The sequence below is a fragment of the Grampus griseus genome (genome assembly GCF_964374135.1).
Source record: "Grampus griseus genome assembly, chromosome: 8".
NCBI classification, from domain to species: domain Eukaryota; kingdom Metazoa; phylum Chordata; class Mammalia; order Artiodactyla; family Delphinidae; genus Grampus; species Grampus griseus.
This window is the reverse complement of record NC_139002.1, coordinates 71727652-71972673: the sequence shown is the minus strand read 5'-3', so window position 1 is coordinate 71972673 and position 245022 is coordinate 71727652. Positions and strand designations below refer to the sequence as shown.

The 245022-nt window shown below is 47.0% G+C and overlaps 1 protein-coding gene across 2 annotated transcripts; it reads left to right on the top strand.

The window, feature by feature from the left end:
• Positions 1-27445: 27445 nt before the first annotated feature.
• Positions 27446-234584, top strand: PLEKHA7 (pleckstrin homology domain containing A7; the record flags this gene model as incomplete). 2 transcript variants are annotated; one of them, XM_082660876.1, is made up of 27 exons in its annotated part: positions 27446-27543; positions 27660-27736; positions 27831-27888; positions 153143-153226; positions 166916-167027; positions 167796-167897; positions 170518-170590; positions 171988-172088; positions 175950-176125; positions 189202-189672; positions 198349-198871; positions 199624-199710; positions 202344-202397; positions 212321-212389; positions 212565-212645; positions 213575-213724; positions 214290-214391; positions 219393-219501; positions 219670-219896; positions 223715-223903; positions 223996-224113; positions 225945-226048; positions 226598-226798; positions 229616-229774; positions 231968-232101; positions 232897-233039; positions 234484-234584. In XM_082660876.1, 27 exons carry the CDS (start codon positions 27461-27463, stop codon positions 234582-234584), a joined length of 3888 nt encoding a protein of 1295 aa, XP_082517002.1. The 2 variants fall into 2 exon arrangements, with proteins under 2 accessions (XP_082517002.1, XP_082517003.1); XM_082660877.1 differs by lacking the exons at positions 27446-27543; positions 27660-27736; positions 27831-27888 and adding an exon at positions 102885-102967.
• Positions 234585-245022: the final 10438 nt, after the last annotated feature.

Sequence of the window (245022 nt, the reverse complement as noted above, 5' to 3'; positions counted from 1 at the left end):
GAATAAATGTTTATTCTTTTTACTTAAGCTTTCCCTAAGCAGTAATCAAAGTTGTGGTCGAAATCACACTCTCAGGCAAAGTCCCTTGTTTTCAAGAGACCAGTATCGTAAGTAGCATTGATGTCCCTGTGGGATGATGGGCTCTGGGGGCACAGACACCTCCTTCACTTCCCTTGTTCTTCAGGACACGGCGTATATTTGCCTCCCCAGCTCTGCTGGGTATGCAGCTCTCTGTGCCCTGCTGGGTGTACAAACTGACTCAGCCCCACATCCTAATGGGCTCACAAACATGGGAAACAGGTGTGGAAATTTTACCCAATTCTTACATAGTGTTAGATGTAAGTTTCTAATCCCTGTGCTTTTATGTTCAGGTCTTAAAAGTGGGTAACTGTCATAAACCAAGAAATAAATTTACTGTAATAAGGCAAACATCTCCAAGAATGATGAACAAGTAAAACAAGGTAACAGCAAGATCTTTGCAAACCCCAGGTAAGCTAGGCAAATGTTGGGTATTGATGATTCTGGACCAAAAGCTAGTCAATAGTACATGGAACATTTGATGTTACCAAACATCTCTAGGTTTCTTTTAATTAGGAGAAGTATTTACCTATTTATAATTTTGCCATCAAGCCAACAGAATTACTGCAAATACTAAATCGGACTACATATTGGGAGGGTTTTTAATACCTTAAAAAATAATATATTAATGTAAAAACCGTCTGCAGTCCTTTAGGCAGAGGGTTCAAACTTGGCTTTCAGAAACAGCCCTGCTACTTAAAGGCCGTGTGGTTTGGGGGTCAAATCTCAAGAATCTCTAAATTACTGTGAGGATCCCATGATGTTCTTAATATGTGGCAGTAGTTAAACATTTCAGAGAAAACCTTAAGTCTCTCCAGATAACTGTTTATATAATTGCCGACACTTTTTGCACATGGGCATTATATGCTGCCTATATGATGATGATATACTGCATATATCATCCCATAATCTTTACTTGTTACAGGTTGTGGGAACTTAGTATTCCATGGACTGTACTCTAATTTGCCTTGTAGTTATCTTGAGATAAATTCCCAGAAATGGGATCTCTCGGTGTGTATATTTTATATTTTGTAAAATTGCCTTTTTTAAAAATAACATTTTATTTTGGATTACACACGGGCAAGGGGTGTGGGGTGTGTGTGTGTTTTCCACTCATTTTTTTCAGGGCTTGGGACTGCTAAAGTCTTATGCAGGATCTTAGTTGCCCAACCAAGGATTGAACCCATGCCCCCTGCATTGGGAGCACGAAGTCGTAACCACTGGACCGCTAGGGAAGTCCCCAAACTGCCTTTCAAATGTGTACTGATAAGTACCCAAAAGGTGTATGAGAATGTCATTTCTTTACATCCTTTGAAAATTGTTCTTGTTTATAAATCTTTGTTAAAAGAGACTGATATTCTGCTTTACCTCTTTGATTACTAATGAGTATCTTATGTTTACTTTTTGTGAATTGCCTATTTATGCTCTGTTTCTCTTTTGGGACATTGTTATTAATGCTTTATCATGTGTTACAAATATTTTCCCCAGTTTATTCTGTCTTTTGATCTTGTTTATGGTATTTTTGCTATAGAAGTTTTAAGAACTTTATTGATACTGTCCCTGATGTTTTTCCCTAATCATCTTTTTCTTTTTTAAATGGATTAGTCTGTTTAAATTTTTAAAAATTTTTTCTGCTTCTCCCTTTTGTTAAATATAGTATGGTCTGTCTTCATCTGTCTTCCAGACTTAGACATTTATTCTTTCTTTTCAAATAAAAGTTCCCATGTGCTTTTTCTTTGTAACATCTATTTTGATGAAGTTGGAAGCAGCATATGCATGTAATTTGTCCAGATCTACCCATATGTGTGCTCGTAGTATCTGAAGGTTTCCTTCAACAACTGTTCTTTTCATTTAAAAATCATCTTTTCTTCAAGTGACAGATGTTCATCTTATTATTTTTTAACTGGAAGTTATGCATATATCTGGTTTTTAAAAGTCGTGATTATTTTATGAGGCTTATAACTAAAAACAGTCCCTTCCGTTTTGCAGCCTAAAGTTTAGGGCAACCACTTGCAACTCAGCTGTTTTTTTGACATGTAATATGCCTTCTTATTTCTAAATAACATTTTTTTTTAAAAATTGAGGTGAAATTTACATAAAACTCATCATTTAAAAGGGAACAATTCGGTGGCATCTAGTACATTGTGCAACCACCATCCTTATCTAGTTCTAAAACATATTCATCACCCCAAAATAAAACACTGTACTCATAAAGCCTCATTGTCCCCTCCCCCCAGCCCCTGGCAACCACCAATCTGCTTTCTGTTCCTAAGGGTTTACCTATTCTGGATATTTCATATAAATGGAATCATACTATGTATGGCTGGCCTTTAATGTCTGGTTTTCACTTGGCATGATGTTTTGGGAGCTCGTTCACATCGTAGCATTTATCTATGTTATTCATTTTTATGGCTGAATAATATCCCACTGTATGTATATACCATAATTTATGCATTCATCAGCTGATGGATATTTGGATTGCTTCCACCTTTTGGCTGTTTTGAATAGTGCTGTTATGAACGTTTATGTGCGTGTACTTGTTTTCAGTTCTTTTGGATGTATATGGAATTGCTCTAAGCACCATTCTTATACTGTGATTTTTTTTTTTTTTTTTTTGTGGCAGTGCTGCATGGTTTGCGGGATCTCAGTTCCCTGACCAGGGATTGAACCAGGCCATGGTAGTGAAAACCCGGAATCCTAACCACTAGGCCACCAGGGAACTCCCTACTATGATTTCTTGATTTTTAATTTATACCTCTTCATCTGGAATTTTCATATAATGTTTATATATAATATGTATAATTCTATACTTAACATTTCCTATAAATACATATATTTACAGAAATTGTTAGTAATTAACTTGTTCTTCCATCTGCTTAGTGTTTTGTGTTCCTATCTCTAATTCATCCCCAATTGTTGAACCATAGTTTAAATCTCAATATGTTCAATCAAGTTTACTTTTGTTCTCGTTTTTTGGTGATATCCCTCCCAGGGCACTCACCCGCTAGCTCCAACTCAGGTAAATTACTCTTCAGACCTATAGTTCTGGGGTCTCCTTTTGCCATCAATATGGGATTCTTTCTGCCACCAGTGTCAGAGTCCCGATTTCCATATCATATATCTTCCTCTTTCTTGGTTTACGCCTTCCTTTTGGTGAAACATCCTCTGGTAGCTCCCGAAGAAAGAGCTCAATCCTTGAACCTCATTTCTTCCCTGTTTATACCAACTCCGAGGTAATTTCATCGAGTTTCTAGCTTTAAATGCTCTCTTTGATGTTAAGTACACTAAAATTCCTATCTCCAGCGCAGACCTTCTCTGAACTCCAGTCTTAGATATGCAACCACCAATTCAACATCCCCACTTGGATCTCTAATACGTATGTGGACTTTATTTATTCCCAAACTGAACTCTTGACTTTTGCAGCCCAAACCTGCTCTCTCCGAAGACATTTACGTCTTAATAAATGGCAACTTGATTTCATCCTTGGACCAAAAACCTGAATCAGCCTTGCCTTTTTTTCTCTTACACCCATATGTCCACTTGGTCACCACATCCTCTTGGCTTGATCTTAACAGTGTATCCCCACATTTGATCACTTATCACCTCTACTACAAACACCCTAGTCTGAGTCACCTTCTCTTACCCTTACTATTGTAAAAGCCTCCTCCTAACTATTCTTTACCACCTGTTACTCCCCACCAAAGTTTACTGCATCCATCTAGAGTGGTCTTTTAAAATCTAAGTCACACGGTGTCCCGCATGCTTAAAAACCTCCAGTGGTTTCCATCTCCTTAAGAATAAAATCCTTATCTTGCCTTACAAAGGAGTATTAGGATCCTGGCAGGAAAACAGGTGGATGTCACACTCAAATTGAGGAATTGGGAGAGTGTGTACTAAAGGAACTCTTTACAGAGGTGCCAGTGGGGTTAGGGAAGCCACAAGGCATGCTATCTGGTTTCCTGGAGCTGGCAACCCTGGAGAGGCATTAGGGACACCCACCCCCAACCTGAAGTGCACAGGGGAACTCCAAGCTGCTGAAGGTCGTCTGGGTAAAGATGACTCCTGCCCTCTGATTTCTTGCAGGTGCCTCCCATTGGCCAAATCTCATAGGAAGCCAGAGGTCAAGGGAGCTTGTTGACATGGGCCATAAACATCAGCTTCCCAGGCGGCAGAACAGGGTGGCAAGTGGGTGTGGGACAAAAGGGAAGTATCCAACTCAAAGGGCCCCTGTGGTGTGGCCTCTGCGTTCATCTCCTGCCACCCTTCCCAGTCACACTAGCCTGGTTTCACAAACACTCCTCCCTGGGCCATTGCCCTTGTTCATTCCTCTGCCTGGAAAGTTCTTCCCCCAGACATCTGCATGGCTTGCTCCTTCATTGAGGTCTCTGTTCAACTGTAACATCAAGCAGAGGCCCTGTATGAAAGAGCTCCCTCCCACCCAGCACTCCATCCCCCTAGCCCTGCTGTTCTTCAGAGTACTGATTACTACCTGACATGCTGTGTTGATATTTTCAGATTATAAGAAAGCCCCATAGAGCAAGGACCTGTTTGTTCACTGCTATATCCCTAGAATTTAGAATAGTGTCTGGCACATAGTAGGCTCTCAAATATTGGTTAAATGAATGCACACCAGAGATGAAAAAACTTGAGATCTTGGAAAAAGTCTTTTCAGCTCTCATTGTTGAGTGATAGAATTTGACTGGGAGTAGACTCTAGATTGGAAATAATTTTTCCTAAAGAGTTTTAGCACTGCTTACTGTTTTAAACTAAAAACGAACAAAAACTGTTGTTGAGAAGTCAGATGTCATTCTGTATCCCACTCCTTTGTTTATAACCTTTTTTTTTTCTTTTGGGTTTTTTTTTCTTTTCTTGACCTGATGCTTTTCGGATTGTCTCTGTTGCTTAGTGTTCTGAGATTTGCAATAATGCCTTGGTTTTATCTTTTTTCATTTGTTCTGCAAGGTACTCAGTGAGCTATTTCAGTTTCAAAATTGTGTTGCAGTTCTGGGAAATTTTCTGGAATTACTCCTTTAATATTTCTTCCACACTATTTTCTGTGTTCTTTTTCTGGAACTCATTATTTGCACATTGGATTTCTGGACTGATCCTCTATTTTTTTTCATCTTTTACCAACTATTGTCCATTGCTTTTCCTTCTGAGAGGTTTCTACTTTATCTTCCAGTCTTACTAAGTTTTTCCATTTCTACCTTTACATTTTTAATTTCCCAGAGCCAGTGGTATATTGGTAAATGTTATATGTATGCTGGATGGCGTGTGTGTATGTGTGTGTGTGTGTATATATATATATATATATAAAATATTTACATATATGTAGGTGAATGTTTAAATCTCTGGGGGGGGGTTGGGCACTGATTTGTAGTGTTTACCTATTCTGTGATGTAAAAAATCCCATGATGGCCAATTTCAAGCTACCAGTGGGATGGAGCTGGGAAGAGATACTTGGCAGTAGACCAACTACATAGTATTTTGCCTATACAGAAACAGTAAACATAAATGACTTCAAGACTGTAGATGATAAAATGATGTAAAATAATTAGGAAGTGATGAGCTTTATTTCTTAAATTTTTTAAAAATAATTTATTTACCTTTGAGTTTATATAATTTAATTTTGAGTAATGCCCTGTGCTTAACTAGCTTTCAGAATTCCTCAGAAAGTAACAGTTGGGTATTGTTAGCCCTTATGAGCCAGATCCAGCTCATCACTGCTCAGAGCTCATCTTTGTTCCCTGAACTTGCTTTTCATAGAAACCTGTTGTTTCACAGATAAACTTTTTCTGCCTCTACATTGTATATTTTCTTTGAGATCCTTTTTTGTTTGTTTGTCTTTTATGTTAAAGGCTTTCCGCAAATGTCCAGTAATCCTTGTAAGGATCTGAATTGGGATGCTCGCTATACAGTATAGTATATAGACAATATGGAATTGTATCCAGATGCAATTACTCTTTCTACCACTAGGGGGGGGGGTGTGTGTGTGTGTGTGTGTGTGTGTGTGTGTGTGTGTGTGTGTGTGTGTGTGTGTGTGTGTGTGTGTGTGTGTGTGTGTGTGTGTGTGTGTGTGTGTGTGTGTGTGTGTGTGTGTGTGTGTGTGTGTGTGTGTGTGTGTGTTGAAGCTAACAGTACCCTATACCAGCAGCTTCTTATAATTTAAAAGTACTCTCACATTTGTTATTTCTTTGATTTTCACAACTTCCCAAAAAGTTGATTCTAGAGTTTTTTGGAAGGAGGTTTGGCATAAATTCATTTATGTGAGAAAATTACCCCCATTTTAAAGATGGGGAAATTGAGCCTCAGAAAAGGTAACTCAAACTAAGGCCATTCAGATGCCTGGTGTTCCTGTCACTACAACTGATGCCTCTTACCCATTTTCTCAGGTTTTGTTCTTTTTTTTTTTTTTTTAAGAGAAGTGCAAATAATAAAGACCCGTGTTCTAGACAAACCAGTTAAAAAATTGAGTAATATTTTAGCTAATGCTTAATATATGACAATATATCCATTAGAGAAATCAAAATTTTAAATCTTCAGAAGTCTCAGTATAAGCAGTTTTTACTATTATTTCTCTCTTATTTTCTTTTCTTTTTGGACGCGCCACAAGGCTTGTGGGATCTTAATTCCCTGACCGGGGAGTGAATCCACAACCTCTGCAGTGAAAGCACGGAGTCCTAATCACTGACCACCAGGGAATTCTCTCCCTCTCGTTTTCTTACCTATGAATAGAAATTAGAGTTCTCTTAAGCTAAGGATAAGAGTTGTCTTTCAGGTCTAAGCTAGTGCTGTTCCCAGCTCCCAGTCTCACCTGCAGTCAAACTGCTTCATACACTGGTACCTGTTGCTGTGACGTGTAGCAGCAGCTTGGGAATGATAAATCAAGATAGTGATTCCTCCAGGGGGAAGGAGGTGGGCAAGATTGGGCAGGGCTACACGGAGAGTTTCAACTGTGTCTGTCAGGTTTTATTTCATAAGCTAGGTGATAGGTACAAGGGGTTTTGTTATATTCTGTCTTTTTGTATGCCCAACATAATTCATTTTAAAAGTCTCTACAGGGTCTAGAGTTATAAACGCAATTCATTCACTCCACAAATACTTATTGAGCACTTTTGTGACAAGCATTCTAGACAGCAGTGAACAGCAATTTAGGGTCTAGATTCATCACTAATTCATTCAACATGCATGTGCTATGCCAGATGTTAATAAGATGACTCACACCTGATCCTGCACCTTAAAAAAGTTTTAGACTAGTGTGAGGTAGGGCACATTAGTCGTTAATCTCACAAGGTTGAAGTTAACTTCAGAAGAGAGGTGCAGATAAAGTGGTAAGGAAAAATCACAGAGAATTTGGGAGGGCTTCACAGAGGAGATGGCAGATGAGCTGCATTTTGAAGGGCATTCTGGGAAACGGGAGGGATGCACTCCAGGAGAAGGACCTCCTCTGCAGAGGGAACAGCACGCGCAGAGTATGAGGTAGGAGCGTGTGCAGTGTGAGGGTCCAGTGAGTATTCTAGTTTGCCTGATGAACTCAGTGGTAGGGACTGAAAAGCCTAGGAAAGAAGTTAGATCAACTCTCAGAGGGCCCAGGTCCAGGCCAAGCTGCTAGACTATTCTGTAGGAGACATAGAGCTATTTGCTGTAAGGCCAGGAGGGCAGGAGAGTGGCAGGTTGCTCACAGAGCTTGGGTGGTCACAGACAGGACCTGGAGAGACAGGAGCAGGTGGGAGATCACAACAGTAGAGTCCACAGAACCTACTGTTTCCTTTGGGTTGGCATCATTACAGGTGGCTGTTCAGTTTCTGCTTGAACTCCTCCAGGGATGGGAAGCTCATCACTCAAAAGGAGTATGGTTTTTACTGCTGGGTAGCAGTTCCCCATGTGTCTTGCTGGGTCTCACATGGAGCTCTGCTTCACAGGGCCGTGGTGAGGGGGGAGGAGATGGAAGAGGAGGAAGAACTTGGAAAAGTACAAAGCATGCTATCTCTGTGAGGGAACTGTCTCTGCTTCTGGCAGTCAGTGTGCGTGAGGATGAGCCGGGCTGGGGGATCCAAGGGGGGAAGGGCTGCTTTGAGGCTGTGCTCTTCTCCACTCAGGCACTGACCAACAGGCTGGAGGTTGGAGGTACTGGGTTGCCTTTGTGGTGCCTCTGTGGGGGTGCCATGGTACTGGGCCTGGAATGCAACGGGGACTTGGGACAGAGACAATCTAGTGCTGGAGGTATGGGATGGTCCTGTGTCACTGGGGGTCCTGCTCTGCCACCATCCACTCTTCTAGTCTAGGGAAGGGGCTTTTGACTGATCTGGGAGTCTCTCAGCATGGGCCATCAGCACTGGCCCTCACACCTCACCAGGATGGCTTTTGGCTCAAAGATTGGGGCCAGACTGGTCTTCATGGAAGACTGATTTGGTACCCTACCCTCTGAGGGTCATTAGACAGACCCCCCCCCCCCACCCCCACTCGCCCTAAATCTCTCCAGCTAACTTACTGCAGTGTCTGAAATCTCATCATTGGACACATACATTTCCTAGAGGGTCTGGCACATTACTTGAGAGCCTACTCGGAACAGTTATCTATTAACAAATTCACAAAGATTCGAAGGGCCTGATTGCCTTTTGTAGCTGTAAAGCCCTACACTAAAGTAACTAAAGTGCTATTATTCATGCAAGTCACCCCGAGCTCTAACCACCTCTAACTCAGGATCAGGAACTTAGGATCACAAACAGTTTTGCCTCAGTAATCTCACTGGACCTTTACAGCAACCCTGTACCACAGAAATTATTAAACTTCTCTTTGCCTCAGCTTCCTCTTGTAAACTGGAAGTAAAATCCCTTGCCCAAGGTCACATGACCAATATGAGGCCACAGAGACTGGACACTAGATTTTAGAAACAAAGTCTTATTTCTTCCTGTTTTTTCAAAGCAGCTTGGGGTGTGACACACTCTACATTGTGGAAGGATTACTGTCTGACCAGGATAGGTCTCTGACCTTTGAAAGCAAGATAAAGATTGGGTAGGGCTGGAAAGGAAAGTCAAGTAGTCATTTGGGTGGGTGTGGGATGCCACCCAGAATGCATGGCAGGAGGGTCACCGAGGAAGCTGAACTGGGATTTGGGGGTGTGGTCAGTTAGCCATTCAGGTGATAAGACTTAGGTCCCCTCCTACCACTGGGCAAAGAGCCTGGGACAGGGCATCTGTGAATAGCACAGCCAGAATGGAACCCAGGCTGTCGGTGCCTGAGCCCTGTTTTCTCCATCCCTGCACTGGCCCCCAGAGGTGCTGTGTGAACTTTGGCAAGTCTCACTGCCTGGCTGATCCTTACTAGAAAAGAAGGAGATTGGACCAGATAGACTGGAAGCCACCTCCCACCCGCCCCGCCCGGGCAATGCCATGCTAAGTTCTGGAAGCAGGTGAAACTATTCAAGTCTCCAGCACCTCCAGAAGAGAGGCCCTGGGGCAGGGAGGATGTGTTTCCAGTCCTGACTAAATCACTTTTTCTTACATCATAACATTCCTTTCTGGCGTGCCTGAAGGATGGAAAATTGGCTGTGAGTCATTTCCTGGGCTCTGCCCAACCTGCCCATTTATTTCTTCATTCAGCAACATTTTCTAGGTGCTTATTACAACGGCCCTGGCCCCTCTCCTCTCCTCTCTCATCCATCCATCCAATCAACAAATGTTTATTGGACTGTGTGTCAGCTGCTATTTTAGGCTTTGAGATACAATAGTGAGCAAAACTAGACACGGTCCCTGCCCTCATGGAGCCTACAGGGTTTTGGAGGGGAGAGATGCTAATTAAACGATCACCATACAAATGCAGATGCCAATGGTAACAAGTTCTACAAAGGAGATGGGTCTGGTGCTACAAGAGCCTATGGGTGGTCGGGTGGTCTGGTGGGGGAATTTCACCAAGTGGGTAGAGAAGGTTTCCCTGAGGATGTGACTCTTGAGCTGTTGTCTGACGTAAGGGGGAGTGAAGTGGGGAAATGCAGTGGGCATTCCAGGCACAGGAAATGGCCCATACAAAGGCCTTATGACAGAGGGAGCCCAGTGAGTGGGGGAGGGAGGCAGGGGCCAGACCCACAGGACTTTGTAGGCCTTTGAAAGGGACGGTCTTTTCTTTAGAGCAATAGGGTTTTAATTAAGGCGAGTGACATGATCAGCTTTACATTTTTTAAGTATTCTGGATGCCCACTGGGTGAAGAATGGATGAGGGTGGGTGGAAGATGAACTGGACCTAGTGAATTTGGGAGACCAGAGAGGCCAGAGTCCAAAGGAGAAATGACTGCAGCTCGGACTAAGGTGTCAGGGTAGAGGTGGAGAAGAGTGGAGAAGTTAGAGAAACATCTAGACCATAAACCTGTTAAGACTTGGCGTTGGGTTGGATGTGGGGAGTGAAAGAGGTATGAAAGATGACTTCCAGTCTCTGGCACGGGCAGAAGCAGGGGTGGCAGTCATTCATGAAGACGGAACACTGGGTGGAGCGGGGCAGGTGTGGGCCGTACATTATGAGTTTCAGTTTTGGAGATGTTGAGTTTGAACTGTCTATAAGATATCCAATTAGGTCAAATAATAGTAACACTGAGCACTTACACATGCGAGACATTACACTAAGGGCATTATCAGTATTATCTCATTTAATTCTGATAGTCACTCTATGAGTAGAGAGCATCAGCATCTCCATTTTCCGAAAGACACCAAGGCACAGAAAGGGAAAGCAGACAGGCAGTTGGACATACTGGTCTGAAGCTCAGAGAAAAAAGCTCTAGGCAGGAGATGTAGCATCTTCAGGGAGGAGTAGAACCTGAAGCCATGGTCAAGTGAAACTGTCTGAGGAGAGATGAGTCCATCTTCTCTCCCATCTTACCTCCACCCCATTTCTAGCTGGGCTCCGCTCAGGCCCACTGTCCTGTGCTGGGCAGTAAGTGGGGTGCCTGGATCCACCCTGGGTGTGGGAGATTGTCTATATCAAACTCTTTTTGTTCTCCACTCAAGAGGTGGGGTCTAATCGTCCTCCCTATCAATCTGCCAGGCCTGTGACTTGCTTATCAATATTAGAATTCAAAAAAAGTGACTTTAGGACTTTTGAAGCTAGGGCAGAAAAGGCCTTGTTACCTGGATCACTCATGCTTGGGGTAGGAAGGCTGACCCTGAGCCTCCAAGCTGTGAGAGAGCAGAGGCCACACGCAGAGGCCATGCATGGGTGCTGTGGAAACCAGCCCTGGGTCCTAGAAATTTAGAGGGACTGTGAGCCCCAGGGAGCCCCACCAGAGGGCAGCAGGAAGCTGGCCCTAGGCTCCAGTGAGTCCCTCTGCTGAGAATGTCACTGGGGGTCCAGAGGCTCCATGGAGAAGAATTTAGGTCAGATTCTGAAGGAAGAGAGTGGGAAAGCTACTTTAGGCTTCTGTGGAGGGATGGCCTGCATAGAGCTAGGTAGGCAGGAGTTAAGAAGTCAAAATTGCCAGAGGTGGGCTTCCCTGGTGGCGCAGTGGTTGAGAGTCCGCCTGCCTATGCAAGGAACATGGGTTTGTGCCCTGGTCCGGGAAGATCCCACATGCCGCGGAGTGGCTGGGCCCGTGAGCCATGGCCGCTGAGCCTGCGCATCTGGAGCCTGTGCTCCGCAATGGGAGAGGCCACAACAGTGAGAGGCCCGCGTACCGCAAAAAAAAAAAAAAAAAAAAGATTGCCAGAGGTGAGGATGGGGACTAGACACTCCTTTCAGGCAGGGAGGGACTGTGTCTGTTTTATGCAACCACCTATACTCTTAGACCCATGTCTGGCATATAATATGCATTAAATTAATATATATTGATCAAATGCACAAATGGAGATACTGTTGGAAGGGACAAGGGAGGGAAGTGAAGGAACGGCAAATGTTTTGAGTGGAAGACAAAAAAGAAAGGAATTTTTACTTATTGAGCACCTACTATATGTTGGGCAGTACCCTAATAATAAGCTCTTTAAATTCATGATCTCTTTTTTCAAGTTAGTTTTTTGGGGTTTTTAAAAATTAATTTATTTTATTTATTTATTTTTGGCTGCGTTGGGTCTTCGTTGCTGTGCGCGAGCTTTCTCTAGTTGCGGTGAGCGGGGGCCACTCCTCATTGCGGTGCGTGGGCTTATCGTGGTGGCTTCTCTTGTTGCAGAGCACGGTCTCCAGGTGCGTGGGCTTCAGTAGCTGTGGCGCACGGGCTCTGTAGTTGTTGCTCGCGGGCTCTAGAGCACAGGCTCAGTAGTTGTGGTGCACGGGCTTAGTCGCTCTGCGGCATGTGGGATCTTCCCGGACCAGGGCTCGAACCCATGTCCGCTGCATTGGCAGGCGGATTCTCAACCACTGCACCACCAGGGAAGCCCATTGTTTTTTTATTTTTTATTTTTAGCTGTGATGGGTCTTCTATACTGCACGCGGGCTTTCTCTAGTTGCAGCAAGCAGGGGCGGCTACTCTTTGTTGGCGGTGTACAGGCTTCTCATTGTGGTGGCTTCTCTTGTTGCAGAGCACGGGCTCTAGGAGCGTGGGCTTCAGTAGTTGTGGCATGTGGGCTCAGTAGTTGTGGCTTGCGGGCTCTAGAGTACAGGCTCAGTAGTTGTGGCACACAGGCTTAGTTGCTCTGCAGCATGTGGGATCTTCCCAGACCAGGGATTGAACCCATGTCCCCTGCATTGGCAGGCGGTTTCTCAACCACTGTGCCACCAGGGAAGTCCCTCAAGTTAGTTTTTTGACTGAAAAAGAACACATGCTTAAGGTTAAAAAATATGAAACAAAACAAGAATTTTAAAGTAAGTCTCACTCTCATATCAGACCCATAAGCCTTCTTCTCAGAGGCTAACAATATTTTCTGCATATCTTTGTAGAAATATTACATGCATGTCCCTTGAGGGTCACCTGCTCCCTCCTGCATCTTTCTGAACCTCCAGGCTCAGATTAGAGCAGCATTTCTCAAAATGTGGTCTGGGACCACCTTCAACAGAATCACCCGGTGGGGACATCGCTTATTAAAATGCAGAATTTCGGGCTTCACATAGACCTCCTAGAATCAGGGTAAGGAAAAATCCCTGATTTTCCACCCCAGGCAATTTTGATACCCACTAACATTTGAGAAGCACTGACCTGACTCACCCAATCACTTCATGGAGAGAGGGCCCAGATAGCTCTGGGTACAAATCTAGGCTCCAGTATTTCCTCACTGTGGGACCTTGGCCCTGGGTGAAGCACTTTACTTCTTGTCTTAGTGGGCTTGGGCTGCCTTAACAAAGTGCCACAGGCTTGGGTGGCTTAAACAACAGAAATTTATTTCCTAAAGTCTGGAGGCTGTAAGTCCCAGATCCAAGTGCAAACAGGGTTAGTTTCTGGTGAGGCCTCTCTTCCTTACTTGCAGACGGCTGTCTTCTTGATGAGTCTTCATATGTCTTTCCTCTGTGGGTGTAAAGAGAATGAGCTCTGGTCTCCCTCTTCTCATAAGGACACCAGTCCTAACGGATTAGGGCCCCACCCTTATGACCTCATTTAACCTTAATTACTTCTTTAAAGGCCGTATCTCCAAATACAGTCACATTGGGGATTAGGGCTCCTATATATGAATTTTGGGGCACAGAGACACAATTCAGTCCATAATACTTCTTATTCTTGTCCCCACCCCCAATTTAGAGTCTTCCTACCCAAGGCATGTCTCTCCTATTTATTCAAGTCATGTTTTATAAACCTCAGTAATATTTAGGAGTTTTCTTCATAATAAACTTTCATATTTCTCACTAGTTTATTACTAAATATTTTAATATTTAATTTTTTTTTAACTCTTACACCGCCAAATTTTTATCTGGAAAATTTTCCAACCTATAGAAAAGTTGCAAAATATACAATGAATACCCAAATACCTAGATTCACCAGTTGTTAAACTTTTGCCACATTTGCTTTATCTTTCTCTATAAATCTGTATAATTTTTTCCTGCACCAGGATCTTCAGGCTCCTGCAGTGCTCTCCCAGCAGCTTCAGAGCAGCTCTGGTTTTCTGGTATTTAAAGACCCACTTCTCCGAAATACTGAGAATTCTTGAGGGGAGGGACCATGATGTATGTTCTGTAGAAGCTCAAGGACTTTGCAGTGCCTACTGCCGATAGACAGTTATTACATTCAATAATAAGAGAAGTGGGATGCCCAGGTTCACACACCTTAGTGAGGGGCAGCACCCGGAGGCAAATGCAGATCTGTTAGACCCCAACGTTCATGCTCCTACATACTGTCTCCTTGATAGTAAAGCAGACTTTTTACTGGAGAATAATGCATTATTGGTTTCTTGGAAGCTGAAAATTCTTGGGCACATGTTTCGTTGAGTTAATCATATTTTGGCTCATCTTTGAACATGAACTATTTTGCATTTAAGTTGATGGCTTAGTGTCATGTACTTCAGCAGGACTGTCTAGTATAAACTAAAGTCCTTCCCCAATCAAGGGGAAGATCCTCTGGACAAATCTCCTTTTGTCACAGGTGGTGGTGATTTGTCCTGATAATTAGGTTGGAAAGGGCCTTGGACAGATATAGAGAGGTGTGTTGGAGCCTAGGCTATGTTACATTACTAGCCACACAATCTTAGGAGACCCACTTGCCCTCTGTGGGTCTCTGTGTCCTCCTTTAGAAATGGGGATAAAAACTCTTGCTCTGCCCACCTCCTAGAGATGCTATGATCAGAAAAGGGGAGAAAGCACACAAAACTTCCGTGTCTTAAATTCCATCCAACACAAATATTTGTAATTGTACTCAGCCGAGGATCATGTAGAACTTAAAAAAAAATCATTACTTTGTTTTTATAAACTGAAACATTTGCCGTGACTAGGCAATGATTGTCTGGGAAAAATTCCCATCTTGTTTTGATCAATCACAGGAGGTATCGATCCAGAAGGGAACTGGCACCACATATTTGCACTCACATTCAGATGTTACTTCTTAGCCTGCAGAGTGCCTTTTCTTAATTATATAAATTGAAAAATGTGAAAAAGAATTCTCTAGGGCCTGATAGCTTGGGGTCAGTAGTGGTGCTTATTTATCTTGGGTGTATATTAGAATCACCTGGGGAGATTTAAGGTCATACCAATGCCACCAACACCAATTGTATTACTTGGGATAGGGCACAGGCATTTTGTTAAAGCTCCCAAGTAATTCTAATGGGTAGTAAGGTCTATAGGTACATGAAAGCGTGACACGGAAAAGCTGAAATGGGGGAGTGGCCAAGATGGCAGCGTAGGAAGACCCTGAGCTCACCTCCTTCCTCATGCACAGCAAGATTACAGCTGTTTACAGAGCAACTATTGACGAGAAAGGCCCAAAGTCTAGCAGAAAAGATCTTCTACAACCAAAGATATAAAGAAGGAACCATAACAAGATGGGTAGGAGGGGTGGTGACACAGTACAGTCAAGACCCCCAGGTGGGTGACCCCCAAACAGGAGGATAATTACAATTGCACATGTTCTCCTTAAGGAGTGAGGGGTCTGAGCCCCTCATGAGGATCCCCAGACTGGGGGTCTTGCACCAGGAAGACAAGACACCAGAACATTTGGCTTTGAAAGCCAGCAGGGCTTGCTTTCAGAAGAGCCAGAGGGCTGTAGGAAAGAGACTCCACTCTTTTTTTTTTTAACATCTTTATTGTAGTATAATTGCTTTACAATGGTGTGTTAGTTTCTGCTGTATAACAAAGTGAATCAGCGATACATATACATACATCCCCATATCTCCTTCCTCTTGCATCTCCCTCCCACCCTCCCTATCCCACCCCTCTAGGTGGACACAAAGCACCGAGCTGAACTCCCTGTGCTATGCGGCTGCTTCCCACTAGCTGTTTTACATTTGGTAGTGTATATATGTCCATGCCACTCTCTCACTTCGTCCCAGCTTACTATTCCTCCTGTGTCCTCAAGTCCATTCTCTACATCTGTGTCTTTATTCCTGTCCTGCCTCTAGGTTATTCAGAACTCTTTTTTTTTTTTAGATTCCATATTATATATGTTAGCATACGGTATTTGTTTTTCTCTTTCTGACTTACTTCACTCTGTATGACAGACTCTAGGTCCATCCACCTCACTACAAATAACTCAATTTCGTTTCTTTTTATGGCTGAGTAATATTCCATTGTATATATGTGCCACATCTTCTTTATCCATTCATCTGTTGATGGACACTTAGGGTGCTTCCATGTCCTGGCTCTTGTAAATAGAGCTGCAATGAACATTGTGGTACATGACTCTTTTTGAATTATGGTTTTCTCAGGGTATATGCCCAGTAGTGGATTGCTGGGTCGTATGGTAGTTCTATTTTTAGTTTTTTAAGGAACCTCCATACTGTTCTCCATAGTGGCTGTACCAACTTACATTTCCACCAACGGTGCAGGGGTGCTGCCTTTTCTCCACACCTTCTCCAGCATTTATTGTTTCTAGATATTTTGATGATGGCCATTCTGACCAGTGTGAGGTGATGCCTCATTGTGGGTTTGATTTGCATTTCTTTAATGATTAGTGATGTTGAGCATCCTTTCATGTGTTTGTTGGCAATCTGTATATCTTCTTTGGAGAAATGTCTATTTAGGTCTTCTGTCCATGTTTGGATTGGGCTGTTTATTTTTTTGATATTGAGCTGCATGAGCTGCTTGTAAATTTTGGAGATTAATCCTTTGTCAGTTGCTTCATCTGCAAATATTTTCTCCCATTCTGAGGGTTGTCTTTTGGTCTTGTTTATGGTTTCCTTTGCTGTGCAAAAGCTTTGAAGTTTCATTAGGTCCAATTTGTTTATTTTTGTTTTTATTTCCATTACTCTAGGAGGTGGGTCAATAAAAGGATCTTGCTGTGATTTACGTCATTGAGTGTTCTGCCTATGTTTTCCTCTAAGAGTTTTAGAGTGTCTGGCCTTACATTTAGGTCTTTAATCCATTTTGAATTTATTTTTGTATATGGTGTTAGGGAGTGTTCTAATTTCATTCTTTTACATGTAGCTGTCCAGTCTTCCCAGCACCACTTATTGAAGAGGCTGTCTTTGGAAAGAGACTCCACTCTTAAAGGGTGCACACAAAATCACACAAAGTTTGACAGACAAGCAAAAGCTAAGAATGTAGCACCATGAAACCAGCTCTATAAGAAATGTTAAAGGGACCTCTCTAAGCAGAAAAGAAAAGGCCACAACTAAAAATATGAAACGTATGAAAGGAAAAATCTCATTGGTAAAGGCAAATATACAGTAAAGATAGTAATCAACCGTGTATAAAGCTAGAGGAAGGTTAAAAGACAAAAGTATAGACTCATCTATGTCTGCAATAAGTGGTTAAGGGATCCACAAAACAAAAAGATGTAAAATGTGATGTCAGAAACGGTAAACGTGGAGGGGGGATGGAGGAAAAATGCAGAGTTGTAAAAATGCATTAAAACTTAAGAGATCAGCAACTTAAAATAATCATGTATATATAAAGATTGCTATATATAAACCTCATGGTAACCACAAACCAAAAACCTGTAACAGATTATATGCACAAACACAAGAGAAAGGAATCCAAACATAACACTAAAGATAGTCATCAAATCACAAGGGAAGGGAGCAAAAGAAGAAAAAAGGAACAAAAAAGAACTACAAAAACAACCCCCAAATTAACAAAATGGCAATAAGTACATACCACTCCTGGGTATTTATCCAATGAAAACACTAATTAGAAAAGATATATGCACCCCTATGTTCATTGTAGCATTATTTATAATAGCCGAGAAGCAACCTACGTTCCCATCAATAGATGAATGGATAAAGAAGATGTGATATATATATATATATATATGATACATACATATATATATACACACACACAATGGAATGCTACTCAGTCATAAAAAGGAATGAAATCTTGCCATTATTGTCAAAATGGATGGACCTATAGGGTATTAAGTTAAATGAAATAAGTCAGACAGGGAAAGACAAATCCTGTATGATTTCATTTATAAGTGGAATCTAAAAAACAAATGAACAAATATAACAAAACAGAAACAGTTACAAATACAGAGCACAAACAGGTGGCTGCCAGAGGGAAGGGGAGCAAGGGAGGAGAGAAGTAAGTGAGGGAGATTAACAGGTAGAAATTTCCAGTTGCAAAATAAATGGGTCACAAGCATGAAATGTACATTGTGGGGAATATAGTCAATAATTATGTAATATCTTTTTATGGTGACAGATGGTAACTAGACTTATTGTGATGATCATTTTGAAATGTATAGAGATACTGAATCACTATATTGTATTAACAGGAACTAACATAGTGTTGAAAGTCAATTATACTTTAGAAACAGCCTCATAGAAAAGAGATCAGATTTGTGTTTACCAGAGGCACAAAGGGGAACTGGATGAAGGTGATCAAAAGGTACAGACTTCCAGTGGTTAGCACTCCATGCTTTCACTGCTGAGGGCCCGGGTTGGCTCGCTGGTCTGGGAACTAGGATCCTGTAAGCCACGTGGCAGGACAGAAAAAAAAAAAGGTACAAACTTCCAGTTATAAGATAAATAAGTACTAGGGATGTACTGTACAACATGATAAAGATAATAAACACTGCTGTATGTTATATATGGAAGTTGGAAGTAAAACCTAAGAGTTCTCATCACAAAGGGAAATACTTTTTTTCTATTTCTTTTATTTTGTGTCTTTATGAGATGACGGATGTTCACTAAACTTATTGTGATAATTATTTAATTATGTATGTAAGTCAAATCATTATGCTGTACAGCTTAAACTTATACAGTGCTGTATGTCAATTATATCTCAATAAAGCTGGAAGAAAAAAAAAAGGAAAATGCTCGAACAGCACTAGCTGTCCAATTGAAATATGTGAGCCGCAAAGGTGAGCCAATATATGTAGTTTTGAATTTGGTAGTAACCACTATTTTAATAATATATTTTACATAACTTAATGTATCCAAAATATTATATCAACATGTAATCATTATAAAGTTATGAATGAGGTATTTTACATTTTTTATACTAAGTCTTCAAAATCTGCTCTATATTTTATACTTAGAGTACATATCAATTCAGACAATGTAGGCTAGCCATAATTCCCATGGCCAATGGCTGTTTGGGGTGATGCAGAGCTAGGTAATATAAACATTTTTGCTAGTAATTCATTGGATTATGTTACTAGTAATTGCAAGAATTTCTAAATCTTACAAAAACGATTAGAATGCATGCATTGCTTTTATTATTGTTTTTACATTTACAGGTTTAAATTTGAAACCAAGTTGTTATAACATTGACTATCAGTAAAGTTTTGTGGTTTTCATCATATAAGTTTTACACATATGTTTTGTATATTTTTTCATTAGGGTTATTCCTAAATTGTTTATATTTTTGCTGCTACTATTATGGGGGAAAGAGTTCAACTGATTATTAAACTATTAATTTTGTGGTATTATCTTGGTCCTGAGTTTCCTTATTAATTCTAAGAGTTTAGGGTTGTTCTCCATATTTTAAGGCATTATGCCATATTTTTATTGTCTGCAAATGAAGATAATTTTATTTCCTTCCCAATACTTAAGTCTTTTATTTCTGTTTCAGGTCTGATTGTATTGGCAAGAACTTCTAAAACAACCTTAAATAATAGCATCACTATAGATATGCTTGTTCTTTTTTAAAAAAATGTTTATTTTAATGAGAATATTTTTAAATGTTTCATTGTTAAAGAATGTGTATGTCTGAGAGATATACTCTCAAAAGTAACATCTGGTTATTTTTAATTTTCTAATACATTTCTTAAACTTTTGAGATAATTATAGATTGCAAACAGAAGTTTGCAAAGACAGTAAAGAGGTCCCTATTTACCCTCCACCCATTTCACCAATGGTTACATCTTACATAACTACAGGACAATATCATATCAAAATTAGAAAATTAGCATTGGTACAGGGACTTCCCTGGCGGTCTGGTGGTTGACTCCCCTCTTCCACTGCAGGGGGTGTGGGTTGGAGAACTAAGATCCCGCACGCCCACATGGCGCGGCCAAAAAAGAAAAAAGAAAATTAGCATTGGTATAATGTATGTGTACATCATTCTATAGTTTACAGAATACAGACTATATCATTCTGTAGTCATTTTACTGATTTGTGTAACCACCATTGCAATCAAGATACAGAACTATTTCATCACTACAAAGATCTCCTTCATGCCACTCTTTTATTCATCTTTCCCCTTCCCATCACCATCCCTCACCCCTTGCCACCACTGATGAGTTCTCCATCTCTGTAATTTTTAAAATTTGAGAATGTTACGGAATCATATAATGTGACCTTTTCAGATTGGCTTTTTTCACTCAGCATAATTCCTTGAGATCCACTCAAGTTGTTGTATATATCAACAGTCTGTTCCTTTTTATTACCAAGTGTATTCCATGGTATAGATGTACCACAGTTTTTAAAACCATTCAGCTACTATAGGACATTTTGTTTGTTTCCAGTTTGAGGCTATTACAAAAAGCTGCTATGAACAATCACGTATAAGTTTTTATGGGAACATGTTTCATTTCTCTGGAATGTCCAGGAGTGGGAATGCTGGGACATATGGTAAGTGAATGTTAAGTTTTGTAAGAAACTGCCCAACTCTTTTCCAGAATGGCTGTACCATTTCACATTCCCACTAGCAATGTGTGAGAGAGACAATTTCTCTGCACACTCACCAGCGTTTGATATTGTCACTATTTTTCATTTTAGATTCTAACATAATTTTTAAAATGAGTGATGGTTTTCTCAAATACATCTTTTGGCATTTATTGAGATAATTTCATGGTATCTCTTATTGGATCTCTTGATGAACTGTATTATTTTATCCATAAATATACGTATATATTTTCCTCTCAACATTGCATTTTATTTTTGGGGGGAGAGGATAGGAGGAGTAAGGGGAAGAAAGCAGGGTGCCACTGGAGTCTCCAAAGTGTATGAAACTAGTAGTATAAGTATGGGATGAGACGGCCAGGCAGATTAGATAGAAGGCCCCCAAGATTCTTTTTTCTACTGATTTCTGTAATCTAATGAAAATATGATATATGTAATTGCCTAGCACATGGTATTCAATAAATATCAGTTGCCTTTTCTAGCAGGGTTCTCTACAGGCTAGGCTGTACCTAGATACCATCATCTTTCTCCTTTCAGGTAATGAAGGTCACCTAGAAAACTAGGCAATTAAAAGCACAACGCAGTTTGAGTAATGCAGTTGGCTGGCTGGCTCAGTGTGTGGTCTGTCTCCCCATCCTCCCCACTCTACTGGGCCAGGGAGGGGCTAAGAGTTCAGTTTCCCCAGTGGCTGTGCAGGGGACTCGCCAGCTTGTCCTAGCAGATTCATGTGGAGGGCTGTGGGCTGCAGTGCTCTAATGCACAGTCATCTCTTTTTGATATTGATAATTGTACAGAAAAAAAGCAGACATGCATGCTGATTTCGCCAGCTGTCTTCAGGATCTCAATAGCCTTGCTGTGCTTGCTATCTTGGAAATCCACATTGTTCACATCTAGGACTTGGTCCCCTTTCTGAAGTCCTGCTCAGTGTACATCAGAGTCAGAAATCACCTTGGAGATGAAGATGCCTTGCTGGCAGGCCCTTCCTACTGAGATTTGAAATCCCAACTGAGCTCTAGGGGCTTTTTTTTTTGTTTTTTAAATATTTATTTATTTTGGCTGTGCTGGGTCTAGTTGCGGCACATGGTATCTTCATTGCGGCATGCAGGATCTTTCATTGATGTGCGCAGGCTTCTATAGTTGTGGCACGTGGGCTTAGTTGCCCCAAGGAGCTTTTTTCCTATGTTCTAGTTTTATGTTTTCAGGTCTTATGTTTAAGTCTTTAATCCATTTGAGTTAATTTTTGTGAGTGGTGTAAGATAGGGGTCCAATTTCATTTTTCTGGTGTGACCATCCAGTTTTCCCATTTACTGAAGAGACCATCCTTTCCCCATTGAGTATTCTTGGCTCCCTTGTCAAATATCAGTTGATAGCTTACGTGAGGGTTTATTTCTGGACTCTCTATTCTGTTCCACTGGTTTACATATCTATTTTTATGCCAGTACCATGCTGTTTTGATTACTGTAGCTTTGTAGTATAGTTTGAAATCAGAAAGTGTGATGCCTCTAGCTTTGTTCTTCTTTCTCAGGATGACTTTGGCTAGTCAGGGTCTTTTTTGGTACCATATGAATTTTATTTTGTTGTATTATTATTATTTTTTTTTGGCTGCGTCGGGTCTTAGTTGCAGCATGCAGGATCTTTTGTTGCAGCACGCCCAGTCTCTTCATTGCAGCACTTGGGCTTCTCTCTAGTTGTGGCATGTGGGTTTTCTCTCTCTAGTTGTGGCATGCGGGCTCCAGGGTGCACGGGCTCTGTAGTTGTGGTGCATGGGCTCCAGAGAGCATGGGCTCTATAGTTTGAGGCATGCGGGCTCTTTCATTGAGGCGTGCGAGCTCAGTAGTTGTGGTGTGTGGGCTTAGTTGCCCCGCAGCATATGGGATCTTAATTCCCCAATCAGGGATCGAGTCTGTGTCCCTTGCATTGGAAGGCAGATTCTTTACTGCTGGACCACCAGGGAAGTCCCCATATGCATTTTATTTTTTTTTATTTTTAACTTTTTTTGAATATTTTCTTTTTTAAATTTATCTTTTATAGAAGTGCAGTTGAATTACAATGTGTTAATTACTGCTGTATAGCAAAGTGACTCAGTTATACATATATATATATATATATATTCTTTTTCATATTCTTTTCCATTATGGTTTATCACAGGATATTGAATATAGTTCCCTGTGCTATACAGCAGGACCTTGTTTATCCATTCTATATATACCAGTTTGCATCTGCTAATCCCAAACTCCCACTCCTATCCTCTCCCCCTCCCCCTTGGCAACCACCAGTCTGTTCTCTATGTCCCTGATTCTGTTTCTGTTTCATAGATTGGTTCATTTGTATCTTATTTTAGATTCTACATATAAGTGATATCATATGGTATTTGTCTTTCTCTTTCTTACTTACTTTGCTTAGTATGATAATCTCTAGGTCCATCCATGTTGCTGCATATGGCATTATTTCATTCTTTTTAATGGCTGAGTAACATTCCATTATATATAAACACCACAGCTTCTTTATCCATTCATCTGTCAATAGACGTTTAGGTTGTTTCGAAGTCTTGGCTATTGTAAATAGTGTTGCTATGAACATAGGGGTGCATGTATCTTTTCAAATTATAGTTTTATCAGGGTATATGCCCAGGAGTGGGATTGCTGAATCATATGTAAACTCTATTTTTAGTTCTTTGAGGAATGTACATACTGTTTTCCATAGTGGCTTGTACCAATTTACATTCCAACAGTGTAAGAGGGTTCCCTTTTCTCCACACCCTCTCCAGCATTTATTATTTGTAGCTTATTAAGTTTCCTTAAAACAGGGCTATTTTTAAATTTTTTTAATTTTTAATTTTATTTTTTTTGCGGTACACGGGCCTCTCACTGTTGTGGCCTCTCCCATTGCAGAGCACAGGCTCCGGACGCACAGGCTCAGCGGCCATGGCTTATGGGCCCAGCCGCTCCGCGGCATGTGGGATCCTCCCAGACCAGGGCACGAACCCGTGTCCCCTGCATCGGCAGGCGGACTCTCAACCACTGCGCCACCAGGGAAGCCCAGGGCTATGTTTTAAAATAAATTTATTTATTTTATTTACTTATTTTTGGCTGCGTTGGGTCTTCATTGCTGCATGCGGGCTTTCTCTAGTTGTGGTGAGCAGGGGCTACTCTTTGTTGCAGTGTGTGGGCTTCTCATTGAGGTGGCTTATCTTGTTGCAGAGCACGGGCTCTAGGTGTGCAGGCTTCAGTAGTTGTGGCACGTGGGCTCAGTAGTTGTGGTGCATGGGCTTAGTTACTCCTCAGCATGTGGGATCTTCCCGGACCAGGGCTTGAACCCGTGTCGCCTGCATTGGCAGGCAGATTCTTGACCACTGCGCCACCAGGGAAGTCCCAAAACAGAGCTATCTTGAATTATTTACTGGGTAAATTGCATATCTCCATGTCTTTGGGATTGGTAACTGGAAGATTATTGTGATCCTTTGGTGGTGTCATGTTTCACTGATTTTTCATGTTCCTTGAAGTTTTGTGTTGCTGTCTTTGCATTTGAAAGAGCAGCTCCCTCCTCTAGTTTTTACTAACTGCCCTTTTCAATGCATCCAAACTTGTCTTTTTTTGCTTCAGTGGTGTGCTGGAACTTTACACCAAACCTGGACTTCCACAAAGACCCTCTTGTCTGCGGGTGATTTTCTAAGACAGTGTTTGCCACAGCCCCTAGACTGTGTCTGAGAGGGGCTGCAGTTGGTTTGTGGGCCCCTCAGGGTCCACAGCTGGGACCAAGGTTTGTACGTCTATTGCCTGAAACGTGTGGGTGAGACTCCTCCTGGGTCCCTTGGCATGTGGTGCTGGATCCCACAGCTCCCATAAAAGCACTCTTGTCCATGGATGGATGCCATATTGTTTGTTGTTGAAGGCAGGACACAAATTAAGGGTATCTTATTTAGCCATGATGCACCTATATATTAATAGCAGCATACCACATACACAGTTCTGCGTTTTACATTTCACTTAATATCTCAGAGAGTATTCCATACCAGTACATAGAGATCTATCTCATTCTTTTTAACAGCTGCATAGCAACCCATTGTAGGAGTATGACATAATTTAACCCATTTTAAAAAATTGAGGTGTAATTGACATATAACATTATATTAGTTCCAGGCGTACAACATAATGATTCAATATTTGTATATATTGCAAAACATCACCACAATAAATCTAGTTAACATCTGTCACTATACAAATCCATTTTGGGGGGATAGACACTTAGGTTGTTTCTGGTCTTTTGTAACTATTGACAATGTTGCAGTGAATACTCTTGTATACACGTCTTTGTGCCCCTGTGTGAGCATTAACGTAGGATAAATTTCTAGTAGAAGAATTGCTAGGTCAAAAGGTATATGCATTTAAATTATAATAGCTGTTGACAAATTGCCTTCAGTGAGACAACTATTTTATAGTCCCACCAACAATGAACAAGAATGTCTTTCTCTACAAAGTGGTTTTTGCCAATCTGATACTAAAAAATCTTACCTTAATTTTAATCTGCATTCCTCCTATTATGAGGGGGTTGAATATTCTTTCATTTGTTTAAAAGTATTACTTTTCTGGGCTTCCCTTGTGGTGCATTCGTTAAGAATCTGCCTGCCAATGCAGGGGACACGGGTTCCATCCCTGGTCCGGGAAGATCCCACATGCCACGGGGCAACTAAGCTCGTGTGCCACAACTACTGAACCTGCATGCTGCAACTACTGAAACCCATGCACCTAGAGCCCATGCTCCACAACAAGAGGAGCCACCACAGTAAGAAGCCCACTTGCCACAACTAGAGAAAGCCCGCCTGCAGCAACGAAGACCCAGTGCAGCCAAAAATAAACAAATAAATTTATACAAAAAAAGTATTACTTTTCTATGAACTGTGTGTTCATGTCCTTTGCCCACTTAATGCATTCTTTTAAATTAATGTTTAACAACAAAGACACTACTCTCCCCTTGTAATTTGCTCAAGAATCTCCTCAAAGGGAGGTGGCCCTCTTGGACAGGTGTTCAAGGTCCTCCACAATCACAGCTCTCTCTTTTTAACTCATATGGGCCTCCTTCCCGAACACCACTGTCTGTTCCTAAGGAAGGGCACCTTTATGGTCTCCTCAACACCCCATACCCCTTCCACAATCCCATGTTTGCTCTCTCATCCCTCTCCTCTGGGATGTGTTCTTCCCAGTCAAATCTGACCAGTCCTTCAGGGTCCAGCCAAATTCCACGTGTCTGGGGCATATTCCTTCCTTCCTTCCTTTCCTTTCTTTCCTCTATAGTTGATTTACAATGTTGTGTTAGTTTTTGCTGTACAGGAAAGTGAATCATTTATACATATATCCACTCTTTTTTAGATACTTTTCCCAATATAGGTCATTACAGAGTATTGAGTAAAGTGCTATACAGTAGGTGCCTTTCTGAATCTAGCCTACAGTCTTAGTTTCATGTGAGCTGCATCCCACCAACTACCTCCTATGTCCCTCAAAGGCTGGACCTGACATCTCCCAGAGCCCAGCTTCCTCTCTGTCCATGCTCAGTGTGCAGGGATGTCAGGGTGGAGTGTTCTTCATGCACTCAAGCCACATTTATTGACTATATATATGGGTCAGGCACTGTTCCAGGCACTGGGGATATGGCAGTGAGTGAGACAGAACAAGGCCCCTCCTCTCATCCAGCTGACATTTTACTGGTGTGTTTGTGTATGTGTGATAATGTACAACAAAAAGGCAATAAACAAACACAAATAATGTCAACTAAGTGCACAGAAGTAAAGGAATAGTGAGTGGAGGAGGGGAAAGGTCTCCTTTAGACAGTGAGGTCAGGGGAGGGATCCCCCAGGAGCTGAGATGATATCAAGGACTGAGAAGGCTCCAGTCATGCAAAGAAGCTTCCAGAGCCCCCATTACAGACCCCCACCCCCACCCCCGCCTGGAGGGTCTGTTCTTCTAAAGATGGATGAGATGCAGCACAGCTCTCAGCACCTGTCTGTCACTTGACAAGAATTGAAGGCAGAGACCTGTTATTCCTTCCAACTTCAGGGCTATGTGTTGGTGTGTCGGGGGAGGACCTGCACCCTCCTGCTTCATACGCCAGCTGCAAACTTGGGAAAATGAAATCATGGCTGACCTGGGATTAACAGAGCACCTATACGTGCCCGGGTCCAGTTAAGTACTTTACACCACTGTTACTTCATTTAATCTACAGAACAATCCCATGTAGTATTTATTACTAACTTTATTTTACAGAGGAAGAAACCGAGGCTCGGAGGGAATATGGAAGTAACCTGTTGAGGTTTACATGGTTCAGAAAGAAGTACAGTTCCTGGAGAGAGTTGTGTCGTGGGTGTCCGGTGGGGTTTACCGGCGCATTCGGGAAGCACCCTGTCTCACGAGTTGGCCCGCCGCGCCCCGAAGGCGGCCCCCGCCCTGCTCGAGTCTCGTGGCCTCAGGGGCCAAGGGGCGCGCGGCGGGCTGGGGGCGGGGAAGGCGCGGGGACAAAGGCCGCGGCTACCGCGCTGGGGCTGGCGGGTGCAGCGGCGAACTCCCGCGGCGGTGCCGGGACTCAACCTGGGCCCTGGCCGCCGCACGCCCGCGCCCCGAAGGGCCAGCGCCGCAATGGAGCGCCCGGGGGCGCAGTTCGGGCCCGCGCGGGCCGAGCCCGCCTGCACGCCGCCCGCACCGCCCCCTCTCCCGCCTCCGCCCCCTCCCTCCCTCCCCGCGGCGGCCGCGGCTACTCAGTGCGCGGCGAACATGGCGGCGGCGGTCGGGCGGGACACTTTACCTGAGCACTGGTCCTACGGCGTGTGCCGGGACGGCCGCGTCTTCTTCATCAAGTGCGGCGCGGGAAAGCGGGGACGCGGGCTGGGGCGCGGGCCGGGCGGGGGTGCGGGGCCGGGCGAGCGCCCCCAGAGCGGCGGCGGCGCTAACAGGTGCATCTCTCTCTCCGCAGCGACCAGCTCCGCTGCACAACCTGGCTACACCCGCGCACCGGGGAACCAGTCAACTCTGGCCACATGATCCGCTCAGGTGGGCGCCGGGCTGGTGGGGTGGGGCGCTCGGGGGAGGGGGTCGTGCGCCTGGGTGGCCCAAGTTTGACCGGACTTTTCTCGCGTTTCCACAGACCTGCCCCGCGGCTGGGAGGAGGGCTTCACGGAGGAGGGCGCCAGTTACTTCATCGAGTGAGTGACGGGGGCGCCGCGCCTTCACCTGTGCCTCGGGGTCCGACCCGTTTCCCGCCGCGCCGCCGCCCCCCCTCCTCCCGCGCGGGTCCGGCGAGTTGGCGCGCACTGCGCCGCGGCCGCACTCATGTGGGCTATTTTGTGCCTGAGTTGTGTGGCGGGCTCCAGGCGGAGGCGAGGCGGGGGCCGCATCTCCGCAGGGGGACCCGGGCGGGGGTCCGGTATCCGGCCCGATGCGGGCGCCGGGGCTTCAAACTGCGCCCGGGACGCGGCGATTGGGCGGGATTGGGGCGCTGGTGTGAGCGGTCGGACACACCTCCGCGCTGGGGTCTCGGGCTAAGCGGAGTCTGGCGGTTGCCGGGGCCGGGATGGCCCGGGGTGGGGAGAGCAGAAGTAGGGGTTCTGACTCGGGTCCAGCAACTGGGGTTGGGGAGGAGGGGGGGGTGGGGAAAGAGACGAATGGCATCTCGTCAGGGGGACTTTCTCTTCGGCCACGTTGTCCGGGATGGTGGTGGAAAATCGGCACCGCAGCCCCACTTCTCCAAAGCGCAGGCCTGCGGGGGAGCGATGGGGCTGGGGAGGGAACCGGTCAGCCAATAGCATTCCTCGAACACTAGGTGTCTTCAGCTGGCGCTTTACCGGGACTATCACTCCTGCCTCTGCTCGTCAATCACACTCCTGCCTCTGCTAGTCAGTCAGTGGCTTTTCCTCAAGCTCGGGAGCCTTGCCCCAGTCGTCAGGTACCCTAGACCTAGGTCTGTAGAAATGAAATCGAGGGGCAGTGAGTTAAGGCGCCGTCCTGACGCTAACACTAGTATAGTCTTTAATTTCCCTCTCTGGGCGTGTACCTGCGTTGCAGCGTTTCTCTGCAACCCTCTGCCTGCTCGCAGGTGAGCTCCATGAGGTCGGAAACTGCTTTTGATCCTTTGCCCCAGTGCCTGGCACAGAGTAGGCACTCGGTAAATGTTTGTTCACTGAATGAATAAACTAGGCAAAGGATAGAGGTTGGTGTATTTTGGGGGACTGTGAGTTAGAATTCCTTTCTTCACCAACTAAAACACTGCTAGTCAGTAGTGGAGCAGCATATTCGAAGCTCGGATGGTCCCAGAACATCCCAGAGCCTCCCTCCCGGTTTGGGCTCTGACAGGTGGTTGAAATCCTGATGGATGAGATTTATAGAAATGAGCCCTACCCCTGTGACTGTGGTTCTGCTCTCCTACCTCACATTTGTATTTGAGAGAGAAGTTGGGGAACTGGCTGGGACCTCAAACCTCTTGGTCAGTGGGCCTCTCTGGCTCATAACTGCATCCATTGATGTTATTAGATTTCTCCTGTGTACCACACATTGTTGTAAGCATTGGGACTACAGAAGTGAAGAGGCAGACACTGGTCGGCTGCTCAGGGAGCTTGCAATTGAGTGGGGGGGGAGGGGAGGAAGCAGAAAAATAAGGGAAAAAACAAACAGGAATAATGTCAGATAGTGGTAACTACTATGCAGAAAATTAAAATAAGGTGATGTGATAAGTAACTGGGTGGTTTGGTTGGATTGGGAGGTTAGTGTTGGTGTTTCTGAATAGGTGACATTTAAGGTAAAATTTGAATGACGAGAAAGAGCCATCCTTGTGTAGATGAGGTGGCAGAGCATTTCCAGAAGAGAGAAACTGCCAGTGGAAGGGCTTTAAGGCACGAAAGAGCTTGGAGTTCAAGGAGCAGAAAGGCGGGTGTGTCTGGAATGTGGTGAACAAGGGAGAAGGTGGCAGGAGAAGAGGTTACAGACAAGAGAGAGCTGAATGGTACAGAGCTTTGTGAGCCAGGGTAAGGAGTGACACAAATGATTTACTTTTTAATTTTTTTTTTGGCGGCTTGCAGGATCTTAGTTCCCCGACCAGGGATCGAACCTGGGCCCCGGCAGTGAAAGCTCTGAGTCCTAACCACTAGACCGGCAGGGAATTACCTGATTTACATTTTCAGAATGGTCTCTCTGCCTGTTCTAGAGTGGGCTGTAGGTGGGCAACTGTAGGGATAGTAGTAGGAGGCTGTTGCTGTAGTCCAGGCAAGCATCATTGATGGCCTGACTGAGGGTGGTAGGTAGCATCAGAGCTGGAGAGAAGTGGTCAGATTCAGGCTTGGTGACTGGGTTGCACTCTGCGAGAGAAGGAAAAGGGTCAGAGATGACTCCCAGGGGCTTGAGCACCTGAGTGGATGGTGTTTATATTGAGATGGGAAGGCCGGGAGGAGCAGATTTGGAGTGGGGGAGAGCGTGAGATCTTGTTGTGCTATGTTACATTGAGATGTGAATATATCAATTAGTCAGATGTGTGAATCTGAGCCCAGGAAAGAGAGAGGACTGGAGATATACATTTGGGTATTATAGGTGTTATTCAAGGCCACAGGATTAGATGAAATCACCTAAGAAAAGAGTGTAGACAGAAAAGATGACCTAAGCCTTGGGACAGAGCAGCATTTGGAGATTGGCAAAAGAGAAGGACTGAGAAGGTAGGAGAAAATCCAGGAGAATAAGGGCTCCCAGAAGCCTGAAGGACAAATCCTGAGTGGAACAGGTGGAAGAGAGCACATGGGGTAAGGAAATGGAGTCAGTAAGTATCGGTGGATATTTCAGGTGGTTTTGTTACAGAGTGAAGTTGAGGAACGAGCTGAGAACTGGAGAGGATGTACATTTGGAGGGGGGTGTCTTTTTTTAGAGGGAGATTGTAGAGCGTGTTTTGTTTGGATGGGAATTATCCAGAAGAGATGGAGAAATAGATGATGCAGGAAAGAGATGGGACAATTACTGGAGTAGTGTTTCAGAGAAGGTAGGAGGGAAGCATCCAGGGCTTAAGTCTCACTGGTCTCAGATGGGAACAGGGCATTTCATCCATTTGTGCAAAGGAAGGGGCTGAGTACCAGAGCTGATGTAAGGAGGTTGATAAGGTTGGTGAGGGGAGAGGTGGGTGTTCCTGTCTGATAGTTTCGGTCATTTTCATGAGGTACTAGGCAAAGTCTTGGGCTGGGGGACTTGAGGGGTGTGTAGAACTCTATAGGCCATAGTCACAGCCTCCCAACCTTCCTGTCTTTTGCTGACTCTTCTATGGTAACTGTGTGTCAAGTCCCTGGTGATCATCTTACAGCAAGCTCTGGCTCCCTACCCCCCAGGGCCTTGGCTGTGTCCTCCCAGGCCTAGGGGAAAGCAGTATGTGACAGTGTCCCCACGCTCAAAGGTGAACCATGTGGGGAAGCTGAGACCCTGTGGCCGCTGATTATACTTCCTACCTCCCGTGACAATTTCTTGAGAGACTTAAGGGTTTGGGAGTAATTGTTCTCCTTTTTCCTACATAAAACATGTTTTGCTTCACTCTGCTTTCTTAGATCTGCTACGAGCATTTCTGAGTGTTCAATTTTTTTTTTTTGGTCCTCCTCTAATAGGGCTCAGTTAGAGGGACAAAGCATTGGCACAGCTGCTTTTATTTTCCCCAGTGGATCCTCGGACCAGAGAGCTGTGTGAGGTTTTCAGGATGCATCAGTTGCTCCTGATATTTAGCAGGTGTTTGAATACTTTCCAGAGAAAAATTTCTTGAAGCAGAAAACCTTGAGCTAAGGCAGGTGGATTTTAGTTTTGATTTCTGCACTTTTGGTTCACTGTTGGATTAACTTGGGACAAAACATGGTTCTCCCAATTCTAGACTAGGTGATGCTGATATCTCCTAAGAAGACTTCCTGTACTTTAAAACTTCTTTACTTTCCCATGAGTCTCTTAGCCAGGTAACAAGTTATGATAATAATTGTGGGGCTTCCCTGGTGGCGCAGTGGATGGGAGTCCGCCTGCCGATGCAGGGGACACGGGTTCATGCCCCGGTCCGAGAGGATCCCACATGCCGCGGAGTGGCTGGGCCCGTGAGCCATGGCCGCTGGGCCTGTGCGTCCAGAGCCTGTGCTCCACAGCGGGAGAGGCCACCAACAGTGAGAGGCCCGCATACCGCAAAAAAAAAAAAAAAAAAAAAAAAATTGTGATAATAGTGTCATTAACAGCAACAGCAATAATAGTAGTAGCAATTATGTAATAGCTTCATCTTTCTGAGTCCTTGGAGAATGCCAGGAACTGTTTTATAGCTATTATCTGACTTAATTCTCACAACAACTTGATGAGGTAGGAACTGTTACTAGTCCCATTTTACCGATGTGGAATCTTGTATAATCCTGGGCATTCGGGCAGCAAAGGGCAGTTGGCTTTCTCCAGTACCTTTTCTTATCTGATCCTTCTAACAGTCCCTAGAAGCAGCAGATCAGGGATTACCCATTTTTCAGATGATGAAACTCAGGTTCACGGGGTTCAGTAATTTGGCCGAAGTGTTAGAGCTGGGACTAGACCGTAGGTCTTCATGGTCACCATGGTAGTGGTGGTGGCTCCTACCCCAGATCACAGGTGAGAGCCAGCGTTGATACTTGAAGGAGCCTTGTGTGCCACGTGCCACTGCTCCGAGTCAAGCTGACCAGGGCTCATGTGGCTGCACCTCTTCTTTGTTTTGCTGGGGATTGAAGTGCCTTGGAAGGGCAGCAGCCCTGGTGTCCTGTGCTGTCTGGTGGTGGTGCGTGTCTCTGATTAGTAAGAAGTGGAAGACGTTAATTTTTTTTTTTTTTTTGCACCGTGTGTCTATCAGGAACTTAGTTTCCTGACCAGGGATCAAACCCGTGCCCCCTGCAGTTGGAAGCATGGAGTCCTAACCACTGGACCTCCAGGGAATTCCCCATTATTACTTAGTAAAAACAGTTTGGCAGACACAGCCTTTTCAAACATAAAACCCATGAAGGAAAAGTTCTAGAAGAGGCCTTGGGAGCTAGAGTGTTACAGTGGGCTGGGCTTCAGGGTTTCATGAAACCCTGTGGGTTGGGTTCTCCCTACAGCAGGCTTTGACTAGATCTTGAGTCAATAAGGAGGATGAATGGCAGAGAGGAGGGGTCTTGCCTTCTCTGAGATTTTGGTGCCCAGCCCAGCACTGGGCACTGAGTAGGCATTTGGTATTTATTGAAGTAGATCAGGGGTATAGGGGAAACGGGGCAAGGTGAAGGAAGCAAAGCGGCCAGGAGCCACACCTGTCAAGGCTGGTGCCTGGCCCTCAGGCTTCTTGGATGTAGTTGCTTGGTGTCAAGAACAGCACTCAAAGTGGGAACCTGGCCTCCTTTGTCTTCTTCACCTTATAACCTCATGCTCTGCGTCTGGGGAACGGGACATCTGTTGGCCTTTGGACCAGGCCTCCCTCCCTCTCTGGTTGCCAGGCCTTGGTGTCTGCTGTAACTTGGCTCCAGGGTCCTGGTGGGAAACAGCTGACTGCACACGGTCTCTTCTAACTTTAAGTCCCCCTCAGTTTTAGCTTTGGAGCCTTTCAGGCCGTGCTGTGTAGGTGCCATTCTCTTTGTGGGTGCTGGAGTAAGGCTTGGAGTAAGGCCAGTTTCCCCTCCCCAGCCCTTTGGATCGCAGCAGATCCTGGGGCAGGACTGGCAACCTGATTTGCAGGACCCTGTGCAAAATGAAAGTAAAGGGTCTCTTGTTCAAAAAAAAAAAGGTGCCATTAAAGGTATTAAAGTAGGGCTTCCCTGGTGGCGCAGTGGTTAAGAGTCCGCCTGCCGATGCAGGGGACACGGGTTCGAGCCCTGGTTTGGAAAGATCCCACATGCCACAGAGCAACTAAGCCGTGAGCCACAACTACTGAGCCCGCGAGCCTAGAGGCTGTGCTCAGCAACAAGAGAAGCCACCACAGTGAGAAGCCTGCTTGCCCTAACTAGAGAAAGCCCGCACGCAGCAACGAAGACCCAATGCAGCCAAAAATAAATAAAATAAATAAATTTAAAAAAAAAAAGGTATTAAAGTGTAAAGTGCTTTCCTTTCTTCTGCTGGCTTTCCCTCAACTTGTTATGGCATTTCTATTTGCTATTTAATGTCATCCTAAGTTTAAAAGAATTAGAAATTTAAATTATTAGCATAAATCTTATGGTTCATCTGTGAACTGTGGAATATAAAGCTTTAAATGCAAACGTCAGGGCATTGACCTCATAGGCTGAATCACCACCATCATGTCTCACTCCGAGACACCACAGGGCGAGAGTGCCAGTGCTCAGGCCCCCTGGACAGGAGTGAGGAGCAGCAGTGCTGGGCAGTGCTTGGTGCTCCAGGGCACTGGGAGTGGGCAGTTAAGGACCCATCTTATGGAGGCAGGGAGTGGAGACCAGGCATGAACCAAGGCTTCAAGCCTCCTTCAGAAGGATTAGTCCTCTGGAATAATGCTGAATATCTAGAGTGTGTGTGTTTTTTTATTCTAAAAACCCATCGTTCAGTCTGCAAGGGAGAGAAGAGGAGTTAGGGAGTGAAGGCTCAACCAGGGGCGACAGAATGTCCAGGTGGGGACCCCAGATGGCCATAGGCACCAGGTGTAGAAGCCTGTGAATACTAGATGGCCCAGGAGGCTGCCCTCTTGAGGTTTAATTAAGCCATCATCCAAGGGACAGTCTTCCAGGGCACCCCAGGAAGAAATCTGTCCTGTCTGCCACATGTTCCTCCCCAGACAAATGTTGAACTTCATGGTAGTGAAATTTGTCTCGTAGTGTGCCAGCCTACTAATTCGAGTATTTGTCATCTTTCTCATTGAGGTGTTGCTGGGAACAGCAGTCCCAGCAACTTTATTTCAAACCAGAAAGCAGCAGTTCCACAAAGAATTTCTGGGAAACTAGCAGCTTACATCTATTTAGAAGGGAAATTCTGAAACCTCTTGTTGTTGAAGGTTAAGAAAAGGTTCTCCCAGCTTGGCAAGCCTTGGCCTAATCCCACACTTTATATTTCATTTCCTGTTTGTTTTATCAAGGGTGAAAACTGGCTCATGGATTGAAATGTTAGGTTCTGTGCGAAAGGAACAAGAGTGGTGTTGTGTAGAGAGCCGGAGGGAGGACTGAGAGCCATGATTTGTGCCACGGTCTCAAAACCAACCTAGAAAAGATCTGGGAAAACCTCTTTAAGACGAATGGTGGCAAGTTGCTTCTTAAGGCTCTTTTTTTCAGAGAAAGGACAGTGGGTGGGTGGTGAGAATGTGACCCCTGATTTGCATTGCAGTGCGTATGTGAAGACGGTGGGTGTAGGTATCATTCTCTTGATATTTACGGGAGTAAATTTTGGGCTTCCTAAATCGAGGACTTTGGGAAAAGGAGCTTATTTAAGAAAGCACTTCATGATATGAACTATTTGGTGATTTAGTGAGGTGCTTACTCTAGTTTTCTGTGTCTTCAGAAAAGAGCATGGGTTTGAGTCTTTTTTGCTCAGTGTAAGACAGCAGGATCTCAGCAGACTGGCAGGGTGTCTTAAGTAAATACTGGCAGAGGGAAAAGTATGGGGGAATATGGTTCTATTTGTCTGTTGTTTTTAAGTGGCTGTCAAAACATTTATTTCTCGATTTTCACAGCAACGAAGACCCAACGCAGCCAAAAATAAATAAATAAATTAAAGACAAAACCCAAAAAAACCCACTGTATAACCTTGTCCAACAACAGCTATGCTGTTCCAAGGCCATGGGTACCTTGTCCAGGCTGTCGGGACCTGGGGACCAAGGGCCCTGCGTAATGAGGTGTGAAAACGGCTCCTGGTTTGTCTCTTTCCTGGGCATTTAGAGGGCTGCACAGATGTCTGATCCTTAATCTGGGTGGCCACCTGGTTATCGGCTCTGACAGCTGAAGGACAGACATTGTCTGTTGCTGCCTGGGCCACAGATGTCAACAGTAATAATCTCCGTGGTGCTTGATTGTTGAAAAACACGTACGTTCTTTTTAGAAGCAGGTATTTTTATTATTGTCCTCATTTTACAGATCAAGCAAGCATTTGAGGCAGGGGGTGGGAGAAGGGTTAAAAGATCTTTTCAAGGCCAGAGCATCAGTGGAGGAGCTGGGACTTGAACCCAGGTCCTTTTGGCTACAAATTTGTGTACTGTTTCTATCATGGTGCGAGGTGTCTTCTGGCTCCCATTGCGCCTTTCCTTCTGTCCTGAATCCTCCCTTTACAGTCTGTTCCCCCAAAATGGTCCTCTGTACCTTTCCTGATGACCCTGAGGCAGACGCCCCCTTGGGCCTCCCTCAGAAAGTCCCCCGCAGGATAGAAGAATGATGGGCAGGGTAGATGGTTCCCAGGCAGGGCAGTGGGTTGGGTCCCTGGTGCTCTGGGGGAGTAGATCCCCCGACCTCCCCCCAGATGTCAGCTGACCACAGCTTAGGGGCTGATGAGCCTCTTAAGCCTGCTTAGAGCCAGGCTGCCTCTTTCAAGGTTCTGCCAGGAGAGTGTTTCCAGCGTCACAGTCAGTGTTCTCAGGGTTTTTCAGGGGCTTTTCCTGCCAAGGCAGAGCCCTCACCCTCTTGAGGTCTGACGGCGTGAGGTTAGCATATGCATTCTCTTCCAGGGGCTGCTGGCTACCTCCTGTGCCTCCTTGGAACACTGCAGCACGGGGAGGGCTTGGGGGGAGGTGGGCAGTGTGCTCGGGAGATGAAGGGGGCAGAGATCCCATTCCAGCCCTGTGCCTGGGCCCAGGCTGCACAGCCTCTTGTGTTCTCTCCCCTTGGGTGAAGTGAGAGATGAGACTATCTCCGACCCGGGAGGTGTGGAAGCAGAGCAGTATTTTAGGTTAATGCAGTTACCTCTGCAATAAGCCTGTCCTCTCCAAACCGAGTTTGGAGAGGATAGGTTCTGTGTGTGTCCACAGATTGCACCTTGCTGGAGGAGCATTTAACCACAGGCTGACCACAGGCTGGATGGCTTTTGATCCAGGTTTCATCTGGACTCTGATGAACATCTACTATATGCCAGTCTCCCCACTGGGTGATGTGGAGAGGAATGGAGGTCACTGCCCTCCAGCAGTGCCCAGTCCAAGAGAGGAGAGGGGTACTGGGTGGTTTCAGTGTGGGTGACTGGGGCTGGCAGCCTGAGGAGGGCGCCCTAGGGAGCTTCAGAGGGTGAGTGTGAGGAAGGCCAGGCAGCTGTGGAGCGGAGTGGTGGGCAGCCCGAGGCAGGAGAGGCCAGTGGAGGAAACGCGAAGGAGCTGGGGCTGAGGGTAGGTGTGTGCCTGTCTGCGTCCTGAAGAGGCTGGCACCGAGTTGAGCAGTAGGAACTTGACCTGGATACCGCACTTGACTAGTAGCTGGGCTTTAGAAGAGTGACGTAATTGGGGATTTTGCCTAGGGGTTCCCCAAATTCTACGTGTGAGGGGTGGTGCTGCGTGGGGGTTACAGAACACGGATTCTGGAGTTCGGGCGCCTGGGGTGACATCTTGGCTCTGCTGCCAGCTTGGGCAGGTCACTTAAACCTCTCTGTGTCTTCATCTGTAAAATGGGGGCAGTGACTGTACTGCCAACTCAGAACAGTGCCTGGCAAATCGTCCATGGTATAATAACTAGCATTTAACTATTAACCGTTGCCGCTCCCATAAAGGGAGCCTCCTCCCGTGGGGAAATGTGGCCCAATCAAAGGAGCTCGTTCTCCTGGGGGAAGTCTCCTGAGATCAGGCTAACAGGAGGCAGAATTGTGCTTTCTTGTTGAGACTTGTCTTTCAAAGGAAGCTGGGCACTAAATGGTTGTTGCTAAATGTCAAAGAAATGATTCCTCGAAGCCCTGTCTGGCTGTGTCCAACCTGAGAGAAAATGAGTATTTTTCTTGTACTTGCGTTTGACACATTTTCCAAATGGGCTGTTTTGATTTCTTCCCCATCCATCCCCTGCTGCCACCACCACCACCACCGGGCAGAGGGTTCCCAGGTGTTAGTATTAGTGTTTGCACTGCCTGGCCGGGCGTCTGAGCTCTTTGTTTTGGAAGCAATAACCCTGGTATCTGTCTTAAAACACTTGATGAGGGAGCAGGGAGGGTAGACACGAAGTAGAAGCTGTGTTCTGTGCTGAGGCATAACTTCTGGTGGTGGACTGGGAATCAGCGTTATTACAGGCTCCATGGGTGATTCTTACGGACCCTGAAGATGAAAACGTCTTGGAGCTTTAGTTCCCGATCTGTGTGGTGATGGCTGCGCTGCTTTCCTCCCAAGTGTTATATGAGAATTAAACGTGATGGCCCATCTGAAGCTCCCAGCATGCTGTTAGGCACATAGTAGGTGCTTAGGCCTCGTGAGCCCTTTCATTTAGAGAGGACGTCTGTCAGGATTCATTGGATGGAGCTTCGAGAAAGGCCTTGAGAGAGCGTCCGTGGGTACAGCTATCAGTAATGCCCAGCCCGTGACCCCAGTTAGATCCTGGAGAGCCAGGCTCCCTGGGACCTCTGGTTTCCTCTGTGGAGGCTGGGAATATGCTCTCCTCCCCTCTGCGCAGATGATGTTGTCAGCCCCCAAGTTGACAGTGTGGCTGGTCTTTTGGGTGACCATTGAGTGGGGACTGTGTCTGCCTGAGGGGTGGGCTAGCCATTACGCATCTCAGAACCCCATGACCACTTAGAGATCCTCCTGAGGGCAGAGGAGGGGCTGGGGTGAGGGGAGGGTTGTTCTGAGTGATTGACATTGATAGCCAGAGCAGGCAAGCAGCCGCAATTAAGTTGAGAAATGGGAATGCTTCTTCTGTGTGGGAGAAGAATAAATGTATCCTGGCAGACAGTCGTGATGATGAATCTTAGAGGAGTCTGGTGTTGCAGTCTTTCCTGAGCTGGTCCTGGGGAAGATGGGGTGGGGGCAGGATTGTGACTCAGTGCCGTGAACGGCTCACCAACTCCCTGGGGACAGTGTCAGGCACAGAGTCGCTGCTCAACCAAGTCAGTGTGGGTTTGTTGATCTGACGTTTGGCATGACCCTCTTGACGCTTGCAGGCACACAAGGAGAGAGGCTTGACTGGAGTTAGGAGTAAATTGGGGCTGTAAGTGAAGGGGTGAGGAGGGACACAAAGTCAGTGGTCAGGGTCCCAGGGAGGGCAAATCATTCCCTTGCCTGCCCATGAAAGTGTTTGGAAAGATTTCTCAACACATTTTGACCTGGGGATTTTAAAAAAATAGACACATGGATGCTGTGAAGCTAAATAGCTATAATCCCTGTACCCATTAATGTATTTCTAAGCAGAATTGGCGGTACCTGAAATTACATCCATTTACCGAGGCTTTGAATAATTACATTCTTTTTTAGCGCTGGTGTGTAGGTGGGAGCTGGAGAGAGCTCGCTCCGCCTCTGCTTCGACTTTTCCCCGGCCCTCCTCACCTGAAAATGCATGAATGTGTTGGTGTGTTTGGCACCATATGGTTTCTAAAACTCTGGGCGGGTGATATTAGTTCTTTGGGGGAGGGAAGAATAATTGGCTTCCTAGTCTGTGAATGGATAGATAATTTAAATTAGAATCTAAAACACACTCTTTTTATTTCAAAAACTCCATGTGTCTGAGGAGCACAGTGAGTTAAGATACAGTAATCGTGTTGTGCAGTGACCTTGCTGGGCCTTTTGAGTCTGCTCCTCGGGGCAGGGAGGACCTGGTTGGTGCTGGATTGCCTCCTTGAGTTCGTGGAAGGGTTTGAGAATTCTTTTTTTCTTTAAGGCCTTTGTTGGATTTTCCTTGGTTTTCGGGTACAGTAAGCTGAGTGCTGGGGCGGGGGGACTGTCACAGTGAGAAGCCGGTTGCTTTTGTTGAGTCCTCATTTACTTGTTTGTTGTATAAATGTTTATCTAGTGCACACTGTGTGCGCTGTTCTAGGGGCTTAACAGATGTGGGCTCATATAACCCTCGTACCAACCCTATGAGGCAGGTCCTGTTATGATCCTCACTTTATAGATGAGGGAGGTTACGGAACTCTCGGAACAGGTGTTAGGTGGCAGGGGTGGGATCAACCCCAACTGTCCTTATTTGGGGTCCTCATGGTCCCTTTGTGCCCTGCTTGGCCTGTCTCCACCACATTCCATGGTGGGCCGTGCTGTGGAGACTGGCTCCATTTTGTTTCAGGGAAAAGCTCTAGCTTCACACACGTCACTGAGGGACTGTGGCCAGGGAGAGAGAGGCAACGATGTGGTCTGAGCTGTTGGCCTAGGACTCAACTGGGAGCAAACCGTGTCAGGCCTTCTGTTGCGTCAGCTCCTGGACAGAGCCCTGGCTGGTCTGGTAGGAATTATCCCCACCCTGCCCTAACACACGGTACATCCAATTGTAGAGAGCCCCCTGGACTTTGCAGTGGTCCCTCCCAGAGGGGGTGTGCCTGGAAATGGCTCTTACAGACTCTGTCCAGAGGACCATATCCTGAGCTCATAGATTGGCTGAGGCAGGCCCCCAGGTCTTCACCATCTTTCTCTGCCCAGAGTGCCAGTGATAGAGGAAAGCCACGGGCTGGTTAGGTTCCCCTGCTCCCTGAGCCGCTCCTCCTCTCCTCTCTTGCAGGAGCATGGGGTCTAGGAGAGGAAACAGATCCTTTTAACCAAAAGCCTTTCCTTTGGACCTGACTCCTTTTAGGGATGGACACCTCCCTCCCCTAGTCCCATCCAAAGTGGAAAGAAGATTTTGAAAATCAGCTCCTCTTCATAGTGAAAAGGTTTGGCCTTTTGAGGAGAGTTAGCATGAAAACCTCACATCTAGTACTTTCCTGCAGCCTCCGGGTTATTGCTCAGGCCCCTGTCCTCGGACATTCCTAGTGGGAGGAGAGGGAGGCAGTCTGTGGGCTGAAGCAGGGAAAAGGTGACTGGCGACCCATAGTCACCTCAGGGTTATTGTAAGTGGGGTGGTGATGGGAGCACTGGCCACCTGGGGGAGGGAGCAGAAATGTCCTTGGCTCACAAGCAGAGCCTCTGGGCAGGGCAATCTCCCTGGGTTCTGACAGATCCACAACGGACCCATGCTTGTGTGACGTGAGAAAAGGACCTGGTAGCTCGGCCTACTTCCCGCCGCAGATTGATACCTCCCCCTCCCCCCTCCCCCCCAACCCTGCCCCTCTGAACCTTTCGGGATCTGGATGTGGCCTCAGGCCTATTCCCCTCCCAGCCCTGGCTGCACCTGCCTGCGGTGTTGTTAGCAGGTGGGATAGGCGGAGGGACCACCTCCCTGAGTGCTGATGCTTCCATTTGGACTCAGGCTCACATACAGTTCAGCTGTTCCACTCCAGGCTTCAGATAGGGCAGCTCTGGGGTCGTGGGCGAGTGCACAGGCAGCCCAACTTTGTGGTCACGTCGTTTTATTTAACCTCTAAATAAAATGGGGCAAGCGCTGGCATCTGCCCCATGGGCTTTTTGCACTGGTTGCATGAGAATAATACATGTAAAGTACTCAATCCCCGGAACATTTTAGAGTTCGATCAATTTTAGCAAGTATTTCCATTAACAGTGGGTATTTTGTCTTTTTTTCTGTAGTGAAAAAAAGACAAAATACCCAGGTCCAGGCGTATTTGGGCGATTCCTTGACTTACATCCCGCAGGGGCTCTTGTCTTGTGATATACACAGAGGGTACCTGTGGGTACTGCCTAGCTCAGATTCTCAGTTATGGGCATTTTCTCATAGAGGGCATTGAACAGCTTGATGTATTTTGCCCAAGGGGTTGAAAATGGCCCACTCTACTTGCTGGTTTTAACCATAGCTGCACCCTAATTATGACCGTGGCTGTTACAGCTTATGGGTTTAGGCAGTTCAGATATAGTTGCAGCAAAGGTTGTGTCTGACCCGGACCCTGGCTTGCTTCCCCAGGGCAAGGGGAAAAACAGCTCCCGTGATAATGGAAAAATGGAGAGGGGAGGCAAGATTCAGTTTAGTATTTCTGTGTCCACTTTTGCTGTGTGCTTGGCACCATACTTGTTGTACTCTGGGGGATATCAGGGAGCTGGCGAAACAAGATGTCCACACAGTTTCAGGCCATAGGATGGTCAGGTGGTGTGTGATTAAGTGTCAGGTAAGTAGTACTGGTACAGCATGGAGAGGAGCGTCTAGGAGGAAATAATTCAGTAGCTGGATGAGTCAGGGAAGACTGAGGGGTCTTGTGAGCTGGACTGGGTGGGGATGAGAGGAGGAGTGGGTGCCTCAGGCAGGGGGACCAGCGTTCATTATGGGGGGGGCGGACCCTTCATTTAGCAGACCTTTACTGAGCTCTCAGTGTGTGCCAAGCACCAGCCTGGGCACTGTGGATACCAAAATGGGTAAAGCAGAGTAGAGGAAACAGTTTTGGGAGGCAGAAAGGCCCAGTGGTTGGGAGCATGGTCTAGCACAAGATAGCCTGGGTTTGAATCCCAGCCCTACCACTTACTAGCTTGTGGATCCTGAGCAAATTATGTAATATGGTGGGGCTTCCCCGGTGGCGCAGTGGTTAAGAGTCCGCCTGCCAATGCAGGGGACACGGGTTTGAGCCCTGGTCTGGGAAGATCCCACATGCCGCGGAGCAACTGGACCCATGCGCCACAACTACTGAGCCTGCGCTCTAGAGCCTGCAAGCCACAACTACTGAAGCCTGTGTGCCACAGCTACTGAAGCCCACACGCCTAGAGCCCGTGCTCCGCAACAAGAGAAGCCACCACAATGAGAGGCCCGCGCACCACAGCGAAGAGTGGCCCCCGCTCTCAGCAACTAGAGAAAACCCGCGTGCAGCAGCGAAGACCCAATGTAGCCAAAAATTAAATAAATGAATAAATAAATTTATTAAAAAAATTATGTAATATGGAGCCTCAGTTTCTTCCTCTGTGAAATGGGGATAATAATAATTGTGGTGGAGATTAAATGAATTAACATTAAGTACTCAGAATAGTCTTGAATGAAGTACTCTTTTTTATAAATTTATTTTAATTAATTTATTTATTTTTGGCTGCATTGGGTCTTCGTTGCTGTGCGCGGGCTTCTCTAGTTGTGGCGAGTGGGGGCTACTCTTTGTTGCGGTGTGCGGGCTTCTCATTGCGGTGGCTTCTCGTTGCGGAGCACGGGCTCTAAGCGTGAGGGCTTCAGTAGTTGTGGCTTGCGGGCTCTAGAGCGCAAGCTCAGAAGTTGTGGCGCACAGGCTTAGTTGCTCCGTGGCATGTGGGATCTTCCCGGACCAGGGCTCTAACCCGTGTTCCCTGCGTTGGCAGGTGGATTCTTAACCATTGCGCCAGCAGGGAAGTCCCTTGAATAAAGTATTCTTGAGTGTTCACTATTATTATCACTAGAATATGAGCTCCATGAGGGCAGGCATTTTCTCTGTTGTGTTCACTGGTATATCGCTGGCTCTCAGGAGGTATCTGGTACATGGTAGGCATTCAGTTAAGGAATCAAAGTGCCATTGGTGTCCTCAAGGAGCTTAGGAGCCTGTTCTCTGGTGGGGACACAGATGTCAACACCTAGAGGATACTGTGCAAATGACTTGATAAAGGAAGCATGGGGATTAGAGGGGCACTTAGAGGGGTGGCCAGGGAAGGCTTCCTGGGGGGGGTGGGAGGAGCCTGAGCTGGACCTTGGAAAACAAGCAGGAATTTGTTGGGTGGTGAAAGAGAGTTTGGATGTTCAAGGGAGAGGAAGCAGCATGGGCAGAGCTAGGTGAGAACATGGCATGTTCAAGGACATTGAGAGAGGAAGGAGGCTGCAGGAAGGGCTGCTTAGAGGAGCTGGGGCATCATCGTGAGGGTGGTGTGGATCTGGGCTTAAGGAGGGGTGTGACGGAGCCCCCGGGGTTGTGAGGGAGGAAGGTGAGATATCCTGGGTGTGCTGGTCACTCTCCCAAACTCTGGCTCAGGAGTCCAGAGAGGTGGGGCTGGAGGAAGTAGGTTGAAGCCTGCAAGACATCCCACCTGGCAGGTGAGGGCTTGGCCTCCAGAGGAGGAGACGCTGGGAAACCCACACCACTGCCTGGCAGCACTCCTGCCTTAAAATAGAAAGAGATGGAGATAAAGAGTGAGTGGTGGTGTGAGTGTCCAAGTGGTGACCTAGTTAAAACCTGACCCCCTGGAAGTGCGAGAGCCACCCTCACCCTCGCTCAAACGCCGGGGCCTTCTAAGGGACAGCTGCCAAGGGCGGCCTTGCCCTCCTTACCTCGTCCCTCCTCAGCCTGTGCTGTGTGCAGAAGTCCTGTCGCCAGGTGGCCTCGGCCCCATCCCACCGACAGAGGAAGTCCGGTTCGCAGGCCCGTGTGCTTCTGGGAAAGGGTACGGGGGCTGAGAGTAAGAGAAGTAAGGGGATGAAAATAGGTTAGTGGACTCAGGTTAATGGGACTAAATGTAACAACAAATAAAGAAGACTTGGAGGAAAAACTCTTCATATTTAGGCTTTTGTTCTCCACAGTGCATCATAATTCTTCACAGACTTAACTATCTGACAGACAGTAACACCCTTTACTCCCTCGTTCCTTCTCCTTCCCAACTTCCTTAAATCCCACCCAGAGACAGTAGAAAAGAGGAAAATGGAGAAGGCTTTCAATTTTCTCCTAGGCCCTCTGCCTCATTTTTCTTTGGTCCGTCCTGATTTCTCTGAGGCCTTCAGGACTTATTTCTGTGGTTGATGATTTATATGCAGGATCTGCTGAAGGTCCTTGCGCAGGACTTTTAAACTTTAACTGAGGTTGTGGGTATGATGGAAATTGTGTGGAAATGACATTGCAGGCCTGTGAGGTGGAACCGTCTAACCGTGGCCCCTGGTGTTGTTTTTCGGGTCTGCAGTCCTGAGTCAGGAGCGTGCCCCAGGCTTGTTTCTGTAACCACAGAACAACCACTTCTTCGGCACCTACTGTGTGCTCACTGGTCCTTCATCTGAACGGCTCTGGGAGGTCCGTGCCACCAGCAGGGAGAACCTCCAGAACTGAGAGAGCAAAAGCCTCCATGGATGACCCACAGGTGCTGGCTGTTTCTGGTGGATTGGAGCCCGAGGCCACGTTTAAAATTGCTGGGAACTTTGATCCTGTAGGAATGGGCTCCCGGTACTCAGAGCCTGACAGGAATGTGGCACGAGGGAGTGCGAGCCAAGGAAGTTGGATCACCTCAAACCACCTAAGGGTTCCCATCTCACACAGAGAATCCAGGGTCCTCACAGTGACCCTTGAGGCCCTGTGTCGTTTGCTCCCCCCCGAACCCCATCACCTCATTTCCTCCTGTTCTCCCTGACACTCTGCTCCAGGCACGGTGGCCTCCTTGCTGTTCCTCAAACGCGTGAGCACAACCAGCTGTGGGGCCTTTGCACTCACTGTTCCCTCTGTCTGGGATGTTTTCCTTCAGATATTCCCACAGCCTACTGCTCCCTCACTTTTTTCAAGTCTCTGCTCAGGTGTCACCCCTTCAAGGTGGGCTTTCTTTTTTTTTTTTTAATTTATTTTATTTTTGGTTGCATTGGGTCTTCGTTGCTGTGCACAGGCTTTCTCTAGTTGTGTCGAGCGGCGGCTACTCTTTGTTACGGTGTGTGGGCTTCTTACAGTGGTGGCTTCTCTGGTTGTGGAGCACAGGCTCTAGGTGCGTGGGCTTCAGTAGTTGTGGCTCGCAGGCTCAGTAGTTGCGGTTCCCAGGCTTTAGAGCGCAGGCTCAGTAGTTGTGGCTCACGGGCTTAGTTGGTCCATGGCATGTGGGATCTTTCCGTAACAGGGATCGAAACTGTGTCCTCCACATTGGCAGGCGGATTCTTAACCACTGTGCCAAGGTGGCCTTTCTTGACTCCTCTCTCCCAGCACAATCTATTTCCTTAACCCTACTTTCTTTTTTTCTTTTTTTAGAATTCTCAACTCGACCCAGACATATTACAATTTTAACTTGTTTAGTTGCCTCCCACTAGAATTTTTTTTTAACATCTTTATTGGAGTATAATTGCTTTACAATGGTGTGTTAGTTTCTGCTGTATAACAAAGTGAATCAGCTATACATATACATGTATCCCCATATCTCCTCCCTCTTGCGTCTCCCTCCCGCCCTCCCTATCCCACCCCTCTAGGTGGTCACAAAACACCCAGCTGATCTCCCTGTGCTATTGGCTGCTTCTGTTTTACATTTGGTAGTGTGTATATGTCCATGCCAATCTCTCACTTCGTCCCAGCTTACCCTTCCCCCTCCCCTTGTCCTCAAGTCCATTCTCCACATCTGCGTCTTTATTCCTGTTCTGCCCCTAGGTTCTTCAGAACCTTTTTTTTAGATTCCATATATATGTGTTAGCATACGGTATTTGTTTTTCTCTTTCTGACTTACTTCACTCTGTATGACAGACTCTGGGTCCACCCACCTCACTACAAATAACTCAATTTTGTTTCTTTTTATGGCTGAGTAATATTCCATTGTATATATGTGCCACATCTTCTTTATCCATTCATCTGTCGATGGACACTTAGGTTGCTTCCATGTCCTGGCTATTGTAAATAGAGCTGCAATGAGCATTGTGGTACATGACTCCTTTGAATTATGGTTTTATCAGGGTATATGCCCAGTAGTCCCACTAGAATTTGACGTCCGTGATGACACAGAATAGTGCCTGTTTTGTTCAAGGCTGTACCTCTAGTGCCTAGAATAGTGGTTGGAACAAGTAGGTGTTCAGAAAATAGGTTTTTTAGCTTGATGAGGTATGATTGACAAATAAAAATTGTATATATTTAAGATGTATTACTTGGCATTTTGATATACATGCACATTGTGAAATGATCACGACAATCGAGGTAGTTAACACATGCATCACTTTACATGGTTACTTTTTCTTGTGTGTGTGGTGAGAGAAAATAAGTGTTGGATGAATTTATTAAATGGTTCACTGAACTCTGTGATAGTCTTTCCTTGGGACTCTGCCTGAAAAGCCCGTCAGCCACTGAGTGGTGCCTCCCTGCTATGGCCTGAGAGGCACAGGCCTTGGGTGCTCTGTCTCGGGTGTCCCCAGAGACAGTGTGGGGACCACATGGCGTCCTTATTTGTCTCCATGCTGGCTTCCAGTCACCCCTTCTGGGGAATCATCTGAAAATAGACATTTTCTATTATGCCTGTCTACATTGACCACGGGGAATTAAAATGGGTTGGCTTACCAACTAACCATGAGGGGTATTTGAATGCCCTTTGAGTTCTCAAAGCCATACAAATACTTATGGTGGCCGGAGGAGATGGTGTCCATCTCTCGACGTTCTCCCTGCAGAGTTGGAGCTGAGCTATGCCCAGGAAAACAGTCTGATTCAGGGCTCAGGATGTAATAGACTGGAAGGAAAGAAACCGAGGTTCAGTGAACACCTGTTGTTTGTAGCACGTGGTCGCAATGGTTATTTCACTCTTAACCATGTTCCAACCTCGAGGTTGATGATTGAGTGCCCCTATGATGGATGGGGGAATTTAAGGCTCAGAAATGATGTAATCAAGGCTCTCACTGACTCCAGAGCCTTGGGAATAACTAGGAAAGACTCTAGAGGGGAACTCACAACCAGGCTGTAAAAAACTGTTAGCATATGAGTCACAGGGGCAGTGTGGCATTAAGCAGTGGCACAGATGGAGAGACAGGAATGCTCTATCAGGTGTGGCTTGGATGGTTTTAAGACAGCCTGTTGAATATGAACAGATATTTTTTTTCTCCCATTATTAATTACCTGAGAATAGGGAGAAGATATTTTTAATGAAGCCCCAGCAATCTGGGTCTGGAGAAACCCTGGCACCAGCCTTCTCCCCACATAGGACCTGTGCATCCTGGGGTCACCAGGGACCATCCCAAACAATGCCCATATGAGTACATGCAGCTCAGCCTGGCTCTGGGAGCAGCTTAGAGCAAACCTCACCAGTCTTTGAGATTTTGTGGTTGGGAAGGCAGAACTTTGTTATATCCTGGGTAGGGGAGGAGCCTGAGGAAAGAATGGGGACTGTGCAATGGGCTTCCCTGTTTTAGGGGGAGTGGGAAGTGCTGGCATGATTCAGTATCTTAAAGCCCTTATGAAATAAATGCTTCTTGCTACCCAGCCCATGCTGGTGAGATTAGAGAAAGGGCCTGCCTTCTTGATATTAGTTCAGTTAATTTGTTCATGTAATCATTTGTTTATCAGCATTTATTAGCTCCTACTCTGCACCAGGTGGCACCATGCCAGATTCTGGGGCTACAAAGACAAAGATGTCGTCAAGGAATTTACAGTCCAGTGCAGGGAGAAAGACAAACCAAGGATGATATTCAGCATGGAAAGGCCGTGGGACAAAGAAAACAGGGTGAGGCTGGAGCATGGTGACCAAGGCCACAAAGCTTTGGGTTGGCAGGCTTGGTTTGACCCAACCAGTTACTTGACCTTGGGCAAGCTCTTGTTCTTGGCTAGGTGCTTACATACTTTATCTTATTTATTCCTAAAATCGGACTGCTGAGGTAAAAATATTCCTCCATTTTGTAGCTGAGGAAATTGAAATTTGGAGGGGGTGAGTAATTTGTCTGGGTCACTTAGTAAATAAGTGGCAGGACCAGGATTCCAACCCAGGTCTGACTCCAAAGTTCCCGCGCTTTCTGCTCTATCCAGCTGAGGAGAATGAGTTTCGTCCATGCCCCAGCACAGCCAGGGTCCTCTTGGAGATGCAGCTCTAGGCAAAGGGGTTTATTGACCGTGGACTCCATAGGAGTCTACGGGATGATGTGACCAGCCAGGATGCTAATTTTGTTTTAGCCTGCATTAATGGAAGTATAGTGCTCATGACATGGGAGATGGTGGTGCTGCCCTGCTTGGGGGATATCACAGATGGAGTATTGGGGTCCCTTCTGAGATCACCCTTTTAAGAGGGATGTGACTAGATTAAGCCCTTCTGGCTGTGATGGGCACTGGAAACCTTGTCTCCTGAAGAACATCTTCAGGAACTGGGGGTGTTTCATGTGGGGAAGAGGAAACCCACAGGAAAATGGGGGCTGGCTGCAAATATCCGAAGGGCTGTCGCGTAGAAGAGTCTTATTCTCTGGGAAAGCTACAGAGAAAGGTTTTGGCTCCAGGTTTATAACAGAACCGTCTAACGTATCTCAGGATGTAGTGAGATACTGTCGCCAGAGGTAATCAAGCACAGATGGAAGCAGTGGAGGGTATGGACTAAATGCCCTCTATCATTCCTCTGCCCAGAGCCCCTGACTGTGGCTGTGTCTCTGCTGTTCTGGGTATGGGTCCTGGAGGGGATACAGAAGGGAAGGGTTTAGATTGTATCTCTCCCAAACCCAGATCTCCTCAGCAGACTCCAGGGTTGTATGTGCCTCCAGGGGTGGTGGAGCAAACACAGGGTTAGAATCAGAATTAGAAGACCTGGGTTTGAACCTTGGCTCAGCCCCTTATGACTGTGTGACCTTGAACATGCCTTTGCTCTCTGTAAAGGGGATCATGTCAGGCCCTCACCTGTTGGCCTTTTATCAGGTAGTGAGTGAGAAAATGCTTTGTCAAGGAGAGAGGGTTCAAACACTGGTTGTTAATGGGTGCAGCTCTGGTCACCAGGAGTGTAATCAACTTCAAGGAGCTTGGCCGTTCCGTGTCTGGGAAACTTCACGCAGTGGTGATCGAGGACTTGTTAGGTGAGGTGCTTTGGAGAACTGACTCCAGGTTTGTGCGGAGCCCTGTGAAATATTTTGTGATAAAGTGAATTCCCTATCACTAGAGATAAGCAAGAGAGTCCCCTGCCTTCAAGACCCGTGAGTGGAGGCAGAAGGAGAGACTGGGATGGGTGTTGAGAAAGGAGAGATCCAGGAAGCCTTCATGGAGGAAGTGACATGTGAGTAGGGCCTAGACAAAGATTTCATTATGCAGGGAAGGGGGCAAGGGCCTGGAGGAGTCAAAGGTGTGTGTGGGGTATAAATGACATGGAGGGAGAGAATCAGATGCTGGGGTAGGTAGGGAGTCTCCTTATTGGGGTGGGGTGTTGCCTGCCAGCTGGAAGACTCTTCCCTTCCTGGCAATAGAGCACGAAGCTGTCTTGTGGTTGAAAGGGATCCGGGTTTACTGCAGTTTGCTGGTGGAACATGGGGCAGGAAGAGGCAGGGTGAGAACTTTTGGGGAGGCTGTTTTACATTCTTTTCATTTCTCAGATGAAGGTAAAGCCCAGATGGGAAGAGCGTTTCCTAGCAGGTTTAGGGTGAGCTGAGGTTAGAACCAACGCCTGACACCTCCTCCAAGTTTTCACCTTACTCCATGGATGAGTCGGCCCAGTTGCCATTTTTCCTGGTTCTGCCTCCCGGCAGGCTATTCCTCTCAAGAAGGTAAAGGAGGAGAAAGCAAAGTTGTATTTACCAAAGAGGCTGGTTGGGCAGGTCTCCTTGCTGAGGCCAGAGTCTTAGGTCAAGGTCAATTGAGCTGGCTCCTGGTGGGTGGAGTCAGGCCCTGGCCGGCCCCCAGCTGGGGGACTTTTGGTTGGGGCTGACCACTGGTAGGGACTGAGGTTTTTCCAAGGCATTGCCCCTGAGAACAGTGGGCTGGAAAGATTACAGCCCACACATTCTTTCTCAGGAGATTAGGGCCGTGGGAGATTATGGGATACACCGGAGGCTGTAGGGAGGCCTGTAAATTTCCCATTTGGGGCAATTAATTTGACGGATTGTAAAACAGCTCACTACTTCCTCTCCCCCTCCCTGGGCTGGAATGGGCAGTCAGACTGGCCGGAGAACGTCCTGAGAATGCTCTCCCCGGATTCCCGCACTGCCTGCTTGGGCCCCTTGTTAAAACCTTTCCTGGGGGCAGGGACTGGGCATGTCCTTTTCCTGCCTCCCCTCTGGTACAAGGAAGAGCACACAGTAGGTGCTTTATAAAGTACCATGCAGAGCTGGTATTTATCTATTAGAGCCTTTCTAGGATGCTGTTAGGGGTGGGATGGGCTGGGGCCCATGGTGGCAGCTCGGTTTATAGATGGGGAAGCTGAGCTCCGGGGGTGAGGTTACCTGTCCAAGGTCACTCAGGTCATTGGTGATAGTTGGGACTGCAGCCAGGTTTCTCCACTCTTGGGCCAGGGTGTCTTCCCAGTTCTCGTGTGTTCAAAGTGCAAGTGAAATAAATCGTGGGCTTTTTTTCTGGTTTCTCTCCCTGACTTCCTCCTTGCCCCCAGCCAGTCACAGGGGTCCCTGCTTTGGTTTGTGTACAGGATGTGACATGGTTCTGCTCCCATCTCCCCCAGGCAGTTTTGCAGCATTCCTATGAGGGCTGTGATGGGGCTGCCCTTCTCCCGCATGCTCACAGTGTTTTGTGGCTCGTTTTGACCATCTGCCTCCCCAGTGGGGTCTGGCACCTGTGGTTGGTGAAGGTTCCTGCACAGTGCCTTGCTCTGGTGCCTTCTGAGGGCCCTGCCGTCACCAGCTCAAACTTGGACTAGTGCAGTTGGTCCTGAATGGTTGTCCTGCTTTGGTCCTGTCCTCTCTCCAGGGGCCCAAAGACCTCATCCTAACGTGCCTCCAGATCAGGGCCTTCCAAGGTGTTCTTAACTTGGGGCTTCTATATATGTGATCTGTGTCCTGTCGGATCACAGTGTTCGCCTCGGCCTGAGCACAACCCAACAGCATCGTAGTGTTTGTAGCACTTTCTTCCTTCTGTGCCTTTGCTTTTGCAGTTCCCAGCACCAGCAATGCCCCCTTTCCATCCAGGTAACTCCTATTCATCCTTAAGACTCACATTCCCTCAGGAAACCTTCCCTGACCCGCCTCCACAGAGGCTTTGTGACATCCCTTTTTTGGTGCTTTCATTCATTTATTCAACAAGTATGTCATGAGAAGTTTTTATGAGCCTGCAGTGTTATAAGTGCTGGGGAGTACAGCAGTGAACGAAGCAAAGGTGTGTGTGCTCATGGAGCTTATACCCCAGCATCCTCTCCTGCTACCTGTCACCTTAGTTTACACTAATGTTTCTCTGTCTCCACATTAACCTGTGAGTTCTCCTCATGTTTTATTCATTCGTCTCTGTATTCTTAGCACTCAGCACAGTGTCTGTCAAAGAAAACCTTAAAAGTTAATGTTGAATAAATGAGGGAATGAGCAGGCTTCCCACTTTCCTCTCCCTTCTAACCTGCCCATATCCACTTACGTGCGGCCCTGCCACCGCCTGCCGCACTCTTCCCCTCACACTTCTGGCACTGTATGTGCTCCTCCCGTGACTGTCCTGCTTCGTATTACTTTTTGTGTCGACATCTCTCTCCTTCACCTGGTTATAGATTTCTTCAAGGCAAGGTCCAATTCTATTTCAACTTTTATGTACTTCTGCCCTTTCTCATATCCAGTAAAACGAAGAGCAGTATGTGAAGTGGTGCATACAGAAATAAAAGTATAAGGATGGACCCAGGGCCTCGAAGTGGGTTGATTTATTGACAGATGTCTGGCGGGCACCTGTGTGCCAGCCCTGGGCCAGGTGCTGGGCATTCCTAGGTGGGTGGGGCAGAGGCATCTGCCGTGAGGAGCCCAGACAGAGGAAACTATAGACAGGGTGAGGAGGTGCCCAGTCTGCTGGCACCCAGAATATTTGTGGTGTAGGATGCCCAGACACTTCTTTTGGTCAAAGAAGATGGCATCACAGAGTTAAGGAGGGTGTCAGACCCTCCTTTTTTTTTTTTTTTTTTAAGTATTGTTGACTTATAATGTGTTAGTTTCTGGTATACAGCAAAGTGATTCATTTATACATATATATATTCTTTTCCATTACGGCTTATCACAAGATATTGAATATAGTTCCCTGTGCTATACAGTAGGACCTTGTTGTTTATCCATTCTGTATATAATAGTTTCCATCTGCTAATCCCAAACTCCCAGTCCATTCCTCCCCAACCCTTTCTCCCCCTTGACAACAAGTCTGTTCTCTTTGTCTGTGGGTCTGTTTCTGTTTCAAAGATAAGTTCATTTGTGTCATATTTTAGATTCCACATATAAGTGATATCATATGGTATTTATCTTTCTCTTTCTGACTTACTTCACTTAGTATGGTACTGTCTAGGTCCATCCATGTTGTTACACATGGCACTATTTCATTCTATATGGCCGAATAGTATTCCATTGTATGTATGTGTATATATATATATATATATATATATATATATATATATACCACATCTTCTTTATCTATTCATCTGTCAATGGACATTTAGGTTGTTTCCTTGAGACAGGACTGGTTTTTAATCCCATCTTGTCCCTTGCTGACTGTTTGACCTTGGACCAGTGAGTCAACTTTTTTGAGCTTCTGTTTCCACATCTGTAATACGGCTAGTAAGAATACCTACCTTGTAGGAGCGTTCATTCATTCATGAGCGTCTCTCCTCCCTCTCTCCACCTCCAAAATCTCAGGCCTTTATGGGGAGGTCTTGGGACGCTGATGTGGTCTCTGATGCAGTTTATCCACTCACCCCATACAGAGATCCCTTCAGCAGCAGTGCTGATCAAATTGTCTCTGATGGATTCCTTTGAATAACAGGAAGAGCCTGCTACCTGACCAAGCAGCCCCTCCTTTAATTGTCACATCCTCACTGTTAGAAAGTTCCCTTTTAGGTTGAGTTGAAATCTTCTATGTCCTGACTTCCCTCATTGCTTTTAGTTCTGAAATACAGGGAGTTAGTTGTATTCTCTCTCACCCCTTTTATCCCTTACCCCTCGCTTCCTCCCAATTAGGAAAAAGTTTACTAGTGTCCCAAGAGGCTCTTTGTAGTTCTTGCTCTATTACTCAGAGTGATCAGCTAGTTGGGAAGGTGAAGGAAAGCTTTGTAGAGTACATGATGTTGGAGTGGGGTCCTGAGGGTGAGGAGTTAGCCAGATGAGGAAGGGGAGAAAAGCCTTTAGGCAGGAGGTAAGGCAGTGTCTTCTAATAGTATGTAGAGTCCAGGAACTCTAGGTAGTTCGTATCACAGGAGCAGTAGGGAGGGTGTGTGGGGTGGGGTGGGGTGGGGAGCGGGGATCATAAGGGAGAAGAAGCCTGAGAGGTAGGCCAGAGCCAGAGCGTGAAGGGCCACCTGTGACCTGCCGAGGGTCACAAAACTGAAGTCAGAGGGCTACCTAGGAGAATGGGTTTTAAAAATGGGTTTACTGGGGGGCCCAGGTAGCACAGGTTTCACATTCTCCTAGAACTGATGAATGGGTTTCTGAGTACCTCAAACTCTCTTTCTTGCTCTTGTCTGGAGTTACTGATTAAACCTGTCCTTGGGACCTCTGTAGAGCAGAGCGGGGACAAGTCAGCACCTTGAATGTGCCAGTCACCCTTGACATCATGTTTCTGAGCTCAACGCACTGGGTGAGCCTGGCTTCAGGCCCTTGCCTCTGGAGCGCCTTACCTGGGTTGGGGTGGAGGCTGGGACACTGTAACCATGGCCAGCAGCCGGCCTCAGCTTGCCTCTGTCCCAGAGTTGGCTGGACACACAGCCCTGTCTCTGCCCTGCAGGGTTTCTCTTTATGCAGGGAGCCTGCATGAATAGCGCCTGGACTCCGAGCCCTTGGCCCAACATTCCAGATTCTTCGGGCATAAAGATTTTTTGAAGGGGCCTGGGACCCTTCCAGGGAGGTTTATGCCCCACACAGATGGCTGTTTGTATCTGATTTTTATATATTCCCAAAGGTACTTTCTGAGCATCCTGGGGGAGGCCTGTCTCTCTCAGCCTGGCTGGCTCACTGGGAATCTTCTGGCAGACCCGCCGCGCACAGGCGGCATAAGGAGTGTCCTCCCACCACCGTCTGTCCTTCCCCGGGGTCTTGGATGCTGAAGGTCCAAGGGTGGAGTGGGGTTTTTTGTTTTGTTTTTAAATAGGGGCAACGTGGGTAAACAGAGTGGTGTTTCTGGTGCTGTCTGAGGGCCAGGACCCCGCATTCCGGTTCCATGACGACAGCCTGTTCCGTTGCCGCGTGTGGGCTGTGGGCAGCAGCAGCTTAGACAGGAACAATGGAGGCTCTGTTGAGATGCTGCTGCTGAGCTCGGGCAGAATGCATTTTAATTGAACACTTTCCACCCTGAAATCTAGGGGATCTGGTGGCCCACTCCTCTTCATTCCTTCATTTTCTCTTTGTGGCTCAAGAGCCAACTTATTGCAGCTCCTTTTTTCCCCTCTAATATTACCAGCGTCTTGTGGGAAAATGGTGTTTCCAGCCTGGGATGTGGTTTGCATTTGGCTAACTTGGCGATGGTGAGAGAGAGGAGTGCTGGGGTGAGGGGCTGGAGGTGGCTGGGAGACATCCCTGTAACCCAGGCTGGAGTATCATCACAGGTGCTATATATAAGAAGCTCTTCCTCCCCTTGGACAGGGCTGCCTGGGCCTTAGAAGGACTGGCTATAAAGTCAGACCAGCTGGGTTGGAATCCCAGTGGTAACACTTCCCATTCTGGGCCTCAGTTTCCCCATTTGCAAAATGGGGATAAGAATAGTGTCTAACTCACAGGATTGTTATGAGAATTAAATTAATTTAACACACATAACATAATAAAGATAATACCTGGCACATAGTAAATACCACAGAAATGCATTTATCATTATATTATGTCATTTTATTTATTTATTTTATTTTATTTTATTTTATTTTTTGCGGTACGTGGGCCTCTCACTGTTGTGGCCTCTCCTGTTGCGGAACACAGGCTCCAGATGCGCAGGCTCAGTGGCCATGGCTCACGGGCCTAGCTGCTCTGCGGCATGTGGGATCTTCCTGGACTGGGGCACGAACCCATGTCCCCTGCATCGGCAGGCGGACTCTCAACCACTGCGCCACCAGGGAAGCCCCTATTTTTAATTTTAATTAATTAATTAATTAATTTTTGGCTGCATAGGGTCTTCGCTGTGGTGCGTGGGCTGTTCATTGCGGTGGCTACTCTTGTTGCGGAACACGGGCTCTAGGCACGCAGGCTTCAGTAGTTGTAGCATGTGGGCTCAGTAGTTGTGGCTCACAGGCTCTAGAGCGCAGGCTCAGTAGTTGTGGCACATGGGCTTAGTTGCTCCGCGGCATGTGGGATCATACCAGACCAGGGCTCGAACCCATATCCCCTGCATTGGCAGACGGATTCTTAACCACTGCGCCACCAGGGAAGCCCTGTGTCATTTTACTATTGTGTTCTGATCATCATCAATATTGCGTTCACCCTTCAAGGCTTCATCTGAGACTACAAGATGAACAGAGCAACATTCTTTCTAAAATGCAAATTTGATTTTGTCACTCCTTGGATTAGAAAACCTAAGTGAGTCCCCATTGATCCCTCTGCACAAGGAGAAAGGAACTTTTGTTTATTGAAGGCCTACTGTGGCTAAGTCCTGGGCACTTGGTGCCCCTCAGCTCATTTAGATTAAGTGCAAAGTCTGTGTAAGACCCTTCATCAATTGGCTCTATCTTGCCTGTCTTTTCTCCCCTACCCCGCAAAACCAAGCCAAAGAAAAGCATAACTCTACCTCAGAGAACAGTTTTCCTCCCTGCTGTCTCATTGGCTGTCATCCTCCATGCCTTTGTGTACATTCTGCCTTCTGCCAGGAATGCCCTGTGGGTGGTGGCTGTGGTCCAGGGGAATAGATCACACCAGGGAAGAGTTTGGGAATTCCCTAACCACCATCCTCTGAGGACCCAGGCTGACTCTGGTTGAATCCTGGCTCCACCACTAACTGTGTGGCCCTAGACATGCCCTAAGAATAGCACCTGCCTCATAGGTTTCTTGCGAAAAGTTAATCCACATGAAGCGTTAGAACAACGTCTGACGTACTGTGAGTGTTCAACACGTGTTAGCTGTTTCGGCCATTGCAACTCTTCCAAAGGTCTGATACAGCATTTTTCTGTGTGGAGCATTTCTCTCTATAGGCTCAGCACTGGACCGATTTCTTTGGGGGGTAACAGGAATTGAAGACATACAGTGGCTAGGGAGGTCCCAGGGGTCCCTTGTCCTTCCTGGCACTGCCTGCCTCGCTTCAGTCTGTCCCTGGCGGGATCCCTTGCTTCTCAGCCACAGACTTAGCTCATTGATGTAGCCACTCCTTGTGGTGGCAGCTGGGTAACAGACACAGGGTAGCCTCACAAGATGTAGAGACCCCATGTGCACAAACTGCTTACGGATAGACCTGCCTGCCTATGAATGGGATACTTGGTATCCGAATGGGAATTATTTATAGACAAAAAAAAAAAAATTGCTCTGAGTTGAGATTATCCAGATAACCAATCTCTGGTCAAGAAGGGGAGAATGAATATGTCTTCCTTTCATGTTGCTGAGTTTATTAGGGCCAAGTTCTCAGAGACTTGGGTATTTTGCAAATACATCTCATTGAAAACAATGATAATGCTTGAAAGGCCTTAGAAAGAGAGAAGAATGGAAGATTTAATTTCAGGGAGCTATGGTGATGTATGGTTTGTGTCACCTCAGTTCTCTGATTATTGGGCTCAACAGTCAGGAGAGCTGGGGCTTTATCCTGGTTCTGTCATTGACCGACTATGTGACCTTGAGCACGCTGGCCTCAAATTCCATGTCTGTAAGATGGGAGTAACCATCTAGCTTTGCCTGCCTCCCAGAGTTGTTTTCAGGAGTTAAAGATCACGTGCTCTTGTGCATTCATATTTATTCATTTAACCAACCAACCTCTGTTAGATCTACTGTGTCCCAGAGCCAGGCACCTAAAGATGGAGAGAACGTAGTCTCCTTCCTTGTGGAGCCCAGAGATGGCGGTGATGGTGTAGGGATGTGTGAGTGGATGGATATCGTGAACATGGCGTTCTGGCAAGTGCTTTGCTAGAAGCACCCAGAAGGTATATTGGTACTCAACTCTGGGAGGTCAGGGGAGGCTTCCCAGAACTGGTGACACTTGAGTGGGGCAGAGATAAGAAAGGTAGGGGTATAAGGTAGAGGCACCAGCTAGAGGCAGACACACCTTGGCATTGTAGGACTGTGCCAAGGGGTGAAGGTAGGGTTGTGGGCATGTGGGGGAGAGGCCGCCCTGTGGACCAGGCAGGAGGTGGGCTAGGTGTTTTGGGGTTTCACCCTGAGGGTGTTGTCCTGGGGTAGAGTGACTTGAGGCAACAGAGAGCAGAATCTCTTCAGTAGTTTACAAACCTCATTCTGGTGTCCATGTCAGGGCGTGACTTGACGAATGGCAGGCAGACCTGCTAGGGGACTCCTGTGATGATCTAAGTGAGAGATGATATGGGCCTGAACTGGGCACAGAGGAGGACACGAAGCACATTTGTGTGTGTATGTGTGTGTGTGCATGTTTATATGTTCTGGGAAAGGGTAAAACCCTCTGTGTGCACATAGGATAGTTTTGTTGTTTAATGAGATAATCAAAAATACAGACACCCAACAGTTCCATCACAGTGGCTCTATCCTTCCAGGGTTAAGTAGACAAAATTGCAGAGGTTCATGTACAGGGATGTTCCTTGTAGCCTTGTATATAAGACTAGGAAATTGAAAACAACCTAGCTGTCCAACAGTTAGTTACCAGATAACTAAATTATGGAGCCACGCATCCCCAAAATGATGCTACGGGTCTTTTTTTCTGAACACATCAAGGTACACACATATATCAACTGAAAGAACAGAAGAACATATGTGCAGCATTTAGCCTGGTAGCGCTTTGCCATTATTCTCCATGACTCGTCAGTGCCGGTCAAGGTTGGGTTTGCTCTTTTTCCCTGTGTGTGACTTTCTGTCTTATGTTACTTGATAACTGTTTTGTGTCTGGGTCTCTGTGAACAAGGACCATGCCTTGTTCTTGCTTCCTTGTTTCCCTCAAGCAACAGGAGTAGGTGGCCGCTAATTACTGCAAAATTTAATTGAGGGATGTGAACAAAGGGCCTGTTATCAGCATTAAGTGATGTTAAGCTGTAGGCTGATTCTCCCTCACCCCCCTTTTTTCTCCCTCCCTCTTACAAACAGAAACAGTGTATCTGGCCCATAAAGAAGCCTTTAAACTAAGGTTGTGTTAACAAAGACCTCTTCCAGAGACCTCCCTGCTTTGGGGGCAGGGGGTGGGTGAGAGTAAATTCAGGCTTTGTTTCCTGTCTTAGGGAGCCAACTAGAGGTGAGGGGAGATGAGGTTTCATGCACATCTGAGCCGGTGTGCTTTTGTTGGGGTGGCAAAGGGGGAGGGGAAAGCTTTGCCTTACATCTGCTGGGTGCTAGCACCATATATTATCTTGTTTCGTCCTCACAGCAGCCTGAAGTGGAAGGAAAGTTTGCAGACAAAGATACCAAGGCTCAGAGAGGTTGAATAACTTGCTTAGTTTGCCCAGCTAGGAATTGGTAGAGCCAGGATTGACCACAGGTCTGTCTGCCCTCAAGCCCCTGTGCTTTGCCTTAGGTGCCAGTGGTCCTAGAGCAGGGACTGGGCCACAGTCTGGGTAGTTAGGCGCTGTTACCACGTTTGGCCTTGGACGCCGAGTGAAGGGTAGAAGGCTCTGAGTTTGGAGCAGCGTGAGGACTAACCGGTCAGGTGTGTATTTCATGTCTGCTGTGTATGCAGCATGATGCTGAACCCTGAGGGGACACAGAGAAGAGGCCAGGATGACACTGTCCTTGTCTACCATCCGGTTGAAGTCACTCTTTCTTACACGGAGAGCTGCAGCAAGGGGTGGTGAGGGATGAATAGGGGCACAGAAAACAGGAGGTGGAGGAAGTCTGAAGAGGAGCAACCAGCAGGACTGAGCGGGTGGGGAGAAGAGGGGGAGGCGTGAGCAATGGTGTGAAGCTGGCGGGTCTGGGCCGAAGTGGGGGTTTCTTGGAGGTGAAGAGTGAGCGTGAGCTTGGTTGGGAAGCAAGGAGGGTGGTGGGTTGGGAGGCCTTGGACGCTGGACCGAGGAGCATTGCCTGATTCTCTGGGTCATGGGGAGCCACTGAAGGCTGTTGAACGGGGAGTTGACATGGAGGGAAACAAGTCTAGGGTGATGTACCTGGCCCTCCTGTAAAATGTGGGTGATGGAGGCAGGGAGGAGGAGTTGCCTCACCTCTCTAGAATGTTTACTCATCTGTAAGAGTAGTGATGGGGAGGGGTGGGGACGCCCCAGCTGATGTTGACTGGGGCTATCAGGTTTGCTTTGACATGGGTGTGTGATGGTTCTGACAGTAGAAGGAGACAGATAGCTGTGTGTGCACTGGTCTAGGCGTGGGAGGGTTGTGACCACATCCTGCCAGGTGCTCAGCTTAAGGAACGGTTGGTGTGCGTGTGTACATTCATTCAACAACTATTTATTGAGTGTCTACCATGGCACTTAAGCTAGGTATATGATGAGTGAAACAGACCTAATCCTCTCTTTGGGTCTGGCTTTGAAAGTATATGTCATGTGAGAAAAAAAACATGACAGGAAAAAAAATGCTGAGCTGCTCTAAGAAAACAGTGGGCTCCATAGCCTGGTTGTTCCACCAGAGTGAAAACATTGCTTCTCACTGCAGAGATGAGATCTTATAGAGGAAGCTCCTGGACAGAGCTTGCCCAGAGGGTGGGGTTTTGGACAGCAGCTCCCTTTTCTTAGAGGTGAGTTGAACAGTGGGGTCTCCCATACGTTGGGGGAATTCCTTAGAGCTATACAGCACATTCTGTCCATCCTTGCTTCCCAGCACTCCTGCCCAAACCACGCTGGCTCTTCTCTGGCTGAGCCTGGCTTTCCAGGCTGGTTTCTGCCCTTGGATCGGAGGAGGAGCTGGAGGAGAAAAAAGGGATGGGATGGACATTAGAATGGAACAAAGAGAATACTTCAAACAGGACAAGCTCCGGAGGAACACTCTCACTTCCTCTGTGAAGCCCCAAATCAGGGATTCAGAGAAGCTTCGGCTGGGCTCAGCTCTTCACCTTGCCTGCGGTTTGGTAACTCATTACTGAAGGCCTTATTTCTGAAGGCCTAGGTGGTGGGGACCAAGATGTCACTCACTTCAGAAGGCCAGATACCTTGCTGAAATTCCAGAGGCTTTCCCTTGAGCCTTGGGGCTGTGGCCAAACAGACCCTGCTGTGGTTGCAGCCTCAGGTCCTTCTTGAGTACCGATGCCCCACCCCCTCAAGGGCCGGGCCCTCGGGGCCCAGGGAGGCAGCTGGCAGTGCAGCCCCTGCCCCAGGTGGGATGGGCAAGCCAACAAGCAGCTGTACTGCGCCTGTGAATGGAATGTGTCCTAGAACGGAGACCCACCCAACATACTTTGCTAGCGGGAGGACACAATTTTGGCTAGAAGCTTTAATGGTGGCAAAACTGGAGCCTTACTCCAAGCATTTAAAAAAATTACTTTTTGTATTATAAAGTTGTTCATGTTCATTGTCGTAAATCTAGACAATGTATACTGAGCAACAGGAAGAGAGTAAAGATCTCTTGTAATCCTGTCACCCAGAGATAATCACTGTTAACTTTTTGTTGTGTATCTACGTGTGTGTGTTTTAAGAAGACTAGGATAATACAGTTTAAAATATTTCGTATTTTTTAATAATGATATATATTCCATATCATTAATTAACATTTACCTCATCAGTTTTAATGGCTGCATAGTATGTCCTTATACAGTTGTATTGTGGTTTACCTAACTAGTAATGGATGAGATTTGGGGGGGTTGTTTTCTAAAAGGGAGTATCTTTCTTGTGGTAGCTGATCATAAAATAAACACATGAATTAGAATCTCTGAGGCTGTGTCCCTGGCAGTGTTTTCTTTAAGCTCCCAGTGATTTTAACGTACAGCCAGGGTTGAGACCCATGTGGTGAGACCATAAACACTTCAGTTGGTTCTTCTACCCCAGGACTCAGCACAGTGCAGGGCATTTAGGAGATGCATGAAGAGAAACATCTCACTTCACCTCCATGCTGTCATCAGGCGAGTTTGAGGCTAGTGTGAAGGTGGTTGACCTGGGGGCTCCCTGCTATGGTCCTTGCTGAGTCTGATGTTTGTATGCTGGTGACCCTTTAACTGGGATTCCAGTCCCCACGTCTCTTTACCTTATGTGGAGATGATTGCTAATTTTGAACATTGCAGTCGATGTTTATGTGGCCAAAGCCCTTGCCCACCCAGAGGAAGGGAGGGGCTGGTGAGGACTAGAAGAGAGCAGATTTGGGGCCTGATAAGTGTCTGGAGGGATCAGAGGGAGACTATGATATTCTTCACATATCCCTGCTGCCTTTTAGGTCACAGGGTGCCTCAGACATGGGATCACCCAATCCTCCCATCCAGCCTATACGGCAGATGGCCCAGGCAGTCTTACTCCTGTTTTATAGTTGGGGAAACGGAGGCTCTGAGAGGGTAGAGGGTCTTTGATTCAAAGGAGTGAGTCAGAGTTGGACCTCTGTCTTTTGACTCTCAGTCTACTTTTTTTCTGCAAAACCATCTGGGTCTGTGGATTTGCTAGAGACCTTGGGTTTATGCCTCTTTGGGAAACCCTTTGTTTTATTATAGCAAGGTGTATGGTTACTGGCCAGAAGGTTTCTAATTTTTCAGGCATTTATGAGAACTGGCTGCTGAGTGACAGCACATGTGTACTGATATGTTAATACCCATTCATCAGAATGTTTGGAGGTGTTTGGAAAACAAGGAAGTGATTTTAAAATATACCTATAACAGCATTTTTTCCTGGCTTCCAGAGAAACATTTTTAAAAACCTAAGATAGTCAACAGAACTTGGATAACTGACTGGAACCTGAGAGGTAATAGTAATAGTGGCTATGGTAGTAATAATGGCTTACATGTATTGAGCGTACACTACATTCTGGCACTTTGGAATACCTAAGCTCAAAGGGTTGGTGAGGAGATTATTTCTATTTCAAACCAAGGAAAAGAAACTTACCACTTCTTGGTTTTATTAGTCATGGTACCTTCATACAATGAATTGCTATGCATCTATTTAAAATGGTGCTGTAGGGCTTCCCTGGTGGCGCAGTGGTTAAGAATCCACCTGCCAATGCAGGGGACATGGGTTCGAGCCCTGGTCGGGGAAGATTCCCACATGCCATGGAGCAACTAAGCCCGTGTGCCACAACTACTGAGCCTGCGCTCTAGAACCCGGGAGCCACAACTACTGAAGCCTGTGCGCCTAGAGCCTGTGCTCTGCAACGAGAAGCCACCGCCTTGAGAAGCCTGTGCACCACAACAATGAGTAGCCCCCGCTCTCAGCAACTAGAGAAAACCCGCGTGCAGCAGCGGAGACCCAGTGCAGCCAAAAATTAAATAAACGAATAAATTTATTTTTAAAATAAATAAATAAATAAAATGGTGCTGTAAAATATCCACCAGTGATACGGAAAGTGTTCCCTGTGCCCTAGTGGATAAAAGAAAATTATGAAATATGTTGGCATCTGGAGGTTCTCAATGAAAGTTTAAATCCACAAACATACAAAGCAGTACTATCACCCCCCTCATTTTCTTGGTAAGGAAATTGACTTGCCTAAACGTCACAGAATTTTGGATGTGGGTCTTTTATAAGAATCCAGTGTGTTTCTCACAATCCTCATATGTTTCTGTTATTAAAAAAAAAATAGAGAGTAAGACATTTTATAATCAAGGGCTAGTTGGTATGTTTAGAGCAAAAAAGACAAGTGAGGCAGAGACCTGTTTGACAACCATGTTACTTTGTTTCTGTAGCTCTTTACAGTTAATAAAGCACTTGTAAATAACTTTTTTTCTGAGTTTCAAAGGAATAGTTATTTAGATATACAACAAGGGTTTACTATATAGCACAGAGATCTATATTCAGTGTCTTGTAATAACCTATAATGGAAAAGGATCAAAAAAAAAGAATAGAGTTATATGCATATGTATGTATAGCTGAATCACTTTGCTGTACACAACTATACTTCAACAACAGCAAAAGAATTTTTTTAAAATACATATTTATTATATAATTAGGAAAGTAGGGAAAACCCCAGAGAAGGAAAAAATATTCATAATCCCTCAGGGATAATGACTGTTAACATTTTTTCTTCCTGTCTTTTCTTTCTCTCTTTCTCTCTCTCCCCCTCTCCCTTCCTCCCGCCCTCCCTCCGTTTATCTATCTATCTATCTGCGCCGGGTCTTAGTTGCGGCATGCAGGTTCTTAGTTGCGGCATGTAGGATCTAGTTCCCTGACCAGGGATCAAACCCAGGCCCCCTGCATTGGGAATGCAGAGTCTTAACCACTGGACCACCAGGGAAGTCCTCTTCCTGTCTTTTCTCATTGCAGATATATTATAAATTTTATAAGCTTGGGACCATGTTGTACATATGTGTTTTTGTTTGTTTGTCTTTTGCTGTGCCATGCAGCATGCGGGATCAAACCCATGCCCCCTGCAGTGGAAGCGTGGAGTGTTAACCATTGGCCCTCCAGGGAAGTCCCTTGTACATATGGTTTTGACTCTTGCTTTTACTAATCTGTTTTAGATCCTTCTCCCTGTCAGTAATTGTTCTTCTACAACATGATTTCCAGAGGCTGTACAGTATCTAGTTTTTATGAGTGATTCTGAATTATTGGACAATTATTGGTTGTTAATTGATTTTTTTCATTATTATGAATAATGCTGTTATAAATACCCTTGTCTTTCCTAGCATCTGGTTGTTTCCTCAGGATAAATTCTTAGAAGAGTCATTGAGGGGTCCTAGGATATCTGCCTGTGACAATGCACCCTTCATTTACATTTTCTCCTTTGATCCCTAAAATAACACCCTGAAGCTGGTACCGGAGGGATTATTATCCCCATTGTACACATTGGAAGCTGAGGTTTATAAAAGTTGCAGTTTGCTCAAGCTAAGAAACTACTTTGGAGTGGTAAAGGGAGCTGCTTTAATCCAGTGAGTCTGAGGGAATAGAGTAGGAGATGGGTTCAGATTCATCAGTTTTGTTGTATTGTTCAGACTTCCTAGAAACTCCACTTTCTGTGACTTCCACTGATGTCTTGGGTCTGCCCTCTGGCCCGTCATAGAACAAGTCTTCTTCCTTTCAGTATTTGAAGAGGCTCCCATGTGGCTCTAAGCTTTCCCTTTTCCAAATTAAATCGTCCTTGTTCTTTTAGGAAACATGGTTTTTTACTAACTTACTGTCTTTGATGCCACTCTGGGCATATTCCACTTTATCAGTAATCATCTTGAAGTGTGTGTATTAGTCAACTCTTCAGGTTGGAAGTGACAGAAACCCAACTCAAACCAGCTTAAACAGAAAAGGAAATATATTGGCTGCAGTAATTGGAAACTTCAAGGGTACGTCTGATCTAGTCTTGGCACGGTTGGACCCCAGTGCTCAAAGGGCATTTTGACAGCGTTGTTCTCTCTCCTTTCTGTTCTTCTAACCCCCTTGTCAGAGAGATGTTCACTCTCTCAGGATCTATAGATCACTTCTTAGAGAAGGTTCTCATTGTCCCTGCTCGGATCAGGGGCCCACCCCTAGGAGTGGCACATGCTGGTTGACAGTTGCAACACGACAGGATGGGGAGGTATGGCTTTTCCTAAGGAAGGGATGCGTGTGAGCAATGCAAACCCATGGTATTGTGATATGTAGAATCGAACTGTGTGCCAGCTGGTGTCTGGCCAGCTCAGAGAGTGTGGGTTCATCATCTCTCTTTTTCTCAACATTATACTTCTTATTAATGTAGCCTAAAATCAAAATGGGTTCCCTTTTACTATGTAACCATATTACATCAAGGGCTAGTGCTCAGCCTGTCTCTCCCTTCTTGTGCTACCTCTGCTGGGAGATTTTGGACTCATGTTAGGTCTTTAAGCTTATCCCTGTAGATTTCCTACGGCTGTATTGGGTCCAGAGGATCAGCCTGTTGAGATCCTTTAGCCCTAATTGGCACACTGGTCTCCCTCCCAGCTCAGTGCTCTCTGCAATCAGTCGATAGACATTTGGTGAGGGGCAAGGGAGGGATGAGGGAATGAGATAGCGCCAGGTAATCACCTGCATCAAAAGAGTCAGAATCTTCTCCTGCCTTCCCTTGTCCCCACAAACCTCTAAAGTTCCCTTTTCCTGGCCCATGAGGTCAGCCTTCTGGGTTCATAGTGTGTCAGGGGTCACCAGGAAGGGCATCGTGTAGTCTGCTTTTCTACCGAGACTCCGAATGGACTTCAAGTTGAAGTAGGAAGGATCTAGGTTAGACTTTACTCACTTCGTGCCATGGGTGGGTAGGGAAGGTATTCTAGAGAACGTGGTAGGTCCATTTCCAGAGGCTTTCAGGCATTAGCAGGTTCCTGAGAAGTCTGCAGTGCTGTAGGGTGGCTAGTAGGGGACTGGAAGTCCCTGTGAGCCCTTTGGGGGTTTTGCTGGTCGAGCGTGCCAGCCCCTGCACGTGGGCAGTCTTGGTAGCTGGGGGTGTGCCATGGGTGTGCCGGGTGGCTTTTGGCCTCCATCCTTCTACTGAAGACTCCAAACTGTGTTGTTCAGCTGCAAAAACAGTTTTCTTCCTTTGCTAGCAAGAAACACAAAGCAGCCCTTCAGAGAGGGCGGGTGGGTGTGCAGCAGTTCTGGCAGAGTGTCACACTCATCCGATGCAGCACAGGGCGAACCGCCCCAGATGGCCTGGCAGAAGCAGAGTTGGACAGCAGCGTCCGGAGGAGCCCTGGGGAACAGAGCGTAGTGGGGAAGAGCCTTGCCCTGGAAGGCCTTGAGACCACAGACAATGGCGGGAGGAGGCCTGATCTAGGCACTGGCTCGCCTGTGAGCTGGGCAAGAATGAGACTGGAGAGCGGCCTTTCGCATGTCGCCCTGTGGGTCTGATGGAGCCTCATGTATGCTGTGTGTGTCTTTGTGTCGTGATCTGAGTCTGGGAGCAGTTTCCCTAGTGGTTGCTGGGGTGAAGAGGGAGACAGGTCTCTCTGCTGATGACCATTAGGGGTGCCTGAGGCCTCCTCACCTTGGGGTGGGTTGGCCAAACCGCTCAATGCTTTGGCAGCCTGTCTTTTGACATCCAGATGACTTCCTATGGGTAGAGCCCAGTAGCTCGCTATTTCCTCTGCCTGCACCAGATTCCCTTTGGACTTTTTATTTTGGCTTGGGCTGAATGGGATTCTCTCTGCTTGTCCTCTGTCTCTGCCTCTCCATCTCTCCCCACTCCCTTTCTCTCTCTCCTTCCTTGTCTGCATCACTTCTTTCCCCTTTTCCTGTATGCCCTGAGCCCCCTTTCCACCCCAGGGGAGTTTGGGGCTTGGTTAGACAGGGAACACTGTCCTAGTATTTAGATGAGCGCCTCTTCCTGGGCAGTTGGTCCAAAGAAGGATCTAGAGTCCAGTGCTGTGATTGACTGCTGAGGGGTTGGGGCTTGAGGCAGCAGGCTGGCAAGTCTGTGTGTCTAATGCGGATGCCTAAATCACGCTGGTATCTGGAGGGCCCAAGACAAATGCTTGTCTGGGTCTCATTCTGGGCTCCTAGCCTGTCACACCAGAAGAACCTAGTTTGGAGAGCACCTATGCATTGGAGAAGGAGCGCTAGTGGAGTGAGGCAGAGCAGAAGTGATAGCTGGCGGCCGTTCTCTCCTGGCAGGTGGTGACTTGTGTTCACAATGTGGCTTGTAAAGGGTGGACCCAGGCATGGAGGGCCGCCTGGCGTTAAGCAGAGCTGTTTCGCCCTTCCCTTTCCACCGCTGGGTAGAGAGACATACATGAGTGTCTCCTTAGTGCTTGTCCTTGATCAGCACTGCCCAGACCTCAGACACCCAGCCAAGGGTCAATTTGAATTGTCCAGATTTTCCCTTATCTCTGCTATAAGGAGAACAGAAGCCAGTTTGGGGAAATCCTGTGGGAGGAAGCAGGGGTGCTAGTTGAGATTTGCCCTAATGAAATGCACGCTAGGCTATTCTTGGGGGTTGCTGGTGAAATTATATTTTAATGGGAATGTTCTTTTCTAAACTTTAACTAGCAAAGCCATAGCAGTGTTTGCAGTTAATACGTACCTGGTGAGTTGTTGAGCTGAAGTTTAACAGCCAATTTAAAAAACAAGGTAGGGAATTTAAAAAAATAGGACATTGAGAACATGTGTGTCCTGGAATGATTTCAATGTTTCTGTTGGAATAAGTGGTTTTGTGCTAACTGGAAGGGTTTCCATGCCCCTGTTATCGTCAGTGGCCTTTCCAGGAGGCCCTGATGCCAGGCTCCCTGGCCCATTAGTGCTGCCCATTAGTAGATGAACCAGGAGGCCATTTCACCACTTTGTAAAGCCGCAGAGCTGGGACAGCTCTTCCCCTGGTGGGGTAGCCCAGTGAAGGTGGCTGCAGCAGGAAAGGGAGACCCAAATCATGACGCAGGCAGATGCTTCAGGCACACAAGGTAGATAAAACCCTCATGGCTGAACAGGGGTGGGGCTGATGCAAGGAATAAAGCAGGGAGTCCGGTATCTGAGATGACAAAGTCCTTCTGCAGAGTTTGCTTTGGAAAAGAGAAGAGGTTTTTAAAAAAATCTCTGAATGGAAAATTTAGGGAAACTGAAACGGAGGCTCCTCCTGGATTCCGAGTGGTGTGTGTTACTGCAGGAGATTGGTACCTTTTGTTAGAGGCCCTGGATCTCAGGCCCTCCCTAGTTAAGGCTTCTGATTTCACGTTCAAACCCTGGCTAGTTACTCCAGGCGTCCCTGTGCCCTGCTCACTCTCTCTGGTACCCTGGTGGGCTTGTGGTTCACAGTGTGGCACACAGAAATGAGCTCAGAGAGTGGACGCTGCCTGCCTCGTACCTATATCCCTCAAGGTGCCCGACACCAGTGGTTACTCAGTAGATGTTTGTGGAATGCATGGGGTGGTTACTTCCAGCTGTGTGCGATGTACACACACACACACACACACACACACACACACACACACACACACACACACACACACACACACACACACACACACACACACACACACACACACACACACACACCTCTACCTTCGGTCCTGTCCCTGTGTGTCCTCACTTTCCCAGCTCCACCCGGAGTTCTCTTTCTTATGCCTCTTGTGTGTCTTCACTCCTACTTGTTTTATTAGAAGACCTAGTATATGCCAGGCAGGTGTTGCACTAGTGCTTTATGTCTGCTGTCTCATTGACTCCCCATAGCCACTCTATGAAGTAGATGCTAGTATTATGTTGCCATTTTACAGATGAGAAAGTCAAGGTCAAGAGAGATTAACTAATTTGCCATGGAAGTTAATGGTGATACTTCTGCTCACACACAGGCATCCCTGATTCACAAGCTGAGTTCTTAACTTGTAGGCTACAAGCCTCCCTTCTCTGGGCTTTGAGCTGGAGTGGAGTGAGTGCCTCAGCGAGAAAAGATGCTGCCCATTCTCCCCTCCCCTCTGCTCCACTGTCTCACTTACCCCTGGAGTAGGAGCTCCCTGAAGATGAGTTAGCAGTAGGAAAGTTTCAGGCTCTGAGGGGTTGGGGTGGTGGATTTTGTGAGTTTATTTCCCCCGTTGTCATTATTATTGCTGTTGGTACAATATACTATAAAAGTCAGGAAGGAAAAAAGGCAACAAAGGAGGGATTGGCGTCTTCAAACTTTTTTGATCGTGTATATCCTATTAATAAATTAGCATGTACCCTAATATATGCATAAACATAAATTATATTCATAAACTGCTGTGATAATGTACCTATAAGACATATACATGCACACTTAAAAGGATGATATAAAAATAAACATGAATAGATGTTCTAATATTTTCTTCCTGAACTGAAGTGGGTCATTTGAGCACCTCAGGGTTGAGTGTGCCCCCCTATAGAGACCTCTGCGTCCCGCCAGTTATCTGATAAATGCTCTGCTACTGTAGTCCAGTGCCCTGTGAGAGAGGGCATATCTACCTAGACCTTCCATTTTTAGGTGCTCTGATTTTCAGAAGCAAAGCAGGCAGGCACAGCCCTTCCAGCCCTCATGGTTTTTGCTTAAATTCTTACCAAATTGCCTGGAGCTAAGGGGGAAACTCTCCTAGATGCTGCACTGGCTGCAGTCTTTTGCTGTTATTCCTGAGCCCCTCATTCAGTCCCCGGTAGCTTTCAGACATCCTAGGGTACAAGGGAAGGCTGTTTTCAGGGGGATTGGGTATAGCCCAAGGGTTGGTGAGGATGTGGAGAAACTGGAACTCTTGTGCATTGCTGCTGGGAACGTAAACTGGTGCAGCTATTGTGGCAAGCAACTTGGCAGTTCCTCAAAAATCTAAATAGAATTACCATATGATTCAGCAGTTCTACTTCGAGGTGTATACCCAAAGGAATTGAAGGCAGGAACAGATACTTGTACGCCAATGTTAATTGAAGCATTATTTACAGTAACCAAAAGGTAGAAATAACCCAGGTGTCTATCTAAACAGATGAATGGATTAATAAAATGTGATATATATACAATGGCATATAATTCAGCCATAAGAAGAAATGAAATTCTGATATATTCATTCATCATGGATGAAACTCGAAGACATCATGCTGCTAGACACAAATGGGCAAATACTGTATGATTCCATACATGGGGGATAGACACATACAAATACAGAGAAGCAGATGGATGAGAGGTTTTCAGGGGCTGGGGGCAGGGAGGAATGGGGAGTTATTGCTAATGAATGATTATAATGTTTCTGTTTAGGGTAATGAATATGTTTTAGAAGTAAATAATGGTGACAGTTATGCAACACTGTACATATAATAAAATAAGAAAAAAAACTTAAAAAAAAAGAATAAGCAAGGAGAGGAGGCTGGGGGCTGGGGTGGAGAGACAGGCAGTTAATTCCTCGTCTGAATGTGTTACCACTGCCGATCAGATGCCAGACTGTCCCTTTCCCTGTAGGCACCTGTGCCTGGCGTTAGGGCTGCTAGAATGGGATACCCGTGGCCGCGCCCTGGCTGTACAGGTAGCTCTCCAGGCCCCCCAGGGGAATGGGCATCAAGATTTAGGCCATGAAGTAGGGCCATTTGTCCCCCTTCTTTGCCCTCTCCCTAGTCAGCTGATGACAGCTTTGGTACTGCAGCCCAGCACCCTGTGATCGAGGACACACCTTTCTGGGTGTTCCATTGTGAGAGCTCTCGGATTTTCAGAAGCAGGTAATGGTTTTTCTCTGAGGGCTGGAATCATGAAGTAGGGCAGACAGGTTTCTTTGGAGTTAAATTTAGGGCTTAGGATCCAGGGGTGGCAGAGAGAAGCTGTACTTAACAGCTATCGTACCACCAAAAAAGAAAAAAAATGTCCTAAATTAAGCAAGGTACATGGAACCTGAAGACACTTCAGCCAAATTGGAATAAGTACCTCTAAAAATAAAAGGTGCTGAAATCTGGAAAATACCAAATATGGCTTCTTGTTCAGGTGCTTGCTTCTCTGCCTTTCTGTTTTCGTCACCCTGTCCCAGTACTGCAGCTGTACAGAGACAACGTCACCCTCGTCCCGGAGGAATGGACTGTGTACAAGGCCTTGTCTTTCATGATGAGCTGCCCCTGGGGTGGGGAGGCGACTGGCAGATGTCCCCGGGTCACAGTGGCTGCGCCCTCTCCTCATCACCCCCCCTCAGAATGCCTGTTTAGCTCTTGGCTCTCCTGGGGAGGGCTGCCTTTAACTCCGAAACACCCTTGGTGCCACCAGTTCCCAAGGCTCCAGCAGCCAATTGCCGCATCTTGGGCACTTGATGTTTTTGTTGTTGTTGGTCCTGGGCACTGGGCAGACCAGGTGCATGAAAGATTCTTAGAAACACAGGTTCAAGGGAGGATGCACAAGGGCAACATCAAGGTGCCTGTTCCCACAGATAGAACTTGAGTTTGCAGGACTTACAGTTGTTTCAGGAAGTGAGTGTTACATGAGACAATAATAACAATAATAATAGTGAAAGATACTGGGTACTTACTGCATTTTGGGCCTGTCTCCAGGGGTCTTTATGCAGACAACCTCATGAGGTGGATATTGTGATCATGCCCATTTAGAGTGAGAAAACTTAGGCTAAGTATCCTGCTCAGGGCTACACAGGCAGCAAGAGGTAAAGATGGATTTGAACCCATGCAGTCTGTCTCCAGGGCCTGTGCACCTCGCTACGTGTGAGTCAGTCATTTCTGTCAAAGCCACAGGGCTGCCTCCTCACCTGGGGCACAAAGTTTCAGGACTCAGGGCTTTGCTCCTCCTCCCACAGCCTCCTTTTTTGGGAAAAAGGACAGAATAAAAGTTGCTCCGCTCTCCCCCTATTTGCTCCCCTGCTCCCCTGCTGGATGGGGGCTGATGTCAGCCTGACTGTGGCACGCAGGCTCCTGCTTTCTGCATTTTGCATTTGGTCAGGCCTACCATGGACATATTTATCAGACACCTACTATGTGCCGGGCCCTATGTTAGGTGCTTCCCTCATAGTATCTCCCAACAGCCGGTGAGTTAGGTATTACTGCTCCCAATTTACAGGTGAGAAAGCTGAGGTTCAGAGAGGTGAACCACTTGCCCAAGTTAAATAGCTAATTAATGGCAGAACCTCAGTTTGATCTCAGGACCATCTGATTAAAAAAATCTCTGGCCTTTCTACCCTCTTCCAGGAGGGTGCAGTGGGGCTGCCGTGACCTTCCATACTCCTGGCTCTGCCAAAAGCCTGTCTCCGGCTTTGATGATGCCAGGGTAGGTCTGAGGGCCAAGGTTGAAACGACACATGCCCTTTCTGGGAGAGATGCTGCGGGTAGAGGTGGGTGAGGAGGGTCCTCATGCTTCCCCCAGGTGTCCTGCAGATCCTGCCCCGGGGAGAGTAACAGCTAGGACGCCCCCTTTGGGCACGGCCAGGGGTGGGTGCAGGGCTAAGGGCCTCTTTTCTGGGCCACTTCTCAGGTTGCCTGTAGCCGTAACTGTAAACTCTCTGGAAGGAGCTCTTGGCTGCCGGTTGGAAGCCGCGGCAGGGTCAGTGCTTTTGAGGGGCCAGGACAGGTGTGAGAAGCAGGTGCTCTTCTGCCTCTGAGACTTGTCCTCCCGTGAGCTGCGGAGCCTGGAATCAGGATTACCTGAAGGAGCTGGCGGCCTTTCTGCAGCCCTTTCTGGCTGAGCTGCTGAGATTCTGTCATCTCTTTAGGAGCCTCGGGCATCCTGGTGAGTGTCAGAGAAACCAGCCTGGGGCGGGGGTAGTTTGGGGACCGTGCTGAGGAAACTTTGCTCGCTGACCTGATTTTTCTAAAACTTGAGGGCTTTGTGTTTTGGGTTTGGAAAAAGCTGTAACCCGGAAGTGAGGAGGAATATGTTTCAGAAAATCAGGCTCTTCAGTCTGAGACCCCCCCCCACCAAAGGCAACAACCGGCAGTGGGTCCTGCAGGAGTGCAGAGGGGAGCTGCTGGCTGGGTCTGTTCCTGGGGAGGACAGGCTGCAGAGCTGGGCAGCGGGGACTGAGTGATGAAAGGAAGCCAAAGTTTCAGGACAAGTTGGGGTTCAAGGAGTTGGCAGGTAACTGGAGTGAGAGCTTCTTTCCTGCCCTGGGCCAGCCCTCTGTGTGCCTCAGTGTCCCCTTTTGTACATTGGGGGTGAAATCCCTTGGAGTGTCGGGAGGCCTCAGCCTCGGGGGTGTAGCTGTTACACAGTTGTTGTTGTCGTTATTTATTATTTAAGCACCTCTCCTGTGGCTGACCGGGGGCCTGTGAGTGGAGTATCACCTTGGGCTGTGGGAACCCTTTCTCCGCTGGACCCTGCAATCACCTGTTTGTAGTTAGTACCTGCTGCTTACCGGGACTGCAGCAGATGCTTCACGTGGGTTAGTGACGGAGACCAGGGAGCCCTCCTGGAATCCCCAGGGCAGCTCTTCCCTTCTCGTGGATTCCTGCAGCACTTGTTTCTGCAGTGTGGCTGTGCATGTCCCCCTCTCCCTGCCTTCTGTTCTTCTCCCCCCTCACCAGGAACTGGCCTGATCCTCACTCTCCTGGCACCCAGGTCTCAGGAAACATTTGAGTAAACGGGCGGGGCGTGGGGGGTTGTGTGTGGAATCTAGATCTTCAGTGGCTTCTCATCTCGTTACTGTTTCCTGGCTCAGCTCAGGCCCTGGGTGCCACTTGGTGGCTGTGCCGGCTTCTCCAGGACTGGTGGGACTTAAGGCTGTGATGGCTGCGGGAGTGGGGCTGGGGGGCTGGCAGTGGCTGCATACGGGGCAAAAGGAAACAGGAGCCAGTGTCCAGGAGTGAAGGAAACTGAAAGGACGTGTGGCCCAAGGTGGACAGAGAAGCCGGTTCACAGCAAGGGTTATGGTTGGTGGAGCCATGCGGGGGATGGATTTGAGGGGTGAGGGTGTGTACATGAGCTTGGTCTGGGCTGGAGAGTAGAGGCCTGGGGCATGGGGTGCACAGGAACCCGGAACCCAGGCCGTCACTCATCTCCTTGTCATCAGTGGGTGCCTTGGGGGCAGTAGGTTTCAGCCCTAAAAATCCACCAGCGTCACCTGGGCTCCTCCCCCTGGGCTTGGCCTGGGGTGAGCCACATATGGAGGTGCAGGCCTGTGTGGCTCGGAAGGGCCCCTCCACCCAGGAACCATGTTTTATGGGAAAGCTGGAGCCAGGAACCGCACCTTGATAAAAAAGTGTTTTCATTCTTGGGGGCGTTAATTAACACAGATTAGATTTCAACTGAGTGGGCCTTTTGTTGCAGGAGCCTTTCTAATCACCGTAGTTTCAATACTGCTACGGTTTCACTGAGCCAATTCAGGTTCATTACTTTGGTCTGTTACCACCGAAGGTATTCAGCCCTGATGTTATTACTTATGGCCCCACTGGGTCCAGTTTTTCAAACTCGATTTAACTACTGGCCTGGCATCTCTCTCAGGTATCACCCTCGTAGGGTGCTGAGCCTGGAAAAAGATAACCCAAGAATGTAGGCACGTTTTCTTGGCTCTCTGAATTTTATTAAACATTTACAATCGTGTTTTCTTCAGTTTCCCGAGGTAATCTGGCACAAACAAGATGGGCTTCAAAAGTTCTTTCCAGTTGTCATATTTATGAATAATTCCATCAGTTCTCACTGTATGGAGACAGACTGGAAAGGAATCAGACAATGGTGGAAGGGAAGCCAGGCTGAAAGTTGGAAAGAAAGGCTGCCATGGCTGGCGGTGGGTCACCAAGTGTAAAGACAGGGAGCTTCCTGGCTCAGGCAGGGGTTTGGGCCTCCAGGCCCATTCCCCCCATCCCCCAGCCGTGAGGCTTCCATTCTTGCAGTAGACACTGCTTGTGCTTCTGGGTGAGAAACTTCATGATTCTTTTTCTTTTCAATATTTTTTCTCTGGTTATATCTGCTGTGTAATTAAGGAATTAGCAAATAAGAAAATATGTTACCCAGTATCCTGCCACCCCAAGATAATGGCACTTAAGATCTTAGCATAGTTCCTTCTAGATTTTGGGGGGCATTTAAAAATATTATTGCGGTCTTACACTCTTCATGCATAAGTCTATATATCTTGCACTTGCAGGATAGTTATTTCTTTTTATTATTATAGAAACAATTCATATTTGATTGTAGAAAATTTGGAAAATACAGAGGAAAAGCACAGAGAGGAAAAATAAAAATTGCACTGATTATATTTCCATCCAGAGAGAACCACTCTTTGTGACTGTCTATATGTGCACACTGCCAGTCTTTCTTTTCTCAAGCATATACACACATTCTCTCTCACCACAAATTGGGGTCATGCATATACAGACATCCTTTCTTTTCCCTTTTTACTTAAAAATATCCCATGAATGTGTGTCATGACATGAAGTTTTGCTTTGAGACATGATTTTAAAAAAATTATTTGTTTATGTGAAATTTATGTAATATAAAATTAACCATTTTAAAGGGAGCAACTCAGTAGTATTTAGTACATTCACAATGTTGTGCAACCAGCACCTCTATCTAGTTTCAAAACATTTCTATCCTCTAAAGTAAATCTCCTTACCATTAAGCAGTTTCTCCCCATTTCCCCCAGCCTCTGGCAACCAGCCAGTCTGCATTCTGTCTCTATAGATTTATCTGTTCAGGATATTTCATGTAAATGGAATCATACACGAGACTTGATTTTTATTGGCTCATAGTACGCTTGTATGGATCTATTTGAACAGGCCCTTGGTCTTCAGTGTAAGGTGTCATCATCAGGGAGCTGGGATTCTGTCATATGGATATACCATAATTTAGCTAATTCCTTATCTTTGGACACTGAGGTTGTTTCCATTTTTTTAATGTCTACAAGTAATAATGTGTTGAACATCTTTGTGCCTAAACCTTTTTAAAAATTTCAGATTAGAAAGGACACACATTCTCGAATATCCCGTGTAATTTAGTTTGAAAATGGTTATGAAAGAAACTCTTTTTTTGTCTCCTCGAATGAAAGACTCTAGCCTCTAACCTTCGGTCTGCCTGTTGCCTTTTTTGACAGTTTTATATCTTCCATCAAAGCCATTCTTTGGTAAGCGTGACTAATGCAGCTTTAAACCGTGCAAGGTGATAATACCTCACATTACACAAAGGTAGCGCTTAAGAAGGTAGCACTTAAACCTACCACTTCCGTTGGGATCATCTGGGCTGTTTTTGCGGAATCTTTCTGTTCTTCAAGGGCAACTTTTGCAGAGACTGGTTAAACTGCTTTAGATTTAGTTGACAGGGCTGGCCAGTGCTTGTGGAACTTGTAGCTGACAGAGACCTCGGGTAAAAGCTGTTGTTTCCTGTCTCTCATCCAGGTGCAAGAAGTGCCAGCGTGAGCCTGGCTCTGAGATGCTCTGTGTAGACAGATTGTGGATTAGGGCTTAGCCAGGAGCAGCCTTCATGGAGAGACTTCAGATCTCCTGCAAGATCCAAGACTGGCAGGATGTTCCTTTACCCCTGTCACAGACCTGGATTAGGTGTTATTAAAATGTGAGCTACTTTTGACTCTTACTGTGGCATTGTGAGCATGGGATCATTGAAGGGTCCTTGGCTGACTCTGTGGGGAGAGAGAGAGAGAATGAGAGTGAGTGCACAACACAGAACGAGCTGATGAGAGAAACACCGAAGTGAGGTCTAAGCTTTGCTGTGCCATTTATTAGCTGTGTGACGTTGGGCAAGACATGCTACCCTCTAGGAATCAGGTTATCTGTACTTTAGGTGGGTGTTGACTTGCCCTGGGCATTAGCCCCACTTCAGAATTGCACTTGCTGGACCATCCTGGATGACTCTTCCCTCCAAGCCTAGCATACAGTGCCTGGGGCGGAGTAAGCCTCAACATGAACAAGTTTGGGCACACACATGTGCACACACACACACACACACACACACACACACACATTCCTCTGAGCTACTCCGTTGTGATGACAGAATGTGCCTATTTGCCTGGTCCCTGTGGAAATTATCCAAAAAGAATATATTCCTACAAACTAGATCACTGGGTATGGTTTTCCCCCAACTCTGCTTTCTAAGTGGCTGTGTATGTTCTCTGAAATCTTCCCTTTTCTAGATGACTGGGTCTCTAACCATGCCTCGGTCATTTTAGATCCCTTGTGTGGGCTCACTAGGCCTACCTTCACTTGATATAACTGGGAGCAGTCCTTACCGTTCCATCCTGCTCCCTGCCCACCATTCTAGAGCTTTCTAGAGGTAGTCTTGACTGTCTTTTATAGTCATTACAGACTGCTGGCTCATGTTTGACACAGCTTGGAGGAAAAGAACCTCCGAATCTATGTAGATCAGTAACTTTCTTTAAGCTTTATTGATTCTGAGCTTAAGTGTATACATTGTTTTCTCTAATAGTCTGTAAACGACTGACTTATTCAATTAATTCAAACATTAACTGAACCTCTGCTGTGTGCCAGACACTATACTAGATGCTAGGGAATCAAAGATAAGTAAATCATGATCCCTCAAGATGCCCCAGTCCAGTGGGGATGAGCAGATACATAAACAACTGCAATGGGACAAGTGTCCTCTTGTGGATTTGTATAGAATGCAACAGGAACACAGAGGGGAGGGCAGTTCATTCCAGGGATAGGCTCAATAGGAAGCAACATTGAACCAGGCCTCGAAGGATGGGTGGGATGTTGCCATATGGATGGGTAGGGGAAGAGTATTCTGGAAAAAAACTTTCATTCCATTCATTTCTTCAGCAAGTCTCGCCTTCTAGTCTGCCACAGTTCAGGCACCATGGTTTGTTAGTTTAGATTTTCTTCTTTATATTCTCTAGGGTGTCTAGCATAGTGCTTTGTGTACAACAGTTGTTTGGGAAATATTTGAGTAAATTAAAATCCATCTGATAGGTAAGGGAAGTAAAAATTACTCTGACATCTGCAGAAACTGAATTTCAGGTGAAACAGTGTATATGGAAATAAAGCATGAGACAACTATAAGGTGTGTACATAATATTTACCTCTCTTGTTAGCTGTTTTTATTTTGTTCTCTTCCCAAGAAATTTATTTGGAGGATTTCTGTGACCTTTCAAGTAACTATGGCATTCTATAATTATTAGTTTTTTATTCTGTGCTCTGATAGTGCTGGATAAAAGAACATTTATGGTGATGTTTTTATTTTATTTAATGATTATTTTGTTATTGTTCAACAAAATATATAGGGCGAGAAACCCTACAAATCCCTCTTAACTTGTGGAGGTCCCTCGTCTTTGTGTTAAGTTTGCTTCTTACCTACTGAAGTCCAGAACTTCCTTTCTGACTTCTCCATTCAGTTCCTGTGGGTCTGAGGGGTTTTTTTCTGAACTTTATATAAGTTTATGTTTGGTGAGTCAACTTTCTGATCATGATAAAGGCCAAATCATTCTTTTATAAACCTTTGTGATTTGTCACATTCCCGTCTTTCCAGTTTCTTGAGGAGGAAGAGAAGAGAAAGAAAAGTAAGCACCCTCTATATCTGCTTTGCATGTTCCTGCAGAGTAAGTAATAGACTTCATTTATTTGAACAAAAAAAGTAAAATAAAATATAAACAAATTAGAAAACATTGTCTAATCAACCAGGTAAATTTATCTTTAGGAGATAACTTAAGATGTGCCCTTAAATGCAGTACTATTTATTCAAACACTAGAAGTTAACCAGTAAAGAGCTCTGATGCAAACTTTGTCAGTGTAAATTCTTCTATTTTGGTGCAAAATTAGAACATAAAATGAAATCTTATATTTCAACCATGTGACCAAAGGTCTTAGTTTATTACCTTCTGAAGAGCCCTGGTCCTCACCATTTGGTCTAGCTTATTTAATTTTTAAATTGGGGTGGTGTGCGTAATTGCTCTTATTTTTTTTAATTTTTTATTTTTGCGGTACGCGGCCCTCTCACTGTTGTGGCCTCTCCCGTTGCAGAGCACAGGCTCCGGACGTGCAGGCTCAGCGGTCATGGCTCACGGGCCTAGCCGCTCTGCGGCATGTGGGATCTTCCTGGACCAGGGCACGAACCCGTGTCCCCTGCATCGGCAGGCGGACTCTCAACCACTGCGCCACCAGGGAAGCCCTGTTCTTATTCTTTTTTTTTGAACTGTCAGGCTTCCTGTAGATTACAGTGACTGTAGAACTCACAAGACCTTTCTGATAATTTTCTTGGATTTCACTTTAAAATTTTTATTTATTTATATATTTTTTGGCTGTGTTGGGTCTTCGTTGCTGCACACAGGCTTTCTCTAGTTGCGGAGAGCGAGGGCTACTCTTTGTTGCAGAGCGCGGGCTTCTCATTTCGGTGGCTTCTCTTGTTGCGGAGCACGGGCTCTAGGCGCATGGGCTTCAGTAGTTGCAGCACATGGGCTCAGTAGTTGTGGCTCATGGGCTCTAGAGTGCAGGCTCAGTAGTTGTGGAGCATGGGCTTAGTTGCTCCGCGGCATGTGGGATCTTCGTGGACCAGGGCTCGAACCCGTGTCCCCTGCATTGGCAGGCGGATTCTTAACCACTGTGCTACCAGGGAAGTCCCTCTTTGATTTCTTCATACTCATATATTCTTATGTTCATTTAGTCATTTAACCAATACAAGGCATTTAGCTGATTACTATGATGAAGACCAAGGTTTAAGAATAGTCTATGAGACTGTATAATCCAGTAGGATCTAATAGTATCATCTCCATGCCTCTACATAAGCTGTTCCCTCTGCCTGGAGTGCCCTTTGTTTGTCCCCTCTTGTGCATGTGATAACTTAATCCTTAGCCTTCAAGGCATAGCTCAAACGTCCCTGTCTTGTTCAGGGAAGTGGATCCCCCAACCTTGGCTGTAGATTCCTAGAAAGGAACTTCAGAATTATTGCAGTGGTTCAGCAAATTCACATGGATACTAAACATCTGCAGACTGAATAAACAATATGTCATTTGTCAAAAATATTATTTTTCAAATGTATGTAGATGCCATTGTGAAAAATGAAATTAAAATATTTAAATTTAATTAAAATGCCTTATTAAATTCATAGTAGCTCTTTGTCCTGTTGTATTTTTACAGTAAAAAATACTAAAGGTATAACCGTTACAATGGAGGTCTATGAATTTTTTAAAGTTAAAAATCATTATTCTTACTTGTTTTAGTTAGGGTTATGTTTAGTTGCAAAAGATAGGAAACCTGACATAACAGAGACTTACTTAAAGAAATTTATTTCTATTTTACACAAAAGTCTGGAGATAGTCATCTCAGGTCTGTTAGATTGGCCTCAAAAATCTCCTGGTCCCCAAGAATTCTAATTTTTCTCTAGTCTGCTCTGCCATCCCTAGTACATGGCTTTCATCTCAAAGCTCAAGATAGCTGCTTGAGCTCCAGCCATCCTGTCTGTATTCCAGAAAACGGGATAGGATCACCTTCCTACGCACCCCCACGCCAAACACACAGAGTTGTGTCTTTAGGAACATCAGGGGAAATCTTTTTACCAGGAAGAAATGGATCCCTGGAACCTTCTCCAGAGTGGGCATCTCTTCGCATCATTGGTGTGGGAGTTCTTCTCCATCCCTTTGAGGGCTACTCTGCCTTGAGATTTCACCTGTAATGGTAGTCAGGGCCATGCCCACTTGTTTTCCATTGTCTCACCTCACAGATGCTACGGCATGGCCTATAGCAAAAGGAAAAACCCTTCTCAGCACCTGGAAAATCATTCTTAGTTCTCTGCTCTCCCTCCCTCCCTCCCTTCTCTGTGGCCCTCCTCTGCTTCCACTCACTGACTCTAACCATTTGCTGTCTGGCTTTCACCCTCCACTCTTTGAGATCTGCTTGGCTTCCTACTCACCAAGTCCAAAGGCTATTGTCAGGCCTAATTCCCCCAAGTCTTTCTAGAGTTTGACTTTAGTGACCAGACTGTCTTTCTCAGAACCTCATTTTGCTGCTCATTCGGAATGGTCACCTTCCTTTACTCTCTACCTCCAGTTTGGTTGCTTTCTCTCCTGAATTTTTGTGGCTTATGATCTCTGTACTTTGATGGCATTTGCTACTTTCTTTCTTGTACTTTGGTTTACTTTGGTGATTTATATTTATCTTTTAACTCCTGTGCCAGACTCTCAGGGCAAGATCTGATCCTTAATACTCTTCTTTACTCCCCCCCAAGTGCCAAGGACAGGCATACAGTGGGCAGTCAGACATTGGAATAAATGAATGAAGAAACAGTTTTCGGGGGATTTGTTGTAAGTTAACTGCATAGTCATGTTTCTCAAAGTGTTTTCCACAGACCGCCTACATCAGATTCATGTGTGTATAATGAGGTATTTTTTTTAAATGCAGGTTTTTAGGGCCCTATCCATATTTACTGAACCAGAATCACTGGGAGTATGGTTCTGGAGCCTGCATTTTTAACCCCCTCCCAGGTGAGTTTATTCATATTGAAATTTGAGAACTCTTGGTTTAATGGACAGTGAGCCAATCTTAAATGCATTTCAGCTGCTAAGCATGAAATGTCTTCTAGATGAAGTCTGGAAGGTGAGCGTGATCCTGTCCACTCCTTCCCACCTGTGGGGGAGTTGAGGCTTGGGTAGAACGCATGGCTTTGGAAAGCGATGAATGGGAGGGGAGCACAAAGGAGGTGAGGGGGTTACTCTGAACCAGATGGACAGATAAGGCTTGCTAAGTAGAGACGGGGAGAAGGTAACGAGAAGGGGGCCTGGGGGCTTTCTGGGAGGAGGAACCAGCATGAGCAAGGCATGGAGGTGAGAAATCCAGAGTGTGGAAATGACAAGGGGTCTGGGTTGGCTGGTTGGAAATATATGAAGGGAAGCACATGAAAGGCTCAGGTCATGAGGGCTTGAACACCATACTGAGGAGTGGTGACTTCCTATGGGGTATCTGTGGGTATCTGTGTGGACCGGTCACCTGCAGGGCCTGCCTTTTTCCCTCTGTGTTGAGGATATCCCTGGGGACTGTGGAGTGGGGGAACGTTGGGAAAGGGCTTCGTGGAGAGGGCTGTGGGAAACCTGGAGCTCATGATCAAGTCCTAAAACACTTCAATCCATGTTTTATTTATTTATATTTATTTATTTATTTGGAGTATAATTGCTTTACAATGTTGTGTTAGTTTCTGCTGTACAGTGAAGTAAATCAGCTATATGTATACCTATATCCCCTCCCTCTTGGACCTCCCTCCCACCCCACCCCCCATCCCACCCATCTAGGTCCTCACAGAGCACTGAGCTGAGCTCCCTGTGCTATGCAGCAGGTCCCCACTAGCTAGCTATTTTACACGTGGTACTGCATTTATGTCAAACCTAATCTCCCAATTCATCTCACCCTCCCCTTCCCCCCATGTCCACACGTCCGTTCTCTACGCCTGCCTTTCTATTCGTGCCCTGCAGATAGGTTCATCTGTACCATTTTTCTAGATTCCACATATATGCATTAATATACGATATTTGTTTCTCTCTTTCTGACTTACTTCACTCTGTATGACAGACTCAAGGTCCATCCACATCTCTACAAATGGCCCAGTTTCATTTGTTTTTATGGCTGAGTAATATTCCATTATATATATGTACCACATCTTCTTTGTCCATTCATCTGTCGATGGACATTTAGGTTGTTTCCAAGTCCTGGCTATTGTAAATACATGTGTCGCTGGGTCATATGTTAGTTCTATTTTTAGTTTTTTAAGGAACCTCCATACTGTTCTCCATAGTGGCTGTATCAATTTACATTCCTACCAACAGTGCAAGAGTGTTCCCTTTTCTCCACACCCTCCAGCATTTACTGTTTGTAGATTTTCTGATGATGGCCATTCTGAGAGGTGTGATCCATGTTTAATGTGAAAGTGTATCTTCTTGTTTCAAGTGTCTGTGCTTTTTTTTTTAATCTTCTCCAGCTCCTGTGAACTTGCTAGAGGCTGGTGTGTGTGTGTGTCCTTCATCCTGCCTGACAGCTCACCCAGCCGCATGTGTGTGTGTGTGTGTGTGTGTGTGTGTGTGTGTGATATATATATATGTGTATATATATGTATTTGTGCAGATGCTGTCTTACTGTTTTCCTTTCTTCTCATTGCTGTGACTGCTGTCACCTTCCTGGTGTGAGGGAAATAGAGGGCAAGGCAGTGCGATACATTCAGATATATTTTGACAGCCAGCTACTTGAAAATACAGTCAGTTGCCTCTGCAGTGGTCACCACCAGGGCTTACAGATGCTACAGCTCCTCAGGGCCTGTGGGGCCCTGGCATCTGTGTTCTTTACAAGCTCCCAGGGGAGCTTGTTGATGCTGATGTAGCTGCATTTTGGAACCATCAGCGCAGATGACCCAGTAGCTTTGCCCTTTTACCAAGGGATTAAGGGCCTGCGAATTCCTCAGCTGGGATGGGTTTTTTTTTTTTAACTTGAGAATGACTCCTTCTTTCTCCACTTTGATCAGCAGAGAGGAAAGTTCATCACAGAGCAGAGAGGTGGCTGAGGGAATGTTCCCCCAGGTCTCCTCTGCATGGTGGGTGTGTGTTGCCACAGCCTGAGTCTAACAGGATGCTTATTAAGACCCACAGCAAGTTGGGGCCTGTCAGTAATGAGTTCTCTTTGCTGTTTTCTACAGAAATTTCACTTCACAAACTGATTTGCCTTCAAATACCCTGATTTGCCATTCTAATTAGGCACTGAAGTCAGGCTTTGGGGCAGGTTTGTGGCGCCCCTGTGCATCCCAATGCTGTGAACCTCTTGGGAGACACTTGAAGTGAGATTCTTTGAACACATCAAAAACGTCAACACAAACAAAAGTCCCAGTGATTCCTAACCCTTAAAAATATTCAGTGTTCAATTTCAAAGTTCCTGTCCGTCCTCACTTTGAGGTTGATCCTGCCTTGTGATGTGAAGTAAGGAAGGAGGGTTTCACACTGTAAGAGGTGCGGGGTGGGGGCGGGTTGGTTTTCAGGGTTTTGGCTCCGGCGGGCATCCAGTCCTCTTCAGGCTGGTTATCCAGCGGCTGTACTGTTTGGGAGAAGGTCCTGGGAGAAAACCTGGAAGCCTCAGCTTTGGGCCCACTGGACTGTGGCTCAAGTGGGTGCCACATCCCTTCTGGTCTCTGGCAGGAGGCGGCAGCTGATGCACCCCAAGGTGGAGAGTGTGGGTGGCGCCACAGATGGTTCCTGCTGCCCCCGTGAGGAGGACTCTGGAAAGCAAGCGACTTCCCGATGGTGGAGGCTCTGGCTGTCCTGTAAATGAGGAGGCCAAGGAAGCCACCGGGGAAGGAATCAGGCTGGTTCTTTTCTGTGGCTTGGTCATAAGCAGACAGGGATGGCCCTTAAGGATGTTCCCTTAAAAATAAAACCAAATACACCCGTGAACTAAATGAGAGAGCAAAGTAGGGATGTCTTTTGAGCCAGAGTGAAAGTACAAGACTTTGTAGGACTTTTGCTCCTGATCACGTCCCTACTGGGCCCATGGTCCAGCCTTTTCCTAGGCCCAGATCCCTGATTCCTTTGAAATTGCCTTTAATATGACCTTTGCTGAAGCAAGCCCTCTTCCCTTCAGATATGCTGTTTGTAGGGCCAACCCCGGTCCCTGCTGCCACATGTCCCCACACAGCCCCTCACCTCCAGATAGTGCCAGATACTCCTGGACCAAAGTTTTCATCCTGTCCCCTTCTTAGAAACAATATGGAGCTTCCGTTTATTCAGCTGATAAAGTCCAGTGATCTAAATCTCCCTCGTCTCCTATCAGACTTGTATCCATCCATCCATCCTACACTTACCAAGTACTATAGGGCTTTGTGAAGTTCAAGTGTACAGAGGTACGTGTGACAGGCGTATAATCCTTAAGGAACTCTCAGGCTGTTGGAGAAGGCAGACAAGGGTCAAGTACAGAGGCAAGTTTGGTGAACTGTGGGATAACAGAGGAGGAGCACTTGTGTAAAGGTGAGCTGACTCTGTTAATGGCCATCCAGTGTTTGTAAGGTCAGAACACGCTAGATGCTGGGAAGAAATCTAGTGATTTTTAGTATTAGGAAGAATAATGAAAATGAAGCTTTTGCATTATACAGACCTACTTCAAACTAAGCTTGATTAGAAGTGTGAACTCTTCTGAGCCTCAACTTCCTCATCTGTAAATTGGGTGAGGCATAATAATGGCACCAACCTAATAGGATTGTTGTTTAGGTTTAAATGAAATAATGTATATTTGTGGAACATAGTAACTGTTCAATAAATATTGGCTTTTGGGACTTCCCTGGTGGCGCAGTGGTAAAGAATCCGCCTGCCAATGCAGGGGACACGGGTTTGAGCCTTGGTCCGGGAAGATCCCACATGCCGCGGAACAACTAAGCCCATGCTCCACAACTACTGAGCCTGCACTCTAGAGCCCACGAGCCACAACTGCTGAGCCCATGTGCTGCAACTACTGAAGCCCGCGCGCCTAGAGCCAGTGCTCCGCAACAAGAGAAGCTACCACAATGAGAAGCCCACGCACTGCAACGAAGAGTAGCCTCCTCTCGCCACCACTAGAGAAAGCCCGTGCGCAGCAACAAAGACCCAACGCAGCCAAAAATAAATATAAAATTAATTAATTAATTTAAAAAAATAAGTAAATATTGGCTTTTGTAATTGTTATCAGTTATCAAAGTCAGAGAAGAAAATTTCTCCAGGATCCTTGGAGGGAAGTCACTGAAAATGCACAGAAAAACATCTCCGACAATTTGCTCAGCGTGAATCCAACAAGTCTTATGAAGCTGCCTGTTGTAACACGCCTCAGCATAAGTGAAAGGAATAACTCCAGCAGTTCAATTCATCAGTGAAAGGAGCCTACTGGGTGAAGGGTAACACGCTGTTTTATCAAGTATGGATTTTGCACACTGGATTTTTTTTTTTTTTTTAAAGGAGAGGCATTTTAATACTTGTGAGGTGATTTGGTACAGTTGTTCCCAAAGATAGGCAACATCAGAATCACCTGGGAAATGTCTTTAAAATACAGATCCTTGGGTTCTGCCTTTCTGCCCTACCCCAAACTGCTCCAGTATATCTGGACACGGCCTGCAAGTCTGTGTTTTAAATAAGTACCTCCAGGTAATTCTCCTTTGGGGCTCAGTTAGGGAACCCAGGACAGAATCAGGACTCTGAGGCTAAGCCCTGGGCTTAGTTTTTCCTGGTGCTGCCTCTGTCTACTTGGGTGACCTCCTGGTCACTAAGGCTCTGGTAGTCCCAGGGTTATCAGGCACGGGCATCTTATGAGATGGTGGGTGAGAACACTTCTGTGTGGGCTCAGTAAAAGTAAGGGATTATCATTCCTATTTATTCATTATAATAGTTCCTTTTTCCCAGTCCCACTCCTTCCCTAATGATTGAATCAGAGTTACCACTGCAATACAACAGATCTTTTAAGCCTGAAGTTGATTCTGATAGGATTTAATGTTGTAAAATAAGTAACAAAGGCCTGTGCTTTGGTCTAAGAGCAAACTCTTTGCCGTGAAAAAGCCTCTGATTCTGACCTTTGGTCTGTTTGCGGAGGGGAGACCAAGCCAGGCATTTATGATTGGGACTTGAAAGCTTGAGGTCTGTGCTATACTAGAAAGGTAGCCACTAGCCGCATGTGGCTGCTTAGGACTTGAGGTTCTCCTAGTCTGGATTGAGATGTACTGTGAATTTGAAATACATAACAGATTTATTTTTAATACTAAAAAAAGGTGAAATATATCAATAATAACCTTTATACTAATTATATGTTGAAAATGATAATTTTTTGGATATATTGAGTTAAGGTATATTATTAAAATTAATGGTACCGGTTTCTTTTTATCCTTTTTAATATGGCTGCTAGAAAGTTTAAAATTGCATATGTGGGGCTTCCCTGGTGACGCAGTGGTTGAGAGTCCGCCTGCCGATGCAGGGGACACAGGTTCGTGCCCCGGTCCAGGAAGATCCCACATGCCGCGGAGTGGCTGGGCCCGTTAACCATGGCCGCTGAGCCTATGCGTCCAGAGCCTGTGCTCCGCAACGGGAGAGGCCACAGCAGTGAGAGGCCTGCGTACCACAAAAAAACAAAAAACAAAAAACGTAAAAAATAAATAAAATAAAATTGCATATGTGGCTCGCATTACATTTCATCAGACACTGTTGCTTTAAGTCTTAAGTCAGTGTTGGGGGCCAGTTCAAAAAGTTCATGGTCTTTACCCTACAAATTCAAAAGCTGGGTTTTACTTCTTTTTTTTTTCTTTTTGGCCACGCTGCGTGGCAGGCAGGATCTTAGTTCCCTGACCAGGGATCGAACCTACACCCCCTGCAGTGGAAGCGTGGAGTCTTAACCAATGGACTGCCAGGAAAGCGCCATGTTTTATATTTGAGGTGACCATCCAGAACAGTTATTCTGAATCATTTAACTCAACCTTGAATATTTGCAGTATTATTATCAGTGGTGCTTTTTTTTTTTTTTTTGTAGTGGGAATTTCATGAAATTTGGTCTGAAGGGCATTTGTGGCTTATCTACTGTTTTAAAAGAGAGTCTTCTAACATCTCTAGGAGGGGCAAGAAGGAAACCTAAGCGAGAAATTGCTTTGCTCAGATTGGATTTTTATTGCAGAGCTGCAAAGCCAGAAGACCGCAGTTTATAGTGGACACTGCAGTTCATTTTTTAACTGTGGACTTGGGATGAAACTGCTATGAAATATCAATAGAAGCACTGCTTACCCTTTTTCCTGATCATTTTTGGCCTTTCTCTAGCCCTCCGCTTTCTCTTTCTCTTCCCCTGATATTGTTTGGTGATTACAGTGTGTGAGGGTCCAGCCAGGCATTCACACAGCGAGACTAAGAAAAGCAGATTTAGCTCCTAAGCAATGGCCAAGTTGGAGTGGGCACTGGTCACTGAATTTCTCCCTAAATGGCAGCCTTCCTGGGAATTCAGACCATTTTCTTCATCGCCAAAGTGGCAATGATAAAAGCTCTTGTGTCTACCTCATGGTGGGATTATAAGAAGTAAAAAGGAGAAATTAAAAGGCAGGATGTCCACGTGACTTCCCTGGTGGTCCTTGGTTAAGACTCTGAGCTTCCAAGGCAGGGGTTGTGGGTGTGATCCCTGGTCGGGGAACTAAGATCCCACGTGCCCCACAGCATGGCACAAAAAAAAAAAAAAAGGGGGTGGGGCAGGATGTCCAGGGTACACAAATAGTTAATAGTAAAAGCCTGGAATATCAAGGTCCCCTGCCATTAACTGTTTCTGTGGCAAACTGTCTCCCTTCTGTGGCCTCAGATCTTTCTCCTATTATAAACTAAGGGAATAGAAGAGTTCAATATAGTTAAAAAGACACAAAGTCTCACCCCAGATTGAATACCAGTTCTGCTACCTGCTAGCTGTGTGACCTTGGGAAAGCTACTTGACCTCTCTGTACCTCAGTTTCCTTATCTATAAAATGGGGACAATAGGATCTGTTGTGAGGTTAATTGAGCTAATACCTGGAAAGTCCTTAGAACAGTGCCTGGAAGATAGTAAATACTCTAGGAACATTGGATTCATTCAGTCAACAATATTTTTTGAGTGCCTTTTATGTGCCAGGTGCTGTTCTAAGCGCGAGACACAGCAGTGAACAAAGCAGTAAAACTCTCTTTGAGAGAGGTACTTTTAGTAGAGGAATTCAAGGTATATTTATTAATTATAATCAGAGTATTTCACTACCTTAGGGACCTGTATGCACAGTGCTGCTTTATTTTATTTATTGGGTTTTTTATTTTATTTTATTTTATTTTAGGGTTGAAAGAGACTGACAGTCCTACAGTTCACAGTTTTTAGCACCTGCCTGTATATTTCCATTTACAATGATCTCACAACTTTTTTGTGAGACAACTGATTTCATTACTGCGCAGCTTTAATTGTTAGAAGCCAAAACTGAGCCAGATTTTTTTTTTAATTTTTAAATTTTATTTTATTTACTTTCTTATACAGCAGGTTCTTACTAGTCGTCAGTTTTATACGCATCAGTGTATACATGTCAATCCCAATCGCCCTATTTATTGGGTTTTGACAATGAGTCTATTTTTTTAAAGTTTTCTACTGCTAAACAAAACAAAACAAAGCAAATACAAAACCTTCATTCCTAGCTCACCTACCTCTTCACTGTGTGACCTTGGGCAAGTTATATTAACTCTCGAAGGCTTCATTTCCTCATGTATAAAAAAGTTATACTATCTTTTTTTTAAAAGTTGTAATATCTTCCACAAAGGAGAGTGTGGGCATTCAGTGTTATACCAAATGAGACAGTGCTTGGAAAGCTCTTAGCATGTTTGACTCCTAGTAAGTGTTCTGTAAGTGTTAGCTATTTTTGCCAGCACTTCTAGTTTTGGAGATTCTGGAAGTCAGTGGTTCTAAAACTGAAAGTTCCCCAGGCTGGTGTAAGGGAAAACTGAATCATGTTCTCCTGTGATGCCCCTCTCCACGGGCTAGGTGGTTCAGGAGTGCCTTGGAATCTTTCTTTTTCAGAGAAAAATAGAGATCCAGAATTTCAGTAGAGGTGCCCAAAGATGGAGAAGGTTTTCTTGAGAGGTAAGAGGTAGGAGTCCCTCATCATTGGGGTTGTCCAAGCTAGACAGTCAGCAGGGATATTGTAAAGGGATGGTCCTTGGGTTCGTTGTTTTTTGCTTTTTTTTTCTTTTTTTTTTTTTTGCGGTACGCGGGCCTCTCACCGCCGTGGCCTCTCCCGTCGCAGAGCACAGGCTCCGGACGCGCAGACTCAGCGGCCATGACTCACGCGGGCCCACGCGCTCCGCGGCGTGCGGGATCCTCTCAGACCGGGGCACGAACCCGCGTCCCCTGCACCGGCAGGCGAACTCCCAACCACTGCGCCACCAGGGAAGCCCTGGGTTCGTTGTTTTTGAAGACTGCTTCCAGCTGAGTTGATGGAGCCTTTGTTTGGTCATCAACATTTGGTCCAGCTAGGTAAGGAAACCCTAGCGAGGGGTACCCGATCATCCCAACACCTTGGGGCGCCCGTTTCTAAAGGGCAGCTGTGACTTCTAGAGACTTGCTGCCCCACCCAGCCAGGAGGGGCACTCACCCTGACATTGCCGCTAATACTTCTTCTTCTGAGTGTAGTTATTTCTTGGACACAGGTGCTAGGGTTGAGTCGGAGAGAGGCGTGTCACTCCTTTACCACATTGTTTATCCAGAGAGTGGGGTACCTGAGTCTCAGTGCCATACTTATCCTTAAATTCCCTTTTCTGGGGATGGAGTAGATTGAAATGACTTCAGAGCCAAGTGGCTAGTGGAGGAGCACAGCTGTGTCTGGACCACTCGGCCAGCTCTGGGGAAGCCACAGCCAGCTTTTAATTTTGGTTTCAATCACTCCTCCATTTTGTTTTGCTACCTTGGACTTGCCTACAGGAAGTGAAAAAGCAAAGGGACTGTGTTCTCTGGATTCATTTGCTCTTTTCTTTTTTTAACGATAAGCAGTTTATTTGCTTTAACAGAACCATTTCCTGAGCATCTACTGGTACAAATCACCTGCTAGCCACTGTTCTTCCGTTCCTTCAAAGTGCCTACTGTGTGCCAGGCACTGTGCGAGGGCCTGAAGATACGGGGCTGAGCAAAGATATAAGTGGTCCTTCTCCTGGAAGTTATAGCCCAGAAGGGGAGAGGGGCATTGAGTGAGTAGTTCTAAGGTGGTGATTGCGAAGGGGAGACAGACCCACGCAGGCTGTCTGAATGGTGGCTCTTCCCTTCCCTTCTTGTCCCAGCCTCCAGTGGCCCTGGCTTCTGTTGGCACATTGTCTGAGCTCCTCAGTTTCTGACTCACTTCCTGTGGCGAAGTCTGGGTCTCATCAGATCCCGGGTGTCAGTGAAATGCAGCTGGTCTTTGTCGCCTCACCCTGGTCAGTTACCTCTGTACAGGCAGCTCAGGGAAATCCCTACCCTTCACCCCATACACGCCTCCTGTGCCAGAGCAGCCTTTAACTCTTCATCGTCTTTGCAGCAGTATGGGAATCCTCTGGCTCGGAGCAGAAGGAAAGCCGGGAGGAGGGCTAAGAATGACATGGGGTATGTGTTGCCAAGCCAGCTGGTCTGGGAGAACGTGAGGAGAGAGAAAAGGAAAAACCAGTGTCCTTGAAGGAGCTGCTTTATGAGAGTGACTTTTCTTAAAAAAATAAGACTTTGTTTTTTAGAGCAGTTTTAGGTTCACAGCATAACTGAGCAGAAGGTACAGAGATTTCCCATATCCCCCCCACCTCCACATGTGCACAGCCTCCCCCGTTATCAACATCCCCCGCCTGAGTGGTACATTTGTTATGATTGATGAACCTGCATCGTCACATCATTGTGACCTGAAGTCCATAGTTTACATTAGGGTTTGCTCTTGGTGCTGTACATTCTATGCGTTTGGACAAATGTTTAATGAATTTCAGAATGTATCTGCAGTGTTTTACATTTAGATTTTGTGAATCCTCTGTGCAATGTTCCCTAAACTTCAGGCATTCAAACTTTAGGCATTCCTGTTCCACCTCTGCATTATTATAATAGCCATATAAAATTGACTCACTTAAAAAAAACCAAATAAGTGATATAAAAAAATAATTTTACATTCATATTTATTAGCCTTCATAGTTCTTAGCTACATTATGTATAACTATTATTTATAGCATTTATATTTTTTCAAGTGTTCTTGCCGCACTGCCATCTCAGGTACCCTCAGGTATTTGCTCCATTCTTGGGGAAATTCTGCCTACGAAGTTCATGAATGGACTTTCAGAAGCTTTTTGAAATCTCCTAAAACTGGCCAAAATTGTGTTTATGTCTTTTTTTCCTGGGGGAGACAGTTCAAGTTTTCATCATGTAAAGGGGGCCAGGACCAAATAAGGAGAAGAGCCTCAATTTGCAGTTCTTGGAATTATGCCTAATTTTCATTTACAAAGATTTCATCTTCCCAGGAAGCGGAATAGTTTTCTACAAAAAATGGACTTTCTACACATAAAACATCCTGTTGTTTTTTTTTTTAATGAGGTGCAGGTAAACTGAAAACTGAAAAATGGTAACGGCCTCTCCCACATCTCCTCCTCATCTCTATCCTGTTTTCAGCCTTCACTGTGTGAACGTTAATTCAGTCATTAAGAGGAGAGTGACTATTTTCTGATCCAAAAATCATGACATATGGTCTGATGAAGAATCTATGTGTATATATCATGCCTTTCAGAGGTATAAAAGGAAAACTCCGGTTATATATTTCATGAGTTGCCTTTATTAAACAGAAAATTGCAAAAAAAAAAAAAAAAAACTTTTTAAAAAGGGAGGGGGCACCTATCCTGGAATATCCAGAATGTAGGTTCACTGTAAATATAGGTCATTGAATGTTTCAGAGAAAAATGAGCATAAAGGAAAGCTGCTTGTTAGGGTAGAAATATAACGTGATAAAGTGTCTCTGGAAAAAAGCACTATTGTGCTAGATCACTCAAACCACAAGGAATGCACTGCTTATATAAAAGTGGACCAAGCCACATGTCTTTCTGTGCCTCTGGGGTAACACACCAGGCAGGGACACAAAGGGCACTCTTGTTAATTCTTTCCAGCTCAGCCCCTTAGCCTTAGAAAGAGTATTAATAAGTCTCTATTTGTGTCCTGTCTCCTTTCACCAAGGATTCATGAATAATAGATACGATGATAAAATAGAAATAGGAATTTGAAATCAGGACTAGGGAAAATATAAGTAAAAAGAAGAAGGCAAACCAGGGGGGATGGGGAGAGTGTAAATATGCGCGCATGAAGGGTCTGCATTACTGCTGAGCTTCACATTTGACTTGGAGCTTCCTGGTAGCCACAACAAAAAAGGGAACAGAGTAGGTTTTCTGGATTTTACTGTTAGAGAAGAAAAACACCCTAGTCATCAAGAGGAAGCTAAATGCCTCCTAGTTTGTTCCTTTAAGTTAAATTTCTTACGTCGGGCCCACTGAGGGTATGGAGAACAGTGTCCTCTAGCTTTCTTCTTTATCTTATTAAGTCTTCGTCATCCTGCAGCTCCTCAGACTGGGCTAATTTTCTCATTTCAGGTGGCCATGTTACAGATGGCCAAGGAACTCTCCTTTGTGGTGCTTATCACAGATGTACATTTACATCTACTAATCAGATTATTTTGAAAGCTTGTCTTCTCCACTAGGTTTTAAGTCCCATGAGGCCAGGGCCATGTTGTCTTCAGTGCTTGGCATAATCCTGGCACACTGTGAGCCCTCGGTACATACTTGTTTGAACAAATGAATAGGCAAAAGCAGCCAGGGATTTTATGTGATTCTTATAGAGCTCTCACAGAAAATCAAGGTTCTTTCAAAGGTACAAACTGTCTCTTGTCCAGAGCTTGACTACCGTAGTTATCGCAGTATCTCCAAGTTCATTTTACTCCACTGTACCCTTCAGAGATTGTTAATAATAATAACTCCAGGGCATTGTGCACCCGCTATAAGTCCAATCCCGTAGTAGGCATTTGGTACACGCTGATGCTTGTCCTCCCAGATGAGGGAAACTGAGGCTCAGGGGAGGTGGAGGGCTTGCCCAAGGTCGCATAGCTGCTAAGAGTCAGAGCGTAGGTCTCTCTGACTCAAGTGCATGCTGTTTCCTTTCTGCCTGCGGTGTCTGAGCCTGAGCCACAAGCGTCTGTGTGAGTTATGGGTTCTTATCTCTTGGCAGTTAGAGCTGCGCAGCAAGGTATTTCTGGCACAGGCCGTGGCTGCTTTCTGACAGCTGTTACATTCCGGTCTCTCTTGAGTTGAGGAAAGAAAGCCCACACCTAGTGTTGGCCAAGGCAGTCTCAGAACTCATTTGTCCTGGCTTTTGCACACAGAGAATGTGTTTATTGCTCTTGTCACAGTGTCTCCTGAAGTGCAGGCGCATTAAAGTTGAATATTATTTTCATAAAAGTCACTAGGGAGACAGGGAGAAGAGAGGCACAATTCGGTTGTCTCAGGAATAATCGGACCTGCCCAGTGATTGGGAGAGTGGAGGCAGGAAGTGACAATATGCCAGGACATAACGTTTGATGGTGCGTTTGATTCCAAATTTGTCAGGCATGTATTTTTAATTACTTTGTGCCTGTTGCCTGTTGTCATTCTTTTAATAGAGACCTAATTTTTAGAATGGGATTTATTATTATATTAAACTTTGTCTATTCCGCAAGGCTGGGAAATGGGAGATTCTTATAGCTCAGTGTTGCCACCTACCGTGTACTGCATGGAGTGTCAATCTTCAGAAAATTAGAAGGCAGTAAAACACATTTCAAACTGCAACAAGGCATAGTTTGATCTGTCTGTTCTTCCACAAGGTTACAAGTCCTCAGCGTGCTTATAAGCATCTGTCATCACTGTGTGCTCTAGAGTGCCAACATCCTGGTTCCGGTGACTTCTGGTGATTAAAAAAAATAGCACTTTTCCTTTGCTCCCTTGAGGATGAGCCTCCTCAAAAACATTTGCTGCCTGCACTTGGGGATCTGAATAATTGCTATATTCAGGTTTATGTTAGAGAATGTTCCTGAAGAAGGCATTTAAGGGGATGCTTGTAAATGTGACGAGACTTTCGGTTCTATCTTTGTCCCACTAGTCTCGGTAAGGATTTTGGCTCACGTCAGTGATTTCGAAAACCTAATAACTTTTGTGTCTCCAAAGTTGTGTTCCCAGGCTGCTGGCTATTTCATATTCTAAAGCTTGTTTCTGCATTTAGAAGGACACGAGAGAATAGCAGTGGGCACTGACATGCCTTTACCTCTCTATGCCAGAGAAGGACTGACAGATTCCAGCTTTGTTTGTGGTTAGATTTAGATTGAGTCTTATTCTGATTTCCTTCAGTGGCTTCGACAAGTCTTGTTTGGAAGATGAAGTAGCACCGTTATTGAACTAGCATCCTGTTGTTCCTAGTTTGAATGGTAAGAGCCACAAAGTCATCCATACAGATATAGGACATAAGATTTCACCCACTTGCCCTATAAATTATTGGTCAGCAGTTAGGGACAAAAAATATGAAAAATGTAGGTGCTAATTATGACCAGATTCTCTCTCTCTTTTTTTTTTAACAAGAGATCAAATTTTTTAAGGGTTTTACATATTAGGGCATTTCCTCCCCCTAACCTCCAGTTAATATCCATGGTAAACAACCTTTATTGATTGCATAAATCTGAAAGTTTCGTATCCAGGAATGTCAAAACTATGCACTATTTGTCTATTCATCTGTTGCTTTATCCTGTTACACAGTGGATTCGAAGCAGCTTATGAGAAAGGCATAAAATATGAATGAAAAAGAAAACAATCAGCAACAGCAAGAATATAAATTGTACTAGGAGATTAAGCCTAAGGAGACAGGAGAATGAGAACAGCCTGGTACTATTTCTGTTAAGCTAAAAGCCACTTCATTGGAAAGGTTGGTGTAGCCATTTTTTTTTAAAGCTGCTTGGAAGCTGCTCTCAGTTTTGGAAAGCTCTGTGTAAACATGGGCAGCTTCGTGTTCCTGACATTTCAGCTGAACTTTAAGAATTGCCTTTCTTCTCCTTCCAACCTCTACCTGACCTCTAGCACACACCCACTTCCTCTGAGCTAAGGTGGTGTCAGTACTGAAAGTATTTTATCAAACGAGGTTGCTATATTTCTGGAAATGGTGTAGCCTGGAGATCAGCTGGGCATTTGGGAAGCCTGAATGTGGAAGGCTATTTTGGAAACCCTTTATTACTATCACACCCTGGCCCTTGTGAGCAATTCCAGGGACTCGCACCCGAATGGGCTTCGATGATAGGAGGACCGAAAAAAGGAGTGTTGAAGTGGAAGAGGGCGGCAGAAGTCATTTTCTCACAAGCTGGCAGGATGCCCGATAAACTTCCTTCCACGGCTCCTATTTCCAGCCTCTCCTCCAACCTCTCCTCTCCCCAGCCTCTGTTGCCTTCCGGGAATCTGGCATGCTGGAGGTCATCTTGAAAGAATTCTGTCTACATAGGCTCCCAGGAAGCTAGTTTAGAGGATGGGGCTGGGATGCAGACTTTACTGGATCACAGAGGTGCTTTCAGCCTCAGAGCAAGTTGTAGTCCTGTGTTGAGATGCAGCTCTGCCCTGGCTTATTACAACAAACCAGAGGTCCGTAGCTGGAAGAGTCCTCCTCTTCCTACCCTCACAAATACACATACACTAAGTAAGGAGTCACGTGATGATGAGATCCTCTGATTACAGTTCCAGCCCTGACCTTTCCCCTGAGTGGAGACTGACACAGCTCACTGCCTTCAGGACTTCTCCACTGAGATGTCTAATAGACACCTCAAACCTAACAAGTACAAAACTGAGTTCTTGGTTGATTATAATGCCTCCCCTCTCTGATTTTTTTTCTTCCCCAGTCTTAATCATCTCAGGAAACTGCACTGCCATGCACTCTGTTGCTCAGATCAAAAACTTGGGAGTCTTTTTTGCTTGTCTGTTTGCTGCACCCCTGTCATAAATCCCATCAGTGAGTCCTGTTGGCTCTGCTACCAAGACATTTTGCACAGCTGAATCCCCCTCAGCATTTTCTCTGTTGCTCTCTTGGTCAGCCCCCACCCTCTCTTGCCTGTACCCCTGCAGTAGTCTCTTTACCTAGTGTTGCTAGTTCTCCCTACTTCTTTTCATAGGCAGTAGAGAGGCATTGCAGTCAGACCATCTGGGTTTGCATACTGGATCCTCCACTTATTGTGATGAGCAAGTTACCTAATCTTTCTATGCCTGGGTTTGGTATCTGTAAAATCGGGATGATAATAGTACTCATATAAAAAGTTTTCATGGGACTTTCCTGGTGGCGTAGTGGTTAAGAGTCCGCCTGCCCATGCAGGGGACACGGGTTCAAGCCCTGGTCCGAGAAGATCCCACATGCCACGGAGCAACTAAGCCCGTGCGCCACAACTACTGAGCCTGTGCTCTAGAGCCCACGAGCCACACTTCTGAGCCCACGTGCTGCAACTACTGAAGCCCACGTGCCTAGAGCCCGTGCTCCGCAACAAGGGAAGCCACTGCAATGAGAAGCCCGTGCACCGCAATGAAGAGTAGCCCCTGCTCGCCTCAACTAGAGAAAGCCCACGCGCAGCAATGAAGACCCAATGCAGCCAAAAAAAAAAAAAATTTTAAGTTTTCATGAGGATTAAGAGAGATCATACATGTAACATTCTTAGGAGAGTTCTAATGGCTTGTCCCCAACCCCCAAGCCATTCTCCAAATAGCAGCTACAAAAGTCTTTTAAAAAGGCAAATCAGTTCATGCCTCTTCCATGGCACGATCTTTTCTTTTAAATTCTTCTATGGTTCCTATTGCCATTTGGAAGAGAATCTAAACTCTCACTAGGTATTACACGGCCTCCATAACCTTCGCTCTCTGACTCCCTAGTTTCCTCTTTTACCGCCCATCCCACTGGTCACTGAGTTCTAGCTTTACTATCCTTCCTTCCCAGGAATGCGCTTGGTTTGTTCCCACCTGGTCTCGTGCCGGAAGTGCTCCTCCACAAGATCTTAGTTTAAATGCCACATCTTAGGCCTTTCCTGATACATACTGTGAACCACTATTTCACTCTGTCACATCACTGTTCTGTTTTCTTCATAGCAGACATCAGTCTCTCAAATTATTTATTTGTTATCTGTATTTTTGTCCCTCTGTCTCTTTTGTCACTACTGTATCACCTGTGCTGACAGTGCCTGATTTATAAAAGGCCCTAATAAATGTTTATCCATTGACTGACTAAGTAATGATAGCTGCCAGTTATTTAGTACCTACTATGTCCCACACACTTTCACAATTCTTTATTTCTTCCTCATAACATTAAGGGGATAGATTTTTTTTTTAAACCCATTTTAGAGTTGAGCAGGTAGAGTGACTCAGAGAAGAAAAAACTTATCCAGGGCCACCCAGCTGGCAAGTGGGTGAGCCCAGATTTTTAACTCATGTCTGGCTGAGTCTGTGCAGTTTTTTGGTGATAACACTAGTGAATTTAGGGGATTTATACCTGGCTTATGAGTACAAGGTGAGACTAGACAGGTATCAAAATTTCACTGTCCTCATTCTTCTAAAAGGTAACAGTTTTAGAGCACTTCCTATGTGCTAAGTGCTTCCTATTTTCTTTTTTTCTGGCATTCTTCATCACGCCCTAGTTTTGTTGCAATTTTGTTGAGGTTTCACAAGATGTATCAGTTGTATTCATTCAGCTTCCATTATGAATTGCTTCAAGTCCAGGAGGGTGACACCTGCTAGACGGTAAGTGGAGCCAGGTGCGTTAGGCCCTCCCGGCCTCGTAGCTTCACATTTCTCAAAGTGTGGTCTCTAGACCACAAACAGTGACATCACCTGTGTTGTTTGCTAAAATGCACATTCTTGGGCTCACCCTAGACTTGTTGCATGAGATTCTCTAGGGGTGGACCCGTGGCATCTGCTTTTTTACAATCAACCAAGGTTATTTTGATTAAAATGGATGTATGAAGATCACTGGTCATAGACACATATTCTAGCTAATTAGGTGTTTTGGTTTTGTTCTTGATTTTTAAAAGATGTGTAAAGCTGTATATTTGCTTATTAATTATTCATTTTATCAAAACTCATTTGCATGGCTTTTAGTCTCTGACCATGGAGCAAGTAGGCTTTTTTCCCATTCTTTTTTTTTTTTTTTTTGCGGTACACGGGCCTCTCACTGCTGCGGCCTCTCCTGCTGCGGAGCACAGGCTCCGGATGCGCAGGCCCAGCGGCCATGGCTCACGGGCCCAGCCGCTCCGCGGCATGTGGGATCTTCCCGGACCGGGGCACGAACCCACGTCTTCTGCGTTGGCAGGCGGAGCCCCAACCACTGCGCCACCAGGGAAGCCCTTTTTCCCATTCTTAATGACTCTTAGGCTCCAAGTTCCAGTCCCAAGTTGGCTACCGTGGTCAGTGTGTTCAATGTTTCCTGCTTGGGTGAAGCAGGGCGCCTCATTTTTGTCCCTGAGCTGTTGCCTGGCTGTGTGTGTGGGGGAGGCTGGTCTGTTCTCAAGGGGGCTGGATAGTTGTACAAGAGCAGCCCTTCTTATACACTTGGTCCCATTAAAACATTTTTTTTAAATCAAGTTTGTTCTTGTTACCTCCTTTCCAGAAACAATTCTAGAATAATCAAAATTCCCAGATCTTCAAGTCTGTGCTTCCCTCCCCTCTGTTTACTCTCTAAACAAAGGCCCCATGATTTAATAGATGCCATAACAGTAAAATTAACTTTATTAGACTCTAGATGGATTTAAAATGTAACCTAATGGCACCTCTGTCTGGCTTGGAAGTCATGTGCTTCATTTTGAGCAGAGAATGCAGCTGCTGAGCCTGGTGGGGGATTTAATGATTATTGAATTAAAGTGGCCAAATAATATGAGCATTCCTCATCTTTAGATGCTGCCCTGATGGTTTTTGGCTATTGTGTATTGAGAAACCTGGGCCTCCAGCTTGGATTTTTCATCTAACCCACCTTCTGTCCTTGACTCAGGAGTTCATGAGTTATGCCACAAGGGAAAGTCAGCACAGTTATGTTTCCCAGCTCACGTCCTTCGTCTGGTTTGTGAGCACCCTAGGTTCTCAGAAAGCTTGACATATGAGGCAAATTGCAGTTTACTGCCCTTGTGCCAAAGAACTCACAACTAGCCAGCTCCTTCTCCTCCCCAAATTCCTAGCATATACTTTCATTAAATAATAACATGCTACACTGAGATACTACTGTTCACTTTATCCTAATGCTTTTATATCCACCCCTTAAAAGAAAAGTAGAGCCTTTATTAGGCTATTTAACAGAGGGGAAACTGAGGCAGAGATCACTCATCGGTTACTGGCTGAGCCCAGTCTGATTTATGGCCTGTCCTTTTTCTGCTGGTCCTTGCCGGTGTGCTTGGTGGCACCATCAGGTCTGGGAAAAGCAAAGCTGAATCGTTTTTGGTCCTTAGGATCAAAGGTGTATATGCCTTATATGTTCTCAGCTTATTAAGAACCTAGAATATTTGGTAGAGAGTTTCATGGGAAGGAGATCCATTAGCGGATGGTCATGGCTGCTTCATTTTGGACCCTTTAGTCTAAGCTTCTAAGCATTATTGTAAGCACACCCCAGGAGGTAAATGTAAAAATAATTTTCTTGCCAGTTTTTCCTGCATGGTATCCTAGCGACAATGTACTGTCTGTCCTTGGGTATTGGGGCACCAACTGGGGCAGTACGAGAACTTGGCAGAGAGAAGGCATGTGAAAGGCGTGGAAGGCATAGTTTCTTTTATCTTTTGGAGGGGTTTTAACCCACTTAAGCAGCATTTTATTTTCTGATTATGAAGGTAATATATATTTATTGTCAGACCACTTGGAAAACACAGAAATTCCCAAGGAAGGAAATAAAACCCAAGTCTGATTCCAATATTGTTAACATTTTGCTAAATATCCTTCTGGTAGTCTTTTTTTCTGAACTGTCAAAGAGTGATGAGGTTCTAAACTCAGAATATAAGGGAAAAGAATCCCAAAGTCAAGATTACCCTACAACCACCATGGATAGTAAGTTTTATGCACTCTGAAGATTGGAAACTATTGAACTAGACTCAAGGAAAGAACAACTTAAAAAAATCTATATGAAATGAAAAGTCTGGGGGAAAAACCATTCTACCTTTAAGATTACTATCAGATCCCTAATGGTAAGTGGATGGCGGTAGAGAATTTAACTGTGTTCTTGCCTGTCTGTAAGGTTTATTCTGTTCTGTTTTAATATTAAACTTCTACAACTTTCATATGGGTTAATAGATTTACTTGTGAGGATGACAAGCCACAGTGATGTCACGTTTCGGTCCAAGGGGTAGGTTCTGAGTCATCCTAAGAAAAAGGAACACAGTACCATTCCACCATAGGTGCTTACCACCCCTCTCAAACCTATACACAGACACATGCACACACAATTGGGATGATTTGTCTTATAACCTTCATTTCGTTTTATTCAGCAGTAAATATTCTATGTATTAGGTTTAAAGTTGCATATATTCAGTTGCAAAGATGTACCACAGTTTATTAACCAATCATTTTCTGTTATAAAAATCCTTGTGTATAAATTTTTGTGTTCATCCATAATTATGTCTTGAGGATAAATTCTTAGATGGAGAATTGATGGTTCAAAGGATAGTACATTTTTAAGGCTTTTAAATCATATAGCTAATTTGTCCCCAGGAACATTATGTGCTTCCTTCAAAGTGTCTGTTTCCCAGCATCACTGGAAATTATCATTCAAAAGAGCCTTCCACAGCATGCCTTTTGGATGACCCACGGCTTCTGTTCATTGCCTGGCCAATTTATCCTGGAAAGAATAAAAGAAAGGAGGCTGGAGGTGATAAGTGCTTGTGGCTAGGTTCATGCTGGAGGAATGGGGACAGATAACAGGAAAAGGGGGAGCTTGGAGACCATTTCTTTAATCCTGCTTCCAAGTTATCTTCAGCAGAGATCTTTTAATGGTGAATACTTGAAGGGAATATATAGCTTTAAAAGCACATTCAATATTATAATTTTTGATTTGGAAAATGATTTGATGTCTTGTCATCATAGATACTACAGAACAGGAACGACAGTTCTGTGTTTATCCAAAAGGGAGTATGGTTTAAAAAAAAAAAGTGTAGAAACACTATTCTAATCCAAACCCTCATTTCACATAGAGAAACTGAAACTAGAGAGTTGGAAGGGATTTCTTTAGAGCCACACAGCAAATTGATGATGGAGTTGGAGCCACAGTAAAGGCTCCCGACTACCTGTTCAGAGCTCAATGATGAGGTGGGCCAGCCTGGTTCAGGGGCAGATGAGAAAGCAGACATAGGGCCTCTTTGGACAGACGGCCAGGCTCTCTTCCAGGGCCTGTGAGCTGCCTCAAACCCCTCCTGGACAAAGACTTAGGTGTCTCGGGCGTGGCATTTCACTGTCTTCTTGATTATCTCCACCTGTGAATGGGAGCAGACCTACACTTTAATAACCAGGGTCTTTGCCTGAACTTTGCCTTCCCCTGGATAACTTCTCTTCATTCCTCATCAGCTCAACTGTTACTTCCTTAGGGAAGCTTTCCTGACTGCCAAGATAGTTTAGGGTCCCTGTGTGCATTCTTGTAGCACCTCTTACCTTTAATATCCTTGTCACAATTGTGATTACCTTGCTTTATTTTTAATATCTCTCTCTCGGTGACTAGACTGTCTTCTCTATGAGTGTAGGGCTCTATGAGTGTAGGAATGCTGTTTTATCTTCTGTTGGTCCTGGCATATACTAAGCCTTAATAAATGCTCGAATGTTTGACTATTTGGATGAGTGAATTAGAAGTGTGTGTGAGCTGCTGCGTGGTGCTGTTTTTGATTGCCTGCAGAACCAGGAGAACTGTCCCTTATTGCCAAAGGCATTGAGAGACGAGAGAGAGAAAGGAGACCCAGTTGAGGCTGCTGGTATAGCCACAAGCCAGAGGGTATGGTCTGCTTCCCTGGGTGCCCCATTGCGGCCTCCTGGGTGGTGGGGTCAGCACCCACATCCAATCAAGCATTTATTACTGGCTTGGCAGAATCAGCCCCGGCAATTTCGTAGAGGTGGTTGGAGAGGAGCCTCCTTGAGTCATTCTGAGGAAGAGAATTCAAGGTCAGGACTCACCTTGGCGGGGAGAGGACAGCAACCCAGGTCACCTGCGACCTGGTCTTCACAGTCATGGGCGCTTGCGGCAACGGCTGTAAGGTCTGCTGGTGGATGGCTGGGCGCCAGAGCAGCGCTGCTGTTAGGCGGCAGGTCCTGCCCCCTCCGCCGGTTTTCCTCCCCCTCCTCCGTCTCCCTGCCCACTCCTGCTTGCAGCATCCTCTGCAAGGAGAGGAACGTGCCGCGCTCGGACGCGCTGTCCTGGCCGAGCGGCGGCACCCGGGTCGCACTCTGGACCGCCGGGGTCTGCCGTCTGGCGCTGCGCCAAGTGCTTTGATGCGCGCTGATGTCAAGTGGGTGTGGGCTCTTAGGGAAGGCCGGGCGAGGACGAGGAGGGAGCGAGATGCGCCGCGGGCGCGCTGAGGCCCCAGCGCGCTCCGCCGCCCCGCGCTGCTGACCGGTAGCCGGCCCCGGCTCCAGGAGCGGGCTCATGGAGCCGCGGCGCTGCCCGTCCGGGGACGCGTGCCCCGCCGCCCTGGGGGGCTGGAGGGGGCCGCCTCGGGGGGCCTGCAGGTGTGTCCGCGCGCCGTAACTTTCGGGGGGCTGCGGGCTGTTGGGCGGGTAGGGTTCAGGGTGCCCGGGCTGCATTTAGGAGTGCTTTTGTGTCTGGGCGCTGGCGTGATGGGAGCCGGTTTGTCCCCGGCCGGCCATCCGCGTGGGAGCCGCAGCTCGCCGCTGGAGTTTCAGCGAGAGAATTCATTGAGCCGGCGACCGGCTTTGGGTTACTCATCGGGAAGGGCGCCGAGGGAGCAGCCTTGTTGTTTTGAGAATTGGTCTCCAAGTACAGACTGCATTCATGGTAACAGGATTATCTCTCAGCAGACAGCGCGGCTTCCCGAAATCGGCTGTGGTTTGGGGGCATTGGTCGGTCGGGGTGCGGGGGAGGGGAAGTGGGCAAAGGAGACCTGTCCACCCGTTCCGCCCCGCGCGCCGGGGCGCCGGCCCCTCCCCCCCACCCCTTCTCGCAGGGAGCCGGCTATGGGGGAGGTAAGGGGTCAGCTTCTCGCCGTTGACAGGTCTAGTTTCAGACACACCTTCCCGGAGGAATGCGGAGGCTTTGTTCCAGCGCCCGTCCCAGCCCCGAGCCCAGAAGCCCGCGGGCATCAGGCCGGGACTCCAGTGCCATTACTCATCTTTTATAGCAACGCCGGCCAGCTCCCGGGTAGGCAAGTTAATTATTAATGTGTCTAGGCTGCAGGGAGGGAATCTGGAAATGAGATTGGTGGGTTGCAGGTTTTTCTTTCCCTTTTTTGGCGTTGGCCATCGAGGTTTAAGCCCAGGGTATTGCAGCCTATTTCCTGAGAAGGATGCTGGCATTCCCCCAGTGACCGGCACTCCGCGAAAGGGACCCCATTTCCCCATCTGTGGGACAGCCCCATCTCCCTCCGGAGGGCACAGAGGGAGCAGCTCTTGTTTTTTATCTACTTTGGAACCGGCCCATACCTTCCCTCCTTTGCCTTCTGAAACCAACCTCATTCTCGCCCCCTGCCTCAGAGCAGCTTCCAGGCTCAGGTGTGTGAGACCTGAGCCCTCAGCCGGTAGCCTGAAGCCTTCTGAAAAGAGCTGCCGTGTCCCAGCCTCAGTGCCTGAAAACCTCCGCCCTGCTCAACAAGTGCCCTGGGGTATATTTTCAGGCCCCTGCTCTGTAGGACTGTGGGCCGAGGCAAAAGTGTCTGTCAGGTGGTCACCTGACCTGCCTCTCCCAGTTCCCTCAGCTCCAAGAGGAAGGAGGAGGTCAAGGTTGGGGAAGAGCTGAGGGCGGAGTTCTTGCTCTGGTTTCAGTTTCCCTCCCGGCTGGCTGGGAGAAGGTGGATTCTAAAACTGGTAGTCTCACCAGGTGTGCTCTGTGTGTGCTATTGAATAAGAATGGGAGGGCCCAGGTTTCAGTGGACGGCTGTGGATGAGGCTTGGCTGGGTGGATTGGGCTGGGTGGAGGGCTGAGATTTTGCCCCAGCTGGAGCCTGAGGAGAATTGTCAAACTCAGCCCTCCTGGCAGCATTGTGCCTTAGAGACCTGGGACACTGCTTTTTCTTTGTCAGTTTAGGATAGAGGACTCAGCCTTGTAAACTGAAGGGTTGGCAGATCTGTGATGAGAAGATGAGCTTGCCTTGGAAGTTGACACTCTTGAGGGTGCAAGAGGGGGCTGGGCTTATGCGGGGGGAGATGAATGTGGGGAGGAGGATGGGCTTATAGGGGTGAGGAGTGCAGGGAGGGGGATTTTAGCTCTAACTGTGGGCTGTGAATTGCATCAGAGCCTGTTCGCTGACAGGCTGCTGTAGGACCCCACATCCCTCCCTTCAGTTGTCTGTCCCCTACCTCAGTGGCTTGGCTTACTGGGTTCCTTCTGGCTCTGGTCTCCAGGGCTGGACTGTTCTGATGGCTGCCCAGGGACACCTAGTCCCCATCTCACCCCAGCCTTCCGGGGAGGAAATGAGTGGAGGAGGGCTTGGCTTCAGAGAGGCCTCTGATCCTGACACCCTGGGTTACTGGGGAGTCTGTGCCACCTGTCTTCCACTGGGTTTGTGGTATGTGCACTCAGTGGCACCCCTCCCCCAACTCACATGCTTTTAGAGTGCCACCTTCTCCAGCAGTGCCCTGAGCTGCTGGTGATCTGCTGGCACTCTGCGAGTTGAGGATTTGGAGATGGTCCTGATTAAGAACAATTTTTTTTTAGATTACGGGAAGTCTGCCATCTAATGTTTGCTCACTTGCAGCCTGCTGGTCATAGCTGAATCCTCATTGATAATGGCCTGGCCACTGCCTGGGAAGCTACTCAAGGTGATTCTGTAAAGAGTAGGTGGGTCCCTGGGGGCACTGTGAAGCAAACAGGAGGTCATCAGGGATTGTGATGTTGTGGGGAAAGTGAGGCAGCTGTTATAAAGGCTGTGGGAATTGTGGGGTGAACGGGAGGAGATCAGAGTCACTGTGAGTGGTAGGGTCAGAGGGCTGAGCAGGGCTGGTTTGGAGATTCCCCCATGTATCCTGTTCCTAATGTCCATGCTGGGCACAGCGGGCAGTAGGGGGGGTCCAGCATCAGCTGAGACCTCTGTTCTGGGACCTGACTGCCACTGCCTCCTGGGAAAAGGGTCAGACTTTCTCTCTGTACAGCAGCTCCTAGACTTCTCCTTTCCCTCTTAACAGAGGTGCTGGGTTTAGTGGTGGCTGTTACTGTGTTCCTCAGCCCCAGCTCTGGCAGGGAGCCTCTTCCTGGGACGGGCAGCTGGAGAAAATACCCAGTTTAAGAGAGAGGTGCTCTGAAGTGCTCTGAATCACAGAAGATCAAGAGGAGAAACAGTAAAGACCCTGGCAGTCTCTGCAGTCTTGATTTGTAAAATACAAAATTCCTCCCTAGGGTTTGTACTATCTCTGGTGAAGAGAAAAAGAGGCTAGTTATTCCAGGTCTATGTCCCCTGCGTCTCCAGGTGAGGGGAGAGAGAATGATGAGGAATTAGTTGAGGCGTATGGTTTGTGGCACTTTCTCTGCCCACTTGGGTTCAAACTCAGTCTCTGCTGTTTACTAGCTTTGTGTTTGTGGGCCTCTCTGAGTCTGTTTCTTTGCCTGTTAAACAGGGATAAGGGTACCTCTCTTCACCCCCTCCCCCCAGTAGGATAATTGTGAGGATTATACAAGACGTTTGTAAAGGATTGAACACAGTGCTTGTTAATTGGCAGGTTTTTTTTTTTAATTAAAGGTAACTAGAGGATCCTTGGAGCAGCAGCTGAGAGGGTTGTTTTATTTTACAGAAGATGAGAATGTCAGAAATGGCATTTTGTGCCCACCCCAGAGGCCATACCTGGGCTCCTAGGGTCAGATATGAGAACTGTCCTGGAAGAGTTTCTTCTGACCTTCACATTAAGTCTGTTTTCCAGTCTCAAATTATTCAAAGAAGCCTTGGAGACCTGTGAATTCCTGACTGCAGGCACAGAGCATAATTGAGCTGGAAAGGTAGCAGCCTCAGACTCTTGCTAATGCAGCCATCTCTGGTCCAGCCATGATTGTGGATTGTGGATTGTTAGTCCCAAGAACAACCCGACACCTGGCACTTTTTTATCTCTGTAACTCTGGACGAGTCCTTTTGTCTCTTTGAACCGGTGTTCTGTGAGAGTAATAAAGCCTGCCTCTTATGATTAAATGGAATAGTGTATGCAAAACTGTAATGCAGTAATGTAACGCAGCTTACTATGTACCAGACACTGTTCTAAGTGCTTTCATATATTATCTCATTTAATTCTCACAACAATTTATGGTGCAGTTAATTATTGCCCGCATTTTATTGACGAGGAAGTTGACTCTTAGGAATTGTTCCTGTTGCGTGGTTGACCCCCTGTGGAGATCATGCGTCTGAAGATCTCTGCCTCCCAGAGTAAGAATAAACTGAAGTTTCTGCAAGTACATTTGCATACTGCCTTTCTTCCATCCACCTATTCTAACATCTCCAGCTAGCTCTGGATATGTTTGTAATATGAGTAAAAGAGGTCCTTATCGGTCATTTTGGTTTTTCGGTGCCCCTCTCTTGTCCCCTCCGCCTTTCATCCATAGGCTCTGTGGGGCTTATAGACACAGCACCTTCTTGGCTGTTACTTTTAAGTGTCATTTGTGTGGGACTGTAACCCTCTTGGGCTCACTCACTTAGTGGTACCTTTTAAGAACGAGGTTGCTGGTGGATCAAAGATAGTTGATATTAGGATAGCAATGCAAGATATATAAAAAGGATTGTACATCAGCTTGCCTTAATGCTGGGCCACACTTAGGTACTGAGGATCAGTTGTGTCTCCTTCTGACTTGAGTGTAAGTCATGTAAATAAACTAAATGTTTGTGGATATCTATTAAAAAAAAGAAAGAAATAAAGAGGTTGCTAACTTGATTTGACTTTAGGCAGAGGAAATGTTTGGTTTAGAGCCAACCATTAGGCTTGGAGTTTTCAAGGTCCCATCTTTCTTTCTAATGGTTCTGGTTAGCTATTTTGTATCCTTCCCTCTGCTCCAAACCAGCTGCCAGTGAGCACCCAGGTCTGAAGTTTTAAATGTGTTAGGGGAATAAAAAAGGGAAGAAAGAAACAAACACCCTGTGAAAATAAGGACTCATGGCTGGTGGTGTTTCAAACACGGGTGGTGCTCATTAACAGAGAGTTATGATCACAGCCTCAAATTTATTCTCATTACTTTTGTGGCACGTTTATATGATAAGAAAAAGGCTGCAGCTTTGTGGGTTATTCTTTCTTTTTATGACAGGAATAACATTTATGGGCGTATAACACAAATAAAGGAATAAAGGTCTGGTTAGGAATAAAAAGTGAAAAGCAACTGGTGGGACTCCGGGCATAGTCAGAAGATTCCAGAGTTCTCGTTAGCAGAGATTTTTCACAGCACGGACCTGGGTGCCTTAGTTCCCACAGCAGCCTGGTGATGTCATCAGAGGGGTAGTGTTCCTGTCATTTTACTGGAAAATGGAGTAACTTTTCTGAGGTCAGATAGCCAGATATGTAATGCTGGAGACTGGACCCCAGGTCTCTGAGTTTCTGAGTCAGAGGCAAGCAGTCTCATTTATCCTTGTAACAATTTTAATAATTTTTCTATTATGGACACATGATGGGAAATGTAGAATATTATAAAGGAAGATCGAAGCAGGGAATCATGGCCCAAGCATTGTGTACATCTTGGTGAATTCTAAAGACTTTTGTTTTAGGAAGAAGGGAACGTTTGTCTTTGTCAGGGAAGAATTGCTTGTTATTTATACATCTCTGGGCATCTCCAGTTTCCTGTCTTGGAGCAGGCACTCTTTCTGTGAGCTTTGATTCCCTACAAATTCAGGCCAAGTTCTTTATTTTATGTGAAACACCGTGCTAGGCACGGTGGGGGAGAGAAAGATGCACAAGGCATCCCTGCCCTTAGAGAGTTTATCATCAAGTGGGAGAGGCAGATGTGTACTCCACCCATTAGTCCAGGTGTGATAGTAATAGCAAACAGCGACCGTATCCAGCTCTGTTCCAGGTGCTTTAGACAAGTTATTCACATTTAATCCCCAGACAGCCTTGTGAAGGAGGTGTTACCCATTTTACAGTTGTAGAAAAACTATGAGGTTAAATGGCCTGCCTAAGGGGATAAAACTAACAACCATCCAAGCTGACATTCAAATCCAGGTTGTCCCATTTTAAGACCAAGGGCCCTCTCTTTTGAAAATCCCTTAAAAGAGAAGCACAAAGTCTGAGTCTTTCAAGATGAGGGAAGGTATGGCGTTTATCTCTTTGTCATTCTCTCTCATCTTTTTCTTCTGTCATCTTTTATGATAAATGATTCTAATGATTTTGAGTGGTATTCATTACCTTTTCCGAAAATTCCCTGCTTGGATTCTTTTGCTTATCCGGACCACTTGATAATAAATCTCATAACCTCAGAACTGGAGGAAACGGAAAGCTTGTCTAGATCATTCTCTTTCTTTTCTTACTTGGGGGAAACTGAGTCTCAGAGAAGGGACCTGACGTGGGCGTACCTAATAGTTGTTAGCGTAGTCAGGACCAGAACTCAGGTTTTTTCACCAGTTTCCCAGAATGTAACAGGATATGGGATGATACAGGGGTGAGTATTTTAAATTTTACTAGTTTTATACCTGAGTGTATGACCCTTCCGTGTGAAATATGACGAATCTTGAACTCATCATCTGGCAGCTCCTGTCGCTTAGGATATGTCTAAAGTCTGTGCTGTGTCTGTTTAAAGGAAAAAGTGGACGTACAGGTTCGACAGCGAGATGGCAGAATCGTGGAGGCAGTGTGTGGGCAATGCGTGGATGACATTAGGGAAACAGCGTGGGTACACCAAGTTGTACTCTCTGAGAGGATTTACTTGCCCTATCAACTTGATTCTTTGAGGAGCAGGAAGAAGGGGGCCAGACCCTAGTGGAAGCGTATTACCTACTAGGTATTTTACCTGTCGGTCAGTAGGAATGGGTTCATTGTGTGTATATTGTATATTGAGAAAGCTCCGAGAGGTTGATTAACAAGCCCATGGTCACACAGGGTAGACTGGAGAGTGAGAGTTCAGATCCCAGCTTGGGCTCCTTCCCTTGCCCCTCCTTGACACCTGCCACATTCCACAAGGTGGGTGCGTCCTGCACCCAGCCTGCCCTTGTCCAGGGTTCTGACACTATCTTATTCAGGTACCAGGCTCAAGTGGAAATGAATGTGATTGGGTTGCTAGGTTGCTGCGGTAACCTGCTAATTTAAAGCTTGATTTTGATAGAATTTCAAAGAATGTGCTGTATCTATAATATGTGTATTTATCAAATCTGACTCATGCTGGTAAGTGGTAAAATCCTTATCCTGCTGCCTTTTGGCTTCTGTACACATTATGATGACGCCGTGTGGATTGTGGGCTCCAGGAAGACATAGACTGTGCCTGTCAGTCTATCTAAAGGGCAATTACCGAATGATTTTTGAGACTGATTCATTTATCCATATTTTCAGAGTTCAGAGAATCAACCAGTAGGTTTTTACCTAGGGTGGAGGTGTGTGGGCTGCGTCCACGTTAGCTGAAGAAACTCAGAGTTGCATTATGAAGAGAAGGCCTCCTTTGGGAGATTTTGGCTAGAACAGGGGCTCTAGGCTTTGGGTCCCTCCTAAACCTGTCGAGAAGCTTCTACGTCTCAGTGGTTTAGGACCACATGGAGCATGGTTTCTTGCAGGAGGCAGTCAGTCACTGCCCATCTGTTATGCACTAAGAGCTATGATAGTGAGGTAGGCCGAAAGATGGCTCCCTCCCCAAAAGGTGTCCATGTTCTGATCCCCGGAACCTGGCAGTGTTACCTTATGTGGTAAAAGGGATTTTGCAGGTGTAATTAAGCGAGAAATGGGGAGATTATGCTGGGTTATCTGGGTGAGCCCAGTGTAATCAGAGGAATCCTTATAGGAGGGTCAGAGTGAAAAGAAGGAAATGTGATGACTATAGTAGAGGTTGGAGTGATGCAGGCCTGTGAGGAAGGAATGTAGAAGCTGAAAAAGGCAAGGAATGGGTTCTCCAGAAGGAATGCAGCCCTGTTGACACGTTGATTTTAGCCCAGTGAAACTGATTTTGGACTTCTGACCTTCACAACTGTAAGATGGTAAATGTGTGTTGTTTTAAGCTGCTAAATTTGTGGTAATTTGTTACACCACAAATATAATACAAACTGATACCAGATGGGTACTGAAGATCAAACAATGAACATAGCACCGTCCTTGCCTGCCTTCAGTGGTTCTCAGTCCAGTGGGGGAGACAGGCAAGTACAGAGCCAATTTTGATAACAGTGATAAGTATCCCGTTAGGGCTGTAAGGTCAGGAATCTGTGGGAGATAAGGGAATTCAGCCTGGGGAAAAACTTCTTGGATGAGCTGACCTCAGTGGAGTTAGGGGATGAAGGAGGCCAGGAAGAGCTTTTATGGAGAAAGAAGAGCATATTCAAGTTCATCTCAATAAGATCTGAAAACTAGATGGAGGCGACTGGCCAGGCCTTCCAAGGCAGAAAGCTGGTTTAAGTTGGTGCAGGTCCTCATGGCCCTGTTTCCAGACTAAAGCCTTGCACAGTGGGAACTAAGATGGAAAAGTCCTGGTGCTACACCTTCAGGGTTGTGTGACGATAGACCTAACACCATCTTGGGCACCTGCTAGGTCTTTCACATATTTTCCCATTTAATCCACGCAACAACTGTGAGAGGTAGGGACTATTATTTTCTTCATGTTGTGACTGGGGAAAATTGAGGTCAAGTAATGGGCCCAAGACCACGTAACTTGTAAGTAGTGGGGCTGAGATTTGAATCCAGGCCTTCAGGCCTTCGAGCCCTTGTTCTTAGTATTCTGCTCTACGGTAGGAAGATCCCTGGGTCAGCAATCAGAGGAGCTGAGATCTAGTGCTAGCTGTGCTTCTTACTAGATTTAGGTCAATCTACTCTTCAACCTCAGTATTTCCGTCTGTAAAAGGGGATAAGAGGCCTGCCTGCTTCAGAGATGTTGTGAGCCTAAAGGAGATGCTGAAGGAATGTGTTTTTGCTGTGAACTCCTCCCCTCTCCCCAGAGTTTCAGACACCTCCAGAAAGGTCCTTGTTTGTTAGTGAGCCCTGTCTTGCAGTACTGGTCATCCTTAAGGGTCATGAGGCAGGTTGGGGAATTTGGCCACGGTGGATCATAGACGTGTCCACATGGGGCTAGAGTGTTTGCATCTGTGGGTGGTGGTAGAGATAGAAAGTGGGCAAGAGACAGGGAGTGGCCTGTCTCAGGGTACCGAGAGTGGGAATGTAAGTCTGGAAGGAAGAAGTATAGTCTGCATTGTGTTCCCTGCAAAGATGCCAACGCTAGAGGTGACTGAGGGGGAAACATTCCTGACTTGGAAGTTGGGCGAGCAGCATGTAGTGATTTGAGGCAAGTTGATGTGAGTTCTGGAGCCTCAGTCTCTTCATGTGTAAAATAGAGCTAATGATCCCTACTTTGCAAAGCATGTGAAAGCATCCTGCCCAGTTCCTGGCCTATAGCGGACATTCAGTAAATAGGGACCATCTCTAAAGCTGGCAGTTTGAGACTTCTCAGGGTTAATCCAACAGATTCCAGTTCTTTGCAGAAATTCCACCTTTCTCCCTTGCCTTTCAGACTCACTTAGGCACATTGTAATTGGATGTGAACGGAGGTCTGGCCACAGAATGAGAGACCCATGACTCTTTGATGGGGAAGACCCTGTGCTTCCCAGCGAGAAATGGTGACAGGTGGTTTTCAGGTGGCTGCAGTGGGTCTGCTGGGCCATTTTGGAAGCGAGACCGTGTTCATCTTGCCAAGTACAGGATTGAGTGTCACTGTTTTGCTTTCTGGGAATAATGGCCGTGCAGATAAGGTAGATTTATGGCGCTGAGGTATTTCAAAGAATAGACTGTTCCTTTTTTTTTTTGAATGTCTACATCTTCTGGTTATTAAGGTAGTGGTTATTTTAGAATATTTGGAAAGTATTTTTTAAAAATAAAAACATTTACTTCCACACCCAGAGAGGATTACTGCTAACATTTTAGTGTATTTCCCTCCATTCTTTTTGAAATGAACATATACTTTTTTCGCAAGATACAGAGTTGAATATGCTTTATTCACTTAACATTATATCATGTGCATTTCCCAGATTATTACATATTCCTCAGAAACATCTTAATTTGCTGCATAATAGTCTGTTGGGTACATGTACTGTAATTTTCTTACTCATTCCCCATTCAGAGGTTGGGCATTTAGATTGCAACTACTGAAATAACATAAATACGTATTTTCCCCTAAAATATGTAAAAATATTTGACTACGGTGGTTTTTTTTTTTTTTAAAACTATCTTCTTAGTTTCCTAGAACTGGAGATTCCTAGACCAAAGAATCAGTACATTTAAAAGTGCCTATTGGTGGGGATTATCGGACTGTTCTGTTTACCTTATATTTAAAGCAAAAACGTTATGGCGTGTCAGGCGGCTGTGGGCCAGCTGGGTGAGGTCCCTGCTTCTGACCATTGTGCACAGGAGGCTGCCTCCTCACCGCTCACTCACTTCCTGGCAGACAGTACAATCAGCCCCTTGTAGCTCCCCAGTGAAATTTAAGTAATCGGTCAGCTTCTCCAGTGCTTCCCTCTCTGTCAGGAAGTTCATCTGTGAATCTAACCTAAATCTCACCTGCTGCATTTAAAATCCTCACCCGCTGCTGACTCCCCTCAGTGGGAGTGGAGCAAAGTGGAGCGGATCTGTGCACCTTCTGCAGGCAGCCCACTCGACTCTCTCCCCACTGCCTGACCACCGCGGCTCCGGCCACCAGCCTTATGTTACCCTGGAGGAAACTTGAAGGTCTCTGGCTACTGCTGTCACGACTAGGAGGGCGGTCCCTGCATCGAGTTGCCGCCGATAACACCAGGTAGGGTTTCCAAACCTGAGAGTGCCCATGGCGTGGAGGCCAGCATCCCGGCCTCTCCCGTGCCCTCTGCAGAGCTCGTGGGGGCAATTAGCATTCAGAGTGGTGCTCTCCTATTGACACTGCGGGTCTATCAGATTCATTCTCTGGGAAAAAAGAAATGTGGCTAAAGCAGGGATTAATTGTGTTTCAGTCCCAAGTGCATTGGCCAAGTGGTAACTGCAGTGAAGGAGTTCAGCTAGGCGGGGAGGGGCATTTGAGTGCATTCTGGTGATGAGGGAGCCCACTGTCAGTGTGGAAAGGGTAGGGTCCCACCCTGGGCCTCCCACCTTTGGCATCAAGTAGCTGCTGTGCCCTCCACCTGAAGAGCCTCGGCTACCTTTCTTAGCCGAGTCCTTTGTTGAGAGCTGACAGCTTTCTTGTGGGGCAGTAGGATGTTAATTTGGAAGGGAAATGAATATAGCTGCAACTTCACAAGCAGCAAGAGGCCCCTTGTGTCCCTCACTTAGGCCTTTTAGAGCTGGCTGGCAATAGGCCAGCAGAGTGGACCAAATCGTACAGGAAACAGACTGGGGATTGAGTCCTGCAGCACCTGTGGGAGTATCTGAGCATGGCTGGAGCCTGAAGTGTCCCTGGGGCCCGGCCCAGGCTGGCTGACCTTCTCCAGCCCCTTGCCGTCCCTTCCACGTCAGCACCAGGAGATCCTGCCTCAGTATGAACTGCTTGATGTTCCAGCTTTACCTCCTCAGAAGGTCTGCACTCTTAAGACGAGATGCTTTGTTTCTGGTTTGCTGTTCCTTCCTTCAGTGCCTGGTACAATGCTAGTGCTTGATTGAAATGAAAGAAGCATTTATGAGGCAAAACCCAGTGGTGTTAGGCACTCAGTAAAAAAGCTAGTTCTCTGCTCTTCAGCCCCCATTGAAAATCCCATGTCAGATGGTTTTTCTTCCTTTTGAAGAGGGGGAGCGTTTTTCCCCGCCTCACCTTATTGTTATCCCTTGTGCACTTTGGAGCTGAATATTGCTGGTACTTTTACCTTGACAAGTTGGAGCCCAGTGTCCCCACTGTGAGGCCTTAGCCCAGTGAATGCCATCCCTGGCTGCCTGTTAGAATCCCTTGGAGAGCTTTTTAAATATACTGATGCCTGGGACCCAACGCCAGAGATTCTGATTTATTTAGTCTCAGCTGGGGCTCTGGCACCATCATTTTTTTTTTTTTTAACGTCTTTATTGTAGTATAATTGCTTTACGATGGTGTGTTAGTTTCTGCTGTATAACAAAGTGAATCAGCTATACATATACATATGTCCCCATATCTCTTCCCTCTTGCATCTCCCTCCCTCCCAGCCTCCCTATCCCACCCCTCTAGGTGGTCACAAAGCACCGAGCTGATCTCCCTGTGCTATGCGGCTGCTTCCCACTAGCTATCTATTTTACATTTGGTAGTATATATAAGTCCATGCCACTCTCTCACTTCGTACCAGCTTACCCTTCCCCCCCCCCACCCCGTGTCCTCAAGTCTCTTCTCTAAGTCTGTGTCTTTATTCCCATCTTGCCCCTAGGTTCTTCGTGACCTTTTTTTTTTTTTTAGATTCCATATATATGTGTTAGCATACGATATTTGTTTTTCTTCTTCTGACTAACTTCATTTTGTATGACAGACTCTAGGTCCATCCACCTCACTACAAATAACTCAATTTCGTTTCTTTTTATGGCTGAGTAATATTCCATTGTATATATGTGCCACATCTTCTTTATCCATTCATCTGTTGATGGACACTTAGGGTGCTTCCATCGCCTGGCTATTGTAAATAGAGCTGCAGTGAACATTTTGGTACATGACTCTTTCTGAATTATGGTTTTCTCACGGTATATGCCCAGTAGTGGGATTGCTGGGTCGTATGATAGTTCTATTTTTAGTTTTTTAAGGAACCTCCATACAGTTCTCCATAGTGGCTGTATCAATTTACATTCCCACCAACAGTGCAAGAGGGTTCCCTTTTCTCCACATCCTCTCCAGCATGTATTCTTTGTAGATTTTTTGATGATGGCCGTTCTGACCGGTGTGAGATGATATCTCATTGTAGTTTTGACTTGCATTTCTTTAATGATTAATGATGTTGAGCATCCTTCATGTGTTTGTTGGCAATCTGTATATCTTCTTTGGAGAAACGTCTATTTAGGTCTTCTGCCCATTTTTGGATTGGGTTGTTTGTTTTTTTGATATTGAGCTGCATGAGCTGCTTGTAAATTTTGGAGATTAATCCTTTGTCAGTTGCTTCATTTGCAAATACTTTCTCCCATTCTGAGGGTTGAATTTTCGTCTTGTTTATGGTTTCCTTGGCTGTGCAAAAGCTTTTAAGTTTCACTAGGTCCCATTTGTTTATTTTTGTTTTTATTTCCCTTACTCTAGGAGGTGGTTCAAAAAGGATCTTGCTGTGATTTATGTCATAGAGTGTTCTGCCTATGTTTTCCTCTAAGAGTTCGATAGTGTCTGGCCTTACATTTAGGTCTTTAATCCATTTTGAGTTTATTTTTGTGTATGGTGTTAGGGAGTGTTCTAATTTCATTCTTTTACATGTAGCTGTCCAGTTTTCCCAGCACCACTTATTGAAGAGGCTGTCTTTTCTCCATTGTATATTCTTGCCTGCTTTATCAAAGATAAGGTGACCATATGTGTGTGGGTTTATCTCTGGGCTTTCTATCCTGTTCCATTGATCTATATTTCTGTTTTTTTGGCACTATCATTTTAAAAAACATTCCACAGGTGATTCTAGTGTTCAGTAATCTTCCCAGAATAAGGAGTAAGATGTTCATTCCTGCTCTGTCCTGTCAGCAGTTTCGCTTTATGGAAAGATGTGTTAGGAGCCTGTGATATCTGCAGCAGCAGGCTGCTCACATCCTTTATGGAAGCAGAAAGGGTAAAATGATAAATGAGAGGATTGTGACAGGCTTTCATGGGTGGTATTGGCTTGATGGGAAGCCCCTATGGATGTACCTAGCATCCCTTTCTGTTACCAAGATGTGCTCTGGCTGTCAGTCTGTCTAGTAATTAAGCAGGGGACCTGGGCAGGAGGAGGATGTTTTAGTTAAGGTGGACGATAAAAAGGAACAAACAGGCAATGAGCCTGTTTATATTCGGTTCATTAGCCAGGGCCTGGATTCACCTTCTTCTCAAACGTTTGGAACATGGGGCAAATGGGATGGATGGGGAACAGGGCTGTGAGTGAATGGCAGAGGATGGCGTTCAGTTTCAGGCTAGAGGACAGAGAGGTCAAAGCAGTGGGTTCTTGCAGTGAACGTTCAACCCTTCATGGCTCTCTGTTACCCATTGCAGGCTGGGATCCCTAAGGCCTCACTTAGGCTAATTTCCTTTTGAATGTTGTAGATACCTCTTCCCAGAGGAGATAACAGGAGACCGAGTTATTGCCATGAGTGAATGAGCCCCTTCACTAAGGGTATTTGGATTTGCCTGTAGGTTCCTTTACGTGATTCGAGGATGGTTATGCCCCTGCTGACTAATGCATTTGACTTGATGTCTTAAGTCCTATACCTTCCCTTACCCTCTTTGGGGTGTTTGTGGTTGGGGCTTTGTTCCATGAGCATCCTCTCAGATTGAGGGGCTGCTTTTGTGGTTTCAGCTGCTTCTTGGCTTCTGTCTCATGGTTTGGCCATTTCCAGGCCCTCTCAGCCTTAGAGAAGTTGGAGCTCCCTTAAGAGAGCCCCGTGTAGCTTTGTCAGAGGTGAGGTGGCCTCTAGATTAACCCCTGGGGTGCTGATGGCACTGTTCCTCAAACTTACAAATCCTGCTTAGAAAAAGCTACACACATTTTATTTATTTATTTTTAGTTTTCTCATGCTATTCAAACTGCAGTTTTGCTAGCTGTCTATAACAGATTCCCCCGGGGTGCCTGTTAAAAATGCAGAATCTCTGGGACTAGAACCTAGGAATTTGCATTTTAGCTAGAATCCCAGGCCATTATCAGGTACAGGAATGTTTGAGAATCACTTTGTTTAAAAAAAAAAAAAAAAAAGGGCTTCCCTGGTGGCGCAGTGGTTGAGAATCTGCCTGCCAATGCAGGGGACACGGGTTCGAGCCCTGGTCTGGGAAGATCCCACGTGCCGCGGAGCAGCCGGGCCCATGAGCCACAACTACTGAGCCTGCGCTTCTGGAGCTTGTGTGCTCCGCAACAAGAGAGGCCGCGACAGTGAGAGGCCCACGCACCGCAATGAAGAGTGGTCCCCGCTCGCCGCAGCTAGAGAAAGCCCACGCACAGAAATGAAGACCCAACACAGCGAAAAAAACAAAAAAACAAAAAACAGCCACCCCCTTTGTTTTACAGGGGAGACATGACACAGAGTGGTTAAGTGACTTGCCCAGGATCACTCAGTGAATTCGGGCTGGAGCCAAGCTGGAAGAACCTAAGCCAAGTCCAGAATGTTAACATCACCTCATAGTTGTATAGACCTTTGTTCTTTGAAATCGTAGCCCATCTTTCTGCCCCTCTAGTTTGCTAAGATGGAAAGCGTCATCCATCGTCGTTTTGAACCAGATTACTTTTTGCTGTGGGGAGCTGTCCTGTGCATTGTAGGATTTTTTAGCAGCATTTCTTGCTTCTGCCCCCTGGATTCCAGTAGCATCCCACAGTTGGGATAATCAAAAATGTCTCCAGGCATTACCAAATGTCCTTGGGGGGCAAAATCACCCCAGGTGAGAACCACAGCTTTAGCTGCAAAAGCTGTGTGTCAGGGATGTTCCCTAAAAGTATCCTACAGCGTTTATTTTTATATCTAGGGATTCACTTTTAAAATTTGCATAGCTGGCTTCTACCCGACTTGGCTACTGTGCTGGATTTGCACACATTAATGAAGTCACGCTGAATATAAGCTCTTTCCTCCTCTGTTTTGGCCTGCAGAGGAAAGACATAAATAAGCTTGGAAGGACCACTGAATTTGGACTCTAGTCTGTGGTTTGCCTGCCAGCCCTGCATGTCCTAATAGCTGTGGGATGTTGGGGAAAGTCGCTTGCCTTCTTGAGCCCCTTTCCTCATCTGATTATGATAGAAATAAATGTTTGTTTTGAACGAGAATTAAGTGACACCTTGAATGTGGAAGTGTTTATAAAACATTATTCATATATTAAGTGGCGATGATAAGATTCAGGTCTAATTACCAGCACTTGAGGTTTTCTCAAATTCAAGAGTGCGGAACTCAGCACAGCAATCAATTCTAGACTTGTATTTGGCCAAGTATGTTACCCTTGTCGTGTTTCTGCCCATAAAGTTAATCTTCCCCCTCTCACTTTAAATTTAATCTCCTTCTTCTTACTGGCCGTTGCGATACCTCTTTTGGGTCATTGTCTCTGCAAGATTGGTTGTTAGTTTATTACCTGTGACTGGCAAGAGCCAGGTTCTTTTTATGGTAAGGTTTCAGAAGGGCCGTCAAATAGTTTATGAAAATCAAAACCAGTGTCACCTTCCCTTCCCTCATGGCCAGCACCCGGGGAAATCCATAGTAATTGGTACATGAGGCCTGAATGCAGGCGGTGAAGCCAGCGTCAGTCTGTAAAGAGTTGCATGCAAATGAACTTGGAGATTAAAGGTCTCTGAGCTGTTGGCACAGCAAAGCTCGGCGAGTCCAGCACTTTATTTTGCAGACAAGGAAACTGATTCCAGAGAGAGAACATGTCTGAGGTATCACAGGGGCAGAGTAAGATTGTGGTCCAGGCTTTCCAGGTGCCGGCCGAGGCTCTCGGCACATGTTCACGCGTGTCCAGGCTGCCGATTGGACGGTGTTGGGGGAGCAGGCCCCACGCCGTATCCAGGGCGCTGTGGCTGCCCTCTGTTTTACTTCAGATATTGCCTGATAGGTCTTGTGAGATCATCTCTTTTAGCTCAGTAGCTTATGGGTGGAACTTCACCAGAATTCAACACAGTACACAGCATGGTTGCTGCTGATTCTTACAGCAGGACATCTTGAGGGGAAAAGGCACCAGTTTCACTGTGAACATATTGAAGATGAAGAAGACTGAGAAACTGAAGCCCCTCTTGTTTCTTCAGCCACTTCGAACACCATCCCTTGGCTATACATATTCTCCCACTATGATGTGATCCTATGTCATCATCACTGCTGATATTAATTGTTGGTGTTATTAATACTTGCTGCTGTTTATTGAGTGTCTGCTGTATGCCAGTGCATGTGAAGTGTTTACCACAATGCACATCTCAGTTGATCCACCCAAACACTCTACTGAGAGGGTACTATAACTGTCTCTGTTTATAAATGGGACACAGATTAAGGAACTTACTCAAGCTCACAGAGTGGGAGGGTGGGCTGAGATTCAAACCCTTCCAACTGATGAAGCCCGAATAGGCTCCTTCCTGATCTGTAGTTCCTGACTCCCTTGGGGGCAGTTACTGTGAACCCCTCCAGCCCGCTCCTCCTCTCTAGCCAGCGTCGAGGCCTTCGAGGACCTGCTTCAGATGGCCAGTTTGAACCTCTAGAGCTGTCCTGACTGGGTGGCTCTCCACCTGCCCCCCGAGCGTTCCCTCTCAGCCTGTGCCAAGAGTCTGAATGAGAAGAGCTGTGTCTGACTCAGGAACCTAGAGGCCAGCTGGCAAGGGAGGCACAACCTTTAGAGACTAAGGCCTGGATTTTGGTTGGATGGATCCCTTAACCTTCTGGAGCCTCATCTCCCTTGGCTATAAAGTGGAGGCAATTCCTGTCTCACAATTTCCTTTTTTTTTTTTTTTTTTTTGAGAGTGTTAGACACTTCATATTCAAAGTGTTTATAAACTCTGGGTTTAGGTGGGATTGTGAGACTAATGATTTCTCAGCACCTGGTGCATCCCCATCATGATTCCAGAGGAGAGGAGAGTGGGAGCCTGGGGGAGAATGTTCAAGGGAATGAAATATAGGGACACTTTGGGGAAGAAGACGCAAGCTAATCTCCATTTGCCAGCTGTTTTAAAGGCCTTCTCACCCAGCCTTCCTCCTTCATGCAGTGCCAGTGCACCCTGTGTGGACGTGTTTCTGCTTCCCTACCTGCTCTGGAGGAAGTGATCACAGGCACTGTTGGAGGACTAGGGGTTCCTGTAGGTCCCCCTGCAGATACTCGCCACAGGGCCCACCCTGCTTTTCCCTGGGGCAAAGAGGGCTGCTTGGGGGGCGGACTTGGGTTATTTAAAGGGAAATTGCTAATAGATATTTTGGATTATGGTGACCTAGAGGAAAGCAGAAAATTAAAAAAAAATTTTTTCATCATGAAGGTAGTATAACTATATTACCTCAAAAATTGGATAATAGAGAAGAGGGTAAAGAGCGCTCATATTCATTTCACCGTAATGTATTTCTTCTGGATTTTTGTGGGGAGGTGGAGGAATAATAATTTTCATTTATTTTAATAGGTATACGTAACATGGCACACATTTGACAGGGTACAAAGCAGTGAAAAATAAGTCTTTATAGAACATGTTTTTAGTCATTTCATACATATTTTTTTTTTGTTTTTTTTTTTGCGGGGAGGGGAGGGGCGTGCTGTGTGGCATGTGGGATCTTAGTTCCTCGACTAGGGATCGATCCTGTGACCCCTGTGTTGGGAGCACGGAGTCTTAACCACTGGACTGCCAGGGAAGTCCCCATACATATGATTTTGACTCTTTCAGTCAACGTTACTTGATCTTCACATGTCTAAATGTCTTATTCTTCCCCATTTTAAAGATTTTAAAAATTTTGCAAGCAATATGTGCAAAAATATACTTAAAATTTTTTATTCTTATGTAAGTGGACAGCAAAATACCAAATTGTAACAGTGGTGACATGTCACAGGTGACTTTTATTTTTATTTATTAAAAAAATTTTTTTTAATTTATTTTATTGAAGTATAGTTGATTTACATTGCTGTGCTAATTTCTGCTGTACAGCAAAATGATTCAGTTATATATATATATATATATGCACATTCTTTTTCATATTCTTTTCCATTATTTTTATCATAGGATATTGAATATAGTTCCCTGTGCTATACAATAGGACCTTGTTATTTATCCATTCTATATATAATAGTTTGCATCTGCTAATCCCAAACTCCTTATCCATCCCTCCCCCACCCACCTTCCCCCTTGGCAACCACAAGTCTGTTCTCTATGTCTGTGAGTCTGTTTCTGTTTCATAGATAAGTTCATTTATGTTGTATAAGTGATATCATATGGTATTTGTCTTTCTCTTTCCGACTTCACTTTTTATGATAATCTCTAGGTCCATCTATGTTGCTGAAAATGGCATTATTTCATTCTTTTTATGGCCAAGTAATATTCCATTGTATGTGTGTACCACATCTTCTTTATCCATTCATCTGTCAATGGACATTTAGGTTGTTTCCATGCCTTGGCTATTGCAAATAGTGCTGCTGTGAACATAGGGGTGCATGTATCTTTTTGAATTATAGTTTTGTCTGGATATATTTATTTTTTATGCTTTTATTTCTAAATTTTCTACAATGAGCAGGAATATTCAGAGAAGTATGCTGAGTAGATATTGTCCATAATCTTAGAATTAATATTTTGACCTGTTTTTATTGACTATTTAGTCTTTGCATTTTATAAACACAGTTGAAATTATATTTTATATTGTTGTGGGTCCTACTTGGTTTTCATTTAACATAGCATTTATGAAGCTTAGATTCTTAATAAACGTTGTTTTTAATAACCATAGAATATTTTATCAAGTAGAAACACTTTTATTTAATCATTCCCTTATGATTGGACAGTTAGGTAACTTCCAGTTTTCACTGTTAAAATAATGCCAGGATGAACAACTAAGTAAATACAGCATTTGGAAGTGTCAACCCTGAAAAAATCAGTCCAGAGATTAGAGGAATTCTATTCCCAGTGGATGGGTACGCATGGAAATTCCCTGGCAGTCCAGTGCTTAGGACTCCATGCTCTCACTGCCGAAAACCTGGGTTTGATCCCTGGTCGGGGTACTAAAATCCCACAAGCCTCATGGCATGGCCAAAAGTGGGAAGGAAAAAAAAAAAAGTTAAGACGGTGAATTTTATATTATGTGTACTTAACCACAGTAAAACAAAATTGGAAAAAAAATTCATCATCCAATGGATGGGTATGCAGCAGGCACGCAGCAGTGCTTGTGCTTAGTGAACGAGGGGGCATGAGTGAAGGAGTGTCCTATAAATGATTTCAATAAATAATAACACGAAAGAATAAAGAATGTTTTACAGCTGTGAAGGCCTGTCAAGAGGGACCTCAGGATGGAATGCAAAATCCAAACCTGTCATATCCTGATAGCTTCAAGGTTTTTGAGAGGGTTCTGCAATTTCAGCCATGAAATGTATTGGGGGAAGACAGTGATTTGCAAAATTGTACAGTCGGAATGTAGAGCTGCTCTGTCTTTGCGCCATGTTGAAGGATCAAGTGGTACTGATACTTTTCCAGTTTCTGAAGGAAGGGAACATGCCAAGAAGGACAAAAGCCTAAAGGTGGTTTGTTGTCTGACTGTGTGCTGCCCAAATGGCTGCTGAAAGCAAATCAGTTTGTGGAAGGCTGCGACGGTTTTCCTGGCTTAACTCTCTCTTTCGGAATTGGATAGGAAAATAGAATTTCTCTAAAAAGTGTCTCTATTTGTGCCTGGAGCGCTCTGTAATTTGGACCTTGTCAGCACAGCCTGTCTTTATTTTGAATTTGGAACAATTGACTCCCCTTTTCTTTACACTGTGAGCTATTTATATGCCAGAAAGCACAAGTGGAGGCCTTTCCACCTTCTCACTCACGACTTCAAGAAATAAATAAAGGAAAGCAGCATTCTTTAGGTTCTATAATCCCTGAGTGTTGGCAACAGAGAAATGAAAATTATTCTCATGTAGACGTCTGTGTGGTGGTGATGGGCTGTGGATGGGCAGGGAGAAGCTCGGCTGCTGGGTCCTATTGTGCTGTTTCTTAGCCTTTCCTAGGACCCTCTGGGGAAGGGAGTCCTCATTCACCTGGCTGAGCATACATCCCATACATGTTGTTTGTCCATTTAGTCATTCCGTTCATTCCTTCACTCATTTATTCTATTTGGTTCACTTTAGTTATCGATCACCGAATGTTATACGTCATGCAGTGTCAAGGCCGTAGTGACACAGCTGTGACTAAGACTTCCTTCCTGTTTCAGTCAGGGTTCAATGGCAGTAATGAGAAACTAGCTATTCGAAACAGACATGGATTGCATACAGTGGATTAGGTGCTTATATCATTACTGGGAGGGTGGAGGAGCAAGATCTAAGCTGGCCTGTGGTAGTGACTCCTAAAACAAGACTCTGAAAACGGTTCACGAGTCACATTTTCTTTTTCCTTTTTCTCCCTCTTTTGAACTCCCCTTGCTCCCTGCTCCCAACTTCTCTGTCCCAGATTTTAAGACTATTCCTTTCTGGGATTAATGGATTGTGAAGTGTTAATGGTCGAGTCCGTTGTTAATAATAGCTGTTACTTGCTGCCCTTTTAACAAGCTGTTACTTGTGCCCAGCTGTGTGCTAAGTCCTTTGTATACCTTCTCTCAATTCTCACATCCTCTATTACATGCTTAGTAGTATTATCTCCACATTACAGATAAGGAACCTGAAGTTAATAAAAGTTAAGTGACTTACTCAAGATAATTCAGCGAATAAGTACATTTGAATTCAGGCAGTATCCCTGTCCAGAGATACTTGCAGTTTAAAACAAAAGCTGGGCCAAAGAAGATATGCAAATGGCCAACAAGCACATGAAAAGCTGCTCAACATCACTAGACAGCAAGGAAATGCAAATCAAAACCATAATGAGATACTACTTCACACACACTAGGATGTCTATATTCAAAAAGACAAATATTTTATTTTTTTTACATTATTTTGAATCATACACCTTTATTTTTAAGTTTATTTGCTGTGCTTTTTATAGCAAAGACCTTGACTTTTTATTTTCCCCCAGATTTATTGAGGTATAATGGACCAGTAAGAATTGTATGTATTCCAGGTATACAACATGATGTTTTTTTGGGGGGGGGTTTGTGTGTTTTTTTTGCGGTACGCGGGCCTCTCACGGTTGCGGCCTGTCCCGTTGTGGAGCACAGGCTCCGGACGCACAGGGTCAGTGGCGATGGCTCACGGGCCCAGCCGCTCTGCGGCATGTGGGATCTTCCTGGACCAGGGCATGAACCCGTGTCCCCTGCATCGGCAGGCGGACTCTCAACCACTTGCGCCACCAGGGAAGCCCCAACATGATGTTTTGATATACGTATACATTGTGAAATGATGGCCACACGTCACCTAACATAGTTACCTTTTTTGTTTTTTTGTGGTAAGGATACTTAAGATCTGTTTTCAGCAAATTTCAAGTATACAATACAGTATTATTAACTACAGTCACCATGTTGTATATTAGATATCCAGATCTTATTCACACTGTATAATTGAAACTTTGTACTCTTTGGCTAACATCTCCTCATTTTCCCCATCCCCTGCCCCTGGCAACCATCATTCTACTCTCTTCTTTTATGAGTTTGACTCGTGTAGATTCCACATAAGTGAAATCATGCAGTATTTGTCTTTCTGTGTCTGGCTTATTTAACTTAGCATATAATGTCCTCCAGGTTCATCCATGTTGTTGCAAATAGCAGGATTGCTTTCTTTTCAAGGCTGAATAATATTCACATGTATATAAAACCTCATTTCCTTTATCCATTCATCAGTTGATGGACACTTAAGTTGTTCCATATTTCCATATCTTGGCTATTTTGAATAATGCTGCAGTGAACATGGGAGTATACATATCTATGCAAGATCCAGATTTCATTTCCTTTGGATGTATACCCAGAAGTGGGATTGCTGGATCATATGGTAGTTCTTTTTTTTTTTTCCACATCTTTATTGGAGTATAATTGGTTTACAATGTTGTGTTAGTTTCTGCTGTACAACAAAGTGAATCAGCTGTATGTATACAAATATCCCCATATCCCCTCCCTCTTGAGCCTCCCTCCCACCCTCCCTATCCCACCTCTGTAGGTCATCATAAAGCACCAACCTTATCTCCCTGTGCTATGCAGCAGCTTCCACTAGCCATCCATTTTACATTTGGTAGTGTACATCTGTCAGTGCTATTCTCTCAGTTCGTCCCAGCTTCCCCTTCCCCCTGTGTCCTCAGATCCATTCTCTATGTCTGCATCATTATTCCTGCCCTGCCACTAGGTTCATCAGTACTGTTGTTTTAGATTCCGTATATATGCGTTAGCATACGGTATTTGTTTTTCTCTTTCTGACTTACTTCACTCTCTATGACAGACTCTAGGTCCATCCACCTCACTACAAATAACTCAATTTTGTTTCTTTTTATGGCTGAGTAATATTACATTGTATATATATGTGCCACATCTTCTTTATCCATTCATCTGTCAGTGGACACTTAGGTTGCTTCCATGTCCTGGCTATTGTAAATAGTGCTGCAGTGAACATTGCGGTACACGTATCTTTTTGAATTACGGTTTTCTCAGGGTATATGCTCAGCAGTGAGATTGCTGGGTCATATGGTATTTCTATTTGTAGTTTTTTAAGGAACTTCCATACTGTTCTCCATAGTGGCTGTATCAATTTACATTTCCACCAACGGTGCAGGGGGGTTCCCTTTTCTCCACACCCTCTCCAGCATTTATTGTTTCTAGATTTTTTTTTTTTTTGCGGTACGTGGGCCTCTCACCGCTGCGGCCCCTCCCGCTGCGGAGCACAGGCTCCGAACGCGCAGGCCCAGCGACCATGGCTCACGGGCCCAGCCGCTCCACGGCACGTGGGATCCTCCCCGACCAGGGCATGAACCTGCGTCCCCTGCATCGGCAGGCGGACTCCCAACCACTGCGCCACCAGGGAAGCCCCATGTTTCTAGATATTTTGATGATGGCTATTCTGACTAGTGTGAGGTGATGCCTCATTGTGGGTTTTTTTTTTTTTTTGGATCTAACACATAACTATATTGCTATGATTAATCAACATCTCATTGTGGTTTTGATTTGCATTTCTCTAATGATTAGTGATGTTGAGCATCTTTTCATGTGTTTGTTGGCAATCTGTATATGTTCTTTAGAGAAATGTCTATTTAGGTCTTCCCCCCATTTTGGATTGGGTTGTTTGGTGTTTTTTTTTTTTTTTTTTGATATTGAGCTGCATGAGCTGCTTGTAAATTTTGGAGATTAATCCTTTGAAAGTTGCTTCGCTTGCAAATATTTTCCCCCATTCTGAGGGTTGTCTTTTCGTCTTGTTTATGGTTTCCTTTGCTGTGCAAAAGCTTTTAAGTTTCATTAGGTCCAATTTGTTTATTTTTGTTTTTATTTCCGTTACTCTAGGAGGTGGTTCAAAAAGAATCTTGCTGTGATTTGTGTCATAGAGTGTTCTGCCTATGTTTTCCTCTAAGAGTTTGATAGTGTCTGGCCTTACATTTAGGTCTTTAATCCATTTTGAGTTTATTTTTGTGTATGGTGTTAGGGAGTGTTCTAATTTCATTCTTTTACATGTAGCTGTCCAGTTTTCCCAGCACCACTTACTGAAGAGGCTGTCTTTTCTCCAGTGTATATTCTTGCCTGCTTTATCAAAGATAAGGTGACCGTATGTGCGTGGGTTTATCTCTGGGCTTTCTATGCTGTTCCATTGATCTACATTTCTATTTTTGTGCCAGTACCATACTGTCTGGATTACTGTAGCTTTGTAGTATAAGGACAGATATTTTAAAAGTGCTGGTAAAGATGTGGAGATATTGGAACACCAATACACTGCTGGTGAGAATGTGCAACCACTTTGAAAACCACCTTGCAGGTCCTCAAAAGTTTGAACATAGAGCCACATATGACTCATGAACTCTACTCCTAGGTATATACCCAAGAGAAATGAAAGCATATATATCTGTATAAAGACTCATGTGAATGATCATAGAAGCATTATTCATAATGTCCCCAAAGTGGAAATAACCCAAATGTCCACCAATCAATGAATGGATAAATTAAATCTGGTATATCCATGCAATGGAATATTATTTGGCAGTGAAGGAAAAAAAAGGAGTGAAGTACTGATATATGCTATAAGGATGAACCTTGAAAACATTATGCTAAATGAAAGAAACCAGTCACAAAAGATAACATAGTGTATTATTTCATTTATATGAAATGTCCAGAAAAGGGAAATCTGTAGAGGTAGAAAGGAGTTTAGTGGTTGCCTAATCTACTTTCTAGGGCTGGGAGGGATGACAGCTAAAGGGTATGGGGTTTTTTTTTTAGAGTGATGAAAATGTTCTAAAATTGAGTGGGCTTTGGTTACACAACCGAGACTATACTAAAAGCCATTGCATTGTACACTTTAAATGGGTGAATTGTTTGACATGTGAATTATGTCTCACTAAGTTGTTACCAAACCAAAAAGAAAAAAAGAAGAAAAGCTGGGAAGGACAGTTCTTACCCAAAGAAACAAATTGCTAATGGTGGAACTTAGCTCAAACTTAAATATTTAGTTCCCAGTTGATTGTCTGGTTGGTGGACCCTAGAGGTGGTTTTTTTCTCAGCTGTCTACTTTTCTGGGTTTTTCAGTTTTTCTCTAAGGTGTATGTATTACTTTTTTAAAAAAATTAAATTTATTTATTTATTTATTTATTTTTGGCTGTATTGGGTCTTCACTGCTGTGCGCAAGGCTACTCTTAGTTGCAGTGCACGGGCTTCTCATTGCGGTAGTTTCTCTTGTTGCGGAGCATGGACTCTAGGCACGTGGGCTTCAGTAGTTGTGGCACACGGACTCAGTAGTTGTGGCTCGCAGGCTCTAGAGCTCAGGCTCAGTAGTTGTGACTCATGGGCTTAGTTGCTCCGCGGCATGTGGGATCTTCCCAGACCAGGGCTCAAACCCGTGTCCCCTGCATTGGAAGGTGGATTCTTAACCACTGCGCCACCAGGGAAGTCTGTAAGGTGTATGTATTACTTTTTATAAGTAGGAAACCAAAATAAAGTATGTCATGAAATATGTATTCCATTGGGTTATGTAAAAAGAACATCATGACTTCTACATGTTGTGCCACTTGAACTAGTTTGATTATTTTTGTCCTAGAAAAAATATTTTTTGGGAAAAAAAAAAGTGAGAGGTACCACAAGTGTGTGTCCCTGAATTGAGCTGGTATCAGGATCCAGTCACTCCTCAAAGCCTCCTGCCTTTCACCCTCTCATTTCTCACTTGCTCTTTGTGCCTGTCCAAGGACCACCAAGTTGTTAATGATCACAGTGCTGTATACAGTTTTGTGCACAACTTTCCTTACAAGGGAAAGATGATTGGGGGGGAGGGGGGAGGGGTGGTGGTGATGGATGGTCAAATTGAATATGAGTAAAAGGAAGAAATGTAGTGGGGTCTGGGCCCTTAGGTAATTTGTTCCATTGCTGATGCCAGCATTACATAGTCTACTCGTAACCCAGTAAAATACCTCATGAAAGTTACAAGGCCTTCACAGAAGGGGAATTCACTGTAGCCCCCTCCTTTCTACCTGAGCTAATAAGACCATGCGTATGTTCTGTTTTGTTTTTTAACAGGATTTGTGGATCACTGAAGTGAAATGTATTGAGATCCAACTGTATGTTTGAGGGCAAAATTTGCTGTCAAGCAATCAGAGTAAAGCTGAGGATTTACAACCCGTGAGAGGCTTAAATGGAGAGTTCTTTTCCCATTACACATTAAGTAGGCAACTTGGAACATGACCTGGATTTCTCAGGCTAGAAGTGGCAAGCTTTGGGCCCTGAGGTCTTCTTGTTTACTTGTGTGCACGTGTGTTTGTCTGAAAGTAAGGTCCAGGTGCCTTCCAGGTAAAAGGGGCGTGAGGAGTAAGGGTAGGGGGAGCAGGTCTGCTAGGTACCTGACCCCCACCTTACCCAGTGAGCCTGCCAGCACTTTTCGGCACACCCCCTGGCACCCGGGCTCTCTCTTTTCCTGCAGACACCTGGGACCTTTAAGAGCAGGCCTGGAATAGCTCACAAGTATGGTAGAAAGAGAAATCCCAGAGAGCAAGGTTTGGGTCCTCACTCTACCACTTACAACAGCTCTTTGCCTTTGGGCAAATCACTTATCCTTTTTAAGCTTTTCCTAATCGTTAATAGAAATAATGCTACCTACCTTCCATGCTCATGGCAGATGCAGGCACACCTTGGAGATACTGCGGGTTCAATTTCAGATCACTGCAATAAAGCGAATATTGTGATAAAGAGAATCTTACGAGTTTTTTGGCTTTCCAGTGCATATAAAAGTTATGTTTACACTGTACTGTAGTCAGTTAAGTGTGCGATAGCATTATGTCTTAAACAATGTACATACCTTAATTTAAAAATAACACTGTTGGAAAAATGGTTCTGGTAGACTTGTTCAATGCAGATTTGCCACAAACCTTCTATTTGTAAAGAGATACAATATTTGTGAAGTGAAATAAAACGAGGTATGCCTGTATTAAATGAAAATCATATGGAAAATGCATAGCACAGTGCCTGAGACACATTAAGCCTTTAATGAAGATCATTACCTCTTTCCTAATCCACTTTTCTTTGCCTCCCCTTTCCCTCACCTGATTCCTACACTGGGTTGGCAGAGAAAGTAACCCAGTTTTCTCCACCTCCAGAGGCCCCCTGTCAGTATTAGTAAAATATTTTCTCCCCCACCTACCTATTTTTGTGCTAAATTTTAGTCTATATTGAACACATTTCTCCAAAATAAAACCCATTGAAACAAAAAATTGTTTACTCTAGATTAACCTGTCCAGTAGAAGTTTCTGTGATAATGAAATGTTCTTGGCTACTCTTGTCCTTTTACTCTTTCACTTAGATTTTTTTTTTATTTTTATGTTTTGGTCTTTTGGCCACAAGGCATGTGGGATCTTAGCTCCCCGACCAGGGATCAAACCCACATCCCCTGCATTGCAAGGTAGATTCTTAACCACTGTACCACCAGGGAAGTCCCTTTCACTTAGATTTTAAGATCGGTTTGTGAAGATCCATGAAAAACCCTGTGAGATCTTGATTGGTTTCACATTGAATTTATAGATTAATTTAGGGAAGAAGCAACATCGTTATGACATTGGGGTTCTCCAGCTCTCTTTTCACTTAGGCCTTTTAACATGTTTTTCAGTAAACCCATATTTTCTCCATGAAAGTCCTATCAGAGATTCACAGACCAAAGGATATTGGTTGGGTGGCCATGAGGCCAAGAGAGAGCAGAGTCTAGAAGCAAGGAAGTCAGTGAAGAGGTGAGATAAGACGCAAGCTTGGATTTAGGACTGTGAGAAGGGGGAGGAGACAAGACCTGCCCGTGACGTCTCCTAGGAAGAGCGGACAGGGCCTTCTTAATTCTTTCAGGGCAGAAGAAGGCAGAAGAAGGGTAGCGCTTGCTGCCACTTGTTGCTAACTCACCGTGTACCAAGCAAAGTGCTGGCGTGTTACCGTCTTCATGACTTCTCACAAAGCTCCAGAGTAGGCATTATTCTGTCCTCCAGGTGAGGACCCTAAATATCAGAGAAGTTAAGTAACTAACCCGAGGTCACCCTGGGGAACCAAGCTAGTTCACATCTAGATCTGCTCCTGCCGAAAGGCCACTGGACACTTGTGTAATCTCGGGTTGTTTCAGAGTTTATTGGACGTACTTCATGAAAATGTGCTAGACCTTTTGAATTTTATGACTGAAATAAAAGTGACGCAAATACTGTTTGCAGTCATAGTCAGAAAATTAAATTGGAATGTTTACCTAGTTTAATAATGTTTGATAAAAGATCTAGACAAGTTGGAATTTATGAGATTATAAAATGTGAGTTGTTGAGAGGGCAGGAGGGCAGCTTTGGGGATGGAGATCATGTGACTCTGGAAAGCAGAAGGAATTTTGAATTCGGAAAGTGTTCTTGGTCATGTATTTCTGGGTAACATTTTGTTGATGTTTTTTGTCCATTGGTCAGAAGAAAAAAAAGAATGGGCTCAGTTAAAATTTCTGTCGTCGGCCTTCCCTGGTGGCGCAGTGGTTGAGAGTCCGCCTGCCGATGCAGGGGACATGGGTTCGTGCCCCGGTCCGGGAAGATCCCACATGCCATGGAGCGGCTGGGTCTGTGAGCCATGGCTGCTGAGCCTGCGCGTCCACAATGCAAGAGGCCACAACAGTGAGAGGCCCGCGTACCACAAAAAAAAAAAAAAAAAAAAAATTTCTGTTGTCTTTGCCACAGAGGAAGGAAGCCTTTTGGTGGTTGTCATGGTGATGTCTGAATGACATTGCTGAAAGTGGGTAGTGATTGCCATCCAGAGCCCTGAAATGAGCATTTATCATTTTCCCTGCCCCCTGAGAGACCTGCAGAATCAAACTGCACAGTTCCTTAATCGCCTTAAATTTGAATTTGAGCCAGCTGTGTGCATGCGTGCATGCATGCGCGCATGTGAGGGAATGAGCTCTGCTTGTAGCCGTGGTTAGAGTCGTAAAGTCTGAAACCCCATTTCTAACTACTTTGTGCTCCTGAAGCAAAATGGCATATGTGAGGTGCTCATGAAAACTCTCAGAAAGTAATCAGGAGCTACCAGCCTTTCACGTGGCACAGCGGAACAGCTTGGGAGGCTTCCTCCCTGTCCCAGCCCTCCTGCCCCGCTCCAGGCACTCAAAAGTCTTGCCTGACACACCTTCTCCGTGGACAGCCCGTTGAACGAGGCTTGTGCTTAATGCCTGGCAACTTTAAATGCTGCCATTTACCACCGGTCCTCCCCGCCCTGCACCCAGCCGGCACACTGGAGCCATCAGGCTGCATGCAGGCGGAGTGTGGCTGTTTCTGACAGTAAATCCAGGCTCTTTTACTGGCTTTGGGGTTTCTGCACTGTGTGATTGGGGTGCAGGAAGGGGAGGTAGGGAAGAATGATGTTGGGGGGTTGGGTAATATGGGTGGATTTTCCAGAGTTCTGTCTGCAGGTGTGAAGAAGACAGGCTGTGACACCTCCCACCCCCAACTGGACAGTTCTTCTATAACCTGTCACGTAGAGTGGTGTTGTGACAAAGAGCAAAGAATTTGCCATCAGAGAACCTGGTTCAAGTCTTAGCTCCACCTCTTAGCTAGCCCTGTGAACCTGGGCAAGAGCTTAACTTTGGTTTCCTCTTCCAGAAAACTGTAGCATCGACAGTAACTCCCTCTCCAGGTCCTTGTATTGCTTGAGATGATGCTTTGTCAGCTGTAGGTGCTGTAGAAGCTGTAAATTCTAATTCATTAAGCTCATATTGTACACTAGGCTCTGTGCTGGAGAATCAGAGTCGACAGAGAGGCAGGGCGAGAACAACAATCAGAATAAGATGGAGGGGACTTCCCTGGCATTCCAGTGGTTAAGACTCGGCACTTTCACTGCCATGGCCTGAGTTCAATCCCTGGTTGGGGAACTAAGATCACGCAAGCTGTGCGGCACGGCCAAAAAAAAAAAAAAAAAAGATGGAAATGTGTGATTCCAGTGTGCACCAGCAGGCACTTAACTCTGCTTGGTGTCAGGGAAGGCTTCTAGGTGGAGGTGACCCTTGCACTGAGTCTTGAAGGATGGGTATAGTTAGCCAGAGAGACAGGGAGACAGCCTTCAAGAAGAAGGAACAGTATGTGCAAAGACACGGAGGCACCACTGGAGCCTAGTGAGCAGTGAATGGTGAGGCAGGGAACAGATAAAGGGTGGTATTTATCCAGAGGTGGGGGGAGCTGATAGATTATCTTAAGACAAGGAGTGACACAGTTGTAGGTTTAGAAATATAACTGGTAGCTGTGTGGAGGATTATTGAAAGTTAATTGGGAATAGGTGGGTAAGTACAGAGATAGGATAATGACCTTAAAGGCCACTGCAGTCATCCCAGTGAGAATGGCCATGGGGATGGAGAAGATGGACTGGATTGGTGAAACAGGAAGTGAACTTGACAAGTTTCTGACTGAAAGGGAATGAGGGAAAGCTGTAGGATGACTTTCAGCATTTCTAAATGGTGTTGCTGTTGGCATTTCGGGAGGGACAGATTTTCATTGTGCAGGACAGTATCATTCAGCATCCTGGGTTCTCTGCCCACTAAATGCTCCCTAGTTGTTGTGGCAACAAAAATGTCACTGTAATTTTTCCATATGCCCCTGGTTAAAAACCATGAAATGGTGGTTTCACCAACATGGGGAATAAAAGAGGAGAAATAGGGTGGGAAGAGTTCCTTTGTGGAATATGTTGATTTTATGTTTGATTTACATGTTGGTAGAAGTGTAAGCAGTTGGATCTAGCGATCCAGGACACAAGAGGGTGGACAGCACTAGAGGTACAGCTTCAGGAGTCATACCCATGGCAGCTAAGGGGCTTTCCAGGGAGGATACTTAACATGAGAAGGGGCAGGTGGATGGCAGAACTTCAGGGACCATCATGTATCTTGTTTAATCTTGTGTGCTGGGGAGGACAGATAGTATTCCAGGGTCTACAGGGAAGAGGAACCTGAAGCTCTGCAAGAGCAAATGACATTTCCAAGTTTCTCTTTTTATCAGTTTTGGCAGATTCTCTCCCTTGGCCCAGCTAGTGTCCAGATGAGGCTGGGGAGAAGTGGATTTTGCCCCTTTGCTTTGAAGGGCTCTTTGATGTCTTTCTTTGTGGCCAGTTGGTCCAAGCGTCTCAATGACTGGGCTGTTACTATCACTGCCTCACCTTGGGTTTAGAAGTCTTTGTGCGTTAGTAAGGCGGCTTCTCATGATTTGCTTTTTTCCCTGCAGTGGCAGATTTTTCCTTGGTGCCTTCTGTGTTCTTGGTTCACTGATTAATAGACACTTGAGGAACTGCAGGGAGACGTTTAACATGCATCAGATACCATCACTAGCAGAGAAAATGATTCACTGAGCTCTTTCTCTGATGTCTGCATCCCTGCCTGCTGACATAGTTTGACGTTGGGGAATTGAGTCTGAATCTGGAAAAACACAGTTTAAATGTGTGATTCAGAGTCAGTGATGTGCAGCTGTCTCCAAAGTAGGGGTGCTTAGAGAGCTGGATGGTAAGGGGTCCAAGAGGCTTTGCACTCCCATCTCCTTTACATTACCTCCTTCAAATGTAGGAGTCATTCCAGGTTAAAGATAACAAGTTCTGGGCTCTAACCTTCAGACCTTCAGCCAGTACCCACGCCAGGGGGTTGGGACTTCAGACCGGGATGTGGAGGGCTGGTGATTGATTTTCAGAGTGTGAAGATTCTAGTAAGATTGACTTCTAGTGAGCTCTTACCCTATACCAAAGTTTTCTTCTTCCCTCGGAAATATAAGGAGCCAGTTTTGCCATGTTGCCTTCGTGGGGAATAGTCCGTCCTTTCACTCCAGGGTCCATTTCAGAGGGTGGACCCCTCATCATCCACCTCTCCAGAGTTGGAGTCAGAGGACCTAGGTTTGAATCCTGGCTCTGCCCCTACCTAACTGTGTAATCTTACACAAACCCCTTAATTTCTCTCATCCTCAGTTTCCACATCTATAAAATGCAGATAATAATACCTGCCTCCTAGGATTGTAATAACGCGTGAGACATAGAATACCTGCAGAGCGCCTGGAACAGATGATATGATATATGATATACTTGCTGCAGTCACTGTTACGGATCTCTCTCATCTTATGTGGTTCTTTATCTACAACCCTCTCCCACCCCCCTCCCCTCCGCACACTTTTTTGGCTATCTGCAGAAATCTGGCCCTTCGGCATGGTGGGCCCTCTGTTTAGGGATGTGGAGAGCTAGTAGGTTTTCTTTAGGCAGAGGGGACCTCGATAAGATCAGCTACCCTTTTGTTCACCTCCTGATGCCAGACACCATTTAGAAAATCTTTCACAGAACCTACACTGGCAGTGTGGGACTGGAACTGGATCCCAGTTCTGACTCCAAATCCACAGTCTTCCACTGACTTGGATGTCTCTCCCCTGCCCTCTCGCCTCTCAGGCCTGCTTTGCCCCTGCCCCCTCCCCCCACCAAAAAAAAAAAAAGAAAAGCAATAAATAAACAGTAGAACAGAACCAGAAAGACCTGTCAGGATATTCTGTCTGGGCTCCGTGGTGTGCTTACTGGAAAGTCTGAGTACTCGGGGTCCTGTGGGTTAGGTGCCTTCTTCCTGCTATGCTCCTCGACCTGAGGCTCCACTCCCTTCCTGAATGGGCATCACTAGGAAATTGAGAAGGAAATGGGTTTGGGTGGGGGGTTTCTAGAAGTGAGAGAGGCAGAGAGAGCCCCTCCCTGACCGGATGTCTGAAGTCCTTCCCCCTGGCCTCCACTCCAGCACTGAAGTTGGTATGGTCCCCCCTCCCTGGGTCATGGAGGGATGCTTGGCCAGTCACGCTGTGTGATTAGCTGTCCGGAGTTCCTTGGCTCTGTTAATACCACTGCTAGAAGACTCCAGAGGGACAGTTGGGAAATAGGTGGCCTTAGGCTGTCCTGAGCGGGCATGTAAGGAAGCAGCTGTGGAGGGTGGATGGGCGTCCTAACCTTATTCAGGACCGCATCCATGGAGGCTGTGCTGTGCAGAGCAGCTGCAGGAGGCCCCTCCCCCTGGAATGTGGCTGGACTACTTTACCTCTCACCCCCGCACCAACAACTTCCAAACAAAGACCCTGGGCTTTAATTCCTCATGGACATCCCCTGGGTCCTGGCACAGGTAGCCCTCAGATTTGTGTGCTGATACTCTTTACAGGACAGCCCTGGTTTATGGAATGAAGTGCTAAATGTCAAGATTTATGTGGGCCATTCTTCACTGCACACCTGCGCATGAGCTCATACAGCTGACTCTGGGCCTGTTCTTGGTTTCCTCCTTCCATCACTGCCCTGGCCTCCAGGCAGCACGCAAAACAACATTGCTAGCCATGTCCCCCTTGTTGTGAGTACCAGAGATTAACCGCCTTGCCTGTCACCACTTTCGCAGCCTGGAAGGGGACATGGGGTAAAGGAATCTAGTCGAGCTGCATCAGGTGTCAAGAGCTGGAAGGGCTTCTTCTCCTCATCATTTCCAACCTTTTCCCATTTTACAGACGAGAGGCCTGAGGCCCAGAGAGGGAAAGCTGCCTGCTTGCTTCCCCCTTGCGTGGTATTGTTGTTTACCTTGAACAAATCAAATGCCTGAAGTAGGATGCAGAGAAGACATCATCATGATGCAGGAAAAGAGTTTGGCTTCTGGACCTGGATTCCAGCGGGAATCCTAAATCCTGAAATGTGTGGCCTTGGACAAATGACTTAACCCCTCTTAACCTCAGCCTGAGATGATAATACCTTGCAGTGTTGAAATGGCCATGAGAGGTAATACATGCAAGCATCTCAGGCAGTTACTCACAGTGGCAGGTATTCAGGAAAAGGTGACGGACCCCAGTGGTTTGTTAATGGATACTGGCTGCACTGAACTATGCAAGCTGTGGATCTGAAAGAAAAAGCTTGACAGAGGTATTGTCAATCTCAGTGTAAGCTTCCTGTGAGAAGGGGCTAAGGAACCTAACCCAGCCTCCACTACAGAACTCTGACCACCTGCTCCTGTGGCCAGGTTCCTGGGAGTTGGGCATAGGTTCTCAGCCATAGCTCCGTACAGGCCCTTGTTTCTTTGTTTTCCCACCAAAGTATCTCCTCATGCTCAGAATCTCGTCCTCCTACCCGTGTATTTCGGAAGTCTCTTGACTCACATAATGGCTAAATGGTGTGTTTCATGAATTAATGGATTCACAGAGCTAGAGAGGAACATAAGGTCCTATTGGCAGATTGCAGGCTTGGGGGTTACGTTCTTTCCTTAGCAACATGTTGCCCAATGGGTTTTTTGGCCTCTGGGCTCGAAAACATCCACCCACAGGAGACAGCCAGCCAGTCTGATGTTCAGAGGCCGCTCTGACTGTGACATTGTTGACACTTGATTCCTTGAAAAATATGCCTCCCAGTGACTCCACCCACTGATCCTAGTTCTACCATCTTGGACCTCAGGGAACAAATCAAATTACTCTTCCTCATGATAGCCTTTCAGAGGCAATGACAACGGTCATGTGCCCTGAGTCTTCCCAGGCCATAAAACTCCAGTTCCTTCAGTGATGTGGCTTTGACCCTTCACAGCCCTGGCTTCTCTCTCCTGGACGTGCTCCAGCTTTCCACTCTGGCCTGTAGGTGTGGTTACCAGAAGTGAACACAATATTTGGATCAGTTAAAAATAGAACTTTTTTTTTTTTTTTTTGCAGTACGCGGGCCTCTCACTGTTGTGGCCTCTCCCGTTGCGGAGCACAGGCTCCGGACGCGCAGGCTCAGCGGCCATGGCTCACGGGCCCAGCCGCTCCGCGGCATGTGGGATCTTCCCGGACCGGGGCACGAACCCGCGTCCCCTGCATCGGCAGGCGGAATCTCAGCCACTGCGCCACCAGGGAAGCCCTCAAAAATAGAACATTTTTTACCTCCCTTGTCTTAGTCTCTGTACTACTATTGAGTGAGTCCCAAGGTCTTAGTGGCTTTGTGACAGCTTTTCCATACTAATTGGGTTTGTGGTAAGTCACTAAACTAATGCAAGTTCTGTATTATTTCCTAGAGCTACCGTAACAAGTTACTATAAACCTGGTGGCTTAAAACAACAGAAAGTTATCCTCTTACAGTTCTGGAGGCCAGAAGTCTGAAATCACAGCATCTGCAGCCTTGGCTCCTTCTGGAGGCTCTGAGGGAGAATCCATTCCATGCCTCTCTCTTTGCTTCTGGTGGTTGCTGGCAATTCTTGGCATTTCTTGGCTTGTAGACGCATCGCTTCACTCTTGGCCTCTGGCTTCACGTGACCATCTCTCCCTGCATGTGTTTTATGTGCCACTTAAATCCAGACCAACGGCACTGGATTTCTGTGCAAGGTCTCTTGACTGGACACGAGGATTCCCAGCTCTCTAAAATATATTTTTCATGTTTGTTAGCAGAAATTAGTCACTGGAAGATGGATTTTTTTTAAGGCAGGAAATAAATTTTAAAACAGTGTGGTGATGATGTTTTTTGGTTTTTTTTTTTTTTTCTTTCCATAATCCTTGTTTTCAGGAACCTAGTGTTAATTTATGGTTAGTAATAGCTAGGACCTTGAGCAATTCTCTAACCTTCCCTGACCTCAATTTCCTCATGTGTAAAACAAAGAGATTGGATGAGGTGAGTGAACTCTGGGTCATTTTCAGCTCTAAAATTCTTAATACAGTGATTTCTGGAAAGCAGGGGTTACCCTTGGTGATAAAAGGGCTCAAGTTGCCTTAATAAACTGATTGAGAATTTACAGCTCTTGACTAAGAAGACAATCATTCATGAATCTGAAAATCCGAAAAACACTGTCCTTCTGTTCACCTTTGACAGGACATAGAGTCTGAGCTGTGACACACCCCCTCCCTCTTCTCGATTACTCATGTAGTATGAGACTCTGCAGGATTGGCATCTAGTTGGCTCTTAAATATTGGTTGCGTGAGTGAACAAATATACTTATGTATCATTATTGGGAGCAAGTAATGCAGTGTCATTCAGGTCTGATCATCTAGTAATTGCGGGCCTGTTAAGATTCCTCCTGAGTGTATTCCTAGCAGAAGCAATAGTTTTTATTTATTTATATTCCAGTTGTATTGAGATATAATTGACATATAACTCTATAATTTTAAGGTGTGCAGCATACTGATTTGACTTACATACATCATGAAATGATTATCACAATAAGTTTAGTGAACATTCATCATCTCTTCTAGATACAAATTAGAGAAATAGAAAAAAAATTTTTGTAATGAGAACTCTTAGGATTTACTCTCTTAACAAGTTTCATATATGACATATAGCGGTGCTAGTTATATTTATCATGTTGTACGTTACATCTTTAGTACTTATTTATATTATAACTGAAGTTCATAGTAACTTTTGACTACCTTCATCCAATTCCCCCTCCCCCAACTCACTCACCTTACTGTTACCACTCCCACCCCCGCCTCTGGTAACCACAAATCTGATCTCTTTCTCTGTAGGTTTGTTTGTATATTTGCTTTTGTTTGTTTTTGAAGTATAATTGACCTACAATGCTACGTTAGTTCCTGTTACACAACATAGTTATTTTTTTCTGTACATTTCAAAATGATCAACATGATAAGTGTAATTACGATATGTCACCATATAAAGGAATTGCTTAGTTATTGACTGTATTCCCCACACTGTACATTTCATACCCATGACTCATTCATTTTGCAAGTGGAAATTTGTACTTCTTAATCTCCCTCACCTATTTCTTTCCTCCCCCCAACCCAGAAGCAATTATTTTTAAAAGATGGTGGCAGTGTTTTGAAGTTGCTTTCTGGAGCAGTTTCCTTATCTGTGAAATAGGCGGCTGTGTGGGCTGGACTCCAGTGCCTGTGCTCTAAACACCACAGGAGACTGCATTTTTCAGCTTGGGGTAGGTCTGTGATCTTGCTCCAGACAGAACCTGGCCGGATGCTGTTCTGTTGCAGGAGGCCCTGCTTGCCTTCAGTGGCCCCTGTGGATGTCTATAAGGAGCTGCAGCCACTGACACCACTCTTCTTTTGCATTCTTTAGGGTCAGACTGTTAGCAGTGCCTCTCTGGATTTTTCACTCTGTGCAAGAAACAGTCTGCTGGCTGTCATGGGATTCACCTTTTCAGGAGACCAGTCAGGGAAGGCTAAAGGCGAGTCCACTTGCCATTATTGTTGGGAAGATTCTTCGAAGTTTTTTTGTGAGAGGGAAATTTTTTGGCCTATTTTTGCCGTCATCTTTCCATTCTTACTCTTATGTAAGAAATCTCTATTCTTTAAAACAGATCTTCGTAAAAGGAGGAGCTTCTCTAGAATCAATGGTGTTGGTACAAGATAGGTGTTGCAAACACAAATGTCTATAGAGGCTTAGCAGATAACAAAAAACCAGACTGTGTGTATGCTCTCCAATTTGTTTTAGGAATACTCTGTCCTCTCTGTTTATCTTTTGTTTCCCTAATTCTGGTTGAGATATGGGTATGAAGAAATTTCTGTCCTGTAGGGAAATTAGAAATAAAGGTGTGATGACAAATAGCACTAGGTGTACACCCTCAACATCAGGAAGCAGTAGGGAGTAGTGGGGACTGCAGTGAACTAGAAGGGGCATCCCACCTCTCATGGGGGCCTGCTGTTGCCACAGTGTTTGGTTTTCCAAGATGAGCTGGGTTTTTGTATGAAAATTTCCTGTTGTTAAACTTGGGCTCAATTTTAAAAATCTATGTGGTTCAAATAAAATGAATTCTGGGGGCAAATTGGTTTGCAGGTAATCAGTTTGAAACCTCTTATATATGTTGGGGCAGATTGGCATATGGGATGGGCTCCTGGGTCATCTCTCTGTGGGTTGGTCTGGTTTGGTGGGGGGGGCGGTCCTAGTGGAGCTGTGTGCGGAGGGGGCCGCTTATGTTCATCCTTGCATGTGGATATGGAGGAATCGAAGATACGTAAAGTAAAAAGCAAGTTAAAGAAAAATGTGTACAGTTTTATTCTGTTTATGTAAATTTTTTTCTAAAAAGATGTGTATATAAATTTTAAATGCATAAAAATTTCATAAAGGCGAAAAACAAAGAATACACAAGAAACTGGTAAAGGTGTTGCCTCTGAGATTGACACTGAATTCAAGGCAAAAAGGGGACCTTCTGCTTTTTAGTTTATACCTGTCTGTAACACGGAATACAGTTGACCCTCTGTGTCCGCAAACGCAGAACCCACAGATAAGGAGGGCTCACTGTGCTATGCCATTTTATATAAGGGACCCGATCATCTGTGGATTTTGGAATTGGGGAGGGTCCTAGAACCAATCCCCCACAGATGCCAAGGGACGACTGTACTTAATTTTTGTAGGGTAAAATGAAAAGAGTTGTTGGGAAGCATAATTGCCGTATAAAGAGTGTAAGCCTTCAGTGCTGAGAGTACAAGGAAGGAAGAAGGCAGAGTGGTCTGGAGTGATCAGGAAGGACTACTGGGAAGAAAAGAGGCCTTGAAGATTGGGTAGAATTCGTTAGGGAAGAAGACTGCAGGAGACAAAGCCCAGGGGTGGGATAGACCGGGTGATTTGGGTACTGATAAACGCTTAAATTTGGTAGGAGCTGAGGGTCTAGGGAAGTGGTGAGAGAGAGGGAGGCTTTAGCAGTGAGGAGCCACGGAGGGTGTGTGCCAGGAGATAATGGAACGAGAGCGGTGCTCCATCATGATCAGTCTGGCAGTAAGGACGCGGGAGTTTGGAGGCAGGACTACAGGGTGGGAGCCTGTCATGTGGCCTCTTTGGGCTCCCAGCTAGCTGTCACTGATCCCTGCCAGGGTGTTGCCTGGTGAACAAAGTTATAGCTATATACCTGGTGAATAAGCTCACAGCACTTCCCTTTTCTCCACTCTCAGGAATGTGGGCTTTGGAAGTTGGCCAGCCTCTGCTGGTGCTCGATGTGCTTCCTGTACCTCTGCTGCCAGCGTGTCTCCCCAGACATTTTGGAGGTTCTGTGGAGGAACTGGCCATTGACTGAAGTGTAGCTGCTAAGAACAGGCCCATACTTTGGAGTCAGGCAGATATGGGCTTGAAGTCTGACTTTGTCACCTACTGGTTATGTGACCGTGGGGTGGCACTTGACCCCTTTGGGCTTCAATATTCATGTTTGCAAAATGGGGATAAAACGATTTACCTTCTAGGGTCGTTGTACCCAGCAGATTGACACATAGCAAGTTCGTGGGCCTTGCTGTAGTTTTACACTGTGGTACTCACTCTGATCTGCAGTTATATATATTTATATTATTTATGTTTAATATTATAAAATACTTACTGTATCTATTTATGACCATATCAGTCTATTCTTTTGGATTGTAAGCTCCAGTTCAGTGGGAGTAATTATGTTCTAATCACTGTTTTAGGCCAAAACACTCAGCGCAGAACATATAGTAGCGCTAAATAAATGTTGAATGAATGGAGTTTGTGCTCTTAAACCTACTCCAGCCTTTACAAACAGTTGACTTTACAAACAGTTACAAACAGTTGATCGACTAGGGTGTATCTGTAGTTGAGAGACTAACTTCTCTGTGGTTGAAACAAGTTTTTTTTTTTTTTGCGATACGTGGGCCTCTCACTGTTGTGGCCTCTCCTGTTGCGGAGCACAGGCTCCGGACGCGCAGGCTCAGTGGCCATGGCTCACGGGCCCAGCCACCCCGCAGCATGTGGGATATTCCCGGACCGGGGCACGATCCCGTGTCCCCTGAATCGGCAGGCGGACTCTCAACCACTGCGCCACCAGGGAAGCCCTGAAACAAGTTTTGTCAATTCAAATGCCCTTGTTAGGATGATATGTCAGGATGGCTTGTCGAGTCCTTCATTCTTTCATTCTACAGTGGCAGATCTGTTTTGTGGGACTTGATGTTTACAAAATTTGGGAGGTCTTCTTTAAAATATATACAGTTGTAGAAAGCATGTACACACGTTGCTAGGCCCCTTTCTAGGGCCTTGGAAGGGGCTTGTGAAAGTGAGGGGCCCTAATACTTGAAATTCCTTAGTTTCACAATAAATCATCTCTGCATTTAAAGATTTATAGAATACTACTTACAGGCAGGGGTGGGAGTTGTGAAGGATATGGAAATTTCTAAAAGGGAAAAAATGATGTTAATGGATACAGGTTTTAGTAAAGCTGTCATTCCAAGTAGACTCAGAACAAAACCCCGTTGTTTTGTTTTATGTTTTCTGTTTTTTTTTCATTCAGCAAATATTTATTGAGCACCTACTGTGTGCCAGGCATATGTAGGCATTGGAACATAGCTGTGAAAAAAGAAGTCCTTGTCACCTGCATCATGACTTGTAGACCTACACAGATGCAGTGAAGAGCCACAGTGTTGCTCTGAGGCCGTGAAGATAAAGGCACTTTGATACCTTAGTTTGCCTTTCTAACCCCCTGCCCTTCTTGGTAGCCATCCCAAGCAGTGATGAAAGAATCATAGATTTGGGAGTGAGTATGATGGCTTGTAACCGCTCAGCCTCTTCCTGGCCATGACCATGAGAGATAGTGATAGAGGAGCTTTCATTTCTCCACCAAAGACTCTCTGCTTTGGGACTGATTTCAGCCACAGTGTGGCAGAGCAGAACCGAGTGAGCAATTCATTCTGACTCCTGGGCTCACAAGTGGAGGTGTTTTTTTATATTCTGCTACAAGAGGGGCAGCCAACCCCATGGTCTCAAAGAACAGAAGAATTGGGGCCTGGAGACACAAAGTGCCTGCCTCAGTGTTTACCTCCAGCCGGTGCTCCACTTGGCCACAGCGTGGCGGTGACTCACAGCTGGAACTGTGTTCCTGCATAGTTGCCAGGTTTTGCGTAGGGGTGGGCGAGGAGAAAGGAGAATGAATGAGTAGGAGCAAGTGGCTGCTGGATTTGTAACACCTTGGGAGGCAGCTGCTCCAGAACCGAAATTGAAAGAGAACAGGAGGGCTGGGAGCCTCTGCTTCACCTCTGCAGGTGGCCGGACCCTCCCTCCCAGTCTGACCTGAACTGGGGTTTTCATAAGGCCCGGGCTGGGAAGACACAGCATGGAGCTCGAGGAGAGAGTGAGTGTGTCTGCCGCCTTTCCCAGCGAGAACAGAGCTGGAGAGCAGGTTAGTCCTATACTGGTTACTATTACTGGGATTCAGTTTGCCGTGATGTATTCTGATTCATGAAAGTCAAGTAATGACAAAGAAAGGGAGTTTTTGATGGGTTGGTTGGGAGCGTCTGCAGTTTAAAAAAAAGAAGAGCCCAATTTAATTGGGAATAAACAGGACAAAAGTATCATTAACTACACCTCCCCGATGTTATTACAAAGGATATTCTGTTGGCAAGCGAGACTGGGGAGGACAGCTGTTCTGCCTCCTTCCTTTGTGTTTTCAATTATGTGCAGTGTTGTTACATTTCAGTCTGTGGCTCCAGCAGTAGTCTGAGATGAACCTCAGTGTCTCAAGATGTTACAGCTGGAAGATCCCTAGAACATCACCTGGTCTAGCCTTCTCATTTTACACTTGAGGAACCTGACTTATTGAAGAGCATTAAAGAGAAGCATAAAACTGGGTGTTCTCTGAGGTCGAAAATGTTACCATGAAGTTTTAAAACTTCTGTAGAGTGTGTGTCCCTGGCTCAGCACAGCCTGCTGGGAAGGCTGTTTTTTCTTGGGCTGCACTTTCTGAACCATGGGACTCGACCCAGTGAGGGACAGAAGCGTGGCTGAAGGAAGGTGCTTATTGATCTGAAACTACTTTGCCTGGCAGGCGAGTTCTAAGTTTAAACAAGAGGCTGGGTGTTTTGCCTTAACTCAAAGGGAAGAAAATGTGTTCTTGAGCCAGGCTAATAATATGGGAGTTTGCAACATAGAAAAAGACAAAACAACTCTATTAGAGTGGAGTTTTAGAGCTAGCAAAAGAAAAATATAACAGACACTGAAGGTTGAGTGTCTGCCATAGGCCAGGCACATTATCGGTACTCTTTATAACAATCTTGCAGGGTTGGAATTGTCTCCTCTTTTTACAGATAAGGAAACCAACACTCAGAAAGGTCATTAACTCTTTCAAGGTCGGGTACCACCAGCGTGCGGCAGAGCTGGGGTTTGAACTGCATGCAGCCTGTATGACTGAATAGCCTGGGCTTCATGCTTTGAAGCCTGCGTGTGGCCTTGATGGAGAGTCTAAGCCCCTCATTGGACAGACGAGGAAACTAAGGGCCAGAGAGGTTGTGTATTTGCTCAGGGGTGTGAAACTAGTTGGTAGTAACAGAGCTGGTACCTCGGCTCCTATTACATTGCTTCTCTGCCAACTTCCTTTAAAAAAAGAGTTAGGGGAGGGGAGGCTATCTGGGTTTGATTTCCTCATTCAGTCAGGAGTTTGGCTTTAGTCTTTTCATGGTTATTGAAGTCCTGTGGAGCCACAATTAAAACTTCCTATTAACCATCAATCCTAAGTATTGGAGCCCCATGTTGGGGCTTGGGGAGAAGAGAGGCTTGCAGTGTGGGTTACTGGGTCAGAAGAGGTAATTTATGAAATGAGCTGGCCACTGAGTGGAGAGCCTAATGAAACATAGATTTTTTCAGATCATGATGGAAGATTTCGGTCTGTTAAATTCAGTGTTTGGAAAGGAGAGACCTCCCTCTTGCAAGATGTGAGAGCCTCCAGTTAACTCAGTTAATTCTGTGACTCCCTTGAGCCCAGCTCTGTCTGTGCCAGGCTCATCCCCTTTTGGCACCTTTGGGCAAGGAGAACAGGTACTGACTGCCCCTCTGGGTGGTGGGTCTGAGGTTTGGCTGCATTTCAGTGTCTTTGCCTAGTTGAGTGAGTCAACTGTGGACAGTGTGGAAGTGGGGAAGGCCCTTCCTTGGTCTGCACCGTGCTCCCCAGGGCTGATGGAGTCTCCTAGCCTGGGTGTAGGATCCTTTATCAGGGCCTGGGGGCCTCTGCCTCCCCAACTCTCTCTGGGGCATGTGTGATCCTTGGGCTGCTGAAACCAGAAAATGAGAGCGGTTCTGCACAGCCTCTCCCTGAAGGTGGCGTGTGTTTGTGCTCAGGCTGTTCAGATAAAGGACTTCAAGTGCCTGCTCCATGGTATTGCTGTTCTGTGCTGCAGGACATACATGAGAAATCAGTGAATGACTGCCCCCAGCCCTGTGGGACCTTAGGATCTTACTGGAGGTAGGGGGAGAGGGGGAGGAGAGCAAACACACATGAAACAGTAGAGAGCAATGTGAGAGCATATAGCCAGTCACCAAATTGTAGGTTTCACACCAAATACGCTCCAAGTTCACAAAAAGGAGATACAGGTGATGTTTGTATTATCCTCCTGTGTGTTTTTAATCACTCAGTAATTGCCTCTAGGGTGTTTGCATTCCATTCTTTGATTCTCTCTGCCAAGTGTACTACCTCTCCTTTGCAGCAGTGAGGGGGAGGGGAGTTGCAGGGGAGGGTTAATTTCTCCAAATTATATTGTAACACAGTTGGGAGAGAGCCAAGGATTAAGCATTCGTACTATGTTGGTGTCTGATGCTTCCTTCCTCAGGTGGTAAGAGCAGAAGCCACTGCCTTTTGATGGCTTATGACCCTTGTTTTTGTCTGTCTGTGATCCAAGTCCAGACTTCAGTAGGGTTAGCTAGCCTATTTGGAGGCATGGCCTCGCTTTAAAGTAGGAGTCTCCTTCATCATTATTTCTCATTCATTCATTCAGCACATATCACAGAGCCAGACTCTGTTACAAGCTGATAATAGCAGTAAAAAGACAGGCAAGGTCCTTGCTCTCCTGGAATACACTGTTAGTTTGGGTTACTGATGATCAGCAAACACAGACATAAGTAAGAAAAATAACAGTAACAATTAAAATAGGGTGATGTGATATGAAGTGACTGGGAGCCTACTTCAGTGGGTGGTTGGGAAGGGCTCTGAGATGATAATTCTGCTGAGGTCTGAATGACAAGGAACCAGTTAGAAAGTAAGGGGAAGAGCATTCAGTACAAAGGTTGTTAAGTAAGAGAGAGCTTGGTATTCAGGGAGCAGAAAGGAGACCGATGTGGCCAGAGCAGGATGGGGATGGAGGAGAGTGGTGCAAGAAGAGGACGGAGCTAGGCAGGGGTCAGATCATCTAGGATCTTGTAAGCCAAGGTAAGGAGCTTGAATTTTACTCTATGTGTGATGTGGAGCTGTTGTAGGGTTGAAAGGAGGAGTGTGTGTGATCTAACTGACATTTTAAAAGATCCGTCAGGCTTTTGATGAGTAGGGTGGGTGGTACAGAGGCCAGGGTGGAAGCAGGAGAGCAGTTAGGTGGCTGTTGCGATGACTAGTGTGCTGGCTGTAGACATGAAAAGAAGCGTATGAGTTCAGAGTATGTTTTTTAGATGGAGGCAACAGGACTTGTGAACATATGATGTGTAGCGGTTAAGGTAAAGGAGTGGAGGATGACTCCTAGGTTGTTGGATAGCGATGCTGATAACGGACATAGGGAAACCTGGAGGAGGAGTATTGGATTTGGTGGGAGTGAGGGGAGGAGATTCATTCTATTTTTGCCCTGTTAAAATTTAGATGCCTGTTAGTCATTGCCATTGTCGAGACACAGCCAGGGGACTTCCCTGGTGGCGCAGTGGTTAAGAATCCGCCTGCCAATGCAGGGGACACGGGTTCGATCCCTGGTCCGGGAAGATCCTACATGCCACGGATCAGCTAAGCCCGTGTGCCACAACTACTGAGCCTGCGCTCTAGAGCCCTCGAGCCACAACTACTGAAGCCTGCGCACCTAGAGCCCGCGTACCGCAACGAAGAGTAGCCCCCGCTCACTGCAACTAGAGAAAGCCTGTATGCAGCAACGAAGACCAAACACAACCAAAAAACAAACAAACAAAAAAGACACAGCCAGGTTCAACAAACATGAATTGAGTACCTTCTGTATGCTAGGCGTTGTGTGATGCCCTTTCATATATCCTCACAACAACCGTTTGGAAGGATATTATTATTATTTCCTATTTGCAAATGGATGAAATGAGGCTCAGAGACCTGAGGTGGCTTGTTCTGGTTTGAACCCAGGTCTTCTGACCCCAGGACTCTGGGCTGACTTGTTGCCGAGGGTGGATATTGAAGGAGGCTGGTTAATACTGTGTTGATGGCACTCACCTGGAGAGAGGATGGGGACCATATGTTGTCTCGCCAAGGTCTGATTCCCATGCTTCTGGAAGGAGGACCTGTCAGAGTCATGCCAGTGTGCAGCGAGCTGCTTGACATTTTCAAATAGTGCAAGCTCCAAAGACCACTTCAGTAACGTCCTCAGCCCCCTTAGGAATGCCACACGAATAGCGGTGACACTTTTTACTAAATGAGCAATTTTGTAAAAGTGTTAAGTAAAATAAAACAAAAGTTTCTTAAGAAGTGTTGGGGGAATGTAGAGATGCCATTTCGACTATTGGCCGCTATCTCTTTACTCTGCAGCCCACATGGGAGCTGAAGGCGGGGAGGCAATTTCTTGTGTTTTTGGGTTATTAATTCGGGGACCTAACTGGGAGGATTAGTAGGTTACCTGGAACCTTGGCTTTCTGGAGACACTGGGATTCAGCACAAAGATAGTAAGTGCCGTAACAAGTCTGGAGGCAGTGCTGACTGTGGCTTGATGTCTGTAGGGTGACTCGTTCACAGCATTCTGAGAGCTGTATTGAGGAGCCAGAAGGTCCAGAGTGGCAGGTGCCGCCAAGCATACCAATGAGGAGAGCCTTGATAGAGTCCCCCCGTGGGCTTCAAGGCCGGATGCTTTCCTTACATTTTAAGTTGTCTCTTCTGCTCTTTACAACAGGGGCCAGATAAGAGCTCGTGCTGGCAGAGCAGATCTGTCACGCTCTCAGCATACCAATACCACCACTGTCAGAAAAGCAGATTTACCAGGCTGCTCCGACCTCCACTCTTGAGCACCATTCACATAACTCCAGAACTTCTTGCCATGCCAGAAACAGTGGCTGTGCTAAGTAAATTGGAACCTTTATGTTTAACCATCCAGAGTCACTGTTCACGTTATAGTCAAAATCTGTATGAATGGAAGAATTAATCTTGCAAAAATGTTGCAAGAAACTGTAGGACTCATTTACATTTTGACTAGCCCTGTCTGTGGCTGTAGGTGGGTTCTTCCTTCTAGTGAGCTCAAATCAGTCTCCGGTTCTCCCTGGCCCTCACTCTGTTCTCTTACCAAGTCTCCTGTGTTGGCTGTCATACTTCTTGAGGGCCTAACCCAAGTCCTTCCAGCCCAGGGCTTGTGAAGACGTGCTTGTTTACGTGGATGGTTACCCATGGCCCGCCTTTATGGGGCTTGTCCTTCCCTGCCATCTTCTACCCGTGCTCCCTGGTCCTCTCACAGGTGAGACTGGCTGCCCTCCAACCTGGAGGGCTGCTCCTGGGAGGAAGAGTGGGATCTGAAAATAAAGGCTAGGTTCTGCTCTACCTCATTTGCCGAGTTACTGTCTCAGTAGTCTGAAATGCAACAGAAGCCCTTGTATGGAGGAGAGAGAGTTTCTGTGCTCCACTGAAACCAGCCACCTGGCTCCCGGCCGGGTCACCTACATCACTGTCAGGGAGCAAGGTGGCAATTCAGGTTTAAGAACAGGTATTTCAGGGGATTTGTCTGTGCCTGCTAACTTCATCTTAAGATAGGGTCATAGGACATGAGATTCTTCATGGGTTTTAGAAAATCAAAAGTCAGGAAATGGGGCAGGCTGGGGGCTTTTGGGCTGAGGAGTTAAGGACAGCAGGAAAAGTCAGAGGACTTTGCAATCTCCCAATGGGTGGGGGAATCTAGCGTTCCATAGGCAACCTCCATTTGGTGAAGGTGAGCCTGGAGTGGTAGAAAGAGATCAGAAAGGTGGTGGGTGCAGGAGCACAGGAGTTGACTGTTGTGGGCATGTCATTTCCCCTTTCTGGGCCTTTCCTCACCTGTGGCTTGATGTAACGAAACACAGCCTGCCCTGCTGGGTGTTTAGGCAGATTGAATGAAATAGTCCAAGGACCTAACTCTTCTTCCTTTGCCAAAAAGTGCTGAACCAGAAGCTCTGCCATTAGCAAGCTGGGCGAGTTTGATCAGAAACCATCGAATTTTAAGACCTCAGTATTCAGGAGGCATTACTACTTTTTAAAAATTTTATTTAATTATTTATTCGGCTGCATCGGGTCTTCATTGCTGTACGTGGGATCTTCGTTGCGGCACGTGGGATCTTTAGCTGCAGCATGCAAACTCTTAATTGTGTCATGTGGGATCTAGTTCCCTGACCATAGATCGAACCTGGGCCCCTCTGCATTGGGAGCTCGAAGTCTTAGCCACTGGACCACCAGGGAAGTCCCCCAGGAGGCATTGCTTTGATTCATCTCTTTTCTCAATGTATTGAGTCCTTTTTTTAAATTTAGTCTTCCAATAACATCCCGTGACCCACATCTTCATTTATTTTTGCATAATATAGGAATAAAAATATCTGTGCTGCCTACCTCAGTGGGTACTTGGGAGGGTCAAATACAATAATGAATGTGACCACACTTAAAACTTCATGTAAATGCAGGAAATGGTGGTGATGGTGCTGTGGTTGATAATTGTTTTTAGCAAAAAGGGCAGCGTCCATATTAGGGAAGGAAGGCTGAGGAGCTGCCTCTAGGTCTGATCAAATGACAGCTATATTTTTGTCCACTTAAAAAAACTATCTTTCTTCTAATGTTAGAATGTGAAAATCATCACAGTGCCTACACCTTCCAGCTCAGGGTTCATTTACCCAAGACCCTGGGCTTATTTAAGCTGGTACAAGTTGGGTGTGGGGAGCCCAGGAGTTGCTATTCAGGTTGTACAGTGTGTATGAAGGCATTGCTGGATGCCGGCTGCTGCTCCAAGCACATAGAAGGTTTGCTCTTTGCTCACACCTACCAGAGATTCACCAGGCTGACCTTGGCATAGGACCAAAGGCTGTTTGGGGGCTACTGAGTGCCACACAGGTGGTGTCATTCAGAAGTTTGGCCCTGGGCATAAGGGGAGGGAGAGGAGGTAGCAGTAGATGCTGCTGTTTTTCAGATGCCTTGACTTTAGGGACTTCTGATCTTGACCAGGAAGCTGCCAGCCCCACAGACTCCTAAGGGAAGGGGACAGCAGGTTAGCATGCAAAGAGCATCGAATTTAGAAATTGAAGACCTGGATTCATGGCCCAGTCTTATCACTTATTGACAAAGTTATCTAGAGCAAGTCTCTTAACCTCTCTGAGCCATTTCCTCATTCATAAAACAGGGGTCGACGGTGTTAATAGTTAAGATGTGTAAGAAAAGGCTTTGTAGAGGTAATCGTGGTTAGGAATTATTGTTATTCCCATTATGATCAGAGCATTTTTTTTTTTCCTCTAGGTAGAAATGAGGCAGGCTTAGGTAGAATGTTTTCAAATTCCCTGGTGAATGGAGATGGCGAAAAGAAACTGGGTGCAAATAAAGCCTAACCCATGAACACAATGCAAGGATTTCTGAAATTGGTGTATGGGGGCCTGCTTCTCATCCTTATCCAGACGCTCATTCCTCAACTCTATTTTTTTTGGGAAGAACAGTCTGCTGCCTGCCAGATGAGGTCATAGGATTCCAAGGGCTTTGCCTGGAGCCAGAAGCTGGGAATTCGGAGGCCGGCAGTGGTTGGGAGGGTTGCGGGGGTGCTAGGGGTGGTGTGCAGTTGCAGGGCCAGGGAGCAGACTGGCCTGATAGCTCTGCCTATTTCACCTAGGGCTTAGTAGGATTCAGGCTGCTCAGATCTCAGTGCCAGCTTTACCCAGCCACCAGACGCAGGACGCTCTGACAGCTCCAGGGCAGAGTAAGGCAAACTTTGTAGGCTTAGAGGTTTTTTTGTTTGTTTTTTTAACCTTTATGCTATGCTCATTTAAACCTACTAATCTCTGGGGTGAGTCAGGGCTCAGTTTGGGGATGGGGCTGATATCTTAACACTATCGAACTGAGATGATATGTTGACTCTGACGAGAAAAAGCATTTTAACCGTCTGTATAAGGAGCCTTAAAAAATGACCATGCCCTTTGATTTAGTAATGTTACTTCTGGGACTTTAACCCAAGGAAATAATTTGAATTGCAGAAAAAGCCCATAAATGCAAAGATATATTGACTATAATAGTGGGGGTGGGGTAGGGGAAGCACCTAAAATGTCCAGCATTAGAAGAATGTAAATCTTTCTAGAAGGTAAGCACTGTGGGGTAAGGACTTTTTTGTTCACTCTGTATCTCTAGCACCTCAGGCAGTACCTGGCACACAGATGGCCAGTAAAAATTTTACATCTATATGATAAGACTATTTATTATTCACCTATTTCAAATGAAGACATCTTAATGACATAGGAAATTGTCTATGTTAATTGGATGTGAAAAAAGCAGGATACAGATTTCTAAATACAGTAAAATCATATTTTTTAAAATAAAATGATAAAAAAAAGAAAGCTAGGAAAGAGAAGAAACCCAGGTATATCTCTAGGTGGTGAGATCATGGGTGACCTTTTTTCTTTCTATATTTTCTAAAATTTCTAAAACAACTATGATTTTGCGATTGAGAAAAACATTTTAACATAAATCATATTCTTTAAAGAATAGAAAAAGGAGGTTAGATTAGTTTATTCGTGTGGATCAGAGCAGCAGCCTCTAGACCCAACTCCTCCTTCCTTTCAAAGAACCAGGCAGCCTTTATGAATACACAAAACACCTACACACTTCGGTTGTGTCTGTCAACTCGGCGTGGAAGCTGATCCCTTCTCACTTCAAAAGGGTGATAGAAACTCCACAGTGTTGAAATTGTACAGGTCATGTTGCAGAGACATGCCCATACATTTATATCCCATCACTGAAGCGAAGACATTTTGTAGTAGGGAGAAGAATTTTAAGAAGATAGATTTTTCTGGGTGGATGTTAATTCTTAGGATTCTTTTCCTGGTTCATGGGTTTTGGAAGCTGTTGAAAGTGCCATCTGCTTTCGTTCATTCTTGTTTTCAGCTCGTGCCATCTTAAAGTAACTTGCGCTGAGTGAGTCAGTTTCTTGGAGTTAGCCCTTCATGGACTGTCTCTCTAAGATACAGTGCTGTCTTGGAGGCAAGACTTGCCTAGAATTGAAATCCCCACGTCTTAGGTGAGCTTTGGCGCCTGAGCTGGAAGTTTTTGGTTTTTCACTGAAGCTGGCTTCTGGAGTGGTCTTACCCTGGGAGGAGGCTGTGTTGACCAGGGGTCCTCAGACATTAATGACCTATTGTTGTGTCTGTGAGCCTTTCCATTCACAGGATTTCTCATTCATTATCTCTCTTTCTCTTTAGCCATAACCAGCAGACCACAGCCTTCAGACATCCTGTGAGTGGGCAGTTTTCTCCAGAAAATAGCGAATTTATTCTTCAAGAAGAGTAAGTACATTTGTATATTCTCCTTTTCCAGGCACAGCTTGGGAGCTTAAAGGCATTTGCTTAAAACAAAGCTTGTTGGACTGTTTTCTCTCTCAGACGTAGGGGCTTGACGTGGATTGTTTGATTCAAGGTGAAACTCGAGAATTTTGTTTGTCAGTCTCTAGACTTCTTTCAGCGGGTAGATGTGGAAGCGGGGAGATGATATGGGGATGTGCTGTGATGGTTATTGTCAGACCCTCTTCATAGCTCCCTTTCCCTGAATGATCCCTTTCCCCTCAAGCGTCACCTAACACACTAGCTGTGCTCTGAGAGGACCCACTCACCTGTTGTGAGAGTACCTTAAATCAGCCTCAGGTCCGGCTGAACCAACCTCCTGAGGAGGCCTCATATAGGAGCCCAAAGCCAGGGCTTAGAAGAGAGGAGGGCTGGTGGCCCCCATTGTCCCTGAACATTTTGAGTCCTTTCTGCTTGCTTTCCCTAACACGGGCACCGTCTTGCCCCTCAGTCCCATTTCACCAGGGCCTCTGGGGTGCTCAGAGGTAGTTTATACCACCCAGGGCTTGTCTGCTTAAAAATGCATGTACAGCCCACGCATACATTTTGGGGAGGTGTCCTCCCAAAAATGAAGGCAGAGAAATGTGTGCAAGTGTCTGTGTTCCCTTCTGATCATTTGAGATAGCTCTGTTTGAAGAAAACAATTCTGTCTGAGAAACTAATAGAGACGTTGGCTTTAAGCATTTTTCTTTTTTTTCTTTAAAAAAAAATATACACACACATACATATAATATATGTATAATGTGTGTGTGTGTATGTGTATATATATATATATATATATATATATATATATATATATATATATATAATTTTTTTTTGGCCACAATACACGGCTTGTGGGATCTTAGTTCCATGACCAGGGATTGAACCCAATCCCTCGGCAGTGAAAATGCGGAGTCCTAGCCACTGGACCGCCAGGGAATTCCCAAGCGTTTTTTTTTCCCCCTTCAAATCATTTTTCTTCTGTTCAATCACCTAGATATGTTCAAATATAATCTTAAATTATCAGTATTTATATTTTTACAGCATTCCCCTTTCTCAGTACTTAAACTTTTAAACTAACACAGAAAATTTCAAACATACACAAAAGTAGAGAGATACAGTAATAAATCCGATATATTCATTACCCATCTTCAACAGTTTCCAAAACATGGCTGATTTTATTTTATCTGTACCCTCCCCCTCACCCCTGGATTATTTTGAAGCAAATTCCGAACATATTATTTCATCTCAATAGTGTTTTCAACTTAGAATCATTATCCAACAGAACTTTTAAAACTAGAAATCTGTAATTATGATCATACTGACATTCCTTGCATGTTTACTCTGTGCTGGGGATTTTTATATGCATATCTCATTTAATACAATAATCCTGAGAAGTAGACCATCATCACCATCTTAGAGACGAAGATACTAAGACCCAAAGAAGTCACGTCACTTGCCCAAAGTTGCCTGGCTAGAAGTAGAAAAGCCAGGATGCCATCCCAACCTGATCTCTTTTTGGTCAGGTCTAACCCTTGCCCTAGTCAGAAGCTGTTTGCTCAGTTATTTTGGTGCTCGTGGCCCACAGGACATGACAGCCAGACTGTGGGGCTTGTGGGGGGTTGGGGGGTGTTTGACTTTGAAAGTATTAATACTATTAGAGAAAGAGGGGATGCAAGGTAAAGATTGTCTTGTCTCCTACATTGAAAAAGACCTGCTGTGTAAAGACAAAGCCAGAATGTGGATTCTCCGAATTCCAGGTTGGAATGAGTTTGTTTATAGAATCCTGAAGGTTAGAAGCTCTTGGGAGGTTATTGAGTTCAGCCCCTCTCCTTAAGCATCCAGGAGACATGGGCGCCTGTCATTATTAAAGGTCTGGATGTAGAATCCATCAGAACATTTAGCTTGAGAAGTTACCAACTTTAATAAGAGCTTCTGGAGAAATGCACACTTTCCATCACTAAACACCTCTGTCACACACATCTTTTTTCTCATTGTTAACAGAAGACTTTATCCCTTGACCACTTACTTCTGAGAAGGTAGCCTCTTTATCCTACCAAAATATCTCTGCAGCTAATCTCAATTCCATCCAGTTTCCAAGGAAAAGATATTCCTTCTTTTCAAGGGTCACTTTTTCCCTCTAGATCCCGTTTCCTGAATGTCGTAAGGGGTGCTTGCTCATTTCAGATGATGGGAACAACTATATGGCCAGACATTCCTTGAAGCAGACAGAATGTGCTTTAGGCGTTGAGAGGAAGGGATGATTCCTATGAACTGATGTGGTAATTGCTGCACTTATTCATTGAATACTTAGTCAGTGCCTACATGTGTCAGGGGCTATGCCAGACTCTGCAGTTATAGCAGCAAACAAGACAAATGTGGTCCTGTCTGTGAAGAGCTTACGGTTGAGCAGGGAAGATAATTAAACAAGATATCACAAATGTGATAAATGTTCAGGATAGAGGGAACATAGGGTTCAATGGGAGTTGATAAAAGAGAGTTCTAACCTGGCTCAGGGATTGTGGAAGGCCTCTCCATGCTGGGAAAGGATGTTGTTTAAATTGAGACCTGTCCAGTCAAGGTGAACAACTTGTGCAAAGACGGAGAGGGGAGAGCATGGGGAATCTATACTAGTTGAGTTAGAATGAAAAACAAAGAGCACAAAGTGGATTCTGGAGATACTTGGGAGGTAAAATTGACAGGACTTGGTGATTGATTGGCTGTGATGGGGACGAAAGAGAGGGAAGACTTTCTTGAAGTGTCTGGCCCTAAACTGGAGGAAGGGGTAAGATTTAGATAAGAGAAGATAAGTGTGCACGAGTGTGAGGGTCATTCACAGCTGAGGGAAGTGTGACCAGCCTTGGCAAGAAGACTGACATGCCACTTCCCAGAACTTCTGCCGCTAGTGTCCTTGTCCCCATGGTGAGCCACAGCTGCCTCCCGCCTCTGCAGGAGACCCTCCAACACTAGCAGAAATAAGGCATTACCCTATACATCCACCAGAGGGCAGACAGCGGAAGCAAGAAGAACTACAATCCTGCAGCCTGTGGAATGAGAACCACATTCACAGAAAGATAGATAAAATGAAAAGGCAGAGGACTATGTACCAGATGAAGGAGCAAGATAAAACCCCAGAAAAACAACTCAATAAAGTGGAGATAGGCAGCCTTCCAGAAGACTGACATGTAATGGAGGTTTGTGAAGGAGAGATAAGGTTGGAGAGGGAGGTTGCAGCCAATTATCCAAATTGCTTCCTCTCTCCAAATAGACTTGGCTTTTCCTCCAGGTAAATCCTGGGGGAGCTCCGGAGGGTGAGTGAGGCATGATTTGCCTTCCCAATAACCATTTTTAAAAACTGTGCTAAGGAGTATGATTTCCACTTTGTTCCCTTTAGAGGAGCTTAATTTTGTTGTGTAGTGTGTTATGTGGTGAGAAAAAAAAGGCTGAGATGACCTTTTTCGTCTTTATATCAGCTCTCAGATTAATGTGTTGGGTAGAAAAAGGAAAACTGGCTCTTTTCTTTTCCTTCTCCAAAAGTCTGTTACGGTCACATTGACTCCTCTCGCCAGAGCCTCTGCCTCGGTTTCACCACTTCTAGAGCGGTGGTTCTCAAAGTGTGGTCTCTGAACCAGCATCCCCTGGGAACTTGTTAGGGATGCAGTTCTCAAGCCCCACCCCAGACCTACTGAATCAGAGATTCTGGAGGTAGGACCCCCATAAACTGTTTTAACAAGCCTTCAGGTGATTCTGATTCTGGTAAGAGTTTGAGAACCACTGATTTAAACAACCTGCTGTTCCCATCCCTCCTGAATTACTCCCAGATTCTTCTATGTATCCTTAAGTCTCCTCCAGATAACCCATCATTCTTTGGGCTACAGTGGCAATCTCAGATGGATTTTAGTCAGATAATCTTGGGATTCCTTATCCTGTGAGAAGAAAAAAAACATTCTCCATGGTGACTTCCTTTAGAGCATTACTGATGTGAACAGATAACCCATCTCCCGCACTGCTGGCAGGTGGGGCTCACCTGAGCTGTTTGGTGTACCAGGTGCATGCCCACCAAAAGATTGTTTCCCATCTTACTGATTAGAAGCATGGAGAAGAGAAATAATGTGAAAGCTGTGATCTGGTGGATCCAGAGGACATAAACTCTGAATGTTCTAGTTTCTGTTTCAGTAATACAGGTTCAGTCAGGATAGTCTAGGGTCTGCTCTGGTAATAACAACGACAAATAAAATCTCAGTGACTTAGAACAATTAAGGTTCTCAGTTTTGCCCCATGTGTCCATCATAGGTCCCCTGAGGGGTTCAGCTCTGTCACCTTTACTGAAGGACCTGCATCTCTGTGCTTCCATGATTGCCAAAGGCCAGAAAAGGGAAACTTGGTGAATTGTACACCGGCTCTTTCACTCACATCTCATTGGCTAAAACGAGTCACATGACCACTCCTAACTCCAAGGGGGCAGGGAAGTGCTTTTCTACCAGGCATCTGGAGAGGAAATCAGAAATATTTGTTGGTCAGCACTAATGACTACACTTAATAACCCACAGTGCAGATTTATTAAGGGAAGCAGGACCTTTTGAGACTGTCGCTGACGAGCATCTTTCGTTGCATGACTAGCATTTGTTTTTTCATTTCACCTTTTCTGTTATGCTACTGAGTTCTTTGTTAGAACCCCCAAGGCGGGTGGGTATCAGTCAACAGGTCCTGCAGCCTTGACCCCCAGGGGAGACCCCTGTATACCCAAGCCAACGGGCATGTGGAAATCCCTCTTGGAAGACCTGATATAAGCCCAGGCTGCATTAATAAAAATATAATGTGTAGAGAAAGGGGGAGAATAGTTCTGGTATACCATGGTGTTTGTGGACTACTTCATTAATTCATTCTGAGTTTATGGAGCCCCAGGGACATGCCAAGCCCCAGACGCTCTGATCTGGGTACTAAGTTTCAAGAGGGATGTTGAGCAATTGAGATATCCCTGAGGAGGGGAATCCCCTTATGAAAAGGGGTCTGGAAACCCTGTCCTATGGCCGATCATGTTTAGTCTTTAGGAGAGAAGATGAAGGAGGATGTGCTGTAAGTCTTCAAGAAGGGCTGGCAGGTGGAAGTGGGGTATGTTTATCGTGTGGCTGCCAAAGGCAGGCATCAGATCAATGAGTAAACGTAAAAGGCAGGCAAATTTCAGCTCAGTCTCTAATTTTCTAGGAAGGAGATTTTCTATCATCCCTTGTTTCAAGATCTAGAATTTCATCTTTAACATTAAATGAAGTAATCTACTTCTTAGAATAAGAGTTGGCTTTTTCCACTAATAATAATATTGATATTATTATTATTTGTATAGCTAATACTTAGAGTCCTTATGATTTATTGTCAGGTACTTTTCTAAGTGCTTTCCATATATTAATTTCCACAACAGTCCTTTGAGGAAGATAATGTTATTATCATGGCTACTGAGGCACAGAGAGGTTAAGAGTCTTGCCAGAAGTCACACAGCTAATAAGTGGCAGAGTTAGGATTTGAAACCAAGTAGTCTGGCTGCAGATGCTGTGCCTCTAACTACGACACCTACTGCCTCTCATTTCAGTGGTCTTCAGGAGACATTCCCCTTCCTTGGCTGTACTTAGGCGTTAATGTGTTGACTGAGTAGGCTACTGCTACTTAGAAATTTTAATTGTAATTGTATTTGCAGTAATGAAATTTGATCTAATAACTTCATGCTTGCTTGAAAGGAGCCAGCTTCCCCGGTAGTCTCTTCTCCAGAAAACATCCTCGAGCCTTTTTACAGAGCTTCAGTTACAGTGATTGGATCATTTGGTCTCTTCTGAAGGCCTCTTTCCTGATTCTCAGTGATTTTCTTGAATTGGGAGCTTGTGGCTTAAAGGACCACACCCAGGGGCCCTCATAAAGGCGGAAGCCTTGGCACAGAGAACTCCCAGGCTGTGGTTTTGGTGGTTGGTGCCGTGCGCAGGAGCATTTACTCCTCGGTGCTGGGATGCCCAGGAAGCCACTGACAGAGCCTCTGCAGCTCTTGGGGAAGAGGAGAGAAGCATTCCGGAGCCGTGAGGCTGGAAGCAGGCTGTGTACACTGATCCCCAGGCTCTGTTAACCATTTGATGACGAGGTGGGGCCTGGTTGAGAGTATGCGCTCTGGAAGTTCAGAAGCCTGCTCTGCTCAGAAGCCAGCTGTAAGGCCCCCAAGATCACCTTGGAGTTTCCTAACCAGGGGAGAGGACCCTTGCCTGGCCTGTCTTTCTTTCCTGGGCAACCTAGGAAGTTTAGCTTGTTCCTTCCATTGAGGTCTGAGCAGCCCTTCGTTTTCTTATTGGACTGCTTAGAAAAAAACCACAGCTGGAATTGCTTAGAATTTCATGAGTGGTGTTTGGAGGATAAGACTTTAAAAGATACTATCTTGCTGAAGGTTAGACTTACCTTCCTGACCTTTGACCTCTTTGGGGGTTCACTCTGCAGGTTGCAGGGCAAGACTCTCCAAGGCATATGCTGATTATGCCTGGGGGTGGGGTATCTCCTGCTGCTAGAGATGGCTGTCTCCCATTCCTCCTGCAGTTTCAAGTTGGTGAAAGCTCGCAGTGAGAGATTAAGAGCCCAGGTTGGCAGAGGGGGTGCGCTACAACTCTGAGCTCGGAGAAGGAGTCTGTCCTGTGAGTCCCGGGCTGTGAGGCTGATGTGTTCCTGTCTGTGGCTGATACAGCCAGCACCTTGTCTTTCCAGACTGGCAGTCTTGGGCTAGCTTTGCCTGTTGCATTTGGTTGCCATGGCAGCAGAAAAATGAGGAAAAATGGGAACACCTGGCAAGCAGATGCAGAAACTTGACTGTTCAGTTTTCCTTCCTGGTCTAAGAGACGGTGTTGGTGACAATCACAGGTAAGGGAAGAGGTGATGATGGTGTCCTTAGTTCATTCAGACACCTGGGTGTTGGCTTGGCTTTTGATGTTGATGTTTCGAAGGGCATTGGCACTGGGGATGCAGTCGTTGCCACACAGCAACCACGTCTCCGGCTGTCTGTGCTGAGGAAGATGCTGCAGTGGTGGCTTTACTGTGTGTGGAAGGGAGGCTGCTGCTCGCACAGTGATTTTGTCTTCCTGTGACTGCCCTCCTTGACCTCCTCTCGATCTTGGAAGTACCCAGATCTCCATTAGAAAAGGCTATTTCCTACTGTGTAAAGTGGCTGCCTGGTTATCCAGGAGGAGCGGATTTGCTTAGAAAAGGGCTTGCCAAAGGCTGGGGTTAGAATTGTAGCATCTCTGAAACAGCAGAACAAAGGTGAAGAGGACAGTAGAGGTCAAAGTCTGGTTCTCCCTCGGCATAGACAGAGACATGGAGCCTGGACAGCAGAAGAGACTGGACCAGGCTCATACGGCAGAGCGGGACTCAGGCCAAGTTCAGGACAGTGCTTGGGTTTGAAGGTGGGAGAGAGGAGCCCTCGAAGCTTGCTGGGTTGTTGCTGTGCCTGGTGAGGGCTGCCTTTTGGGCTGCCGTTTGGGCTGGTTTCCAGCCCCCGAGGTGGTGTGGAGTAGGGGGAGGAATGGGAGCTTGTGTTCAAGAGAGGAGCTGGGGGTGAAGGGGAAGGAATGCAGGAAGCCTTAGCTGAGTAATGAGGCCACAGTCACTGAATGAAAACCCCTGTCAGACAGCCTTCCCCGGGGTGTTGGGAGTGTGTACAGGGAGTGCTGGTGGTCCATCTGTGTGTCTCTTTCTCTGGGAAGATGGGGTGTGGAGATGTCTGCCTGTTTGGGACAAGAACTTTGTTTTATTCCTGCTTTTCATTGTGTATTGCTCTCCCCAAACCCCTTAGGGTAGTGGGTGTGAGCGGCTTAAAAAATGCTGGTTGTGCTGGTTGTTTGTGAGTGTGCCTGTTCTCGTGCACCCAGTAATCTCAGCTGAGTTCTCCATGTAGAATCCTTGAGGATAGAGCATGAATTGGGGTGCCTATTTTTCTTTTTTTTTTCAAAAAGGGCTTCAAATGCTTGGGTTTTTTTTAAAATTAATTAATTAATTAATTAATTTATTTTTGGCTTTGTTGGGTCTTCGTTTCTGTGCGAGGGCTTTCTCTAGTTGTGGCAAGCGGGGGCCATTCTTCATCACGGTGCGCGGGCCTCTCTCTATCGCGGCCTCTCTTGTTGCGGAGCACAGGCTCCAGACGCGCAGTATCAGTAGTTGTGGCTCACGGGCCTAGCTGCTCCGCGGCATGTGGGATCTTCCCGGACCAGGGCTCGAACCCGTGTCCCCTGCATTGACAGGCGGATTCTCAACCACTGCGCCACCAGGGAAGCCCGGGGTGCCTATTTTTCTAGGAATTAATGGGACACAGATGTCATCTAATGATGTCTTCTTCGTAAGAGATTCCTGATTTCTCATAGCTTCCTAACCTCCCATCATAGCCTTGAAGACTCTTGACATTACCTTTCTCCTGGAGAAAGAAAGGGAGGCCAGCGCCGCAGCCACAGGGTTATTACACGTTAAGGAAGCCCCAGTGAAGGTGTTTATAGGGCTGTTTATGGGAAATGATTGCTGTTCAGAGGTTAATGGTCTGGTACCTTCAGCTTTCTGGAGAGAAGTGCCTTAGAAATAAAAATAAAGTAAACCTGAGATTTAAATTCTGGAGTCTCCACTGGTAACAGGGACAAACAGTGCTTTTCGTTGAGTGCAGTGCTTCGTGGTTTTCGAAGCGTCATTTCAGTCTACATAACCACCTTGTGAGACGAGAGTTCTTTTCACCTCACTTTGCAAAAATGGAAATTGAGGCCCAGAACAGTGACATGACTCCTGGAGAGTCAGTGAGCTGCAGAGCTTTGTTGAGATCCCGTTATTCTGGGCTCGTGGTCTTTCCACCACCCCAGGATCTTCTTGGTTTGGGGGTTGCTCTTGGGGTTGAGAAGAGCAAAAGCCTGTTTCCGCCAGACCTTGGGACTTGCCGTGGGATGGTATCTCTGTGGCGAAGCCTAGGTTTTGGAGTCCAGCTTCTCTCTCGGGCAAGTCATTAATCTCTCTGAGCCTCAGTTTCCTCTTTGACAAAACGGAGAAGATAAAACTGGCTTTGCAAGGGTGAGTGAGATAATGCAGGCAAAGTGCCTGACACAGCAGGTGCTGGACAAATACAGCCTGGTCCCTGGGCTTGCTGGACCTTGTGTACCCGTCCCTAAGGGTTGGTGATACTTGGCCTGGCGACCTACCTGTTGCAACAGCAATAGGGTCTTGCTGTGCCACCGCTTCAGTCTGCTCCAGTTCCTGATGTTGACTGAGAGGCAGCTGAGGAGCCCATTAACCAAACACACCTAAATTCAGACCCAGCAGAAAGGAGTGGCTTCTGAATTTATAACTTCTCTCTCTTACTACATCTGACAGTGTTATATGCATTTGCTCCTGGAAACGTAGGAAGCAGAAGCAGCTCCTTTTGTAGATGGGTAAATTGAGGGACAGAGAAAATGACTTCCTGCCCAGGTTCACCTGACACATCCTTGAGGAAGTTCAGAGTAGAATGAAGGTCACTTTCCTCCTGGGCTTCTCCAGACTGATTTTTGTGTGGTTCTAACTTCTTTTGTTCTTTTCAGAGGGGAGGCAATTGAGTTAAAACTCTAGCTCACTGTTTTGAACTTCAGCCCACACCCCTCCGGCAAATAATCAGCATTCATGTAGCCCAAGTCAAGGAAAGAGAAGTCTTTGTTCAAATCATCCCACTGTACTTTGGGATTCAGGATAGCACAGAAACCTGGCACACAGGCTTTTAAGGTAATAGATTTTATTGAATGACACTAAGAGTCTGCCTTCCCCTCGTGTGTGCAGTTTTTTTGTCGCCTCTGCCGGCATCTGTGTGACTCATGTGCCTGAGGGCATGCTGCCGGGAACCCAACCACCCTCACAGCTGCTCAGCTCAGGGCCACAGACTCTTCTTCTCTTCTCTGGGGGAGGGCGCTGTTCTTGAGTAAGACCTGTCAGGAGTCTGGGGAGTTGAGGACAAATCAGTGTCTGCCCTGTCAGACTTTTAAGTGGGGAACACACCTGTAAGACGTAACTGGCTGGAGCAAATGTGCCAGAATGCCCACGTCCAAGTGATTGTTGCTCCTTTCAGAGCTGTCTCTTCAGAGGCTACACACATGCTCCACTGATGTTCCCACTGCTCCAAATAATGTGGTCAACGACCTCTAGCAGTTTCCATCAGAGCCACCTTTTCAGCCAAGTGAGAAAATTGTTTTTGAGACATTTTTCATATCCTCGTTTTTGAATACCAAATGGTGTCCCAAGGGTGACTACCATCGTTTTTTGGGTTTTTTTTGTTTTAAACCAGTTGAAATTCCACATAACTTCTAGTGATTTCCAGAAGTGATAGTCATCCTTGGAGGGACCTAAGAGTCCATGGCCCATGCTGAAGAGATTCAGAGGAACATCCTCTGAATGCAGATCTTGTTACTTGGCCAGGTGGGTAGCTGTGTGCGCCTCGTTCTTTCAGAGAGTCAGGTCAGGGACTGCTAGGTAATGGTTGAGTCTTTTGCTTGAGTGTGGAGTCCTGGTGAAGACACGCTCCCTGTTTGTAGAGATGACGTGGTCCCCTCTCTGGGGCAGATTTAGTTTGGACTTCAGTCCTGTCTGCTAATGAGGCAGCTTTCTCTGGATGTTGCTGAGCAGAGGTCTCTATAGTCATGGAGAATGAAGTTGTCTTCATGTGTTTCTCCCTGTCCTCACCCCGCCACCCCTGTCCCATCCCTCACTAATGTTCAGTGTTGGGGCCACAAACAGTCCTTTTCCAGCTGAAATCTGTTCATACCAGGCTCTCCAGGTGGTAGTCGTACCTTCTTTCCTCACCTACCCAAGGCTGCAAGAAAGTCATCTTTCTTCCTGCACTTGTAGCTGGAGGAGCTCCCCGGCCAGCCAGCATCCCAGAAGCTAGTGTAGGGAGGGGACATGGGGTTAGAATACAGGAAGATGACTACAGTTAGAGCTCAAGATTGTAAGGTGCAGAAATGGCAAAAGTGGTGGGCATCTGTCCCGGACTTCCTGAGCAATCACCAATCCAGATAGTCTCTTCTTTGTCTCACAGAGTAGTGATGGCGTATCTAGTTGATGGAATGTGATGCAGTCATTTAAAATGACATGGATGAGTTTAAAAGAAAGTAGAGGGACTTCCCTGGTGGTCCAGTGGGTAAGACTGTATGCTCCCAATGCAGGGGGCCCGGGTTCAATCACTGGTCAGCGTACTAGGTCCCCCATGCCGCACCTAAGGGCCCGCGTGCTGCAACTAAAGATCCCACATGCCACAACTAAGACCTGGTGCAGCCAAATAAATAAATAAATATTTTTTTAAAAAAAGAAGAAGAAGGGCTTCCCTGGTGGTGCAGTGGTTGAGGGTCCGTCTGCTGATGCAGGGGACACGGGTTCGTGCCCGGGTCTGGGAAGATCCCACATGCCGCGGAGCAGCTGGGCCCGTGAGCCATGGCCGCTGAGCCTGCGCATCCGGAGCCTGTGCTCCACAACGGGAGAGACCACGACAGTGAGAGGCCCACGTACCGCCAAAAAAAAAGGAGTAAAGGAGAAGATGTTTATATTACAATAAGTTTAAAAATCAACATGCCAAATCGTAAACACAGTATGATCACAATGATATAAAAACAAAAAAGCACACATCCCCCCCCAAAAAAACACAGGCATATAAAAAGAATGAAAGTAAATATACCAAGTATTAAAAATGACTTTTCTGTGGGTAACAGGACTATGGTGATTTTTTTTTCTTTCGTTTTAGCTTTTTTCTTATATTTCTCAAGTATTCTGTAATAACCGCATATCAGTGTCTTAAATGGGAGCCAATTAAACTTGATAAAATCCCAAACAAACCTTTCTTACTGTTGGACTTTGTGTCCTGAATTTTGGCTTAGAGATACAGCTGCCGTGACTGAGATAACCTGAGAACTCTTCTTCCTTGTCTCAACCTCTGTAAATCTGAAGTCAGGCAAGCCCAGGTTCCAGGAAGACGTTTCGGGCATAGTTCTGTCTGGAGGCAGGGGCTGGACAAGGCAGCCTCTCAGAGCCCCTTCCCACCCCCGGTTGGCGATTATCTGTGCTGCACACAGCTTCTGCCAACACTGAGCGGACTCTAAGTGTGGTGACATTCTCTGAGTGGGGAGCAGTAACAAAAGTCTGGCTGGGATGGAGGCCGGGGGCGGGGAATCTGGAGTGAGTGCCTGAGCTGACAAGGAGCCAGTGATCTTTTTGCCTGGTGGGACTTGCACCTCCAGCTGCCAAGCATCCGGCAGGGCCCAGCCGCTTGGAAAGCTGGTGCCCGCTGCAGTGGTCCTGCTGTTGGCACAGCTCAGAGAGCACGGGGGTCACAGCTACTTCCGCGAAGGACTTCTCTAATGGTACAGGGTGTCAGGTCTCTGTCTTGGGGTGTGGGAAGGATCACTTATCCTTTGAGCAGCAGTGATTTTGAAGGAAGCAGAGTGTCTGCAGGGTGGAAACTAGGATTTTCCCTCGTAGCACCCGTGTAAAAGTGAGCCTGGCGAACAGACATCCAGAGCGTGTCTTCCTCAGCTGTGTCTTGCCTGGATCCTCCATCTCCATCTACTCAGGGCCCTGGCCCAGGCCTCCAAATCGGATTTTCTCCACTCCTCAAGCCAAAAGCCTCAGTCTGCTGCAGCTACCTGGGTCCTGTTGCCCATCAGAGCAGCAGACAACCCAGCCATAGAATGCTGGGACTTACACTTTGAGGAAGGCTTAGGGATCCTAGAGTTAGCAGGGTCTGGGAAACAAGCGTTGAGCTGTTTAAGGATAGGGATTGGATTGTGTGGAGTCACTCTGCTGCCGCTGCTGCTTTGAAAGACTCTGGCAAATGCTGGGGCTCCATGGAGGCAGGTAAGAAGGGTTCTCTGTGTTGGCTCTTAAGTGCTATACCATGATGTTCCCAGGGCGCTGGCCCTCCCAGGGCAGGTGGACCTTCTTGGTGGGACGCGTGATGTTGCTGGATGCCGATGGGGACACATCAAGGGGAACCTCACTGGGGATGCAGGCGTGCTTCATTTCTTCATGCTCTCCAGGCATGGCACAAGGGGTTAATATCTTCAATGGCTCTATTTTGGGGCTAATGGAGTGTTCCTAGAATAAGACTCTTTGTTGGGTAATCTATTTTGGGAGGCAAGCCCCACTGGCATTTATGTAAGCGATTCTATGTATCTGGGGGTATGGATGTGTGCGCAAGTGGTTTCTTGTTACTAATTAGAAACAGCTTCTTTTGGGAGCCAGGGGAAATGGAGGGGTGTGTGTGTGTGTGTGTGTAAGGAGTGTGGATTGCTTTTGCTGTAAAGAGTGGGGTAAACCGTGTGGGCCCATCTGATGGGGCAGTTGCCACAAACACCCGAGTAAGAAAGGTGGGGACCTTGGGACAGCAGGCAGCAGTGACCCGGCCCCTTCGTGGGGTGTCAGGCTGTGGAGATTGCCCATCTGTCATGCTCTTGATTCCCTGAAGCACGTGGGTAGGCTGGGTGTCATGGCCCTCTAACGGCAGTCTGGAGTTAGGTGGTGTCTAGAAGATCTGTCTTGGGCTGTTTAAGGTCCATCAACCAGTTCTAACCTGAAATAAATCTCAGATTCCACTTCCCATTGCGACCTGGCCACTTAATCACTGGATTCCCTTCTGTCTCCCCACAGGCCAAATCTGCATATGTCGAAGCGAGAGAGAAACCAAAGACCGTCCAGCATGGTCAGTGAAACGTCCACGGCTGGGACCACTTCTACCGTGGAGGCCAAGCCTGGCCCCAAGGTGAGCTCCTGGCCACTTCCCCTCTTCTGCATTTTGCCAGGCCCCTTTGTAGCCAGAAACCCGTTTGATCTTCACCATAGTTTTGTGAGGGAGACATGTAATAAGTGTTCTCCCCAGATGACAGATAGGACATTGTGGCCAGTTGGGGTTATGTCACATGTCCAAGAAAACAGGTGATTGCTGACAGAACCAGGACTGACATCTACGGCCTTGGCCGCATTCTTCATTTTCCTGTCGTGTCTTTGGAGGGCCACACCTCTGTTCACATGTGTGTCAAAGACTGCATGGTGAGATTCACAACAGAAGGGCCCAGAGGTTTCTGTGCCCACGATATGGAAGCACTGACTGAGGAACAGGGAAGAGAACCAGCATTGCAGAGAAGGGGAGGGTGCTGAGGAGTGAACCAGATGGGAGGGGTAAATATCTGGAAATTGGCAAATTCTGTGACCAGACTGTAGCATTGCTCCAGAAAGCCATAGGACATATTAGGGCCAGAAGCTGCTGGTGAAAGTTGATTGAAAAATCCCTTTACATTTTTTTTCCTCTGTGACCCAAACAGGAAGCTTGCTAGCTCTTGCACCCACCTTTTAACTAGGATGCTGCGGCCATGTGCACGCCCATTCTCTGTCTTCTTGCTGTTCTTTTGATCAGAGGGCACTGCTGCATAGATGACGGCGCAGGGAGCCTACAGCCCTCCTATCGTGCAGATGCTTCTTGGGCCTCCCCAAATCCCCCTTGCTGCTAGAGTTCAAGTCTGCTCTTTCCTAGATCATAAAGTCCAGTAAAGTCCACAGCTTTGGGAAGAGGGACCAAGCCATTCGGAGGAACCCCAATGTTCCGGTGGTGGTGAGGGGCTGGTTGCACAAGCAGGTGAGGAGACTGAGGAGGGAGGGGTGGCAGGGAGGTAGTTCTTGCTGAATTCCTTCCTTACCCTGACCCCCGGGAACTGGGAACAGGCTCATAATAAGCTTTCTGTTCCTGAGTTTGTCTGAGGCCAGTAGATCCTGCCCACTGTGCTAAGCGACTTGCTGTTCGTTTTTGTGCGTCGGCAGTCTGCTCAGTGGCTGCAGTTTCCTTCCCCAAACCCACTTAACCACTTTGGTTCCCACTGCTCTTGGCTGTCCTGGGACTCGGGCCCAGGTGTGGGTGGGTCAGTATGAATCCAGCCTTACCGCCAATCCTCTGCCAGCACTTGCCTTCCTGATGTGAAAGAGCCTTTGTTATCATTTGCCTGAAAAATCCCATCTTTTCCTTCCCCCCAGTCTAACACACATACCTGGCATCCTAGCACCTCAGGTTCCAAATCGGCCAAACTCAGCTCACTGTCTCCTCACCCCTCACCTGTCTTTTTCCCCTGAACTGTTTCTTCTGGATCTTGGTGGGGGTACCACCATTTTCCCAGGCACCCAGGTTAGAAACTCCAGCACCATCACCAGCCCCTTCTCCCATGGGCCATCCTTCATCTCTAGCTTCACCGCGCTTCACCACAGCTTCACCAGAGGCAGTTGTTCTGCCTCTGGTCCTCTGGCCTTGGATAGGCTGTGAGCTCCCAGGGTCAGAGAACACGTCCCTTTTGTCTCCTCCCTTCTCTTCTTGCCATCCATCCATTCATCTACCCACCCACCCACCAAGTGCCTGCCGTGTTCTAAGTGCTCTCACAGCAACGACAAAGAGATGAGTAACATGTGGTTCCCGCCCTTGAGGAACTCATGTCATAGTCTGCAGGGGGAAACATAGAAACACCTCTCACGTGTCATGTCATCACCCAGCGCAGTCTCTCACATAGCATATTATCCAAAAAAAACACAAATTCTGAGAGCAATGATGTACATTTTTACTAAAGGCTTTGTGGGAAAACAGAGGAAGACATTACCTTTCACACCACACAGAATAAATTCCTAAATGTCCCCTTGAAATCTCCCACAGCTCTCCAGCCTCTTCTGGCCGGTACTCCTCTGGCACCACCCTCTCTTAATGCTTCCCTCTTCCCTCACAGCTCTGCTCTCATTCTCTTTTCTTACCTGAGTAATCTAACCCTCTGACTTTTTCCACTTGCATCCCCGTCTCCGTTAAACAAAAGGATGCTCCTTTGAAATGTGGAGGTAGAGGGAAGGTATTGTAAATAATCCTTCTCCCCAACAGACACCCCCTGGCCCAGGCCCCTCGGCTCCTTGGCTGTAGCTGTAACCAAGGTCTGTGTACAGTGCTGTGGGCACACAGCAGAGAGAATGTAGCTATGCTTGGGGGAGTCCTGAAAGGCTTTCCAGAGGAAATGACATTTGAAGCAGATGTGGAAGGATGGAGAAGAGCTTTTCAGACAAAGCAAGTATCGTATGCCAGATCATCTGGTTAATGCAGAAGATAAAACCAAGAAACGCAGGAGCTTAGCAAGTTTTTAACACTTTAGCAAATGGAGGATGAATAAAATTTTTTAAAATTTAAGCCTGTCAAAAACTTTTGCAGAAGGAAGACAATTTTAACAGCTAAAAATGGCTCTGGAATTTTCCTAGGTTTGGGAGAAAAGTGACCCTAAAACTACTATTTTCCTACCCTAGCCATATTTTAAAAAACTTTTCACAAGAAAATCCAGGTCTTTTTCTGTTGAAAGGAAGGAAAAACACAGCAAAATCACTCCTTTGTGGTAGATAACTGAACTTAGTCAAATGAGAACTTTGCCTCATTGATTAATTAGCTAACTTAAACTCTTTGTTTCATACTATGTAAACCAATTTTCTAATCAGTATAAGTGAAGGTATTTTAGTGTAGCACCTGAATCAGTGAATGAATGAAGGACGGAAGGAGTAAATAAATAACTTCCCTTTTGTTAAAAACTGATTTCTTTCTTAATGGATGAACTGTATTTTTGGGTTTTTTTGGCCACACTGTGCGACATGTGGGAGTTCCCCAACCAGGGATTGAACCCACGCCCCTTTTAGTGGAAGCGTGGAATCTTAACCACTGGACTGCCAGGGAAGCCCAAGAACTGTATTTTTGAATTCATATCTTCCTTTCTAAAAGGAGGATGCTTATGATACACTAGTCTGTTTATAGGAAACAAAACTTCCTGGGGTTAAACCATCATTGGATCTAAATTTTAATGTCCTATTCAAAGAATGGCTATGCAGTAAAAACTTATTAATTTATTTCGGGCTTCCCTGGTGGCGCAGTGGTTGAGTCCGCCTGCCAATGCAGGGGACACAGGTTCGTGCCCCGGTCCGGGAAGATCCCACATGCCGTGGAGCGGCTGGGCCCGTGCGCCATGGCCGCTGAGCCTGCGCGTCCGGAGCCTGTGCTCCACAACGGGAGAGGCCACAACAGTGAGAGGCCCGCGTACCGCAAAAAAACAAAAAACAAAAAAAAAACCTTATTAATTTATTGAAAGAAAGAGTGAATATGGGCAAGTCTCGGTTCCAGAATCAGGTTGTACATGACTGGGGAGGGGGAACAGTATGCTCAGATATTGCCCTGATTAGTTTCCTTTGCTTTGCAGGACAGTTCTGGGATGAGGCTGTGGAAGAGGAGGTGGTTTGTGCTTGCTGATTATTGCTTGTTTTACTATAAAGGTGAGCTGAGGCTCAGGCCACCAAGGGGTCTTTGTGCCAGAGGGGGTGGTGAGGTCATGCAAATGGTGGTCTTCTCAAATCCAGTGAATGGACCAGTGGCCTGAGCTAATCGATAACCTGTTGACCTGCTGAAGTGTTCACTTTTACATATGTGCATGGTTGGTGATTTCATTTTTACCAGTCCCAGCACTGGAAGTGCCATTTGTTGAGTTAAAATAATAGAATCTGGTTTGCCTTCTACTTAAGGTCTCAAGATCTGGAGGTTTTCCAGCTTCTGCCCCACTTGTGGCACAGGCACACCTTTGATTCAGTCTGGAGAGATGGGAAGTATAGGTGAACATTATATTTTGTGACCTGTTATCTGGATTTATCCCGTTATTGGATGGGCAACTGGTGAACTAAATTGGCCATAGGAACATTTGTGGAGCCCAGTACGTAGAATTAGGGGCTGTGCAAAGGTGAGAAGAAAGTAAGGCTCAAAATATGGAGGAAGAGATAGGCTAATTTTAAGACAAGACTAGGTTTTGAAGACATCCAAAGTGCTTAGGCAGTTCAAGAGGAACAAGAAGCCAATTCCATCTTGGAGAACTTGGGCAGGCTCCTCAGAAGAATTAGGGCTCGAGTTGGGCTTTTTAGGATGGGTTGAGCTTTGCCCACGTGTAGGGGGATGATGGGCGTTTAGGCAGAAGAAACAACTTGATTAAAGTTCTAGAAGCAGAAGAAAGTGGAATGACAGACCTGCAAAGCCAGAGTGAGTCTTGCATGGAGCACACGCTAGGAGATAAGGCTCAGGAGGTGGGTAAGAGCCCAAATGCAAAAGGGCTGTGACGCTAGACAGAGGAAGTTGGGCTTCATCCTGTATCCAGTGGGCAGTCAGCAAGTGCCTTTGGGTGGGAGAGCAGTGGGACCAATTCTGTCATTAGGAAGTTACCTCTGGTAACGAAGACGGTTTGGGGGAGGAAGAGAATAGACATAAAAGGTAGGATATTTCACACCTGCTCTAACATTGCCTATGAGGTGTGTACCACCCAGAATTCCCTTCCCCATCCTTTGCAAAAGTTTAAATATCACCTTCTGAAGCCATCTCCACTTCCCCAGGCTGTGTGCCACTCCTGTCTGTGTGTTCCCGCAGCACTTGGTATGCCTCTGTGTTTCAGGAGTTAGCAGGTCGAGCTGAGCGTGTTTACATGCCTGTCCCCCTCCTCGGGGAGAGGGCCCTGTCTGATTCACCTGTGTAGTTCCAGCACTAGCACAAAGGTCCCCAGAGCACCTGAATGGGCGATCCGTGATTGCTGTCATCCTGGGAGAGATAAGGAGCCTTGAACTAGGGCAGTGGGATGGACCAGCCCAAGGAAGGTGCCACAGAAGCTTATTCTGATTTGTATTTCCATTCAAAGACAGCCGAGAAGAAGTGGTCCTTGGGAGCATCCCTCTGCCCAGCTACGTGATCTCAACAGTGGCCCCCGAGGATCGCATAAGTCGCAAGTATTCCTTTAAGGTACTGCCCCCCCACCCCCGCTCCTCCAGTGCAGCAATTCCATCCTAAGAAATGTTGTGTTCCCCAAAATGGCTTCACAAAAGCAGTTGTTTCTGTTGGGGGTTGGGGGGAAGAAGTTAAGAGGTTGAGCGTTTCAGACTCATGTTAACAAAGTTATAAATTCTTTAAACAAGAATAATGTCACATCACAGTACTTTCATTTGTATCTTAGCTTTTGAGTCCCCCAGCCTTGCTTGAGTTTTTAGACCCCTCTTTTCCTGTCGCTGTTTCTGTGACAAGTATCAGCACGGCCCTTCTCATGCTTTCTTACCACTGCCACTGTCCCCGGTGACTCCAGAGTTGCTGTGGGTTGAAGATTCTGGATCCTCCTTCACTTCATGTTGCGTGATATGGTATTGCCTTATTTCTGTAAAACCTTCTGTGACTGAGAACTACTTTTATCCATGTTACCTCATTTGGTGCTTGTGGGGAGCCTGTGAGGTCAGGATCATTAGCTTCGTTTTATAGATTAGGAACACGAGGATCAGAGAGCTGAAAAAACTTGCCCACAGTCCCAAAGTTGGAAGATGATGGAGGCAGATCTCCACCCTGAACTCTGTCCTCTTTCAGTTGCATTACAGGGAGGGAGGACAATTTCTTTCTCTTCTTCTCTGCTTTTCTTCCATGTCTTACTCTGGTCACCCATATACACATTGCAGGAGGTGGGAGGTGGTTTCAATTAATGTTTATTGTTATCATTTTAGGAATACTGTTCTATTAAATTGTTCAGAGCCTCTCTTGCTTATTGTTGGCTCTGAAAACATTTTGTTCGATGGGTGTCACACTGGTCTTTTGCAGCCTGAAAGCCTTCCTTAGAAAAACCTTCCTTTCTAGGGTTTAGTGTTGCTACTGGGCAAACAATTGGGATAACGCTGTTGCATGTGAATTTGGGGGGGGGGCGACAGCATTTGGGATATCCTCAGAGTAACTGATTATAATAACTATATATAGTTCATCTTAACGCTTTGTTGGGAGGTGTGAAAATACATTCTAGGAAAACATCTTTTATGTGTCATACATTTTTTTTTTTTTAATAGGCTTCACCAGGAGTGTTCCCTAAATATTTTTTCTGGGAGACAGAAGGCATGCATGTTTGTGGGGAAGATTGGGGTCTTCAGGGTCTGAGAAGGGAGAAAAGCTATTGCAGACAGAATGGGTGATGTTCAGGTGGTTCTCCAGACAGGGCTGTGGTTTCCTGAGTGTGAAATACTTCCCTTCCCTTTGGGTCGCAGTGTCATTCTTTTAGGAACCTGAGGATGGGCCCTGGGACAGTTCAGGATCCATGTTCTCGGGCATACTGAGGAGTGTGCAGTATTTTGTGTCCTGTGCCTTATGCTTGCCTCTGATGTCAATTCTTCTGTTTGCAGAGCTGAAATTCTCTGACTGTTGCTAGGGTACCTTGCCTGAGATTGTTCAGAGTACCTGTAGTGGTACATAGGCAGAGCCTAAAGGGCTGTGTGGTCCTCTCTCGTCTGTCTTCTCTAACTGTACTCTCAGCCAGGCAGCTCCTGGGCATTGTCAGGGAGCCAGGGTGCTAGATGTGCCCTGAGGCTCCGCTAGGTCTGCAGGACGAGCCAAGCAGGGCTCTCGGTGGCCTTTAGGAGCCATCGTTCCCCCCCACCCCCACCCCCCTTGAGCTTTAATCACAGCCTGGAATGCCCTGAAGAGTTCCCCAACTCTTACTTACTTGTCCTTTAGGTGTCTGCTCAGGGGCCACCTCCTCCAGGAAGCCTTCCTTAAGTCCTCGGGTTAGGTACTTTTCTTCTGAACATCCACAGGTCTGGTATCACCGCACTATAAATGGTTGATTACCCATTCAGAGCTTTCTACAGGAGAACTAACCATCAGCTAGTTCTGCCAGGGTAGATGGGGCTAGTCTCATTCTGCAAACAGATAACATGGAGCCGTCATTTGTAGTAGGAGTTGTGGTGAATGACACTCCTTATACTTCCCAAGTTAAGGTCGTTCAGGCTTACTTCTGTTTCATGTTTAGTCCTCTGCAAGTCAGTGATTGTTCACGGAATCACCTTAGCTTACTCAAGTAAATGCCTGCCCCAGAACCCGCTGTGGAACCCTTAGCTGCAGGCCGAGTTTGCCTGGACTCCCTTGGCACTGGGCTGGATGGATTCAGATATGTGAATGTCACAAGCAGGCCCGTATTTAATATCGTTTTTGGACCTGGATGTTAGGCATGTGAGTGGAGAAGTGAATGCTGACAGTTCATCTGAGAGGTTTTATCCATGACCATTGGTGATTTTAGAAACATGTCATTTTCCAGATTCTGTTTAGTTCTCTCATTTTGCTTTCTCTGACTGGTCCTTGCATGGCGTCTGTCTGTCATTCTGGATCCAGATTATCAGACTAGTGATCTGTATCAGACTCATTTCTGGATAGAGCCTGAGAGCACTGAACAGAGAAGCTTGGACTCAGAGTCAGACATTCCTAGGTGTGAATCCTGCCTCCAACTTTTCATTCATTCAAAAAATATTTATTGGGCTTCCCTGGTGGCACAGTGGTTGAGAGTCTGCCTGCCGATGCAGGGGACACGGGTTCGTGCCCTGGTCCGGGAAGATCCCACATGCCGCGGAGCAGCTGGGCCCGTGAGCCATGGCCACTGAGCCTGCGCGTCCGGAGCCTGTGCTCCGCAACGGGAGAGACCACAGCAGTGAGAGGCCCACGTACTGCAAAAAAAAAAAAAAAAAAAAAAAAAAATATATATATATATATATATATATATATTTATTTATTTATTGGGCACCTACTATGTACCAGGCACTGTTCCTGGGGATATAGTAGTGAACAAAATAGAGTCCCTGCTCTCATCGAGTTTATATTCTGCAGGGAAGAGACAGATGATAAACAAGCATGTAAAATAAAGAATACCAGGTAATAGGTGCTGTGAAGAATCTGTGACCAAGTGTGGAAATCTAGGAAAGTTACTTAACTTCTCAGAGCTTCACTTACCACATCTGTAAAAGAGATTCTGTTCCTTCCTTATAAGGCTGTTAGGATTAAAATGAGATTAAAATCGTGGAAGTACCTAGGAGGCACATAGTAGGCACTCTGTAAATCTTCCTATTTCCACATCATTTTCCTATGTGGATTTGGTGAGCTTTTTCCTTGCCAATTTAAAGGACCTTGCTTATCAGAGCACAAGGGGGAAAACCTCTTGTTCGTAGTCCATTGCGGTTGCTTTTCCCAGTACCTGTGGAACATGTGAAAGCACCTTGATGCTTCCTGACGTATAGTAGGTGTGCCAGGGTCTTCAGTCAAGTGTTGGACTGCTCAGCTGAGCTTTGTGTTGCCTCTTTGGTGAGACAAAAGAGCAGCTTCCTTGATGGGCGTACATCATGTTTCACGCCCAAGCAGGAAGCAGAGTGAATATCTGCACCGAGCTGCGTGCTGTTGAGCAGCTGATTTTTGAATCAGTTCCAGTCAGCAGGTGCTTCAGAAGAACCAAAACAGGGACTCCCGAGAGTCTGCTTCTATGGAATGAGGGTTTTTTTAAAAAAATCTCTTTCTCAAATAAACCTTGAATTGACTGTGTGCCCCTCCCTAAGTGGGAGTAAGATAAGTAGGAAACAGGTACAGCTGCGGGGCTTTTGCTGCGGGGAACAGACACAGCTGTTCCTAGGCCTGACTTCACCCAGAAAAGGGAATCCAGCCTGTGACGTTTTTTCGAGGTGTGGAAATAAGCTGGGTGGTGCATGGGCTTTTAGTCTGGAAGAAGGGAGAACCTGGCCGGGGCGTTTCTGGGTTTTGCTCCTGGAAGTGAGACGCGCACTAACCTCTCTGACCTGGGTTTCCGTCTTCTCCCTCCAGGCCGTGCACATGGGAATGCGAGCACTCATCTATAATAGCTCCACCAGGGGCTCTCAGGCCGAGCAGTCAGGCATGAGGACCTACTACTTCAGTGCCGACACCCAGGAGGACATGAACGCTTGGGTCAGGGCCATGAACCAGGCTGCACAGGTGCTATCTCGATCGTCACTGAAGAGGTCAGTCCCCATGGAGGGTCTCTGCCAGAGCGCTTCCTACACAGGTGGGGGAACCCAAATAAGAACTCTTGGATGCCCAGAATTCCACCGTTCACTCACTCTTATTAAGCATTGCCCTCTCTTTGAAGTCCTTTTAAATGGTGACTTCTTCCAGGAGGAGACTGTTTACAGGGCAGGCACATGCTGCAGGCAGAGCTGGAAGGTCCCCTAGGAATTATCTAGTCCACTGTCCTCATTAAACAGAGAAACAGGAAGGGCTGGGAGGGTGAAATGACTGCCTGGGATACACAGCCTTGGTACCTGGTTGCATGTTTCTCAGTCTTTCTTCTCTTGTGTGTGGTGGAAGGGAAAACCTTGGGGCTAAGATTGGGGAGGAGGGAGCAGACAGACAAGAAAGATCTTGCAAACTGGAAACATGCCACCGACGGCCCACCTTGTTGTTGGGAGCTGACTTGGGAGCTGTCTTCCAGCTGCCTCTTCCCTCGAGTGGGCGAACCAGGGTACCATCAGGGATCTTGAATTTCCTGAGTCTGTTGACTGTGGGTGATTCCCTGTGAGAAAGCAGAGGAGAAACATGAGTGGAGTCATGGGCTTGGGGAAGGTGGGGTAGTCCTGGAAAGTGCCTTTAGCCAGTCCTCATCTGACATGAGCTCCGTTCTTCACTCTCTGGACACCTTGCTCTGCTTAGAGGCCTCTTTGACAAAGGTCTGTTAGTGAGGGCTCAAAACAAGAGTAGTGTTCTCCAGCAACCTAAAGACAAGATTCTTCAGTAACTGCAAATGGGTTTCACATGGATGTTTTTATATTGTCCACCTTTTCCAACTCACGTGTATGCTATTTTTGGTGTTAGTGGTACTTCCTAGCTTCATGATATCTTTCCTGAGACGATCAGACCTTTGATATAGATAGTGACCTCCCTCAAGAGGTCAGGCTCTACCCTTGGAGCTTCCTAGCAACTCAGTCGAGCATTTGTCATGCTGGGTTTTTTTTTTCTGTCTATTTTTCAGTATCCTAGGCTTCAGGTGGGAATCATCTTTGTATATTCTGCACACCTGACATATAGTAAGCTCTCAAGTGTCTGTTGAGTGAGTAAGTGAGAGATAGGAAGAATGAATGAATACGTTGAACAGAACCAGGACCAAAGACTGTCCTGGAGGTTTCCCCGTGGGCCCTGAATCAGTAACTCTTTAACTACAGGTATTCAGTCAGGTTTGCCTCTGCTTCTTAGCATTGTCATCCAGCCTGAATTCTTCTGTTATGTCCATAATGATGATATGAAAGCCTGTGCCATTAACCTGCAGGTACTCTGTTCAGAGTGACATTGGCATTTCCACCTTCTTCCTAGGAGAAGGAAACTGGGAAGGTTTGACACGACTTACTCCTAGTGTACATGCTCACTGTTTCCTAGTTTTTGTTGTTCATTCTTTTTTTTTAATTAATTAATTAACTTATTTATACATACATACGTACATATGTACAATAAGTGAAGACATTCCCTGGCGGTCCAGTGGTTAAGACTCCACACTGCCAATGCAGGGGGCATAGGTTCGATCCCTGGTCAGGGAACTAAGATCCCACATGCCACGTGGCACGGCCTAAAGAAAAAAAAAAATCAGCACAATAAAGGCCAGAAAAATTAACAATTAAAAAAAAATGCAGAAAGCAAAGAGAAATATCCTTGGTCACCTTCCCAGGGTTACCTCTGTTACCAAGTTAACAGGGATCCTTTTAAACTATTTTCTATTCATATATGTGCTTATATAAATATAGAGGGGGTTTTTGTGCTTTTTTTTATAGCATGAATGATACTGATCTTGAAAATCATTCTGTATCAGTGTACATGGGCTACCTTTATTTTTGACTGCTGTATGATACTTCATAAGGTAGAGGTACCATAATGTATTTAAGCGTGTGCCATATCTTGGATAGTTTATTTTTTGTCCTCTTTTACTGCTGTAGGTAGTTTTGTGTAATGAAAAGCTTTCTACAGGCCTCTGCGTGTGTGAGGCTTTCAGATTGCTAGGTCAATATACAATGCATTTTTAATTTTAATCAATACCACCAAACTGCCCTTTAAAGAAAGCTGTATATTCCACTAGTGAGAGCGCTCATTTCCCCACATCTTTGCCAGCAGTTGATATTATCAATCTTTTTCATTTTTGCTGAGCTGCTGTGTAGATAAATGGTATCTGGTTATTTTAATGTGTATTTTCATGATAGTAGGGACCTTTTATATTTATTGACCACTTGTATTTCCTCTGCACTGAATTGCTGGTACCTATTCTCTGCCCATTTTTCTACCGAGTTGCTTGCTTTTCCTCTATGCTTCCTTTCCTACATGTGCTGATATCTGCCCAGTTAGGAATGCAGCTTAGCCTATTGCAGAGGTTGGTTATAGGCTCTCCAGTCTTGTTATTTAGTCTGTAATATTCTGGCATTTTCCCTATTCTCTTGGATTCCTCAGAGATCACCTGAGAGGTTTCTTGAGCCCATCTCCGAGTTCCCTTAGGACCCTGGCATGCTAACAGCTGGGTCTTTTCCATCTTCCTCCCCACCTTGGTCTTTCAGTCTCTCTTAACCAAGGTTGTTCTCTTATTCATGATGAAGTTCATTCATCTCAATGAAGATAAGGAACTAAATCCAGAAGTTGAAGAATTCAACTTTATTTGTGCTGTGGTCATCTTCCCAAGCAGAGATACCTATGTCTCATATTTTTTTTAAAGTTCTCCCCTTCTTTATTTTAATTCTTAGAAAATAGAAAATTTTGTTTTATTTTACTTTGCTTTAAATAAACAAACCTCAGTCCTTCTAGACTTTACTGTTTCTGTAGTCATTCATGTAGGCCCATTCCACTGGATTTGTATTTTATCTCTGCTTGATGAATTTCTTGTGTCCTTTTATAACGTGAGCTCTGAGAGCTCCCTGTGTTTTTACATTGGTTTCTTTCTACCGGCAACGTTAAATGGGTTCATTCTTGTGTCCCAGCTTTGCTCGGTTCTTCGTGCCTGACTAGGGCATTGGGTCAAAGATAACTTGAGAATGAGATCAGGCTTAATAGGAAAAAGTGCTGTGATTGATAAGTGATGTCTGCCTTGAACCGTTCAGGATGAACTTGCTAGCTGAGATTAGGATTTTTTTTGTTGTTGTTTTTTTACTTTTTCCTACCTGAAGATTTTGTAATTAACTATCAGATTTTGGTTTTAGAGGAGCTCCTTCCCTTCTCCACTGGGCTGCCTTCCAGATCTCAGGCCATTTGTATTGTCCCTAGCTTTTTCCTGAACTTTTAAATGTGTTCTTACTATGCTCTTAATAAACTCTTAAAATCCCATAATCATCTTTGCCCAAGGTTTCTTCCCCATTTAAAAAAAAAAAACAACAAACTTGTTATACCTTCTGATGCAGACAAAAAGCAGAATAACATTTCCTCTTAATTTTCTGAGAGGTGAAATTATCAGCCAAGGAAATTCAGACTTATTAAATGTTCTATTTTACCAGAATAAGATGGTCAGACATTTGGTTAGTTAGAAGTATTCATCATGCAGGACTGCATCTTGCCTCTCCTCCACTTTGGTGATCTGCTCTGCAAAACCTCCATCTCTGTTACGTGGGTGGCCCCAACCATAGCTTTTTGTTCTCTCCCTCCTTGTTTCTCACCCAAAAGCTTCTATCCTTATTCATACAGGCAAATGCTTTCTTTATGAATGTGGTACATTAGGACTTCTGACTGCAGGTAAAAGAAAATGCAAATTTACCTTAAAAGGGGAGGAATTTATTGATTCATGTCAATGAAAAGTTCAGGATAGCTTCTAGCTTTAGAAACAGTTGGGTTCAAGGCTCAGACAGTATCATTACAAGTAATTCTCTCAGGCTCTGCCTGCCTGGGCTGGATTCATTCTTAAACTCCATGTGGAGGTCCCTGGCATATCTAGGACCTGGTGGCTAGATAGCTGCAGTAGCCCCAGACTTGTGTTGTCCAAGTTAAGTTCAGCAGGAAAGAGCCAGAGTCTTATCCAGAAGCTCTGAGGTCTTATTCTGATTAGACAGGCTTAGGTCACATTGATTCCCAAAATCACATACTGTGGCTAGGGAATGCATGTACTGATTGGCACAGACCTGGGATACATGCGTCACTTCTGAGAACTAGACCATGGGGACTGAGAGCCAGGTAGGGGTGGATTCCCAAGTAATGCTAGGGTTATGGGCAGAGGAAGGAGAAATGACTTGATGGGATGTGGTAAACGCGATGTAAGCAACCAGTATCCAGGCCACTTCCTACTATATCAATTTCTTTTGCCTTAAGTACTAACTCCTTCCAAAGTTTAGTCTCTGAAGTTGGGTAGACCGGGGTTTAAATCCCAGCTTTACTACTTTCTAGCTGTGTCACTTGTGCAATTTAGGTATGCTTTTTAAACCTCAGTTTTTCTAAGTTATCGGATTTTTGCAAAGATTAAATTAAATGAGTGTATAAAGTGCTTACTTCGCACATTGCCTAAGACATAGTTGATAGTCCATCTCAGATGTGCTAGCTTCCATAGGGTTTGGTTTAACAATGTCATTGGGTCTTTTTCCTTTGCACCCTTCCAGTTTCATCGTTAATCCTCTGGTTTACATTGATGATGAATCTCCTGTGAGCAAATCATACTCTCTCCCTTGCCAGGATGTGCCCATCCCCTAGCAGTGTGAGTTGTGGCTCAGCAGTCCAGGCTCCCTACAGCACTGTCCCTCAGCCTGCCCCTTGCCGCTCTCCTCCTCCAGCCTCTTCCTACATCCTCTAACCATAGAGGGTGCTGAGCACCGTTGCTGTACCTCCTCCCTTTGTCCTCTTGTTTCCTACACAGGCTTCAGGGTCTCTTGATAGACAAGTATTCTTGAGGCCCCAGCCCTAGGCTGTAAGGAGCACCAAGCACTGCTGCCAGAGCCTGCCCTCTACCTCCTTCTGTCCATAATTTCTTCTCCCCTGTTTCCATGTTCTTCCACTTACCAGACTTTGGATTCTGGTTTTTGATTCTCTGCAGCCTCCTTGACATTTGTCTTCTGAGTTCCCCGCTGTTGAACTGGTTATTCTTCTCTTGTCTAAGGATGTCTTGTTCTTTCCAGTAAGCTAAAGCACTAAGCAAGGAGGTCAGCTTGTCGTTACAGTTCACAAAACTGACAAGCAATTCAGATAGGAGGGCCTATCGGAAGACAACTTATCGCTTTTTATCAGTTTCCAAACGTCTCTGGTCTGTGGTGTAACTATAGTCCTGTCTTGGGACTGAAGGAACTTATAGCCTAGTCACCTTTGGCATAAAATCCAGTCTCCTTAGTAGGGCTTTTGATCCCTGCCTGAGTCTGGTCCCTGCAGGTGCCTTTGGCTCACATTATGCTATTCCTTATCCTCTCGGCCCCAACCATACTCAAATTATTGAATTGGGTGTGTTTGTCTGTACTTTTGTCCACTTAGTCTTTAATTCTACAGTTATTTATTGAGGGCATATTGTGCGTCAGACACTGTTAAGCATACTGAGAAATACAGCAGTCTTCATTAGAGAGGCAAAGTCCCATGCATTCTTGGGTGGGTGAGGGGGAGAGAGACCGTATACAGGCAAACAAATCAGCAAGATGATTTTCTATCACGATCTGTGCATGAAGGCAGTAAAATGGAGTGATGAGATGGGAAGGGACTAAGGGGCAGGGAGCAGCCACTTTTGTTGGGGTGGTCAGGGGAGGCCTCCATACGGGGAACGTGTGGAGGTGAGGCCTGATTGATGCAAGAAACTTGCATATGTAAAACTTCGAAGAAGACTGTTCTGGGCAGAAGGTATGGCACTTACAAATGCCCTGAGGCAGGAAGGAGCTCGGTTTATTCAAGGAACAGAAAGCTGGAGAGTTGTGGCCAATCAAAGCGAGCTAGGGGGAGAAGAGACTGTGATGAGCTCTGGCAGGTAGATGGAGGTCCATACCGTGAGGCCCAGGATCCCTCTGGGCCTTGCTCATCTGCTCCCCTGGCCCTCACTCTTATTAGGACAATTCAGCACAGCCTTCAGGTCCTAGCCTATGCATATGTCTTCCTTCTTTGACCCTCAGTGTGTCAGATGCCTCTGCTTGTAGCACTCTTTCGTTCCTTATGCATAGAACTTTCATGTTAAAGTTATGTTGGCCTGCTTTCTCACTGTCACCCCACTAGACTGTACGCTCCTTGAAAATGAGAATAGTCCTGGCACATAGTAAGCATTCAGTTAATGATGGGTGTGTGGGTGTTTGGCTGGCTGGGCACGTGGGTGGTTGGATGGATGAACAAAACTTCTACCTGTAAGATGTTCAGATAAGGACTTGTGGTGTCTGAGAGCCGTCTGAGCACTGCTGTGGGATTGATTGTGGGGACTCAGCCTGCTCAGAAGTGGCCCACACGTTTCTGGCTATGTGCACTCTCCTCAGAGCATGGAATCTTTGGCCTTCCAAACTCTGATCCCTTTGGTTAAAGTGTGGCAGGACAACGCCTGAGGTTGGACAAGCCCCTTGGACCCTTGACAGAAGTAATTTATAGACATGTTTTCAGCCCAGGTGCGGGGCTTTGGAGTTGGATCAGATGGAATTTGAGTCCTGCTTATGTCACTGGTTGCATGATTCAGAGCAAGTTGCTTAACCTGAGTTTCACGTTCATTACCTATAATGAAACAATAATATCTCTAGCTTTGTGCAATGATAAGAAGAGATAATATATTTGAAGTGCTTATAGCTTAACTTACTTTTGCAGTTAGTACGTGCTCACCACAGTCCCTGTCTTTCAGTAGAGACAATTTATTGTAAGTAATCTGGTGCTCACGTGAGTGCCCTCAGCCTCTCTGGGCTTGACAGTACTGACCTTGCAAGATTGTTGTAGGGATTAGAGATGGAACCTATGTCAGGTTCCTGGCACACAGTAGGACGCAGCATATAATAACCAAGCATTGGCCACAGAAAATGAATGACCCAGACTGTAACTGCTGTAGAGAGATGGGAAGTGAGGGAGCTTGGTGCGTGCCAGACTGGCTCAGGTTGGGCTGTGACAGTTGAGCGTTACTTACGCAGCTAGAAGGAAGAGGGAAGGATTCTCCGGGCAGGAATGAGCAAAGTGAGGAGACCTGGCAGCCATTATATATCTTTCCTTTCTTCTTCGTCTGGTTTGTCAGGTCCTTAAAACTCCACAGGGGACTTTGCCGATAGCCACTCTGCTGAGGCAAGTGATGGCCTCAGGTGGGAGTCTGGTGTTTCATTTATCCTTCAGTCTCACTCTTCTCTGGGGGAGGACAGGCCCTCTTCTTGTTTATTTAGAGCAGAGAGTGAAAGGCAGCAAGTTATCTTCCCCCATCCCAGGGGAACTGCCCTATTTAACTCTGGGGAAAAGTAGAACCGGATTCCTGTCTCCATTTCTCTCCAGCCATTTCCTTCCTCAAATCTAGGAACTAATTCAACTGAGCAAGCCTGCCTTCATGCTTCCTAGAGACTTTGGGCCCATCCTCTTCAGCCTTTTATACAAGTCTATGGACTGTGCTCAGGGTGGGTTCCAGCTTTTGAGCCCACTGCCCTCCTGAGCCTTGGGGTCAGTGCTCAGGAACTTCTGCCCTTGACCTGGCTCAGACCAAACTCTCCAAGGATTATCAGTGGCCTGACCCTTGTTCTTGGGCTATTAGTTTGGTCATTTAGGTATGGTGAGTAGGGAGGGATCCTCCAGTGGGATTGCAACAGGAAGGCTGTGTCTGCCAACAGGACCAAGGTCCAGCCAAGCTCCTACAAGCTGTCGTTCCTTTTCTCACCCAAGTCTTTGAATGAGATTTCAGTGGGTGTGTGTGTTTAACATTAAGATAGAAGTAAATATTGTTCCTTATTTCCTGGTGAGATAAAGCGTTTGGAGGCAGAATAAAATAATAGTCAGTGTACAACTGCTTGGTATGATCTGTTTACTTCCAAGTTCTTGTGAAGGACAGGAATAAGATAGAAGTATCCTCAGTCTGAGATAGGTGCTCTTCCCACTTGCAGGGGAAAACAAGGATTTTCTCTAAGCAGACATAAAGCATTGCTGTGATGTGCTGAAAATGGGGTGGCCCAGTCCCTGCTAATGATGGGCTCAGCCCCTTGCATCAGTTAGGGATTGCGTTTGGTTGCCAGTAATAGAACAACCCAACTTAGGGTGGCGTAATCAAATTGAGTTTTAGTTTTCTCACTAGCAGGGATCTAGAGTCAGTTAATTTGGGCTAATGTAGTAGGGACCCAGGCTCTTTCTCACTTTCTACCCAGATTTTGGCAGGTGGCTTTCATCCTCATTTTTGTCACCTTGCAATCCAGCATAGAGTCTAAATTCCAGGCAGGAAGAAGGGAAGGGTTAGCTAAGAGAGCTAAGCATTCCTTCTTTTAAAGGCTTTCCTGGAAACCCATCCAGCAATTTCTGTGCACATCTTATTGGCCAGATTTATGTTACACCGTCAGCTCCAAGGGAGGTTAGGAAATGTAAGTTTTTTGTTGGGTACATTGCCACTTTGAAAAAACTGGGGCAAGGAAGAAGGAGGGAATAGATATTTGAAGCCAGTACATTTGTATTTGAGGACACGCTATGTGCCAGCCCCGGTGCTGTGCTCTTTCTGTGCATTGTCTCCTTTAATCCTCAAAACGACCCAAGGAGGCGGGGGTTGTCCCCATTTTGTAGATGAGGAACCTCAGACCAGAGAGGTTAGGGACTTGCCCAAGGGCACCCAGCTTCTATGGGCTGGAGCCAGCTCTTGAATCCAGGTCTGACTGGCTCTAATCCTATGCACTCTGGGTTTGTCAAGCTTGAGAAGTGACACATGTGGCCAAAATGGTCACCAAATGTCAGGAATTCCCTGTGTTTTTGAAGAGTCACTGATTCCAGGTGCTCACAACGATAGTAATGACCTGCACAAGAAAGGCTTGTGTCATCTTAGCTGAACATCTGTGCCCTGCATGGCCAACTTCTCTGAATGACACCGTCACTGAAAGCCAAGGAATACTTCATTCTTTCCCACCACTGTGCTAAATTGAGCATTGCAAATCTATTGTGATAGATCTCCTGCTTTGAGAAGTCATGTGTTACACTGGTGGGAATGCAAGGAGACAGGGAGAAGACCAAAAAACACTTTTGCCTTAAATCCCGTAACTTACTAAGTTAAATGTTTGTCAGGTAAGGTGGGGGGGTCGGGAACATTCCCTTCACCTTTCTTCCGTGCAGCCAGAGCCTGAACGTTTTGGACACAAAGGCATCTTATCTGAGGTGAGTCCCAGCAGCTGTGGAAATAGAAGCTGTTCATAAGCCCGAGTATTAGGGCCTAGAAAGCTGCCAGGTAGCAAGCAGACAGCCATTCTTTTAGCCATCCTCTAAAGGTTTGTTTTGCAGTAAATGCTGGTGTCAATCTGAGAAAAGGGTTTATCTTTCTCAATCAACTTTATATTCAGGACGTGTTGGCATGTGTCGGAGTATATACACTCATATGTACACACACAGTAGGGGCTAATATTTGTAGTTATAAGTTAATTCCAAGGTTAGAAAAGACTGGCAAACTCCATGATTTGGGGTCAGCTTATGAGAACAGTATTAAATGTGGTTACCATGATTAAATCAGACTTTAGGATTGTCTGGGTTTGACAGCAGAGGCTATTTTCTCTACTACTTTCTTATATCCCCTAGTGCCTGTACCAGTGGGGATATATAGGTTCTCAATAAATACATGGAAGTTGATTGGTAAAAGAAGAAAAATGCCCGTTACAGTTGGTTCGGCTAAGACACAGTACCCACAACCCCCGGGTTCTGAAGTTGAGGACATTCTCTTATTTTATTTTATTTTAAAATTTATTTTATTGAAGTATAGTTGGTTTACAATGTTGTATTAATTTCTGCTGTACAGCAAAGTGACTCAGTTATATATACATTCATTTTCATATTCTTTTCCATTCTGGTTTATCACAGGATATTGAATATAGTTCCCTGTGCTATACAGTAGGACCTTGTTGCTTATCCATTCTATATATAATAGTTTGCATCTGCTAATCCTAAACTCCCAATCCATCCCCACACCTCCCCACCCCCTGCAACCATAAGTTTGTTCTCTATATCTGTGGGTCTGTTTCATAGATAAGTTCATTTGTGTCATATTTTAGATTCTACATATCAGTGATATTATATGGTATTTGTCTTTCTCTTTCTGAATTACTTCACTTAGTATGCTAATCTCCAGGTCCATCCATGTTGCTGCAAATGGCATTATTTCATTCTTTTTAGTGGCTAAGTAACATTTCATTGTATATATGTACCACATCTTCTTTATCCATTCATCTGTCGATTGAAGAAACCCTCTTTTCCCTTCAATTCTAATGTCATCCATTTAGGTGCATATTCGTTTTACTACATGGCTTTTACGACAAGGCGCTGTTTATCTTTGTGGTGGGAATAACAAGGAGGTACAGTTACTTCGGTCTCACAATTGGAGTAAGCAGGTTCTAAAGCTTCAGCATCTTGGCTGGGGTGTGACCCAGAGGGCAGCCAGAGCTTTAATCTTCTAGACAGCAGCCTAAGCACACCACTAAGGGGTGGTTTCCTGAATTTGAGAAACAGTAGAGTAGATAAAGGCCAACTTAGATGACTTGAAGACTGGGGTTACACTGATGTGGTGTTGGGAGGGAGGATTAAAGGAAGAAAAGAAAGACAAAGTTAAAACCTATAACGTGTACATTGTGGAACAGAGTCGTCCCTTTAAAAACTTATGGTAAGAATTGCTTTTTCTTAAAGTGCAGGTCCCTGAATATTTCCCATCTGTTCCTACTACTTGAGCTTATAGACTCACTGGACTTTAGGAATGGAAGGGTCCTTGGAGATCACCATCTAAATATGTCATTATAAAATGATGTAATAGGACTCCTTCTGCTATAAGTAATAGAGACCAAACTCAGACTAGCTTAAGTGAGAAACAGAATATATTGATGCACAACCAAGAAGTCCAAGGATATATCTGGTTTAGGTGTGGCTAAATCTAGTTCAGGCCAAGTCTTTAAGATTCTATTTCTCTCTGTCTGCTTTTCTTGGTGTTGGTTTCACTCTCAAGTACCTGCTTCCCATGTAGTCGTAGCAGCTCAAGACCAGCTCCAACCAGAGTCCTAGAGCTAACTCTGATTGGCCTGGATTGGGTGATGTGTCAGCCTCTGAGCCAGTCACTGAGACTTTGGATCCTCAGCTCCACAGGGACTTGTAGAGTCAGCAGCACCTTTTAAACCACAAGGACTGAGCGTGGGGAGGGTGATCCCCAAATGAAAACTGAAACACTGTTAGAAGAAGGGGTGGGAGATGGGGGGGAAGATGTCCCCTAGTGATGGATAGAAGGAGGTCCAAACAAGCTTCCCCCCTCCACAAAGCTTTGGGTTTTTATGGAGAAGTCATGAGTACATGGACATGAGTTGTGAGATTGCTCTTCTCAGTTTCCATGCCTAAGTTAAGGCCAACAGTTCAGCCTGCACACACTAAGAAGCAGATCTGTGTTAGGGTTTGGATTTTCACTTTACACTGACATTTTAACCAGCTCCCTAACTGGATTGATCTGCCCTGAATCAGTGCTGATTATTGGTAGCTGAGGTTCTGAGATATGTTGCAGGGACGCCTGAGGTCTGGCCACCAAGATGTAAATGCAGCAGCATTTCCGTTGTTCGTTCTCCTGTTGAAATGGAGAACCCTCAGGCTTGGCCATTTCAAGGAGTGAGGGATGTCTAGACCAGGACCTTTTTACCAAGGAGCACAAGTCGACCAGCTGCCCATTCAAGGTTCCCTGGTAATTTTTCTGGTCCTTCTGAGCTAGGCTGGAGTGGGTTCCCCTGCCTCCCCAGTCTAAACTCTGCTAAACTTATGGAGCTGCTGCTGCTGTCTCTCTGGTATCAAGTAATGAGGAGGCAGACCTAACTAGGACCCAAGGAGGTGGGGAGAAAGGCAGCTTCCAGTGTGAGATGGGCCATGAAAGAAACTTGCCCTTCTCTATGCCCCAGAAGCTCTTTAGCCTTGGTTCACGTCCTCCCCTGTCACCCCCACCCCATTCTCCTTTGCAGTTTCCAGGTCTGCATATGTGCAAATCATGGACATGCATTTGGAGAGGCAGTAGAGAGCAGTGGCTATAGCACATGGGCTCTGCAGTCTGCCTGGGATTAAGCCCTGGTGTCTCTCTTTCCCAGCAGTATGGTCTTGGGCAAGTCATTTATCTTCTCTGTGCCTCCGTTTCCTTATCTCTGAAATCTGACTAATAATACTTCAGAGAATTGTGGTCAGGTCAGTGTTCTTGCATTCCTGTTTGAGCAGTTCCCCGACAAGATACAAAAGTAGTCATATAAAGAGATTGCTGTGCCAATTCTCTACCCACCATCTTGGAAGAATGTTAATTATGCTGCTAATTGTACTTTGGGCTGTGCTGGATGCCAGTGGGAGAGACCCTGGGCTCAGGAGCCTTCTAGCCAAGCTGACCTGCCCCAGACAGACAGGTGGACAAACAGCAAAAGGGAAAGGCATGAGAATACCACATGTACCGTTTATTTGTTTATTGGTATTTATAGAGCTCCTATTCTGTACCGTTATTTCATGGAAGTTCTGGGCATACGATGAATGGCCAGTTGGGCCTCTGGCCTGAAGGAGCTCATAGTCTACTTGGGCGCTAGATGAGTAAACATGCAGTTATGGTCCAGTGTGATTAGTGTGATAGTGGGGTCAGCTGAGATCCTGATCTAGAGTGTGTGTGTGTGTGTGTGTGTGTGTGTGTGTGTGTGTGTGTGTGTGTGTGTGTGTGTGTGTGTGTGTGTGTGTGTGTGTGTGTGTGTGTGTGTGTGTGTGTGTGTGTGTGTGTGTGTGTGTGTGTGTGTGTGTGGTGGCTTCCTGGAGGAGGTGACATTTAAGCCAGATCCCAGAGGAGTAGAAGTTAGGCCAGCAGAGTAAGGGGATAGGTATGAAAGGAGCTCCAGGCAGAGGGAAGAGCCCATGCAAAGGCCTGGAGGTAATTGGAGTGTAAAGTGTATCCTTTGGGGAGTCTCGGCTGGGGGTTCCAGTCTGGATGGGGCTGAACGTGCTGCTGTCATTGCAGGGACATGGAGAAGGTGGAGCGGCAGGCGGTCCCCCAGGCCAACCACACAGAGTCCTGTCGAGAATGTGGCCGCGTGGGACCTGGACATGCAAGGGATTGTTCTCATCGCAAACGCGAGGATTCCTTTGGATTCGAGAGGCGGGAGCAGGAGGAAGACCGGTACCGCTCCCAGAGGGACCCACTGGAGGGCAAGCGGGACAGGAGCAAGGCCAGGTCCCCATACTCACCCACCGAAGAGGATGCCTTGTTCGTGGATTTACCCTGTGGCCCAAGAGGCCAGCAGGCTCAGCCCCAAAGGGCAGAGAGGAACGGTGTGCTGCCTGGCACATCTGGCCCAGGAGAGCAGAACGGGACTGGCGGGTACCAGCGGGTCTTTCCTTCCAGGACCAACGCTGAGAAGCACAGCCAGAGGAAGAGCAGCCTGGCGCACGTGGAGCAATGGGCAAAGACCCAGAAGGCGGACGGCAGGAGGTCAGTAGTGGACTCAGGATCGCTGCTGCTAATGAGCATAAAAATGTCATAAGAGTAGCTATCACTTACCCAGCACATGCTGGTACATGCCGGCCTTGAACTCTACCTCTGTTATCTCCATAAATCCCTGCAACAGCCTTGCAAGGAGGGGTGATAGCCTCAATTTATAAACAAAGAAATTGGGGCTTGGAGAAGTATGGGAACCTGCCCAGGGCACACAGATAAGCGGCAAAGGCAGAGTTTAGACTCAGTCCGTGAGCCTCCCAAGTGCACACGAGATTATATCGGGTTAGGGGTTTCCCATTCCTCAGGGAGCATGCCTTGAGACTGTCGGCATGTAGACAGTAACTGATCTTCTCCTCTTACTTAGCTACTTCTCTGCATCCGGGAAATATTTGTAGCAGCTAGAGTAAATACAGATCCGTTTTTAATTCCAGGCACGTAGAGAAGTGCTCAGGCACTGTTGACATTAAGCTTTATTATACCCGTTCCTTCAAGAAGTGGTTTTAATTATTTAGAGGGAATGCATCTCTTGCTATTTGCAAAGCACTATCTGTATTTTATTATAATTTTAGATTAATTAGGACACATTTATGAATGTGAAGAATTCAGGGTCACTCAGCTTCCACATTGTCCTTAGAAGCCACTGTGTGTTGTCTTCACTTTGAAGACAGCAAATCCCCCTCGCCATCCTCAGGCTTCTATTTATTTATTTATTTTTGCGGTACACGGGCCTCTCACCGCCGTAGTCTCTCCCGCTGCGGAGCACGGGCTCCGGACGTGCAGCCTCAGCGGCCACGGCCCACGGGCCCAGCCGCTCCGCAGCATGTGGGATCCTCCCGGACCAGGGCACGAACCCGTGTCCCCCGCATTGGCAGGCGGACTCCCAACCACTGGGCCACCAGGGAAGCCCCATCCTCAGGCTTCTAAAACAAACCCCAGACTGGAGACGAGATAGCAAAGTCGTGGTGCATTCAGAAAACCCGCCAAGGGCTGGAGGGGCCACAGTGAATGCGTCAGAGCTCAGGCCAAGTCTGCCACAGGCCTGATACACATGCTTTAAAGTGCTGCTCTCCATTCTCCCTGTGTGAGGCCCACACTTTCCACTATGGGGTCTGGAGGTGGTGGTGCTCCAAGGGGAATAGGCTAGGCCTCTTTTTAGGTGGGTGGGGCTGTTGTGAATATGTGGGTGTTGTATGCATGTGCGGGTTGTGTAACTTCTTTAATCTGGTCCAGGTGGGCTATTGTGAGGTTAGATGGTGGAGAACTCGCTGGGAGTTAATGGAAACTCCCTAAGCAGTTGGTAGACATTGTTGTGGGTCAGACTAGGAGAAGGAAGGCCCTTTGTGTTGTAGCTAAGATACCTTCCCATTCCCTCCTGGGACAGACCAGGTGTCAGTTCTGTTTGATCAGATTTTGTGTTTTATTGAAAATAGCTACTGCCCAAGGACACAGAGGAGGGAAGCTGCTATTCTTGGTGCTGGGCTAGGTAGACCTCCTAGGAGGTAGTTCTAAGTGACCTTACTGCTGAGTGAGATTGGAAAGCTGGCAGGGGTTGTATCCTGCAGGTCCTCATAGTCCAAGGTAAGGAATTTGGATTTTATTTGAAAAAGCAATAAGGAGAGCCACTGGAAGGTTTTAAACAGGTAAATGATGTGATCTGATTCACAAAGAAGAGCCTAGGGAAGAGGCTGTTGCAGTAGTCCAGCATGGTGCCAATGGAAATAGAAAGAAATAGATTTGAGGTACATTTTGGAGGTTGAAACAGAAAAGCTTGTCAGTGAATTGGATGTGCAGGATGAGAGAAAGGGAAGAGGAACAAGGATGACCCCTTAAATTTTGACTTAACAACCGGGTGGTTGCTGAGATGGGGAAGGCTTAGGAACAAGTTTTGGGGGCAAATCGGGGTTTCCATTTTGGGGACTTTTAAGTTTGAGAAACCTATTAACTCCCCAGTGAGGGAGGTGTTAGGTTAGGCACTTGGATATGGATTGTGGCGTGGAGGTTTGACATTTGGTTGGACATGCTGATTGGGAGCAATCAGTGCATAAGTGGTATCCCAACTTGGATGTTAGCAACAGAAGGGGGATCCAGTAGAGGAGACAGTGTGTCAGAGAGAAGCTACTCGTGATAAGTTAGCTGTTTCCTTTTATATGTATTGATAGCAACTCTTAGGAACTGAAGTCGGTATGGGGCTGACAAGGGCAGGTAAAAGCAGGAGAAACCAGAAATAGAAGCAGATAGAAAGGGCATGGGTTTGGCCCTGATAAGCCTGTATTTCCTACTGAAGAGTCTGGATTTAATCTTGAAGGCCCATGAAAGCCATTGATGGACTTAAAACAGGAGCATGGCATGATAGTGTCTAATATTTAGGAGGGTGGTTTGAAGGGTGTCGGCAGGGAAGAGGCCTCAGGAGATTTTTTCAGACTAGGTAGATATTCCTTACCTCATCTCAGTTCTCACACAGCAGGTCCATGAATATGGTGAAGAAATTCCCAGGCTATTCTGATGTACCCCACCCAAAATGAGAATGGCAGGTTTTTGGTTTTGTTTTTGCGGTACGCGGGCCTCTCACTGCTGTGGCCTCTCCCGTTGCGGAGCACAGGCTCCGGACGCGCAGGCTCAGCGGCCATGGCTCACGGGCCCAGCCGCTCCGCGGCATGTGGGATCTTCCCAGACCGGGGCACAAACCCGCGTCCCCCGCATTGGCAGGCGGACTCTCAACCACTGCGCCACCAGGGAAGCCCAGAATGGCAGTTTTAATTACCCCTTGTTTAAAAAACTTTTTTTTATTAAAGTAATACCTGTATATAGTTTTAAGAATTTAAGTAGTATGACCCCATCCATCCCTATTCCTGATTCCACCACCTTTGAGGCAACCACTTTCAATTCTTTTAGTAGTTTTATGTATTTATCTCTATATTTCCAAATAAGATAACTTATACTGCTGTTTCTTGAGTTTTCAGTTTTAGTTAGCTATCAACATTCTACTCTAGGTGATAAAGATTCAAGACTCTTATTCCCCCCTCTACCTTTCCTTTCCAAAGACACACTTACCCTTATCCCAGCTTCATAATATAGTTATAGCATAATTTTTGTTTAGATCACTAGTCAGTTTTTACATTATTATATAATGTGAAGTATAAATATTCACAGCTGGGCCATGTAGAATACAATAATTAAATTTCATTTGTGGTACAGTTTTTTATTTTCTGGTATTGATAATTTTCATGCTTATAGCTTGCTTAGTTTTCTCTGTACCCATTACTAATTCATCGCCAAATTCATAGCTAAATGTGTAAATCTCTCTTTGCTCAGTACCCTCAAATAATCAGTAATCTACTTACAAGGTAAAAAATCCAAATAAGACCAATGGGTAAATACTGAAAAATAAGTGTCTCCTATTTTATTTCAGAAACCTAGATCTACTCCCCAAAGACCAACCACTATATTAAAAACAAAACAAAACAAAAATCCATGTTCTTCACCTTGCTTTATTCCACTTAATATATCAATAAATATATCGATAGATATTTTAAGATATCTTGGCTCTCTATATCAGCACATTTAGACATATTATTAATTTGAAATGGTGCAGAGTATTGCATTGTATGCATCTGCAGTGATCTTTATACCATTTCCCTATTGATGGATAATTAGGTTGGTTATAAACATTTGCTATTACAAACTATGCTGCAGTGAATGTCCGTGCTTAATTGTCTTTGCAAACAAGTGCAGGTATACTTGAAGAACAAATTACTTGAAGTGGAATAACTAGGTCGAAGGATATATGTGATTTTAATTTTGATTGATATTACAAAATTGACCTTCAACAATGCTGTTTGAGTTTATACCCCACCAAAAGTGTCCCTGTTTCCCCACCCCACATCATCTCTGAAAACTACTGTTTTAGGTTAACTGCTTGCTCTGGTGACCATAGAGAAGATGGTTAAATGGAGAAGAGTCTGGAAAGAACATGACCAAGTATGAGGTGGTCATATTTGGGGTAGGAGGCGAAGAAGACCTAAACAAAAGCGGTAAAGATGGTGAGGATTGTGAGGAGGGGTTGGATGGGATACATAGACGTTGAGATTGGGTAGGTATAGGGCTTGGGAAACTGATTCATCCACGGCTGGAAGGTGAGGAGGGCCACAGGTGGAGTTGAGGTTAACATTCAAGTTTGACTTGGTTAATAGGTGCATGTGGCGCTGTGCACAAGATGTGAGCATGGGAGAAAGAAATGAGCTTGAAGGGGAATGTGGTACCTGTGGAGTGGCCAGGTGGAGATAAGCCGTAGGTTATAGCGAATGTGGGTTCAGCTTAGGGAGAGATTTGGAAGTCATTGCCCTGGAGGTGGAAACTGATGCCCTGGCCGTAGTCAAGATCACTGAGGGTTGAATGCTTAGAGCAGTGGTTCTTAATCGTGGCCGCACAATTTGGTCATTTGAGGCCCTGCTCAAGAGATTTTGCCTTATTTGGTCTGGGGCAAGGTGAGGGCATCAGTCTGTTTTAAAAGCTCTCCAGGTGATACCAGTATATGAGAGAGGTTTGACATTTACTGAGGCCTGGGTCCCATACTGGAAAATCTGATTCTGATGATCCGAATTTCAGCCTGGACATCAGGAGTTTTCAAACCCCCCACCCCCACCCCTGGTGATTCTAGCATGTAATCAGGGTTGAGAATAACTAGCTTAGAACAATAGCAGAGGGCCAAAGGCAGAACCCTGAGGATCTCCAGTCCAAGGGGGTGGGCAAAAGCAGAGTCTGCATAAAGAAGTCTAGCAGAAGATGGAGAAGGAAAACTGGAGTGTGGTGAGGGAAGTTTCATTTGGAAGGAGTCCAGTGGGCAGCATGAGACTGCTCCCTGGATGTGGTGCCTTCTAAGGAGGCTGGGTACCACGGAAGGAGAATCTGGAATGTCAGGGTCTCTGCTGGTCTCCTGCTCAGTAGCAGAGGCCTTTGGTTCCACTGAGCTTCTTGATGGGCTTAGATGAGTAGACCTTCTTAATAGAACTAGAATTTTGAAGTTAAGTCAGGAGGCAGAGTAATGCGAGGGGAAGGCCAAAGGGAACCAGAAGGAAGGCATGGCCATTGAGAAACCCTTCTTGGCAGGGATGCAGAAAGGAGTTTGCAAAGCCGCACTGCTGGTATAAGTTGTAAGTTATAAGTTGTGGTTGTGAAATGTCTCTACATAACTCTGGCAGCCCACAGACCTACGTTATTCTGCTACACATAATGAGGACTGGGGGCAACATGGGGAGCTAAAGGATGAGAAGTCAACTGCAAGGAGATAAGAGGTGGTTGGGGAAGGCGTCGGACTGTCCTTAGGATGTGAGGGGGGAGCTCGAGCCCTTCTTATCTAAGGGGCAGGGAGACATTAGGTCTAAATGAAAACTGTTGGCCTTGGAGGTCATTGAGCACTCAGTAAGAGGAATCTCAGTCTAATGATAGAAATAGTTCTCAGGGGGCTGAAAAGTAAACGTGAGGGATTGAAGACGACCCTTTGAGAAGAAAGCCGTCAGCCTCTGCGTAAGCAGAGTGCTCAACATCTGATCGTTCACTTGTAGCTGATTGTTCACTTGTAGCATATTGCATATCAGAGCTATCTTTATTTTTTTCCTTAAAGATGTGTTTGTAATTTCTTACAGTCAAGTAATAAGTAGTTCTGGCTGCTTAATAAAGGAACCTCCTCCTGTTGATAGTACAGAAGAGGGATATCCCTGCTCTGTGTATGATTGAGACTGTGCTAAATTGGAAGGAGGGTTATTAGAACTGTAATATGATCTCATATTCTCGGCTCTAGACCACACAGGGAATTATTTCTAATTGTTCTTTTAGTGCTTGGAGATGTATATTTATATTTCACTTTTTTAAACTCCTTTAGAATGATGGTTTGCAAGGACAGACTGATACACCCTTAGAATCTTACCCCATTCTATGAGGTTGTTTCGAAATTCTAGCCTTCCATTTTTTCCCGGTGTTTAAAGTAATGCATACTTGTAAAATAAAATGGCAGGGGTGGGTGTTGAGTCAGGGATGCAAACATTACCACGAGGAACAGAGTAAAACGTGGAAGTCCTGCACAACCAATGTGGAAGCTCAGGTAAGGACTGCCTGCTGCATAAGTAATTGGTTATAAAACTTGATTTCACGTTTCGATATGACCATTTTATAGGGGCTATATCAGAATATATAGGTGCCTTTTGGAAAGGGAGCCCCCCATGGCACAGCGGGATTTGAGGGCAGGAGGAGACCTCGAGCCTTCTTTTGGATAAAGCTGGGGTTGGGGGCCAGCAAATGGATCTGCTCTTAGGACAGAGCTGCTCTGCGCGTTCCTGCCTGCTCCAGGGTGACCTTTACCTCGTCTTACAACCCTACCTCCTGTGTCCCTCCCTCCACCATCCGTTGGTTACTGTGGTTTGGCCTCTGGCACCAGGACTCACCATTGCACTGGGGTCTTTGGGGACGTGCTTCGCATCGTTTGCATTTTGCTTCAGGCAGAATGAGCAATGGTTAGTAAAGTCATGAACTCCCCGGGGTAAGCCCCCAGCCTGGTTTCTGCCATTGCCACCACTGCTGTTTGAGGGTTCAGGCACTGCCCCTTCCTCAGAGACACATTCCCCTCTGACTCTGGGAAATCCACAGCAAACCCTGCCACCTGGTGGCAAGGAGACAAGCTGGGCAAGCTGAAGAGATCTTAAAATTACTTCCCGTAATTGCAAAGATAACGATAAAAAGGGAGAAGAAAGCCACCATTTTTTGAATGACAACTACTTTTAATCCTCACAACAATCTATTAAATGGTTCTTAGTAGCCCCATTTTACAGTAAGGAGGGTGATACAATGAGTTAAAAAACAATTAGAACAGCACTTCTCAAACATCAACCACCTGGAGGGCTTGTTAAACCACAGGTGGCTGGGCCCCACCCCCAGGGTTCCTGATTTCAGGTGGGGCCTGATAACCTGCATTTCTGACAAGCTCCCAGGTGGTGCTGATGCTGCTGGACTACACTTCGAGCTTAGAACAAGGTCTGGTGAGCGCCGATGTATAAAGATTTGTTAGATAAAGTTGATAGGTAAAGGCAGAGTCAGGATTCCAGCCCAGGCCTGACTCCAGAACCTGTCCGTTTTACATCCTGCTGCCTCTCAGGTTAGACTTTTAAAGCTTAATAAAACTGTAGTTGGCCCTTGCTGAATTTTTCTTTCAGAAAATAAGATGGCTGGTCGGTAGTAGTTTTCACCATCCTATCCGGCTTTCGTGTGCTGGAGTATTTGTTGAAGGGCTGGTTATGTGTCAGCACTTTCTCAGACCGCGGACAACACCGCAGAGTGTAAGACACAGTTGCTGCCCAGCGAGGATTTACAGCTTGTCTGGGGAAGAGACAGCTTACGGGTAGGAAAAGGTTACATCAATACAGGACCTTGGAAAAGTTACAGACTGTACAGTAACTAGGTCAGAACAGGGCAGGAACCCTGAGGGCTGTGGCATTGCAGAAGGCCTCTGTGGAAGAGGCATGGGACAGTGACCTGGAGAATGAGTGAGATTTGGTGATAGGGCAAGGTGAGCCCATACAGGTAGGGGAAGGAGGAACAGTATGATGAGAGTAAGGAGAGAGAAGTGGGAAGGGAGCACCCACTAGTGAAGGTACTGCCTGTGTATCAGGCAAGGAGCCTGTGTTCTCTTCCTGTCTCATGTATTCTTCAGGGCAGCCTTAGGAGGCAGGTAGCTCTGTCCTCATGTTATCGGTAAGGAAGCTGAGGCTCAGAGCAGTCAGGTAAGCTGCCTAAGGTCACACAGCCAGTGGATTCAACCCTAGGTCAGACTTCCTCTGCTTTTTCTACTGCAGAAAGTTGTCCAAGTGTGTAGGAGGCCAGGCAAGATTAGGGTAAGGCCCTCACACTCAGGCTCCAGCAAGTGCAGGGGTGCACCTGAGAGGGGGGTGCCTCCTTCAGTGTTGGACCCTTGACGGCCAACTTGCCCCAATTTGATCCTGGCCCGGGTAGGAGGAGCAGTGAGAAAACAGCAGGAAGGGAAGGTGGGTTGAGGTCAGGTGCTAGAGGGCTGAGAGTATCAGGAGAAGGGGGTTAGATTTTATTTCATAAGCATTAGGGAGCCATTGATGGTTTTGGAGCACAGGAGTGATTATATCCAAGCAGTTGACTCTGTGCAGCATGGAAACTAGTTAGGAAGGTCTCAGAGTTGTCTGGGTGGAGGTAGTTAATCAGGATCTGGATTAAAGTAATAGGGAAAGAAAGGAACTGATGCCAGCCACTTCCTTTAAGAACCTCCAGGGCTTGGTGCTGGGGAACATCTTGGTGACCGGGAGAATCATGAGGCATCGCCTAGAGATATGCACACCTGATGGAAAAGCTGACTGATGGTAAAGCTGACTGATGGCAAGAGAGAGAGGCAGGTTTAATCATGCTGCACTTGAAGTGGGGCAGCCAAGTCGGCCTGGTAGGGGGTTGACCCTCCAAGGTTGATGGATAAAGTGGTTTAGGAATCCTCTGCAAAGGGGAGAAGTGACTGAGTCCTGGGTGTCTGCGTTGATTGTTCTTTGGGGTTCATGCAGGGCTCTCTCACGTGCCTGGCTTTGTGGCTTTGCCTAGCTGTGTTTCCAGAAGCCCAGCAGACCCCTTGCTGGTCCTCTTACCTGTCCTCTCCTTTCTCCTCAGCCTGCCCCTGGACCAGACCCTTCCTCGCCACGGTCCCAGCCAATCCCTGTCCTTCCCAGAAAACTACCAGACTCTTCCTGGGAGCAGCCGACACCCCTCGGGGGGCTCTTCGCCCCCTCCCCGCAACCTGCCAAGTGACTACAAGTACGCGCAGGACCGAGCCAGCCACCTGAAGATGTCGAGTGAGGAGCGCCGGGCACACCGGGACGGCACGGTGTGGCAGCTCTACGAGTGGCAGCAACGCCAGCAGTTCCGGCACGGCAGCCCCACGGCGCCCATCTGTGCCGGTTCCCCAGAGTTCACCGACCAGGGCCGAAGCAGGAGCATGCTAGAAGTGCCCCGCTCCATCTCTGTGCCTCCGTCTCCCTCGGACATCCCTCCCCCGGGACCCCTGAGGGCCTTCCCACCCCGGCGGCCACACACGCCAGCAGAGAGGGTCACTGTGAAGCCACCGGACCGGAGAAGGAGTGTGGACATCTCACTGAGCGGTTCTCCCAGGAAGACATGGGGCCACACCACCAAGGTGAGACTCCGGACGCCCTGCCGGGCTGCTGGGGCCCAGCATTAGGACGTTAGGAGCCTCACATGGTTTGAACACAAACTTGAGCAATGTAGGATAACGATAGGTAACACTTACGTAGTACTGTACTTTAGCGCTGGGTGTAGCGCTAAAGGCTTTAATTCTTACAACACCCCTATGAGGTAGGTGCTATTATTTCAGGTTTCCCCCGCTATCTGAAGGTAGAGCGTTCCTATGAAACCTTTAGTAAGCCAAAGTGGCATAAAGCGAAGAAGCAATTACATTTTCTGTGAAAGTGAAAATCCCCTTTGGATTTCGGTTATCAGGTGCTAAAGGTAGGTCTTTTGTAAAATCAAAGTGGCATAAAGCGAACTTCTGTAAAGCAGGGGATACCCGTATGCCCATTTCGCACGTGAGAACTCTTAGGCATTAAGGGATGAAGTTACTTGCACACGGTCACACAACTAGAAGTCTGCTTCCTTGCAGCTTGGAAGGCAGGGAAAGATGTCTGTGTTTAACTAGTTCAATTATTTATAATAACCTGACTTAAGTTTTAAATCCGGAGGGGCTCTCACAGTTTGTCATTGTCATAACCTGGTGGGAAAGATGTGTATCCCAATTTGACGGATGAAGAGTGAGGCTGAGAGAGGTGCCGTGCCATGTGCTTGGCTGCCCTGGTAGTGAGTGGCAGAGGCTCTGGCCCCCGCCCCCCTCCACGCCCGGCTCTCCGTGTGACCATGTCTCCCCTTCTGCAGAACTCCTCTCATCTGGACCGACGCTCCATGCCCTCCATGGGTTACATGACCCACACTGTCAGTGCTCCCAGTTTACATGGAAAATCGGTAAGCAGCACCTCCTCTCCCCCTCCAGGCGACTGATCTTATCCAGCTTTCAAAGGGCTAATCTCATCAGAGTTCTCCCCTGAGCCAGTCAGATGCAATCCCCATTTTAGAGATGAGGAAACTGAGACTCAGAGGTCGAATGACTTGCTCAGGCCCATCCCGCTGGCATTGGGACCTCCTGAGGTCAGCGGAAGAGCGGGGGGGGGGGGGGGTGGGGGTGGGGGTGGCGGGGGAAGTGGAGGAGACTGTGGTGTTTATTCTCTTTTGGGCAGCATTTTGTCTGCAGCATTTTCCAGCCACCTGCCTTTTTCTCCGGTTAGCTCCTCTCCTTTCTTCCTGGTCTTTGCTTTGATTAGCTCACTGTCTTCAAAACTCAAGTCTGGGTGAGGTTGCACTGCTGGTGGCTGTTTCCTGATAAAAACTACTTCCTGCAGCCCCTTTTCTGCCGGTGCCTTTACTTGTCCTAATGACAGAATTAATGCAATAATTACTTAATGGTGTCGCATCAATGCTGTGCCGGCACCGGGGCGAAGAGTAATTACAGCGTCGTGCTCCTGCGGTGCCTCATTTCCTCATGATGTGTCTACACACCTGCAGCTGGAGGAGCTCTCACTGCTTCTCACCCGGTTACGGCGGCACCAGGCCAAGTTGGCCAGGGTGCGAAATTTCGCCATCAGCCAGTTACTGCAGCACGAGCTGACCTTTCCCACCTGCCAGGTCAGCGCCGGTGGGCTCTCTCAGGGCTGGGGGCCGCCCCGGGGACAGGGGAGTGACATGCTGGCCTGTGCTCCCTCGTGCCCGTGCTCTAGTCTGTCCTGCTGTCTGGCTCTCTCCCTTGTTCCTGCCTGTTTGCTACTGGATGCTACTGCCAGACACTGTGCAGCCATCGTGGGGCCCACGCCCCTGTTGCTGGGGAGGAGGCTGCATGTGGTGTGAGGGACCTGAACTGTGGCTTCTCTGCCTGTGAGTAATGACTGCCAGGCTGGTGTGTGGTCACGTCCAAGGGCTGCGCTAACTGTCATCCTTGTTGCCACCTTGGGTCCTCGTTGGGATGCTGAGAGGTGTGTGTCAGCCTGGAGGGAGAAGGCATGGTGCCCTCTCATCTGGATAGTGCCCTGCTGACTGTCAGAGCATCTTCACACCCCTGATCTCAGTGAATTTCACAGTAGCCTGGGAGAGGTTAGGGAGGACAGGTGGGAAAGTGACTTGCCCAGGATCCCTCAGCTAGTGGCCTGCAGGCTGGAGCCAGATTCCAGGTCCTGTCTGGCACAGTGTTCTAAACTGTTTCCAAGACATGAGGGGTTGCAGGCAAGCTCCTTGAGGAGTAGCCAGACAGTCGTTCTCCTGGGCATCCCAAGCATCTTAAAGAAGATGCTGGTCCACACGAGCCTGGTCCCCCGAGCTGCACAGAAGTAGGCAGAGGACAGATGAGGAGGTTGAGGGAATTGTCACTATCCTTACCTGTCCTATTTTAGTGGGACCTGAGAGATACAGGAAATGTATTTGGAAAAATGAATATAAGGGAGCACATGCAAAAATCCTAATTTGTGAATTTGGGTGATTTTTAGTAACATTGCTCTGTCCCTCTTACTGCAGGACTGGGCTGATTGAGGAAGTAGGGATGGGTAAGGAGACAGTTTAGGGACAGAAGTAAGATCTTGCAAACCACTGGTGTCCCTGGCAGTGCTCCTTCAGGCCTTCTCATGCTTAAAAGCGCTGCCTGAACGTTTTGCATTATTTATTTTTGTTTGTTTTACATCAGAGCTCTAAACTCGGACCTTCCTAGCCCTGGCTTGCTTTGGCTTGCTGAGAGGCCCCTTAGTTGGCTGAGAAAGTGCCCGGACTCTTTTTCTTAAGCTTTCGTAGCCCCTCTCCCTCACAGTTAGCTTCTGTGATCCATTACATAGGAAGCACAAGTTCTAGGAAATCAAAGGGTCTTTTCCTTATTCTCACTGTTTCTGGTAATTATACTGAAGAACTCAACAGACTGTCAGAGATGACACAAGCAGACAGGTCTGCCTGGACCTTCCTTATCTAGCTCCTGACCCAGCCACCTTGGCTCCATGCTCAGCAGACGGAGCCAAAGCTTCCAGGAAACTTTCTGCAGCTCCTGGTGCTTATCGTTCTAGAACCCAAGGTCAAAAGGGAACCTCCCCGGGTCACCTAGGTCATCTCCATGCCTCTTCCAGGCATCCATCCGCACCCGTCAGGGGGTCATTTTCCTTCATGCATGTGAAGTGGCCCAGTGCAAAGGTTTGGAGCGTGGCATGTCCTCTTCCAGGTAGACCTCTCTAGTTCTGTCTCAGGAGCTCGCCTCCGCCTCAGCTGCTCTGCTGGCCTGGTCCTCTGGTGGGATGTGTGCTGTCTCCCTCCTCCTCCTCAAACTGTCCCCAGCCAATGGTGGGAACAAGCTGGCTTTCCCCACATGGTAGACCTGTGAGATCCACTATGCTGAGAGAGCTCTGAGCTGCGCCAAGACATGTGTGCTTCCTCTGTGGCCTGGATGTGTTGGTCTGCTGTGGTCTCTTGTCCCCGAAGCCGCACAGGTGTAAATGAGTCGCCCGTGAAGCCCTGAGTTGTGGACACCTTGGGTGTTCATAACTGGCTTTTTTCTCTCTCTGCTTCATTTGAAGGCTGACGATACCTACCTCCAGCTGAAGAAAGACCTGGAGTACCTGGACCTAAAGGTGAGTGGCTTCAGGGGTCTTGCTGTCCTGGGACACTTACCTTTCTGAGAGTGTCAGCCTCATTGGAGACCAGCCCCAAAGCCAAAGGCCTTGCAGGTCTTACAAATCTGGGTTTCAAATGAAGATGTCTCCTGTCTGAATCAGAAGGGGGATTTTTTGTTTTGGGGTTTTTGATTTTTTTCTTTGGTTGCTGTGGCTTTTGGAAATTTCATTTTTAAATTGAATATAATTGACATATAACATTGTATTAGTTCCAGATGTAGAACATAAAGATATTTGTATATATTGGGAAATGATCACAAAGCTAATTAACATCCATCACCATTCTTGGTTACAATTTTTTTTTCCTTATGATGAGACCTTTGAAGATCTACTGTCTTAGCAGCATTCAAATATGCAATACAGTATTGTTAACTGTAGTCACTATGCTGTACATTACATCCTCATGATTTATTTAGTTTATAACTGGAAGTCTGTACCTTTTAGAAGAGTCTTATTTCTCGTAGCCTCAGACTCTGGGCTCTTCTCAGTTACTTGCGAATTCTGCTGTAAGGTCTCTGGCTTACAGAATGAGGGCACGAGATCTTGCTTTCTTCCTGTCCTTGGTTAGAACCACAGGGTTCCTCCGTATAATAACCAGTTGCTTCTTCAGAGCCTCCAGTGGGGCTGGGATGGGTTTGTTTCACAGGGCGCCACTGATGTGTTTTCAGGCACAAGCAGTTTGGTGGATTGCCTGGTTTTGTAGTGGGGGGAGCAAGTGCCACATGGAATCACGTGGCTCTGAGGGGTACCGGTGTCTCCCATCCCTCCCATCCGTGTTTAGGAGATGAACGTCGGGCCCCACCCTGTAGGCGATGACGTTCAGGCTCTAAGTCAGCCTCCACCGCACAGACAGAGCTGGGAAAGCTGCTAGAGAAGCGAGAGGCATTCTGCCTGGAAGAGAGCTGCTTTTGTTCTGTTCCCACAGCTCTCTGAAAGCTCCCACTGTGAAAAGCACTTCTTATGCCTGAGCCATGACTTAAGACTGAAGGAATGTGACCTTTAATTAACTGCGGGTGTGAGAGGGCGGGCAGAGGGCCCTGCGGGAGGACACCCAGGTGACTGCGGCGGGGGACATGCCTCCCTCGGTCCCCAGTGTAACTGGCTTGAGATATTTTTAACTTGGGGATTGTCATCCAGCCTTGTAGGAGCAGGGGTAGGAACATTAGGTCCTAAGGCAGCAGAGGAGGGGCCTCCCCGCTCTGAGGCAAGATCAACACCTTTGATTAGGAATCCCTCAGTTAACTTAATGTATCTGGTAATGAGCACTTGTGCTGTATCCAGCTCTGGAGAAGCTAGGGGGGATGGAAGAGAAAAATTGAGGCTCTCTGGCCTTGAGAAACTTCCAGATGTTCTGGGTCGGGGAAAGAAAGCGTCCTGAAATAACACAGACTTTTTTTGCAATGAGCGTATAAAGATTTGTCTGGCCCAGTGCTCAGAGCTGAGATAGTGAGGATGACTGTGGCTGCGGTGCTGGGAAGGCTTCTGGAGGAGGTGGCGTGTGTCCAGAGCCTTGCAGAGCCAAGGGTTTAGGTTGGTTGACGTTAAAGGGAAGGGAACTGTGGGAGCCAGGGAGAGCCAGGGTGAGGGTGGTGTGGCTGGAAAAGTGGGGACAGATTGTCCAGAAGCTTTAGGAAGGAAGGTGCAGTGAAGAAAAGTCAGGCTTGGCTTTCAGACATGAGCAAAACAAGGAGGGGTCTCTCAGAACCAGGACGTTTTCTAGCTTACGTGGTATTCAGATCACGTAGAGCATGAGTGAGTGAGTATGGTAGTCAGGCCTCGGTACCCAGACGTGGTGGTGTGGGCCAGATGTGCAGCCCAGCCCTCCCTCGGGCGCTCTGAACCTGGGTAGGTCCTTCCACCATGCCCACCTCCCCCATCTGACCTGGAGCAGCCCCCGGCCTCCACCTGCCCTGTGTACCACCATGTCCCTGCTCCCTGGCCTCACCATGCCCGGGGCCATGCAGGTGACACAGAAGTATTTGTAGAGCATCCACGATGTACCTAGGCCTGTGGGAGAGGCGTGGCTCACAGCAGCACAGGTGTACCAGGAGACACTCTTCAGCGTGCTCGGTGCACGGTGCGAGGGGACCTCATAAAGTGCTTGAGCCAGAGTAACAGGAAATAGGTGTCTTCTGATTCCTGTTTGTGTGAGATAGCCGACCTCACAGTTGGTCCTGGAGAGAAGATCCAGCTCAGCTTGGTTTTATTTAAAGATTATAGAACTTGAGCTCAATAAAAGGGATTGAGAGAGAGAGAGAAAAACTGAGGCATAGGATAGCAGAGTAGAGCCAGGAGTCTGTGTCCTGACCGCCAACAGAAGCGGAATAACCATAGAGGGTAAAGTGTGTGTCAGTCACCATGTTTTACTTCTGTGAAATTATGTACCCGCGGCAGTAGCCCTATAAGGGAGGTGGTGTTATCTTTTTTTCACTGACTGAGGCTCAAAGAAGTAAGTGACTCTCCCAAGGCCACGTTAGTAGTTACGGGGGAGCCAGTACTTGGGAGTAGCGCTGACTCTGAAGCTGGTACTCTTAATCACCCTGCCTCCCAGCCGCTCTTACAATGCTGCTTCTACTACTGTGGACCCGAAGGTATTAAGTTTTTTGTGGAGCTGAACTGAGGTCCTTCTGCCAGGAAATATTTATGCTGTGATAGAGAAAAGGTTGCATCCTTGGGGGTGTTTTCACCAGCTAGGAGCCGTATGTGACCAAAACATTAACTAGTGATTGGAAGTTGTCACTGTTTATCTTGAAAAACAGCTGTGTTGATACCAGAATTTCCCTGGTCTTATAGCTGCTACTTCAGTTGCTAAGCTCCTCTTAGAGAACCAGTCCCCCAGTAACAGCACCAGCAGGTGAGAGACACTTGGCTTACCAGCAACATGGGTGGGAAAAGATGCTGGGGTTTGTGTTGTGTGTGAGTCATCATTCAGAAAGGCTGATATCACCTTGGCCTCCCTCCAAGAGACAGGCCTCCCTCCAAATCAGGGAGGCAGTGGGCCTGCTCTGCTCAGACCCAGCTGGGGTGTAGAGTTCCCAGATGGACGTTTCACTTCAGGATCCAGACGAGGGAAGGGCTGGAATCAAAGGAGAGGTGATGAGGGGCTGCAAGAACTGTGTCTGAGGAGTGTATTAGGCGGGATGCTTTTGTTGGCAGGTGTCCGAAACCCAAATCAGCCTGCTGAGCTACAAGGGGAATATACTGGTTCACGTAGCCAGGGCTTGCGTTCCAGGAGCTCAGGCCATGCCACCAACTGTTCCACTTTCCACACGGCCAGGGAAGAAACGTGGCCACTTGCACACTCAGGCTGGCTTCATCCCAGCCGAGCCTCCCTGTGGAGTGAAGGGTGGGGGGTTCCCTAATGGAAAGCAGACTGGGCAGAAACAAGAAACACAGCAGCAGGCAGCACAGCTACAGTGTGGTCGGTTGAAGGAGGAAGGGGGCAATGCAGGCAAGACATAGAGACAGTCTATAAGCTCTAACATGTTACCATGTGTCTTCCGTGGCTCTGAGGGGCAAGTAAGACAAGCGGATCACAGCTACAAGTAGACGGTTTTAGTTGAGTAGAAGAAAGACTTCTCTAAAAGGGCCACCACAGGTCACAGTGACCTCCCCATCACTGGGGCGCAGCTGAGGCCAGGTGAGCACTGAGTGGGATGTGACTGGATCAGGAAAACCCTCAGGCCCGTTGACTCTTGAGATCCTGTGACGTGCTAGACAAGATGAGCTGCCGCGAGCCCAGTGGGGTCCCTGAGACGAGGGCCTCGGAAGACACAACTGAATGGGCCGTGTAGCCCAGCCTGGTCATGGAGATGGTGCCAAGCACAGCCCCGCTGTGACCAGCTTCTTGTGAGAGGTCCCTCCTGAGTCCTTGTCGGGAGAGGTAAGCCTCTCTGGAGAAGGATGGTCTCCCTGCCCCCACCAGGTTGGCACAGGGTCCCCCGCGTCCCTGTCCCAAAGGCCGCAGACTTAAGGATCCAGAGCCCATGTCCCCTCCGCCTCCATCAGCTGATGCTTGGGTTCCAGAAGCCGTTGGTGGTGTTTGCCCGCATGTTGTGGAGCTTGGTCTCCTGAAGTGAGCATTCCTGCTGGGGTGCCAAGTGAGCAAATAAAAGCAGACTCCACTCTCTTAGAAGGTGCTCTGTGTTGGTGTCCTCTTTGGAAATGTTTACTTTCCTGGCATTTTACTTGGCAGTGTCAGGGTGGAAAGGGTTTCACGCTGATTAAGCATCTGTCCTTGCCTGGCAATTGTGGGGCACCCGTTGTTCATTATCTCACTTAATCCTCTCAGCACCTTTGAGCAAATAAGAATTATTATCCCCACCTTACTAATCAGGAACCCGTGTATCAGAGAGGTAACTTCTGCAAAGGTATGCAGCTGAGATTCGAACCCTGTGACCAACTTCACACCTGCCTCCTTTCTTCCGTGTGCCATGTACCTCATCTGCCCTGAAGCTGCATTCGCTGAGTTGTATTTCTGGCATTAATGTTCTGCTCTTCAGAACCCTACACTGGAGCCAGGTCTGAAGAGGGGGTATGAAGTTTCGCTGTTGTTTACGGCTTGAATTGTTTTTATGCATCTGGGAAGCACAGCTGGTAAAGTGAGGTGGGGGGAGGGCACCTGCAACCACACAGGTGGTGCCTTTTAGGTGGAGCAGATTGAAGTCAGCCCCAAAGGGGCTCTTGTCCCTAGTGAGGGACGTCATCAGTGGCTCCAGGTGCTGGCCTCTGGACTTTTCCTAACAGAGCCTGAGATGTAGGCTTCTCTGTTCAGAGTCTGTTTCCAGTTAGCTTCTGGAGCAGAGTTCTTAAGTCATGGTCTGGAGCACCATCTATCTCAGAATGATCTGGGAGCTTGATATAAAATTGCAGATCTGGGGCTTCCCTGATGGCGCAGTGGTTGAGAGTCCGCGTGCGGATGCAGGGGGCACTTCCCCGGTCCGGGAAGATCCCACATGCCGCGGAGAGGCTGGGCCCATGAGCCATGGCCGCTGAGCCTGCGCGTCCGGAGCCTGTGCTCCGCAGCGGGAGAGGCCACAACAGTGAGAGGCCCGCGTACCGCAAAAAAAAATAAAATAAAATAAAATTGCAGATCTGGAGGGTTCTGTTGGATTAGAACCGCTGGAAATGATGCCCAGAATTCTGTGTTTTTAAAATCAAGCTCTGGGGTGATTCTTGTGAACAGTAAGCAGAGGTCTTTTATTCTGAAGAGAGATTGTTAATGCTGGTCATGAACTAGAGCAATGAAAATGGATGCTTGGGTCTTACCCCTTAGAGACTCTGATTTAATTGGTAATACTCAGGTATTACTCTTTAAGAAAGAAAGACACTCCCTAGGTGTGCTAATGTGTAGGTATGGCTGAGAAACATGGTTTAAAAGCAGTGGTCCTCAAAGCGTGATCCCAGATGAACAGTGTCAGCAATTTCTGGGGCTCTGTTAGAAATGAGCAGTCTTGGCTCCCACCCCAGAGCTGCCTAGTGAGAACCTTTGGAGGTGGGGCCCAGCCCTCCAGATGATTCTGAAGCATGCTCAAGTGTGAGAACCATTTTTCAGTGGAGTGATTCCCACTCCTGGCTGCACATCAGACCCACCCAGGAGGGCTTTTAAGAATCCCAGTGCCTAGGCCCCACCCCAGGCCAATTACATCCAAGTTTTCTTGGAGTGGGACTCAGGCATCAGTCTTTTAAAGCTCCTGGGTGATCTCAGTGGTGGAGGCAGGGTTGAGATCCAGGGTCTTAGTGGGTGGGGACGGTTCCTTCTCAAAGGAGCTGGAAGCATTTGGCATCATGGGTAAGACATAGTGGTTTAGGTGTGGAGGCGAGGGTCTGAGGGACCAAAGGTGGGTGGGGCTGAGACTAATGCATGGCTCCACTCTAAACTACAGATTCAGTATCTTACAGTATGTGATGGTGGGAGGACAGGGGAAGAAGCAGTCCCCTCTTGCCTTCTGTGGCAGAACCAGGAAGGACATGGGCACTGAAATCAGCACTCTCACGAAGATCCTTCAGGCAGCGCTTATGATCCCCCATTTACGGATGAGGGAACTGAAGTCTGGAAAGGTCCACCGGCTGGGAAGCCGCATAACCAGGCTGAGACACACTCATTTGAACTGCACAACGCACATCCTCCTTAAGGTTTCCCCTTGCCAGTTCCCCAAATTCTGGCTCCTTCAAATGTCATTTGATGTCTTACCTGTTACGATTTGTTGTATTTGCCTTTTTGTTTGGAACAGATAAAAAATAATGAACCTTTGATCAACGTGCTTTACAAAGTGCTGAAGAAGTCAGCACAGGGCTGTCGGCCCAGGAGAAGCGTAAGATGATCTGATCTGTATCTCCAGGCGGGGCCATTCCATTGCTTCTGGCTCAGTGCCGACTCCATCACTTGCTTCACCAGGGGCTCTCCTGACCGCCTCCAGGCTTCCCGCGAGTCATTTCGGTTTATTTTCTGTCTCTTGAAGCTCCCTCAGCGTTTTGGCTGGTGCACGAGGCTGAGCCTCTCATCCGTAGCGTTTTGTGACTCCATCTTTTGCGCTGCCATTGGGGGCGGGGGGGGGGGTGGGGCTTGCCTAGCTTGCCACCAGCTTGTGTTGTGTCCCCATCCTCGCTCGTCTGCCTTCATGGTGAGGGCTGCCCTAGAGCCTGGGTTCCTTGGGAGGGAGCAGCAGTTCCTGGTCACCTTGGAGGAGCTGGGGTGTCCCAAGATTCCACCGTGGCCCAGGGATCAGGGTGGCTCTTCTTCAGGGCAGGGTGTTGATGTTTGAAAACGTTCTGGAGCTGGACTAGAACAAAACGCCCACCTCCCCACCATCCACCCTTTGAGAGATGCAGAGGTAGTGCCTGAAACGTGGCCAGCTTTTACAGCATTCCAAGGGAGGCTGCAGGTTGGAAAGCGGGAGCTGTGTCCAGTCATCTTGAGCCCTGCATATAGGTGTCTTGGGATGTGCTGGAGGGGAGTAAGGTGCCTGGGAGGCCTTTAATTGCTTTCCGACGTGGAGACTCTCTCAGATGGATGAGTGCCCACTAACTTTCACTTTTTCTGGTGACAGAGCTGCTAGGGACCCATAGTTGATGTTTTGAATGGATTTAAACATTGCTATCACAAATGTGCAATTTTAAAAGGAAAATGAGGTGGAATATACTGTTTGTGGCTGTGTCTTAGAAGCCTCAGCTCTCTGGAACAAAGCTAAATTCAGAAGCTTCAAGGGCCTGTGAGTTGTGTAAACACTGTCACGAAGCCCCTGCTCTAAACCCTGTGACCTTTACTCCACAGAAAGAGGTCTCAGGCCCTGAGCATAGCCAGCTCACCTCGTTTTGTCACATTCACAGACTCACTAAGCAAACGCTTCTCACGCCGGGCCCTGGGCTGGGCTTTGACGGTACAGAGAAAATACATCACAGTCCCCACAGTCCCTCCTAATTAGGTTATTGTCAAGTGAGGGGAGACAACAGATCATCTGCTAAGGCCCATGATAATGGCAGACACAAGGGGTGGGAGGATGTCCCTTGTTGGGTACCAAACCCAGATGGAGGGAGGGAGACAGGGAAGAGCAGCAAGTGTGTCCCTTCTGCTGAGTTTCTAATCCTCATAGACTCAGTCATTTGAACTCCTAATTCATAGCACCTTAAAAGCAGCACATTAAAAGGGGACAAAGACAAAGTTACTTCTTAGGAAAGAGGGAGTGCTCATATCCTGAGAGAGAGAAGAAACATTATAAGTCAATCTGAAATGGAAATGAAAGCGCAGACATTTGGGAGCATTTAGCTAGATAGGCAAATAGTCCTAATCACGAACTTCTAAGAAATTCTATATTACTGATTTTTGTAATGACTCTGATTCATCCCCCAAAAGGTTGCATTTATATTCAGTGTTCTGTGAAGGTAGTAAAGGACATACTTTTAGAAAGCTTTCCATCAAAACGTTTAAAAGACAGCTTTCTGAAAGTGCCCTTTTTGTGCAGAAATACCTCATTCCTCGCCTGATGGTGCTGGATAAATGAGGCATTGCTCAGTTAGACTCTCTGCCTTGCTATTTCAGTATCAAAAACATATCATCTGGAAGAAGCTTCAGTGACCATAAAGGGAAGAGTTTTGCTAAAAGGAGAAGTCCCCAAAGAATTATCTCAATTTGAAAATGATTGCTTCCTAGGAAGCGAGGCAAGGGTCAGCCCCTTGGAGAGTAGACAAGCTTACGGCGCCTCACTTTGGCAAAGGACTGTGACCCAGAGTGAAGACTCCCCTACCTCTACCTGCTAGGGTCCCAAGTCCTGCCTGGGAAATTCAACACCTGCCTGGTTGTTGGTGGTTCACCAGGATTACTTCCCCTTCCTCGCTTCCCACACTGCGCCCCCGACCCTTGCAGGAGCCAGCATTTTTGTGGATTGTTGCTGCGGTCAGTGTGTTCTGTGACTGTGTGTATGGTTGTATGTACACAAAATTTGCCAGTTTGAAGAGCAGAATTTGGCTGGAGTTCTACTTTTTCTACAACTGACCTACATGTATTTCCCTTTCACCTACCTGTGAGGCAATAATCAATTTGCCGAGTGCATTCCAGTGTGCCAGGCCTTCCGTTCGGGGCTGACTTTACCAACATAAAGGAGACAGTGGTCCCTATCCTCTACTGTGCCGCCAAAGGGAGCAGGGGAATGAGTGGGGGCGGGTCTGCAGCCCAGGCTCAGCCTTCCGCTCAGGGCGTGGAGAGGGCTTCTCCCTTGACCTTTAGATTTGGGCACGTGGTCCGCTTGAGTTTTGAGGGGAATGTTTGCTAATATATCTCTGCTTCTGATTCACACTCACAAACTTAACGGAGTAGGGAGAAAGTGAGGGCCATTTCTCCAGCAGCTGTGTGTCCCTCCATACTGGGACCCTCTGCATAGCTAGCTCTGCTATAGCTAGCTCCATCCTCCATTTCTCTGGTCAGATCTGCAAAATGGAGTTCAGCCAGACGGCCTCCCCTACAAGGGGCACGTTTGACCTGGCCATCCCTGACCATGGTTTGGCCATGGGGGTACATCTATGAAAATGGTTCCCCTGCCCCTGCACAGTTTTTGACGAAGAAGGAGATTTGGAGGAAATGAAAACACGGACTAAAAGAGTTAGTGTTTCACTTCATAGGTGTCAGTGAGAGATGGGCAACGTGTCGCCCACGCTGGGTCTAGGGAAAGATGGCAAATGTTGTGAAATTCCACTGGCTTCTAAGTTTGGGTGATTTTTGTCTACTGCTTTGTGGTTTCCTTTCTTGAGAGGACAGGGTAGCTTGTAACTTGTATTGCAAGTACAGCTATTCAGGGATCAGTTGAAAACCTCAGCCAGGAACAATCCAGGTTTCTTCTCTTGGCCAGATCCTTTTCCCAAATAGGAGAAGAGTGAGGAAGGCTGATCTTAGTCATGGGGAGGTGGGCTGTTCAGACTTCCTTGAAGTAAGGCTCAACGATGCCCAAGGGATTTGCTAGTTCTTCTTGGTCCACCCATCCTATGGCCCTGGGCGGGGTCGTGGACTTCTGTTAATTATGTTTGACCCCAGGTTTAGTAGCAAAACTCTCTTATCAGTGGCGAATCTTCCAAGATTCATACTGAACTCACTTGGGGCAAATTTAAGCCTTTACAGTTGATGATACTGTAACTTGAAAGTCTGTGTTTTCTTCAATTTGAGAAATTTACAAGTACTACTAAAAGATCTCAAAAAGGTTTTCTTTTTTCCCTGAAATGAAATAAGCATAAAAATAAAGCAGGTATTGCCCAAGTTTTTGCCCTTTCCATGCCGTGACCCTACCTGCCACTGACGAGACTTCCACACCTGTCCGTTGTAGGGGTAACTTTCCTTCTTGACTTCTGATTCCGAACCCCGTGGTTAAACCTCCTTTAAATTGTTCACCTCCCAGATGACAGGCCGGGATCTTCTCAAGGACCGAAGTCTGAGGCCAGTGAAGATTGCCGAGAGTGACATTGACGTGAGTGAGCAGAGTAACAGGCTGACCCCTCACCTGCCTGCTGCCTCCAGACCCAGGGTGGGCAGCTTCGGGCAGGGTTTGGATGGCTCTGTAGCCAAAGGCTTTTGGATCATGCTCCAAGGCCATGGCCTTTTCTCATCATCCCAGGCCCTCTCCAACCTGTTCTTGTTCACAGGTTAAACTGAGCGTCTTCTGTGAACAAGACAGGATCCTCCAGGACTTGGAAGACAAGATACGAGCCCTCAAGGAGAACAAAGTATGTATCGGTTTTGCGTAGTCTTGGGCTGGGTGGCAGGGGTTTTGTCATCCTGTGTTTCCTCAGTATAGACTGGACTCTCATGTTAGTACTGGACAACAGATGTCTGTTTATCCAGAACAACATCTTTGAATTTAAAGGGTATTTCTTGTGGAGTTTCTGTCTGAACCCAGAGGAAACCTTATAGGGAGACCTCAGCCTACTTATTCCAAGTACTACCTCCCTGACCTTAATTCTGCTCTGGGCCACCCCCACCTCTCCCTGGAAGCCCTGTGAGGTGAGCCTGGGAGAGTACGGCTCCACTGGCTTGCAGTGATGACCCCAGGCTCCTGAACCCCAGGGAAGCGGGGGCTGCCTTGGAGAAAGTGGCCAGAGTCGTAGCAGGGCAGAGGCTCTCACTTCCTAAAGCTCCTTTCCTCTAAGGATCTGGGCCATAGGGGAAGCAAGTCTGGTCGGGAGGGGAGGAATAGGCTGGTAGCCACTGATGTTTGGTCTCTTAGACACTTCGTGTGAATTTTTTCTTTTCCGCATTTTAACAAGGCATTATGTTTGTGACGCTCAAGGTTTATAAATAACATGGCCTTTTTATTCAAGTGCTTAGAGAGTTTTCCATCTGTTCTTTGATTTAGCCTCATAGTTTATCCCCTAAGGAGTGGACGGCCTAATGCCCAGTTTATGGATGAGGAAACAGGCACAGAGCTGTTAGGTGATTTGTCCCAGGAGGCCACCCAACGGGCAGAGTCAGAGCTGGAATCAGAGGCCTTGACTCTCAGGCCCCTAGCTGGGTGCTGGCCCCTGGCCCCTTCAGCCTCGGTTAGATCCAGCAGGTTTGCTTAGTTCCTGGCGTGGCGTGGCGGGGTTGGAGGGGACGGCCTCCTGGGAATGTTCTGCCATTCTCTTGCTCTTTGGCCCCGGTCTGTCTGGTGCAGGATCAGCTGGAATCCGTGCTGGAGGTGTTGCACAGGCAGATGGAGCAGTACCGAGACCAGCCCCAGCACCTGGAGAAGATTGCCTACCAGCAGAGGCTGCTGCAGGAGGACCTTGTCCACATCCGGGCAGAGCTCTCCAGAGAGTCCACTGTGCGTAGAGGGTGTGGAGGGTGGCAGACGCTCCCCTGCCCTCCCCAGCATGGGCTGGCCAGGGGGCTGCTTTTCTCACCTCCCAAGCTGTAGTGGAGTTGGTGGCTGGGGGCGAGAGTCTTGGCATAGGAGAACGCCTCCAGGCTGCCTCCTAACAGTAGCTTACCTTGTCTCTACCGGTGCCTTAAGGTGCTTTCTGCCAGTGACTCCTGGGTGGCTACAGCGACACCCAAGGGGTCAGATGTTTGAGAGCAGCCTGCAAGACTGTTCCCCTGATCTGTGTACAGTTAACTCTGAGACGTCAGAATTTCTACTCTTTTATTTGTCTATCTGATGTGGTACAGGCCTCTTCTGCCAGAGCTGGGAACCAAAGCATCCCCAAGGGTGGGAGAGGGGACGGTGCAGGTGGCCTGTCTGTCTCCCCAGGCCTGCCTGAGACCCACCAGGCTCCCCTTCCCTCTTCCCCTGTCGGGTCAGCAGTGGTCAGGAGCACAGGTGCTCACGGGGCCTTCTGAAGGGTGGGCGTGGCATAACGAAGAATCAGAAGCATTTCCTTGGCCAACAGGAGATGGAAAATGCCTGGAATGAATACCTGAAGTTAGAGAGAGATGTGGAGCGGCTGAAGCAGACCCTGCAGGAACGACACAGAAGAGCCTTTTTTTTCCAGGTGACCCAAGGGTTCTTCATCCCTTCTGAGCTCTGATTTCTTCTTGGAGTCTTCACCTGTGGGGGATGTTAGCCCTACCCAGGCGCCTTCTCTTTTTGCACCTGGACTCAGCCTGCTCACCACCCCAAGCGCTCCCTTGGGGAGCCCTTGCCCCAGCCAGGCTGTCGTGAGAAGCCTCGCCTCAGCTCCCCCTGCCTCTTTGCTCTCAAAGACAAGCTCCTGGGCATTTTTCTAAGGGTTTTACTACTGATCATTTGGGGAAACAGCCCCAAGGGGAGACAGTAGTGACCTAACCTTGCAGATACTTGAGGGTGATCTGTGTTCCTGGTTCTCGGCCCTGCCTTGGGTTCCTAGCTACTCACTTAGCAGCAGGAAGCCCCGCCTCCTTCCCTCCCGGACTCCTGAGGATAGATGTTATCAAGCCTTCACCTGATCAGTAGTGTGAATTCAGGCCAGGTGGGGTGATACCCATTGCTGTGGCCCCTGCCTCACTCAGGAAAGGCAGCCTTAGAGCCCTGCCTTCTCTGCCCTAAAACCAGGCTGCCCCGTTGATAGCTACCTCTGCCTCCAAAGCTGAGAGGAAGAAAGGCCCTGTGTGGTTTTCCTTCTTCCAGGTTGGGTCCTCCAGCTGCCAGTGTTCCCCCATTGGGTGCCCAACCAGGCTTCTCCCCCACACTCAAAGTTTTGAAAATGGAAAATAGCCTGCTTTTGAACCTAACTTCAGATCTGTATCTCTTCTTTCAGGACCCTGACATAAATTCTATTTATTTGAATTCAGCAAGCATTAACTGAGGGTTCTTGTGTACAAGGCAGCCTGTTGGGCCAGTCGGGGGGCCAGGCTTGCTAATTCTAGCCAAGCCTCTTCATTCAAGTGACTTAATGAATGTGTTGACTCTCTTCACATCAGCATCACCCCAGAAAACTGAAGGAATTCAGGAGGAGGTTTAGGTTTGTGGACCAGGAGGCTTTTCCCAGGCCCTGCTATGCTTCCACTCACCTCCACTCAGCGCTCTAGAGCTGGTCCCAGAGAGCCTGGTCTAGGAGTATGTGGAGGAGACTCTTGCCTGTAGTTCAGGGTTGGCCTGTGAGGTCACGCAGAACTTGTCTGTCTCCTGTGGCTGTTGGGTTTTTCCCATAATTTCCCTTCATTTGAGCTAACATTTTCCTCTTCTTTTTGTATCCCCAGTATTTAGCATAGTGGCTTGAAAATAAATAGGTGAATATTGTTGGCAAAGTCCTTTAAACAATTGTTTCTAGTTACTAGTTCCTTGAACTGTTCGGTCTCATTAGACTTATCTTCTTGAACTTCAACCATCCTCATTAATTTCAGCCATAATTTTTTTTTTTAGCTTTTCATTCCTTATGTTTCTTTAATTATACAGAAAACACATAAATGCATCTCCCTGGAAAGTCCAAACAATGAGAAGCAAAACTAAAACAGGACACAAAAGCTCCTCCTCCCTCCTTCCCTTCTCTGCCCAGTCCCTCACCTTCCCAGCATGTAATCAGTGCCATCGGTTCGCAGTGTTGCCTTCCAGACCATTTTCTGTGCATTTCCAAACGTATGCACGTACATAGTATCATATAATTTATTTGGGGGAGGGAGTTGGGCTTACTTAAACAGGAATCATACTTACACACATTGTTTGGTAACTTGCTTTTTTGTCATAACTGTATGTAATGGAAATCTTTCCAAGAAAGATACCCCCAAGTTTATGCTGCCCTGTATGGTAGCTATTTAAATTTAAACATAAATTAATTAAAATTAACTGAATTAAAAATATATTCCTTAGCCACACCAGAATTATTTCATGTGGCTAGTGGCTTTCTGTATTGGACAGCACAGATTATGGAAGATTTACCTAATCTCAGAAATTGTGTTAGACATTGTTGGTCTTGATGCTACAGGTTTCATAGTGTGTGGATATCCCATACTTTATTTAGCCATTCCTCTTCTGATGGGCATTTAAATTATTTGCAGTGTTTTGCTTTTATAAATGGTATCACAGTGAGCATCTATGTAACTGCCTTTAGAGCTTGTTTATGAGCATTTATCTAAGATAGGCTCCTAGGAGTGGACTTGTTGGGTTGACTTGAGTGTACATCTTAAATGTTGGCAGATACCGCCAAATCACCCTCTAAAAGGCTGCACTCATTTGCCCTCCCGCCCATAGTGCATGAGAGTACTGAACCTGTTTACCCACATCCTTGCCAACACTTGATGTTATCGGTATTCTTAGTTTTTGCCAGTTTGCGTGCTGAAAAAGGACATCATGTTTTCATCTGCATTCATTTAATTACTAGTAGGTTAAACATCTTTTTTTATGATTATTGGCTATTTGTATTTCTACTGTGCCTTACTTCGTGGTAATGTAACATACAGCAGGCCCAGGATCCTTTTCTCCCTCCAGAAAACAAATGGGTGCCGTGTATAGGTCTTGTCACGGACCTCCTAGAGAACTTAGCCCTGTAAGTCACTAGGAGATGGGCCAGTCTGAAGCCTGGTCCCTGCAGCTTGATTTCCACCTAGCCTAGTGGCATTGCTCATGCTTTCCCTGAGTGCCACAATGACCCGGGAAGCTCACAAAGCCTTTCTTTGAGCCGGTTCTGTGCTAACTGCTTCGGTGTAATTCTAGGCCAGGCAAGCTGTTAGAGTCCTGAATAAATCATTGACGCTGGAGATAGGCTTGCAGCCCCATATGCAAATTCTCAGCAGTGGGGCTTGGAAACTCACCCCTCTTTAGCCAGGGTTGGCTGTGAGAAAACCCATAGCCTTTTGAGTAAAGATGAGTAGCTTTATTTATGAAGATCCTCATGGCCACCCAAGCAGGGAAACCAGAGGGTAAGAGAACTTCCAGGTAACCCTGAGAGTCAGTGAGAGGTGAGGCTACGTGTAGGTGTCCCTACGTCTGGACAGTGAGTTCAAACCTTTGCTGAATGTAGTACATTGGAGCCTTCCTGCTCGGTGTGATGTGAGGATACAGGTATGAAACCCCACTCTCGTGTTCCCCAAAAGCTTCCTTCACCTTGTCGTTAAGTTCTGAAATTCCATCGTCCTTGGATTGAAGTTCTCTGGCCTTTGCTTCTCTCTGCTCTTCTCTTACACGTTGAGGTGACAGGCAAAATGGGGGCAGGATTGTGAACTGACAGGTAGAAGTACGCCAGGTAGACTGCCAGGGGAGGAAAGAGAGAGAGAGGGAGAGATGATCTTAACCCCATGCTCCTTCTTCACCTGTTCCCAAACACTCTGCTTGGGGACCTCAGCTCTAGAGATAATCTTGTTAGCTCAGTAACATGTCTGTTTTAGGACACTCGTTCTTTAGTGGGGAGCTGAGCATTAAGCCTGTTATTTGCTTATCAGCCCTGAGGATGTGCACTGGCGTTGGAAGGGTGGAGAGAGTATGAGAGTGTGAGCTCCCCTTAGGAGGGAGGCTTCAGACGTCTGTTGTTATGCCTGTTAGATAGTATTTGATCAGGGAATTTTATGTGATTGGTCCTTTATTTATTCAGCGTACATGTACTGAGAACCTGCTCACTGCCCAGCCCTGTGGGGATGTATCCAGGATCAGTGGTCCATAAATATCACACACGTGAGAACTCTTCCAATTGAGGCCAGCGATGTACCTGGAAAGGAGATAGGGGTGTGGAGCCTTCCTTTTTAAGTCCATGGGGTGGGACCATGATAATTTTTTAAAAAAGAATACCATATCTGATGTTTACACAACTCGATTAAAAGGTGCCCACGACCCTTTAATCACAGCAGACCCTGCTCACCTCTTTCTAGGGCCTCTTCCCTGGTGGTTTGGGTGTAGCTTCTCAGAGTTTGCGCATGGTTGTATAGCCTGCCTCTTTTCCCATCGTACTTTTAAAAAAAAAATAACAGCTTTATCATGTAATTCACATACCATAAAATTCACTATTTTAAAGTATGTAATTCACTGATTTTTTTTTTTTTTTTTTAGCACATTCACAGAGTTGGGTAACCATCCCCACAGTCAGTTGTGTAACATTTCCATCAAGCCCCCAAAGCAACCCGGTACCCATTTACAGTCACTCCCCACCCCCACCCCAACTTTCTACCCCTGCTCTAGCCAAGGACTAATCTACTTCCTGTCTTTATGGACTTAATCTATTCTGGACGGTTCCTATGAATGAAATCATACAGGATGTGGCACCTTGTGTCCGGCTTCTTTCACTTAGCATCATGTTTCCAAGGTTCATCCATGTGGTAGCAGACATAGTACTTCATTCCTTTTTACTGCCACATAATATCCACTGCCCCTTATACTAAATCCCACACCCCAAGATTCAGCTCTGTCTTCAAAAAGATGCCCTTTATGTTCTAGGGATGGTGTAACCTCTAGTCCTTGCCTTCTCTTCCCTTCTGCCGTGGTTGCCTAAGACAGTCTTTTTTTAAATTGTAAAATATACGTAGCATAAAAACTTACCTAACCATTTTTAAGTGTACAGTTTGGTCCTGTTAAGTGGATTCACATTGTTGTACAGCCAATCTCCAGAAATGTTTTTCATCTTGAAAAACTGCAACTCTGTACACATTAAACAACAATCTGCATTCCCCCCTCCCCCCAGCCAAAAGTGGAGCTCTGTACCCATTAACAAAACAATCCCTGTTCCCCCTCGTCCCAGCCTCTGGCAACCACCCTTCTATTTTTCTGTCTCTGAATTTGGCTACTTTAGATAACCTCATATAAGTGGAATCATACAGTATTTAAGGGAGTCTATTTTTAAGTGAGGTGGAAACAGGAAAGGCAGACTGTGAGAGCTTCTCTGAAACTTCTCCCCTGGACCCTGGGCTTCTTTCACGTCTGCACTTGCCCAGGAAGCCATGAAGCAGGCTTGGCTGTAGACCTGGTGGAGTTTCCAAAGGGTATACTGCCCCCCAGGGTGAGGGGCTCTGTCTGAATGACAGCAGAAGTCCTAAGAAGAAACTTCTGGTGAGGAGCTAAGAAGGAAGTGAACCCACTGCCTCCTCTTTCTCAGGAGAAATCGCAGATACAGAAGGATCTCTGGAGGATCGAAGATGTCACTGCAGGCCTGAGTGCAAATAAAGAGAACTTCAGAATCCTGGTGGAATCGGTCAAAAATCCGGGTGAGCGGGCCATCTTCCTGGGGGTGGGGGTGGTGGAGGCCAGCGCCTGGAGCCTGGGGGATGGCCCCTGGGGAGGTCGGGCCTTCGTGGCCTAAGTCACTCCCCTTGTCCTCTGAGGAAGAGGGTCTTTGTTTCATCGCACCCTTTGCTTCTCTCCACACCCCTCAGAGAGGAAAACAGTGCCTTTGTTTCCTTACCCGCCTGTGCCTTCAATCTCCTCTTCTGAGAGCAAGCCGTCCCTGCTGCCCAGCCCTCCCACCAGCCCCATGCGGACCCCTCTGGAGGTTCGACTCTTCCCCCAGCTGCAAACCTACGTGCCGTACCGACCTCACCTGCCCCAGCTGAGGAAGGTGATGTCTCCCCTTCAGTCACCAACCAAGACGAAGCCCAAAGTTGTGAGTATTGATGACCAGGAGCTGGGCGCTGTCGTTTCCTCTCTGGCAGACGATTGTCCTTGTCTGTCCTCAGGTCCTCTTCTCTTGGGAGAGAAGCTTTTAGGGAAGCTTGGGGAGACAGACCAGCCAGAGTCCTGAGGGGTTCCTGAGCCATGAGCAGTTAAGGAGAGGTAGGGGCTCCTGCCGTTGTGCTTAGTCTCCCAGAACTGGAAGGGCCCTTAGAGGCGATCTAGCCCACTCTCCCATTTTGCAGCTGGGAAAACTGAAGCCTAGCAAGAGGCAGTGACTGCACTGAGTAGGGTAGAATTTGTGATCTGCATCGTGCAGAGAAGTGTGTGGCTGCCCCATGCAGGGCTCCGTGCAAACCTGCGGTTTGGGCAGTGAGCTCATCTTAGCAGAAGAGTATCCTTATCTCCACCTGCAGCTGAGGATCGTGCTGGGTGGTGAGGATACATGTGATCTTCACAGTAACCTCCTGGAGTACAGACAGGAAGGTCAGCATCTCCATCCCACAGATAAGAGAACTGAGGCCCAAGGTGTTAAAATTTGCATGAGGTCTCCATATTAGTTAGTGGATCCAATCCACATCTCCTGACCATTCTTTGTGCCATCTGACATGTAACTGGACATGCAGCCCTGGTCCTCAGGTTAGGTATGTGGCCTGTGTGGTTGCCTGGGCCAACACTTTGGCTTGCCTGGCATAGAGGGGCCATGCCTTTGGCTGAGTCTGGGAGCACAGAAGACTCTAAGGAAATAAAAGATGTGGTCAAGTACTGTGATAGCTCATGTTCCCAGGGCAGGCCAGCCTTGGCTGGAAAACATGAGGGGGCTGGTCCGAGTGACAGGGAAGCTATAGCAGAGGGGACCTTGGAATGAAGACCTCTAGGTTTTCGCCAATGAGGGCTTGAAGGAGCTTTGCCTGGGCACCATGTATGCTTAGGACGTCTGACAAGATCAGTGCACAGTTCACACGAGTTCCTATACCTGGTCTTCACCGTTCACCTACTTCCAGCCATGGTCTAGAGCCCAGAGCTGGAAGAAATGGTGCAGGGAACCAGGGTCATTGTGAACTTCTTTATCTTGAGATTTCCTTCCCACTCCCAGATCTAAGAGTCATGGAGCACCAGCCACAAAACAGGAGGTAGAAAATAGCAAAACAAATAGCAGGAATGGCTGGGACAGACAGGTGCTAATATAATGCAAGATGCCTGCCCCCTGGGACGAGGAGCAAAGGGAAAAAGGCCTGTGAGCGGGACTGCCTGGATTCCAGCCCTTGTCTGTCTCTGGGTCTTCAGGCAAGGCCCATACCCTCTCTGAGCATCCTCAGTTTCCCCTTGTGCAGAACAAGCAGCTTGAAATAGATGAAGACAGAGGCTCCTCTCCATAGCTTGGTTGCTGTGGCTTGGAAGCAGGGCTTTTCAACTTGGTTGAGCATCAGGGTCCCCAAGGTGGGTGGGTCTTCTCTCCCCTCCTTCTAGTTGTATATATGTTCACCAGTTTTACCATTTTTATTGTTGGTTGCTTGTTTTATATTTATTTTTGTGAAACAATGATATCCATCCTGAAATTGACATAAAACATGGATATTGGGCTTCCCTGGTGGTGCAGTGGTTGAGAGTCCGCCTGCCAATGCAGGGGACACGGGTTCGTAGCCCGGTCCGGGAGGATCCCACATGCCGCGGAGCGGCTGGGCCCGTGAGCCATGGCCGCTGAGCCTGCGTGTCCGGAGCCTGTGCTCCGCAACAGGAGAGGCCACAACAGTGAGAGGCCCGCGTACTGAAAAAAACAAACAAACAAAAAAACATGGATATATAATTTAGTAAATAATAATAAAGAGACTACCCATTTCATACCAACACTCAGACCAAGAAATAGGACTTTTTTTTAAAAATTAATTTTTATTGGAGGATGGTTGTTTTACAGTGTGGTTATCCTCCACTGCACAACAAAATGAATCAGCCATATACATACAGATATCCCCTCCCTTTGGGACTTCCCTCCCATTAGGTTACCACAGTGCATTAGGTAGAGCTCCCTGTGCTATACAGCATGTTCCCATCAGTTGTCTATTTTATGCATAGTATCAATAACGTATATGTGTCGATCCCAGTCTCCCAATTCCTCCCACCCCACCCCTTTCCCCCATGGTATCCTTACATTTGTTCTCTACGTCTGTGACTCTAAGAAATAGGACTTTGCCAGCAATCAGAAGCCCTTGGGCCTGGGGGTCCCTTCCCAGTGTAGGCCCTTTCTCTTTCTCCCAGAGGTAACCACTATCTTGACTTTTTTGATAATTTCCTTGCTTTTTTGTTTTGTTTTGTTTCACTACCTATATTTGCATCCAAAACACTTCTATTTTGCCCATATATAATACTGTGTTTATTCTTTCATATCTTGCATCCTTTCAACAATATGTTTGTGAGATTCACCCATATTGTTGCATGTAGCTATAGTTCTTTATTTTTTTTTTTTATTTTTTTATTTTTTTGTGGTACGCGGGCCTCTCACTGTTGCGGCCTCTCCCGTTTTGGAGCACGGGCTCCGGACACGCAAGCTCAGCGGCCATGGCTCACGGGCCCAGCCTCTCCGCGGCATGTGGGATCTTCCCAGTCCGGGGCACGAACCCGTGTCCCCTGCATCAGCAGGTGGACCCTCAACCACTGTGCCACCAGGGAAGCCCAGTTCTTTCATTTTTATTTGGCTTTTCTTAAATTTAATGTCTTTTTTTTATTAAACAATACTCTGAAAGGGTACAAAGTCAAAGGATATAAAAAAATATGTAATAAAACGTCTCCCTTCCACCCCGTGTCTTCAGACATTCTATTCCCTTCAATCAAAGGCAATCAATGGTTTGCGTTTATCTTTCTGGGGGGCTTTTTTAGGAATTGGTGATTCCAAGATCTTGTCAGGGTTTGGAAACCACTGATGCTCAGAGAGCCTCTGGGTATCTTAGTCGGCAGCTTAAACTTCACACAAGAATGAAATGTGTTGCTTTAGAAGAGTGCTGATAGACTTTTGCAAAACAAGCTTACAGCACCCTTTCCTGAACTCTGAAAAACAAAGCAAAATGAGGCTAAGAAAGGGGGTGGTTAGGAGGAAGGAGTCTGGATGGACATTTGTGCCAGGAGTGGGTGTCCATGGCAGTCAGGGGCCAGGCTCTCGGTCTGTAGAGAGGCCACAGCCCTCGGAGAGCATTGTGGACAGGGGGGTTCAAGGAAAATAGTTACATTCATCCCAGCCCAGGGAGTGGGCTGTGGAGAAGGCAGTGAGTCACCCATCCTGACTGCCTATTCTGTGCCTGAGTCAGGAAGGAGGAAATATTTTGTAACCATGTGCATTTCTGATAGAAAGGGCAGGAGGATGTAGATGGTCCTTGCTCAGATCCCCAGCCTGCTGAAGGATCCAGAGACAGTGCAGGGACCGCGGGCTGGCTCCGTCTGAGCATGGTGGGATGGGGTGGCGGTGGTGGGGTGCTGTCATAAACATACAGGTAAACACAGAGTTACCAGCCTGCCTCCCCTGCTGGTGCACTCCGAGCCAGTGGAATGAGAGCGTGGACCCGTGTCCTGAGTTCTGCATTGTGTGTAGATCACACTTTGAAAAATGGAAGATGTGTGAATCAAAGGGAAGGATGGGGTTGGAGCAGAGACGTCTCCCGACCTCACAGCTCAACCAGGGGAAACGTTGGCATCTTTGGGCTGAAGTGGTCACTCCCTGCAGACCCAAGGTGTCCTGCTCCTTCCCTTTGGGCCACCACGATGATGGTGCCACTGAGCATCCTCTCACCGGGCACTGGTTCTGGTTTTGTTTCTGAGCAGGAAGACGAGGCACCTCCCAGGCCCCCGCTCCCTGAGCTCTACAGCCCGGAGGACCAGCCCCCGGCCGTGCCACCTCTACCGAGGGAGGCCACCATCATCCGGCATACTTCAGTGAGGGGCCTCAAGCGGCAGTCGGACGAGAGGAAACGAGACCGGGAGCAGGGGCAGTGTGTGAACGGGGACTCGAGGGTGAGCAGGGGGGACCCCTGGGGTTGCCCCGCTGTGTGTGGGGAGAGGGACGGCGGCGGGGCAGGTGTGACGGCCTCAGACTCTGCCCACAGGTGGAACTCCGGTCATACGTCAGTGAGCCTGAGCTGGCGACCTTCAGTGGGGACATGGCCCCTCCCTCCCTGGGACTTGTGGGCTCTGAGAGCAGGTACCAGACGTTGCCAGGCAGAGGTAAGGCGAGATTTTCCATGGAGTCTTCCTGGGCGTCCCCGCCACTGCCACACCACTGCTCCCCAGCCCTACCCGGTCCTCACACCCTTCTGCCTGCAGCGTGGGGCCTCAGCCTGGGTAGCAGCTGTCAGCCGACTCTGGGCTGTAGGGAGGGCCTGTCCGTCCTGCCTCTGGCTCACATCCTGATTCTCATCCTCTTTTATTACATCTTCCCCCGGGAGCAATGATAATAGCAGTTACTATAAAGCCCAGTGCTGTTTTAAGCACTTTATTATATTCACTTAGTTAAGATTCATGATAATCCCGTGAGGGAAGTACTATTGTTATCCCCATTTTAGAGATAAGAAAACCAAGGCCCAGAGAAATGAAACAACTTGCCAATTAGCCAATAAGTGATAGAGCCAGAATCCCACCCTGCAGGCTGGGATGTTGGGTGACTGTCATCAGCTTGGCCATCCCATCCCATGCCTTCCAGAGACTTTTCTCCTCTTCTGTGTCACTCTAAGACTCAATGAGTCCTTTATTTAAACAAACACACCTTTCACCTCAGTTGGGTCTTCTCACTCTCCTCCCCTATCCCTTTGCGATGGGGGTGGGAACAGATTTAGGCCATTAGGCTCACCCATGCCCTATTTTTCCCCATAGCCAGATCCTCTTTCTGAAATCCTTTTAAAAGGAGGCCATCTGGAACCCCAGAGCAGGTTGACCACACTCCCTCATTGGGTGGGAGGTCAGGCGCTTTCCCCCCTTGACAGGGTGTGGAAACAGGAGGCCACAACGCCATGATTTGGGCTCCTATGGGGTTATGTGACTCCCAGCCCACCATGCTGTGCAGGCTTGCTGTGTCCTGGAGGGGACTGGCTTTTGCCGAGTTGGGCCACAGCAACCCTTGGCACTGTGCCTGGGGACCCTTTTCCCTTCTTTCTTTACAGCCTAGAGGTGTTCATCAATGGCAGTGTTAGTGGCCTGTGGGCAGGACAGTTCTTTGTCGCTCAGGAGTCTCTGGGCATTGCAGGACATTTATCATTCTTTTTCCTACGTGCTAAATGCTGGTGGAGTCCTCAGTGTGATGCCCGTTTCCAGATGTCAGGGACCAGCCTTGCTAAGAATGTTGCTAGTGGAGAAAGCACGGGCTGAGGCTCCGTGTGACCTTGGACAAGTTGCTTCACCTCTCTGAGCTTTAGGTTGCGTACCCCCACGGTGGTGAGGTAATGCTACTTTGTAGGGCCAGCGGGACAAAATCTATATGAAATGCCTGTCACGATGCCTGCCTGTTATATAGTAGGTACTCAGTAAATGCTTGGTGCCGTCTTCTTTTCCCTCTTCATTTATTCAGTCGGTCATTTATTCATTCAACCAGGCATTGTTGAATTTGTAGACAGGCGTGTTGACACTGTGGTCAGTGCAGTAACCGGTGAATGTACTGAAGAATACAGGGAGTAACTGATTCTGCCTGGAGCATTTGAAAAGGCTTCTCACAGGCAGGCATCCAAGTTGGGTCACACAGTATGCATAGGAGTTCATCAGCGGGAAGTGAGGCAGGGCATTCCTCACCCTCCATCCTTTCCTCCTGCCAAGCAGCCCAGGTCTTCTGCATGTGAGGGAAGACGAGGGTAGTCCCCAGATCTTCCTTAGGGGACAGAGGGCACCCATGGGCTGGCCCCTCATTCCCTACCTGGGGCCTTGCTCTTCCGGGCCCTGGGGAGGAAGAAGCGTGGGTTGTTGGCTGGGTCCTCGTGGTCCCCTCACGGGAGTGAGAGTTGATCAGGAAGGGGCTGGTGGCCTGTCCTCCTCACCACAAATCCACTTGCATTTCTCTTTCCTCACTAAGGGCTCTCGGGGTCCACGTCAAGGCTCCAGCAGTCGTCCACCATTGCTCCCTACGTCACGCTTCGGAGGGGTCTAGATGCCGAAAGCAGCAAGGTGACCTACCCTGTGAGTGGCCTTGAGAAGTTCCTGAGGGGCTCACTGCTCCCTCACGCACAGAGGGAAGGGCTCTGAGGTAGACGGTAACTGGGATCTTGTCAGGTGACCCCTCCAGAGCTCAGATTCCCTGTCACCATGTGCTTATGATGCCTTCACCACTGCCCACCAAGAAGGGCATCACACTGCCCTCCCCATTTCCCAAGGGGCTCCCACCTTTCTCCCCAGTCTTGCCCAGTGAGTCACACCCTGAGTTGTGGCCCATGATGTGCTTCTGCTCAACTGGACAGGCCTGGGCCTCAGTGTCTGCATCTGCAGAATTGGGTGCTGCCCAGAGAGCCCGTGAGGGCCAGCGGTATCATGTCCACGAGTGTGCTTAGAGGAGGTGCTTCTCAGTGGCCAGGAGGAGCCCAACTGGAGTGTGTGTGTGTGTGTGTGTGTGTGTGTGAGAGAGAGAGAGAGACAGAGACAGAGAGAAAGAAAGACGGGGATGAAGCCGGCAGGGCGGCTGCCCTCTGTGTTCCCAGCCCAGCTGCCCTGTCTGTCCCTCCTGCCCCTCAGAGACCCAGGAGTGCCTTGGAGCGCCTGTACTCAGGGGACCACCAGCGGGGCAAGATGAGCGCGGAGGAGCAGCTCGAGCGCATGAAGCGGCACCAGAAGGCGCTGGTCCGGGAGCGCAAGAGGACGCTGAGCCAAGGAGAGAGGACGGGTCTGCCCTCGTCCCGCTACCTCGGCCAACCACTCCCTGGAGATCTCGGCTCAGTATGTTAGGAGGGTCCAGGCAGGCGGGGCTGGGACAGGGAGCAGAGCTTCCCCGAGTCCCCCAGACACAAGCACTTCTCAGCGCCGAGGGAGTGGGCTGTCGACCTGGATGGCTCAGAGAACACCCCCACGGGCTGTGTGTCCACAAGCCGGGACGCATGTGTGACTTGGTCAGAGGGCGCCCCGGAACTAGAGCAGGAACGAGGATGTCACTGCAGGAGCCCAGGAGCCAGAGAGAACGTCCACAGTCAGTTCTGCAGTCGAGCTTGAGGGAGGCCTTTGTAAGCATTTGGAGTCTCTCAGCTGAACCAAGGACTTGGGAAGTACAGGGTTCGAGGAGTGGAGGAGAAAGGTGGTGCTATGATTTGAGGAGGAGGAGTGCAAGCCAACCAGCCTCCCAGACCTCCAAGCGGGTGCCCTGTGGGGCAGCTGAGCAGAGGGTGGTGGCCCTCACCTCTGAGGACTGGGGCTCTCCCGCCACCACGGTGCTGACGGGCCTCCCCATGCCCCAGGAGAGCCGGGGCGTCTGCTGCCCCTGGTGGTGCTTCCAGGCACTGCACCCTGCCCACTGTCGCCTTAGGTCCCTTTTGGAAACATTCCATTTGACTTTTCCCTGTTGTTTGAAATCAAATGTTTCCCTAGACCTCTAGCCTGACTGCTCTTCCCCTAATTCATTGCACAAGCTCTTTTGCTTTTAGCGTTACCGCTCATTGCCTCTCTAATCCTGCCTGATTGTGTCTACAGACGCTTCTAATTTGCATCAACCATTCTCTAACTGGCCTGTGCTCTTGTTACCAGGCTTATAATAGCAGCTCTTCTCTCCGTAGCCTAGTGAGCACTCCCATGTGTGACTCACCTTTCTGCCGCCCCCTTTATGCAGGCTTACTGACTCATAATTCCCTTATCCCAAAAGCTGCCCCACAAGTTTGAGCCAGCCCCACTGCCTGAGGGCCGTGGTCATTGTCAGAGGTCTGGGCATGATGAATTTATCAAAGTCCACGCCTCACATCTGGACAGTAGACACAGACTTCAGAGATTGCATGTTGGAATAAATTCTGCCAAGTCTGCGGTGGTTCAGTTTTAATTCCTCCGGCCCCATCGGCACAATTTCTTACGGAAAACTTTTTGTGTTTCTAGTATTTAATAACTTGAACGGGTAGCAAGATACATTATGATCTGTATTCAGAGGGCCTCTCTGCAGCTGTTAGCTCAGACACCAAAGGGGTAGGACCCAGGATACTCATATCCTGAAAAGCTGCAAAGCCAGTAACTTTTAAACTTTATAAGTAAGTGTCATATGAGGTAAGACTGACTTTTCACAACCTGATGTCTCAAATGTAGAAAAATGATCTAAAAATCGTAACTTGAATACCTTGTAATTTTTCTTTTTAAGAAAAAAGACTTGTGTAAGTCTCTGCCTCAGCGCCAATAAACGTGTTGCTTAATGATAATGGATTGGCGTGGTTCTTCCCCAGGATACATTGTAGAGTCCAGTGAACTTTTTCTGTTTGTGGAAACAATCAGGCTGGGTTTATGTGAGGTCTTGTCTCTCTTTGGGGCACTGGTGAGCGTGTAAGAAAATGTGTGTTTTCTTTGTGAATCATGAAATTAATTTTTCATCCCTGAATCTTCAAATGCCTAATCCTTTTACACTTTAATTGGAAACCATCACCTAAAAGCGATTACGTTGACGTAGAGTCAGTATGGAGAGCTTGTGCACGAATGGGTGAAATGTTGTGCTATGGCCGTGGGTTTGGGGCCTGGGTGAGTGCGGGCTTGAGGGGGCATTAAAGACAACGGTGACCACTTGGGGCTCTGTGAGGCGGGTGGGGTGGGAAGGAGAAGGCAACCTGGGATGGAGAAGCGTCTGCTTGGCTTCTGCTCAAGAAAAGGGAGGCTTTGGGCCCGTTCCCTCCTCTCAACAACCTGCTCAGCGTCGAGGCCTGTGGGGATGCAGGCCACAGGTGATTAGGAAGGCCGCGGCGGAGCCAAACCGTGGTGCTGGGATCTTAAAGTGGCTGGGTTAGAGTTTCCCTCTGTGAAGCCTGCTTGTTACAGAGTTGGAATTGTTGCATTTGATTTAGCATTTAAATTTTACACGTGTTTGGTTTTTCTAACTTAAAACATCTGCCCCAAATAGCTGCTGATACGCAGCAGCTTATCGGCCTCCCTGGCCGCAAGCTGCTCCTCTTGCACCTCCCCAGTCCCACCGTGGGGGCATTATTCCCCACCCTTAACTGTGTCCTGCTGGGACTGCCCACTAGAGAGGCTCTTGGCTATTCCACTCGCTTACCAGGGCCTCAGAGGGTTTGTTTCGCCCATTGTTTCTGAGCTGGAACAACATATGGCTCCCGAACCAGAAGGGCTTCCGTGATCTGTCATGCAACAGAAGCGGCAAACCTCTTCTCTTGAGCTCTGTCCCAGCTTCTGTTTTAGGGTCACCTTCTTGGACCTGGGAGCCTCCTGTATCCCTGGGGACCCTTGTGAGTCTGAAGTCGTGGATCTTAGACCCGTGCCCGGGAGGTTTGGACACTTTGGGGCCCATATCAGAGAGAAATCAGCAGTCTGGAGTCCGGCTGTATCAAAGGGGCAGAGGCCTTGTTCTCTCTGTCCCAGAGTTTCAGAACACAGCAGAGACCATCCGTGTCACAGGATTGCTGCTGCCTTGTTTTAGAGATGAGGTTGAGGTCCATGGTCACACAGCTTTTCGCTAATGAGTCACAGGCCCATCTTCCCAAGGGCCCCAGTGCCTGCAAGACCTACCCAAAAGGGATAGCCAGGAAGTGACTACATTTCACCCTCTTGTTCTGTTACCAGTGGAAGCGCGAGCAGGACTTTGACCTGCAGCTGCTGGAACGGGCCGTACCAGGGGACAGAAAGGACAAGGAGGAGAATGGCTGGCTGAAGGTGCAGGCTATGCCTGTCACTGAGTTGGACCTGGAACCACAAGACTATGACGTGGACATCAGCAGAGAGGTGAGGGCAGGGGCTTCCTTCACGCTGCCCCCAGGAGGCCCAGCCTTCAGATGCCAGCCTGACCAACCCTCCCAGGGGCATGGAGCGGGGGGGGGGGGGTTGTTGCCCTGAATAAGGACAGGCTCCGTCTCAGTGTGGCCCAGGAGGATGGATGGACAGCACCTGGAGGTAGTAAGAGGAGACCAGACATTTTGATGCAGGTTCAGAGCTGTCTCTCTCTGTAATTTGTGGCAAGTCATTTAACTTCTCTGTGCCTCAGTTTCCTCAGCAGTAATGTGGGTTGTGGGGAGGGTTAAGTGACTCAGCACATTGCCCGAACAATTAGCAATGATCAGAAAGCTGTGAGCACAGGGCCTGGCACATGGTAGGCAGGTGATGAGGTAGTTGTTACTGTTAGCATATGTTCCCTGGAAAACCAGGGGGACCAACCAGGGTTGGTCTTGCATCTGGCCAGTCAGGCCAATTTGGGCAGTCAGACTTGGGGAAAAGGCAGGGCAGGTTTAGAAATCACAGGTGAAATATCCAGCCATGGCAGAGGCTAGGAGACCTGGATAGGTCTGGTCTGGGTTATTTCGCCCTCTGGTGGCTCAAACGCATCATGGCCGGGCAGGCCCAGAAAAGCAAGTAACTGCAGTCAGGACCGTCTCTTACCCAAGGGAAGAGAAAGGGAGTCAGAGCGTGACACACTTAGGGTCTTCAAGACATAGGGTGGTCTCCTGTGGCCTATGTTGTGCCATTTGTAAGCTCTGTAGAGCAGTGTCTTTGGCTGTTTGGTTCACCTTTGTGCACCCAGCACCAGGCCTGGCACACAGTAGATGCTCTGTAAATATTTGCTGAATGACGGCTCTGTTGAATGAAGTGCACAGTGGCCCACAGATATCCCAAACACATTTGTATGAGGACTTGGCCTGGCCTGAAACTGCATGAGGCGAAATGCTCTCACCACATGAAGGATAGATCAGACAGGATGGGGGCAAACTGACGCCTGTGGAGTGGCTGGGTTCTGGGATCAGCAGGGGCTCCAGGGTTTAACGAGGTTGGTCCACTGCCTTCAGACCTTTTCCCTTTGGCACCTCTGAAACAGCCAAAGGTCCGTGCTTTCTCAGGTCCACAAAAGAAGCTTCTACACACTGCCTTGGCAATGGAAGTGCATTTTGCGGTGTCCTAATTGGCCTGCCAGCCAGGGGAAAAAGTTCTTCCTTATCTCTAACCTAAATCCCTCCTGCTACAATGTAATCTGCTTCCTTCCTCTGCATCTGTCCTCATGGGAAATAACAGAAAAGAGCTTATTTCTTGCCATCTTTCACCAGAATGAAAGGTCTGCATGGGCTTAAATTCAAGTCCAGATTTGCCCTGGGATTGGATTTAGCTTGTTTTTGGAAGTTTCAATCAGCCCCATTTTAATGTAGTTCAAGGAAGAAAAAAATTCCCTGAGGTGTGTGCAAAAGTTGCCTTTAGCGCTCTTGGCCCACGTCAAGGTTCACCAAGCTGAGGTTGCTGTTGGGTTTGTGTGAGACACTGGTGAGGGGAGGAGCTGGGGTCATTTTCCTCTTGAGAGCAGTAGATTCAATGTGGCTGCCTTCTGTCTGGGTCTTTTGTAGGGGCAGAAAGCACTATCACTTTCTTTCATCCCTCCACCCAGCCACCCAGACACCCATCCAAGGAGTGTTTGCTGAAGGGCTGCTAAGTACCAAGTCCCTGCTCTAGACAGTGGAGAAACAAACAGGAAATGGGAGGGAGTGGCAGGGGTGGGTGGATGGGAGAAGGAGGGTCAGGGAAGCTTTCTGGAGGTGAGGTTGGGAGGATGAGAAAGAGGCCATGGAGCCCAAGGAAGGAGAATCCCAGGCAGAGGAAAGAGCAGGGGCCGAGGTGGGTCAGTGTGGCTGGAGAGGTCACATCACATCAAGGGTAGCTTTTAGGGTGATCATTTGTATCCTCAGGGCTTACTGGTCTAGTTATTTCGCCTTCCCCCCTCCCTTCCCTTGGCCTGTAGGAGGTTGCCTGGTACGGTAGATAGAACACAGGCTTTGGAGTCAGACCCAGATTCAGATCGGGACTGCACAGTGAACTGCCACTGTGATCTTAGCAAGTTACTGAAGTCTGCGGGCTCCTCCGCGTGCCTCATGGCGGGGGACAGGATGGGGGGAGCAGGTCCCAAACCCAACATCTGTGCCTCCCACCACCTTTCCTCAGCTCTCCAAACCAGAGAAGGTCTCCATCCCCGAGCGTTACGTGGAGCTGGATCCTGAAGACCCGCCCAGCCTGGAGGAGCTGCAGGCGCGGTACCGCAAGGCCGAGAAGATCCGTAACATCCTTACCCGGTCCAGGTCAGCCCTCCTGCTGCCTGAGTCCTGACGACCCGCTAGGCCGACCCCAGGGGTGTCTCAGCTGAATGGGCCCCGGGCTGGGCTGGCCGGGGAGTGTGTCATGCCAGGCCGGGCCCTGGGCTGGGCTGGCCGGGGAGTGTGTCTTGCCAGGCCTCCGTCTCAGACCAGCGCTGCTCATGGTAAGGAGCAGGCCGGCTCTCAGCACGTCACCCGCAGATCAGCGAGGGAGCTTGCCCAGGTCATCCGGGAGGTCTAAAGCACTCAGAGGGCCCTCCTAGGCCCTTGGCCCCAAATCTGGGTCCCGTGGCCCTGGCAAGCGTGGGGAGTGGAGCCAAGTGTGGTGGTGAAGTGGACACAGTTGGAGATAGCCCTCCCAGCCTTAGGGCCATTGTTCCCTCACACAGACCCCCAGACCACAGCCAGGGGCCCAGCCTTGTCCTGAGGTGCCAGAGGCCTTGCCCACATCCCTGGAGGCCAGGATGGTAGCCTCAGAAACGTAAACTGGGTACTTGAGGGTCTCCCTTTCAGAGAGCGGTTAGCCTTTTCCCGTCTGGATTTAATCGGAGCTTAGAGCTGGAACTCTTATCTTGAGGTCTGTGATCCACCAAAGGAGGAACAAAGCTGTGACTAGGTGTTTGGGGAGAAGCATGTGCACCTTTGTCTGGAGAGAAGGTGCACCATTTTTATCTGATGCCCCCAAAAGGGTGAGATCCTCCGGCCAGGGAGACTCTGCTCTCCTGAGGCAGGTGCCTGGGGGTGGCGAGGCCCACAGCTTGCTTTCTGGCTCTCCCACAGCATGTGCAACCTGCAGCCGGTGTCTGGCCAGGACCGGGATGGCGTGGCCGACCTGGACTCGCAGCTGCAGGCGCAGGAGCGCATCATCAACATCTCCTACGCCCTGGCCTCAGAGGCCTCCCAGCGCAGCAAGCAGGTGGCAGGTGAGGCCCTGGGGACAGCCTCTGAGGCTGGGCCACACCCCCTGCTCCTTGGGCTCAGGGCCTGGCATGGCCTGTCGGGGTCAGTGGAAAAGCAGGCGTCAGGCTCGCTAGATGAGGGACAGTGGTATGTTCCCCTGTCCCAGGCGCACTGCAGGGCTTGCGAGGGGGACTGGGGCTCAGGGGTGTCCCGGGAGAGGGTGTATAGCTCATTCTTAAATCTTCGGAGTGGTACTGCTATTCCGCTTTCTCTGAGGTTGTGGGTTGAGAACAGGTTTTTCCTGTTCTCCTGAGCTAAGGGGTCAAGGCTAAGGTTTCTGGCCTCACGAAGAAGGGGCAGGAAAGCCTTTTGGTGCTTGGATTTCTTGCCGGGACAAGGCAGAATGGGGCCCCTCTAACCCTCCCTGGGGTCCATGCTTTGGTTCCCAAATCAAAGTCACTGTTCACCTATCAGAGTGGCCTGTGCCAGAAAGCAGGACTTGGGAAGTGGGACTTCGCTGTCCAGTGGGAAAAAAATAGCACCACGGGATGGGAGGGCGTGTGTGTGTGTGTGTGCGCGCGCGCCAGGAAGGAGACTCCTGGCTCCTCTCCCCACCCACGTGTGCCCCCCCGTGTGAGCTCTCACAGTTCACCTAGTGCTGTTTCTCCCCAGATGCAGCTGCCACTGCATGTCTAGGTGGTGCCCTTGGCCAGGTGTGAGAGGGGTGGTCATAGAGCCTGAAGTGGGGTCACAGTCCCCACCAGCCCTCCAGCCCTGGCCAAAGGGTCTAGAAGTGACCACGGGTGGGGCCTGCTGGACCTTGAAGTGGCTGGCCCTGGGAAGCAGAACCATGGGTATGACCGAGGACAAGGGCCAGCCTGTTCTCTGTCTCCCAGCTCGGATCCCGTACAGAGTCGCTGAAGTCCCTGCTGTTCTGACTCCCCTGAGGACATGTGCGTGGGCTGAGAGGGGGTCTCCCTTGGGGAGACAGCAGACGGCGTTCCCGGGCCCCTCCTCGTAATGATCCTGGGGCTCCCTGAGCCCATCGTGGCGATTTTGAATTCCTTCCCGTGTCCAGGGCTCTAGCAGGGGCACCTTCCCTGCCATAAAGTGCCCTCCTCTCTGGCCTGTGCTTGCTCTACCTATGTGGACCTACTGTCCTCGGCTTCCTTAACCACCAGCAGGCGAGCGTGCCCCAGACCTGACACCCGCAGTCACGTCCCTGCTCAGTGGCCACCTTTGCTGCAGCCTTTGCTCACTCTTGCTCCCTCTCTCCAGCTCAGAGACATTTCTGGGAACTGCAGGCCAGACCCCCGCCAGGCCCCATGGATATGCCCCCGCAAGCCCAGGCCGTTAGTGGTGGGCAGCGGGGCCCACGGCACCCCGGCCCTGCCGCTCAGGGCGTCTGGTGCTGCAGGAGCAGACGAGGAACCTAACGCGCCACTTAATTCCTGTCTGCCCGTCTAGCGCAGCATCTGGCCCTCCTCCCGCCTAAAGCCCCCCTGTCCTCCAGGACGGTGCCACCTTACCCCCCCTTAAACAACGGACTCCACTACACCTTTGTCTAACACCTTCCAAGTAAGAGCCCCCCTCCTGGTGTGGCCCCTCACCTGGCGCTGAGCATGTCCCCTCCCCTCTGCTGCTGAGATGATTGCAGTGCCACCTGCTGACGCTTCCTTCCGTGGGCAAAGCGGCTGCTGGGGAGACCCCTCCTGGACCGGTAGGCAGGTTGGGGGCTGATGATTTTTAGGAACTCAATGTTCAGCGGCTCCGATACAGTAGAGACTGTGTGATCCAAGCCCCCTGGCTCCCTGAAATCTCAGGAGGCAGAGCTGTGCCCCTTCCCGCCCCGCTGTCCTTCCTGCAGGCGGCCCAGTGCCCCAGAGGACCAGGGCAGGCCAGACGGCCAGCTTGGGAAGGAGGGGCGGTGGCTGGGAAGGACGAATTAGATCATGGCCTCTCCCCGTCAGGGCTTTGACCAAAGAAATTGAAGAACCGGAAGCCTAGAAAAACCAGTTTTGCAGATGAGGACACGGGCCCTGTGAGGGGTGGGGGCTCATTCCAGTCACAAGGGAAGCTTCAGGAGGAGGCTGCCCGGGGCGATGGCCCTCACTCCTGCAGAACATTCCAGCACCACCCCTTCTGAGTCCTCCCCATGTGGGCATTTACTGGTGAGAGGAGGCAGCGTGGGAGTAGGGAGGGAGCGCTGGACCAGGAGTCGGGAGGCCGGGGCCAAGTCCAGGCTGTTGTTCTGAGTTCTTGGCTGTTGCCTCGCCTGGACGGGGAGGGCGGATCAGGAGTCTCCGCAGCCTCTCCCTGATGTCCCACTTCGTACGACTGTGTAGGGCTTCCCCTCGCATCCCTCTGTGCACACGGTTAACGTGGCTGAGCGCCTGCTCCGTGCCAGGCATTGCGCTGACCGTCTCCTTTGACAGCAACCCAGTGGAGATATTCACCCCGTTTTACAGATGAGGAAGCGCAGCTCAGAGACCCTGAGGGGCTTGCCCAAGGAGTTGCGGCTGTGTCAGAGCCAGGGCTCGAACCCCTTCTGTGCGAGTTCAGAGCCTCTGTTCTCCATCGCCACCCTGGGCCCACCTGGGCCACCTCCATTGGCCCACCTGGGCCACCCCCGGGGGCTCTAGATGTTTGGAGAAGGGAGTGCAGTGAGGGATGGCGGTGTGTGGTTGGGACGGAGGCATGGTCTTGGGCAAGTGTCCACCCGCCTGGGCGCTTCGCTGTCCTGAGGGTGGCAGGAGGAAGTCGGCCTGTTGGGCCAGGCTCTCGGGAGGTGTGAAGTAGGGACCTCGTGACTGAGGAACCCCAGGGAATGCTCCAGCCAGGTCTTTTGTAAAGGCTGCAGGGTCTTCTGGGGCCACGGGATGGTGTATGGTTTTATCCTGGAGATCCGAGTGTGGTGACACCACCCCAGGCCACAGAGAGGCAGAAGAGAGGCTCTGTTCCTCTCTGCTTTTAGTGCCCCTGTGGTCATGAGATAGGCCTCTAATGCTCTTTTCAGAGCACACACACATTTCCTTGTACCCTTCCGGCACCCTCATTAGGAGATTGGTACAGTCACCCTGTTTTTAGATTAAGAAAACGAGGCCCATGAAGGCTGAGAGAGTTACCCAGAGTCCCTCAGCAAATGAAGGGCAGGGCCAGAACTGGACCCCAGAGTCCTCTTTGCTCAGGCCTTCTGCCCTATCAGAGCAGGGACCCAGTCTAGGGGCCAGCATGTGTCTGGCAAACTACCTAGAAGTGGTGAGGGTGGAGGAAAGGTGGGACGCCCGTTAGTCCTCGAAGCCGAGGGTCCCCCAGCAGCGGCCGCATTGCCCCAGCCCCCTGCTCTGCTGTTCTCTGTCTTGTCAGCCTGCCATTCCCTGTCACGTGTGCACAGACATGCCCACCGCCTGCTCCCCAGACGTGGGCTGGGGTCCTGCCAGCCTCTCATTGTCTCCTGTGCTTTTTGCCAGCCCAGGCAGTGACTGACCCGTGATCCAGCGTGCAGAGAAGTCTGGAGCCAGGGGCCAGTGGAACCAGTTTCCTCCGAGAAGATTGATCCTTCTTCCCCTTCCAGCTGAGCCGGGGTTCAGGCTGGAGGACAGAGCACCACCAGCTGTGGGGCATTCACCACAGGGCTAGGGCCTAACACCCACGCTTGTTTTAGTTCAGACTCCTTTTTACATGTGACAAAGGCACTTTTAATACACACTGTAAAATACTGACTCTGTATTTTAGAATCAGGCTATATTTTATAATGTTCACCTCAAGGGCTGAGTGGCTGAGAAGGTGAGGATGCAGGATTTTGGAGCTGCACATACAGATTCAGGTACCGTTTGGGTGGTGCGTGTGGGTGGGAGCTGAAGGGCAGGGTGAGCAGAGGCCAGTCCAGCATCTGCTGAACTCAGGTGAGGTTGGATTGGAGATGTACTTCCAGTGGATTCCAGTGTTGGGCTCATTGGTGTGTTGTCCAGGGCAGTGATCAGCTGACCCTGACCTGGCCTGATGACCAGCTCTGTAGGGTGAAACTCCACCGAGCTGGCACGTGGAGCCTCGGCCTTGGGTCTGGCTTAGGCCCAAAGGTGTGTCCAAGAACTTTGGTTCCCAACCTGCCCATGAGGTTCTCTCAGCAAAGGGCTCTTCAAAAAATACAAAAACAGTTCGCTGTAATTAAAAAAAAAAAAAAAAAAAAAAAAAAACACTTTGAAATACAGAAAAGGTGAGAAGAAACACCTTTGATTTGTATCATAAGCAATAAATGTCACACTGGGTGGCATCTACCTACAGCTCCCCGAGTCCGCACTAGGCTGTGATAGGTAACCCGGGCTCGTTGCGGCTGGCCCCTGAGAACACAGGTCAGCCTACCCAGGACTTGGGTCAGGTGGCAGGTGGGCAGGCAGCGGGCCCCTGCCCTCCCTCATGGCCAGCAGGGCCATGATGACAGGACTATGACTTGACTTCCAGCCTAAAACGGGGAGGGCGCTGTTAAGCCAGGCGCAGTGTTTGTGGCCCTTTATGTAAGTCATGATATTCTGCATTCGGAAAATGAAGTTGGAAGAAAACAAAACAACTCCATTGGGTGGAGCCACACTTTAAATGAAAATTTGTCTTTGACTGTGGTCAGAAAAATCATCTTGAATATATTTAGAAGTTGCCGTCTATTTTTAACTAACTCCATATGCTGCCAGTATCAACTTCATGACATTTGCCAAAATAAGATTTTATTTTTGCCTTTATAAGAGATTTTGTTGGAAAAAATGAAATGACTATTTTGCAAGAAAAAGTTAATTTAAATAAAACTGTAATGGTTTGCAAAAAAAAAAAAATGTGATGTACAGATTAAACTATTAACCTGATATGCTTCCTGCCTTTTGCTGCCTATATTCTCCTGAGTGGCCTGTGTTAGGTTTTTTCCCGTTTCCTTGGAAAACCCCCAGTGTCAGCTCTGGATCCTGCGGTGTTCACCTATGAAGTCTCTCCTGATGACAGTTCCGTGACATGTGATTGACTCTGGAGGCCTGAGGGAAGAAGGCCTGCGCGCTTGGGCCTTCGGCTGGGCTTCAGCAGCCGCTCAGGATGGCCCCCCACCTCGCCCCCGCCCGGCTGAGGGGCCGCCGGGCTGTGGACTCCTGTGCGGGGCTGGTTTGGCAGGCGGTCTGCAATCCCAGACAAAGGGAGGGACTCCGCAGGCCCTCTTCCAGCCCACACGCCTCCAGCTCGTTCCAATGAGGCGGGTTAGTGACGGACCATTGCAAACTGGACTTGTGTTTAATTCGTTTTGACTTGTGATATGTGCTTAAAGCAGAAGGCAAGAGGCCAGTTCAGTTTAGGGATGCGTGCGCTTCCAAGTTTGTTGCTATGGCAGTTTTTCTCTGTTGCCAAGAAGGGCGCCCTCAGTTTAGAGTGACTTTCCAACTAGTTAAACTGGAGAAAATAGATACCAAGTCATTCCGAAGAGGGAATGCTGCTGCTTTTTTAGCTACTGCTCTCCTTTTGAATTTTAAAATGAAAAATACTCTCTGGTTTTAAGCATTACTTGGACCTATCTCCATAACCTATGAAAGGGAGGCAGGGGCGGTGGGGAGGAGGGTTTGTCCATGCCTGAGTGCAAGGCAAGAAAAAAGGTACAGGAGGCCCCCCCGCCCCACAGGGTGACTCCTGCCGGGAGGAGGGGTAGCCTGTTCTGTAAGAATCGTGGCCCAAATTTCAAACAGAGAGCGTGACAGGCCCTCGCCTCAGACTTCATGGAGAGCACGCGTGATCTGGAAAAGGCACCCTCCGGCTATGTCACGTGTGAGCAGGCGCATGGCCCGGCCCCCTTCTCCGCCCCCTGGAGAGGACTCGTTACCTGAGGTAAGATGCCATCTGCGGAAGGACCGGCTGACCAGGGACCCTCCAGGTGAGGGGGCCACTGGGAAACCCCACGTGGCCCAACGATTCCGGCTTTGCTTCTTTACCGGGACCCACGGGCCTGAGCAGAGTTTGAAACGATGGGATTGCAGTCAGCAGAGGGGGCATGAGCACACTTCTGCACCCCTGCTGACATCCATTCCTGACTTTAACTCTAACCCAGGTCCCGGTCGAGCCCAGTATGTCTATCTTATTTTAGCAAGAACCAACAAGAACATTTTAGGATCTAGTATTAACAGGGGTTGGGAATAATCTTTTCCTAATGCCCGCTTGACCCTTCTGAACTGCCCAGATTCTCAACATGTCCAGGGTGTTGTTTAAATGATTGAAGTTGAGGTGTGTGTGCATTTGTGAGTGCACGTGAGGCAGATGTGCCCAGACTGATGCGGGTGTTGAAAGCAGGCCTTTTGTTTGCTCCCTTTCATTCACTTTTCTGCCCGCCTTTGTGTCTGGCTGGGGGGATGGGATCTGCAACTAGTCCCTTCTCCCTCTGACCCCTTGGCCACCTTCACTTAAGCTGGGTTCTAGAATTCTCCTGGCTGTTGTAGGTTGCAGCCTAAGGCCAGGGAAACCTCCATCTGCCCAAGGTCAGCTTGGGGATAGAAGGCATGGGGGGTGGAGTGGATGTGGACCCTGACTCAGCTGGACAAGAGCCCATTTTAGGCTTTGGGAGTTTCCCCCAGCTATGGTACAGAACTCTACGGCAAATCCTTTTGTGTTCGCACCAAGGGCGGGAAAGAAGCAGCGGATTATTTGTCTAATCCACAGATCACATCTCTGAGATGAGGCAGGCAAATGCTGGGAGCCCTCTGCTTCCGATTCAGCATCAGACACCGGGGCACATGAGGGACTTTGCCCATGTGGGTTGCGTGCCGTTACGAAAAGAACAAAGAGACGAGGCTGGGGGGGATGTGAAAAATGGCAGCCCCTCCCGGCCCGGTAAACACGCCATTGCTTTGCCATCTCCACTCCAAAGGCTACCACTTTCATTGCTCTCCGAGCAAAGAAACCTTTCTTCAGAGCGAGTGGCAGGGTACAAAGGCAGAGTACAAAATGTGCACACATCACAGTCCCCGCAATTCTGTTTGAACAACCATATTGATTGGGTCTGACCTTGTTACATTTTTTTCCTATTATTTGAAAAGCTGCATCTAAGTGTAGTGAATTGAACCAGCGGAACTGAACTTTCCATGAAAACTTCTCGAGGTATTTCTTTAGTTCAAAGCTTTTGAATTTTAAAGGGCATTTTTAATACGAGTCTGTTGAGTATTCTCTGCCACAGCCCAACAAGGGATGTTAAATGCAGATGAGGATGGAGCGAGGGCACCCGTGGGGTGGACGTGCCCACACAGCGGAGGGTGCAGGCCAGCCCAGGAAGGGCTAAGCTTTGGGGAGAGAGGCCGAGCCTGCGGAGCAGCACACACAGACCCCAAAAAGGATCTCTCTGAGCTCACTGGGGACAGCTTAGGAGACAGGGAAGAGGTTTCCCAGCTGAGCTTCTCAAAGGCTTTTATGTGGAGAGCTGAGAAGTACTTGCTAGGGGCCCCTTCTGATGGGCGAGGGTTTTGTCCTTGGGAATAAGGGGCTCCTTACTCAGCCACTCGCTTTCTCTTACGCTGTGTTTTAGAACTGAGCAGGAATAAGAGGCACAGCCCCTTGGGTGAGGTCACAGAGTCAGAAAAGAAGCTGCCACTGTCCTCAGCCCTTGACGTCACTTAACAACTGCAGGTGCTTTCCTGCTGAGCCCTGAGCTGCATCCCGATCGTCAACTGATTTGACGTCTTAGGACGTTTTGCTGATCGTGTGGGCCACAGCAGTGGTCCCTCTTGCCATCCTGGCCTGGGCCCTTGGAAGCATCCGGAGTCGCATTTTCCCTCCACACAAGGGGCCTCTCCCGGCCCACTGAAGGCACACAGCCGCCACCTTTGAGTGAGTTCCAAGGGTCTGTTTGCCTCCGGAGGCCTCTTGGATCTAGAAAGCACCTCCTTTCTAGACCCAGAATTCGAGATCAGAGGCAGAATCATCCCAGGGAGGAGCTGGAAAATCAGGTCCTGTGCTGGAAGAACCCAGGACTTGGGCATCTCAGCAAAATCCTTTCAGTGTCCTTGCCAAACCTCCAGCCTAGAAGATTGGCCTGGGAAGGTCAAAACGGGGTCAGAATCGCAGTAACAAATGGTGGAAGATACCCAGTCTTCTCTGCCCACAACTGGGGACACCAGCCCCATTCAGATTCCTCTTACCTCTGTGGGAGCCCCCAGGGGTGTCTCACATACACTCTGAAATTAGCGTTTTTGGCTGTCACATTCGGGCCTTCCTGCTGTTATCTGTGTTTCCTGAGGCCACACTACCCAGTGGATACCAGGGAAGTTCCACTGACAGTAAAAACTCAGGTTTCATGGCCGCTGCCCCGCTTCTGCTCACAATGAGGGTCCAGGTCCTGTGTCCATGTCTCCCCAGTCATTTCTGGGGTCCCGAGGCATATCTTACGTGAGCTCACCACTGGCCTCTCAAGCTGCAGTTCTTCCACTTGCAGCTCCTGGATGTCATCAAGCCATGAAGCCACTGCCTGTGTCCCAGGGAGACCGTCCCTGCCCAGCTCACAGCCCTCTCCCGGCGCTGCGGACCCTCGAAGTGCCTGATGAGTGTGTCTCACCGCGAGTCCTCCCTGGCCAAGCGCAGGCCGCAGTCTGCATGCACGTAGGAGAACTTGTGCTCCCTAATTCTGTGGCTCTCGAGTCCCAGAGAAGGTTTTGTGTGCTCTGGTTCACCCAGAGCCCTGGGGAGAGCCACTTCTTCAAGCTTCTGCTCAGGTCCCCTGTCTGTGGGGCTCAGACACGTTCTCTATGTTTCCTCCTCCCTCACCCCAAATAACAATTTGTTATTTCTTATGATTCTGCAACCTGGGCTGGGCTCAGCTGGGCAGGTCTTCTGCTCCATGTGGTGAGGGGGCACTGGGGTGTCCAGGGTGGTCTCCTCACTCACATGTCTGGCGCCCCAGCTGGGATGGCTTGGGGAGCTGGGAGCTGGCTGGGCTTCTCCGTCTTTCCACACGGCCTCCCCACGTGTCTGCTCCGTCTTACAGCGTGAAGGTCTCAGGGTAGTTGGACTTTTTACCTGAGCTGGCTTCCAAGGGCAGCAAAGCTGCCAGGCCTTTTGAAGCGTAGATCTGGAATTGGCACAGGGTGACTTCCTCCGCATTCTCTTGACCAAGGCCAGGCACAGGTCAGCCAGCTTAAAGGGGAGGGAAATAGATTCCACCCCTTGATGGGTGGAGTGGCGTGCACGTGCAGACGGAGGGGATGGACGGCGGCCGTCTTGGAGACTGTCTACCACAGGACTCCTTCCTCATTCTCCTACAGCCACTGAAGCATTTAACAGCCAGTGCAGTCGCCCCAGCCTTCTCTTCCCCTGTAGTGGACACCTGGGAGCCACACATTCTGGACGGAGTAACCACAGGATGCAAGCCGACTGGTCCTAAATCTCCACTTGGAAGGGGACTACCCAGCAGAGGCCCTGAGGCCCACGGCTCACTTCGCATGAGTGAGAAATAAACTTTGATGTATTCATCCCCTGGGACTTTAGGCTTTACTTTCTACTGTTGCATAATCTAGCCTACCCAGGTTGTAGGTATCATTATCCCCGTACTACATATGAGAAAACTGAGGCATGTTGGTTCCGTGACTAGTCAGAGACTGAGTTGAAGCTGGAGCTTGTATCTGACTCCAGAGAGCCTTTAACCACTGCATTGGCTGCTGTTACCCTGGGAAGAGGAGATGGTGGGGGAAGACAGTCCTGTGGGCCTGGATTCTGGGTCACTTGAAATAGCATTGCCTGTGGTGAGGACAGAGAGCTCATGGACAGCATGAAGAGAGACCCACAGGGAAGCGCCTAACACAGTGCCTGGAGAGCAGGAGGTGCTCAGCTCAGCGAAGGTAAGCTGCGCCCACGGCCATGATTTGACAGCCTGGGGATCCCATGAAGGGGCATTACTTCGGCTCACTTAACCCGGCCATTGGTCCCTGGGCTTTGCAGCTCAGAAACTGGATTTGTCACCACCAAGAGCAGGGCTGTCTCTCAAGGCTATGTTCACAGTGACTGGGCTCAGGAGACACATGGAGGAAACCGAGTGAGAGCCCAACTGCCAAGCTACTGTGTTCACTGCCATATGCCCTGCCCCCACCCCTGTTGCTCCAGGGGCCAAGTCTTTCTTGGAAGGTGGCCTGGCAGTCTCGGGACCAGTCTTGAAGAATCCTGGTGTCCCTGAGCAGCACACTGAGCAGCCCGAGGTCCCACCTCCACTGCAGGATGCCCCCATTCCACAGACCTGGGACCCACATTTCCAGACCAGGGCTTCCTCTCTCAGGATAGAATAAGATGGCACTGACCCTCAGGTGCCCCTTTTCTCTGTGACCATGGCTGGCCAGTCCCTTTTTAGGAGATTGACCCCATAGAAAGGAGACCCGGCGCAGCAGAAAGAACGAAAGAAAGAAGAAGGGAGGGAGGGAGGGTGGGAGGGAGGGAGGGAGGGAGGAAGGAAGGAAGGAAAGAAAGAGAAAGAAAAATAATTTTTTATTTTTTTTAAAAAAAAATGCTAAGCATGGTTCCTGGCCCCATAGGAAGCACTAGAAAAAATATGGCATATAAGTTCTCATTTACCTACATTTAAATTATAATTATTTAACACATACCACATTCTCATTCTTTGTTTACTTGTTTATTGCCTGTCTCCCTCACAAGAATATGAGCTTGCTAAGAAATAATTCGTTGAATGAATGAGAGAATGAAAGAAGTCAAGGGCTGTTGCCCAGGGAGCCTTCTCTCTTTTTCAGATGATTTTGCCTCTCTCTGCTCTCTTGCACTTTTTATACTCTAGCCCCCAGAGAGCATCCCTAGTACCCTATTTGTAAGTTCCTTGAGTAGTAGGTAAGAGCAGGAGTTGTGGAATGCAAATCCACCCTTATTAACTCTGACCTTAGGCAAGTCACTGAACCTCCCTAAGCTTTAGTTTCCTTCTCTGAAAGATGGGAATAATGGCACCTACCTTACATGGGTGATGTGAGGACTAAAGGAGATCATCCTGAAGCGCCATCCCTGGCAGGGACACCCAGCCAGTAGTCACCGTGCTGGTTTGCCCTCATGTATGATCCTTACGAACAGCAAGGCTCCAGGCAGTCCTTCCACATTTAAAGCCTGTCTCCTCTCCCCGGCTCGGCAGGATAAACGGATTTGGGGCCAGCTGCTATCGCCCACCCCAGTCTTCTGCCCTCCACCATCCGTCTGCCATTTTAGACAGTTGCCTGCAGCGAGTAACGCAATGGCCCAGGGCTTTTGAAGTTTGGGCTCACGGGGCCCGTGCCACCACCAGGCTGCCTCCCTGAATTCTCCAGGGGCTGAGGACAGGCGAGTCCTCTGGGGCCTCCCCTGGCAGCCCTGCGGCTGTCCACCCGACATCAGATCAACCTGTGCTGTGGGTGCCTTTGATGTCAGTTCCCACACTGGAGCCTCGTGCCCTGCCCTGAGGACATGGGCTTTGAAGTTGGCCTGTAAACCGAGCTTTCAGGAAGAAAGTTGTCTATTGTGCCTCAGAGCACAGCCAGGCCCTGTAAAGGCACTCGGAATGCCATGAACACCTGATAAATAATTCTTTCTGGGCCCAAGAAAGATTCGTTCCACTTACAGGGGAGGAAAATTCCCTTGACCTTTTCATTGAAGTCCTGTGTGTGTGTGTTTGGGGCGGGGGGGTGGTGGTTAGAGAGGGGTTTTGCGTCTTCTCGCTGAAGTCACGTGGGACAGGCAGGTTGTCTTAGAGCTGAGCTCCAGTGACTGCTCCAAAAGGGCTCCTGGTCCCTGACCCCTGGTCCGAGGTCCCCCCAGCCAGCCCCACTCCTGCCTCCTGCTGGGAACATGGGAGAAGATTGGGCCCTCTAACGGGTAGAGGGGCCTTGGCCCCTCCAGGCCAAACCCTGCTGCAAATGGCGGGGCTTCCAGGAGGCACAGCCCTGTTGCCTTTCTTTCCTCCCAGGGCCTGGCATGGTCAAAGAGAGGGGGCAGACAGGATTTCCCACCCGCAGGGGTCCCGGAAGTGGATACTGGCTCACA